Genomic DNA, 212,138 nt, shown 5'->3' with positions numbered 1-212,138 from the left:
CAAAAAAGCTACATGATTAAATCTCTTTGGTTGCCCAATTCCTGCCGGCGAAATTCTTCAAAGGTCCATCAAAACCCAGCATCTGCATGACGTGCAAGACTTAAAATGTGCCCCAGCCAGTCAAGACTCGCGCATTACCGGAGCAGCACTCTAGGGAGGCGACGCGACGTGAATGGCTCATGAGGTGGGGCCGGGGAGAGCACTGACATACCGGCCCGCCAATGGATGCAGGAGCTCCAGCAGAGAGCTCCCCCGTCTTTCCTGGTCGAAAAGGAATGTCCCGGCAGCAAAAAAATTTCGAGGACGCCGACTCCCATCAGACGATACCTCATCAACCTCCTTCCCCCCTACCTCACCCTCACAAAAGCCGTTGTCGACAAGGAGCAATTCCATCGTCCATCTCCTCTCTGTTCCTTCTTCTCTCTTTCTACTGTACTATTTAATACCCACAGCCTGCGAAAATGTCCGCCTCCCTGAGATCCGTTGCGCCGTTCTTCCGGACGGCGCGCGCCTCGCTGCGCCAGGGCAACGTTAGCCCCCTTCAGGCCGCTCTGAAGAGACAGAACGTCTCCCCCATCCTCAACGTCTACCGCACATACGCCGTCTATGAGCGGACGAAGCCTCACGTCAACATTGGTATGGGCACCTCGACGATCAATGCGTTGGAGATGCAGTAGCTAATCTGGGGGAACGTCTACAGGTACTATTGGCCACGTCGATCACGGAAAGGTACATATCAAGACCCGAGGGGAATTGTGCCAATGCGCGATAAATACTGACCGAATTCCCAATAGACCACTCTGTCCGCCGCCATCACCAAGAGACAGGCCGAGAAGGGCCTTGCCAACTTCCTCGAGTATGGCGCCATTGACAAGGCTCCCGAGGAGCGCAAGCGTGGTATCACCATCTCTACTGCCCACATCGAGTACTCTACCGACAACCGCCACTACTCCCACGTCGACTGCCCTGGTCACGCCGATTACATCAAGAACATGATTACTGGTGCCGCCAACATGGACGGTGCCATCATCGTCGTTGCCGCCTCCGACGGCCAGATGCCCCAGACCCGTGAGCACTTGCTGCTTGCCCGCCAGGTCGGTGTCCAGAAGATTGTCGTCTTCGTCAACAAGGTCGACGCCATCGACGACCCGGAGATGTTGGAGCTCGTCGAGATGGAGATGCGTGAGCTTCTCAGCACCTACGGCTTCGAGGGTGACGAGACCCCCGTCATCATGGGTTCCGCCCTGATGGCCATGCAGAACCAGAGACCCGAGATTGGCCAGGAGAAGATTGACGAGCTGCTCAAGGCCGTCGACGAGTGGATCCCCACCCCTGCCCGTGACCTCGAGAAGCCCTTCCTCATGTCTGTTGAGGATGTCTTCTCCATCTCTGGCCGTGGTACCGTTGTTTCCGGCCGTGTCGAGCGTGGTCTCTTGAAGAAGGATACCGAAGTCGAGATCGTCGGCAAGGGTGACCAGATCATCAAGTCCAAGGTCACCGATATCGAGACCTTCAAGAAGTCTTGCGAAGAGTCCCGCGCTGGTGACAACTCCGGTCTTCTCCTCCGTGGTATCAAGCGCGAGGATATCAGCCGTGGTATGGTCGTCTGCAAGCCTGGCACCGTCAAGGCCCACTCCAGCTTCCTCGTCTCCCTCTACGTCCTGTCCAAGGATGAGGGTGGCCGCCACACCGGTTTCCACGAGAACTACAAGCCCCAGATGTACCTCCGTACTGCCGACGAGTCCGTCACCCTCACCTTCCCAGAGGGCACTGAGGACGCCAAGAACAAGATGGTCATGCCTGGTGACAACGTCGAGATGGTTGCCCAGCTGCACCACCCCTCTGCTGTCGAGGTCGGCCAGCGCTTCAACGTTCGTGAGGGTGGCCGCACCGTCGCCACTGGTCTCATCACCCGTATCCTGAAATAAGGGACACGCACCGAAAGAATTCTCAAAACTTGGTGAAACGGCACCTAGAAACACAACTTCCCCGACATGAAATGGGAACCCGGATGGTGAAAAAATTGGGATTGTACAAAAAAAAAAGGAGTTGGATTGCTTCACGATTTCATGTACAACCGACCCAAAGTTTTCTGCTTTGAGCCCTCGAGCTCGTGTATATTGTCGGGTCTTGGGCTCAAAGATCTCCGCTCTACTTCACCCCCTTGTCTTTGAATCATGTACTTTTAGAAGACGACGGACAATAGAACAATCTGTGCTTTGTGCCACATGACAACAACATGAGTACCCCATTTCAACGCGTGTATGCTCACTTGATATATCATCGTGTTACTTGATAAACCTCGAGTCATCAATTACATCCCCAGAACTTGGAGGGCCAGACTAGCTAGCTGCTTGGTACCCAGGCGTCGCGCGGTTTCACGAACTACAGATGAGTCGTGCCGTCTTCACGCGCAGCTCAGCTTAGTCTTTCTTTGGTTAATATTGAGGGCCCCAAAATTTTGGATGGTGGTAAAAGGTTCAATGTCGTGGTATTCGTCTATCCTCAGTTGGACGTCCGACGGGTTTTTGCACTTTCCGTTAAGCCAGCCATAAGAACTCCAATTGCCCTTGGAAGCCTTCCCTCTTGTCTGAATGCATTTTTCCACGGGCCACTCATGCCCAACCACCTTCACCAAGTTCCCATCCTTTGCCGTCTCGGAGTTTTGGACAATTTAACGGTACTGTAGAATTGCGAACTCGGGTTAGCGGTTTGCGCCTTCTAAGAGTGGTGACGAGAGCGAGGGGAGGGGCTCAGGCCAAAATCGATCGTAGGTTCCGGGGGGGTTGTCTTTATTTCGCATACCTTGTTGAAGCCGATGTCCTTGGCCTTCTCACGGAAGCACTGACGGCACAGGTTGAGGTCGTACTTGCGGATGAGACCGGCGGTGTGCTTGCAGACACGGCTGTAAAAATGAAAATGTCAGCATTTCTGCTTGCTTTCTATGCGCCTCTGCGCGCGCGCGCTCCAATATTCCCGTTTCCTTTTTCTTCCATCCAAACCTTCGCTGAGAGAGAGGGGTTTTGTTCGTACCAAGAGCGGGAGCCCTTGCCGTAGTTGCGGGGGCGGGAGTTCCAGACAGACTCGTGAGACATGATGGCGGTTGTCGAGCGGGTGGGCGGTGTCGTCGAGAGGGTGGTCGGCGAAAACTCGAGATGGTTTGGCTGTGGTTGGATTGAGGACGTCTGGCGGAAATTTTTGTGCGCCTGTATTTTGCTGGGGCTTGGGTCAGGGTGGGTTGGAGCCCCCTTCGCTTCTGGGGGAAGTCCGTGCTTTACTGATGCACGTGATGTAGATAAGATATGTGATAAGCTTTGCTGATAAGATTTCGCCCCCCTGCCTTCTACCTAGTGGGGCTCTCCTGGGAACGCCGCTTGTTGGAGAAGGAACAAGGGACTGAGCTCTTCTGTGACGTTGGGGGGACGACCTGCAAAGTGGCTTCTTTACCAATTCCTTCAACAGCTGATTTCAAAGCATCGGTCTGCATCACCATTATTCCTAACTGCTGATATCTTCTTCAGCAGCTTGATATTCTTTTTCTTCGTCGAGATACCACATAGCCTTTTTCATTCCTCCTCGTCCGATTCAATCAAGCAACAATGGTCGTCCTCAAGAGCTTCGTGCTCGGCGCTCTGGCAGCTACCGTTGCCGCCAAGTCTGCCGTGCTTGACCTCATTCCCTCCAACTTTGACGACGTCGTCCTCAAGTCTGGCAAGCCCACTCTCGTCGAGTTCTTTGCTCCCTGGTGTGGCCACTGCAAGAATCTTGCCCCCATCTACGAGGAGCTTGCCACCGCCTTCGAGTCCTCCAAGGATGTCCAGATTGCCAAGGTGGACGCCGACGCCGAGAGAGACCTGGGCAAGAGATTCGGGATTCAGGGATTCCCTACCCTCAAGTGGTTCGATGGCAAGAGCGACCAGCCTACCGACTATAAGGGAGGTCGTGATCTTGAGGCCCTGAGCACCTTCATTACGGAGAAGACTAGTGTCAAGCCCAAGAAGAAGTACACCCCGCCCAGCGCCGTTAACATGCTCACCGACGAGTCCTTCAAGACCACCATTGGCGGCGACAAGGACGTTCTCATTGCCTTCACTGCTCCTTGGTGCGGACGTAAGTCTCAAGTTATAATTCCCTTTGTTCTTAACCGACAATGCTGACCTGAACTTCTTCGACAGACTGCAAGACCCTCGCCCCCATCTGGGAGACCGTTGCCCAGGACTTCGTCCTCGATGAGGGTGTTGTGATTGCCAAGGTTGACGCTGAGGCTGAGAACAGCAAGGGCACTGCCGCCGCCCAGGGCGTCTCTTCCTACCCCACCATCAAGTTCTTCCCCAAGGGTTCCAAGGAAGGCGAGCTTTACACCGGCGGCCGCAGCGAGGAGGACTTTGTCAACTTCATCAACGAGAAGGCTGGTACTAACCGCAGCCCCGGTGGCGCTCTCAACGCCATTGCCGGTACCATTGCTTCCCTCGACGAGATTGTCGCCAAGTACACTGGCGGCACCAGCCTGTCCGACGCTGCCGCCGAGGCCAAGAAGCAGGCCGAGACCCTCAAGGAGAAGGCCCAGTACAAATACGCCGAGTACTACGTCCGCGTCTTTGACAAGCTCAGCAAGAGCGACGGCTACGCCCAGAAGGAGCTTAAGCGCCTCGACGGCATCCTCTCCAAGGGTGGCCTCGCTCCTGCCAAGCGTGACGAGATCACCAGCAAGACCAACATTCTCCGCAAGTTCCTCGAGAAGGTCACCGGTGAGAAGGAGGAGTTGTAGTGAACTCCATCAGCAAGTTTTCAGGCGCATCTTGAACTCTGGTTTGGGGAGGTCTTGGGAGGTTGAAAAGCAAGCAACATGCAACTGAGCGTGTTTAGCTCAAGTTGGGATTGGTAGTCTAGGATACCGACGATGATGAATAACAATAACAAGTATAACTCAAGTCTGCCCCATGGAATTCGACCATCATATGTAGCTCCTGTGAGGTTGTCCCATGAACCCTAACGCCATCGGCATGCGAAACACCTGCTTCGTGAAGTATGCCATCAAGGCTTCAACTCAAGACGACTTGGACGGGCCGGCATCCTTCTCCTTGTTAGCTAGAAGAGCCGCTTCCAAGTTGTCCAGGCGGCGAGACATTTCGTCCACTGTACGGCTTTAGTACGTAGTCTAGGGATACAAACTCAACTTATTCCCCTCGGGGGCTTTCTAGACTTACTCTTTGCAAAGATCTCACTTGAGACGCCCGCGAACTTGTTAGAGATTGTGTTGAGAAGTTCTTCGACGGCTGCATTGACGTCGGTCTTGGGATCCTCTGAGATCTGTGAGTTTCTTCGAGTTAGTTTCCGGAAGACCATGCGCGTGATTTCGTCTGCTGTCCCGGATGAACCGAAGGCAAGACGACGTGCCAGAGGTAATGTGAAAGGTGAAGTGACTGACCGCAGACTGGTTTGCGCTCGAGTCGGGGTTGTTGGGGGCCATTGCTTATCCGCGAGACAGCCTTTCAGTTTGAAAAGATAGGGATCGAGTGCAAAATTCCCAACGCTGTTGTCTATTTCGTATTTGTTGTATTTGAGATACCGTCGGCGGGAGTGTGAGCCTCGATGTTGCCTGACTGGGAGTTATGAGAGATGAAGCGATCCAGGTTTGGCGGGGTTCAATGTGTTTGCGCTGTTGGTTCCAGTAAACATGCAATGTGGAGGGGCCAAAATGCGCAAGCGGAGGCCAGCTCTGGAAGGTGTCTGCTACGGCGTGCAGCGCTAGCACCAGGGGACGGATACCTATCCGTCCTCCAGTGGGGTCTGCCTAGGGCGATAAGACAATTGAAGCACCCCCAGGCTCTGGTATCCGTCGCGCTGTCAAACGGTCCGCTTTCAGCAACTTGGCTGATGCCGTCATCCGTCTTCAAAGTTACTTTTTTGGTCTACAGTGTTCAGTTCATCCGTACATCGTCATTCTTCCCCGATTGCTACGCTACAGACATTCTTTCATTGCGTCTTTCTTTCGACCAACGAAGCTTTCTGCAACAAACGACACCCGCCGGCCAGAGCAGCAGAGCGATGGCCCCGAGTTAAGCGGCACAAGGCACGCCGCACACCATGCCCAGTCCATACCGAGACCCGCGCCTCGTTTTCCTCGCCCTCGCCTTCATCGGCGTCTTCTGGATCCTCCTCTCCCCCGGCAATGGCGGCGCGTCTCTGTTCTCCGCCTCGGACCTGGCGATCCAGCGCCTGCGGCGACACCAGCACGCTCTCGACCTCCTAAACACCTCGACGTACGGCGACTTTTCACCGCGCGAAAACGGCACGTCCGAGGACCTGCTCCCTAGGTCGCTCAACCTGACGGGCTTCCGCCCCGAAGACGGTTTCGCCTGGGACGATCTCGAGCACTTTCGGGAACGCTGCTTGGAATGGAGTCACAACGCGATACCGCCCGTCGGTGGTGTGAACCTGTGGGATATTGGAGAGGGAGAGCCGGTATGGCAGAACGCCACCGGTGCGGTCAAGGGGACCTGGATCCGGAGGGAAGCGACATCGAGCAGAGAGTGGACAAACTACAACCTGAGCGCCATCACGCCGAGCCTACACTGGAGCGGCGCGCAGTCGGAGTGGGCCAGAAACATCACGGGAGACGAGGGCAAGATCGTGATGGACCTCGTCGACACCGGTAAGCACGGGAGGGAGCTGGACTACCGCAGCGACGTTGAGGATCATGAGGGCCCCTCGTCCGGCGGCAAGGTGCGCAGCGCAAAGGCCTCCATCACCATTGAGGATGTCAAGGGTAGCGGCGTCAATTGGGAAATGAGGCTGCACGGTGTCCAGTGGCCTCGTCAGGGGACCATTCTCTTAACGACGACCAGTGAGAAGTTTGACGGCATTTTCGGTTTGCCGCATCTGGCGCCTAGCTTAGACTTCTTCCAGTCGAGCCAGCGGCTACTAAACCTAACCCTCGCCGAAGTGCTTCGTAGGAAGGAGAAGGAGGTATTCAACGATGGCGTGATGCCTTGGACTTCGGATCTGTCGAACCCACCGGATACGCTCAACCCAACGCCGCATTGCGAGTATATCATGTATGCCCAAGTACACCCACCGGACAGAAACTTTCTAGACATGAAGGGCTTTCATCCGACCAGGGAGGGCATGGCAAGGATCATCAGCGACATTGAGCAAGAATTGCGATTCCCAGAAGGCGCACCCATTCGCGGCGTCCCCGAGCTCCAGCTCTCTCGGCCGTTATTTGGTCCCCAGACTGCGCCTTCTTTCTCGAGACCAAAGGGCCGCCGGATTTCGCGCCCGTTGATGGACAACATCTCCAAGGCATGAAGACAGAGATCATTTACCACAAGATCCGGGTATGGATTCTCCTCTTCGCGATGGTGATCCTCACGCAGGCCCTCCTCCTCAAGCAGCAGATGAAGGAGTCGGCTACACCTTCGACGATGGGTCGCATTAGCTACTCGACCATTAGTATGATGGTTATGGTGGACGGTGGCATCTTCGCCGCGGCGTCCATGTGGGCTTTGGATGCCAGTATCACATACCTAGAGTCGCTTTCGCTTCTCTTTTCAGCGTTCCTGTCCATGTCCCTCGGCGGCTTCTTTTTGGCGGAAATTCATAAGGTCCAGGAGCCCGAGAACAGGAGGCGTGCCGAGAGGGAGCAGCAAAACGCAAACAATGACTCGCCGCGCACACCGGCGACGCCTGCGCAAGGTCTCGAGGCGGACTCTCTCCCGCGGCCCGTCACTGCAGGGCCTCGCAGAAGAGCACCCTCGCCTCCGATCATCATCCCCTCAGATCAGGATATCGACGCAGAGATCGCAGACGCCGCGAGCGGTGCGGCAGCCGTACCGACAGCGGGCACCGGCGCGGGCGGTGGCCATCGCATCGGGCCCGAGGTTACCTTCCAGTCCGTCATATTCCGCTTCGCCATGACTGTGTCCCTCATCCTCCTCGTCTCCATCGCGTCCACATCCTGGTACCCGCGCGTGCGCAACTTCTTCGTCAACAGCGTGGCCCTCGTCTACTTCTCCTTCTGGGTACCGCAGATCCACCGCAACATCCTCCGCAACTGCCGCCGCGCGCTGACCTGGCAGTTTGTCATTGGCCAGTCCGTCCTGCGGCTGCTCCCCTTTGCCTACTTCTACGTCTACGAGAACAACTTCCTCTTTGTAGAGACGGACCGGCGCGCATTCCTCGTCTTTTGCGCGTGGCTGTGGATCCAGCTCTGGGTCCTCGCCTTCCAGTACGTGCTCGGCCCGCGGTTCGGTATACCAAAGAGCTGGACGCCCGATGCGTGGGATTACCACCCGATTCTGCGCGAGGACGGCGTCGAGGCCGGCGGGCTGCCGATCGGTCTGCTCTCGGAGCCGGGGTCGCCGTCGCTGGAGAGGGTGAGGTCGGGCAGCGGCGGCGAGGATGTAAGGGATAAGAAGAGTAGCGGCGGGAGTAACCTGCGAGCCATCGACTGTGCCATTTGCCGTGAGGTGCTCGAGGTGCCCGTCATGCGGGCGGGCGAGGAGGACCCAACGGCCGGAGGTGTCGTTGGCGTGTTTACGAGGAGGAATTACATGGTGACGCCGTGCCGGCACATCTTCCACAGCGCGTGTCTGGAGGGCTGGATGCGGTTCAGGTTACAGTGTCCCATATGCCGAGAGGAGTTACCTCCCTTGTAGGAACAGCGAAAAGGGCGGTTGCATGCCTTTTTGTGTGTCTTGGAGCGCGTCTGTCATAGCGGGAAGATTCCATCATGTGTTTAATTAGAATATGACACCAGAAGGAGAATGGGTTTAGGATACATCCACTTGAGTATCAAATTCCATTCTGTTTCCACTTGCGGTCAATGGAGTTGTTTTGAGATTTGCCGAGTGAATGGTACCATGGCAGCGGACTTCTGCCGCATGTGAAGATGGAAATCGACCATTGATGCGGACGGTTTTCAACCACAGTCTCGTTGCTAACAACATTACCCCCCAGGAAGGGGGTGGAAGTGACCATTGCGAAAAGATGGGCGTTTGCAATCCCTAATCCTCTCCAAACATGGACCAGCTCTTATTTCCAAGGAATGAACGCTTCCGAGAGTAGGGGGGATCGAGATCTCCAGAAGGGATAGATAACCAAGAGAATATCACAACATCGCCGCGGTGCATTTTTCCAGTATTGGGATCGTTTTCATAGAAGATAAAAGAGAAGGGAGTTTAACACCCTCTGGCCGAAAGGTAAAGGTGTAAGTGGAGTGCAGTGGGTGTTCCCCTTCCCCTTTTTCAACCTGACGGGAAATCTATGATATTCAAGAGACTGGAGATGGCCGGGCGTCTCAACGAGGAGGGTACAGCAAAACGGGTTTGCAATTTCAAACTTTCTTCTCTTTTCCTCCTCCTCCCCCTTTCTGCCTGGAGAAGTCTGTTATCAAGTGTAGTTTGCAATTTACTGGGAAGCGTAGTTCCGTAGGCTCGTACTACACTTACGGAATACAACAGAAGGAACGCGACAACGTGGACTGTGTATTGGAGGACCGTCAAGATGACATCGTACGGCTACGGCGGTCACAGCCCATGATGGGCGGGCTGTGAACCTTGATAAGGAGGAGGAGTGGAGGGGTTCATCGTGCCTTCTCGAGCCTGTATTCATTCAGAGCAGAAAGTGCGGACTAGTGAGTAGTAAATATGAGTTTTGTGATAACACGGATAAGCGTTCAATACGGAATCTCTGGTCTTCAGGGGTGATGGGAGGTTTCTGTAGAGAATCTCAGCTACTACATCTTGGTGTAAGTCGATAGGCAAGAACGTCGGGTTCAGCTAACCATTGACACGTAATTCCCCGTGTTTCATTTGTTCCTTCTACCCATTGGCTACATCATCGCGTCTTCGTCATCGTATATACCATGAGGAAGTGGCTGGCCACACAATTACAAAAAATCAAACGAGGACATGACATCAGTTTCAACATGACGCAGGGGACGGGAAGAATCGTCCGGGGGACGAGGCTGCGGTATGCATTTTGCTATCGCACTTAGCCTAGCACAGAAGAACTTGCCGGAGGTATACACCACGCGGAAAGAAGTATTACCCATGGAAACACACTCGCAAGTCGCCAAAGGAGTTTTTCTCGTACCACAATTCGCAGTCTTCTACCCCTGGACAAAGCATGGAAGCTACGAAGACCACAAGATCTCCCCGGAGCCCGTAGAGAGGGTGGAAACACCCGTCGCGCATCCGCTCCTCGCCGCCGCCTTTGCATGATGTTTGTCCCATTGATCAAGGCACCTTACCTACATTGGGCCACTTAAACAGCCAAATAAACCTCTTTCGCCCAATTGTGAAAGAGACAGACCAGTTGGTGTGGCGGGGGCCAATGATCGTAGGTAGATGGCCCAGCTCACAGTCGCCCCTTTCCACCTCCCTGGAGCGCAAACTACATTGTTTCAAAAAGGAGCGACTGACCCAAGGCGCAGAATGGCTGCAGCCAAGCTCGCTGGCGTGCCATTCAGGGGTGTCCCTTCCATTCAGGCCAGCAGAACAATTCGAGTGCATCCATATCATTGCCGTGGCGTTGGAGATTGAGATGTATTGACGGCTGGATCTGGCTCGGGCTTGCCTCGATTCGATTATCCCCAAAAGTCATCTTTGGGCGATGTACTCAGCATCATCATATTGATAGTCACGGCTCGATTACTCTTCTCATACTCGAAAAAGTAACAACTGCTAGCGATGATCGAAAGAAGAAACGGGTGTGTGTCTCCCAAGGATTTGAAAGAAGGCAGAGAGATGGTCACCCCTGCCCCGGCTCGGCGGTCATGCTGCACAACAACGTCCCTAACCCATGTGTCCTACCTTATACTCCTACCTACCAAGATGTCAGCATAATTTACGTTACGAAAGAAAAAAGAGTGGTTTCGATCGTGTCGGTGAACCTGATCGTCGGTAGCCCACCAAATCGGACCAGGGGCTTGTTCTGGATGTCACAGGTGACGCAAACCTCTTGTACTTGCAAACAGCAAAGGAAAGCTCGATTAGCGATCAATGGGTGAGCGACACAGGTGTGAGAGCGTTTAGATCCATCGTTTCTGGGACAGTGGAAAAGATTTGTCCCTCATGTTGTGTCGTGTGAGGGAAGCGGTGCAAAGGCGGCCGGATGCCAGCGGCCGAGAGCGCCGGTGTGATGAATGTAGTCGTCACGGGCCCTTGAAAGAAGACACCAGTGACACCGTGATCAGTGTGGAGATCAGGACGTTTAGTTCCCGTATCCGGAAGCCTGGGACGTATCTCGGGTGAGGCCGAGAAGCAAATGACACAGCGGAAACGGCGTGCCGAGGCCTGGAGTTTCTCGGGCCAGGGTGGGTTCCATAACCGACCGATCCTCAACTAGTCTTCCCAGGGGTCTTTGATTTATTCTCAGGGCAGCCCCGTATGGCAGAGGGAGGCAAGGGAGTAGGCGGTGCTGATGTTCAGACAAGTTGAGGTCTCTGACTGTCTGCTTGTGATGTACAGATACGGGTACCCAAATCTGGTCAGCTTCGGCCAGTGTGTATAGGCGATCAACCGCGTGGGGTACTCCACGATGGACACGCCTATCGGTCAAACTGTTTCGCAGTACCCAGATACTTGGATATCGTGGCGTCGTGTGAAATCACAGCCAACGTACCGAAGCTCAAGAAAAGGCCCGAGGGAGGTTTGGATGGCCAGCTTAGTGGTCAGTGAGACCAAGCTTGCAAGCACCAGCGTGGCAGACCCTGGTGGCTGTAAGCACAGCCTACCATCGAGTGGAACTTTTGGGGCCATGATGGAATCCGTACCAGCGATATTCTCGCTTCCATTCTGACATGCAGCTTAGCTGCATTGGCCTGTTCGATGGGATTGGCCCAACGATCGCCCGAATTTCGCAGTGAAGGTAGGTTGGACAAGGCATCTCGCGAGGCATTGTGCCATGGCGCTCGAACCCCCCTCTGGCATCGGAGCTCACGATGGTAGATTGGTACCTGGCAGACCGAATATGCCATCAAAGTAGCCGCGGGTCGTTGTGCATAAACACACGATGCACGTGTAAGGGAATGGGGGGTCCCATACCGAGACGTCCCTACCCCGCGATAATGGGAATCGCCAGCGGACATGTCCGAGAGACATTGATGCTTGGTGACGTGCAGAAATGGAGCCTCCAAAGGCTGCGGTGGAAAATCCTTCCTCATCGATCTGGCTGAAATTATCGTAGGGAGGTTCTGCAATGTCCCTACGTCGAGCTGACCATCGTGAATTCCACTTGCAAGATACCGTCATATCAGCCGCTCTCTTGGGTCCTTGGCATACAACGCCTTTCATTCGTAGTCGATTTGGAATAGCACAAAGAAATCTAAATCACTACCGAGGCCCACTGGCTGGCTGCCCCTCGCAGCCATGGGAGAGTCTCACTTTCGAACACCACCGGTTCGCATGGGTCTCAGTTCCAATATCGAGGGCTTTGGGTCGAACCATATCTCCGGAACCGGTTGCACGTCCGTGAGATTCGGGTCCGTGGTCGCAGGTGACACATCGGCGTCTCGCCCCATGCCACAGCAAAGGGCAAAATCTTCCGGAGAGGCGCCGCCAGGCGTACGAGGAAGCCGGAACACCAATCGGTTGTTCCTCCAGGAGAGAGAGATATGATCAGACGGAACCTCACGTCTCAGACTCTAGAAACCTGAGTGTGTTGAGTGGCTGATGTTCGTCGAAGTCGGTGACTACCCTGCAGAAGTGAGAGTCTAGGAACCGGCCTGGAGTAGGCCACGGCCTCTGATTAGTCCATGATGGTAACGATACGGTAAGCGATCATGGTTGGTAGGGCTGAAGAAGACGCAAAGAAGGTGCGTAGATGCAGCGAACGTCATTGTGGGAAGATATTGGTGCCGTCAATCGTGGGTCGGTGTGGCTTCTTTCTGCAGTCTCTCAAGAAGCAGAGGGTGACTTTTTGATGGACGATGGCTGAGCAGCGGCGCTAAGGCAGGCGATATGTAGGCAGTCTTGAGGCAGATTCCCAAGATGCAGTGGGATACATGGGGGCTCCTGGCTCGAGAGGAGGCCGCCCTGCTCAATCAAGCCTTTGGCTCAGTGACTCCAGGGAAAGCCAGTGGAGGCTTTCCAGGCCACCCAGGGCCATGCTTCGAGGTCTCTGGCGCATAGGGCTGAGATGGAGGGTCAAGGAGTGGGTGGGAGTTTGTCTCGTCTTTCGAAATGGGATGGTTCCCGTGGTCTCCGTGTTCCCTTGTTCCCCCCTCCTCTGCTGCTAACAACGACCGTAGACGAATGCATCCAAGCCCCTCAGACAGCGGAAGCGGGCCGGTAGGATGAACATTGCATGTGGCGCAGCTGACATGGCCGAAGCGGTGAATCAAGCCGAGACATAGGCTTTTGTTTGTCAGACAAGACGCAAGCCGTGTCTGTCGAGAAACTCGGCGAGAGATGAATGGATTGGGCCAAGTGTGAAGCGTGGGAAGTTGTCAGGTTTCTAGTGGAATTGTGTGTGTTTCCATCCATAGGCACAGCGCCGGGAAAGGTAACAAAACGTTTCGATACTTTGGTCTGAACATCTGGTCAGTGCTTAGGTACAACCATGGATACTTCTGTATGTACTCAAGTACTGTACCTCACTCAAGGTGTTAGATCCGTACAGACACCACAGATCACCACAGATCACCACAGATCACCACAGATCACCAAAGGGCAACAGCCTACATGCTTGCCTACCTACCTTACAGGCTACAGCCCTTCCCGCGAGACAAGACTCTCTGCTCCTGCCATGCTCGCCTGGCAGTGACACAACGCCGTCGAGACGGTCCGCGTGCGTCCGGTCATCATGCCGGCGCATGCTCTCCTGTCTTGTTCCTGCAACTCCAACTGACAAAGGTTCGGGCTCCTGCTCAACTGGTGCTGCTGCCCGTTGGCGATACGAGGAATGGCGACGGAAGCATGCAGGTAGCAACGCGCTCTTGCATGCCAAGATAAACCACCTCCTGTTCCCGTGATTGTCTTGTGTGTCTCTCTCTCTCATCCTCAGACTTCATCTCGAGAGCAGGAGCTGGTGATTTACATTCCGGCCCGTACTAGTCCGGTGTGTTACAAATGGGGGCAACGGACTTGTAGCACATCAGGTCCTGCTCACAGGAGGAATGGTGCAGAGTGTTGAATTGCCAACGATGTCAATGCTTTCCCCCCCAACGAGTTAAGCAAAAGACTTGCACCTGAGCATCGCAATTGCATCGTTCAATGGCGAGCCCAGCTACAACATGCCTCATCGGGAAACATGCCCGCTTCGTATGCCCTGCACATGCCTTGCTCACGCATCTACGAGGTACGGGCGACGTCGCATCGTCGTCTTGACCTTCGGTTTTGAGAAGGCTCCAAGTCAGATAAATCCACAGCGCTCGTCTTGGCTCTCGTGCGTATACGATGATGGAATCTATAGAAACAATGAATCAATGCCATGATGGCGATAAAGCTGAAGTATAAAGGGTAGAGGAAACATGGGAGAAATGGTAGGTAGCTATAGATGTTATTGCCAGTAAAGCTAGCGCAAAAATGCCTTTCATCAGCGCAACCGCAGTCTTCCTCACGCTCGGCTTCCGTGCCCTAGCCGCTCCCGCCCCGGCCTCCGTCATCCCGGATGGCATCATCCCGGGCGAGTACATCGTGTCCCTAAAACCGGGCCTCGCCCGCTCCCAAATCGAATCCCACCTCTCCCGCGCCGCCTCCGTGCACAACCGCCGCAGGCGCGACGCTCACACAAGCGGCATCAGCAAGACCTTTTCCATCGGCGCCTTCAACGCCTACGCGGGTTCCTTTGACGAGGCCACGCTCGCCGAGATCCTCAGCGGCGACGTCGAGGGCGCCGTGGCTTCGGTCGAGCCGAACCGCCTCGTCGAGATTGACGCCCTCGTCACGCAGGATGCCGCGCCGTGGGGCCTAGCTAGCCTCTCGTCGCTGAATCAATTGTCAGGCTCGTCTGATGGTCAGCCCTATACCTACGATGACTCTGCGGGCGAGGGCTCCTTTGCGTATATCCTCGACACGGGCGTGCAGGTGTACCACCCCGATTTCGCGGGTCACGCTGTGAAGGGGTACACTTCGCAGCCCGACGAGGAGTTTGATGACTTTGGCGGGCACGGCACGCACGTTGCTGGTACGATTGGGTCGCAGACGTACGGAGTCGCGAAGAAGGCGACGGTTGTGGATGTTAAAGTCCTTGCTGGGTTTGTAAGTGGTCTCTGTCTCTCGCTCTCCGGTTGCTTACAGGAATGATGTTGTTCTCTCAAACTGTGGCTGTGATCAATACTACCTATCAAGTCTAATAAGTCTAACCTTACGGGCACAGGGCACCGGCAGCGTCGCAACGGTCCTCGACGGCTACAACTGGGCCGTCAACAACATCACAGACACACCCGGTCGCCTCGCCAAGTCCGTCATCAGCATGAGTCTCGGTAAGAACCCCCCAAATTCAGTTGCGAGCCAATATGGCGCCCGCCGGCAATAGATGGGTTACCCCCTGGAGTCTGGACTAACACGCAACCTTCCTCCGGTTTGCCGCTGCAGGGTTCCCAGTAAGCACAACAGCCTCCGCCCTCGACGAGGCGGTCAACGCAGCCTACGACCTGGGTGTCCCGACCGTCGTATCAGCCGGCAACCTGAACCAGGACGCCAGCCGGCGCTCGCCCGCGCGGGCGGCGCGCGCCTTCACGGTGGCGGCCGCGGATTGGAACCGGACCCGGGCGTCCTTTTCCAATTTTGGCAGCCTAGTCGAGGTGTTTGCGCCGGGCGTCGAGGTGCGCTCGCTCGGGCTCGACAACGGCACGACGGTGTACTCGGGTACCTCGCAGGCTGTCCCGCACGTCACGGGCCTAATTGCGTACCTGAGGGGCAAAGAAGAGGGTTTGGCTACCCCGGACGAGGCGTTTGCGAGGGTGAGGGAGCTTGCTGTCGAGGGCGTGGTTCGGGATCCTCAGGGTACTGCAAATCTGCTTGCATTCAACGGTGCTGTTTCCTGATAAGGGCCCGGGGCGTGTAAGTGCGTGTGTATGTTGTTGGCTCGCAGGGCCAAAGAGGAAAGAGGCGCAGGCGTGGAGGTATTTTGCCAATGTTGGGTCGTCGGGCCTGATACAGACACATGCATTACTTACATGTGAGGCACATGGAAGCAGCAGCAATCATCCATCCTGGGTAAAGAGTCTCTAGGACTGTGTCACTTGGCTCTGATAGTCTGGTCCACCAGTCTTGTGTCTGTTTCGGACCAATTCTCAACTTGGAACTTGTGTTTGTTTGCTTGGATTGGCGGTACATGAGGGGTTCGTACTCCCTCAACTCTAGAGCACTTTGTAGCAAGTCTGAGGCATCTCTTTCCCGTGGTCCTGGACGAACGGGACTGGCTGAGACGCAATTTTGTCGGCACCACTCTGTGCGAATACACTCATCAACGATTGAAGTGCTTCCGTAATACATGGTATTTTAAGAGCCCGCTTGGTAAGCTCGCCTGTTTGGCGTCGGTGTAGTCGCAGATGCCGAAACGGCAACCCTCAGGGCCCCAATACCCTTTACCAAGCGAAGCCACCGTTTCTATTGGCAGCGGCGAGCGCCGACAACACACCAACCGCCTTCGATGCTGGGCCTGGGAAGGGAAACGGCATGGTGACTGCATCGAGACGTGGGTGGGCCGGCTAGTGTCATCTGTAGTCTGTAGTCTGTAGAGCAATGGAACGAGAACCGCGGTCCTTCAAGCTACACCAAGGTAAGGTGACCGTCCAATGGTCCAGGGAGAGAGGGGTGCCTTGTCCAACAAATCTACAGGTGAGCACGTGTCGCCGCGGGGAACCCACCATCATCCATGTCCTCTCCTTGCTCCACTTACCATTCTCTCTTTCAATCTTGTGTTCATGGATCCTAGAGGGTGACTGGCCCAGTGGATGGGAGCAAATCTGCGAATTGGCGATGATGACCTGCCTGTTCGCCTGCAGGGCTTAGCCGCCCACCACCAGGGCCAACAGAAGCGAAACAAACAGCACAGCCACAAAGAAACAACAACTTTGTACTTGTAATGCAGGTGGACTAATAAGTCGTTGGTGTCATCATTCAAGGGGTATGGAAGCATGGTGGAAGGCTTCGTCGAGACTAAACCTGCGCGGGGAGAGAGGGAGGGAGGAATATGATAATGATGATCAACCCCGTCGGCGTTTGGAGAGGGTGAGAGGTTGGGATGAGATGGGATAATGGGAATGAGCAACGAAATGAAGGACGTGGAGGTTACGTCCAACATCCGAGAGAGGTCGGAAGAGGGAAGGAGTGGAGATGAGAAGATGGAGATCTGGAGAGAAAGAAGTTACGGAGTACAGATACTGCGTACCTGCTGGAGAGTGTGCGATGAGCGGACGTCGACAGGCGTATCCGGGACTGTTGAGGATACCACCAATATTGTCCACTTTAACTCTTTCCTAACTTCTCTCTACTCTTTGAATGAGTATGAATTGCTAATGAATATTTGCCGCCTACTCTCGCTCCTTTCTATCAGTTTATCAGATAGTCATCGTTGCTTCTTCATCCCCTCTGTCCCACGTTTTGTTGCGCTTCGTTGAAATGGCTCAAAAGTCGAGACTCTTGAGCTCATTGCAAGGTACCTCGAACGTTTCTTCAGACCGTCGCCCACACAAAGGCAGGGTACAAGGACGAGAGCGGAAAGACCCAGTTACCAATTGGGGCAAGTTCCTCGACGAGCCGGGGACTAACATGGACGGGCCAGGTACTCGACCCCTGTCTCGCATGTACTTCGCCGATGCCAACAGGTACCGCGGTACGTATTCATATACACAGCAGTCGTTCTTCTTCTTCTTCTCATCTCTTTGATCTGAAGGAGACCGAAGGAGACCGCACAACGGGCCATCAAGTGTGGACGAAGGAAGGCAAAGTCTCTCGTGTTGCACCGAGAACGTAGGTATTCCTGATTTCATACCGTGTACGGAGTACGACAGGCAAGAAGAGCCATGCTTGTGAGACGTCAAGTTCTTTACCCTCGTGCGCATCTCTTGTCCAGTAAAACAGAATTTCCTTGCGCTGTCAGTGCCCAAGTACCTAGGGTAGATGGACAACGTCTGGCACCCCAAGCAGTCAATGTCGTGCCCTCTATTCTGCTCACCTACTTCATTTTCATCTTGAGAACGAAGTACGGAGAGCAGGTATTCACAAAAGTCTGATTCATCACGGCGAGCCTAACTGACTCTGGTTCGGGATAACGCGTGGTACAAGTCTACGATAGCGTACATGGGCAACAGGTACGGCGACCCAGACGCCTTGTCTTGCCTGCCCTGGAGGGGTTCAGTGTTTCTTGTACAATGAATGTTTGCTTCGTGCTGGTATTCGTACTCCCCCTCGTCTCTTTCTCTCCAGGTCTCTCTGGCTCGCCTACCTACCTACTTACCTGACAGAGTACTTTGTCCAATGCTTCGTATTGGATACACACAATTGAAGTGGAAAGCAGTAATGATTCCAAGGCCGCGGAGAGTCCAAGCCTCTCTTCCTCTCCGTCTGCTTCTTCTTCTCCTCCGTCTTCTCCTCCTTCTTCTCCTTCTTCTTCTTCTTCTTCTCCTTCTTCTTCTTCTTTTTCTTCTTCTTCCTCCACCCTCTCAACCCTCACCTCTCTCCTCCACCCCACCGTCTGCGGATACCTTTTCTTTTCTCTTTCTCAGCTTGAGCTAGGGGACTAGCCAACTCCGATCCCCCACTCCCAGCCCCGTTAGCCCAACCTCATTCGCTCATCTCTCTCCTACTTCCCCCAGTCGAGAGCCTAGAGCCCAGAGTTCTCCTCATCCTCCCTTCTTCTTCTTCTGCTCTTGGCCAAGTCTGGCTTTGGGTCGCTTTCATTGCTTTGGTCTCGACTGATTGTTCTTCGGCACCTGTGTTGTCTGATCTCTCTGCTGCATCTGCTGCACAATTGCTTTCTTCTCATCCCAGCCCACCCGCCCTGGCCTGGACCTGGACCTGGACCTGATCCTCGCTCTCCTCCAACCGAGTGTTCACTGGACATTTCTCTGACCATCTTGCCGACTTTCGATATTCACCCCTGCTTCTGTTGGTTTTGCCCGTCATCAGACTCGAAGCTTGACATCTACATCGGCATCACTAGCCTACCTACACCACCATCTTCCTTTCCAATACCACAAGTATCGCTAGATTCTTACCTACTCCTGTTGGCTCGCTCTCAACCACCCGGATTCTGATAACCGTCTCCCCACGTCAGCCCTCCCTCCCTCCCTCCGGTACATGCCAAATCGACGTCGGAGGTCCTGCATGCAGTGCAGCATAGCGCAGCAGCGTATCCCTCCACCAGTGGCTACCCAAAAACTGTCAGCGTCTCCTCTCCGCCCATCACCACGGCACGACACCACACCACCATCGAACAAGATCCCGGTCCGGGTCTGCGTCTGCTGTTCGTTGCAAGCCACCTCTAGCTTCACAGGCCTCCACATCGCGACTTGTCTCATTGCTTGGCTTTTCCTCTTCCTCTCACTCTCTACGAAGTAGTCTCTATATCCCTCCAGGCCCTCTCCAGGTCCCTCCTCCCACCGTGGATCTCGGTCTCCCCTACTCGGATCCCCCTCCCCCCTGGTCCCTGTGGTCCAAGCTACTGATCTGTTGCTCCATTCACATCCAGTGGCTTGTAGCGTCACAACACTAGCTACGGATGCCCAGGTCCGCGCCCACACGCCATCCGCCAGCCCTATATTACTCTATCCTCCGTCGCCCGTGACTCGCGGCCCCCAAACTCCTTCCCGCTGTAAAGGCTGAGAGTTGCCCAAACACCCTGTCATTGCGCATCTGATCAGCAAGCCGAGAAAGCAAACTATTATATCACCCCAGTCAAGACACAACTACTCGTCATTGCCCTTCTTTGCTTTTGATCGACATTCAAAGAGAGGTCTAAGCAACAACCGTTGTGCCTCTCCACCTGAATCTTCTCACCTTATCTTTGCTTCTCCCACCTCACCCTCCTCTACGAATACCTACCTACTCTTACAAAGTACTGCAGCCTGCCCCCCTTTCGACCTGGACTCTTTTCTTCTTGGCGCCTTTTCACAACTCCTTTAGTCATGTAAGTGCGAGAGCCTAGAGCTCGAACCGAGGGATAGACCCCGTCCCTCAGCAGATCGCCCCTCCGCCGGACCCGTTCCCCGTCCTGGTCGATTCTACACTAGGCTTACCCTGTCTAACCGCCGAGTTCACAGACCACCCGTCATCGCGCCGACCCTTAGCTTGCCTTAGTTACTATCTCCGCGCCCCGGTCCCCCTTCTACCCTAAAGAGCTCCCGAATCCCCTGCATTCCGGCCAGACACTTTTTTTTTTTTGTGGTGGTTCAGCTTCTCAACTTCGTCGTCGTCAGCAACACTTTTGTTGGGATCAAGGGGCAGACAGACATCTTCGTGCGCGACAAAGAGTCCAAGGCGATGAAAGCATATGCGACAAAGCCTCGGCCATAGATTCCACCTGAACTCTACACAGCGACGATGTCGTCCTACAACAGCGCCGACGCGAACTCGGTCACTTCGACCAGTCCCGCCTCCTCAGACTCCCAAGCAAAGCCCAAGAGGGCCAGAACCAGTAGACCGAAAGTCAAGACAGGATGCAACAACTGCAAGTACGTGATGCACCCTGCTGGACTCGTGTTCGTGGGCCAGAGCCTAACATGCTCACCGTAGACAACGGCGCATCAAGTGCGACGAAAGACGACCCTCCTGCTCGCAGTGTGTACGCTCCAAGAAGATTTGCACCGGATATCCACCTCCCAGCCGCAGCGCGAGACCTCACGAGGTTCTCGCCATTGCACCAAAGCCTCTCCTGGCCGCCGCTCCTACCAACGCTGCTCCCGCGCGATCCATCGAATTACCTCCCAGAAGAGTTCAGAAGATTCAGCGTCGATTAACCCCCCCTCAAACTCCGAATGACGCTCCTTCGGCCATTACCATGTACCGCCCAGCGGGCAACTTGCAGCTCTCACCTCAAGAAGGCCTCTATTTCCAGTTATTCCGCACTCACACCGCAAACGAATTATCTGGTTATTTCGATTCCGTCTTCTGGACACAGACAGTCCTGCAGGAATGTCACGCTGAGCCCGCCATTCGCCACGCGGTGGTCGCTCTTGGGGCTCTGTACAAAACTCTTGAACAGTCCTGCGAGTCTCCGCCAGGCTCGCCATCCGACGTAATGAACCCAATGGATGGCGCATATCGACACTGGGAAGTGGCAATCAAACAGTACTCGGAGGCCATCAACGCACTCGTCCAACTCCACCGTGACCAGAAGTCGCATCGAACTCTGTTGATGGCAAGTGTGCTGTTGGCTTGTTTCGACTCGTTCGTCGGGGACCATCGCCAAGCAATTCGACAAATCCAGACTGGCCTCAGCTTACTGGAGAAGCTGCGGGCGGAGCGACGGAAGTCGTTCGTACCCCTCTCCGAGGAGCCTGTTGAGGAAGAACTGGTCAAAATGTTTACGAGGCTGGCCATCCAAGCCAAGTCGTACGACATGGCCTTCCACTTCCCCGAGCCGTACGTGATTCGGCTTACGCCCCAAACCCCCGAGCTCCCCCAGTCTCCTCCATCGGACGCCGGCAGCTCACCGTCATCCATCAGCTCATCCTCGATGCCGGAACAGTTCTTCAACCTGATGGAGGCTCGCATCGCTTGGGACAAGCTTCTCGAGAAGATGCTTCGCTTTACCGAAACCTTGTTCACGTATCAAAAATCAACAGGTGCGAACGGACCGATGGGCATTCTGCCAAAGTCGTTGAAACAGTATGGCATGAGCTTCAAGGCACAACTGGACGGCTGGTCCGAAGCATTTGAGTACCTCCTCGAATCCCGCACAGCACCCGGCGTCAGTCATCAAGAGAAGGCCGGCATCGCGGTCCTTAAAATGTTCCAGATCATGAGCCAGATTCTATTTCTCATGACATACAGTGACAGCGAGTCACAGTTTGACGTCTTCCAGCCCCATTTCAAGGCCATTGTCGACCTTGCTTCCGAAGTGGTGGGCGATGAAGAGAGACGTGCGGCAGCTAAGAGGTGTCCCGACCCTTCGCAGTGTACTCACCGTCACAATCATACCCCGGATATCTTTGGCGGTCACGAGTACAATACTTTCCACATCAAGCCGAGCTTCAGTGCCGACCTGGGCATCGTCCCACCCTTGTTTGTGGTTGCCACCAAGTGCAGGCATTCCGTCATCCGGCGACAGGCCATCCAGCTTTTGAGAAGCAGCGCGCGGCGAGAAGGCATGTGGGACAGCGAGCTCACAGCGCGAATTGGACAGTGGGTTGCCACGATTGAGGAGGAAGAGCCTTTGTCTTCACCGTCTCCCGACGCGCGTGCCTCTCAAGCCGGCGCCAACGGAAGACACGGATCAGTGGACTTTGGCGAAGACATTCCGCTGGGACCTGGCGGCAACGCCCGTTGGGATGCTCGAAGGAATAGTGCGATTCCTGGACTGATCAAATCGAAGCGATCTGTCCCCGAAGAGAAGCGCGTCATGGTTCGGGCGGTGGACTTTGACCTGAGGGCTAGATTTGCCAACCTCCAGGTCGGTACTCGCGGCATCATCACCGGCATGCCAGACATGCGGTCTCGTGTTACCCATATCACGTGGTAGGCCACTGCCCGAGAAGAGAAGAGAAATTAAGGATGGTGAAGCTAGAACGAGCGAGTCTTGGGGGAGACATTGAACTGGTCATATTTGCGTTTGATTTTTGTATTGGATATACCCCCGGCAATGTGCAAGACACAAGTGGTCATTGGGCCGTTTCTGGATCTCTTCTCAGCCACCGTACCACACAACTACGACAAAAAGTCATATGATCTGATGATTTATGGGAGTATCAAAGCGTTGTCATTGTCATGAGGAAGGAAGAGCACCGGGGCTGTCAAGGCCGTGGGTTTCAAGTAAGCAAGGAAGCGAAAGCGCTGCATTTAAGAGGAGCCATGGTCACAAGAGAGCAAGAGAGAGAGAGAGGGAGAGAGGGAGAGAGGGAGAGAACAAAAAACAAAAGAGACGAACGAAAACTTGGACTGCGCAAGCAATAATAGTCAACCTGTTGGTTAATCAAGACGATGACGCGGCACTATGGCATGCATAAGAGAGACAAATTTGGCTGGTTTCCACATTGATTCAGACTATAATTGTGAATGAATGCATGTAAAGCTTTTATACAGAGATATGATGTGTATCAGCGCATGGCAGATAGAATCTGAAGGCATGTAGACTTATACCGGGCACCCGTCGTCATTCACGGACCACGCATACGTAAGTACAACAAGCACGGACTCCCGTGGCTGAGAAGTTGACAGGCGGTAAGGCAAGTATACTATCTGAGTCCTGCCCGCCCGGCCCGGTTTCGTGTGGACCCTTCTCGGGCCCGATGGCCGGAGACTGGTATCCACTTTCTTCTGTGAACGTACCGGGCTGGGCGGAGAAGGCGCTCCGCGTTTTGTTGTGGACTGGCATGACAGCTGCGTTTTCAAAAGTTTTTTGCAGTGAATTTTTTTTTTTTTTTTGGCACTCGACTTTTCTTTGGAAGAGTGTACCCGGCCCCGAGATGAGGGAAAATGGAACCCCGGAAATAAGAGTCCTCACATGTAAATCTAGTTCAAAGTACTACTGGGTATGGCGGAGGCAGGCCATCTCGGATTTCTCTTTTGGGGGAGGGGGAGCCCCTTGAGCATGTCATGTCACTGAACGTTTTGTCTCCTAGCAACGGTTGGGAGCTGTTGGGATGATGCCAGCGAGAGTAAGGGGTGAACAAAATTTTGCTTTCGGTTTTACGGTGACATTCCGTCAGTTAGATGGATTTTTTTTCTTTTTGCTGCGTAAACTAGGCCGTGCAGTTTACTCCATGTCGTGTGCGTGGTGATGCTAGCCTTGCCGAAGGACACGAAAGAAGAGCTTCCTTCACACTACTTTCGTCCCATTGCGACTCATCATCTAGACTGGCAAATGAGCAACAGATTCTCTCTCTCACTCGCTCTCCAGCAACTGGCCTGAATAGAGGAACTCGCAGAGCAGGGGCAAGATGCGATGGCAGCGAGGGGCAACGAGAGAGAGAGAGAGAGAGAGAGAGAGAGAGAGAGAGAGAGAGAGAGAGAGATCGGACCCCCTCAGTGGGTCGCTGTTTGTCATAACTCCATAAGAGAACATAGAAGAAGAAGCAACAGAAGCTGGAAGAGCGCGCAATGAAGAGAAGCGCGGCTAACGACAAAAGTAGACAATAAGAACGCATGAATTAACCATTTTGCTGGAACAGCGACTTCCCAGTTACAGTAGCGGGGACACGGGCAATTGCCGCCTCTTAGCCTGGGTAGGGCGGTGACACGAAAGCAGAATGTGGATAGTCGTGAAGAAAAATTGATGATCTAGAAGCAACCAAGCTCGAAATTGCCATGTGAGTGGGGGGAGGGGTTATTGTTGTTGTTCTGGTCTTCTGTCTCTTTTTTTCTTCAGATTCAGAATTTTCGCTGATGAGGTCCAGTAGGTGAACTTTCATGGAAGATCGTTGTTTGGAGAGGTCCCATTGCGGGTGAGACCCCGCTAGGGGTCCAGGCACGGTGCTCTTCGACTGGGTAAGAAGAGGGAGGAGGACCCTTTTCCATTGGGTCTAGCTTTTCAGTCTTCAGCGTTGAGCGGGAGCTTAACACGATGATCTGAGAATGCCGAGGGGGAGACACTACAGTACCATGTGGCTCTGTTAGCGGTAAGCACGTTCAAGGCACGCTTGAGTTGTGTTCTTGGCGATAGCTTACTCTAGAGACATTCCCAATTGAGTTTGGATCGCAAAGAGTCAAGAAGGACTGACAGCAAACGAAGAAAAAAAAAATCACCATGCACAACGCAAGTGTCCAATGGGCCCGCCAAAAATGCTCCGTCTGGCGCCAATTGGATACGTCTGGGATTTCCAAAAAGTTCGAGATCAACAGGGACGTGGGGACACGATCCAATGACATCAGTCACCGCCGCCCAAATGCGCAATAGCCAGTCAAGATTGCAGCTTTTGTCCTCCATCCTTGAGAGCTGGCGTCACAGGAACCCAAAGAGCACAAGCACACACACGAGGTGACAAGGTGACGAGAGAGAGAGAGATGCAGGCGAACCTGTTTGAAAAATTTCTTCATTCACTTTTCCCTTGTCTGTTTGTTCCTGGCGTTACGGTTGCCTCTCTGCTGTGGCCCATTCACCCCTCCCCTCGCTCCTCTTTCCCCCACGTATTCAGAACCACACGGTCCCTCTTTTTAACAGAATAATTTTTTTATGCCCATTCAAGGAGAGAATAACAAACAAACAATGCTAGAGTATTCATTCGTATATGTACCATAGATTTGGTAAGCAGCCTAGGTTCATGTCTTGGATACCTTACTTTGGTACTTAATACTTAAGACATCGTTGGCCCTTGTGCCGCCCACCCACCCCTCCACCGCCTGAGCTTTGCTTCTGAACAAATCCTTTGCGACTCAGGCTAATTACAACCCCGCCAACTTTTTTTTTTCTCCTGTAATCACTACCCCGCCACGAAAGAAAGTTGAAAAATCTCATAGCACCCTTCTTGAGATTTCTCTTCCCTCCTTCTTTGACTCTCCTCACTTACTCACTTGCTTCTCACACCTCATCACTTATCCTCTTACTCCTTCACTCACACGCAAACAACACCGCCAAAATGACTGAAATGGTTGAGACTGGTGTCACCTACGAGCAGCTCGCTGACCTCGAGCGCGAGTTCGAGCTCGTTGAGAACGAGATTGGTATGTTTTGATTCTATTTGGGCAAGCCCTCACATCCTCCCGGAGGAAAAGACACAGGAATCGTCTTCTTTCTGTCTCTTTTCCTGCCATTCGTTTCATTTCTCACCCAACTAACACCCCTCCCCAGTCCGCAAGCAGTACGAGCTTTCCAAGCCTCTGTACGAGAAGCGCGCAGCCGTCGTCTCCAAGATCCCCAACTTCTGGGCCCTCGTCTTTGAGCAGTCGCCCCCCGAGGTCGACGAGCACATCCAGCCATCCGACGCCGCCCTACTCCTCTCCTCCCTCAAGACCATCTCCGTCTCCCGCCCCGAGATTGAGAATGGCTCCGGCGGCGACCCCCGCTCCCTCACCATCCGCTTCGAGTTCAACGAGAACGACTACTTTGAGGACGCCGTCGTCGAAAAGACCTTTTGGTACCGCCACTCCGCCACCTACACCGGCCTCGTCTCCGAGCCCGTCGACATCAAGTGGAAGGCCGGCAAGGACCTGACCGAGGGCCTCCTCTCCGCCGCCAAGAAGGTCTGGGACCAAGGCCCCATCACCCCCGGCAAGCTCACCCCGGAGGCCGAGGCCCTCCGCAAGAAGGTCGAGGAGACCGCCATGGGCGGCGTCTCCTTCTTCTCCTTCTTCGGCTACGTCGGCAAGCGCATCTCCGCCGAGGAGAGCGCCGCCGCCCTCGCCAAGGAGGTCAAGGAGTTCGAGGACCGCAAGGCCGGCAAGAAGACTGCCGAGGAGGAGGAGGAGGGCGACGAGGATGAGACCGAGTTCGAGCTCGAGATCTTCCCCGACGGCGACGACGTCGCCGTCGCCATCGCCACTGACTTGTGGCCCGAGGCGCTCCACTACTTTAGTAAGTTCCTCCGCGACGGTGCCGTCGCTGCCGAAGAAGGACGAGACGGAGACTTACTCTCAATGATAGCCCAAGCTCAGGAGGCCGGCGAGCTGTCCGATGCCGACTTTGAGTCCGACGACGAGGAGGACGAGGACGAGGACGAGGAGATGGGCGACGCCGAGACCACCCCCAACAAGAAGCGCAAGGCTTAGATTGATGACTACCACCACCACCGACGACGACAACAACACAACACACCCCCCAACACACACATACACGCATGATGATGAACTCTCTTAATATTAGACAAAACCTGGTGATACCATGATCGAGTTCCCCTCCTAGAGGAAGAGGGAGGGACTCTGAATTCAAAAAGTTTTCCGTTTGTTATACCATTACTCGTCCCTGTTCTTACATTGTGTGACCTTCTATTGCTCATGTCCGCGTTCGAGAGATACGAAGCCTAATTGCCGATCTCAACTCTTCGTCTGCCGGTGTTCTCTCTGTCCTACCTGGGAAAAGGTCTTGCCGTTGGCTGTTCGAGTTCATGCACACCATGCGCGGAGCTAAGCTCCGCAGCGCCGTGTTCTGCAGGTAACTCGACGGGGTTGAAGTGGTCAGTATGTACCTCGTGGAGCGCATTGGCCCCAGCCGGCCCCTTGGCTTCAAAGTGCCCGCTGCCGGCCTCCTGCTGTGGTGCCGCCTGGTATCGTTTCTGCCTTCTCAGGAGGAACACTGCTAGGCAGGCTACGAGGACGAGGCCTGCAACACCGCCAACAGCGGCGCCTACGATGGTACCAGTGGGCGGTTTGGACGACTGAGAAGCTTGCGCAGTCGATGTTGCGCTGGATTCTCCTGTAGGTGAGGGATCCGAGGTCGAGTTGTCGGGCGCCGCTACTATTTGGTCAATTCTTTTCACTTAACATTTCAACACAATGTCAAGCTCACTTACGCGTAGAAAATAAGGCCCTCACCTCTTCACTCGTCCACACGACTGAGTCTAGTTCACCTTGGGCGTACCACTGCTTTACCACATTCGGCGACTCGTACGGTTGCGCCTGGGAATCGTACCGGTCGGACCAACGCAACTCCGTCATGTCAAAGATGGCCAGCCCAAGCTTCCAGGGGTCTGGGTTGGTCAGTGACTTGGGGAAGCCTAGGGACCCGTCTGTCCCGCCAATGGAAAGCATCTGGCGGCCTCCGCCGGCTACGACGACGCACGTGTGGTCTGCCCGAGGGACAGACGAGCCTGCTGTCTTGAAGAAGACGAACCCAGGCAAGCTAAGAACGTAGACCTCGCCAGAGATGCTGTCCCTGTTGATGCTACGGCCGCCGTAGAAGAAGCTGAGTAACGTGCGTGCATTAGTTTCTGCCACTTATGACGATTAAACGAGATGATGAGAGATGTTTCTCTTACATCTCGTACGTGTTATTGGTACTGGAAGCACCCACGGCACAGAATTTCCCTCGTGTTGACGGTCTGGAGCCTGTGGTTTGTTGAGTATACCATTTGTCGGCTGAGTAAGTGTCAGTACTTTGTTGAAGGACGTGCCGCCAAGAGAGCCCACTGACTGCTGGGATCATACAAGGTGACCTTGTCAAATTCCATCTCCTTCCAATCCGACAAGGAGATTAGTGATTGTCCTCCGCCTAAGAAGAGCACCAGTCCGCTAGATCCAAACGGTACAAACTGTGCTGAACCCTCTATCAGGGTCCCATATTGGCCGAACATTGTCGAGGACGTGTTTCTTATTTCTCCAGAAGTCATGTTGAATGATATTAGCCCGGGAATGGCTAGTCCCTTGCCCTCATCAGTGATGAAGGTATCAGTTCGGGAGCCCGCGAACCCGCCAAAGTAGTATCCCACTTCCTTGCTCTGGGTAAAAGAGGCCTCTGTGGAGCGCACAAGCTGTTTGAAAACGGTGGCGTTCAGGGGAGGGACCTTCGACCAGGTCCCGCCCCCGTTGCCGTCCACTTCAAAGTGCCATATCTCTTTTACCGGGGGTTTCTCGAAGTAGGCCATCGTGCCGCCCCAGACGTAAAATCCGTTCGAGGATGGATCGCGCCATATGGCTTGCTTACTGAGCTTTGGCCCATTTTTGGGAGTGGATGTCATCGTGACGCTGGAGTTGGTCCATGGACGCTTGAGACTGATGGAGAGTGTAGAGTTGACTGGATAGCAGTTGATGTCAATGGTTTGTCTTCATCCAATTTCAGAGTAGACTTCAATCTTACCTGCCCACGACGGGTGATCGGCGGGCGCCCCAACTTTGCCATCATAGAGTTGGGATACCTCGCCGCCGTCTATATACACATAGTCACCTATAACAATCGCTATTCAAGTCAGGAAAAAGGCCAACATTCGGAGAGCTTACAGAGAAGTACGAAATACCTGAAGGGAAGGCTCTTCTCAGAAAATCGGATGAGAACGGAGCATCATCGCGTACTACCAGCCTTGAGCTTCCATAGGGACTCCAGCACCGCACGTAAACCACCAACCAAGGGAAGAAGAAGAATGTTGAACGACGCATGTAGAGACAGATGTTGGATACACCCGGTCTGGTCTCTATGACGAAGAAAGAAAGAAAAAAGCGTCGCGATGTCCTAGGAAGTCTGAACTAGAAAGATGGGAAACAGAGTGTCCGAGGGAAGCAACGACATGTCCTAGTGGCTTCGATGGGGGGCCCATCGGCTCAGAGCGACTTGGCCTCAGCCGCCGTCTGCAGGACTCCTATTCTTGGGTCTGACACGCCACCAATATCTTCGTGCAACCAGACTGGAGAGCCTGCTGTCTTAGCGTACGGTGGATATTCTTCGCCTGATGATTGACCACTGGCTACTACCACTGGCCGTGAAGCCTGCATGTAGATGTGAGCCTTGGCAGAATCCTTCACCATCGAGGCTGCGGCAGGGAGGATGAAGCAAGACATATGTCATACGAGAATGCTATCGTCGCCTGGTCCTTGGGGACGATGCTCGCTAGACGAATGCTACGCCTTGCTAAGAACGATCGCCATGGTACGTATGCTTTCGCGAGACTTTTGATGATGGCTCTGACATTATTGTCAAAATGCACCGCCGTGCAAGTGAATAGCTCGGGTTAAAGTTAAGACAGCTAGATCTGCTGGATGTTAGTCATTTTAAGCTTAGGTTTGGCGGTAGGGATTGTCCCATCGGCCCCTTGCTCCCTCTCGGACTTTTGGGATGGAATCCGCAGCTCTTTCCGATGGGAGGTCAAGGGAGTGGGCGGGAGTCGTTAAGGATTGTGGAGATTCGCCACGTCTCACCGAAACCACCTACTCCTTCCGCCGAGTTTGCTTGGCATACTTCGCCTTAGGTAAGGTATCTCAGCCTCACCTTGCTGAAGTACCTAGCCTGCCCATCTCCAGGCGGAAGCACGTCTAAGACCAAGCAGCAAGGCTACCTGACCTGATCTCGACAGAGTCAGTCTCGAGGTTCTCGTTTGTGGGGGCAAGATATTCAAATACCGCCGAAATATGAAAGCAGAAGGGACCTGTCGTCTACATATATAGGCAGCTTGTCCCGGCTCTTGCCGAGGTGTTCATTTCATGTCAACTTCGGTTGTTTTTATCTCGTATTGTCTGCCTATGATATCCTGGCTCACCGATGGTGATTGGAGTACCCGCACAGCAATCACCTTGGGCGGCTACTTGCCGTAGTGCTTAATACGTTGCTTAAATCTTCGCGTGTGGCCGAGGTATTTCTACTTCTTTTACAATCTGATCGCCCTTCGCGTTCAAGCTTCGAGACCGAAGGCGCATCCACCCCTCCGTCACATACTAATGCGAGGGTCCACTACCTATTCCAAACGTATTACTAAAGCGACCCCAGCCGGAGCGCAATGTGCCGCTTGACTTCCCACCCTGCAACTGGGACGGATCTGGATTTCATTACTTAGCCATTTGTAGCTCAGTGCAGATGGGGCTCGGGTCTCGGTCAACGGTCTGGGAAGGCCGGCAGGTCACGGAGACCGAAGACCGTGGAATAGTGGGGATTTCGCCGGACGGTTTCGGAGGTATATGTCTACAACTCTCCGGTCCGTCCTTGTCTGTCGGGAATTGTTGGTCATCTGTCTGATGTATTCCCGACTATACGACCACGGCTTACTAACACAATAGCACACTACTAGGTGTTCAGTTCTCGATCGTCAGACGAATGTGGTAGGTGGCATCAGCTTCTAAACCCAATCCTCCTCCCAAAGTTGTGATGACGTCAAAAGTCTGGGGAAATGGCTGTGTAGAGTTTAGTTGATGCGCACCACAGACCCCCTCCCGTGGTCGCCGCCCGGGAACCACTCCGACTTACCCGCATCTAGCCATCCTATGGGAACATCTCCGATTCTTTACCACTCGCGCTCGCCCTTTCGCGCGTACCTCATTTGTAAGCGAGCGTATGGTCCCGGGGTCTTGCAGACGTTCGAGACCCCCTGTCTTTGATGCATATTAAGGTTCAGTCACGGTCTTTACCATTCCCACGATGTCATGGCGAGGGCCATCTCCAAGTAAAATGAGATTGCCATCCACGATTCCCAAGAGAATCTCAAAACACATCACATTCAGCGGAAACCATATTTTCCCACACAGCCAGATCAGAGCTATCAACATGGCGACGGCATACAAGATCAATGTCCCGGTGACGAACACGGGACTGTGGAAGTTTGATCAGAAAGATGCTGCCGCGAGCAAGGTGTCTGAGCTACTACAAGAGGATCTCGAGGTAGAAACAAATCATGTCTTACATCTCAGTGACTCGTGTGCTAATCTTGCGCGCAGAAACACCATGTCTTCTTCAATCAAGAAGGATTCCACAACCATGTAAGCTCTCCTTTACCTAACTTACAGCATGATTGGTCACTAATATCATTTCAGATCGCCCATCAGGTCCTAGCCCTCTTCGGAACCGGCGCAGGCCCCGACGCCATCCAGACAGCGTACAAGGAAAACGCAAACTACCAGCGCCCAGCCCAGACCCCACGCGACTCAGTCGCAGACGAGCTACACGACTGGGAGCGCGCGAAATCGTATCTTGGCAAGGAGAAGCACTACCCAGACTTCCTCCTCTTTTTCCAGCGCGAGATCGAAAGGCTCGGGGGCTGGGAGGCGGCGCTGAACGAGCACATCTTCAAGGGCGACGAGCGCGCCGACGACATGTTCCAGCGCATGTTTGCGGGCTTCCTGCACCCCATCATCCAGCTCATGTACGGTGTCGAATGGGAGCAGCCCGCCATCGTCGCCGAGGGGCTCGCGCAGGCTGCGGTGCATAAGAACCAGCTCAAGGACTTTTTCGACGAGACGGAGAAGCGGGCGGCGGCAGCGAGTGAGCGGATGCCGCCGATTTCGGATCTTAATGAGGAGATACGCCAGGACCGAAAGCTTGCTCAAGCTGCTCAGATGAAGGATGCAAACAAGATCTTTGATGGGATTCTGAAGCGCGCACCGGAGGAGATGCTTCGGATCGCAAGCAAGGTTAAGGTTCGTCCCCAGGAGCTGGATGAGAGGACGGCTGAGATGTTTCATAATGCCTTTTGTGTTGCTGGCGGCGCGGCTCTACGGCCGGGTAAGGAACCAAAGTGGGATTTCTTCTTGATGTGAGTGTGATCTTTTTTTCCGTCTCGGGAGAGGCTGGTGACGAGAATGTCTGACGCTGATGTTGTGAACAGTCATCACACGAACGCTGCGCCCATCTTCCTCAGCTTCAATTCCATGCCGTGGATCTCAACGGAGAACAAGGTGCGGATGCTGGAGTACAAGATCCGGATGGACCTGGTGCAGTATGCGGCGCGCGGGTGCCCGCCGCTCCGCCTGGACGATGTCAAGTCATACAGGCCAAAGGACAAAGATGAGGGCAAGGACTTGGTCTCCAAGCCGACTGGTAAGATTCTCGTCTTTCGACGCACTTAAGATGGTGACTGATGAACTCCACAGACCTCCTTCCAAGATTTCATAACTTTGTAGATGACGGCCACACGATCAAGGTTGTCAGAGCACTAGGTATTTGCCAGGATCTTTCAGCAAAGTATGGCGACAAACCCTGGATCAAAATCAAGGATGAGGAGTGGCGCAACCTCACCTATATGTTATTGGACAGCACTGAACATGATGAGACGAGATGGGTTCGCTCAGCGGGCTTCGAAGAGGCGTGGAAGGTAAGCAAACAATACGCACCGTTGGTAAGCATCCATGGTACTGATGTTGATTCTAGGATGTTCCTGCTCGCGATTGACTAGCCGACGGTAGCATGAGGGCATCAAGGTTGTAAAAGGGTAGCATTGCGACGACACGAGTGTAACAGTAGAAAAACCATGGCAGCTTGACAAAACGGGGGGTATACATTTGTAATAACATCTATGATTTTATTCTAGTCCAATCCACTCATCTCCGTCGGAATCACTTTGGCCCTCATCCGCGTCGCCGATCGCCAGACTCTTGGCGGGGGCGTCGAACGCGGCCAAGTCTAACATTTTTACACCGGTCGTCTCCTTCTCGTTGCTGGCCTGACCCAACAGGTAATCCACCATGTACACGTTATCGTCCGCGAGCCTCCTGATCTCGTCGCGCATCCTCGAGACGGCCCTCGCCACGATTCGCAACTCGACGTCCACCTTGCCCCTGTGCTGCGTGAGCCAGGCGCCATGCTTGTCCACCAGCGCCTTAACCCAGAGCAGGCAGAACTCAATGTGCGGCGTCTCCTCCGTCTGGGCCGCGACGAAACGCAGTAGCCTGGGGACGTAGACGATGGGCATGTCCTGGACGACCAGGGCGATGTCCGTGTGCGGTATCGAGAGGAAGACGCGCTTGATGAGGCCGGCCTCGTTGAGGCGGAAAGCCATGACCAGGGCTTTGAGGTAGTCCTTTTCGTTCTCCAGGACGGCGAGCGTGGACGCCGGGGTGATTTCCATGTTGAGATCAAAGGGGTCGAACTGCATGAGGTTGTCGAGGCTGTAGATGAGCAGGCCTTCCGTAGTGGCGGCGCAGAAGGCTGTGCCGGTGGGTGTGAATGCTACGCCCGAGACACGGACCTCTGGCATTCTCTTCCTCGCGGAAGGGTCGCCGCGCTTAGAGCCTGGCAGGGAATCGTCTCTCCTGTCCTCAGGGTCCGAGGCCTCACCCTGATCGTCGATCAGACCGCCGGGACCGGCCTCGGTAAGGAGCTTGCTGTTGAGGAACTCTTGCGTTCCGGATAGAGACAGGTTGACACTGACTGTGTACTTCTTCAGGAGAACCATGGTATGGACAGAGTACAGGCAGATGTACTTGCTGTTGCCACCGGCAAGCAAGCAGCTTCCGTCTGTACTGTACTGAATGGTGTTGAAGCTCTTTGTGCCGGCCACGTTGGCGGCCGTCCTCCGATCGGTGAGCTTGCGTCCACCGGAAACGTCACGACGGCCATCCAGTCCAGACACCTGCTCGGCATCCATGATGGACCAGAAGGACAGCTGACCATCCAAAGTTGAGATCGCCAGTTGCAAAGAGTCAGGGCGCACAGCGATATCGAGGATATCGGCCTGCAGCTGCAGAGGCTCGCTCGTTTGTGTTCTGTTGAAAATAGACCAAATTCTTGCGGTGCGGTCCCAGCTACCACTGACAAGGGAGTTGCCATTTGGTGTGAAGGCCAGAGCCGACACGGGACCCTCGTGACCTGTGAGCTGATCCAAGAGCTGTCCCGTTTGAACGGACCAGATATGGATGTCAAAAGAGTCCAGAGATCCAGCTGCGACGACCTCGCCGCTAGGGTCAACGGCCATACATGACCATGACAGCCTTGTCGGCGCTGTGAATGTGCGGAAGTTTCTGTATCTGATGAGATCCCAAGCTCTTACGGAACCGTCCAGACTGGATGTGAACAGAACGTTGCCCTTCTTCGAGAACTCGCAAGCCGTAACACCACTTGTGTGCTCTGTGAAGGTAACGATGCAGAACCCAGATTCGGTATCCCAAACCTTGATCTTGCCGTCATCGGCAATAGTGACGATGCGCTGTCCATCGGGAGAGTAGACCAGGTTGTTCATAGAATCAAAGTGGCCCTGCTGCTTCAGGATGTACGACTCGGATTGCCATTCCCATACCAGGAGTTGCCCCAACTTCGATGCGCCAAAGGCTAACCACTCTCCGCTCTTGTTGATCGTCACAAAGTCGATCTCGTTTTGGGAAATGTTGAGGGTGTGGATCATGTTGAAGTCGGGCAGTTCGTACAGACCAAATGTTCCGTTGGAGAAACCGGCGACGAGAAGATTGGACTCGGGATGGAAGGTCGCGCATCGGACATGCGCACTGTTCTGCATGAAGTAGTGTCGGTCGACGATTCTCCAGCGCATGTCGTCCTCGTCCTCGTCAACCATCTCGTCTTCGTCCTGGACTGGCTTTCCGACGTACTTCCAATCGAAGACAGCACCGTCCTTGCTGACGGTGTAAATGGTTTCCTGGTCTTCCGAGAACCAGGCCCCCACCACCGCCTGCTTGTGCCCCGAAAGTACCGTCGGCACGAACCCCTCCTCACGATCCAGACTCCATATTCTCGCGGTCAAGTCCTTGGAGGTGCTGAGGAAGAAACGCGAGTCGCTGGACCACTCGATGCTGCGCACCTCGTCAAAGTGTTGTGTGTGGGTGTGGTGTTTCACAAACGGCGCGAACTCGAGCTCTCCTTCAGCATTCGCATCTGGTGTGGACGGCACATGCCAGACCTCGATCTTGCGGCCCAGACCGACGACGAAATGACGTCCTGAGGGCGAAAAGGACAGGGCGGTAACAGTAGAGCGGAACGAAAATCGGTAAATGGGAATTCGGCGGAGGACGTTGGTCAAAATGGCCTGGCCATCTTCGTCAATGGACAGTAGCAGGTTTCCTCGAGGAGTGAGGCCGATTCGCGAGATGTTTTTCCGGTGTGCAAAGGGAAGTGTATGTGATTTGTTGCTAGCAAGGAATTAGCAGGGAATCGTTTGGGTTGCGCCGACTTTCGAGGCTGGACGTACTTCACCAGGTCGAAGACAGTAACCCTGTTCCCCACGGGCGAGAATAAATGGGTGCCATCCGGGCTGAAGAGCAGGTTGCCCTGGCAGTATACCGTGCCGAGCAAATTGGAAAACTAGAATTTGAAACAATGATCAGAATCGCGTGCGAATTGAGGAAAATCCTGCAAAACCTACCTTGAAATCGGTCTTCATTGTCAATTAGCACCCATTTCCTCACCTTGAAGCTACAGAAATTCTCTCCAACCCAAGATTTTCTTATCGATTGAAGGCGCGCTCTGCAACTTTTTGGCGGGGTCGGGGAATCATTCATCCTAATTTCCGCGGTCTAATCCCCTCCGGGCTAGACAAACTGTTGGTGAAAGTGCCAGGGGGAAAGAGGGGAATGATTGGCAGGAAAAGGGGGTCCTAATTAGTCCCCTGCGAAGGGCCCAATGAGTGTGCACCACCCAACCCCAGAAGGCCGAAAGGGAAATTTGGAGGTGGCACCTTTTGATTCCCCTGAAGCACAAGCTCAAACCTCCCCAACTCAACCGTCAACACGCCCACACCGCAACCACATCACGAAAACAGTCGCGCGTTCAATTGCGTTTCTTGCGGCCAACGACCCTCTCACAGGCATCAGAAACGAGTTTAGAGTTGTTTAATCGTCAAATACCGCCCAAAATGGCCCCCGCCGCCGCCGAGAGCGCTTCACCGATTGGTATCGCCAACCTCCCTAACCAGCGACACAAGATTGTTGCCAAGCGAGGTGCTGCCTTCACTATTATGGTATGTCCATTCTCGTGTGACGGAACACATGATGATATGCCATGCCGGGGAATACTGACAAAGTCACTAGGTTGCTGGCGAGTCTGGCCTCGGAAAGACCACCTTCATCAACACCCTGTTCTCCACGACCATCAAGAACTATGCCGACCACAAGCGCCGTCACCAGAAGCAGGTCGACAAGACCGTCGAGATCGAGATCACCAAGGCTGAGTTGGAGGAGAAGTTCTTCAAGGGTATGGCTCTTGCTTGCCAATTCCTGTGATGTGGATCATACGATTAACACGGCTTACAGTCCGCCTGACCGTTATCGATACCCCCGGCTTCGGCGACTATGTCAACAACCGCGATTCCTGGATGCCCATCATCGAGTTCCTCGACGACCAGCACGAGTCCTACATGCTTCAGGAGCAGCAGCCCCGCCGTCAGGACAAGATCGACCTCCGTGTCCACACCTGCCTGTATTTCATCCGCCCTACCGGCCACACCCTGAAGCCCCTCGACATTGAGGTTATGAAGAGACTCTGCTCGAGAGTGAACCTGATCCCGGTCATCGCCAAGGCTGATACCCTTAGCCCTGCGGACTTGGCCAAGTTCAAGGCTCGCGTAAGTTTGAATTGACTTGTTTGTTGAAAACAAACAGACTAATCGTTGGGTGCTTTAGATTCGCGCCGTCATCGAGGCCCAGAGCATCAAGATCTATCAGCCCCCCGTCGAGGAGGACGACGAGCCCGCTGCTCAACACGCCCGCAGCTTGATGGCTGCGATGCCCTTCGCTGTCATCGGTTCCGAGAAGGATGTCAAGACCGGCGACGGACGCATCGTCAAGGGCCGCCAGTACTCTTGGGGTGTTGCCGAGGTCGAGAACGAGGACCACTGCGACTTCAAGAAGCTGCGATCGATTCTCATCCGCACCCACATGCTCGACCTCATCCACACCACCGAAGAGCTTCACTACGAGGCCTACCGCGCCCAGCAAATGGAGACCCGCAAGTTTGGCGAGGCCCGCCCCAGGAAGCTCGACAACCCCAAGTTCAAGGAGGAGGAGGAGGCGCTCCGCAAGCGCTTCACCGAGCAGGTCAAGATCGAGGAGCAGCGTTTCCGCCAGTGGGAGCAGAAGCTCATTGCCGAGCGCGACCGCCTCAACAAGGATCTCGAGCAGACCCACGCCCAGATCAAGCAGTTGGAGACCGAACTGGAGCAGATGCAGGGAAGCGCCGTCCGCAGCCACGGTCGCCGCTAAGGGCATTCGAACGTGAGGGTCCCCCCTCGATTTTTGAGCGGTTTATTCCTGGGCAATTGGTGCTTGCTGGATTCTCGACAATTTTACCTTTTTTATTTCTTCTATTCGGGGATCGAGAGCACCAATCCGCTGCAATATCATCTTTTTGACGCGTCATCATGGATATGCCAGCTTCTAGCTTGTCGAAATGGGCTTGACTCATTTGGCTGAATTCGCCTGTATAAGCCCCGAGTCTTCACGACCAATCGAGAAATGGGAAGAAAAACACAAAACGTGCCCACTAGATATGGTATGAGATGGACGTTACATTGGGAGCTCTCTTCTTTCCAAGAACCTGTTACACCCCTTTTTTTCCCGCTTAGTTATCCCCCACCTGTTTCTTAGTCACGATGTAATCCAGCTCACCTTTTCATGATACCAAAATTAATGAGAAAGGCGTCTACCTTATAATCCCAATTGTTTCATGTGTGTGTTTGTAGCAAATGCTACCTGTGTGGATGATGTGTGTGTATGTGTGCTCCTGTTCCCAGAAAAAAAGAAGTCCTATTGTGTGTCGCCAGTTGGTATCGTTACATATGCGCCGCCTTTGCACCCCATGTCTTGAGAGATCGTTTCTAACACTTATACTGCATCCATCGTGGCCCTGGTCGTCAACTGCTCGTTCTTGTTGCCCAGCTTGGAAATCTGAAGAAAGGCGTCCACGCCGTACCCCTCGAGACTGTGTAGTTCGAGGCTGCCGGCCCAGTACTCGGCATAGACCCGGCTCAGGGGCAGGCCCATGCCCAGCCGCAGATCGGGCGGCCGGCTCGTCATGGAGGCGAGGGAGTTGCCGTGGGCGTGGCTGTTGGGAGTCTTCATGTCGGCGCGGCCCAGCTCGTCCGAGACGTGGAGCTCCTGCATGGTGGCGGCTAATTTAGGCACGCGGCCTAGGTTCTCGAGGCGGCGCTGGCTCTGGGGCCCCTTTGAGAAAGACCAGAGGTAGGGGAGCTCCTCGCGCGGGATGCCGCCTCCTTGGTCCGAGATGCGGATGATGACGTGCTGCTGCGCCTCGCAGATGGTGACTTCGATGGGCGGCGGTGGTTTATCGTCTGCGTTTTTGGTTTTGTTGTTGTTGTCTTTGCTGTTCCGTTGCCTTCTCTCTATGACAGCCTGAACGGAGTTGCGGAGGAGCTCGCCGATGATGTACTCGAGGTGGCTGAGGATGTAGGGGAAGCTGGACTCGAGGTGGCCCTCGACCTTGATCTCGGGGACCTGGACATCGTGGCCATAGGTGGAGCGGGCAAGGCTCTGGACGGCGCGAGTGCAGCGCTCGATGACGTCCTTTGCGATGCACTTTATGAAGACCTCGCCGATGAATTCGGACTCGGAGAGCTTTGCGCCGGGGGAGAACCAAGGGGAGTGGTAGGTTTCTGTGAGGGCGAGATGCTGCTCTGCGATGACTCTCCTTGATATTCTCTGCTCCGCCCCAATGACGTTCATGGTTAGAATTGCTATACGACTAACCCCCCGACGGTGGGACTATGGAGTAGGACACGAGCACTTACAGACCGCAAGACGGTGTTCATGAATTTGTCGAGGTCCTTGGCATCCATGCTGCCTCTGCTTTCCAAGATGCCCATGGAGAGCTTTGGTATGACGGTGAGGTGCGCCTTGAGCATCCCACTGATGATTTGGCAGAATTTTTCATTGTCCTCGAGGGTCTTGATCTCCTTGATCTTGCGAAAGGTGTCGAACGCATTATTGTATAATTCGTAGACTTCTTTGATATGGGGGTTCGTGACGACGACGTAGGGCAGCTGTTGCATGTCTCGAATGCGATGTGCTATTCTGTTGCGAGTGTCAGTCTGTGACTGCTTTGAAAGTATGAACGCAGGGGCACATGGGGGCAACCTTACCGAGTCGGTAGCTCAGTTCGAACATAGTTGGCAGAGCTCAAGAGGCGCGATTCGGTAAGGGAGCGGCCAAAGACCATGAGCTGGCGCAAGCTGATCGGGCGGGCTTCTCTCACAACCCATCTGGCAGAGGTTCGTTAGCATGTGACGACAGGAAGTGCAGGGGGGCGGGGATGGACGCACTCGTCTAGGACAGAGACCGGTCTCCAAGTGGAACTGCTCATTGAACGCCATGGCGACGAAGAGACGCCGTTCTCACGTAGCCTCCCGGGCGCGAACAGCGTTGCCCTCTTGGGGGCTGATGTCAATCCGCATCGTCTACCGGCATGCCGCAATGCGATGGACACCATGCCGTAAATTCCATACGAGTGGGAGGTAAAAACGAAAGAGGAAAAAAAAACTTTCGTGTACTTGGGAAAGTCGCAGGAACGGAGGTCTCGAGCGGAGCGAGAAAGAGAAGAAGCTGCTCAGGTGGAAAGATTCTTAAAGGGGGTCGGGTATATGAGCGATTTTGAGGTCAACAGGTATGTTGCGAGGCGGGTTGGGCAGCTGTTGAAGCTGTCTCGAGAGAAGCGTGACCGGTCGACAGATTGGATGACTCTCGCATCGAGAATGGCCGGCGGTTGCTACCTTGCAGGGTCTGGAACTATAACCCCACACTGCGGAATCGGCGCACCATGCTGCGGACTGCCGCAATGGGCAACCCTGGCCTCCACGTCTCCAGCGCCAGAAACGACGTGACGTGATTGGATCCGCCGACGGGCCGGTGACCCACACCCCTCTCCCCCTTCTGGGCCATCTGGGGCCCTGGCGTGCGCGAGCTCCAGCTTGATCTACGCAGTAGAGGTGTGCCCTTCCCGTCTGGCCCTCCCGTCTCTGCCAGGTTGGGAACCCAGTTCTGTCAGATGACAATGTTCGGTCAGCATTTTCAGCCATGGGGAAAGCTGAGGTGTGTGAAGATACCGAAGAGCTCCGTTGAAGAGCATGTGCTGCGGATATGCATCCCATACGGAGAGTCGGACAAAGAACTCAAGGTACCTTAGCTGCCAGAGTCTGTGGATTCATTCAAACGGCCCTACCTTATGAACCCTGCCAAAGTTTCAACTGGTGGAAACACAGAGAGTTCAAACACATGTTCTAAGACTCCTATGCCTGATTTATGGTCAGACGTTTTTGTTCCTTGAAACGAGACTTGACCTGGCGGTGTGAAAGACTACAACGGCGGAGACGGAAGGATATGGTGCCAATACCTAAGGTGGTATTCGATATTATTTTCCCGGTGAGAGCTGTCTATGGGGCACAGTAAGGAAACCTAATAGGATAGATGTATTCAGCAGCAGTTGGACGCTGTTGGCAGTTGCGAACGCACGGGTGACGGGTCCAAGGGGCTCGGGGATATTATCTGCCTCGGGAGTCGTGCTGCACTCGGATGGAGGGGTGCGGTGGCATAAGTGGGGATCTGACTAAGGAACATATCGATTTATTCCCTTCTTCTATATGATCTTACACAAGAGGGGTTCTAGGAAGGACGACAATATCTCAAAGATCTATGTTCTAGCATTTCTGTTCCTCGCCTTGACATGTGGAACTTGGCAACCCCGGCATGACAGAGGAACCGCATCAGAGGGCATTAATGCAGGGCACGGGTTTTTGAGCTGAGGGGTGAAATTACCACATCTTCCAATATCTTTGAACCAAGTAAATAGACCATTGAATAGAGAACAATGTCTCCGGCAATCATAGATGGCTCAGGAAAAGTCGAGTCTTACATGTGCAATGTACATAAATTGTAGTGCTCATATATCCATGACATGGAAACTTTACTGCAGCCAGCCAGTATGAGTACCAGGCTCTTGGGATGCCTACATATCGGATGAGCTGAGCGACCAATTAGTGACTAAGGCAAGCGGCGCAAAAGCTTTCAATGCTCACTTCGGCCGAATCCACTTCTTCAGACTGCCCGCGTAAGTGAAGGCGAATCCCATTGGATCTGTGACAGGCTGGCTGGTTGCTTGTCAGAGTTCTCCGTGGAGGAATAACCCGCTCCGATGTCTTAGGACCAGAGGTGCCATGCTCAGAGGAAGAACACTAGTTAATCATTTGTCGAAAACAGATTTTCTGTCTAGCGTCCACTCTGTGAGTAGATAGGTAGCAGAAATTGGTCATATTCCCATGTGAGACTAGACCTCTAGATCAAAGTTTCAGGCGATGAGATAGGGTTGCAAAACTCAGCTACCTTGACACTGCTTGCTTACTGAGAGTGTTTTTTGGAGGATCTGATGAGTCTTAGGCGTTTGGCCATCCGTTAGTCCAGCTTTGCTTGGCCAAGTGGGATGTTTGAAGAAGCGGTGGCTGATATACAAGGCTGAGATGGCCTGAGCCGATCAGATGTTAAAAAGATAGACCCTCCAGCGTCACTTCAGCAGTCTCAGGTCTCAGAAACCCAGCTGGAGGTGAAAGGAAACTGGAATGCGCAAGCTCTGTTGCCAGTCACAGAAACGTCATTGGATGTGTGGGGGGCCTTCTACCCCAATCAGAGGGGCAAATGCCATCTGGGTACGTGCAGCTTGTGCCAGACAGCGGCTTCACTGACTGGCTGCACTAGAGCAGCAGGTGAAGTGCCTTACACGCAAGCTCACCTTTGCCCCCAGCTGGCCGGCAGAAAAGGTCCTAGGCGGGCCTCGAGTACTTGCCACGGCATGATTTGACCCCGGACCTGTTAAGATGACAGCAGCGTCTCAGCATTGAGTCCTAACATGAACTGAGTACCCTTCACTCCTCTGCCTGCTCCTGCTCCTCACAGCCGAGCACTTCATGAATAAGGCATGCCTGGCATCAAATACTCTTGGTCTCACGAGGGCCTGTCTGGGACTCTGATGCTGCACTGCGCCTCACCTTTCTCTCACTATTCCATTCTCTCCACCATGACAACCTAGAAAATTGAGTTACCTGTCTTGATCATAAGAGACACTGGTGCAAGGCCATCTTATTGCTCCTATCCCATTCACTCAGAAAAAAATAACATGTAATAAAGGCGGGCTTACTGTAACCCTTTCCACCTTCTACCTGAGGTGTCTATACGTTGACGGAGGTGCCTCCCACTGCCTCTTTGCCCAGTGCTCACCTGCCCACTCTATTAGCGACAGCACCTGCCTGTACGTACCTGCCTTACAGTGCACCTCCTCCATTTGCCTTACCTCACCTCACCTCACCTTGCCGACCGACCTTGCACCTGTTTCTAGGTTCCGCACCTGCTTGGACCAGCCCGCCGCCTCCACCTTCCTGGTCTTGCCTTTTGTTCATGCAAGATCTCTTCCTCACCAACATTTTGTCACGACTTGCTTCATCCTCCAAAGGCAACAATTGCTCGTTGCACCCGCCATTTCCTGGGTCAATAACGCAGCCTGCCGTCAAACCTTGTATCCCTTGTCGCCCTGTCGCCTACCTGCCTCTGCGGCACCCACTCCGTCATCGAAGCAGCCCTGGCGCAAATCGCCAGTCTGCTGCTTTTCCCTGACTGGCAACGGCATCGGCTCCTCTCGCACTTCCCTTCATCCCGCGGCACATAGACCATGGTGAGTCTACGAGACAAAGCGACTACTCCCTTGCACAATCCCACTTCCTTTCTTGCACCTCTTCTTTACTGAGCTTCGTCGTCACCACAACTTCCCATCTCCTTCATCACCCCAGGCTTCAGCTTGGACTGCTTGGACTTCGAGCGACGTTCGATACCCCGCCATCAGGCCAGCCAAGCTCTCTGCTGCTACCGTATCTATTTCTACCCCTACCACGCCGCATCGCTTCCTAGCTACTCTCCTGCTATTGTATTGAATACCGTTCCGCTTCTTTGGCTGATTCAAGTCTACTATTCCAGAGCTACAACAACGATATCCACTCGCCGAACGAGATGGTGGTGGACACTGACGAGTACGTCGGCGGCACCGACTCAGAGAAGGAGCCTATCGCCATCATCGATCCTGACAACCTCGACAATGGTGCCGAACAGCTGCAGGACCTGCCTTTGGCAAATGACTGTAGGCATACCTAACCTCTTATGGACTGCGCGCCGGCTAACTCGGGTAGTCGATGCTATGAAGGATGTCATCTTCCCACACCTCCACGAAGAGCCCGAAGTGCTCGAAGACGTAGTCAACACATGGACTGTCGAAGCATGGCGTTCAATGTCAAAGAAGGAGCATGGCCCTGTATTCCAGGCTGGCGGCTTTCCATGGTGCGCTACCTCCATCCCCCGTGGTGCTTTGTCTCGGTAGCTTCGCTTACACTCACATCAGGCGCATTCTTCTCTTCCCTCACGGCAACAACGTTGACCAGTGTTCCATTTACCTTGAGCATGGATTTGAGCCGACAAACATCCCCGAGAATTGGAGCTGCTGCGTGCAGTTCGCGCTTGTGCTATGGAACCCGAACGACCCGACTCTTTACACCCACCATACGGCGCACCACAGATTCACAAAGGAGGAGTCAGACTGGGGCTTCACTCGCTTCCTCGAGCTGCGAAAGATGTTCAACGTGCCCTGGGAGGGTGGCAGTCGACCACTTTGCGAGAACGAGACTGCCAACATCACGGCCTACCTCCGCCTTGTCAAAGACGAAACTGGTGTCCTTTGGCACAACTTCAACAACTACGATTCCAAGAAGGAAACAGGCTACGTTGGCCTCCGCAACCAAGGCGCCACTTGTTATCTAAACTCTCTTCTTCAGTCTTTGTACTTCACCAACGCTTTCCGAAAGGTCAAGTCACAGAACCCTTTATACGTTTACTGCGCCATTGCTGACTATCTGTAGGCCATCTACGAAATTCCCACAGACCACGAAGAGAGCATGGGCAACAGCGCATACACTCTGCAGCGTCTCTTTTACCAACTGCAGACCTCCGAGCAGGCTGTCGGAACGAACGAACTGACCAAGTCCTTTGGCTGGGAAACAAGACACATTTTTGAGCAGCAGGATGTTCAGGAGTTGTCGCGAAAGCTAATGGAGCGTATGGAAGAGAAGATGAAGGGTACCCCGGCCGAGCACGTGCTCCCGCAGATGTTCAGTGGTAAGATCAAGACGTACATCTCCTGCGTCAACGTCGACTACGAGTCCAGCCGGGTCGAGGACTTCTGGGACATCCAGCTCAATGTCAGCGGCAACAAGAACCTTTTGGACAGTTTCAAGGATTACGTTCAGGTCGAGAAGATGGACGGCGAGAACCAGTACTACGCCGGCGACGAGTTTAAGCTGCAGGATGCCAACAAGGGTGTCATCTTCCAGAGCTTCCCCAACGTCTTGCACTTGCAGCTGAAGCGATTCGAATACGATATTCAACGAGACACCATGATGAAGATCAACGATCGATACGAATTCCCCGAAACCTTCGACGCAGCGCCGTACCTCTCTGAGGATGCCGACAAGTCAGAGTCATGGACGTACCAGCTTCATGGCGTCCTCGTTCACAGCGGTGATCTGAACGCCGGCCACTACTATGCATTCCTCAAGCCTGAAAAGGACGGATGGTTCTACAAGTACGACGATGATAAGGTCACGAGAGCCACGATGCGTGAGGTGCTTGAGGAGAACTTTGGCGGAGAATACAAAACACATCCTGCCAACCACTTGCGAGCACCCCTCCAGAAAAAGGCTCCGGTCGTACGCCAGAACAGCGCATACATGTTGGTTTACATTCGCCAGTCGCGCCTGGACAACATTCTTTGCCCGGTTTCCAAGGAGGACATCCCTCTTCACCTGCGCTCAAAGTTTGACGAAGAGACTGCTCTCAGAGAGGCGAAGCGCAAGGAGAAGGAGGAGCAGCACCTCTATATCGGCGTCAAGGTCATCACGGAGCAGACCTTTAAGAATCACGGAGGCACCGACTTGACCTCATTCGATGCAGACCAGGCCGATGGCGATGCGGCGCCACGTTCGTATCGCGTACTGAGAGCTTCGACAATGGAGGATCTGGTTGGTACTATCGCGGCAGACCTCGAACAAGACCCTCGCAAGGTTCGCCTCTGGGTTATGGTCAATCGTCAGAACAAGACAATCCGTCCTGACCAGCCCATTATGGATCTGCGACCTACGGTTGAGGAGGCCTTCCAAAGGGCGGCTGCACACCGAGATCAGTTCTTGAGAGTCTGGGCCGAAGTGGCAGAAGAGACGACACCAGAGGGCGAGGCAGTGTGGCCCACGTACCAAGGCCAGCTTAATGGGGTTGTTGTGAAGAATGATCTCATCTTGATCTTCCTCAAGCACTTTGACGTGGAGGCTCAATCTCTGTATGGCATCGGCCACGTCTACATCAGCAAGGAGAAGAAGGTTGAGGAACTGGTCCCAATCATCATGAAGAAGATGGGATGGGGCGAGAAGCTGCCAGGTGACGAGAAGATTTCCCTTTGGGAGGTAAGCTCTTGAATCTTGGCTGCTTGCCGAGACTTTATTGACCGTTTCCAGGAAATCAAGCCGACCATGATCGAAGTCTTGAAGGCCAAGCAATCTCTTAAGGCTGCGGAATTGCAGGATGGCGACATCATTTGCTTCCAAAAGACCACAGAACGCAAGGGCGACAGGAACATCCTTGAAAAGCGTCTAGGTCTGGGCGATAAGCAGGCAGCGGAAGAGCCTGCCAAGAAGGCCGACCGCTTCGATGACGCACGGGAGTACTACGACTTCCTCCACAACAAGAAGACTGTGAAATTCCATGCGCACCCGACACGCTGCAATGCCGAGAGATTCCCTCCCTTTGAGTTGGTCCTGAACTCCAAGATCAGTTATGACATTCTTGCAGACCGCGTCGGCGAGAGGCTCGAAGTCGATCCTACACACATCCGCTTCTGGACCGTCAACTCGGCTACAGGTAACCCCAAGACGACTGTCAAGCGTGGCGTCAACCAGAGTCTGCAGCTCATCTTGAACCCCTCTGGATACAATCAACTCAGTTCAAGTCAACGAACCGATGCATTCTACTTTGAGGTATTAGACATGAGCTTGGCTGAGCTAGACACTAAGAAGAGTATTAAGATCACTTGGCTTAGTGAGGGCATCACGAAGGAGGTGAGTTACAGCGAAGGATGCCGCAGCGGAATGCAATGCTAACAATGCATAGGAGCAGTTCGATCTCCTCGTGGCCAAGAACGGCCACATTGAGGACCTGATTCAAGTCTTGGTCCAGAAGGCCAGCATCCCCGACGAGACCGAAGGAGGCCGCATTCGCGTGTACGAGACCAGCAGTCACAAGTTTTACCGCGAACTCTCCCGCGATTACCCCGTCATTAGTATGAACGATTACACCAACGTCTTCGCCGAACGCGTACCCGAGGAAGAGATCAACGACGAAGAGGCGACCAACTTCATTCAAGTGTTCCATTTCCAGAATGAGCCCAGCAGGGTCCACGGTGTACCTTTCAAGTTCATGCTTGTCGAGGTATGTGCCGCTTTCCAAACGAAGCTTTGCAGAATGCTAATGATATGCCAGGGTGAACAATTCGTGGATACAAAGAAGCGCCTGGAGAAGCGGACTGGTATCAAGGGCAAGAGTTTCGAGAAGATCAAGTTCGCGGTGGTGAAGAGATCCCATTTCTCGAAGCCCCAATACCTTAACGATGGTAAGAATCTATTGGAACCATTCTCTTTTGCAAAGCTGACAGATGAGCAGATGACGAGTTGTGGAAGATTGCGACGAATGACGATGATTACCTCGGCCTCGACCATGTTGACCGAACACGAACGCTTAGAAACGGCGTTGGCGACCTCTTTTTGCGGTAATGCATGGTGGCTAGTCTTCTGCAGTCTTGGATGCCGAAGGAACGTGGTATCGAGAAGATTTAGAGTTTTTGTTCGATGCATCCAGTATCGATATCGGTACGCCGTGGTGATACCAGGGATGAGCGTGAGGTTCCGTGATTCAGGGTCCATAGCAGCAAGAAGGCTCGGTCTTGGTCCATGCCAGTCTGCGTCCAAAGACGGTTGGATGGCATGCCAAGCAGATATCACAGCGGACCTATGATTGACGGGCATGCTCTTCTGATAGAGAACAGGATCCTTGTAGCTCACTTTTCAAGAAAGGTGGAAAACATTGATAAGGCAAAATTTGGCAACGAAGATTGCACACGATGGTGACATTGACCCAGCGCCTTGGCGGTAATTGACGTGTTAGTATCGCAGCCACAGTAAAGCACAGATGCAAATCCGGAGAAGACCCGGCATTTGGCCCCACCCGAAGTCGGCAAGACCCGCTCGGAGGTCGGTCGGTCGAACAAGAACGGTGGGGTCTGCACGTGCTCCACCGATAAGATAAGATGTACCTGGCATGGATGGAAGCCCAGCGTGAAATAAATTTGCCATTGGCGCATTCAGGGACGAATGTCTGTCTACCTAGGGGCGGTCTTTGCTGGCAGAAATATTCAAGATCCATCAGCTCCGGTGCATTCATTTCAACTCTACCCACGCGTCGCGATCGCTTTTATCGGCATAATCCAACCGAGTCGCTCCCTACACACAACCACAATCACACAACTAATTCCTTTGCCACACAATGGCTTTCCCCGGCGGCGGTGCGATGTCTCCTCAAGAGTCGCAAGGCGGATCCCCAGGCGCGGCGGCGTCTCTGGGCCCTCCGGATCCTGAGATGAAGGCTGTATGTCGAGGAAGTTATTTCTTTTGGAATGACTCTTATGCTGACGACGGACTCGCGCTAGATGACCAACTTTATGGAGAACTGCTTTACGAAGAGTATCATGTCTGGTGTCATGGGTTTCGGTATGGGAGGATTGTTTGGCATGTTTATGGCATCTGTACGTCTTCTCTCCCCCCTTCCTTTTTTTTCTCTCTTTCTCGCACTCTTTTCTCTTCTCTCGGATCTCCAGGAAGCGCATGTAGGCTGACCTTGTTTACTTCTTTCCAAACATAGATGTCCTACGACACCCCCTTCCACACAGCGACGACGGCCGGCCAAACGACGGTGACGCCCATTGCGGACCTACCTCTGCGTCAGCAGCTCCGCGTGGGCTTCAAGGACATGGGTACGCGGTCATACAGCATGGCCAAGAACTTTGGTAAAGTCGGCGCGCTGTTCGCGGGCATCGAGTGCGGTATCGAGGGGTTGCGGGCCAAGAACGATTTGGGTAACGGTGTGGCGGCGGGATGTCTGACGGGCGGGATTCTGGCGAAGAATGCTGGCCCGCAGGCTGCGCTGGGCGGGTGTGTTGCGTTTGCGGCGTTTAGTGCTGCTATTGATGCGTACATGAGGCAGCCGAGCGATGAGTAAGGGGGTTGTCGTTTTTGAGGGTGATTGAAGGGGAGGGGGAGGTGTTGCCTCTCCCATCCCTTTTGGGGCGGGCGGAGAGGCCATAGGCCTTTTTTTTTCTCCCCTGCTCTCCGTCTTGGGGAGGTGATGGGGTCACTATCTGTACATGTACCAACAAAAAAGGCGGATGGAAGATGTATTTTTGCATTGCACGGCGTTACGGGAACGGTTCTGTCGAAATCCTACTGGCCCTTTTTTTTGTTTTGGAAGGAGCCGGCGGCTTGGAAGAGGGGAAAGGGGGAAACGATATAGATGTCAGAAACTCTCTCCACTTTGGATTTTTTCAAGGGTTGGTGGTGTTGTTGTACACCCGCCTACGCCTGCAGGACGACTCTGCTCAGATCTCTGTCGGATAGACTACATGTTGAAAGCAAGAATAGAATTGTAATATATCTGGCCTTTGTTCACGAATTTTGGATGCGTTTGGCATATTCAATTTGATGGATTGCACTCTTGGTGCTTTCTTGCTTCATTCAATCTAAGCCTATCCTCCCTCTCTTATCTGGTATTCTAATAATCCCGAGGTATCCTACCCCAGGAGGGAATCAAGCTCAACACCAAGTACTAGGGAAAGCTCGCTGGCTCTCACTGAAAAAGTCAAATAGTCGTAGAATCGGATCCCATAACGATCCTCGGCCACCTGGGGTTCCTGCCTTGGTGGCGACCTTGGTTCGTCTCATCTCGTGTAAGTCTTTTTTTCTTCCCTCATGCCCTATATCCCTGATCTTCATTCCCATTTTATTTGCATTCTTCCTCTTCCTCTTCTTCTTCATCATCACCTCACCAGCACCATGCCGCACTCACGACGCGGTGTAAAAGTTAAAGGCCCCAAACTCCCAGTACGCCGTCTTGAAGGCGTCCGGGTTGTTGGCCTGGAAATCCGAGCAGCTGCTCCCGCCGCACCCCGAGTCAGCATACTTTGCCTCGACGAGCGAGCCGCAGACGTCAATGTTGATAATGAGCGACTGGTTCGAAAAGTGGGAGCTCATGTCGCACGCCGTGTTGGGGAAGTCGGCAAGCGCTTCGCCCCAGGTGCTGGGGTCGGGCGACGACGCGGCCGTGATGTCCGAGGGCACAGAGTCCCTCGCAAACTGCCACACGCGGATTCCCTCGTCGCGCCACTCCATGGCCATGTACCCGCCGCCGCCGGCGTTGAAGTCGGATCCGTACGTCGCGGCCTTGCCCTCGACGCCGCAACCCGCGTTGCCGTTTGTCGTGTTCTTGCAGTCCGACTGCAGCGTCGAGCCCGTCTGCTTGCGCTTGACGCTCATCTCGCAACCGGACGTCGTGTGCAGCGTCATCTGGTTGCCGTCGGTGCCCTGGTTGATGGCCTCCATGACGTCGATCTCGCCGGCGTCGGGCCAATTGTTGGGGTCCGAGAACCAGAGCGCCGGCCAGCTCGCGCAGCCGTAGGGTGTGTGCTTCACGTCGAAGATGAAGAGGCCCTTGTCGTACTGCGTCTTGGACTCGACGCGGACGGAGAAACGGCCCGTTGAGGCGTCGGGCGATGAGGTGTTGCCGGTGGTGTGGTCTACCCTCAGTACGGCGGTGGACGATGTGGCGTATGTGAGGTTCTTTATTTCACGAAAAAAGGTTGCATACTCAGCCGGTGGTTCCATATAAGTAGTAGGTGAAGATGGTTAAATACCCTGCTCGCGGCCTCGTCGGCACCGACGTAGTGAACCATACCCCCAGTAGGATCGTAGGTATTGAAGTAGTTGAAGCCATCGAAGAAGTTCTCTCCAGAGTCTGTCATAATCAGATCGAGTGTTCATGGTCATTTGTTCAGCCGGGGGCTCGTGCGACGGGCGACGACCCTGAGCACGGTTCCGTACATGTGTCACTCAGCTTGTACGTCAGCTGGGAATAGTCGGGATATCGGTTCTTGTTGTTTTGTGTGACGGTGACGGCAACGACAATGACAATGATGATGACGAGGGCACCGCCGACGCCGGCCCAGATCCGTTTCGTCCATCCCTTGGGATTCCACCACGCAGTCTGTTGTTGCCCGAGGCGCTCGTTTGAAAATCCGTAGTCGCCCATGATGCCGCCGTAGTAGTCAGAGTCGTTCATGGAATCGGGGTACGGAGAGAAGCCTCGGGGCCAGTCTGGGGTCTTTATCTCGTCCCGGAAAAGTGGGTGGACCAGGACCTTTGGTGGCACGACGAGTATCTCCGCAAAAGGTGTCTTGCTACGATTGATATTGGGCGATACGATATATGTGCCTGGCTGCGCCACGAAGACACCTGCAGGCGGATGTTGACCAGGCCATCTCGCGGCTGCTCTAGGCTTCGGGGCCGGGGTGGGGGTGGGAAGCAACGGCTCTAGGTCGAGGGCGACGGCTCTAGATTTGCGCTTTGGTCTGGGAAGGACGGGTTTCGGACCCTTCCAGTACTCAAACGGAGTGTAGCCGAGTGATGTGTTTGGCCCCAGATTTGGAACCATCTTTTCTTCAAGCTGATACGCTTCACGTAGTTCCACCCCCGATTTTTCAGAGAGTGACGACTACGCCTATCATACGTAGTATGTACGCGTACGCTGGTGGACCACAAAACCCGGTCCAATGGCGACTAGCGGATGAGAAGGAAAAAGGGATAGAGACTTGAGAGGCAGCCCGACTTGGTTTGGTCTGCAGGGTACTTCGGTGACCGTCTCTCTCGCGCGCATCAGGGATCTGAGAAGAAATGCGAGCGTCGGGCGTGAAATGTTCGTATTATTGCTGCTGTGCCAGGTTTCGGGCTTACTATGGCGTGGTAGGTAGGCCCAAAGCAGGTAGATGACTCAAGCGGTGATAAGAGAGGCCTTGCTCTTTTCTTCCCCTTGTTCTGTGGTAATAATAATGATGGTGTAGGTAAAGCGGCGCAGTCCTCTCAGAGGTTTGAAGTGAAATTATAATAAATTATTAAAAAGGAAGGTATTGCTAACCGCCAAGAGGCGTTGAATCTGCGATAGAGAAGAGATGAGAGAAGAGAGGTCTTACATGAAGCAGTTAGAGGTGGGAAACCTGGAGAAATAAGCATCGATCGTGGTTCCTCACGGACAGACAACCTTTTTTTCCGTCAAAGAGGCCACGACGACGCGGGGGGCGAGACATGATACACGGTGCCCAACAAGCAAGCCATTGCCAACTTTGCAATTGAGCTTCAGCTGTGCGTCCGAGGTATGGATGATCCCCTGGAGATCACCTAAGTCAAGGGGGTGGGTGTCAAGCATAAGGAAACGTGAGAACGACTGGCACCTCCGCGCGCCGGCGCCAAGCACGGGCTCGGATGTAAACTGGATGACGGTACCGAAGATGCTGCCAAGGCGAAGTAGAGGGGGGGACCATCAGGAGGGCGCCTCATGAGGCTTCTGCGAGGAAGCAGGGACATCTGACTGCCGGCCTTGACAGGCCGGGTCTTTGCGGGCGAAGATGGGGGCCCGGGGTGAGTGAGGCTGGGGAGGAGTTGTGGGCCGGCCCTGGAGCCAGACCCAAGGTGCATTGCGAGAAAAGTCAAGTCCTGTCAAAAGTCATGCTGTTTCTGCAAGCTCACCGGTGCGTCTGGGGTGTCGTGTCTGGGAAGAAGCTTCTTATTCATGCTTTAGAAGCAGAGACAACCCTCGGGGCATGAAAGAAGGGGTATGTGAGTGGAGGAGGACCATCGACGGTACCAAGTGGGCGCCTCCAGCGTTACCGTTGCAAGGGTTCAAGAGAAAGAAGACAAGAAACACAGATGGGATGGAGAAGCTCTGCTGGCTCATGGCCCTGGGCTCTGAACGCGAGGCAGTGCCAGGGTTCCTCGGCCTGCGTCGTTGTGATAGGGACGGACGACTCGCGAGTGAGATACTTAGATTGAGGCACTACCCAGCGTCAGTGTTCGAGGCAGAGCTTGCCCCTTAGCCCAAAAGGAGGACCGGATGTCAGGTTTTGTTGCAGTCTCGAGATGAAGAGCGAACGAATGCGAGTGCGTCCCCAAGTGTGAGTTCCAACGTCAGCGACCTGCCTCGGCTCCCGGACAGCATCTCATTCTCGTCTTTGCTGCGCGGGCGATGATGACAGGCATCGGTGTCAAGAAGGCATGATGAATCCGAAGTCTTGGCTACTGTCGTCGCCGCCACACGAGATGGTGGGAATGAGAGAGACGGGGTTGAAGTCGATGTCGGATGAAGCAGCCGGCAGGATCGACGCTTCATAGCGCCTCATAGCGGATGCACGTCGACGCTGTCCGATGTGACATGCATTGGACTGGCAGTGACTAGATGTAGGAAGGACAAGGAAGACCATCCGGAGGAAGCGTGGAAGTTGGAAGAGACAAACTTGGCTTCTGGCGCCAGGGGTGGGCAGGGCACGGCTTAGAGGCCGAACCCCAAGCACTAAAGGGCTTGGCAACAGGAGCCAAATTGGGCCGTCCGTGAAGCCCTGAACTCTGAAGTCAATGAAATGGGACCCGCGTAGCTAGTCGTATGCATTGCCTTTTCTCGGCCAAAACGCCCGAGGAACTCAAGTGTGCGGTGTGCGGTGTGCGGTGTGCGGTGTGCGGTCTGTCCTCTCTCTCTGCTTGCTCCCCGACCATTCGATCCGATGTCGTTTGTCTTTCTCTGAATCATGGAATTACTTTCGCAAGACCCTGGTGTACGGGTGATGGGAAGAAAGCTTGGTTATCAGCCCTCGTCTCATACCGACACTTTGATCCAAGAGAAACTTCTTACAGAACCGAGTGAGGGCAGCTATCAAGGAATATCTTGAATTGGGACTGGGAATGAGAAGCACCGAGTGAAATGAGCAAGAATAGACGGAACAGCTGCCAGGTGTTCAATGTCTCACAGCCAGTCCGCGTACCTGACATGACTGGGAGCCGCATTGAAAGATCGACTGCTGATGTGCGGCGAACCATTTCGTGATTGATCTGCGCCTGGGGACCCGCCAGCTCGAATTCGGATCAGGTTCGGCTTGCCGCTCCTGCAACGGCCCCCAGCCCAACTCGTGGAACAAGATCGGGAGAACTGATCAACATATTTGACATCCGCGTACCTGTCCATCGGAGAGCAGTTGGAGGGATTTGAGTGAACATTGGAACTGGGTTGCATACAGCTCGGAAAGCCCAACATGCGTGATGCGAACAGGAAGCCTAAATACCTATAGCATGTGAGGTCAAACTCTGGAAGCCTTTCCGCTGGTGCTTGGCATAGATTTAAGCTTACAACAGCTCTTTCGTCTTTCTCGCGTTCCCTCCTCCGGTATTGCTCTCTTCTCTGTACCTCGTCTCACGATGCCTCAAACAAAACACCAACTCTCCTCACTTCATACTTCACGGTAACCCACCTTTTGCTACTCTCCGCTACTGCTCAGCAACCCTTCTAAACAGTAAACTCTTATCTTGTCAAAAACGCATGAACAGTCACATTCCTAAGAAGCCGGTTGGTTCACGGCCAAGGTATTGGCAAAAGTCTCCGACTCGTAGCTTAAACCACGAGAGCAAGAAAACGCAACTGTTTCAACGACAAAACCTGTCAACCATAGCTTCTGGTCTGCCACCTTACATACCAAGCTACCAAGAACAATACACACTTTAATTATAGGCCCGGAACGTCCAATGCTCCAGCCACCACCCACGTTTCTCACAACACTGCCTGATCTTCGTCTCAACTATTGGTTTCCCCCCTGGCTCGCCTGATGTCTTGAATCTTGGTTCAACACCCGGGCCACCATTGCAAACCACCAATGATACCCCACGACGTGCCCCTCGCCGGCCACGACTGTCACTCCCGCCGACACTCAACTCTGACAAGTTTTACCGACTCAGGGCCTGCCTGTCAACCCAGCAAGCAGCCAGCCCAGTCGTTCGCTCCAAAATGCCAAAACAAATGGTGCCGTCCGTCTTTCGTCCGGTTCTCGGCCTTGTCTTGAAAGAGAGAGCATGAGTTTGCCGCAACCAGTCCGAAGATAAAAGTCCGCATGAATTCGCCGTCTTTGAAACAACCAGCGTCGCTACGCCAACTCATCCAGTCGGCTTCGAGCCAAAAACACTCAACAGAATTTCCGCCCTAAAACACACAATAGAGGGCCCACGAAGTCTACGCAATTGTCCAATGTTTCTTTACCACGTCTCTTGGACCCAGATCGATTTTGTGCATGTACCGCAATTTCTGCATCATGCCTTGCAATTTTGCATTTTGCGAAGCTGTTTCCGATGTCCTGAATAAGGGCGCCCATCTCGATGCCAGTCCAAAACCGTTCCCCCCTCCCTTTGTCGTACAACGAAGCCAAAAAGCTTTTTGGTCGGCTGTATGGAAACAATAAGAGAACCGGACCTAGTTTAATCATCATCCTCGTCTACTCGCGCCCGCTTCGGCTGCCGGGAATCATCGTCCTGAAGACCGTAGCCCCTCTTTGACGAAGAGTTCTGCTCCACCTCGGACAGGAACTTGTCCACGTTGAAGGGGTCCCCGGCGTCCTTTTCAAACTGCACTGGTCCCTCTCTTGCCTGTGTGAGATGTTTGTTAGCACTGCCCTTTGCTCTCGTTCGAAAAGGTGTACTAACCTCGACATCTTCTGTGCCCTTGAACGTTCCCCTACCCAAAGCCTCGCCAAAGCGACTGGTCTTTTGAATCTTGGCCATTTCCTTATCACCCGCTGCTTCGTCGTCCTCGTCGTCCATGTTGGCTCGTGGGTTGTAAATGCTGCCAATAGCTTCTTGCGCGGCAAACAGCGGTTTGTCGTAGTGGTTGTCCTCGTTGAAGCCGCTGTCGAAGCCGCTGGACTGGTTGAAAAGTCTCGAGTCATACATGGTTTCCTTGGACTGGGTAGGTTTGGCGAGACCCAGGGCAATCTTTTCCGAAATGTCGCGGTTTTGCTCTCTTGCCATGACCTGGACTCTCCTCTCGGCACCCATACGTGACTGCCGAAGTTTCCTCTCCTCCTCGCGCATACGCTCCTTTCGTGCCTTTTCTCTCTCCCGGATCTCGGAATCCTCCGAACCGTCTGAGTCTTCCGAGTCTGAGCCGCTATAGCTGCGTGACCGTGACCGTGATCGTGAGTCCCGTCTGCCGCCGCCAGCCCGTTCTTCGCGAGCCTTCTGGGCCAGCATTCTGAGGTTCTCCTCCTTTTGCGCCTTCTCCTTTTCTGCCAGACGCTGTTGCATGGCTGCACGCTGTCTGACTTCCTCACGGGCGTGTCTGTCTGCGACGTAGAGCGCTTCGGAAAATTGAGCAAACTTGTCGTTGATCGCTACGTCCTGGAGTCCGCGTCCGTCGGCCGCTAATCTCTTGTCCAAGGGGACGGTGAAACCCTTGGGGTTCTTCCAGTTGGAGACCGGCGGGGGAATGCGCCAATCCTCTTGATCCTTTGCCGTCAGCTTCCGTGGCGGCGATCTCAGTACGGGAGGTGGCGGGCTCGGTGGTCCACGGGGGATCTTCTTGTGCTTGAACTTGGGAGGCTCCATCGGGTCCCGTTGCCGCTCTACAATCTTCATGATGCGGTCCTGCTTGGTCGAGTTGTCGCCCATCTGGTTTGCCGGCGTGTATCGCACAAACGTCGGGTCGTTTCGCTTTCCGACACTGAGCGTCTTTGGCTTCTGGGCGGCCACGGCACCGCTGACCAGCGCTGCCAGCGCATTTTTCGTCTTTTCCGCCGTTGCTTCTACCTCCTCTTGACTTGGTCGGCTCAGGTCGATTTCGCCCGCGTCAGCGCGCTGACGAAGGGGAATCAGATCCTTGAACGAGGTATGAACGATTCGGTTTTCGGCGTGGCCCTGACGCGCAATGGCCCCGTAGTCGAGCTTGCCCTCGCCGTCGACTTGGATGGCGAGCGCGTTGCTGGTCGTCGCGCCCTTCTTACCCATGTCGAGGGGGTATTGAGCGATCGGTATCTCGGGGAACGCGCCACCATCGCCAAAATCTTCGGTTCCTCGCGGTCGCCATCCTGCTCGCTGTTGGTATGGTGGAGGGCCTGATCGCTTCAGCACGATTTGCGTCTCGTCCAGTTGGCCGGCTCCGACGATACGCGGGCCGCGTTGTAGAGCGCGTGAAGGAGCTTCCTCATCTTCGCCAGTGTACTTGGGTTTCGGGAGGGCCGAGGCCAGTGATGCCGCGATCGAGGCCATGATGATCGGCTGCCTTCGTGAAGCTGTGTTTGGATGGAAATTCGAGAGATGTCACCTTGAAATTCGCAAGGCAGGTTATGCGCCTGATCCGTTTTGGACTAGCGTAGATATTAAGCGGGTCTGGTGGTCAGTACCTACCATCACGTCGCTTGCTCCCGTCAGCCTCCCGTGAGCTTTCACTACAACCACTCTTCGCTGCTGGCCGTTGAGGAGTTGTGAGTGACGTGACTCTAGGCAGTCCTAGTTCCGACCAAAGGCGGGATTACAGTACACTGTATATGTAATGAAACGAAAGCGGACTTAAGAACACAACGGTGCATAGCCGCTAAAATCCATCAGACTTTGTCAATTGGTCTCCTTAATACTAGAGACAGTGGCCTTAGCTCCTACAGTGTTAGCTAACTTCGTTTCGCCCTCAGAATATGATATGCATAGGAAAAATTAGGACTACCAAGAACAGAGCGATATAGAACATTCAAATGCCGGCCATGGAGCTAAATCTGATCATGTCGATTTCAAAGCCAACGTAGCATTGCGACCCTCCACTCTCGAGATCTTGCTAGACAGAGAAGCATGATAGGTGATGATGCCGTCTTGGTCCTTGTGCGTCTCTAATTCGACACTAAATGTAGCGACGAAAGCTGAAACCTTGCGAACGCCACGGTGCAGAATCGTTATCTTCTTGGTGACGAACTGTACCTCCGTAGCCTGAAATTGGGGGTTTGTGCAAATGCTCGCCAGTGCCTTTTCAAATGTCTCCTCGTGCGAGCTACCCCAGTCGAGATCGTCTTTGACAAGGTCTGGAAAGTTTTCCGGAAGAACATTCCTGATCGCCAGCCTGGCAGTGTCCACCAACCCTTCGGAGCCGTAAAGTACGGCGAAGGGCTGTTGATGTGAACTGGCCCACCCCATCGTAAGAGTCAGAGCAAAGGCTTCGTTGAAGTTCCTGTCGGTATCTCGGATTATAAAATCCAGCCTGGCAGTATAAGATTGGTCAGGATTGCCGGAGATGAAAGTTGAATGGAACTCGTCCCACTGATGTCCCGGATGCGACTCAAGCTTTTCGAGCTTCAGGGATGTCTGAAGGTCTATGTTGACATGGAATGGCCTATGCCTCTGTCTCCGGAATGTGGCCTCTTCTTGGAGGCTTACATCCTTCTGGACGTGGATTGTAAAAGTGATATGAATCCTGGATAGGTTCCATGAGTGCTCGTACGTCAACGACCAAGGTTCGCTTCGAATGAAGCCTTCTGATGTGCGTGTGAGAATAATGCAGACGGGTGTCTCTTGCATGCTAAAACCCAGATACATGACGTACGTGCCCTGTGAATGCTTGTACAACTTCGTCTCAAACCGAACACCTTTGTTGGTAAGAGTAAACTCGCTTTGTGAGTCATGTCTCGTGCCAGACCTTTGCAATGTTGAACAGGCGCTGAATTCGCTTGGAGACCTCGCAAAGATGCCTCTGAACATCTGGCATCTCGCTTCCTCCCGGGAAGGGCTCTTCCACGCGAACAGGGAAAGGTCGTTCGTCTCCCGGGATATTTCCTCCTGAAGGCGACGAAAAGCTTTGGGTCCTTCGCCATATATCATTGACATATTGATATTGAAAATACCGAGAAGAGAGTAGGCACGATCCTCGACACGCTTCGTCTCCCGTGATGCTGCCCAGGACATTTTGACCGCTATTGGAGTCTGCCCTAGGTTTGAGGAGGACTCCAAGACTGAGCGACGTATGCCGGTGATTTCTTCCAGCTCATTGAGACAATCGGCTTTGAGAGAGAATCGCTGCCAGTTGGAATTAAAGAACTCCACTTGGCTAGGAGCGATAAGTTCTTGTAGAGTCCACCCTCGAGTGAACCATCGACAGGCAGCGAATGTCTTTTGGGCATAGGGAAAGACGGACGTCGTTTCTACCTTTTCGACTAGCCTTTCAGACGCTGGTAAGTCCGACAGGAAGACAAAGCAGACGGCGGACTCCTTGTACCACAAGAACATGGAATTGAAAGCCTCACTGAGTTCTGCGCTGCTCGACTTGTCGATACAGCAAGTGTCCACCCACGCATATTGGAGGCCTCGCTAGCGCGCAAGCTCACAGGTCTTCTCAATCTTGAAGAACCCGGACGTATGTCTCAACTCTCTTTGCTCAATGTTGTGAAAGTCTTGAAAGGTCGCCTCATCGTTTGCCCAGGTATGCGATAGGATGGCATACCTGATGGACGAAGGCTCCGAGACCTCTTCCAACACCAAGCTGTCAAGTGTTCACAGGCCACATAGTTTCAGGCGTAGCCCTTGTGCTGCCCTTTGGAATTCGAACTGCAGAAAGCAGCTTGCTGTACGCCGTCTCGAAATTGGGTAGTGAGAGTGGAGGGAGCAGCGTCAGTAAGGCAACATTGGTGCATGTGAAGGTGACTTGCTCTACATAAGCTTGTGGGTAGAGCAAATCAGGCTGAGAAGTGAGGCCTTCAAGTATCCATACTCAGCCTAGTAGCCATGCTTACATGATGGATGACCAGCATCGCTTGGCAGGCGCTTGATTCGCCTTGCTGCGCCTTAGGTAGTTTGCATTACAGTCGCCTCATTCCTTGTCATGCCCCCTTCTGATTTCCCGACCCTCGCTCATTCTCTCGATAGCAGAACATTCTCTTAATACACTCTGCAACATCAGAAAGTACACTGTTAAAAAAAGACTTTTTTTATTATGCTACCTAGTAGTCCAGATTACGATCACCACAATGGAAAAGCTTTTCTCTTATATCAGTACGAACCACTCGTTCGTTAATAGTCCTACCTTTAGAATGCTCAAGACTTCCTTCTACAATGAGAATCCTGCTTTATCTACTTTATTATTTGAATAATCTGTCGGATTGGCTCTACTCTGCAGTGGAAACTCCGGGAAATGATACCGTCAAAGTCAACCAAGCCGTCACTTGCCTCTCCCACAACGTTTCTATGATTCTTTTGCTAGTTTGAACACTATATCCCATATTTGATCTGCATGCTCACACCAAAATCTTCATTATTAATGTTCCGTAGTGCGGAGAAGAGGCTGAAGATCTAATAACAGGCTACCTTCTTGCTTTTACACTGCTTTTTGTTGCCGTATATTGCGCTGACATTCGGTTCAGTCATGCATCGAACAGCATCTATCGCTCAACTCACATTACCGAGAGCTTCAGCAATTTAATTCTTGTTGGAATATGAGGTCATAAAAGGGGCAATTAGATGGCGGTAAGGGCTATTTGCAACGACCCTTCCGCCGCCTACTTGCACTTCGGAGGAATCCACAGGCTTCGCCCATTTTTCCTCCTCCCGTATACATATGCAATCCAATAACAAATGATTCAGCTTCGTTCCGGCTGAGAGACCTTGCCCAGCTGGCATATGTACCAACAATCCCAAATATTCTTGTCCCACTATGGGTAACGCAACAGAACACGCAACAGCCGTTCTCGTGGACATAAGGAACAGGATGGACCTCACCATACGAATCACAACAGGCTCTAGGATTCAGACTGCCTTTCTTGTGACCCCCTCTCTCGTCACTTTTGGCTGGAGTGTTGATAAGCTTACGGACTTACAATATGGAGGCTTTCGGGGTTATTTCTATACTATTTCTACATTATTTGTCATTCTATCCTTGACGAAGAGCCGCAGGCTTAATTATCAGTGGGAGCTATGTGACTTGTGCACGTATTACGCTGTTGTCAATTTGGCTGTTGATGTAGTTTCTAAAATACCTCGACTAATTAATACACTGAGGCTAAGAGTCCGATGATCTCTCAGAACCGGCAAAGCCATTGGCAATCAATGAGAAGACGTTTTTCGCCCAGACAAGAACTGACCATGGTGATCCGCTTTGCGTTTGCCTTGCGACGAGAATCACGACGGATTACATCACAGCCACTCTCCTCGAAATAAAACATGCGCATGGGACTAGGTCAAAAGCCAGGTTCGAAGAGTTAAGTCAGAACGTAAAGTACGCCATTCTAATGCGTCGTGAGAGCATCTCTCAATCTACTTATAAGGTCTAGGCAGCTAATCACGCCAGCCACTCTTATATACAGCGGCAATATATACATCGAAGTTCGAACACCGCCTAGGACATCTGCGGCGGCTCAATTACACAGGCAACAAAACAAATATCAACTACTGCTTGCGGCACAGCTTGCTGTTCTGCGAAGGCAAGTTGCCCATAATCATCTCCGACATCTCCCAGCTCTCGGACCCGACGCCGTTCTGCGCGTAAAAAACGTCGTTGGGGTCATACTTCTTCTTGAGCTCGAGGGCCTTTTCGTACTTTGTACCCCAAAAGGCCTGTGTGAAGTCGGGCTCGATGTAGTCCGACTCGGACATGTACGCGCCCGCGCCGGGGGAGACGTCGCGCCAGCGCTGCATCCAGTCAAACGTGAGCTTGTCGCTGGCCGTCTTGATGACAGTCTCGTTGACGGTCGGGTCCCAGAGGGCGGCGGTGATGCAGTGCATGACGGCCTCGCGCCACGCCGGGTTGACGGCGTTGTCGGGGTATCCAGTCTTGGGCGCCGCCATCATGTTAAAGGCCACGATGTAGCCGCCCTCCTCGGAGACGGACTTGATAGCTTCAAATGTGGCGTTGAGCTTGGTCTCGTCTTCCCAGTTGGCTCTGGGGAAGAGACGGCTGGCTTGGCGGATGGCGTTGGATCCCCAGGGCTCCAGCGGGAATGAGTTTTGCCAGGCCGAGTAGAAGTTGTCGTACTCGGTATAGACGGGCTCAACTACAAGGCCCATTGCAGCCCACTTGGCAAAGAGGGGAGCCGCGAGCTCAGCGAGTTCGGCCTTGGTCATGTTGGGTGCCCACCACGGGCCCATGTCGAAAGCAAAGGAGGTGCCGAGGTTCTGGATGCGGAAGTATCCGTAGTTGGCATTGTCGACAGCGTACTCGACGAAGCCGTCAAAGTAGAAGCGCAGCGCGGTCCAGAACTGGTCGGTGGTGAGGTTGTCACCGCTGGAGAAGGCAAAGGTCATAGTGGTGATGTTCATCTTGGGCTGTGCCTTGACGACGGCAGATGTGACGACGCCGTACGTGGAGCCACCACCACCGCGGATGGCCCAGAATAGGTCGGAGTTCTGGGACTCGCTGGCTGTCACGAAGCGGCCGTCGGCAGTGACGACTTCGAAGGATAGGACATTATCAGCCGCCATGCCGTATAGACCGGACATGGGGCTGTGTCCGCCGCCCTGGACGTAACCGCCCATGACACCCACGGTCTGGCCCTCTCCGCCGACGGCGGTGACACCGTACTTGTTGGCAGCCTCGTAGACCTCGTACGCCTGGACTCCGGCGCCGAGCTTGAAAGCGGGACCGCTGTACGAGTCCTGCTGGTAACTCTCGTAAAAGTCAATGTTCTTGAACTTGTGCGTCCAGATGGACAAGGCACCGTAGCCGGTAGACTTTGCGCCAAAGTCATGGCCAGTGTTCTTAACGACGAGGCGGAGGTTAAGATTGCGGGCAAAATTGACGGCCAGCTGGACATGGGCGACAGTCGTAGCCTCGACGACGTAGGATGGCAGGCCGCCGACCTTGCAGTTGGTCTCGCCAACGTTGATGGTAGGGGGCATGCAGTTGAGGCCCTCAAAGAGGACGGCATTGATGGCCGTGGGGTCTTCGGTGTGGTAGTACGATCCATTGACCCAGTTGGCAGTCAAGAAGTCGCACTTTGCCTGATCATAGTTGCCAAAGTCGTCGTAGCAGACAGAGGCCTCTGGGATGGTCTTTGTGAGAGCGCCGCCCAGGAGGAGGTTGAAGATGTCCCAGACGAGACCGATCGGGTACAGGAGGTCTCCGGGGTACGTCTTGCATCGGCCAAAGAGCGATCTCTTCTCGACCGAAGATCCGTCCTCGAAGCCAAACAGGGAGATGTTGGACAGCTGAAGCGCGGTGAGGTTGGCAAGGACGGCATCGGTGAGCTGAAGCTTTTCCCCCTCAGAGAGTCCAGCGGAAGTGCTGGCGATGGAGACGTCAGCAACCTCAGCGGCCGGGGCAACGGTCGAAGCGTCGGCGGCTAGGGGATATAAGTCAGTAAATTCACTCCTCGAAGGTTTAAACGGGCGGTAGAATACTCACCAACTTCTTGGCCGTCGACGACGATCGTCTGGGCCGTAGCCAAGTGACCAACAGACAGTAGAGCCACCGTCAAGAGGGAACGCATCGAAGACATGGTTGCCACGTGGGGTCAGATGCGAGTGCTACTGATGGACGGATGGGGAGGAGGACGGGACAATTAGCAGAGATGGGACGAAGTGCTTCAAATATAAGACCTCGCAGATCTAATTTGAGATTCTCCCAACGGTGACAGCGGGGTGAACGCGTGGAGACCGAGATGAGCAAATGGAACGTTGGACCGTTGGACAATGGGAACAGACGGCAGAGAGGCCGAAGCGGTGGGATACCCGTTTGCAAAGGACGAGAACCAACATGGAAATGGCCTTGCTATGCCACCTAGAATGGAATCGAACGGTGGTCGACGAGGTACAATAGCGGGCAGGAGTGGACTCAATGGCAATAGTGTTGCTGTACGTCTAGGAAGCATTACCTTATTGCGTATTGACGTAGGTCAAAGCATCCACGGTCCACGGCCGAGAGGCAATGTTTGCAAGGGCTCCTCTACACTATCCGTAGAACCCATGTCTTTCTCAGGAAGCCAGGAGAGAGGGGCCGTGAAGGGGGCAAAAGGACGAGGACGAGGAAGGGCCCAATAGTGACGGTCGAGACTCCCCTCCAAAGCAACTGATAGCGACGGATGCGTCGCAAGCATCCTTCGCCCAGGGTTCCAGAATTGGTCAAATGTGCTCGTTGACAGCAGGCATTGAAGTGAATCCTACCAGAGACGAGACCCCGTCCGAGGGAGATGAACAATGCTGACCTCCTCGTGGGAGATGATGGGTTAGGGGCAATCCTGGAGGCGAGGTTGCCATCCTCGGAGCCGTTGCCAAAGAGTCTCATGGACTTTGGAGTTAGGACAATACGGAAAGTCACTCACGTACCCATAGAGAACTCCGTAGTCATAGTAGAGAGAGAAGAGGACCTGACCGGTCCAACAGACCTGCAGCTTCATCTCCACTTGGAGTCGGCACCGGCATGGGTCCGGTGCGGACTGCGCGTCCGTTGAGTGGCTGGACGTTGCACATCGGAGCCTGGATCTTGGCAACCTTGGCCGAGGTGGTGACCCCCCGCAACTCTTTCACCCCCAGGGATCATGACCCCGGCCCTTGCAAGTAGAGTTGCCAAAGTTGCCAAAGTTGCCAACTCGGCCCTTGGTCTTGCAAGTTGCTGCGAGCCGGCGCAAGGTGGCCGGCCGGTCGGTAAGTTCGCCGACCTACGGCATGTCAGTGCGCATCAACGGTGAGCGGAGCGAGAGTCTAGCTTGGGAAATCCGCTCGGAATGAGTACTCGTCACATGGGATTATTCAGGCGGGCACCATGTCAGTTCATGTCTTGTTGTGTTGACTTTTCAAGACTCTGGAATTGGATGAACCATCTGAGCTGAGGGTAGACTGTTAGGTAAGGCAACGGCTATTGAGCGAGTCAAGTTGTTACATTCCAACGAAACTCCTGCAACACTCCCGAGCTTCTCGTCTTTCTCATTGCTTCTTCTCCTTCTTCGTACTCCACGAAAGGTTCCACTTGGTCCGTTTTGCTATTCATCTCTAGGTCCACACGGCCGCACAACAACACGACCAACAACCAACAGTCCAACACTAGCTCGGGCGTGCATCTATTTCGTATGGGAGATTTGCATACGCAAGATACTTCATCGCCAGGATGATAGGCCCCTCCCTCAGCTATCCGCGGTATCCCAGCCAGTTGCCAGATTCGGCTGGTAAAAAGACAGCAAGGTTGAAGCCGGTCTTACACAAAGTCCCCGAAATTCTTTTCTCGCACAATTCTCCTTGTTTGGTTGGCTCTGGGAGAAGAACACAGAGGTCACCTTGTGATCAAGGCACAGTCACTCCTGGCGCAAAGATGAGCGCAAGGACTGTGGACGGTATTTCACTAGCGATTCAGTCATGTACCAAGGGGTTGAGCCTTCAGGATGGCGGAGACACGCTCAGTGAAAGAGAGGGATTCTCCATGTTGTGACCACGATCCGGCTGTTTCGTTTTGCTCCCGACGTGTTTAGGTTCGTGAAGAACCCATCATCCCTTTTTTTCTTATTCTCTTGAGACGAAAGCTTAAGCCTGTCACGACGACATTGCTGAGTTGTGTGTGTCGGTGTGATATGTTGTTGGCTGCCCACATTACGGAAATGAAGACTCGTATCGATGAGAGGGAGGGCTTACTGAGTGACCATTCATCCGAAATTGTTAAGAGAAGAGGAAGGGCTTGGGAGAACAATTCTGCGGCATGGTGCAGTAGCATCAACTCGAGGCCGAAACTCCTTCTTTCTTTTTGTTCTCACTCACTCGCACGTCTGTCTGCCTGCCGGTTGGTCGGCATGCATGACATGGAGGGAGACTGGCCCGGGTGTTGGCAACCCCTGTCCCGCGCAGAGTAGATTGAGGGCGAATTAATATATGCTCGGCGGGGGCAGCGGGCTTGCAAATCCTGTCGGACCATCGGGTGCCGCGCCCTGTCTTCCCGCGAGGTGATCATTTAAAGCAAAGACCACCTTTGGATCTCTGCAACAATACGGGTTTTCCGATATCTTATCGAGTTTCGGCGCCTTGTTCTGGGGTATTAGTTGGGGAGGGCAGTGCCATCCATGACGTTTGGCGATGATGGACGTCTATGACAAGTCGATGTCAGATTTGAAAAACAACGAGAATCTTCAACACGCAGCACGCCGCCGACTTCGCGGCAAAGCAAGCAGAAAGTAGGTGTGACAGCACGGCAGTCGTAAAGTTCCCGACAGACCTGCGTCTTTTTTCTTTCTTCTTCACGTCAACGTGGGAAAGCCGAGAGACATGGGACTTCCCGTGGGTAATCTGCTGTGCCGCCGGTGGCAATGCATGGGTTTTTTCAGGAGACCCGTCAGTTCTTCAGAGAACTTGCTTCAGTCTTCGTCAGCTGTCAACTCAATCCCGTCGGCCTCGCGAGAATTAGAGACCGCATGCATAGAACTTGAGAGAGAGAGTCTAGCCGTATTCGCCAATCTCGGCTTCCGAGTTCCTGCTTTTTCACAAGTTTACACATCACTCTCTCGCGTCTTGTTGCCTCCCTCCCCTGACCAAGTATTGAAGAGCGAGGCGAGGCCCCTATTCCTACTGCCTAACCGTACATCCATCCCTACGGAGCACATGCACTTCGTATGCAGACAGAACGCGGCTCGGCGCCCAACTCAGCAATTCGCTCGACGGCGGCCGCAGCCGCGCTAGCGAAAAGTCCTTGGTTCGCAAGCTCAGCGTACCTGTAGTGTAGCGTGTAATTCCAGGTTGGTTTCACCTGGTCCGAACATGCTGCGGAACCCCGGTGTACCTGCATCCCGGGATTCGGCCTGGAAACGTGGGTTCGTTGGCCACAGTCCTGAGCCACTAACAACAAGTCCCAGCTCGACTTATACGAAGTCACAAACACTCATCAAGTACTCCGTACACAACTGTGACAACCACTCGACCCCCAGTCTGGGCCCACGAGTGACTGTACGTCAATCTTCAGCCATCGTTCGATAACCCAGAGTCTCCAAGGAAATGCTACCCCGATGAAGCTCCAGTGCTCCACGTCTGCCAGATGGCCGCCCGCGATCGCTGCAGGCAATCCACCCTCGCAGTCCTCACTCACACCCCCCAGTGCCACGGTCTGCTCCTACAGGCCGGCCTGTGTACAGCGAGACTCACCTTTAATTTACACAGCAGCCTATCCGTACAGTCTATTTCTTCTCGCCATGGAGCGATAGGAGGGGGCAAATGCGAGCAGCTTCGGGTTCCTTTCCTCGTTAGGCACATGACGGGGTGGACACCTCCGCCCCTCTCTTCCTACTCCAGGCTAGAGTCGCTGGACAGACTCTAGTCTATCCGTACAGCCCGATCCCCCTCTTCCCATCTTTGCCAAGTAAGCTTGTTGACGGGAACTCACAGACATGAGACCATTTTGCAACGTCCAGAAGCTGTCAAAGAAGACTATGGAAGGAGTGTAATGAACGGGAAGGTTGCTTTCTTGGTACGCCACTGACGCTCGGTAGTCTCAACGGTTGCTAGTCATGGCGCCGTCTCTCATTCAGGAGAAGCAAATATACTGTTTTGGGCTCCCAAGCAGCGACATTTTCTCACATAGATCGACTGCGGGATGCTGTGGAACTGTGAAGAAAGTCCCAAATATCTGGGTTCTTCCTCGACCACCTCAACAGCTGCTTGGGGGCTGGACCGACATCGTTCAAAATTTGACTGCCCAACACAAGGATATCGATCGAACTCTTAGCCGACGAAAAAGACATCCTTGCCAGATGTAAAGCAGCAGGAGCAGGTGCCAAGGGGGTGTGCGAGGAAAAAAGAATCCTGGTGTAGGGATTTGCCAGCACCTCTGTCCTTCTCCTCGAAGAGCAGCTCCAGTTCCTCTTCCCATGGCCACACCCACATGACTGGTAACAGGATCTGTTTTGGAAAGCCAGGGCCGCCACATTTCGTGTAAAGCTGTTCAGACTACAGAGGGCATAGGCCACCGAGAGGCCCTCCTCGACTGGCCCTGCCTGCCTGCCGCTATTCCGTTTCTTCTCCTGTATCCCGGCCCTGTCTTGCTGCAAGTCTGGGAAGAGAGAGGCTTGCCTTTCTCATTACATCTTTTTGGCCAAGTTCTGTTGTCTCTTTCTTGACCTGTGTGGCAACCCCTACCTGAGTTGTACGTCTTCCACTCCAAGACGTGGAAGAAGAGTGTGAAGAAAAAGTCGTTTCCTTTCCAAGCAAGCTGCATTCTAACCCCAGGAGGGCAATGGCATATAGAATCTACCTCTATCCCCGTCCTGTCTTTTTGAACCGTTTTCCACGCCCTCGCATCAAATATCTGACCCCAGTTTGTTGCCCAAGGCTCTCTTGAGCTTGGAATAAAGACTGGTATACACTCTTGGCAGGACTCTCAATCTGACGAAGATCGAGAGAATCCAACATGTCGCAGGCCGTAGCGGCGCTGGTCCACGCGGCTCAGTTGAGAGACACGAGTAGCACCACTGCAGCGCTGCCCCCCATCACCGACGACTACCCGTACCCTTACTCCTCTCTGCAACATACCGGTTTCTTTGTGCTGTTCTTCTTTCCGACCATTGCTTTTCTCGTGGTAGGCCTACGGGTGTATAGTCGAGTCACAACCAAACAGTTTGGCTGGGGTCAGTTAAATCCAAGACCTCGATCTGAGTCGATAAACTTCTCTCAATAAATCATGGCTAACCTTTGCCTGTCCAGACGATGGGTTGATATGCTTTGCCATGGTAAGGCTGAAGACTCGAGAATCTTGTCTTTTCAGGTAGTTACTCACATTAAACCTTCTAGGCAGATTCCATGGCCGAGACGGCAGCATCGTATATGGGCATGCGATTGGGATTCATCGGCATCCACGTCAGCGACATACCTCTCGAAGCCGACAGCCGCCTCGGGAGCCTCTGGAACTACATCATCCAGCTGCTGTACAATCCGATCCTGGCCATCGTCAAGACGTCGGTGCTCATGTTCCTGTTGCGGCTCAGCGGCCAGAAGCGGTCGGTCCGATACGCCATCCACGCGCTCAACGTCTTCAACATTGCTCTCGGCATCGCCATCTTCACGACAATCATCTTCCAGTGCCAGCCCATCAGCTACTTTTGGGAAAAGGCGGGCCGGAACCCGCCGATGGAGGGCAAGTGTATCGACATGGCCGCCTTCTACGTCAGCACCGCCTCCCTCACAATCTTCACGGACGTGCTGGCCCTGGCCTTACCCTTTTGGATCTTTCTCGGGCTCAAGATGCCTCTCCGCGTCAAGATGGCGCTCCTTGCAGTCTTTGGCCTCGGAGCTGTGTAAGTCACAAAAATCATGACATATCAACTTTTGGGTATAACCCCCTTTTCTAACATCCCCTACCTATCTCGTAGTGTCACCGCCGTCAGCGTCCTCCGCCTCGCATGGCTCATCGAGATATCCTACCACATCAACCAGCAAGACCCGACCTACGACATCCGCTTCACCTACTCGGCCGTTGAGACGAACCTAGCCATCATCACAGCCTCTGCTCCCGCGCTGCGCGGCCTCTTCCTCCGCTGGTTCCCCAAGTTCTTCGCCTCCCTCAAGAGCTCCTCCAACGGCCGCTACGGGGGCGGCTACGGCCGCAGCGGCGACCCGACCAAGAAGTCCCGTAACACGGTGGCGACGGCGACGGCCACGACGGGAAACAGAGGCCGCTCGAATACCGCGCGCAACGCCGCCGACGCGTTTCAGCTCAAGAGCATGAAGGGTCGGTCCGAGATCCGGGGTCACTCGCCCACGACGAGCGAGGAAGAGATTATGACGTACGACGGGATCATGCGCACGACTGAAGTGAATATCGTGTACGACGAACGGCGGGATTCGACGCCACGCGGGGGTGGCGGGAGGAGAGATGCTGCGCCCAGGGATAGAGATGCGGGTGCGGGTAAACGCGATTACGACGCAAAGCTATATTCGACGACCAGCTCGGGAAGTTTCTGAAGAAATGAGGGCGGGAACCTCGTCTGCCTTTCTGATGCAAGTTTTCTTTTTTACTATTGATGACCATGTACACAAGAATACCAAACCGCATAGCGAAATCGTCCTACTGCTATCTCACTTTGAGGTGGAACGTGGACGTGAACGAACAACTAGATAGACCAAAGAAAAGCCCTCCACTGGGATTGCACGTATTAAGATGCCGTGTTATAGCATGAAGCTGACCCAAGAAACGGAAATAGACAGTTCGCACGCCACCCCCACCTGGAAACTTTTGTCACTCAACTTGACACTTGTTCAATGAAACCTCATCGCTTTGACACTGCATGAATGGACCATATTAGAGCTGTTCTATTGCCCCCCCGCGTGATCTGAGCTGACGAGTCTTCGCGGCTCTGCAACCTGTAAGAGAGTCCGCAACCTTGAGCGCCCCCGGTTTTCGACTACACATCAACCTACAAGAATCGCAGAGTGTAGTATTCTGAGCAAAATGCCTTGGAATGCAGTAACAGTGACAGAAAGGCTTTGCGGCTGTAACAATTCACCCACCGGAAGGCAAGAGAGAGCATGGCATTAACCGCCACCTACATCCGACTACAACAGTGCTTCCCTATTACACCGCTGTCAGGGGGAAGTTCAGCTGGTTTTTTTTTTCCTTCCCTGTTCTCCTTTGAAGGAACAGTCATAATGTCCATGTCACCTACCCCACGAGTTGAACGATGATCCCATTCGGGGCGGAGAAATCTGGGCCGGGCATGAAAGACCAGTTTCCAACTTTCAAGTCTCGAGGAATGTTTCTAGCGATATTGCGCATGCCGGACCGAGTCGTGCCATTGCGCCATTTTTCCCTCTCACTTTCTCTGTGTCTTCTCTTTCTCGGAAGGACCCAGGCTGTAATCCTGCTAGCTTTTCATCGTCCCCTCATCAAGTGTAGAATTGTTAGTTGGCCATTTAAGTTCTGCCCGTCCGAGGCACTATTGCCTCTCATGCTGTACTCTGCATACGTCGGCGCTGTATCTGTCCCTAGCTCTGAATTACTCGTATCAAGTTCCGAAAGACGAGGCTAGGACAGGGTCATTGATTGGGGCTTCTAACGTTTCTTCGTATAAGAAGTTGCGCAAATCTTCTTTCCATGAGGTAGGGCAGAAGGTAGGTCCCCGCTACGCAAACGATACTTAAAGAGAGCATGGGGTCGGATGACCGCGTGCGGTCTTGGCGAGGGTCTCCCTGTGCATGCTTTCGAGCTAGAAGGGCGCATGTCCAGCAGGTATTGGCACGGATAATGTGCAGTGCAAAGCTTCAGGTTGACCGCTGAAGGGGAACATGATCGGCCCAGACCCGTGTCTCGATCAGCGCTAGCCGCTCGTATCTCTCCGAAATGATTTCCCCAGAGGATTCATGGTATATTACACAGGCGTGACAGCCATTCAAGTACAGAATACTTTAGAGCTAGACCACGTCTTGAGGTACTTGTGATGAAAGATAACGTTGAATTTGTCGCGATATCTCGCGAGCTATGAGAAACGGGCCTAGGACTGTTACGGTGTGGGCTGCTATGACTCGACCTTGAGGGTTGACGGCATTGTTCAGCCGTGGTCCGTCCCACCACCTCAGGGACGAGAGGGGAGCCCTAGGAGCCCAGGAAGACGAGGCGATAGTACGGCCTAAAGGTGCGAGGCGTTCGTTCCCTCTTGCCTGCCGCCGAGGCTCTCGGCACGAGGCGTCGCGCAGCCGCATACCTGTCAGTCGATCATTCAAATTGGGAACGATTCCAGGAGTAGAGGCGAGCCTTCTTTTGGAACGTCAAGGTTCACGGGCTGGACCCCCCATTGGTCCCATCTTTGCAAGCTCTTCGGAATCATCCGTTCTGCCTGGACTGAGGCTTTGGCGGACTTGTTCATCTGAAGTTGAAAAGAAAGTTGGATGAAAGCCGTGATGAAGTCAGGAGCAAGCCTTAGGTGGAATACCTTACCTTAGGTATGCATTAGATGAGGATGATGTAATTATGCGAGTTGGCCCAATTGAGTCTCCCGCAACGGTCGGGTCGCGAACCCACCGCGGGGTAGTCGACGATACCAGAGCTTTCCATGTAATTGAATGATATTTTGTTCGACACGTTTACTATACGCCTACACTGAGCGGAAACCGGCCAGAAACCGAGGAAGCTCTCTATTTGATTTTAGACATCAATCTACTACACTAAGACTCACTTGCAGTTCAACGATATGGCGGGTAAAGATGTGGTCGTGACCGGAGCCACTGGCCTCCTCGGAAGACAGGTCGCGCGGGCGTTTGACATGAAGAGTTGGGACGTCAAGGGTACGGGATACTCTCGCGCCGATGGCGTATCCGTCTTCAAAGTCGACCTCGGCAAGACCTCTGACGTCGAAAAGTTTCTCGATGAATCCAAGTAAGGCTACCTTCATGCTCATAGCCTAGACCATACCTTACTGACTATCATGGTAGGCCTCAGGTAGTCGTGCACTGTATGTACACCAACGCCCTCTTCATAAGACAAACAAAATTTCAGCACAAACTCACACAGCACTTATAAACAGGCGCCGCTCAGAGGTTTCCAGACAAGGTAGACAGCGACCCGGACGCCGCCCGCGCCCTCAACGTCGAGGCCACGCGGTCCCTCGCCAAGCTCTGCGCCGCCCGCTCGACCCTGCTCATCTACATCTCGACCGACTACGTCTTCTCGGGAAAGCAAGGAGACGCCCCCTACGAGGCTGACGCGGAGACGGGACCGACGAACCTCTACGGCCAGACCAAGCTGGACGGCGAGCGCGCCATGCTGGACGAGTACGAGGCTGCCGGCCGCGCGGGGCTGGGCCTCGTCCTCCGCGTGCCCGTGCTGTACGGCAAGGCGGATACGCCGGCGGAGAGCGCGACCAACGTGCTCATGGACACGTTGTGGAAGACGCAGGACGGTGGCGCCAAGGTGAAGATGGATCACTGGGCGATTCGGTACCCGACCAACACAGAGGATATCGGGCGCGTGTGTCACGGTAAGTGCAAGCTTCGTTGAGGGTTAAAAGGTCGTATGACGGCTAACAGGACTACAGATATCGCCGACAAGTACCTGGGGGCCGAAGATCGTAGCTCGTTCCCCAGGATCCTGCAGTTCTCTAGCGAGGACAAGATGACAAAGTACGAGATTTGCCAAAAGTTTGCAGACATTATGGACCTCTCCATGGACGGTATCATTGCCAACACGGAGGGCAACGATCCCAACGCGAGTGTGCAGAGGCCGTACGATTGTCATCTCAGCACGCGGGCTCTCAAGGACCTAGGTATTGATGTGTCGACAAGTGACTTTGTCGGATGGTGGAGGCGCGAGGTACATGCTTTCCGGCACTGAATCTGGCTTCATCGTGTCTCACCGGGATATATGTGTATATTTGTACAATCTCGATGCACAGATTCTGATCTGACTAGATTTATAGCGAGGGAAAGGCGGGGACGTGGCTTGTAAGGCGGGGGGTTCACGGGACGAGGGCCTCTCTGGTTGCCGATATGATGTGCCCGTCTCTCCTCGTTTTTCTACGGGATTCTTACATGGTGCTGAATCACAATGATTCAATGCATAAGCAAAGACATGAACAAGTGACACATCTGGGTCTAAGTTATTTGACTTGTCTCGTGCGGACATATCCAGCAGTAGTCACAAAATGCGAAAGAGAAAAGTAACAAGGAAAAAGACTATAAAATATGATTGCCTATAGAACCAGGATTTGGAAGCTCCAGTCCAATCAGAACCGCATTTGAAATTGGGGGTGTATTCGTTCCTACCAGTCGGAGATTCCACGTATCTTAGTACCTTTTGCCCATTGAGATTGGAGGAGGTGAATTCCACTTACAGCTCGCCTTCATGCGTATGTTGAGTGGTTCCGGACACGAAGAGGATTAAAAGAGGTAGAGACACGATGGAGTGTATGAACTTGAATCGGACGGGCAAGATGCCTCAAAGGGCGACGGAATCCTGTCAGTTCATCACGGCCGCTTCCAGGGCATCATGCGCAATATGACAAACAACGTGAAGCAATCTCATAAACCACGAAATTTGCATCTCGCTGAAATTACAATCCTGCTGACACGGGCTCACCGCTCACAGAGGATTCTGCCCAGGCCGAGGTCGCGTCAATCATATAAGAGAAAGTGTAAACACTGACACGTCAAGAGGGATTCGGGGTCTGGTCAGGAATGCAGTGTTTGCTCGTTCCTGAACCATAACCCATATTCTATGGGGTGCAAATTGGATTAAGCACGACTGGCATGCGGCAAAGGACGTGCGATGTCGCGCTCTCAGTGTGCTTTGCATGCCTCTGGAGATACATGGACCCCCTTCATCAGCTGACGCGTGATCTGCTGAATTGTGAACAGGTGAGGTGAGATATCTAAGGTGAATAGAGAAAGGATGAGGCGATTGCCAGGAGAGATGTAAAAAGTCTCCCTTGCCTTCCATCCTGTAGGACCCCGACTTATGGGAAGGAGAGGTCTTGCCACATTTTCTTTTTTCCCCCTTCCTTCTTTCCTCCTTCGCTCTTTGCTCCTAGTTCTGCCTGCCTACTGCCTGCTGCCTGCATCAATGTCCATCGTTTTCCTTGTACGACACGACGGCTAACTTTCCTTCATCATCGTCAACTTTCTTTGCTTATTGCTTCAACTCACAAAGTGCTACTATTGTAGCCATCTAATCTAATCAATATTAACTCACATCTTATTTTTACTTTTACCTTTTTCGCGAACCCCGTCAAAGATTTCCCTATCCGGGAACCGAGGAGACCGAAAAAAACAAACAAAAAAACAAGTTTTGTCGGGACGGGCCACCAGCCCTATCAATCTCACCCTTCGTTATCTATCACCTGCAGAGAGATCTGCAGGGTCCTGGGGCAGCACCGCAGCAGCAGTCAGAGGAAAGGGGAAATAAGGGCAAAGGCTGCAAGATAACGTTCAAGTGTTCCCTGCTGGGCTGGGGCGATCAGCTCGGGGGGTTCCAAGGTTCCAGCGGACTGGGCCGCAGCCGCACGACGCCGTTGCCGCTACCATCGACGCCATCGGACGAGAAAATCCGGGGTTCTGATTTCAAGACCCTGTCTACCATCGCATCGCATCGTATCGCATCGGGCGAACGGTTTAAGGGACAGGATAGCGACGACGACGAAGGCGACACTGCCGAGGAAGAGAAGGGGAAACGAACTCTGGAAACGAAATAACACAATCACTTGACACACAAATCGCGCATCCACACCCACCCACACCCACAATGGAAGGGTTTCCGCGTATTAATCGCACCATGTCGGCAGGCCCAGGGCCACCGAAATCACCTGCGCCGCATCCACCCCGACGAGGCCAGAGCGTCACCGCCGGGAGGCTCACGCGGTACAGGAGCGTGCGGGAGCACAAGAGTGTGCTGGACTTTGGACGCAACTGGCGGGACTGGGAGGTGGATATTTTCCAGGACGACGAGACGACATCCAATGCAACAACAGAGACGGGAACCGCGACGAGCATTGCACTGGGTCTAGGCATTGGAATTGCTGTGGATGAAGAGGAGGGAGCTGTTGGTGGTGTTGATGATGGTCAGGCATCGGTCTCGTCGCCGTATCGTCATGATCAGTATCAGCAGCAGCAGCAGCAGCAGCAAACCCCAGCTTCATCGTTAAGGAGAAGGCGCACGGCGCCGTTGCTGTCGACGCCGGTGCCGCAGACACCGTCGGGAGCACCACAGTTGACGATGCAATGGCAATGGCCCGATCTCATGGCCGGTACCGGCATCAGCGACGCCTCGTCTCCGTTTGATTTCGAGAATTCTCCGATCAGTGGTGGTCGTTGTGCAACAACGGGAGAAGGAGAAGGCCAAGGAGGAGGGCGTAGTGCGAGTTATTATTGTCGTGGGGGTGGTGGAATTGGCACTGATATTGGCAGTACTGGTGTTGGAGATGGTGCGGTTGGCGGTGGAAAAAGAATGGTGGTCCCAGCCCCTCCCGAATCCCCCGTGCGGTTCAGCTACCCCAATCGACGGCGACCAACCAAGACGGCCCCCAAGGCGGATCTCGACGACAGCTGGAGCCCCTTGCATGGAAGCTCGTCTCCTCCTTTTTTTTCTTCTTCGCCGCCTTCTCTGTCTCCAAAGTCCCCTACTACGACGACTACGGATACCAGGTCCTCTCCTCCTGCAGGCGGCGGTCGTGCCAGTGGTGTTATTACTGGTGCAACAACAGACGCATGCGGCCCTTATGGCCCCAGACCCCCAAGCGAACCGGGTTCCCTATTCTCCCTAGCGCCATCCTATTCCGGGTCCACGTCCCCAGCCCCAGGGGTTCCAGGGGTTTCCTCCACTCAGGCCGCCCCTTTGTACGCCCTGGGCCCCTGTCCTCCGGCCCCGTCTGCAGGATCAGCGTTATTACCACCAGCATCAGCGTCAGCTGCTGATGCGTCTGCGTCTGCGTCTGCGTCTGCGTCTGCGTCTGCGTCTCCTGCTTCTTGGTCTGCGGCACCGAAACCGAACCTCCTCGGGCTTGTACCACAACCACCAACATCGCTGACGACAGTACCTCCTACACCACCACGACTACCCAGTGCCACAGTCCCAGCAGTCCCAGTCGTCCGCGCATTTGCACTTGCGCCTGCATCTGCGCCAGCGCCAGGAGAAGGATCCCAAGGAACGGCACCACTTGAACCAATTACACCACCGCCGCCAGTACCGCATCACCCTCCTCCTCCTCCTCCACCTCCACCACAACACTCACTTTCACATCCAACACAACCATCTCCTCCTGGATTAGGACTGGGACTACTTCCGTTGCCCTACCCGGCACAAGGCCAAGCCAAAGCCCAAGCCCAAGCACATCATACCCGAGCACGCGACCTCGTCCCGCCTCCCGGTCCCCATCTGCGCCCTCGTTCGCACAATCCAATCTTGGTTTCTTCCCACTCGTCATGCGCCGACCTGAAGCTCGCTGCCAGGGCTGAACACGCTCGCTCTCAAATCATCACCAAGCTCGCTCTCCAACCCGAGTCCCATAACAATCACGACTACACCAATACCAACAAGGAGGACCTCATCCGCAGCAATAACCCCCACTGGGACCAGCAAGTTGCCCGTCAAGAGGAAGATCGACAGCGCCGGCGCCACCAACAACACCAGCAATTGCTCGCCCAGGAAGAAGAAGAGCACCGACGTCGCAAGGAACAGGAAGAGGAGGACACTGCTCGCTGGGCCGAAGAGGTTGCTCGTCTTGAAGCAGAGACCGATCGCATCTTGGCAGACCAAAAGGCAAAGGACCTCGCAAGACTCCAGGCTCAATTGGCCGCCGTACCTGACGCACCAGCCTCCCGTGTCCGGAGCCCCATTGTCGACAAGTTCACCTTCTTCTTGAGAAAGGGTCGCAAGACCGAACCTGCGAATACTCTCACAAAACCTCCCTCTCAATATTTTCAACCCCTCACCCTCGATCACAGGCCCGTCAGTGTCATGGATCCCTCCCGCTTTATACAAGCCGGTGGCGGCGGCATTGTCCCCCAGACAGATGCCCCAACCTCTGCTAGCAATGCTGGAGAACGAGTTAGTCCTTCCCGCACTCTGGCCATGCATGACCTTGATCTTCATCTTTTTGCTAATGCTCTTCTCATAGCGAGTGACGATACGCTGCATGCAGTCGTCAATCAGTCTTCCCGTCACCCCCGATACTACCCCGAGTGAAATTCTATACTCGGCCGCCAACCTCATGACCCACAACATCAACCCGCAAACCAGTGTCGTGCTCGAGTGCTACTTTGCTTTTGGCCTGGAGCGTCGCCTGAGACGCTATGAGCCTGTGGCTCTTGTGATGAACTCTTGGGACCGCGATACGCAGCACTGTCTACTCATCGTACCGGGTGAATCCACGGACAAGAATCCCGACCTAAACCTCGAAGGTGTGCCCCGCACTATCGATCCGCCCCCAGGTCTGATCAACTTCGCGCTATACCACTCTCAGCGGCCCGGTAAATGGAACAAACGCTACCTCACGCTCTTGGAGACTGGGCAAATGTTTTCGGCCAAAAAGAAGGATGCCAAACTTTCGGACAAAGATGCCGTCTCGCTCTGCCATCTATCCGATTTTGACCTGTATACAGTCACCGAAAAGGACATGTTGAAGCAGATCAGAGCTCCAAAGAAGAATTGCTTTGCGGTCAAGAGTCAACAGAAATCAACAGTCTTCCAAAATACGGAAAACTTCATCCACTTCTTCGCCACGGATGATGCCAGGCTCGCGGAAGATTTCCAAAAAGTCATCCAAGGGTGGCGTAGTTGGTACATTGCAAACAAGATTGTCGATCTGAACAAGAAGAAATCATCTTCACACGGCAGCAGTGCGAGAAGCGGAACGAAAACGGGCGGTGGTAGTCTTACACGAAGCGGCACCTTGCACCGGCCCCGGGCATCCGCCGACGAGACGCCATACACCATTGGAACTTTCTCACCGCTCTTGGACATGAACAGTTTCGAGAAACCGATTGACGATTTTGGGAAGGAATTGGATAATAAGCCGACGGCCCGACACGCAGACCATCATCCTACACCCAGACATACCCAGTCCCAAAAGGTTGTCTCTCGATCCAGGACAACGCCGAACCTGTCGCAGCCTCACACAAGGAGGCTCATCGATCCCTTTGCCAAGGACGAGTTCAAATCCGGCGGTCTGTTGGGCCAAGCTTACGAGGGGCGCAAGCAGCAAGCAGAGAAGGCTGCTCTCACTGCAGACCATCAACAATACGCAGTCGAGAGTCCATTTACCGGGGGGCACTCGCTACTAGGTCAGTTTCCAGAACACGAAAACAACGGGATGCCGCAGAGACGAGGCACGGTGCGTTCGTCTCGTCCCACGGCGACAGACCCCATGCCTCAGCCGCGGAGTCGATCACGGCCTCCTGCCGCACGTCCGACCACCTCATCGCGTCCCAAGACATCAGATGGCGGGTCATCTTCAGGAAAACGAGAGATGCCGCAACCTCTTGTCGACCTCACGCCCAAGGTGCCCGATTTACCCTCAGCCTGGCGAGACGGCCAAGGTCGTGGTGTGCGTGTTCCTACCGGAAAGCCCCTGATCGAGATGGCGACGGGCCTGGAACTACCAGACGGGCACCTGGGACCGCAGCTGCCAACCGTCACACGCATGGGCACGGCAAAGGCGTACCCTCCCCAGCGCATGGCGTCGCAGTCGGCTGCTTCGAGACCGAGGAGTCGGTCCACAGCAGGCGGCGGTGCCGTACGTCGCGTGGTTTCCAACGAGCAGCAGCCTCCAATGCCCTCCATGCCGAGACGATCGTCAAGAAGAGACGACGAGGACGTTCCGCTCATCAACTTTGTGGAACGCGAGAGGGGTCGTGATACGAGGCCTCGCATGTCGCAGGGCATGTCGCAAGGTCTCGGGCGGAGTGGTACCGTCAGGCACTGAGGAATGACGAAAGCGGATGGCGGCGGTCCGCTGAAGATTCAAAGGGGCCACCAACATTGTAAGACCAAGAGAAAGAAGAACAAGTGGGAAGCGGATCTTGCAGTGAACGCGATTTAGGCGCATAGGGAGATGTCATTTAACATGTAAGATACCCGGATGTTGACGCGACTAGCATGTCGGTTTGCAACAAAAAGCTTTTGGAGAGGGAACCCAAAAAAGACGTCATATTTCGTTTTGTCTAGTCATCTTATTTACCGGACTAGGCTGTCTTTTAGTCAGTATCATTTTTCCTTTGTTATCTCCTAATACGGAAACTTTTTTTCCTTCATACTTTCTAATAGTCCTATTGTTTGAGTTGGTGTCATCATCGTCAATCAATTGGACTCTGGTATCTATCCTCTTTCTCTAATTGGTTTTTTTTCTCGGCTCCATTTGTGCCACATGCAGAAATCCATGATGCCCGCCAAACACAAACACGCGCCCCATCTGGATTAGTAACTATACTTCCTGGTTTGGGAAGTGTTTATTTGGAGCGCTTGTAGATCTTAGCCAAGAAGATTTCAAAGATGCCCTTCTTGAGGCCCTCGCTCTCGTCAATGTTGTTAATCATGTCCTTGATCTCGCCGGCGCGCTTCTCCTCGAACTCCTCGAAGCGGCGCTTGAGTTCCATGTCGTCAAAGAGCTTCTTGATGACGGCCTCCTTGGCCTTGTCCTTTTGGCCGTAGTTGTCCTCGAGGATCTTGCGCTGCTCGGGGGTGGCGATGGCGAGGGCCTGGTTTACGAGCCAGCTGCACTTGTTGTCCATGATGTCGGTGCCGATCTTGCCAATGTGCTCGGGCAGACCGAAATTGTCGAGGTAGTCGTCCTGGATCTGGAAGTACTCGCCGAGGGGGATGAGGATGTCCTCGGCCTGCTTGAGGTTCTTTGGGGTGGCGATGTTGAGGCAGTGGAGGGCGAGGGCGACGGGGAGGTAGAAGGAGTAGTAGGCCGTCTTGTAGACGACGATGAAGCGATACTTTTCCATGGAGAAGTTGTCGAGGTTAACTTTCTCTTCGGGGGCGGTGAGGAGGTCGCAGAGCTGGCCGAGCTCGGTCTGGAAGGTGACTTCGTGGAAGAGCTCGAGGAGGTCGACGTAGGAGGCGTGCTCGCGGAAGAACTTCTTGAGGAGGGTGTAAATTGCGGCCTCGAGCATGAAGGCGTCGTTGATGGCGACCATGCCGACCCCTTCGTGGCGGTACCAGCAGGGCTTGCCGCGGCGGGTGATGGAGCTGTCCATGATGTCGTCCGAGACGAGGAAGAAGGCCTGGAGGAGCTCCGTCATCCAGCCGAGGGTGGCGGCTTGGAAGTACTCTTCCTCGGAGAGGGGCTTGTCGAGGAGGAGAGAGACGGAGTCGGGGACCGACATGCCACGGTTGCATTTTCCGCCGAGGGTGTTGATTTCGAGACTCTGTTTGGCGCAAAAAGAAAGCTGTTAATCTTTTGATGTTCTTTTTGAATTGGTAGTTGCCTCCGTTTTCGGGAGATCCACTGCCACATGCGCTCACACACAGCCTCAGATTGAGTCGAGGTGGTCGCGGTAACGGTAGTGACTCTGGGATTGTCGGGGACGGTGTAGCAAAATGCTTGCCTTCTTGTACCACGCCAGCTCCTCCTTGGGAAGCTTATATTTTTGCGCGTGCTCGAGGAGGACCTCCTCGAGCTTGGGGAAGACCGACTCGAACTCGGTGAGGGTAGTCTTCTTGGCCATCTTGTTCTGAAATTTGCGGTGTGGTTTGAGGCCGGCTCGGCGGGGTGGCTGGATTGGATTGGGGGTAAGGCGGTTGCAACGGTCTTTAGAGGCGTTCAAAGTTAGTGAGGAGAGCGAAAACGAAGTAGAGGTATCGTGGGGAAGAGGGGAGAGAGGGAAAGGAAGAAGCAAGGAGACAAAGGTGGACGAACAATGGCAGCGCGAGAGGGAGGAAGAGGGAGACAAGAGAGGATGGTTGGGAAATTTACTTACTAGGCAGGTTTGCGATAGCAATCCGAAATTAATGCGCCCGCGTCAAATTACCTTAGAGCCAACTCGTACAAGATGAGAAAGAAAGTGTACCCCTCATCCGATCTTCAGTTGCTATTTTGGCAGGCGGTGGAGGGGGCGATTTCCTAGACGGTCCCTGATGTCGCCGGGATAAGTGGGGTCTCGGGATGACAGGCCACCCACAACATCCAATTGACTTCCGCCCAAAGACCATGGCGGGGTCCTCAATTACCTACGCCTGCCAAAGTTTATTGGATTGGTTCCCCTCGCTGCGTTGCTCACCGTGGCGGTCAGGTATACCGTAGGTCACTTTAGCGTCGTCGCGCCCGTCGCGTGGTGGGAATCCTTGGGTGGACCGCTTCCTTTTCTGCCGTTAAGCTTTACTACGTCAGGACAAGGAAACACAACACTCGCATCGCCAACTCCAGCAACCCTGCATCTCTGTATCTCGTCTCGCAGCCCTCACTTTACGCCTTAAAGCTGTAGACAGTGAATTCTAGAAGCCATTGTTCTGTACCTTAGCTAAAGGCGCTCAATTGGACGTTGCTTCGATTCACTTCCATACGAATTGGAACCCGTGCGACGACAAGACGACCCAGCTATTGGCCCTCTGGCCGAGGATGCGCAGAGATGTCACTCAACGAGAATGAGCTGTCGCAGCTCCGCGAGTCTCTGCAGGATGCCGTCGTCAAGTGCTCCGAGCGGTGCCTGTACTCCTCTGCGAAATGGCAAGCTCCCTCAAGGACCCTGCCCGAGAGAGAGAGACCTCACGGCTGACCTCGATCCCAGGGCCGCAGAGCTTCTCAACGCCATACCCGAGCCTTCGAACCATGCCGACCCCGCCGATACTGATGCACAGTACATCCCGACGGTCTTCACCGTGAACGCCGACCCCGAGGAAGCCCTCCTCGAAGCCAAAGAGATCAACAAATACCTCCTCGCCAAGACCCTTTTCGACTCAAGGGAGTTTGACCGCTGCGCCGCCGTCTTCCTGCCCGATTCTGTGCTGTCCGGTGTTCTGAGCTCCAACGCGGATGGACCATCGGGGGCGTCCAAGGGGAAGTCAAAGTCAAAGACGAGAGGGGACGCCGAGACGACGAGGGCAGCCGGCGGCAGCAGCACCGAGCTGCCCCGGCTCAGTCAGAAGAGCTTGTTCCTCGCCCTGTACGCAAAGTTCATGTCTGGGGAGAAGCGCAAAGACGAGGATTCGGAGATGGTCATGGGACCCCAAGACCTGGGCAACATCGTCAATAAGCAATTGAATGCCGTAAGCCGGTTCCTCAGCGACTGGTTCGACGAGCGGACGACGGACGATGGGGATATCCTCGGCAGCCAGGGGTGGCTTGAGTACCTGTGAGTAGGCGGCATATCTTTCTTTCCTCTCATCTCTTCGCGTACAGCTGCTTACCGTGGATAAGATACGGCATGGTTCTCGCAAAGGAGAAGAACGAGGACAAGGCGATGGACTACTTTGTGCGAAGCGTCCACTTATACCCTATGAACTGGGGCTGCTGGCTGGGAAATGACCCAACTCATCTCCCGGATAGACGATGTAAGTCTTTGGCTCGGTTCATATGCCCCAGGGGCCAGACAACGCTGACGAGCGCACAGTTGAGTCGGATTGCCGAGCACCTCCCGCAAAACATCTTGTCCTTCATCTGGCATCTCTACACCTCGCTCGAGCTCTACCAGGCTACACCCGAGCTCGCCAACTCGTTGGATTCACTACTCGGAATTTTCCCAAACTCGTCCTTCCTTCTCACATGCAACGCCATGCTGTCATATCATTCGAAAGACCTCGTTGCTGCTGAACAACATTTTAGTCGATTGCTGTCGCTCCACCCCCACCGACTAGAGTCACTAGATCACTACTCCAACATTCTCTATGTCATGAATCTGAGGCCAAAACTTGCGTTCCTTGCGCACCTCTGCTCGAGCATCGACAAGTTCCGGCCAGAGTCTTGTGTAGTGGTGGGCAACTACTACTCACTGTTATCCATGCACGAAAAGGCAGTGCAATACTTCCGCCGAGCGCTGACCCTCGACCGAACATGCTTGTCAGCATGGACACTCATGGGCCATGAGTACGTGGAGCTGAAAAATACCCACGCCGCAATAGAATCGTATCGACGCGCCGTTGATGTCAATCGCCGGGACTACCGAGCTTGGTACGGCCTTGGCCAGACGTACGAAATGTTGGAAATGCACACCTACAGTCTATGGTATTACAAAAAGGCAGCCGGGCTGAGGCCCTGGGATGGAAAGATGTGGCTTGCCGTCGGATCGTGTCTGCAAAAGATGGGCCGCGATCAGGATGGTATCAAGGCGCTAAAGAGAGCTTTGCTAGCAGACGCATATTACGACGTTGGAAGCAGCTTCGGAAGCGGAGGGGACTTGCTCAACGGCCGAGGCGCGACGGGTCACCTGGATCCGGAGCTGCTTTTCCAGATTGCAAGCATGTACGACCAGCTCGGCGAAGAAGAGGAATCAAAAGCCTACATGGAACTTTGTCTCGCTCAAGAGGGCGGAGAAGCCGCGGACAATGTCTTAAACGAATCGATCGCCATCCACAATGACTCACCAGGCGCATCTGACGACGAAGGTAATGGTGATGGCCGCAAAGAGGGCGGGAATGAGGGAACTGGTGTCACGGCATCGACGAGCAAAGCGCGAATGTGGCTCGCGAAGCACGCCATGCGAACGGCGGACTACAAGACGGCCAATCGACTGGGGACTGAATTGACACAAGATGGCTTCGAGGTTGAGGAGGCCAAGGCTTTGGTGAGAGAGGCCAGGGTGCGCATTAGAAATGCGGAGCTGGGCATCAGTCCCTGAGTCCGGCAGTAAACGCCGCACGGCGAATCGGCTTGATTCGGAGGAAGTACGCATACGACTGGCGGGCAACACGCCATGAGGGTTCGGTCACACCACATATTGATGTCACCGCATATTTATGTCTACCGGGCGCTCACAGACAGATGAGGCGAAGAAAAGGGAGTGCTGATGGACTCGGCGTATGATGATTGTTCAAGTATCCGGGCGTAAAATAATGAGATACCACATGGCCTCGGGAACCTACGACGTTGCAACTCTTCAAGTGTCGTGAATCTCACCAGAAACCCTAAGAACTAAAGCTATCCTCATGTTTGTAAGTACAAGCGAGGTAGGTAGGTTTATACTACCTCACACAATCGCAAGACCAAATCCGGCGCCGGCCCCGCGACTCCCCCCGCCTCTACGTTTCCCCCTCTGTATCTGACTTCCCTTCGCCCATATAAAGACCGCAAGACCTCCAGATGGATAGCTTCAAGATTGGGCCCCAAATACCCTTACCCACGCTACCCACAACGGTTCGTCAAAGCCACGCATAGAACCTCGGGTCACCCACCGCATTAGACGTTGAACGAGGCAAGCGGAAAACAGAGATATCAAGACCAAGCAATCGGCAAAGAAGGCGGGCGGGGGGATCGGGTTGGGGGTTAAAAGGCGGAATACGAGAACACCCACCCCGCCAGCCCGTTGAACCCCTACCCAGCCACATTTACGATTACGCCAAACGCCCGCTCGTACCTAGACGATTGACGTACGAAGTAAGCTTCTTCCCCATGGGCTACGAACCTCGTGTTTGGCTCTTTTTGCCGCGGGGGGTGTGGTGCGGAATACGAAGAGCGTGCATGAGGGGGGGCTGTGGAGGGGCAGAGGGGACACAAAAAACCTCAACTACTTCTGATCTGACCTCTGGCCTCTGATTAATCATTACCCCATTCCGCAAGATACGGAGCGCTATCTTTTTATGCTTCTCTATGGCGCAGCAGAGATTCTGCCTTTCTGGACCACGAGGCGCGGGTTCCTTATTGCTGGAGAAGCTTCTTCGTTGTGTATGTGTGTGTGTGTGGTCCGCGGCTTGCTTTTGGTTGAGCCACAATCGCAGTTCAATAGGTATGTAGGTCATGGTGTGAGGGTGTTGTGTATGCAGTCAGCTGCGAGCTGTCTTCAATTATTGATTCTTGGCAGACATGAAGACTGCAGTGTTCACTGCGGCGGCTCTTATCATGTCTTTATCGACCTATCACCTATCGGAGGGGAAAAGTCGAGCTTCGAGGTATGCTTTCTTGTAAGGGTCGTTTCTTGGTTGCACAACTTATATGGTGAGTACTTTCATTTTCTAAACTATGATTATCATTATTCTCGTAAGGACTGTATGTAACCCAATATGGCAAAACACTCCCTAACTCCCGACAATTGACTGCCGTTGTGTCCTAAACCTCCAAAGTTGCCATAGGGTATCGTAAAAAAAAAAGCAAAGATGATTATCCGGTGTATTCACCTCTTCCCACTTTTGCCGGCCGTAAATGAAGGTGATGAAAGTTAAAGTGCAATTCGTCAGAAATACTCCATTCCAAAGGAAACCCCCTCTGCTCGCCTTGGATAGTTCCCAAATCCATTGACTGAGATCAAATCAGGAGAGCGAATAGGACAGCAACCAAAGCCGCGCCGGCACCGGCTTCAAGCATTCCAGCCGCGTTGGCGGGAACCGTGACGGGCCTGGTGGTCGTTGGTCCGACGGGCGTGTTGGTGGGGAGGTTGGTGACGGGAGTGATGGGGGTAACGTGGGTAGTACTGGCGATGATGGTCTCGGCGGGCGGCGTGATCACAATCACGACGGTCGAGGTGCTGTTGGGGTGGTGGTGATGGTGCTCGGTGGGTTTGGGCGGCTTGGGCGTCTCCTCCGAGTGAGTCGGGTGCTCCGTAGGCTTGGGAGGTTTGGGGGTGTGCTCGATCACGGTGGTGTTGTGGTAGGTGGGCTTGGGAGGCGGGGTGTGCTTGGTGGTCTTGATCGTCTTGATCGTCGTGCTGGTGATCTCTGACGGGCAAGACGTGGTGTTGACGACGGGCGGTGGGTAAATCGTCTTGGTCGTGGTGTACGGCGGGGGTTGTCTGGTGGTAATGGTGCAAGGACAGTCTGTTCTTCAAGTTAGTACTGTAGTCTATCAAAAGTCGATTGAGTCTCGTCAACCTACTCGTGATGGTAAGTGTCGTTGCCGTGGTCGCCGTGTAAGTCACGTTTTGGTGAACAAAGGTAGTGGGCGACTTGGATTCATGTTAGCTCCGCATTCTAGTCTCTTGTATCAAGTCTTCGCCGTTCAGAGAACTTACAGGACAGTATGTCTCATAGGCCGTGGTCACCACCGTCGTGTAAGCGGTGCTGATATCAGTCCCCCAAGCCTGCGCATAGGCTGCGAGCCCCGCTGCAGACAGCAGCTGGATGAACTTCATCGTAAACTGGAAGCGAGTGTCTCTGATTCAAGCGAAGGTATATTTGCCACAGGCACGCTGCAAGTTGAGCCAAGATAAGAGGCGGATGTGTAAGGTCTAAACGATGATATTCAGAACGGTAGAACACAGCCAAGCCAGGCGATCGCTTCCCTTATGTATCGCGGGGGCGGAATGTTATTTCTGCGTGAATAGATTCATCGTGCAGAAGAATGCTTTGGAACCGGTGCTTACACGGCATGGGATGTTTGCCTCGCCGTGAAAATGATGTTGCCGGGCATCGCCGCCCTTGCTCAGTCGGGCGTATCGTTGCCCGCCTTCCAACCCCGAATTCGGTCCTTTGCGTCTCGATTCTGATGGACAGCTGGTGCTGATGACTGTACGCACCTTGCAGGTGGCGCGCATCGCCGTGCCAGATGTGGCCATGAGGCAGGAATGTGACTCCGTCCCGGCGGGGTGGACGATGAAGATACGAGAAAGTCCTGCCTTGTCATGCTTAGTCGGGAATGGCGCCATCGCTTTGGTTGGCAGAACAGTAGAGATGGGTTGAATGTTTGGTTCTCGAACCTATCTTCCTATTGGACCTGTCACTTTATTGAAATCGTTCTGGGTAAGTGACCATGCAATGGTAGGGGTCTAGCGGTGACAGCTCGTGTCATCAACCACCATGCCTCCAGTTTTGGATGCGCATCGTGCAAACCCGGTTGGTAATGTCTCCGGATGACAGCTTCGACGCCGGGAGCTTCGCATCTATCAAAAAAGCTGCAAAGTAAGAGACTTTACAGAAGAAAGTTGCCTCGTGTTCGCCTCTGTGGCCTGGCCGCAAAAACCATGCTGCCCGCCGATTCGTCAATAACATATTCGTCTTTGGCAGGAGAGCTCGGTTGATTCAACAATTAGCCTCGTGATTTGACTGAGGCCAATCGAACAGATGGGAACGCCGCAGCAGATGAGGCTGTGTATGACGCTTTGGAATGTATGTGAATCTCTAAATAGACGAGCGGACTGACACTCTAAAAATGTGAAAAGGAAGAACGCCATTTGCGCTTGCGTAGATGGCTTTCTGAGCAGTCCAGCAGACGCCCAGCACTCGTAGCTGACTTCTACGAGGAATTCTCGGGATGCTCCTTCAGTGCGAGTCACGCCTCGGGGCATATCTCGAATATCCTGGATATTATAAACGAGGCTTGATTGAGGCTCTACAGAACGGCCGACCTGCAGTCAGATTCTTGCAATTTTGCGTCAAGGAAGAGAAACGAGACTGCTGACGAGAACAGTGAGAGAGACGAATCTGCAAGTGTTAGAGTCAGCACCAACACAGCTTCCATGTCCTCGTCAGGCCGCGCCCATTGCTGCTGTAGCTGTAGAAGCAAAACCACTTGGCTTGCAGATTGTCATATCGCATCATGCTTGCTGCCTGTGTGCCAAACAGTCCCGCGCGCCGGTCTCTGGATGATTAGAGTCAAGCATTAATATCAGCCCCAAACCAGCCCTGACAACGACAGCCGGGTAAATTCGTGCTTAATATTTGGTGAAATCGATGTCCGCAAAACGCGCTCCAAAGGATCCAAGTGATAGGGCAGCTGTCAGAGCAGCGGCAGACGCGACCGGTGCTCGCCATTTCCAGAGTGAGAGTGCCAACGTTCCTGCAGACTTGGTTCAGAGATGGCGACCTGAAGCAGGGAAGTGCCCCTCCACCAAACAGTTACAATCTTGCGGGGAATCCTGCTTTCAAAGTCGGCCTCTGTCACGTTCTCGCTTCAAGGTTCAAGGTTCATGGTGTTAACGGTCGTCGGCGCCAAGTTTCTTTTTTGCAAGTAAGGAACAGTTTCGGGTCTAACGGAATGGCCACGGACAGACCTCGGTCGCGAAGTTCTTCGCCGTTGCGACACCGGTGACGCGCGAGGTGGATAGGCGAGCGGGCAAGACATCCACAACCAAGAAGACCCGACGTGAAAGGTTTTCTTCCCCGGCAGTTCGTGTGGTTGGAGTGAAGTTTGCGACCACTTCTTGGTATCCGTAGATGGCAAACTGGGATCGGCTGTGGGAATAGCCTGCGGGGGAAGAGGAGCTCTAGGGCCAACATAAGGCAGAGGGCGGGGGATTTGATGGGCACAATGAGGTCACAGCTTATCCCCGGCCTCGTCTTCGTAATAATGAAGAGCTTTTCGGCAAGCTCATGCGACACCGAATCCGCTTCCAAGGCTGGCCGGATAGATGGTGATGCTGCTTGGGGGCTGCTGCTAGGATAATCTGACGCCAGAAATCCAGATTGCGGTGTTCCACCAACAGAACTTGAACGGGGATCCGGTGGAGAAGGATTCCGGCGATGATGGTGTGAGGGAATTCCGACATCAGATGTCCAAGGCCAGAAGCCAGTTAGCAACTGGCTGAGAAATCAGTTGGCAAGCCAGGGCGCAAACGGAAGGTAAAGCAAGGTGAAGAGTCTGAAGAGATTAGAGAACTAGGATGGGTCAGTAAGAAGCACCAAGTACCGTACTGTCGAAGAGGAATGTTCCAACTCCCGTCTCGGTGCCGTGGTCACCTTAGGCGTAACCGAGTTCCGTTCCATCGACGGTTCCTGCATTGGACAGAACTTTGCTGAAAATGGGCCCGCAGGAGCCCCGTTCTCGAACGGACCTGCCTTCCGTTTAGGGCTGGCTTGGCATCCGACGGTTGGTGTAGCGAGATACGTACCGATTACCAAGCATGCGGCCTGCGCTCCGGCTTCCACGAACGTAGCAGCCCAAGGCTCGATTACCCTACACAGTCAAGTTACCTTAGTAAGTAGTCGTGGCAGTCGAGACTGGAGTACTTTTCATTGTTAGCAGCCACGACTTCACGAGCCATCGCTGCAGCCTGCAGGCTCTTCATCACAAGTACGTACTGTACAGTATTCCTTCCGCGGTTCCTGCCTTGGGTGCGAGCTGTCCGGAAAGTGAGCGATGATCAGTGGAACCGGCTGCGGTCGAGAACGGCCCCGTCCCAATGATCATCTCAACGGGCCGCCAAGGATATGCGACATGCCAATGCAACCATTACAGACGAGCCCAGACAATGGAAACAATGGGCAGCGGCACCGAGCAGCAAAAGCTTGCTTCCTCGTTGCTTACCACTCGGCCATGGTATCCCAGGAGCAAGCACGTGTGTCCGTTACTGCCCGAGGCCAAGTCGGGGAAAGATGCTCCAGTGGATAGACAACACAGACGAGCAACCCGATCTGACGGTAAAGAGAGATTTGCAGTACATCTCTCACCTTAACCTACACCTTAGATATCACCTTAATCTGCCTCCTTGCTACCTACACTACCTTGTAGTCTCCAGCCTTATACTCTGTAAGCTATGGGCAATTATTCAGTCCGATTATTCAATATTGGCTATTATGAATTGGCAATTTCTTCTACTCTACTTCTCCATCTCATGTCTCCTTGTATCGAGTACCTCGGTACTATTAGTCAACAAGGTCCATGGCTGAATGGATAACTCGGCGATACTTGAGTCGTCAACTGCGGTCGCAAGTCGTAACATGTTGGTGGCGTTGGGCCTACGCAGTAGGCTGCGTTGCCCTGCAGGCCTGAGGCACTACGGTCCCTACGGATGACTTAGGCTGAGGTAGAAGCCAATTACCGGAAAGAAACTTTTGAAAAAAAAAATCAGAAAGTTCCAATTGATTGAACCTGATACTTCAGGCCATCAAAATATGCAGGCACTGACAGCATGTGCGCGGCATTGCGTGAATAAACTTGTTCATGGCAGGTGAAGAGCGCCGAGAGAGGGGGCAGACCGCAGACGTCGGGGCAGTGTCCGGGGGCCTCCGCCTAGTACCGGGAACTGCCCACATGTCGAGATATTGTTAGTAACAGAGGCGAAGTTGCCGTATTTCATCTATCACTCGGACGACCTTCTCTCAGTCCCCAGTACGGCCTCATTTACAGTGCACGGAACACCACACACTCGGGCTGTGATCGACAGGTACAACCCACTTTCCTTCTCCCTTTGGCCATGCTCCATCACACCCTCCTTGCGGCCTTGCCCTCACGTCTTGTTCCTGGTTCCGACTTCACAAGTTCACACCAGCGGCCCAGGTCGACAACCTTGGTCTGAACCTTGCTCCCCGATTCGCTCACAAAGCTCAGAGCCTCCAGTCTGGCCGTTTCTTCCTTGAAGTTTCTTCCCCCCTCTCCCCCTCCTGGACACTCTCGGATGTACCTCGCCAAGCCCTTCTGGCCAGCAACGATTCCTCGCCGATGGGGTCTGCCAGGGCACAGAGAGGCATTTTCCGGCGTCGTGGCATCGCCTCCGTCACAGGAGTCTGAAGGATTGCCAACCGAGATGGTTGTCGTCCAACGACTGATGCCTTCGTGTTTTCTTTTTCCTTGCTGAGTGAGCCTTGGCCTCTGTGCTGTCTGCTCCAGTGAGCGCTCTGGTCTCCCATCTCCGGATACGTCTGCGTTGCCAGCGAGGCCGTCATCTCATCTTCAAAGACGTTGGCTCAAGTCGTTGCTGTCGTCTGGTTTCTTGGTCCATCACCTGCATTTCATCACATTGATCGGCCGTTCCTGTCACTCTCTAGTACAGATGAACCGGTGCGGCGGGAGCTGAAGCCACGCGCTGCCGTCTCGGCGTTCACCCAAAAGGCATAGCCAGCACGGCTCTCCCGCGCACTCCCTCCCAACTTCCGTCCGGCTGCGTAACCCGGCGTCCCATGACAGGGGGGGCTCACTCGGTACTGGCCGGCACATCTTACCCAGTCTTCTCACCAGTCCGTGGCTCGACCAGAGGGCCAGAGCTTTAGGGCCAAGGGGGAGGGGGAAGAGGGGGCTGCTCCGAGTACCTACTCGAGAGTCGACACCTCAGGAAGTCCAAGGAAAGCCCCCGTCAAGGGCCGAAATGGCCTTGACCGGCTACGAATCATGAGCCGCGGCGCTAATATGTGTGCTGGACCGTCGGGCTGCCTCGAATCGCGCGTTTCTACCACTTGTTCTCTCCAACCTGTCAGGGTACGCCACGCGGAGAGGTCTCCTAGTGTCAGGTACCAGGCACAATCAGCAGCCAACCGGCCAATAGCACTCTTCAACAGACTTTTGGAAAGCTGATGCACATGCAGGATGGAAAAAACAAAAACCGCACCAAGGGCTGACGTCCGCGGTTTCTATTGCCAGCACGCACTCGCAGCCTGCAGACGTCGGTGTACCGAAATACATACGCCTTGTCCCTCGTCACCCTGGCACGCCTGGCCTCCGAAATCCCTCGACAGCCTACTCTGCTGCCCAGTCCGTGGGTGTTTCTTTGGCGCCAGGTACCCGCACACACTGCCGCGTCGATTCCGTGCTCCTGCCGCACAGCCAACTCCCGACGGAGGGCGCCCTGACGCTAGAAACGAAAAGGAACTCTAGACACAGCCTGGAACTCCAGAAATAGGCGCAAACACTGGAAATAAGTCTGACAGGACGAAGATCTATTAGAAATGTTCCTGAAAACAATCTTGGGCGGGCTTCCCCCTGTTCCAGCTCCAGACGATCCATGAACCACTTGTCTACGATGTCTAGTATACTGTGTAGATCCAGTACACCATTACTCCAGGACAACGTTGTGTCAAACCTTGTCTAGTGCTCTCGAGCCGAAAAGGATGGCAACCGCCCTGGTACCTACGCGACACCGTGCTGGTCCAGACCGGAAACTCTGAGCTTGGTGAGGCCATTAATTCCACAGACACATCCAATCATGGTTGACAAGTTACAACGACTTGTACAAGTTACAATCATGGCGCCCAAGTATCCTAGCCCACTCTCCGATGGAGGCTGCTCCATGTAACTCTGGGAAACACCCTCGGGCTGAAGTCTCCACCGCGGTATTCAAACGTTCCCACCCGTGGACGTCCTTGTTGACTCCTTGACGCCTCCGGCTCCGCTCCCCACTGCCATCTCATGAGCAAGTCCTTTCCAGGCTTTTCTCCCACATCCTTCTGACATGTCTATAAGTATGGTCCGGTTCCCACGAGGCCTTCCCTTTCCCCGGTTTTGATTCCCCATCCCGCATCACTATCTTTCCTGTGGCCGAGCCTCACACTTTGTCTTTACAGACAGTAGCATTCCTTTTACACACACGAAGCTTTTCACTCCTTTGAAAGCTCTCATCCACTCAACGGCCCCGGTCCGTTCAGAAACAAACTCACAAACAAAGCTCGAGTCCATCACCACAACACCCATCCAGGGCAACTCAGTTCTCAAGATCTAGCTAGACGCTTATCGTAGAACCACCTTCAAATCATCTTGAACCTGTACAACCGTTGTTGACAACGTTTACGGGACTCCTTCAAACAAATTCACATTCAACTCAACGAACCGCCCTCCGGCACTTACACACACTCTCACAAACAAAATCCCCTTTCCACAACTCAAAATGCAGTTCAACCTTCTCACCCTCCTCGGCTCGGCCGCTCTCGTTGCCGCCAACACCGTCACCTTCAAGTCTCTGGACGACGTCTCCCGCACCGTTCACTTCACCCCCAACTCCGGTCTCGCCTCTGTCGACTCCGTCGAGGTTCCCGCCGGCGGCGAGGTTAAGGTCGACATCCCCACCTCCTGGATCGGTAACTGGTACTCCGTCTCTGAGGGCTCTGAGAACGTCGCCGGCATGCTCGGCGAGGTCGCCTTCAACGGCTGGAACGGCCTGACCTACTTTGACGTCTCCGCCATTGTCAACCCCAACGACCACAACGGCGTCAAGAAGATGTGGCCCGCCAGCGGCGACGAGCCCATCTCCGGCTGCGACTGGTGGCCCTGCAACAACGCCTACTACCTCCCCGACGACGTTCAGACCAAGGTCACCTCCGAGACCGACCTCATCTGCACCCTTGGCAACAACGGCGTCACCTCCCGCCGCGATGTCGATGACCACCACGAGTCCCCCAACTACAAGCGTGACTTTGTCATCAGCAACTAAGCTTTCTCTTCGGGAACACAAAAACCGACCTTTGCCTTCCTTTCTTGGCTACGTTTAGAAGAAGAGGAGTTTTTGCCGCGGCGCCGATGAATATCCATTGGCTAACCGCTCGCGCTGTGCGCTTACGACTTTATGACCCCTAACAATGACAACGGACCCTTCTTTCAAAGAAGTCCAACATCATCTGTTATTTTCACTTGCAAAAAAAGAGATACCCCATCACAAGAAGCGCGGCTACGCGTGTGGGCTTAGCGGGGGATCAGGGGAGGTCAAAAAATTATTTTTTTTTGGGATATAGAGTCATTATTTGGAATCTTTTTTCAACCCGGGGGCGTACGGTCAAACAGAGAACGGAGCAATTGGAGCAATCTAGGCGTTTCCCCTCTATTCCCCCCGCGAGAGAGACCTATCTCGGCTTCAATGTTCTCATCGTTCCATGGAAGATGAAGTATCGTGGCCGGGTCTCGTTTTTGTCTGGCTTCACTTACACGACTTTTTGGGGTGAACCCATCCCTCACCAGTTGTGGAGGCCGACAAAACCATTCTAGTCGCTCCTTCAGACACACTTTTAGGAACCTTTCTTGTTTGTTGTAAAACCAACAATAACAGTTTCTTGTATTTACTAGGGCAGAGAGTTCCACCAGAAAGAAAAACAAATCAAAAACGTTTGAGCGTCAAGTAAAAACATAAAAAAACATTGTGACTGTTACCAACCATGCCAACTTTTGCCAACCTAATTTCCTAGTTGCTGTTTTTTATCAGTTGCCCGGTTGAAGACCCCCAGTCTACGCCCCCGGCCCCCGGGCCCTCCTCCGTGTTCATTATGAGCTGAAATGAAGGGGTGTTAGTTCTAGCCGGGGTCCGCGCTGGGATGGCATGTCTGTTCACGAGTAACAAGTCTGTGCCATGGAACAACTTGTTTTATTCCCTTTCCTAATGAAAAACAAGGCCCCATTTGGGAAACAAGGTGCGCTATGCATGGAAGCAATCTGAGCCATTTCATACTCCTCGAACGGAACCTAGAATAGTTTGCTACGGTGGAGAGGGGGTCAGAAGCACCACTCCGTACAGGAAAAAAGAGGGAAGAGGTCGGTTGGTGAGAAAAAAAAAAAAAGAAAAAGCAAAGTAACATGCAAGTTTTTCCAACGTCCAAGAACCGAGACATTACCCCCCCTTGAAGGAATACAACATCCGTCCACCCCCGCCCGACATGTGCATTTCGGTACGGTTTTTTTTGTTTCTTTGCTTTTTCTTTGGACTTCTGCCTCTTGTTTCCGTCCCGTGTCTTGGGATGAACCCAAACAGGTGTCCAGTAGTAACGGCGGGCTCACGGACCACCGGCACCCCAAGTTTCTCAACGGGCGCTGGCGCGCCAGCGCTCACCCAATCCAACCAACCCCTGGGGCTAAAGCTCTGCGTTTCAAGACACGCGCAACGTCGCACCACTCGGAACCTCTATTTCGTAACCCTCAAATCCTGGTTTCAAGGCTGGGGGGGTTGGAGAAGAAACATAGATACTGGCACTGGGCAGTGTTCAGTGATGGGGATGGCGGCAGGGTGGGACGACGTGGCCCAGCCCGCCCAAGGGGTTGTTGGTCTTGTTTGGAAACAAAGACAATCACGAATGGCTTACGGAGACTCAACTCACCCGATGGGGGGCTGAATGGCCCCCAAAAAAGGCAACGTCAGCACAGCTGCCAAAGCCACCTTTAATAGTCGTCATCCAACAAACCCACTCGTTGATCAACTTCCGATACAAGTCCCTCCCGAAACCTAGAACCAGAGACCAGAGGAGAGGAAAATTGAAAAAAAAGAAAAAAAAAAGGGGGACGTATTCTCCTTTCGGCTGGGTGAAGCCGTGACTCGTGAGGGAGAGACGCAGACATAACCAACCGGCTAATCGGTTCCTTTTTCTAAACCTGAGGGTCTGGCTTCTTGGGAAGAGGGGTTGATGTCTTTCTTCTGCCATATTCCTCAACCTTGACGGTGCGAGACCTGGATAGTTGGAAACCATCGTCTACCAAGGTCGATGAAAAGCCAGAGTTTACAGTTTCTGGCTTACTGCTATGGACAGGAAGAAAGGGTTACTTCACTCGAGTTCTAAGACTACAACACGGTTGCTCAAACCCCCCTTCCGAGGGCGGGGACTACTTACTTTTTACGACAAAGGCACAACTAACCGGCTAATCGGTTCCATTTTCCAAATTCCCAGTGGAAACCCTCTGTCACTCTCTCATGCTTGAATAGATCGCATGATAGTAACTATACTTACTCCCGTGACGACGCGCAAGCCCTTCTCCAGCTAGCTAGCTAGCTCGGATCGACAGGAAATGCATTTTTTCATCTAGCCCTGCAGCGCTCGTACTCCCCCGGGAAGAACTTCTTCTGACACATCTTGACATGTGTAGCCTGCAAGACGAGAAGAGGAGGGCGGGATTTGAGGGGGGGTTGGAAGGGGTGACACACATCATGAAAGTATACCACAACATGAACAAGATAACCCTCGCGAGGATGTACAAATTTCCATTTGACAACATTTCTTCTTTGAACCCCGCGGTACCTGTTACAACGGGCCTCTCTCTAGCCCCTCCCGACACTGTATTGCCCTTAACCCGCCACTGCCCTCAAGTAAACTACAAACATCACGGTGCCTGCTTAGTCTCCTCCTCTCCAGCCCCCGATGGCGGCGACTCCGTCTTACCCGAGTCGTCCGCGCTCTGTCGGCTTTCCGGCTCAGCAGTCGAGTTCTAGCCGAGACCGTCGTCTCGGATCCCCCGTCCGCCGCCGCCTGCTTCTCCGGCGGCGGTGACGCGACGGCGCTCTTGATTTCCTTGGCGTTGATAAAGCTCTTCAGGTACTCGCCCGCGTCTCCGAACCCATCGAGCTTGCCCAGCTTCGTGATGAAGAAATCCACGTCCCGGAGCATGCTATCAATGTCATCATTAGCAATCGTCTTTGTCTGGAGGCAGGAGAGCGCAAATCGTACCTATCGCGGCCGATGGCAGTCTTCGGATCTGCCACCTCAAAGACCCTACCAAATTGGTCCTTGTAGCTTGAGAATACAGGCCCCATGATGAGCTGTACCGAGGTCTCGGGTAGGTGCTTGGTCAACACGCGGTGCAGGGTCGTGGTTTCCTTGGCCAACGTCTCCATGTACGGATGGGTCGACTGACTTCCGTCGTGGTCCCAGTCAATTGCTCTCATGGATTTCGAATGCTGTGCTGCACGACCGCTCATGATCTCAACCAACTTGTCGTAGATACTGTTCTGATGCTCTTGGAACAGGCGCCTAACCTTGTCGAATTCTCCCATCAAACTAGAAACACTGGCTCCAGAGCCAGCGTGCCGCCGCACAAACTCCCGAATGTGGGGTATCAGTGTCGCAATGAACGACAAAGCCTGGGATGCCAATGCCAAATGTCTGGTCGTGATGTTTTTGAGACCGGCAGATCGAGTGGCACCTGCACCGAGAATGAGCTGCGTACAGCGGGAGTTGAAGAGCTGCAGATAGCCAATAAGGGAACTGGCAACGTCGGTTGCCATGGACGGAATACTGCCAATGAGATGCATGAAGTGCGAGATGCCCTCAAGACCAAGTATGGCAGAGTTGGGAAGCAAGAATGTTTCGCTCTCAATCTCCGCAACGCGCGCCTTTTCTTTACCACTGGTGCCGTTCGTCTCGGGAGGCGGTGCTGCGCTTCCATTCGACACAACGTCGTCCGGATTCTCTTCCCAGATCTTTGTCCCTTCCGACCACGCCGCAGCATCCTTGGTACTACTTTCGAGTACCTGGTCAAGTAGAGCCTTATTCTTCTCATCGAAATCTTTGGCGCTCCATTGGTCGGATTCCATGCCTTGAGCAAGCTTTTGCTTCTCTGCGTCGCCATGTTGCTGTACAAATTCCTTGATATGGCCATTGACCAACGTCTTGAGTGCCGTGCCGCTGCGTCCTGAGAGCGCTTCACATTCGTTGGCGAAAAATAGGTTGAGAGTGAAGTAGCGAAGGAACCAAGATAGGCTAAGATGCGTGCTCTGCTCCGATCGGACTTTCAAAACCCTGACAATCTTATCCTGCGCAACGTCGACGGCCTGTCCGACTAGGTTGGCAATATCCATTGCCTTGTGAATCTCCTCTTGGACCTCGAAACTCGGAGACTCATCGAATCGAGGAAACTCCCGGTCGAAAGGTGTGGGACTCGCGAGTGGGGAGCGAATCGGTGGCGACTTCAGGCCAGCTGCTGTGGCTTCCTCTGTCAGGCAGCTTGCAATATCGAGAAGAACCTTGACCTGGGTAGTCAACCTTCGGAGGGTTTCGGTAACGCCAATGTACATCGACTTGAGTAAGTCCTCTGCATCCTTGGGGTCAAGTGCCCTCAGGTTCCTAGACAAAATGGACGACTTTTCCTGATTCGAGAGGTGTTTTCCGCCGCTCATGGTCGAGGCGGACATCATTGACTCGTTGTCGTCATCGTTGGAGCTAGGTAGCGGTCTCCTGATGAGATTTTTTATCTCACGTAGAACAATCTCCCGATAAGCTGCGATGGCAGCGGATATGTGGTGAGCTCTGTGCAGACCATGAAGATTGGGCATGATTGCTTTGCGTAGTTCTTGTGTAGAGGCAAGATAGGCTGGTGGGCCGGCAGACTCTCTTGAGGCACCACCCCTTGCCCGCAGTGATGAGCTGCCCCAGCGAAGAAGGACTTCCCGACTTTGGACCGATTCAACGTGCCTCCGTAGATCAGCCAGTAACAAGCTCTGGAACTTGGTCTCGTAAGCTTTTCCAATTCGAGACCGGAGCTGTTGAAGGTCGTCATTGACGCTTTTCAGGGCCGTCGCTCCCCTCAGATCCCTCATCCGTGCCAGTGGTAGTATTGGAGGTTCAGCCTCGGGCGAATCATCGTGCTCACCAGCTATCAGAAGCTCGAGAGTGTCAATATTACTCAAAGCCTTGTCAACCTCGCCAGCATCTACCAGCGCCTCACACGATGCAACACCCTCAACGATGTGTTTCAGTTGGAGAACCGCATCATTGAGAGCCTGCACGTTTTCTCTCCGCCGGCGCTTCTGAACGATGTTCAGACCCTTGGTGGCAATCTCCTCGTCTAGAGCTTCAAGTTCCTTACGAAGCGCCTTGATCCGATCGACCGACTCTGCGGCTTCCGAATGGAGCTCCCGCAATGAGCCAAGAGCTGTAAAAAATGTCGTCGACGCTGTCGAAATAGAGTTGATCAAATGAACCTCGATTGTATCCATGTACCAGGAGAGTTTCTCCTGTAGAATAGCGTTGGTGGCCAAGGCCTTTCGCGGTGCTACAATGTTGCCATTACCATCACTTTTGCTGTCTACGCTCCCCGGTGCAGGCGGAACGACCTCTGACCTCTCACTGACTACGTCGAAAGTCCTTGGGTTCTCCAAATGGAAGTCATCGTCAAAATATACGTTGGGTATCGTCGACAACGGAGGCGGGCCATGTGCGCCCTTTCTGCTGTAGCCTGAACTGGATCGTCGCAAAAGACCAGGGCCTTCGAGAGAGGAGATGGACGTTATTGATGCAATGGAAGATTTCCGCCTCGTGGGCTGGCGACCTGCGGGCTTGAGATGACTCTCATCAATGGAGTCCCCAAACTCGTCGTGTTTGCTCGACCGACGACCTGAGGAACCAGGCCTATCATCGTCTTGTTCCTTGACTCGCCGAAGCTGTTCGTACAGGGCGCCAACTTGCGACAAGTACGGCTTGAACTCGGCCGGGTCGATGTGCGGAATGTTCGTTAAAGTGACGGGAGGAATATCTCGAGCGGTAGGAGGTTTGTGCGCGCTGGAAGCAGGAGCAGAAGTATGAGGCTGCAGGCCCGTCCGAACGATGGGCGGTTGCAGTAAGGTCGATATGGCTAGGGACTTGTCAGCACGCTCATGGGCATCTCCAGCTCATCAGTAATACCGTTTTGACCAGATTCGAGCACCGCATTCGCCCAGCTACTGGATGAAGTATCGAGGGATCCCCCTATCGAGTGTATGGAGCTCGCAGTCGAGCCTCGTCTCGCGGTATGGTAAGTGTGAGCCTGTCCTTGTCTTGCTGCTGTTAGCGCAACCGTGGCCACCGAGGGGCCGGGCAAAGTAACCAACTTGTGGAACGGGAACTCGGTGCGCGTGGCCGGAGGAGACATGGACGAAATCGTGTCCATAGACTTGCGGGCGCCTGGAGAGGAATACATGATGTGAGGCAATGGCTCTCAACACGAGCTGCTCAACGCTGAGTCTGGACCTCGATCGTTTGCTGAGAGTCGCAGGGAAAGCCGACAAATAGATAGGTCGACGGCCACGTAGCCTGGCTACCGGGGTATCATTTCTGGGAGGTTCTCATCGAATAGGGAAGTTTAAGAAATACGGCTAGCAATAATTATCACTGATCAAGGACAAGACTGAAGAAACGACAGATTACAGCTGGTCTTTGCGCATGCTTCACTATGCTGAGCCACGTTCCCGAGAGGTAGCGTACACTCAAGGGCCCCCCTAAGGTACCCGCATAATAGGTACTAGTGCTGTCTGGGGAATGCTGCTGATACATCACGTGGGGATAAGATAAGGCCGAAGGTTATCTGCAGCTGCCAGTACGTACCTCAGGTACCTCAAGGTTTAGCAGAGGTGGACTGTGAAAACGCGCTAATAAAGCACTTTACGCGTCCGGTAAAGGGGGGCGCGTTCAGTCGAATTTGGTTCCCCTGCGCAACCCAGAGCCCCTCCTTCCATCCACATTTGCAGTCTCAATCCTCAGCATCGCTTCGTGAACAACCACAACTCAGCACCAAGCGCTACCATGGACAGGCAATCAGTCTACTCATCACACGTCTTCCCGGCGACGTTCGACCAGAACGATGACAGCAGGGTCCAGACCCAGACCCAACTAGAGAATTTTATCCTCCACTTCAGACACGACAATGACTACATCTACAGGTTAGACCGACTGCTCCAGGGGTACCTTTCGGCTTCGGTGCATTACTTACACTTTGTATAGGAACCAACTCAAGGAGAACGCGCTTCTCAAGAAGCACTACTGCGATGTCGATATCAGCGATCTCATCAACTACAACGAGGAGCTCGCGCATAGACTCGTAACAGAGCCTGCCGAAATCATTCCTTTGGTAGGCCTCCATCCTATAAACCAATCTCTAGCACTATACTGACCTCGCCGTGAACAGTTCGAGGCTGCCCTCAAGAAATGTACCCACCGCATCGTATATCCCCAGCTGACGAAGGTCGACCTCCCGGAACACCAGCTCCTGCTCCACTCCAACGCGGAGGATGTATCGATCCGCAACCTAGACTCCATGACAATTTCGCGCCTCGTTCGAGTGCCGGGCATTGTCATTGGCGCCTCTGTTTTGTCTTCCAAAGCTACGTCACTGTCTATTCAATGCCGTAATTGCGCCCATACCGCGAATCTGCCTGTCATAGGAGGATTCACCGGCGTCACTCTACCAAGGCAGTGCGGTAGACAAAGAATACCCAATGACCCGACACCGAAATGCCCGCTCGATCCATACTTTGTGTCACACGAGAAGTCGAAGTTCGTCGACCAGCAAATCATCAAACTACAAGAGGCTCCGGATCAGGTTCCTGTCGGTGAACTCCCGAGACATGTCCTGATTTCAGCAGATCGTTACCTGACCAACCGCGTCGTTCCTGGTTCGAGATGTACGGTCATGGGCATCTTTTCCATCTACCAGAACAAGGCAACCAAAAACTCAAACACTGGTGGCGCGGTCGCTATCCGTACGCCGTACCTGCGGGCGGTAGGCATCCAGACAGACATGGACCAGACCGCACGGGGCCAGGCTCTCTTCTCTGACGAGGAAGAGCAAGAGTTCCTCGAGATGAGCAGGCGGCCTGACCTGTACAACATCATGGCAGACTGCATAGCGCCATCTATCTATGGCAACGTGGATATCAAGAAGGCCATTCTGTGTCTGCTTCTTGGTGGCTCAAAGAAGATTCTACCCGACGGCATGAAACTCCGTGGAGATATCAACGTTCTGCTGCTTGGTGATCCTGGTACCGCCAAGTCACAGCTTTTGAAGTTTGTGGAGAAGTGTGCGCCGATTGCCATCTACACATCCGGAAAGGGCTCTTCAGCGGCTGGTCTCACAGCCTCGGTGCAGCGTGATTCCTCAACTCGCGAGTTCTATCTCGAGGGAGGTGCCATGGTCCTGGCTGACGGTGGCGTTGTCTGTATCGATGAGTTCGACAAGATGCGGGACGAGGACCGTGTGGCTATCCACGAGGCCATGGAGCAGCAGACCATCTCGATCGCAAAGGCTGGTATCACAACAATCCTCAACGCAAGGACATCAGTGCTTGCTGCAGCCAACCCGATTTTCGGTCGGTACGATGACATGAAGACTCCTGGCGAGAACATTGATTTCCAGACCACCATCTTGTCACGATTTGACATGATCTTCATCGTCAAGGATGAACACACCAGAGAGAAGGACGAGAGGATAGCCAGGCACGTCATGGGTATCCACATGGGCGGCCGAGGCGTCGAGGAGCAGGTCGAGTCTGAGATTCCAGTCGAAAAGATGAAGAGGTACCTCAGTTACTGCAAATCGTAAGTATTGTCTATCGTCATGCCTGCTGGAAGAATGCTAATAACACACTCTAGACGCATGGCTCCTCGTCTCAGCCCCGAGGCCGCTGAAAAGCTCTCTTCCCATTTCGTTTCCATCCGTAGACAAGTCCACGCGGCTGAGATGGAGGCCAACACAAGGTCTTCTATCCCTATCACTGTTCGTCAACTTGAGGCTATTGTTCGTATCACCGAATCATTGGCCAAGTTGACGCTGTCTCCTATTGCAACAGAGGAGCATGTAGACGAGGCCATCAGACTCTTCCTGTGCTCCACGATGGATGCCGTCAACCAGGGCAGCAACCAGGGAAGCAAGGAGCTAAACGAGGAAGTCAGCAGATTAGAGACGGAACTCAAGCGTCGTCTTGCTGTTGGATGGGGCACAAGTCTCGCAAGTCTGAGACGCGAGATGGTCGAACAGAAGGGGTACAGCGAGCAGGCCCTCAACAGGACGCTGATGATCATGCAGAGGAGGGATACAATCATGTTCCGGAACCAGGGTGCGCAGGTGTACAGGAATGCAATTTGAGGTTTGCTATGATTCAAGCACTGCTTTTAGTACCCCGCGTCACTGCGGTAGATGGTTTTGAGGGTTACGGCGGCAGCATTCTGCATATGAAAGAAATGATAATACCAAGCCCTTTGTAATGGGATATGATTTGGGGAGTCTCGAAATGTCACTTTTGCCGAGGAACAAACGCAAGCGAGGGACCAAGGTGTGATGTACTCTTTAATTGCCCACGATCTCACAAGCCGATTCTATCTCCAAGCCGACCAACTTTGTGGCAGATAAGCAGACCACCTTCGATGGACCATTTAGTATCCGAGTGTGCTACCCTCCAACGCCTCGAAAGAGTGCTCATGTTGAAACACTGTGTGGACCTGGATGACTTGAAAAACTGTTAGCCGCATGAGCTGGAAGATTCCGCGCGCTTCCAAAACGTTGTGATAACAGAGCGATTCAGATATGCCAGTTTTCCGCAGGCCCAACCCGGTCGAGTGCATTGGCCAAAGCCGCCGCGCTCGCGGCTGAGCAGTCGGTTTACCAGATGCATGGGTGTCATCCGCATCTCCAAAGGGGGTTATATTCATTTGGACATGATACTATATACTGCGTACCTTTTGACGTTGCAGGAGCCATGTTCCTGATTACCTAGGGGCCAGGTGCAACTCCCATTTCGGAGCTCTACTAAAAGTGTGTTGTAGATGGCTAGGTAACCAACATCACGTCACATATCAGAAGGCGTATAGCAGAGAGATAGAGAGAGAAAGAGCGCCTCAATACGAGGGCATGTCCAAACTTGCATCAGGTGATCGTCGCATCATGGGAAGCCGCACGAGGGGCCCTCGCTGACGATTGTTTTTAACAAGGGCATTGAAAGAGTTCATCTTGACTCATCCTCAGGTCTCGTCCAGCAGCGTAGAATGTGATGTGAAATCGTTGCAGGCTGGCGATTATTTTGATTAAGGTGGTCTTAGGTTTAAGGAGAGAAGAGGAATGGCAAAAGGCTGCTCGCGGTCGCGAGGTTTAAAAATTGCAGAGCCTGCCCGCCCGGCCCGTTCTGCGGTGTGGGCTGATACATCACCACGTGACTTTGATGCGTTGTGGTGTTGTGGTTTGGGTGTGGTTACCTCAAGGCTTACGTACACACCGTGGGATCGTTACTTCTGGGCACCTTGGTCTGCTTATGTAAGATGCCTACTGTGTATGTCCAAGCCTGGTCAGGTACGCTGCCTGCCGGTTGCCTGATCCGGCCACGCCCCTCCCATCTCGAGGTGGCAGGGTGGGTGCGTGCCAGCGTGGTGAACCTCAACTCCAAAGAGTCCAGCCGTCAGGGCCCGGTGATCGGGTGTCGGGTGTCGGAGCACGGTGGCCATGGTTTCCTGGACGATTCACTGGTGGAGGGGGCCTTGCTTTTGGCTCCGGTCCCAGAAACAGCAGACTATCACTCTCACCCCCCCCTGTTGTGTCAGGCTCACTCCCTCCACTCTCCCAGTCTTCTCTCCCACTCCCGCGGCAAACTGCCATTTGCCCACCTCACTCCCTCTTCCGCCGCCGTCGGGACTCACGTAGGGTAGGTACTCACACCCTCCCCCCTCCCCCATCTTCCCTCCCTCCCGCCCTCTGAACCTAACCAGCCAGCCCAGGCTTACCTCACCTCACCCACCTTACCTTTCCGTAGCGGTAGCGGTACCTAATCCGCCAGTGTCTTTTGCCAGTGCCAGCCAGCGCAACCCACGGCCCAGCCAGTCCCAGCACCGTACCAGCCCAGGCGGCCACCCCCGTTAAGCGAGCAAATTGCCTCGCTCATGTGTCCGCCCCCTTCACTCTACGCTGCGCCATTCAGACTTCACTTCTACCAACTCCACCACGACCTGACGGCTTGACCACGGCACAAATCGACCACCGACCCTCGACAGCACTCTATCGCCGTCGGATTACTTTCGCTACGAGTGTATCTGCTGGATATCGTCATCAGGAAAAATTTTAACCCCCACGACAAGGCGCCGACGATCCACGAGGAAGCCGAGAGTGGTGCATGACGCTGTATCGGGGGATTGAGAGCCGTCGGCGGTTTGGCGCGACTCGCCACAACAACCCCCTCATCCTCTGATCTCGCCCAGAGCGAACATTCCTATCGAGCGCATCGTGGAATCCGGTTGAAAGGGATCTTGAGAGGCATTTTCGGGAAAAGAGTGATTTTTCTTTCTTCGCGCCTTCCGATTCGGAGACGTCGTGACAGCAGCCGCCAACCCTTCGTCCATTTCGACTTCCTCACCCTCACCGATCCGCGGCAATTACGACCACGACGCCCACGGCGACGAAGACACGATTCAAACTTCCTGCCATCGGCGAAGTCAACATGTCTTTCCATCCTCGAACCCCTCAAAGCCCTTCTCAGTTTTCTCCGGCAACTTCCGATCTCACATCGAGCATGAACAGCTCGGCCCCGTCCACAGCCACCACTCTGCCGACACCCGCCCACAGCGTCAACGGCAGCGCATCGCAGCCCACCGATATGTCGCAGGATATCGTCATGGGCGATGACTCGCCTCATAAACGCAAGCGCCCACTCGAGGATTTGGGTGATCGAGATCAGAAGAAAGCCCACATCGAGGATAGCAAAACTGGTATCGAGGCACTCCACCTGGATGTCGGAGAGAAATACCTACTTTGCCAAACTCGTAAGGCTCCCTTCAAAGTCCCCTGTTTCCGTGGCAGGCTGTCTCTGTCTTGCCATCTTCCCTCCCCTACGGCCTATCTAGTATTTTGGGCCGGTTCAATGTCGGACATATTTGGTTAACACTGAGCTAAATAGCGCACCACGAGAGACTGCCGCGTATCACGGAAGACCTCTTCGAGATGTTCAATCTTTCGGGCATCGCTGCAGAAGTCGCTCGCGAAAAGCCCAACGGTGAGAAGAACGCTCTGCGGAAGACATACAAGGGTCAAATCAAGAAACTCGGAATTCTCGGCCGCTTCGACTCCGTCGCCCAGGACTGGGATGCTCCGAGAGAAAAGGACAGCGAGAGCGGCGACAAGAAGAGAGACGTCTACCACGGCTTCCGGGAATTGCTGGAGATTCCCGATGCCGAGTATTGGGGCACGCGGAACGACCCTATCACCAGTGGTCTGTCTGCTACTGTCAAGTCGATGCTCAACCGAGCAACGACTATGGCCAAGGGTCCGCTTCCCGTCAAGGACTGGGACAGCTCAGTTCTGGGAGACCTGACCCCGGGCAGCATGGAAGCCTTGAGACAGGGTCTCGGTGGCAAGGTGACAGCCCCAGGTACGCCTTCTGCAACCACACCCAACCCCTTTGCGCGAAAGCAGCAACAGGGACCTCAGGGGGCTGTTCGTCCTCAACGGACGACCAAGAAGCGCGGCTACGGCGATAATAGCTTCGAGGGATATGGCGAAGGCTTCCCTGACGACGGCTACTCTACGGGAGATGGCGATGATAGGGGAGGCCAGAAGCGTCGTAAGAAGGTTAGTAACGTTGCATTCATACAAGACCTAACTGATCTAACTGGCTACGCTAGGATAACGGCAACGGCCAGACATTCCCGAACACGATGCGTCCGCAAGGCTACGGATCCAGCGCCGTGGGTGCTTAGAAGCCACCTCCGGCGACTAAGGTCGGCAACCGCCGAAACGCTCGCAAAAAGGGCTAAGCCCAAACAGTGCCTTGATCTCATTTCCACGACTGGCCATCGTGTTGGATATCGCGGGTCTGCAATCACGTTGCTGCTGGCACCGAACTTTTGGGTTGCGAATCAGATCTATGCTCGTTGAATGACGACGAGGCAGCCCTGCAGGAAGATTGAGGGCTAGCGGTTGACGACGACGCAACATGCGCGCGTCAAGCGAGGTATCGCTTCGAGGGTAACGGGGGCAAAGACGGCGGTTGGGCGGGGACATATCTGCCCCTTTTGATGAATTTTTCCACTTCCAGCAGGGCGTTCAGGGGTATCAACTTACTTCCTTGTTAACATTTTACTCTTTTTGCTTTTTTTTCGGTTTTTCAACGCATTCAGTCGAGGTTGGGCAAACGAGAAAAAAACATGACCGACTGAAAGAAGGGACGGGGAAAAAAAATACCACGCGGCTTCACAATGGGGAGGGGGCGAGGAGGGAGGGTCATTTCTAAAGACTGCTACGAAAGGGGACGGGATCATTTTACCACGAACCACGACCACCACAACCACAAAACCAATCATCACAAATCACCATCATCACCATCACCACCATCACCGGACACTTTCAAAGAAAAAAAAATCATTTCTTCCCTCTCCCAATCCCACACAGACACACAGAGAAAGGCAAAGGGGGACGGACTTCAAAGGCAGGGTCGTTGTAGCACTAACACAAACAAAACCACAACAAGTAATTCCAATAGAAGGCGTGGAGAAGCCTCTACACACACAAAACACACACTAGCTATTGTATGAAATCGTGATTCGCCTATGCTTTCTTATTTTGTCAGGGTTGTCAACAAGCCCCTTGTTCACTGCTGTGTGTTCACATTGTGAGGTAAGATGACTTGTACTAAAGTTAGAAACTCCTTGTCCGGTACCAACTTCACTGGACTAGACTACCGCCTTCTAGACATGGACAGTCCTGCTGCCTCATCTTGCCCATCTCCCAAGTCCACGTATGTACCCAGAGTACAACGTGAAGGTGCCCAAACCTCACCAGCATCAAGGTACCAAGCTACCAAGGCCATCAAGGCATCTCCATTATCGCCCTGACGCTCAAGTCATCATGGACCCAGCCCACGATACGCTCCCCGACGTCGCCGATGAGGGTGTCGTAGTGCGGGCCTGGAAGAAAGAGACCGCAGTGGGCGCCGACCTCGTCCATGCCCTCCATGTACACCGACACCCACGTCTCGTCGCGTTTGCCATTCTTCTTGCTGGGTAGAGTGCAGAATTTCCGCTCCTTTTTGGGTTTGTCCGGTTTCGCATTGGATGATTTGGCATTGGCTTTGGAGTGGGAGTGGGAGTTTGAGCTCGAGTGTGCGGCGACGGCCTTGGGGCGGCTTGGGATCATGTTGTTGGTGGTCGTGCTGGCGGCTCCCGTCTGCGTGGTGTCGACGGATACCGCGGAGGACGAAGATGGTGCGGCGACGGCGGGCGGCCGGTCTTTGACTGCGGCCGCGGCTCCGGCAATGACAGTCGCCGCCATCTCGGCTTCGACCTCTGCAGACTTCTTCTCCTCCTCCTCCTTCTCCTCCTCCTCCTCCTCCTTCTCCTTCTCCTCCTTCTCCTTCTCCTTCTCGTCGTCATCCTCGGCGTCACTATCGAGCGGCTCCCCGCGTAACCTCCTCCCCTCCCTCTCCATCCTCTTAGCCTCCTCCGCGAGCCTCCTCGCCTCCTTCTGATCGTGCGTCTCTTCGGCAGCCTCTTTCCGGGCCGCCTCCTCCTCCTGTTGCCGCCGTTTTTGTTCTTCCTTTTGCAACTTCAGGCCTTCCTTTTCGATCCTCTGCGCTTCCTTGGCCGCCTCCTTTTCCACCTTTTTGCGGCGCTTCTCGACGAGCTTCTGGCGCTCCTTGATGGCTTTATCGCGACTCTTGACGGCGGACTCGTACGCCTTTTGGGCGCGCTTGCCTTCCTTCTCGGCTTGTTTCCGGGCGTCCTTGTCGGTGTACCTATCTAGATCCGGAGGCGTCGGCTGTTCAGGGAGGTCGGGGATGGGTGGTAGTTCTGCTTCGGGTATGACGTCTCCCATGGGCAACGCTGCGCCGGCCTCGGGACTTTTCTCCGTCTCGTCGGCGGCCTCGGTTGAAGAAGTTGAAGCAGGCACGGTTTCTTCGACTTGGGTGTTGGCATGGGGTGTCTCGTGCGAGTCAACATCGCCTTCTTTCCCCTTACCCTTTGATTCGCGCGTTTCCATGTCGAGCGCATCAGCCGAGTGCGAACCTGCCTCTGTATCGTGGTCAAACCGTGCCTGCTGTTCCTCGTGGAGCGTCGAAAGCCGTTCGTCAATGTCCTCCATTGGGATCGGCTCGAGCAGTTCCATTTCCTGCCCATCATCAGACGACAGAGAGATCCTGGGCGTCGACGAAGACGGTGGAGATAGATGAGAGCCGACCTGCAACGTACTCGGGGCCGCGCGATGCTCGGGGGACGTTGGTGACTCGGGGGACTTTGGCGAGTCTGGCGTCTTTGGCTTCTTGGGTCTGCCGGAGCTGAGGGTATAGTAGTTGATGAAGCGGACCCTGACCGGCGTCGGCCGGTTAACGTTGTTGCCGTAGTTATTGCCGTCGCCCATGTGCTGCAGCGGGTCGACGCTCTCCATGGCGCGGAGCTTGTTGTATCGGGCGTTGAGGCCAGGATAATCCGCCAAGCAGCCGCCGTATTCGAGATGAGACATGACGTGGTTCTTGGTAGCGTCCCAGATGCCCTCGCGGCTGTGCTTCTTTGCAAAGTGACCCAGCCGCCTCATGAAGGTACGATCTTTGAGATTCACGTCGTTGAAGAAGGATGGGTTATAGGTGGGATCCGGCTGCTGCGGCGGTGCATTGCTCGAAGACATGGATGGTGTGTTGCTCGGGTGCGGTGAGAGGTCTGCACCCAGTGAGCTCGTCGTCTCCAGGGTGTACATGGACGGGCTGGGACTGGTCAGGGCCGAGTTGGTAGGGCTTAGCTGGTTGGAGACCTCGTGCTCTGGCTTCTCCTCTGTTGGAGAGGCCGGTCTGAATAAGCTGGAGATGCCGGCGACAATGATGCCGGGGTGAAGCCCAAGGAACGGTGAATCCAGTGAGATGGTGCCGAGGATGCGATGCTTGTACGGGTGGCGCCTATATGGGTGCCGGTTAGGCTGGAGACTATGTCAGTCAAGTTGTCCACCGCCCTGGAGAGTGTATGTGGAAGTCCTACCATCATGGCAACCTCGGCCGCGAGCAAGCCTCCCATCGAGTGTCCGACGAGGATGACATCAGTCGATTCGGACTCGTGCGGCTCCAGCCACTGGCTAAAGTTGTCACGAGCCACATCGATGGCCTTGTACGTCTTGTAGCGGGGGTAGATTTTGGAGTGTACGACGTGCGTCTCGGCGAGGGCTTCTTTGAGGTGATTGTGAACGTGAGCGGGGAACGAGCGAAAGGACGACTCGTTACCGTAGAAGCCGTGGATGTAGATGACGAGCAGGGTTCGGCGGGTGACGCCGTCGCGGTCCTTTGTGGATGGGGCAAGCGAGTGAGCCGATGAGGACCTAGGATCGGCGAGGCGCCACTTGGAGTCCACGATGCCGAGACCGTCGGCGGCAGAGGAGGAGGAAGGGTAGCCAGAGGGGAAGCCCGAGGACGGACCGGCGACGGCGGCGGCGGTGGGTGGGGGGCAGGGAACTGGGTCGTGGACGGGGAGCCAAAGTGACCGGAGCCGGAGGCGGATGCGGTCACGGAGTAGGGCGGCGGTGGTACGGACGAGGACGAGGACCCGTCGTACGCGTAGCCGGACATGACGTCAGATTATGGGCAAAGCCCAGAGGTGTGTATGATGTGGTGGTTTAAAAGGTGCTGTACTGTATCTGTACTACGGTGTATGTGGACAGGAGTGAAAGAGGAGGGAGGGAGGGTGCAGGGGCCGTAAAGCTTGGGGGAGGGTAAAAAGGAAGGAAGGGCGACCAAGACGAAGAATGCTTTAGGGATGAGGGCTTCCAAGTGTGACCGTGTGCGTAGGTGTTTTGCGATACGGAAATGGAAGAAGGAAGGATGGAGTCGGATGTCTAGATATAACACGGAGGGCCAAAGACCCGTCACGGCTAACGGGCATTGATGAGGAGTAGGAGTAGGAGGAGACCGTGGGCTATTTCATTTGACATTTGCCTTGGTTGAGGTGCTTGCTGCAAGATGCAAAAGTCTGGCCCAGGCGCGCGTTTTGGTCCTGATGAGTTCCAATGTACTGTAGCTTTGCCGTGCCGTGGTAGGTCGAGGTCAGGTACTTACTCCAAGGTCGGCAGAGAAGCAGAGGTAAGGTAGAGAGGTAGGGATGCAGCTGTGGGATGACTGTTGGAGAGTGGATATACGAAGTACCCGAGTGGTGCGGCGCCGTACAGAATACGCGGGAAAAGCGAAACTCGGGTACTTGGTCTCTCCTACCTTACCTCATCCGTATCTGGCTTGACCTTATTAATACGCATACCTTACCTTTTGGTGAGAAACCTCATTGCGCCGCTGCTGCGCCCGGTTTTCCAGGTGGACAGGTACCCGTACCCCAACTGCATCACCTTATTTCTTTTAACAAGCAGCCAAGTACGAAGTGCCCGACGGCAAGAAGGCATCTCAGTCACCTCCCGGCGGAGACCTAGAGCCTCTAGAGGAAAGAAAAAGAGTAGTCGAGCCACCACAGCCACCTGGCGCTAGCCTGTATCAGACAATCAGATAATCAGCCCCAGACGAGCACTGGCCTATGTACTAAGATGACTGGCTCCCGCCAGCCACTGGCGGTTAAAGATGCCGGAGCCACGTTTGGCAGCCACTCCCAACCCAACCAAAGTTGGCAAGCAGGAATGACGACATGCTGCAACCTCGAAACAAAGCAGTCGCAACCTCCTTGGCGAACCACCTCACTTCCCAGTTCCGCGCGTTGCGTCTCGTCCTTGAGATGTCGCATCTGATGCGGCCAGTTTTTTGTTTTTTTTCTCGCGCGGTTCGCGGTTCAGTCGTTGATGGGCACAAACACAGGCTTACATGCAGCATAGCCATTTACTTACACCCAACTGTTGTGCCTGAGTCAGCCGCGCTTGATAAAACTCGCAAGTCGCAAACCAGACGTGAATCGCGGCATTCAAGTTTGGCATCTGGGGGCGCAGGGCTCAAAAAAGCCAAGTCGGGATTTTTTTATGGCCGCGCCTACCTGCCTACCCAGTTCCTAATTTCAGAACTCTGTACGCCGATTCAAACTTCAGGGCAGTGTCGAAAGGAAGCTGCCAGGGCTATACGAGACAGACTTTTTGTCTCGGAGGTAATTTATCGCTTTCCTCTTCACCTCAAGAGCCTCATCCAGTCTTCTCGTCTCCAACAAGGTCCAAGGGGGAACAAGACTTTTGTCATTGACAGTTGCGCCAAGCCGGACGTCAATAGCCACTGCATTATTCGCCCAGAGGGTTGAGAAATTCTTCAAGAAAATTATACCGTTTCCACTGGTCCATGACACAAAACAGGACCACCCTTGCGGCTTTCCCTTTCCAAGTTTCCTTCGATACAACACTGCGCGAACTCTATCTGTGCTTTAATGAGCTTGCTGGTCAGTGGTTGAATTCGTAACAGTGTCATGTTCGGCAGGTGTCCAACAACCAAACAAATCAGTTATAATCAAAAATTGAGCACTTGCATTTGTGCAGGTTTTGTAGACCACCAACCCTTTTGCCAATCAGCGTCCTTCACGGCGCAGACCGTCAAGTTTGATTTCGATATCCTCTATCCCTGTCACCCACTCCTTGAAGATGGTCCCCTCTAAAAATCAAGTTGGTTGAGAAAGAAAATCCCCGTTCTCTCAGATGAACGTCCCATCGTCCTGTTGCGGCCACTTTCCTCGATTCGGGGGCCGAGGGTAGGGCAGGGGCCGCAGGGCATCGCCATGGGTGATGGATCATTTGGGAGATTACACAGATTAGATTGGAGACTCCATCATCGCTCTTCTCCGTTGCAACCGTCGCCCACTCCAATAAAAGTTTGTTAGAAAACCTCGAGTGGGTTTCCATCGAAAGGGTTGTTATTGTCTGCTTCTGCTTGGTCTGCCATGCTGTCAGGCATGGTCCGCCAAAGGAGAATAAAAATATCGAAACGGCGCCCGGTAGTTGATAGACATGGTTCCGCGACGCCAATTCCCTCATCTTCAGGTGGACGTTCGTCCGTCGGGACGACGGGGTCCAAGGTTTCCAGAAGGATGGGGCCTAGAACGAGACAACAAGAGAGAACAGACAGACGACAGACAGGTACCCGTACTCAGACATCCTGTCGTGCCTGTGTTCTGGCCCACGGCCATAGCCACTTCTACGCTAACCTGATCGTAGTTTCGTGGAATCCAGTGTGGCTCCTCTTAAAGTAGAAGGGAAGAATTCGATGCGAGCTATAGAAAGGTAGCTGGCCGTCGTCTCGGGAACGCGCCCAGGAGAAACCCCACCGGGATGGTAATGAACGTGCTCTTTTACGGATAGACTCTTGTTGTCTCGCACACTTTGTCGACTCTATTCCTGTGATACGGAGGACGGATACTGTGGTTAGTCTAACCCCGTTCGCGCTGCACAACATCTGCACTGCACAGCAGTCTTAGCCAAACCATCGACTGCACCCCCAGGCTCTCGACATTCGACAAGCCAAGAGGTGCAAGCCTTTCTCACATTGAACTCCACTTTACGCCCGTCGGGGAGGGGGTCGGTTCAAGGGAGGATTACGTACAGCCGTGGAGACCTAGTCATTCCAATGCCGTGCTTGGTCTTGGATGACGCCGTGGTTCGAATGACAATCTTTCTTTGGTGCAAATGTCAAAAACGTGCGAATACTGGAAGAACGCTCGCTGCCATGTCGCAACGGAAAGAAGGCACTTTCGACGGTCCCAGAATTCCGAGAGCCTCCTGAGACGCGCTAGGTCGTCTCATACAATCGTTCAACTTGCTAAATAATACCTATAGGATAACGCATAAGTTATGACCACGGAACGGGGAAGAAGCCGAACACCTAAATTCTGGGTAATTCGTACCCGGAGCGCCAGTTAAAATACTCCATTGTCAGTGAGGCAGTGAAGAGCAGGTTCCGTCACGCCGAGAGATATAACGGGGCAAGGGAAAGGGGCATCAGCAGAGACGGGGGTTCCAGGCTACTCCAGTGTTTGTTTCGATGGAAACGAAATTCGTCCCATGATCGCCGAGCCTCGCCAAGCTTCCAACACGGAGAGACAGAGGCGACAGAGCAGGCTTGCGGCTTGCCGTGCACTAGGAGAAAACCAGATCGAAGCCCCCTCTCATCTCAACGGCATGTGGGTGCTTGATGTTGTTAACCACCCGCTTCTAGAACCCATCGTCGTAGAATTATTCGTAGACATTTCTGTAGGCGTTGATAAAAGTCGAAGGAGTCTGGTAATTGTCTTCCCCCCGGTTGATTCGGCATACGGGAGTCAATTGCTCCCCGATAGCCCTCTCTTTCGAGTCCTTTGCAACCTCGCCAGGCTCACCTTGCTGGATTTGAGGGGAATCAGGCAAGGTCACATGCACAATAGTCAATATTCATTTCGTGTAGGTGCTGGTGCGGGTATGTGCTCTACCATTGTTTCTCTGCGTTGGCTGTTCGCTTGGTTTTGGCCCTGGAAGCATGCCCTCCCCTCGCCCATAACACCTTTCGATATTATGCGTTTGGAGGATGGAGAGGGGCTAATCCGTCCCGTCCGTCTCGTCCGCACGTTTCGTTTGGTTCTTCGCCCGGGGCGCCGGCCATGGCAGCGAAGGTGTGAACGGCCCCACGAACTCCATGAAGGGCCCCCAAGAAATGGAGCCCAGGCCAGGGGTCCAGATGCAGGTACCGCGCACTGTATGCTGTATCCGAGCGGCCACAAGAAGAAACAACAACATCATTTGCGGCTTATGGAAGACTCTATTCACAGGCGATCGTGAACGAGGGAAAGCGAGAATTTGCTTGGAGTCGTAGACTTTGGCTCCTTCGTGGTGAATACGAGGTGGAGGGTGTCTGCGGTACGAGGTGAGGAAAAGCCACGAAGCTGCCCCCAACAGAGCCGCCCAACGGATTGTGGTGGGTAGATACTGATTGCGAGTGAATTAACCACAAGTTAGAAGCAGCGAATAAGTTGACACTACCCTCGGGAGCAGTGAAGAGTGCTGGCCAGGTAGGTAGGCGGCTTGCAGGCGATATGGCGAGACTGGAGATTTCAATGGTGGTTACACAGGTTGATTTTGGCGCATGCCTCCTCGATACGTGTGCGTGAACAAACTTTTTGGTCGCATTCTCGGATCGGATTTTTGGCTTGTATTTTTCTTTTCCTAATTTCTTTTCTTCCATTCTCCAATATGGCTGGCTTATTTGTGCGCCGCCTATCAATGATGGGGTTCAAGCATCGAGGACTTTGTGCTGGAAACTGTGACAAGCGTTGGCTGTTGAAATGTTGGCATCAGGTAAGCGTTAGCCGTAGCTGAGCGACGAAGACGACATGCGAGAGGTTGGAATACCCAGTGGAGTCGCTAACACTGGCTTGTGTCGTCGTAAGTCGGCCCATTTATTTCTCAGATATTTTTGTTCCATTGGATTCTGAATCTCCAAAATGCAGATGCAGAGCCGTTGACCCTCCTCAAGCATCGGTTTGGGGAAGGTGGGCGATCCTTCATGAACCTCTGTCTCTAGCGTCAAGATGCTTCGTCATTGTTGGTATCCGTAGGTATCCGTAGGTAGGTTAGTGTCATAAGATAGCGTACCCGGGAGACCTGTCTGGTCTGGACCTTTCTGGATTCTGGATGGCAGTTGGTCAAGCGGGTTGCGCCGCGTGCGCCGCCATGATCTCGTGGGCGAAACCAACGGCGCCAATTGAACGCGCAGAAGACGAGGTCAATTGCTCATGGACACGGACCTTGTAGCCAAATAAAGACTTTTGTAAGGGAAAACGAGACACATTCGTCGGGCTCGCGCAGGCCATTCCTTTCCTGGACCTCGTGTGTTCGTGTCTCGTGTGTCTTGTCAGTATTTTCGACGCGGTGCCTTAGTCAGACTTTGTCGGTTTCCTCTCTGCGCCTCTTTCGTCCCATGCATCATCTCATTTCATCTCATCCCGACGGATGGTGGTGTGTGCTGGTGCTGTCACCTCTGATTTGATCGGCGGGATGTTTCTGGTTTCCTTTTCTTCTCTGTCTCCTTGATGCCACCGAAGGGCCTGTGCTTTCAACTGTTTGTCTGTCCATCCATCAGCCTTTGCCTTTCCCTCCAAAGCTAATTGACAATGTGCAGTATATCCATGGACCATAAGGTACGATTGGACTCATTGGCAATAAAGAAAAAGGTTGCGCTGGATGATACGCCGTGTGTTGACTGGCGTACTGTGCGGACCTCGATGTGACAGGCGCCAAATGGGAAGAGTCTGAGTGCGTGAGAGGGATAAAAAAGATAGCAGCAAGAAAGAGAAGGACAGGGTGCCATGGCGTTGGGGTGCATGTTCCCTGCCCATTCCCTGTCCCCTGTCCCCTGTCCCCTGTCCCCTGTCCATGGCCCATGGTGCCCGTTCCTGGTCGGCCCATGCCCCCAATGCTGGTGGAGGGGGCCACTGGGGAGCACTGAGAGGGGGCCGCTCCCCGTGATAGTGGACAGTGGAACTGCTCACTGCAACTTTGGCGACGTGTGGTTGGCCAATGGGACGCGATGTCCTCCAACTAGCAGCCACTCGCCAATATCAAGCGAGATTATCGAAATCTTCCCACCTGCGAGTGACTGCAATCTGCGTGTGTGTGTGTGCCAGTCCTACTGCGTACCTTTCCTAAGGTACCTTACCTTGCCTTCTTGCAGTCTATTTTTCCAATCGTCCAGTGCCAATGTCGTACCAAAACTGCAAAGTCCAAGGGCCCCCCCCAGACTCTAAGAGCAAGAACAGATTGACGTGAACAAGGCGACGCCCACCTCACGTCGAAGCGCTCAACTTTGACCGAAAAGGTGTGATTTTCCACTTGACTGGACCTGCGTCGTTTCCCTTTCCAAACGGATATTGCACGTTATTACACTACGGAGCACCTTACCTTGCCTTACCTTACCTTACAGCCCGGCCTACGATCGATCCATTGCCTATTATTATCGTCGTGCCTGCTCACTCCACTCCTCCCCCCCTCTCCCCATCTACGGCGCCTGTCTGTCTGTCTATTCTCTTCTTCTTCTTCTACTCCTTCCTCCTCTTTCTCCTCCTACTCCGGCTCCTTCTAGTCTTCTTCTCTTCGCCTCCTGCCAACAGCGCACGCTTACGCCGCCATGCCATCATCCTGATCCATCGGCCATGAGAACTGGCGGATGCAAGGGAGACAAAGGATCTCGAACACGAACAACGAGAAACGGCTGACACGAACTGTCCACGGTCACTTCCTATTGTTGGCTTTTTTAAATCCTTTTCGGGGGCAACCGCGCTTTCGCGCACACGGCATCCAGAGGACATTTTCAGAAAGAGTGTAGGGGAAAAGAACGACCATCTGTTGATTCGGAACGAAAAAAGGGGAATTGCATTCGCGCGGCCCGTTGCAGGACACCACCACCACTTCCACAACCACCAACCGCCAACCACCAACCACCAGACGATAGTACCATTTATCGACACATGGCCATGAGGATGCCAAGAATGGAATTCGAATAGATCGACAATTCCCATCCAAACACAAAGCACACACACACACTCGCTCACACTCGCTTACTTACCCGGTGATCCAACACCAGTCACTCGTTTGCCTTGTTCTATCTTTATTCCCGTCCCGCCCTGGGAACACGCCGGCTTGAAATTCGCCTCCCCCAGTTTACCAAAAAAGACAACCAACCACACACAAACGGCCGGGGCAAAAGCTCAGCCTCTGCCTACTTGGCCCAACGCCACCCCATCGAAGCCATGACTAAATCACTGCGCGGGTCTTCACTCCCTCAGGCCCGCTCATACCATCACAATCATTACCATTTACACAACCAACGTGCAGCCACCCCCGAGAATGCGAATCACCACCATCGCCAACTCGACGACCCCAGCCCGACGACTCCCAGCCCCGACGCCGCCACCTCGTCGAGCGCCGCCGCACCGAGAATCGTCGTCCAGACCGTCTCCCTCATTCAAATAGTCGATGCCACCGGCTCCCCTATCCAAGTCCAGACCATCTTCCCGACGGCCGCCACCGTGGATGCTTCATCAACCACCAGTGCCGCCCTTGACTTGTCAATTGCTGCGGTACCATCCTCAACTTCATCCACCGATTCTTCGACGACATCTTCTAGTACGACGAATGACTCAGCACTGTCAACACCGGCGCCCACGACATCCACTTCCACCGACTCTTCCACCAGTCAAGACATCTCCTTGACGTCCGATCCTTTATCCACTCCAGCACCTTCAGAAGCTGCGCCGTCACTCTACCCTACGTTGAGTGGCCAGTCAAACTCAACAATTTGTGCGCCGCCTTCCATATTGTCGCGTGTCCCAGACCGAAGCAGCTGACCCAATATCTAGCATTCCTTACTTCAACAAACTCTTCTTCAACCTCAGTCTCTACCACAACCAGTTTAACTAGCCAGCTTTCGTCTGGCACAACAAGCGTTACATCATCAATACTTTCATCCCTCTCATCGACGACATGGGGCACCAACTCGGGCTCGACTGCAACCTCGACATCGGCATCAACCTCGACTTCGGGTTCTAGCAGATTGAGCACGTCTACTTTTACCACGAGCGCCTCACAATCGCCCTCGAATGAAGCGACAGCTTCCGGAGATGGGACCGCCGGTGGAATCGGCGGCGGCGGCGCGGGGACGGCTGCACCCACTTCAACCTCCACCTCGGACGATTCTAGCGGTAGCGGCTCGCCAACGCCAACGGGAACAGTCGTCGGAAGCGTCGTAGGGAGCTTGGCTGGAGCGGCTTTCCTTGTGGTGCTGGTATTCCTCGCTCTCCGGTGGAGGAAGCGTTCCGGTGGACGCTTCCGCCTTAGTGAGGCCAGCGCCGGCAAACGAGGCATTCTGACCGGTTCTGGCGGCCCACCAGGTGGCAATGGCGGCGGAATGGTTCAACGGTCGTTATCGTTTGATCCCACAACAGCGGCCGCTGGTGCTGGGGCCGGAGCTGGTGCGATGGCCGTGGCTCACAAGCCTTCCTCAAGGAGGGCTAGCGAGCCTTCCGAAACCGGCGAGAGAGGCTTTGTCCGAGTGGCCGGCAGGAAACTGCCTTCTGTGCTACAAGCCGGAGGCGACGGTTACACAGATCCGCGCGAGGGGACCTCAGCCGCCGTAAACGACGACGAATCAGTCTACTTTCGGGACTCCCAAGCCTTTTTCGACCCCAACGGTCAAACAACACGCCTCGCGCTCGGCTCGCCCATGAGACCAGTCAGCGGTGTCGTGGTCTTCAAAGAGTCGCCGGCCCGAACACCAGTGACCGAATCGGCGCCGTTCCCGCCTCCGGCCGCGTCTCCGCAGACAAATCCGCCGTTCGTCCCATTACAACCCCCCGGTCGGGACCCAATTGGTCGGACCTTACCTTCGCAGGACGGGTCTCGGGGCTCTCGGGGTTCGGCTTCTAGGTTTCACGAAGACATGTGAATTCACTTTTCCTTTTTGCTCAACCTTTTTTCCACTTCTTCTTTTTCATTCCTAGCTCGGCCAATGCCGAGCTCAAGGGCAACGCCGGGACTCCAAAACGTACCTTGATGCGTATTGTACATTCTTACCAATCTTTCAAACGATAATTACTAGTACTTATTTGGGGGGTTTGGGTGGTTGGGGGGTTACACCTTTTTTGCTTTGTGCCATCTTTGCGGACTCTACGACGGCATATGGAATGGCGTTGAGAGAGTTTCTGGCACGTCTGATACGAGCCCTTTGCGTTCCGGTCGTGCGGAAGGGAGGTGAATCCATGGAGAAGGGGAAGGAATACGGATTCATTTTCTTATTTTTTTTTTTTTCAAAGCAAGCATGCATGCGTGCGCCGGCTTCAGACCGCAATTGCTGCATTGGCATCCGCTGTTGAGGCGAGCGTTCGGCTTGCTTGGATGTAGAAAGGTTTTCTTTTCAGTTTCGCCTCAAGAGACGAGAGAGAGGGAGATAGAGGTCAGAGGCGGACCAAAGGGGATAGAGGTGGAGGTCAACATTAAACATTTTACCTTTTCTGGCCACGGCCATGAAGGGGAGAAAAAGAGAAGATGAAGTCTATCCAACCTCTTTTCCCCAACGATTCTTCTGCCTCCTACACTATTTGCCTTGAGCGTACACGGTACAAAACCACATGCGTACGAAGTAAAAGGCGTGACCAGCTTTTTCCGCGTATGGAAGTTAGTGCACTCCCATGTGACGAGAACTTTATCTCACTCGAGCTTTCTAACCGCTGTTGGGGGCTCCACTTGCGATGATGAACATGCCGTGCCGTGCCCCCGTCCGATCTTTTCCTCCTTGGAGGATGAAGGGAAATCCAAATGTAGCAAGACCGGGGCCGAGGGACCGGAAGGGCGGCTGCGTTGCGTTGGTGATGGGATGGGATGGCTTCTTACTGAGTAGTGTAAGGAGGGAGGGAAAGAAAGAAAAACTCGGGCTGCCTCCTCGTGTCTCTGAAGCGGGAAAGCTCGTAAGATTCGGAAACGCGGACCCTGAATTCATGGGGAGGGAAGTTTTCCCCCGAGGCGGAGTTTGAACTTGGGGGGGGGGGGGAAAGGCGACTCAGACCCAAGACGTTGTTGCCTTGGTGGAGTCGCCTTTTTTGTGAACCATCTTGAGACATGTATGAAACGGTGGGAACCAGAAAGAATGGTCGTGTCGAGCTTCTTTTTCTTCAACAACCACCTAACCAACCCCGTCCCAGAGTTCTGGGGCGGCAACCTTGTGTCCCGCTTGGGCCGCGCCTTTACCATGACAAATTCGTCTTCAAGTTTTGGGCATAGAGCTGCTAGTCTTCTCTTTGCAGCGTCTTTCACGATCCCGATTGGGTACGAAAGTAGGCACTCACCTCACAGCGGCCTGCTTCTTGTAGGGCGGGTGTCTCATCCATCAGGTGTTTATGAGTGTTTACCATCTCATCCCATCCCAGTCCCCAGTACCATCATCTACAACACGGGATGAAACATCTTTTTTGGGTATTTGGTCTCAATGGAGGAACAGATGGGCATCATGTGCGAAATGCCCACACATCTGCACACCCGAGGCCGCTCATGACTGTTCAGTACGAGTTGCTGCGAAGAAACTGATGCTCGAGGTATGTTGTCATCAAGGGTCGAGCCTCATCTGCCCATTGTCATCTTGCGATACTTCTCGTATAACACGATCGTGGTGGCTTCGGGTGCTTCATACCTGAGGGGGCAAAGGCAGCATAAGCCTCCATCAGGCCGGAGCTCCCTGCTCCATAACAATAGGAGCCTCGCATAATACCCGAGCTTGGAGTAAGAAACCTCACTCCCGGTCTCAAAAGCTCCACTTCTTCGAACCCTGCGGCATCTTCAGCCGTCCGAAGGTGTCGAGACCAGTATAAACCACCCACGACATCGATGGCACCTGCTTTCCGTACACAGGCCCGGGATTGTTATTCGAGATGGGCTCTAGTAAGTCGCGGGCCTCGGCGCAATACATCGCAGCGGCGGCGTAACCTGAGGTAGTGAAGAGCGAGGCGCGAGGCGACAGCACGAGGTCTTGCTGGGTTGACGTTGGTATTGATGTGCGATATTGGTTGTGTGCCTTGGTTTGTCTCGTGACATGCTCGCTATAGAGGAATGTGCGGTCTCCAACGACAAAGGTCATGCGCCGTATTCGTAGAGCGTTTCCCCAATCCTTCCTCGCCCATGATGAAATATTGTGGACTTATTGAAAATATGGATATCGAGGAGTCGAGATATGTGCAGCGGCTTGCTCGGATCAAACAGCTGAGCCCCCCGCCTCCCGCGCGCGCAATCCACCCGGCCGACTGGATGTAAGCCTCGCCGAGCTGGTTGGGCATGCAAAGAGGCCTCACCTTCCGACTGTCAGAGTAGTTATGAACAAGCCGTCACCATAGCTTCAGACAGGCCTCCATAACGATAAAGCCATTATCGATTAGGGGGGTGGGGGCTCCGTCAATGCCCGCGAGCGGTACCGCGAACTGGAGATAACTCCGTGACGAGCCCAGGCCGGCACGCCATATGCGCATGCGAGTGATTCTCCGTGCTCAACGCCGGACGGCGGTTTCCCTCGTTGCGGTTGGCTAGCGTCTGTGATTGCGAGTGAGTAAGAGATAAGAGGAAGAGGGAGAGAAGGTTCTGCGCTTGTGCCTGTCACATCAAGCAAACCCTTGTTCCTGGACTGATTCCGAGCTCGTCTAGCCGTCAAGACTGAAAAGGTGTGTCCGAGCCACCAGAAGATTCATCTTCCCATCAGGATTGAGAGCTTTCTTGAGAGCATGGCCCCCCAGATATTGACGGATACCGAGTCGCTTTCCTGATTGAAGTACGGGGACGAGTAGAGTTCGTGATGTCGTTGATAAGCATCCGTCCCGTGTCCATTCTTATTCTTTTCTTCTGTGCTTATTTCCTTTTCAATGACACCTTCTCTCAGGTTGAGGTGAGGATCCAAGTTGTAGAACTAGACATCTTCGGACGCTCGGGACGTGGAGAAGCCCAGCTTGTAAGAGGTGCAGGCCAGGGGAGGGGGATTGATTAAGGTATCCGTACATGCACTGCAGATGGCGCCGCACGGGCGGTAGATGGGGCCTGTCAAGCCGATTCAGCCGATATGATTCGCCACGAGAGTGTTCCTCGCACATGGTGCCGCGCCAGGGGGTTGCAGAGTGACAGAGAGAACGACGGGGGGAGGTCTGCGAATGCTGGGTATTGCCGTGTAGGGGTGGTCGAGAGCTGAGACAAAAGAACAATTCCGATATCAAAAGGGTTAGAAGTTTGGGGGGGGTTAGGCCGGTAAAGTGGGATGGGTGTGGAGGAGAGCGACCTACATGACGGTGAAGTGATGAACGGTGGAAGCCAAGAAGCGGGAGACGAGGTCCGCCACGGAATCCAGGCGCTCTCCTCGTAGTCCATGGCGTCCACGGGTTGGAAGTTGGAACCGACCAGGCGGGCAACCTGGAAGTAGAATCGATGAGGGAGCAGAGGAGTATCTTGGCGTCGCGGCTCGGGGTAGACGTGTCTCCTGGCATCCATCGTACCCTGGAACGGATCTAGGGCATTGTACATAGATGCAGGTCTTGCGTTGCCTCTCTCCTGACAGCTGTACCTAGCTTTGTAGCGTCGATCAAAGTGCCGAGTCATGATCCGTGAAGTATCAGACAGCTGCTCCGGCGCGGCCAAGACGAGCGAATTGGCGTCGAACTTGGGATGAGAGGGCCGTTGACTGGCGAAGAAAAGCGACTCTACACCACCACCATTACCAGTACAATGTGGTGGTGGTGGTGGTGGCTTTCGAGATCCTCCAATGGCAGACGAGGCAGCCGAAGACAGCAAACCAAAATAGCAAAGCGACGTTTGGGTGTAGAAAAACGTGGCAGAGTAATAAAGCGGCGCGGATTATTACATGAGATGCAGTTGAATGCGATGCGATGTGCTCTCTTTAATTCATTGGTACTAAGGTACGTATAGCCGTATACGTTGATCTGGTAAGGAAGGAAGTCGACCTCTCGCTTCCTGCCATTGTCACCCTACACGTACTTCGTACCATCTCGTCCTCTGGGCCGGCGGGCAACAGCAGCAGCAGAAGTCGGGGTCGCCCCCTTCCCGAAGCACCTCCCCATTCTTCTCCAATAACACCCCTTGTGGGAGGTACAAATTTGCGTTTGTTTAAGCACATGAATTGTGATGCGAAGGCACGAAGGGGAGGTACCTTAGGTAAGGTACGCGGATACCGTGGATGGTACCTTGCAGCTGGGGGATCTGGGAGAGCACCGCGGGCAGCGAAACGAGACCAGTGGTGCCCCCTCCCCCTCCCCCCTCTCCTTCCCCCTGGTCAGCTACGCCCCGCTGACCAATGCCACTGCAAGCACACTGACGGACGAGTCTGCAAGTTTGCAACTCTGTAACGCCGTTTGCCCCCCTTCCCCAAGCTGTGGAAAAAAGTACTGCGTAAGGTGCACCAGGAGGTGATGAGTTATGTGATACCGCCCAGCTCAGCTCTTCTCTTTTGTCCAGCGTCCTTCCGTCCCATCATTCGGCCGTCAACTTTTCTTTCATCTTTCCCCCTTTTCCCCCCTTCCTAACTAGTTGTTCTAATCTGTTGGACCTACGGAACTTCAAGACGTCCAACGCGATAACCTCACGACTCCCCTTCCTACTTGTTAAAGGTACGTTCACCCCCAGCGTTGGAACATACCTCCACGTTCCCTCTCTACGGATAGTTCCCTTTCGGATCTCTCTCAACGTGATTCAAACTCATCAACTCGACTAGTCGACCAACAATCCCACGGTCCACCAACCCGACGAGACTTCTTACACCACCCCGATTACCTTAACTCAACCGCTTCACGCTCTGCTTCAGCTTGAGCTTCACCTTGACGAGATACTCCACCACTGCGGATTCCAGACCAGACCCAAAACGAAGAGCTTCGGGGTCTATCGCCTTGGGAGGTCCGCTACGGAAACAAGTCCACCTCTCGGCGTTAAGAATTCGACCAAGCCACCGCAGTACCGAGCGAATAGCAGCACCCACCCCTCTGCCGCTGCGCTAGCCATCTGACGCTACCTGCTTGCAAATACCGTGACAGGCCGATTTGTTTTAGGCCCTTTTCGTCTTTTACTTCATCCTCGAAACCCCCCCCAAATCCTCCTCCCACCTCTGCCGTCTATCCTCTAGACACCCTCTCAGTCCCATTGCGCACAGCGCCGCTCCATAACCACTCCCGATCAGCTCGCCGACGATAACCCGCGCACATCCCGCGCGTCTCGGCATCCTCTCACCTTTGCAGCAAACCACGCACCCGGACCTTGCGTCCCGACGACAACCCCGCGAGTGCCCGGCTTCGGTGAACACCGACTCAATCCGTCCAACATGGACCACATGGGCTTCCAGATGCCTCATATGGGGGGACCGCCCCAGATGATGAATCAGCCGCCCCAGATCTTTGGCGCTTACACGCCCGACGGCCTTCCCGTCACGCATATGCCCCCCGACCTTGCCGCTCACATGTTCGGGGACCCGTCTACTCTCCTCGACGATGCAAATGAGGCAAAGAGAAGAAGGATTGCGAGGGTAAGCATCTAAACTGGCGCAGGCATCGCCGGCCCTGCCGTGAAGAAGAGTAGAACGCTTACGCCAATCATCTGCGCCCACAGGCTTGTGATATGTGTAGGAAGAAGAAAATCAAGTGCGACGGCAAGATGCCTGCCTGCAGCCATTGCATAAACTACAAGACGGATTGCGTATTCACTCAGGTCGAAAAGAAGCGCAACCCGCCAAAAGGGTACGCTGAGACGTGCTTATATAGTCCTTTCCGCGATATCCGACTAACAAGCTGGCCAGAGCGAAGTACATTGAAGGGCTCGAGAACCGTCTGGGCCGCATGGAGAATCTGTTGAGGCTGTCAGGTTGGTGATGCATAAACTGATTTGCGACTGCACGTGGTTCTAACCAATTGCGTAGGTCTTCTCGGCGAAGACGACGACGGTGACACAGATCTGGGCACACTCGAAAAGCGATTGGCAGAGAAGCAACAGCAGTCGAGACAGGCATCCCAAGCTGCGTCTAACCCTACATCTCCGTCTCAGGCAACATCGGGGCAGAACGAGGCCATGTCAACGCCGCACAGCGCTATAACGTCCCCCGAGCCTACCAAAGAATCGCACAGAGACCCCAAGGATGCAGACAAGCGCCGGGCCTCCGTATCCGAGGAGAAGGGTAACGAGGAGGAGGTCGAGGCGCTTTCAGAGCTCATGTGCTCCCTGGTCACGAACCAAAGTGGCGAGACGCGATACATCGGTTCCTCGTCAGGCTTCTCCATCTTTTCGCCCAAGGGTATTCAATGGGTGAACGAAAAGACGGGCGACAACTCGTTCCAGCAAATGATTTCCGAAGTGTCAATCGACGACCACAAGTGGACCGCCTGGAAACCCGAGGTTTTCAGCGACTTGTTCCGCCGTCCAGTCTTCCGGCCACTGCCTCCCAAGACGGAGGCGTTGTCTCTGCTGAAAGACTTTTTTGAGAACTTCAACTGCATGTTCCCATTATTTCATCAACCCACGTTCATGCATCTGGTCGAGCGACAGTATTCCGACGATCCGTACGAGGGCACCGGCTGGTGGGCGAGTCTGAACTGTGCTCTGGCTTTTGCCCATCGCTTGCGTGTCATGAGTAATCTTGTACCGCAAGAGGAGGACGATAAGGCTTGGGGTTACATGAAGAACGCGTTGGGAACCTTTGCCGAATTGTCGATGCGCAACACAGATTTACTGAGTGTCCAGGCCTTGCTCGGAATGGCCCTCTTTATGCAAGGAACTCCCAACCCTCAACCGACATTCCTTCTCGTCGCCACATCCATCCGTCTTGCACATAGCATTGGCCTTCACAAGAGAGGAACTGGCTTCAACCTCAACCCCATTGAGATTGAGCAGCGTAAGCGAGTGTTCTGGATCGCCTACATGCTGGACAAGGATCTTTGCCTACGAGCGGGCCGCCCGCCAGCCCAGGACGATGACGATATGAACGTCGAGTTACCCGATGCTGATCCGGAAGATAACATTGGTAACATTCCTCTGGCTGATGGCAAGGGTAAGATGAACCTCTTCCGGGTCATGTGCGAGTTTGCGACAATCGAAAGCAAAGTCTACTCTCGGCTGTACTCGACCAAGGCCACAAAGCAATCGAGCGGAGAGCTCCTCAACACCATCGGAGAGCTCGACCAGGAACTCGAGGAATGGAAGGACAGGATCCCGATCGATTTCAGACCAGAGCACGAGATCAAGGCGTCACATACGCCTCTCATTTTGCACGTTGCCATGCTCCACTTGACTTACTACAACTGCTTGACGACGATTCACCGCATGTCAGTCCACCACGGGTACTGGACAAGTCGCCTGTCCAACTATGCCATTCAGGGTCTCAACGCCAAACCCCTCAATCCCCGCGTCTTCTCTTCTGCGGCGCTCTGTACCGCTGCCGCTCGAGCGTCGATCTCGCTTCTCAAGTACATGCCACAGGGAGATTCCCCAAGTGTTTGGTACGTCGAGTCGAACCGCTGATTATTGTGCTTATGATAACTAACCTGGCCTCACAGGCTTATTCTATACTTCCCAGTATCGGCCTTAATGACATTATTCGGAAATATTCTGCAGAACCCAATGGACCCAAGAGCCAAGTCGGACACCAAGTTAATGAATCTCGTGGTCAACTTCTTATCAATGCTTGGTCAAGAAGCAGAGACTGGAGGTGTGCACCGTATGCTCGGGGTTTGCTCAGAGTTTGAGAGGATAGCCAAGCTCGTCATCGAAAAGGGGGAGAAGGAGCAGTCTTCGCGGAGGAAACGAAAGAGCGACGCCGCTGTCAAGACGTCGTCAAGTCCCGCCGCATCAACACACACACCTAGGCCTGTCTCCGTCACCACTCCAACTCCCCAAACCGTGAACGGTGCAGCAACATCATCGACGACAAACGGCCAATTGTCACCAGACTTTAATGGAGAAGCGAACCGGAGGAGGCACGGCTTCAGCCCCATGACGACAACATCGATGCGAGAACCATCGCCGGCACTCCCGTCTGCCGGATGGCCGCAGGAGTTCAGCATACCAGAGCAACCAAACTTCAACAACTTTGGCGAGATGACAGGATTCGGAGGGCCCAATAGCGCTCGATCGCCGCCGGTTAACATGGGCGGACCATTCCAGCAACCTCTCCTGCCGCAAGATCTGTTCGCCCTCCCCATGACTCTAGATTGGGACTGGGCAGAGATGAGCGGTGGTGCGTACCCGACTGTGGAAAACGGCAATGTGGGTTAGTTAATCTCGAAACCCTCGGAGCAAGTCCGAAGCGCTGGAATATTTGATTCGACGGACAACCGCGTCAACAAGTGGTCGCTGGACAGAACATTTTAGGTTGCATAATGTGCATATATGAGACGACATCACGAACCATTTAACGCATGTACGAGTAATTGGTCTGCTGAACGGAGCTATGGCTGGGAGACTTGTAAGGAGAATCTAGCTTATTACGCTGTGCCCTGCCAAAGAGTGGCGGAATTGACATAAACAAGACTACCAAGGCGATGTTCTAGAATTGCTCCCTACGTTGAAAAGGCCATGTGATATCCGTATAACGTGCGCATTTGCATGAAAGTAGTACTTGTTCTCGACCAAGTTAGGTACGGTAGCAAAGCGTAAGGCTATACTGCATAGACATTATTGATGATGTACGTAAGTAGTCGGTAGCCTGAGAATCGAGCGGGCGGGACCACTCTAGACCCTGTCCGCCGACGCGTGGTATAAATGGAATTCAAGGTGTCATTCATTATTATCGGAGTTTGCGGGCGGAAAGGTCCTTCTTAGCCGAGAACGGGGGGCGCTGGAGGCGGCAGCGGTGGGCCCGGGGGTTTTGCTGAATGGCTGCGGACGGAGTATGAGAGTCACGTGTACCGCTAAAATCTCGGCCTCGATGGGGCCCGACATGAACTCATCACTATGGGAGCTTTTGCCATCGTACAGTCATCCCAGGAACACCTGGTCCAATTACCAACCACACCTTGTACGATTTTCTCTCACCACCAACGTTGCAAATCAGTGCGGCTGGTGCTCTACATAGCCATCAGAAAGCCATTGACTCCTGACCTCCCATTGTACCAACGACTACCGGGGCGCATCAATGAGATAGCACATTGCTGCACGCGGTTAATACTTCCTCCTACCCGACTCCGGTCGTCCCGCCTCGACACCCCGCGACATACAGACACAACACTACACCATGGCGAGGTTCCTCCGCCAGTCCGCGCAGCTCGCGCGAGCTGTAAGGATCGCTCAGCAGCCGGTAACACGTATGCGCTTCCAGCCCTCTAGAATAGCACGACTCGGCCCGCAAGCTCCGCTAGCTTGCTATCGATCGCGGTTTTATTCGACAAACGGCCCCGAGCCCCCGAAGAACGAAAAGGAGACAAATGAGAAGGAACCTGAAAAGAAGGAAGATGCACCTGAGAAGAAGCTGTCTAAAGAGGAGCAAATACGGAAAGAATGGCCTTTGCCCGAAGGATGGGTGTACCTCAACGAGGAGGAGATCGAGAACTTGCTCAAGATGGGACAGAACGACAGACTGCCTCGGTTCCAGAAAGACTTCTTCATCAAGAGTGTGGAGGAGATGAAGCTGTTGGGAGCTCCCAAGGAGCTGAGGGATCTCCTGTTGACACTGAGGGAGCGGAAGCTGAAAATGACGGTCACCGACATCGCCAAGATTCTCCGTGTCTCGACGCAGGTCGCAAAGAGGTTCTCTGAATACGAGCAGACTGTGCTTATGCGCGAGGAGCAAAACCCGACAAAGGAGAAGGAGGATGGCGCAAAGGACTCCCAGCAGGGCGAGCAGGGCAAGCAACAGAAGGAAGGGCGTAACTCCAACTCAGAGAACAACGAGGGCGCACCGGGCGGTGGACTAGGCGGCAAGAGATGGATCTTTGGCATGCTTAGCACCGGCGACCTGATTGTTGCTGCCATCGTCTGGATCGTCATTCTACCCTTCTTCGAGTCCATGATCTTCGGCCAGGAGAAGGAGATCACATGGCAGGAGCTGCGAAAGAACTTCTTGGACAAGGGCCTGGTTAACAAGCTTGTGGTCATCAAGAACCCCGGCCGCGTGCGCGTTGAGCTGAACAGGGATGGAGTACAGTCGGTGTATGGCGGAAACGAGGGTGTCAACCCCAACATGCAGTACTACTTTTCCATTGGTTCAGTAGAGATGTTCGAGAAGCAGCTCGAGGACGCCCAGAACGAACTCGGCATCCCTACCTCGGAGCGCATTCCCGTCAGCTACGCCAGCGAGGGTGGCATCATGCCCTTGGTCTATGCCTTCGGTCCCACACTCCTTCTGGTTGGTCTGCTCTACTACACCACAAAGTCGATGGGTGGACGTGGCGGCAACCAGATGTTTGGATTCGGCAAGAGCAAGGCCAAGAAGTTCAACCATGAAACAGCAATCAAGGTCAAGTTTAGCGATGTTGCCGGTATGGACGAGGCCAAGACGGAGATTATGGAGTTTGTCAGTTTCCTCAAGACCCCCGAGCGCTTCGAGAGGTTAGGCGCAAAGATCCCTCGTGGCGCCATCCTTGCCGGACCTCCGGGAACGGGTAAGACGTTGCTTGCCAAGGCCACCGCCGGCGAGTCTGGTGTTCCCTTCTTCAGCGTCAGCGGTTCCGAGTTTGTCGAGATGTTTGTCGGTGTCGGTCCTTCAAGAGTGCGAGACCTATTTGCAAATGCCCGTAAGAGTGCCCCCTGTATCATCTTCATCGATGAGATCGACGCCATTGGTCGATCAAGACAGGAGGGTAACCGTATGGGCGGCAACGACGAGCGCGAAGCCACTCTGAACCAGATCTTGACCGAGATGGACGGTTTCAACACCCAGGAGCAAGTTGTTGTCCTCGCTGGTACCAACAGAGCCGACATTCTCGACAAGGCGCTGATGCGTCCCGGTCGTTTCGACAGGCACATCTTTATTGATCGCCCGACCATGAAGGGTCGTCAGGAGATCTTCAAGGTGCACCTGGCCAAGATTGTTACCAAGGAAGATATGGACCACCTCATGGGCCGTTTGGCAACTCTGACTCCGGGCTTCTCCGGTGCTGACATTGCCAACGCCGTCAACGAGGCTGCCCTGGTTGGTGAGTTTGATACGACGTCTAGGTTTTTGATATCGCAAAATTGCTAACTTTACTATAGCTGCGCGTGCCAATGCCGAGTCAGTGGAGATGATACACTTTGAGCAGGCCATTGAGCGTGTCATTGGAGGTCTCGAGCGCAAGTCTCTCGTGCTCAACCCTGAGGAGAAGAAGACGGTGGCCTACCACGAGGCCGGCCACGCCATCTGCGGCTGGTACTTCAAGAACGCCGACCCGCTCCTCAAGGTTTCCATCATCCCCCGTGGCCAAGGTGCATTGGGTTACGCCCAGTACCTTCCCCAGGGCGATGCCTATCTCATGACTGTTCAGCAGCTGATGGACCGCATGGCCATGACGCTCGGCGGACGCATCTCGGAGGAGCTTCACTTCCCCACCGTCACGACGGGCGCCAGCGACGACTTCCGCAAGGTCACCCATATGGCGCGCAAGATGGTGACGCAGTGGGGCATGTCGGAGAAGGTCGGCCCGCTGCACTTTGACGACGACCCGAATACGCTACAGAAGCCGTTTGCCGAGGCGACGGCGCAGGCCATTGACGCCGAGGTGCATCGCATCGTGGATGAGGCCTACAAGCAGTGCCGCGACCTCTTGACGGAGAAGAAGAAGGAGGTCGGCATCGTCGCCGAGGAGCTCCTCAAGAAGGAGATGCTGACGCGCGACGACCTGGTGCGCCTGCTCGGCCCCCGGCCGTTTGGCGACAACCAGGAGTTTGAAAAGTACTTTGGCGGACAGGGCCAGAAGAGCGCGCCGCCGCCGTTCCCTACGGAAGAGGTCGACAGCCCGCCTGAGCAGCCGCCCGTCGGTCCGTCGCCGACTTTCAAGAGCCTTGAAGACGCGCCGAGGAGATGAGGGGTGTATGTTGTTGTCATAGAGGATGACGAGGAGGAGGAGGAGGAGGAGGAGGATGTATTGAATCATCGTAGGACGGTGGCATGAGGGCGGACACCAACATGCCGCAAATTGTATGTTTTTTTTTAACACCCCACGGTTTTTCCCCCTCAAAAAAGAACTAGGCTATCTCTCTATCTCTCTCTCAACTCTTGCCCTTTATGGCGGATGTGTTACTAGTAGAAGGCATATCATCATCATCATTGGGGGCTTTTTTCTGGAGTAAAGATGGGGACAACTTCTTCATACGCTGTACTTGTAGGAAATTATGTAGATACATCTCTACCTATTGTTATTGCTTAATCTCTGATGGAGGAAAAACATGATGAACTTGTGCGAACGAGGGTTTGTGTTGTGTAAAGGGAGATGCGAGTTGAGATAAGATGGGGTTGTAGGGTGTATGCTGCCTCTCCTCCGTGATGTCGCTTGTGAGACGGACAGTCAGTGTCGTTGTTGCCCCGTTTGATAGACAAGGGACTGTTGAATGACTCAGTTAGAAATCTAGACTATTTCTGTGTCTTCAATCGGGTAGCGCAGGTTGTTGGTTTCGGTCCTCGACGATCCACAAGGTTCAAGAAGATATCATCTCATGTATGAAGGGAGACTAGGTATCCTCAAGCTAACGTCGTGATGTTTTCGAGGTTTGAACGTGCTAGTACTCCAATCTATCCCACGAAAGCACAAGTCCTTATCCCATCGAAGATTTCCAGCCGTTTACACCGAATAGAATCCCAGTCATTCGCGTCCATGGGTGTACTTGCCAGAAGTAAACTCATCACGAACACAACATGCCTTTTTTTTTTTTTTTAATAACAGACTGGTACCGCTTGAAACATAGCGGGAAGGATCTTGGAGACTTGGATGTAACCTATGGTGGATGGAGCCAGGCTTCGGCTGCGTAATTTCGCGCTGTTTAACCCATGGTCGTGGGAAAAGGATTACGTTTGATGATGGGGGAGAGATTCAACTAGGTAGTGCGAGCCATGAGTGTGGACAGCATATAAGGTAAGACTTTAGTCACCTTTTCCAGGAATCCCAATCAAGCCAGTCCGTCGCATATCGCAAAGAAGGATACTCGGTCGGATGTGTGCCGTTGTTCTTTGAAGTACAGACTTAGGTCCTTTCGGACATGGTCCCGTCCAGGCTTACGGAGTTGCCACCGGTTACGAGGTTTGATCGTAAGTCTCTTGATTGACCCCATTCAAGCATGACCGACCACCGTGCTTGAACTCTAAGAAGTATCATACCTCTCAGAATGCCTTCTTCCATCTTTGCCTTACCCACGCGAATGAAATTTAACCTTGAGGGTGCTGCTTCCCCGGGACGACGAGATGGACCGATATATCCAGCGAGAATTGGCCTTGGTACTGAGACGAATGATTGGTCACCACAGATACACACAGCACACAGTACACAGTACACAGCACACAGCACACAGCACACAGCACACAGCACACACATACAGAGTTAGAAAAGAGAGAGCAGGGTGGCAGCAGGGCGCACTAGGTAGGTAGATGAGGGTGGTCCCGATCCTGTGGGCAAGGTAGATGTGTGCCGTTCTGGCCGTGTGACTGGGTTGTGCCAGAACGTGTCATCGGCGCCCACCCGCCGCCGAGGACAAGTGCCGCGCGAAAGGAGTGGAAAAAAAGAAGGTTGCCGATCGTTTTGTGTAATTTTGCCGACGGATCCCACGCAAGTCAAGCACCAAAGCTCTTGGGTACGGAGTAACAGTTAGTAGACCTCTTTTGGTGGAAAAAGTTCAGTTGGAGAGCTAGGTATGGGCCTAACTGAACTTTGGCCCGTCGTCCTTTGCTTACCGTGCCTTGCTTACTTACTTACCTCGGGGTGTAAAAAGATGGCTAACCTAAACGGCGCAAGAGTCTTATGCCGGACTAGAGGAGCACGATGGACACGAACTAATGTGTGACTGTTGACTGCAGAATACCTTAGATTTAGATCTAGTAGACGTCATTGGTAATTCTTCAGTAAGACGAACTACTTGCCCTTTCAGTAAGAAACCACAACAAGGCATGCCGCAGTGGGATGGATTCCTCGTACGAGGTAGGTATCCGTAGGTAGACGAAAGCAACCAAAAAGAGGGTAACGAATAAATCATTCATTCTGCCCAAGCAGAATTTCAATTTATTCCTAGCAGAGCCAATCAAGAGCGTTCATTTGTTCCATTTGCTTCGGGATTCCAAGACTGGGGGGTGCCGGGGGAGGGAGACAATAGGTCCAGAGTACGGAGTACTGCGTTGGAAAAATGACCTGGATATCGCAAACTTCCAGGTGCCAAGGTACCTAACGGAGGCGGCTATACTGCAGATATGCACGTGGCGAGACCATTTTCGGCGGTCGGCTTTGCATTTTTTTTTATTTTTTTTTGGGTGACGGTTCGCTGACTCGGCGAGGGCGGTGACGGCAAGGAGCGGGAGGCGACCGACGGCGGCGGGGTGGGGGGAGGGGAAAGAACTGATGAGGTGGGATACCTGTGACCTGCCCGAAGTATTGGTGGTGTAAAGGTACGGAGTAATACACCATGGACTTTCCGTCATGACTATGTTTTCCGTCACCTCTCCTCTGTGTGAAGTGAGTCTATTGCGGCAACTCTATCATGATGTTGACAAACTCTCTCCTTCTCTCGGGAAATCACTCACATAATCTCATTGCCGTCACAAAATATTGCCGTTGAAATCCATCCAAGATCGCTCCCTGTTCGAGATCTCCAGCGGGGTGGGGCCGTGTCGTCTTCGAAATTCGTCTCGCCGACCAATCTAGATTCAGCGTTATCCGTCAGGAAATCAATCATCCTTTTTGGTCTTTCCCCCCCTTGTCTCCTTGCGTAACTTTTCTTCCTTCTCTGCAACCAAAGTCAGGCCTTTGGTTCCATTTCCGCGCCTTTTTTTCGATATCCACTCAATTCCAACTTCAACCTGCGGACCCGTATTCACTGCCGTTTTTCTGGACCCTCTCCCTCTCTCTCTCTCGCAGGCTTTAGACGATCCCGCCGCGACCTCCACTCCCGTTATTGAGACACAATACCCCCGGCTTGGCTTGGCTTGGGTTCTTGAGACTTGAGGCGAGGAAACCTTGCCTCGGCCGCCGGTCGCTCTAGTCTGTCTACGGAGTACCTTGTACGGATACACATCTTAAATACAACCGCCAACCCGCCCTCTCGGGCGAGGGCGCCTACAAACATCACGGCTTTCAAGTTACTACCGCCCGACACTCAGTATACGAAGAGTCTTAGCCGGTTCGGCAAAGTTGTGAAACAACGCTTCAAGACGATTTGAAGGCTCTTCTGTTTCTGCCGACATGCTTGCGTATCGGCCTCAAATCGTGTTTTGTTGAACTCGTTATTGGCCTTGTTTCTACATCTTTGCTTTGCTTTGCTTTGCATTGTTTGATTGCAGCATTTTGTTTAGAAGAGACACTCAATTCCTCATCGCAAAGCATCATAATCAACAGTTCCGCTGTGTCAAGCCGCCAAGTCAGATATCTCTTACAAGTAAACGTATACTTGACTTACTCGACGTCGACGACGACGACGAGCAGCACCACCATGGCATCTAATATCGACGAAAAGGCGGTCCTGCCGGGTCGACGCCCCTCGGCCGGCCGGGACGCCACCCGGAACGACAGCACCGGCACCGACACCGGCTCCCGCAATCGCACCCCACGCAGGCCTGGCGGCTGGTGGAAAGTGCACCTTTTCCGCGGTATGGTCAACGACCTCCGTCGGCGGGCGCCGTTTTACGTCAGTGACTGGACCGATGCCTGGGACTATCGTGTGGTACCGGCCACGGTCTACATGTATTTTGCAAAGTATGTCCGTCTCGTTGTCATCATCTGTGGTTTTCATCCTTCTACCCTCTCGCCAAGCATGATGTTTGGCCAGCTGTATGCCGGGATGGAGACAAGGCTTAGGTGTCTAACCCATCTTTAAGACGTTTCTCTTCATGTCTATTGCTATTAGTTACCCTCGATAGTAGGGCTTGTTGACTCTCAGCTTACCTTTCTGCAGCATCTTGCCCGCTTTGGCATTCTCCCTCGACATGTTTACGAGCACGGGATCGACATACGGAGTCAACGAGGTCCTCCTAGCTTCCGTTCTCGGGGCTGTAGTCTTCTCTCTACTGGCTTGCCAGCCTCTGGTCATTGTCGGCGTCACAGGCCCCATCACCGTCTTCAACTACACCGTGTACGATATCATGGAGCCAACCGGCACCAACTACCTAGCATTCATGTGCTGGATCGGCCTGTAAGTCTCGCCAACCAATCTCTCCCAACTCACCTTATCACGTATTGACGAACATTCAACGGGGGCAGGTGGTCACTAGTCTTCCACTGGATCCTCGCCGTCACAAACTCGTGCAACTGGCTCCGCTACGTCACGCGCTTCCCCTGCGACATTTTCGGCTTCTATGTGGCCTTCATCTACCTCCAAAAGGGCATCCAGGTCCTTCAGAGGCTGGGCGACGCCGAGCCCTTTTACCTCTCCATCGTCGCCGCCCTGCTCGTATTCATGGTTGCCTACGTCTGCGCCGGCGTCGGCGGGAGCAGCCTATTCCACCACCACGTGCGCGTCTTCCTCAAGGACTACGGCACCCCGCTCACCCTCATCTTCTTTACGGGGTTCGTGCACATTGGCAGAATGGAGCCCGTCGATCTGGAGGTGCTGCCTACCGGTATTGCCTTCATGCCCACGGCGGATAGGAGTTGGCTTGTGGACTTTTGGAACATTCCTGTTGGGGACGTCTTCCTGGCTATCCCCTTTGCCATTCTCTTGACCATTTTGTTTTGGTTCGATCATAATGGTAAAGAAAATATACTCGACTTTCACTATCCAAGGCTTTGCAAAACTAACACGAGCTTGCAGTATCTTCTCTCATCGCACAGGGAACCGAGTTCCCGCTCAAGAAGCCGGCTGGATTCCACTGGGATCTCTTCTTGCTCGGCCTCACCACGGGAGTAGCGGGCATTCTCGGCCTGCCGTTCCCAAACGGCCTCATCCCGCAAGCCCCATTTCACACCGACTCCCTAACAGTCAGCAAATCCGTAGCCGAGACGGACGAAAAGGGCGAATTCAAGGGCAGCTACGTGACAAAGGCATCGCACGTGGTCGAACAGCGCGTCTCCAACCTGGCCCAGGGCCTCCTCACCCTCGGCACAATGACGGGCCCCTTGCTGGTCGTTCTTCACCTCATCCCGCACGGCGTCCTGGCCGGCCTCTTCTTCGTCATGGGCGTGCAGGCCCTCGAAGGGAACGGCATCACCCTCAAGATCCTCTTCCTCCTGCGCGACAAGAATCTGACGCCGCCGGGCCACCCGCTGAAGCAGATCCGCCGGCGCCGCGCCATCTGGGAATTTGTGGCCATCGAGCTCGTCGGGTTCGGCGCCACGTTCGCCATCACGCAGACCGTCGCCGCCGTGGGGTTCCCCGTTTTTATCATGCTGCTTATCCCCATCCGCGCCTGGCTTCTGCCGCGCTGGTTCTCGCCCGAGGAGCTGGGCGCGCTTGATGAGGCGACGGCATCGCCCTTTACCATGGAGGGTATCGGTGGGGTTCATGGAGACGGGGACTCGGGTGATGACTCGGACGGGACGCGGGTGTCTGATTATGATAATGATGTGGAGGAGGGACGTGGTAGTAGACAGGCATCGGGGCAGGACGATGGCATCTTTACGTCGGCGGAGGAACCGGGGAGAAGTCGGGAAGATGTGGCGGAGTTGGGGCAGTCTCGGAGTGTGCCCAGTGCGGGAATGACGACGAGGAGAGGAGGGCACGCTGCTACGGCTGATTAGAAGTCATCGATGATGTGATCAGGTATCGAAGAGAATTAGAGAAAGACCGTAATGCTTGATTAGTTAATACCCAAGAATATTTGCCTACTGTTGGAATATTGACGGCAGAGAAGGGGATTTGGAAGGTGTCCTGGGCCAGGCAAACGGCCCTTCCATCTACTTACAACCAACGGAGGCCACGCCCACCAACTTCCTCCTTCCACATACATACGCATTTCACTACAGATCATTGGACTTCGTGCCGCCGGAAAGGCTGCCCTGCTGGCGTGTATATCAACACCTAACAATATGTGTTCAGTTGACGCTGATCCTTGTATCGACGTACCTTGCTCCGTGTCTAATTTTCTCAGGAACAGTGAGTCTCCCGACAAGATGTCAACGAAGAAGGGGCACAGGGTCTTCTTACACGATTGCAACTGTAAAATCTGACCGAAGTAACAATTGGACAGCTTCACACGTCAGTAATGGAATTGACACATTGTTTCTGGGCCGTGGGAGCGGTCAGCGTCGCTCGGCACAGCACGCCCCGCAAGCCTGTTTAGGCAATCGGGGTCTTTGTGATTGGCTTCTTTGATGAGAAGACAACGCTGGCTTGTCTGTGGTCGTCCAAGAAGCGAGTGAGGATACCATGGAGGGGGAAAGCTTACCTGCGTCTGAACATGACTCTTTGGAGGTATTTGTCTTGTAGCTTCCAATTCCTAAACTGTATGTTGTTCGGTGGATGAGAAAAAGGGACTACTATGTTATTGATAGGAACGGAGACGGGACGTTGGAATTAAGGATGCGGCGGTGGTCAGTGCGCCCCAGACCAGACTTCTCTTCTACAACCCCATGATCCCTTACTCTTCGTCCGCTTTACTTTCTCTCCCACATCATCTTTCGCCTGGTTATGGGCTGACCGCTGGGCGGCAATCGGTTCAGCCGTCGCCTGGTGTTCAGCCACACTCTACATTTGATGGTAATCGGGCAACCCTGAGCCGCCCACTCGACTACAGCTTGCATCTGACTTCCTCGCGGCATGAAGCGTTGAAGCATGCATGGCTCACTCGTTGTTTACTGGGCCTAACGTTACGTTACTGTTTCGTTTCGGCTGAGGCCGACGCGATGTGAAGCTCACATCTCGGAGAGAAACCATCAACGTTCGAGAATCTCTTTCTAGCGGCACATGGGAACCCAGACTCGAGCCATGCCCGGTAGCTGACTGACCTCTCCCCGCCATGGAGAGCTTACAATATCGAGTACCTTCCGCCATTGGCTCGCCTTGGACCCGAAGCCTTCGACGGCATGAACTCGGGGGGTCACGCCGACCCTCCCGTCAAGTTCTCTCGGCAACGTCCTCCGCGATAGGCTGTCTCCTGCAGGGGAACCTGGTAAGGTATGAGGAACTTCCGTCGCCCAACCACGAGACCCAATCACCACATCTCCGCAAGGTCAACAAGAGGGCCCGGTACCGAATACGCAGTAAATGTAGTCTATGCCTCATTCCTAGCTTGAACCCCGCATCGTACCGAACAATGAGGCACCTCAGAGTAGCGAGAGCCATGGTGTGGTTGGGCACTCGCGGAGCCCTATGCCCTCCACCTATCATGCTGCGGCGGCCGGTCTCCTGTCGTCGGACGTCTGCCTCCGGATACACGCATCGAGCCAAGCGTGCTCTTGCGAACGAACGCAGGCCAGCTGTCGCCCGATCTGACGCCTCGGGAACTAATCGCCTTGGCCCAGCCTGGATGAAGACACGCCCCTCCTCCCCGACTCAACTACATTGAAGCTGCTGGCCTGGACAATCGCGGCCTCTTGCATGTCTTGCGCATCTCTACTTCCGTATTACTTCGGCAAAGGTTGGCTTTCACTGGGCCCCATGTAGCTGATTATACCCACGCGTAAGTAAACATCTACTGCAGTCCTTCCATCGATCTGACAACCCTCACGACGTACAGTCCGCCAGTCCTCCCCAAAAGTATGGAAAATCCGGGGGTCACAACGTCCCGTACCATCAAGGCCTCGTTCCCATGGGGTAGCACAAGGTTGATACTCTATCCCTCGGGTAGCTGGAGCTTAACTTTGATACCACGTTCCGGTAATTTATCCAGCTCTCGGGCGGTTGGGGTATTGGCCGGTCACCTGCCTGCCCCCCAAGCGGACCATTCCTGTGTCACTGTCACCGGGAGGAGTTCATATCCCACAGCGGGCGACTTTGTCGAAGGCTCGAAGCAATTGCCACATACAGGGTGCGGAACCAGGTGCAACATCGCGAATGAACAGCCGAGACAACAGATCCGGGAAAGGCCTTCCTTTTTTGTTTTATGCTTTCTTTTTCCCTTTTTCGCCCTCACAAATCCTGCTTGGATCCCGGATCATGTATCCCTGCTGTCAGATGAGCTACGGTAGCAAGTGGCTGCCACAGAATGTCTCTTTTCCTTGCCGCCTCTATCATACGGAGTAGAGTCCTAAAGGCCTGACGTCGAAGACATCCTCGAAGTGGCCTGCTGCCCAACGTCGAAACCACATGTCTCTCGTGTACTCCACAGAGGTTTCGCCTCAGCACGCAAGTGATGTAAGGCCGATAAGTCAAGGACAGCGCAGGCCAGAGGGGCTCACATCTTCATCGGCTAAAGACACGCGATTCAAGAATGTTGCCTGTGTATCGTGGCAGATCCCATGCTCACGGCACGATTCAGAGGGCCGCGGATCTTTGCCACACCGCAGCATGGCTTGGGGTAGTACCTGGAGAGAGACAACAGCTGCTGTTACCTTGTATGCTTGTGTAGGCTCACTGCTTGAATGTTTAGCGGTAACTTTACCCATCATAATGACACTCGGTCTACTGAGAAGAGACGGAGAAGAGGCGACAATGGGCTGATGGTTGTACGCTTGGCTCACACTGCACAGACAGCCACGGCAGGGATTAGCAAGTGGGAAATGTGCACATCAACAATGTGATCAGAAACCAACAAAAAGAGGAGAAACTGTGTAAGTAGTTGGTACTTCTCCTTTCTGCCTTGAGACAGGGAATATTCGAATAACACCAGCATCGTCCCCCGCCACTCATATCCCCTTCCTGCGAAGCCATCCCGGGCAGAAGGCATGGCTTCGCAGGAAGGGGAGGAAGGAGGGGGCGTGTAACCGTCCATAAAGGACCAGGCGCGTTGGCTTCAGTTCCTTGGAGCTTAAGCTTAATCCAGTCGACTCCGACGAAGCCGATCTCGACCGCTCGAGTAGTGAATGGAGGAGGGGTGCGTGGGGGATAATCAAGCGCACGAAGGACTCATCCAGGGTACGCAAAGGCAGGCGGACTTGGCAAGAAAGCTTACTGGCATTGGGTCTTCGGTATGGCTTCAATCATCATCTTCTGCCTATTCCTTTAGAAGGAGGATGAGCATACTGCGTAGCATTATCTACTACCTCCTCGGACTCACGAGGTTGTATCCTCGATCTGGAGAGTCTCATCGCTCTTTTCAAAGGGCCCCAAGTAGCCTTGGATGGCCTCCGTCTGGTCGGGTTAAGTTCGTAGGTAAGGTAAGCTGCAGTAGGCCCGGCTGCGGGACATCAGGGGTTAGGGGATCTTGCAACTCCCAGAAAGGTATGCCCACTGTCTACTTGGTGTTGGTAAGAGCAAAAACAAGAAGATCCCTCCATTCAAAACAAGAGGTCAAAAAAAGAGTAGGATTGTGGGGGAGGAACCGGCGAGCTCGTCCGTCTTGCCAGATCCCGTGATCCCCCCCCCCTCTCCCCCTTGCCCGGACCAACACCGCCGAGAATGAAGCCGGCGGAGGCAGCGGACGGGCAGGCGGGGACCAACCAGATTGCAGCATGTGGACGCTTTCGGCCGGATCGCAACTAGTTTCCGGTGATGAGGAACCGGGGGGCAGATTGGTGGAGGGATCCTACTCCTGACCAACAAGCGCAAGCTTTCGAAGAATCGTCAGCATGTTGGCCTACAGTCTAGCTTCTTCGATTCAAAGGGACGAATCGACCACTTGCTTGATCTGGCACAACCTTTTTTGAGTCGAAAGCTTCCTTTACACTCGCTGTTTTGGCTGTGATTTTTGGGAAGGGGCATTCGGCTGTAGGCAAGGTAGCGAAAACTCATATCTCGACCTCGGTTCAGTATTCAAGGGCGGGACGAAATGAGACGAGACGAGACGTCCAGAGTTACGCGAGGCAATGTCCATGGTAACTAACCCATCACAAACATGATTGTTGGAAAGGAAACATTGGTAAAGACGGGATGGTAGGGAGTGACTGACCTCTCTCTCCCTCTCTCTTGCTAACCGAAGCTACACCTGCAGCCCATCACTTCTTTCTTCCGTCTCGGGATATTTTCTTTTTTGTTTCCCCTCCTCTTCTTGAAACCCGCCCCCCCTTTCCCTCCCCCTCTCCCCCACCTGTTCAGGTTCTCAAGGTAGCCCAGACCTCGTGAGATCTCAAATCCTACTGCAAGACTGTGATGGCGGCCCAACTCACTCTGATGGGGTTTGACTTGGGCTAGGTAGTTTGTTTTTTTACGACCGGTTGAGCATACATGTTTGAGGCACATCGTGTCTTCAAAGAATGAAAGTGGTATTGGTATATACTAGCGACTTCCCTGTTCTGCAAAAAAACACTCAAAAAAAACGGAAACCAAAAAAATCACATCGAAACACGTTTTGACGTCTGGAGAGGGGGGTATTTTGATAGAGACAAATTTCAAGAACAGAAAAGCCCTGACCCAGTCTTGGGAAGCACTCAAGATAAGAGCAGAGGGAGAGAGAGAGGGAGTTGCAGTAAAAGACAGAAAGGTCCCTTTTTGTATGTCATTTGGGGATATATGGAGTTTGCCAAAAAAGTAATATGTGCATAGAGCAGAAGAGAAAGACCAAAACGACAGAAAATTGTGAGCTTTCGTCTCATCATACAAGAAACCCAAGAAGTAGAAAAAAAAAAGGACCAAAACAGGCCAAACAAAAAAACAACAAACGCAAGAGAGAGTCATGTCGTTGGAGCAGCGCGCTCGCACCCCCTTATTCTAAGAACAGGTAAAATATCAGATTTTCCGACCCAAAAAAGACCAAAGCAAATGTTTCCGATTTCCCCCTTCCCTTTGTCTCTTCCTCCCTTCCTTTGCCTTGGGGTATCTTTGGGGGTTGGCCAACTTTCCAAAAAGTCTAGTCAAATGAAGTTTGTGTGTTTTTTTTTGTGTTTCTTTTTTCTTTCTTTATGCTGTGCTCCCGTACGCCTGCGGTCCGGGTGCGGGTCCAGGTCCGGCCGGTGCTCCGCTTGAGAAGCTTCTCTTCCTCTTCAGCGCACCGAATTCGTGTCCGTACTCGTCTCCTCCACGCTGTTGTTCTTGGTGATGTTGATGCTGCTGCTGCTGCTGCTGTGCGTACTCGCCATTGTGGGCACCATGGTGCTGATGAGGCGGCATCGGGCCGCCGCCGCCAAAGGTGTCGCGCATGGGCGTCCTCGAGCTGGAGGTGTTCATGCTGGCGTGGAAGGCCTGCGAGAAATCGTTGGGCGCTGCGATGGGCGCGCTCATCTGCGGCATCGAATAGTCCTGGACACCGCCGGGTCGGGCGCCGGGCGTGCGGGGCAGGGAGAAGTCGACGGGCGCGGTGAGCGGGGCCGAGGGCAAGCTGGAGGTGTAGGCGAACTGGGCCGAGGTGGCGCGAGGGGCCGGGGAGTGGCCAGGGGGCGGGACGGAGCCAACGGAGCGGTACTGGTTGCGGAGGTCGAGGCCGAGGGTTCCTGATGAGGCGCGGGCGCGGAGGCGGTTTGGTGGGCCGCCGGGGAAGCTCGAGTAGTTCATGCCGGGAGGTGAGTTGTTGCCTACGTTCAGGGTTAGTGACACGAGTTTCTATGAGATGGCCGGTTGATAACGTACTGGAATAAGAGCTTGACTCGTAAGGGAGGCCGCTGCTTGAGGGGCCGCTCATCTGCTCTGGCTGGTAGACCGACTGCTGTCTTCCACTCAGCTGAGGGCTGCCGCCAGCTCCGTGGTGGTATGTGCTGTAGTCGATCGCGTCGCCCTTCCAGGACATGCTGGAGCGGAGAGGAGAGTTGAGGTCCGACCTTGACCGGTTCATGGTCTCGCGGAGCTGGAGAGGCTGGAGAGGTCGGCTGGGCTGGCCGCGGTGCATGGACATGGAGTTCTCGAGGGCACCCTGTCGCGCAAAGGGGTTTGAGGTTCGGGGACCGGGGCCCATGGGCGACAGGTGGCTGCCGTATCCGTAGCGGTGGTCGCCGGTCGAGTTGGGTGTCATGGGAGACAGGATATCTGGGCTGCTCATGGTTCCCGGGGGAGTGAATCCGATGCTTCCAAATCCAGGGCTGAGTCCCGTAGACGACATGTGCTCCTCGCCACCCTCTGCCCTGCGGACGTCGACCATCAAAGGACGAATCATGTGGTCGGCGTATGACTGTGTTCCAAAGTTCATGGGGGACGACATAGGAGTGTTGAGACCGTGGACCGCGCCGTAGGGGGAGTGAAGAGCCTGAACATTGTCAAAGTCGTCGGGGACCGCACGCATCTTGATCATGCGGTCACGGTCATCGGCTGTAAGACGCTTAATCTTCGCACGGCTGTTTGATGAACAGGATTAGTTCCACTGTCTCTTTATGGTTGTTGGGTTGTGAGCAAACTCACCGGTTCTGGAACCAGACTTGTACTTGACGGGGGCTCAGGCCGGGGATCTCTCTTGACAGACGTTCTCTGTGGGCGGCATCAGGGTGAGGCTGCTTAGCAAATTCACTCATGAGGAATCTCGTCTGTTGGTGTGTGAGACTATCGTCGTGGTTAGTATACCGCTGACAATGCCTCATGTCTGCTTCAACTAACCGGAAACGCTTCATCTTCCTCCGGGCTGCTGTCCGCTCTGCGGCCGTCTGTGGGGTTCCATCGCCGTCGTCGAGCATATCATCATCGTCAAGCACGTCGTCGTCCTCGTCCTTGCTCAAGCTACCCTCATCATTGTCCATCTGGGATGCAGACACATCGGCACCGAGCTCTGTTGATGAAGCCGGGTTTGAGATCATTGTCTGACCCTGCATATCTGTCGACGCCGGAGATTCCTGAGATACCGACTCTGCGGTCTTCTCCAAGGACTGCGATGCCTGTCGCTGTTCCTGCTGTTGCTGTTGCTGCTGTCTGTCCTCTGGCTCGTCTTCCGGAGTGGGCTGCTTCACTTGACGAAGTCCAAGGGGGTCTGCTGTTCCGCGGTTTTCCAGACCAGGTTCTTGCTTCGTCTGGATCTCTACTTGTGCAGGGGCGCCGGTTGCAGTGCGAGGTTGCGACGCATCCGAAGTCTCATTGCCAGCTCCGTACGCCTGGGAGAAGACGTTGTTTTCCGGCCCTGGGAGGTAAGAGTACTGCTGCCCTTGCCACTCGGGAGGCGTGGGCAACGGAGCTTCGAACTGGTTCGACATGCGTGGAGGAGTGGAAGGGGCCTTGTGGAGGGGAGTCTCAAATTTGCTGTAGGACCAGTGGCTCTGCTCGGTGGTGTCAAACTGCCTGGTAACAAGCATTGGGACAGGTGTGGTGGTTTCGGTTTATGAAGTGGTTGTCTTGTTTCGAGCTGGTACAAGGACGATCTGGGTCTCTCCGGAGAGAGAATGTCCTGAGATGAGGTTGAATCTAGGACAGATGGGAAAGGAGTGTTTGGAGGGATTGTGTTGGAAGCTATCGATGTTTGTCGAGATCTAGATGAGCTAGAAGGTGTACGACAAAAGCAACCGATAGTGGTAATATAACAGCACTCTATGTTGATGATTCAAGGTAAGGTTGATGTCGGAAGGTCAAGGTGTCTGGCCTTGCAGTTGGGTCCGTCCCGAGATGGTTCTTAACAAGTTAATCAAAAGAGAGAGTGTAAGAGTGAGAGTGATATATAGATAGAGAGAGGGGATGATGCGTTGATGCGTCAAGTCGTTTTGGGAAAAGGAAGAGAAGATGATGAAAAAGGGAAAGAGGACTTGGCTACCCCAGGTCCCACGAGGTAGGATCGATCATATATTGTATAAATTTGAGGGTGTGCCAACTGATAGTATGGCGGGGTCGATCGACTGAGAGGCGTTCCTGGGCCTGGAACTGACAGGCCCCGTTATGTATGGCAAGTTTGAAGGATACCCGTGGTTGTAATAAGGCGGTCTTGTAAGGAAGCCCTTGCTCCTTAGTTTGACAGAGGTGGAATTAATACCGAAGGGTACGGCCATCCACACGGAGAAATGTCGAGGCTGGATCCGGACAGGAGGACTTGGGACTCGAGCCAGGGCCAGCACGGGGAGCCAGCAGCAGCGGCCACGATGGGGGGGAGGAATGACGGCTGGTTCAACGACGAGGGTTCGAGGGTACTCGGTACCTGACTGGTGGCGTCGAGGAGGACGAGGATGACTGGGGTTGAAGAGGGTACTCAGGTACCGTAGCAGTGGGGAATGAGATGGTTGAAAAGGGACCCGATACATGGTTTAAGGCTCGCCGACTCGAGAGAGGAAAGCCGCAGCAGCAGTATCCGTAGCAGAGAAGCAGAAGTAGAAGCACAAGCAGCAGCTCATGCCATGCCATGCCATGCCAGGCGGGTACGGATAGGTATGCCATGGCATCGAGCTTTGCCCGCCCGCCGCCGTCGCCGCCGCCAGGCCCCAGGCCCCCGGCTTGGACGTGGGTGTATGTATTTGGGATGTGGATGTGGATGTAGATTTGTCCATGTGGATATGGACAGACGGGGAGGGAAGGGGACTGCAGGGTAGGGGATGGATCTGTAGGGTAGGGTAGGGGAGGGGTGGGCAAGGTGGTCTGGGAGAGCAGCACCAGCAGCACCCGCAGCAGTTCCTGGCATCAACAAGTCAGTCGGAGCACGCGCGAACGTGGGTGGGCAGCTAATACCAGCTGTTGCTCTTGTCGCGGGATGCTGTTGTTGATGCTGCTGCTCTGCTGAGCCACATGCATCTGTGCGTGTAAATGTGGTATGGGTGTGGATATTTCCGTCCACCACGTCTAGCCTTCTTCCCAAGCAGTACCAAGTTCCTACAGTGGTACCCTCCTCCTCCTTCTCCTCCTCTTCCAGTGTCCACCCTGTGTGTTCGAGAAGAAGACCTGGGCTGAGCCTGGGGGATCGCTCAAAGCGAAGTGACAGATGAACCGGACGATGGTAGCAACTATATCACCACAGCCCATGGCCTTAAGATTTTCGGCTGAATGGCTAATGCCGTGCTGCCATTGAATGCCCTGGAACCCATAAACTACCCAACACCATTCCGTCATTCCCAACCCAGCACGGCTTAGCGCGAGCGAGCGAAAGAGGGAGAGAGCACACAGTATGTGTGAGTGAGTGAGTGAGTGAGCGAGATACCTGACCCTTGGCCCGTGTTGGTAAAGGCAAAAATAAGAGAGATATCCCACATTGAGATGACAGATTTCTTGCAGCGGCGTGCCAGCTGAGCAGAGTTGAGCAGCCCATGATGAAACGGGGTCACCTTGTCTGTGAAGGCCTGAATAGGCAGGCTGATGTCGACACCTGAATCAGTACAGAACCAGGTGGGCGGTTTTGGAGCAATGGAGAGGAGGGAATGAGACAGGGTTGAACGGGGGCTCTCCCTTTTCCCTCGCCTATTCCCATTTTCCCAAAAAAACAAAATTGGCCCTTGGCTTGGAGCGGCCGCAGAGAGATCAAAAAAAGAACCTGAACCTGAACCCAGAGCTGGGTTCAAGAAAAAAGCTCAGGTACCAGACGGGCACAAGCGCAAGGCACAGGCACAGGCACCGAAAGGCGCGGCCGAAGGTTGTCTGCTTGGCCCCAAAAATAATGATACTATGGATCTCGCATCGAGGCGAAGGGGGATCACAAACCACCTCAAGGTTCCCTGTATACTTGCAAGTTACGGATACACACGATATTGCACAGGGACAGATGGTTGACCAAAGCCCCTCCTCCTCCTCCTCCTCCTCCTCCTCGGCCCCGACATCATACGTACATGCCTCTCTCTCTCGGAAGCCCTTGACACATATTACTGCGTACTTACGCAAGACGGCAGAGGGAGAAAGAATCGAAGAGACGGCTCGGGAAAAGTAAGAAAAAAAGAAATCAAGGAGCGAAAGAGGCATCTCGGCTGGGATATCTGCATGACGCTCATTGGGTCCTCTGTGACATTAGCTCTGTGTCGACTCCACGGATGAACGCATGACCGTTGTCGAGAAGCCCGGCCGAGGCCACGGCCAATGGAAAAGATCATCGATCAAGGGGGAGCCGGAGGAGGTGGATGAGCCGATGAGGAGGAGGGTGGTGGGTGTGCGGTCACTGCACTGCGGTGGGCTCTGGCTTTCTCTCACAGTTCACCTCTCCTCTCTCTCTTAGCTTGCTCGCTTTCTGTCCCCTCTCTTTTACTTCCCCCATTCCACTGCGGACACCAAAAAAGGGCCTGAGGAAAGGCTGCTGCGGGGGAGGGCGTCCCAAAGGGAAGCGGGACGGAATGGAGGGTAGGGCCCCAGGGGTGCGTCTATTGAGTTGGCCGGCCGCGAAGAAAAAGAAGGGTCGGGATATCTGGTGGGGGGGAGGTGAGTGAGAGAGAGCGAGCGAGAACAAGGATCGCGGTAGTGTGCTATTCTAATTGCAGGGGGCCAGACGAGAGAGAGACTCAGAGAGACAGCGAGCGCTTTCGCGAGATACGGCGCAGTAACGAGCAAGAAGCCGTAAAAACTCTTGGAAGATTGGCGTATGTCTGTGTGTTGACTGACGGCGGCAACTTACTTGATGACTGACCGGCCGAGTGGATTATCTTGTCTCTCACTCAGTCTATGTCTCTTCACGTACACCCTCGATCGTCAATATCCTCTTCGACGGGGAGAGCAATGGGTAATGGGCCGAGGACTGGATCAAGAGGCGGCCAGAGAGGAGAACCGACAGAGGCAAGGCAGGGGACGGTAACGGGTAACGGGTACGGACACAGAAGCGATGGGCATGGTGATGGGTTGATGGGCGACGGATGACTCCCGACCCCGGCAGACTGCCTTTGGCGAAGCAAGGGGATGGACGGACAATGAGCAGATCCTCCAAGAAAGTCGATCTTTTTCGTCTCGGTTCAAGACCTCTTCTTTTCGCCGCCGCCGCAGCAGCCAGCATGCCCAGTCTTCATCAAAGGCGAACTGTGGAAGATACACCGTGGTAAGGGTACACACAGACACTTTTAACGGATACACGCACACGTAGATACGCACACACAAACCTTAACTAGCCGCAACGCACAGCGTCCCTTGAGGCAGAATCAAGGAGGCACGGGGGAGGGAGAGAGAGAGCAAAGGGGGGAAAAGTGAGACGGGGAACCTGTCCGCTTCCGAGGCGGAATTGGGGAGAAAACGGCGGCGTGTCAGCCATGTGGGATTTTTCTTTTTTGATTTCGGAGGTGAACCAAAGTATTCCCAAATCTGGATCGAATCTGGGGCCGCGCTTGCTGTACAGCCATGTTTTAGAAGAGGGCAGAAACAGCGAACGCGCATGTCTTTTGGTCCTGCACGTTGCGTACAGAGAACACAACGCGCCGCAACGCACGCAAGTTACTCCTTACACTAACCTATCTTCGTGGCTCTTGGGTATGGGATGAGCGGAAAGCCAAACCTCCCCACAGCAGTTAGAAAAGCATGTTCACAGACTCCAAAGCCCTCATTTCTGCCAGGGCGTAGGGGGGTTGAGAGATGTGGTTTCTCGAAGCCCGCAATCCCTCAATTCCAGTTTCCATGATTCTCCACCCAAGAGCAGACAGGCGGGAGACTGGGAGCGAGCCCGTCTGTTAGAGGCTGTCACCGGGTACGGATACTTTGGCTGCGGTCCACTTTCAATCTTGTGTACATCGGTCCCTTGACTAAGTCGCCCTGTTGCCGTGTTGCAGGAAACTTAGTGGTCTCGAGCCAGAGCAAAAGTGGATTATAACGTAGCGGTAGCGGCCTTCTAGTGCTCGCGTAGAACAACGAAAACGAGCTTCCAAGTGTTCCAACGAAGCGCCGTCTGTGTGGTTTATGTGTCTGATCTGGCGTGATGAGGCGGCGTAATTTAAGCTCATAGTTTGGCGCGGCGCACTACCGCTATCGAAAGATTGAGATGGAAAAAGAGAGATAGAGCTAACTAAGCTAACGGGCAAACGGGCAAACGAAAACTGAGGTTATTACTCAACGCGCCTTGGTGACGTGCTGGAGCCAAAACCTCCCCCGGAATAATCGAACGACTTTGGCGGCGGAAAGGAAGGCGGTCAGATTAGTCTACGGCGTGTGTGTAATATGTCAAATGTACGTGACCGAACGGAAAAGTTGGTTAATTAGTTTTCCTGTAGCTTCTCTTCTGACAGCACGGCACTTGGGATATTGAAGTCTCCGGGGAGGGAGGGGGGGTGCCTGACCTGGCGCTGCGGGCCTTGTCCGGCACGTCCGCGAGATTCCAATCTCCACGTGCATTTTGATTCGATCGGACCAAGACAGACATTGAAGAAGAAAGCAACAAGAGAGAGAAGCCGTGTTTGAAAATCGGACACTAGGCTAGCTAGCTAGCTTAGCTTAGCTGTTGTTGAAAAAGTCCCGGTCATTTCCAATCTATGCCAGGCTGAAGAGGTGCCACGCTCGTCAATGCCGTGGTGGACGTGGGGAGAGGTTGTGAACGACGGGCGTCAGGGCCGCTGACATGGGCCACCCGGTCCCCAGGAACGACGGGAGCTCTCTTATCCAGCTTTGTGTTCGAGCAATTTGTCAGGTACTTCATCTTACTATGTTGAATGTGTGTTGCAGTGAGGTATATGCCGAGAGTTTTGGAAAGTACTCTTTGGTGTGATCTTGTGAATGTGTGTGTGCGCGCGTGTATGTGCGTGTTGTTCCATCAGGGAATTCCGAAAAGAGGCACCACATTCGACGAGAGCTACTGTATACTTCGTACCGGGGTACCAAGCAAGGGTAGCATGAGAAGCGAAAGCTAAGAAAAGAGCGGTAGCGTTGCAGCGAGCGATGCGATGCGTCGATGTGGTGGTGCCGCACTGGTGCTGGGTAAGGTCAGGTCAGGTTGGAAAGCTGCCCGAACGAGCCGTAGGCTGAAAGGGCACATTCTTCCTCCGAGCTATTTTCCTTTCGTCTTACCTCTTGGTGGTCTTGGAGAAGAGTCTTGGGGGAAGAGAAATGGTGCGCGCGATGCTTCCCGCCCATTTCTTGGTGGGGTCACGGTGTAACCTCTTCCTCACTCCATCCATCCAACCATCCATGGTTCAAAGCTGCTTGCTTGCTTTGCCATGGATGATGGCACTTGTGTCTGCGGTGTGGTGTCTCGGTACCTGAATTCGCTGGGCCCTCCCTCTGCCATCTGGTCTACACTACCGTCTGAGTGAGTGCTCTCTCACACACTCGCTTCGGGAACGATTTCCACATTCCCAACAAGCTACCGAACCTGCCGATCATTAGTTGAGCCGTGTCTGTCTGGTCCTGTCCTGTCTCTATCCGTACACACAGACAGTCAAGAGAGACACGTTCATGCAAGGACCAATCACTCGTGTGCCGAAAAGTTTTGTAATTACCCTCAGAACAGGAGGAAAGGGATACGGGGTACGGGTAAACAACAAGCAGTCAACCACTGCAACTCTTCTTTTGGCTCTCTGCTTTACTACGCTTCGGGTGACAATGACGGCATATGCGTGGTTCATCTATCCGTACCCCCTAAACCAAACGTCACTCTCTCTCTCTCTCTCTCTCTCTCTCTCCCGCCCTCTTTCTTCCCCCGCAAGATTCAGAATTGAGAAGCCGTCGAGTTATGCTCTTCTCTTCAAGTTTGCGTACCGTGCTCCTCCACTGCACCCTTGCATCGTGAGCGGGGAGAGAGAGAGAGAGAGAGAGAAGTAAGAACGGAGCGAACGGAGCTCGGAACACACACCCAAACACAAGGAGGCTGACCGACCGAGCCTAGAACGATAGGATATGGTAATGAGCAGTGAAGATCTCTGGGTTCTCCAGGAACCAACGAACCAGAAACGTTCCTTCATCGGAGGGAAATCCATCACACACACAGACACGCATACATACACACATACATACATACCTACCTACTTACTTTTGTCATACGCACATTACATAGGCGCCGTCGCCGTCGGGGTTTTTACTCACTTCTCGCCAGCAGCGGCAATCGTCCACTTGACCTTCAATAGGGGGGCGTGGAACTAACACACAACACCAACATCAACGACAATACTTCATGATCCTCCTTCCGCTGACCGCGCTGCAATGCACTCCTCATGCGCTGGAGCTGCGTTGAGTTGCGTGCAGCGCACACTGCAGGCAAGACAACAACTGTTACTGCTGCTACTGCTAAATGTCCGTGCTCAGATTTGGCCGTAGAAGGCTTCCATCTGGCATCCTCCGGCCAGGGGGAGGGTGGAGGGGAAGGGCATACGAACCGTGGTTTCATCCTATGCCGGGGTACGCTTGCGGACCGGGGTACGTCGTTGGTCGTTCACATCAGCGTTGGGCTGGGCTGGCAAAGCTGGGTGCGGGAAGAGACTCAAAGAGCAAGCAAATCGACGCACATCAGAAAAATAAGGGATCTTCCTCGTCATCCGGACAGGGGGCGGCGGCGGCGGCGACGACGACGGACGGGTGATCGTAGGCCCCTCATCAGGCCAGGCCTGCCAGAGTGCCAGAGCAGCTAGCCATCATCTTGTTCTTGCCCTTCCCCCGCGGAGCGATGCGAGTGAGCGAAGCAGGGGTTTGGAAGGGTGATGTACCTTACATGCTGGTGATGCGGATGGGGAATTAGGGGATTCCACTTTCGCATCATCGCATCCGCTCCGTTTCGCTCCTCCGCGGCCGCCATGCGTGATGACTATGATGCAGGAATCGGTGCCTGGCTGGTGATGGGGGAAAAGATACACACAGAGAGATATCACGAGACGAGACGAGACTGTACTTGGAGCGAAAAGCGAGGGGCCCTAACAGTCGAGCTACACACTAGTGTACCGTTTGATGCCTCTCACGTCACCAAAGTCTACAGTCGTTGTACGAAAAAATGCCTAGCCCATCTATCCCGTACCATACGTGTAGAACATCTGTAAGGATGGACCCCCAAAGTCAAAATGACAAGATCCGGACTCGGCGGCGCGGCGTTGTCGGTGATGTCGGGGGCCTGACAATGCCAAACTCTCTGCCACTCGGGGATGTCCTCGGTCGCAGGATCTTCAGACCGAGGGAGGCCTGCTGCCATCTGAAATCCAGACATTTGAAAATTCAAAATGGTGAGATGAACGAACAACAAGAATGGTCTTGCTTTACAAGAGTTACCGCCCGTCCGAAGTGACATCCAGCATGATCATTTGACCAGCTTCTCACACCAGAAACCGAGTGAGAGAGCGAAAAATGGGGCACAATGGCCACAGACGTAACACCAAAAGACATGTCGGTTGTCACTCTGTTGCTTTTTTGTCGGTGTGTTTTCTTCTTGGAAATCTCATGATAGCCCGGTCCTTTCACTTCCCTCCTCTCGAGTCTCTGACTCTCGGACGCGTCGCCTCGTCTCGCCTCACCTTGCCCTTGCCTTGGCTAAGGCTTGCCCCGGCCCCGGTGCCCTTTGCTCTCGTCATCGGGACAGCAAACCGACAGCAACCCAACCCATGGGGCCAAACGCAAGAGAGAGCAATGCTGCGTGTGGGCTGGGCCAACCCACGGGTGTGTGGATCGTATCGTGTGGTCGCCGGGTCCTGTCCAATTTCGTCGCGCAGAAGAGTGGGAATCCATCTCCGCGACGGCCGTCCGTGTGCGGCGTGCCCTGCCATACAGGAACGCCACCCGTGGACTTCTTTCCGGCACTGCTGCACGCATTGCAGGAGAAGAGACGACAAGGCCATTTGACAGGAGCAATTGTGGTGGACTTTGATGTGCATGCCGTTTCCCAAACTTTGCTCAAAATGTTGTTCCGACTGGGTTGGGGACTGGTGCCATGCCTGTGTTGATCCCAAAGAACAGCTCCAAAATGAGAGGAACGGGTGATGGGCGTCAGGTATCAGGCTCATCAAGGTCCATCAGGCCCATCCATGAGACGCGGGAACGTTCGCGGACGCCACATCCGTCAATGCATGCTATTGCTTGTTGCTTTCCCTGCTTTGCTCGCGAGCCTCGCCCTGCAGGCTGACTGTTTGTTGGTTGGGATGGCCGGCTGCCTGGCTAACGCTGAATCTGTATTCGTAATTCGAAGTCTGTACGAATATCCGTAGTAATACAGAGAATCCGTATGGAGTACTCTGTCGCGTAGGTAGCGTACTCCGTACAGCTTTCCGAGGAAGCCAAGGCATGAGAGACAGAGGCAAGACATACCACCATAACTCCACCACCGACCGGGACAGGGTAACTTGCTTCAAGATCGGGCTGCCGTTAATGTTGATCGCAGGCAAATCCAAAGAGAGACTCGCTCGGTACACAACTTGGCAGGTCTGTAAGCCACTCACCAGCCGTTGCAACAGCTGTTCGCGGGCTACCCGAAGTCGCGTTGTTCAAGTCCAAGGTACCTGAGTCGAACCGGAAGACAACTAGGCGTCTTCGGTGTGGCAGGGAGCGGGTGGGAAAGACAGAAGGGCGCCAAATCTACCGGCGCCCCGTCAGGCCATCAACTTGACACAAGGGCCTGTCAGGGAGTACCTGGTTCTGCTTCCCAGAGATCTCTGAATCGCCAGCCAGACGCGCTAGGGAGATCCAAGAGGTTCCGACAGCGCGGCAACCGTGGGGCCATGGTCCAGTGAGCACTTCGTCCAAACTTGCCATTCCACGCCCCCCTGCAGACGCGCGCGCGCGCGAATCTCTTCGTCACAACTTGCCCGTTCGACAGCAACCCCGGCATGCGTGTGGCTCCAAGTACGCTAATTGGCGTACCTGCGTGTTGCCCGTCACCTTCACCCTCCAAGAGTCTTGGCAAATCTCCAATCCACCTTTGATCCAGCGAGGCGGGACTTTTGGCGTGTCTCAGTTGCCATGCCTTGGGATTGCAGGTGCATGCTGATTGCAGTCCGCGTCAGTCAGGGACTGTCGATAATCTCGTTCGAGTCTCGAGTCTCGGCTCATCTATCGTTGTCGTTGGACCTGCTAACCTGTCTGACAAACAGTGGATGCAGCCGGTACTCGAAGCCGGCATCAAACTGCAGAAGAATCCTAGGATGCCCAATGCGCTAGCAAGGAGTGACGACGCCTTGGAACAAGGAGGGAGGGGGGGAAGAAAACAAAAAAGCTGGTGGCTTGAAGTTGGTGTGTGGAAATGCAAGATTGATTCTGACTGCCTCCTCGACAACAGGCAAATTGGAGAACGGCAGTTCAGTACAGTTGGTTGGTTCGTACATACGTCCGTACGAGATGACACTGGCTGAACCAACGCAATGCAACGCAACGCAACTCTTGTCTGACCCACGATCTGCAAAACAAGGAGTTTGTGCGTGTGTTTGTGTGATCCGTACGCAGACATGGATACTGCATTTGCAGGTCCGGGACAACTTGCTTATTTCCCCTTTGCTTTCCCGGCTTCGACATCCCGCCGCCTCGTCCAAATAAATAAGCAGTGCCGTGTTTAGGAAAGTTAGGGCGTGTAAAAGCCAAAGGGTACCAAGACGGTAGACCAGACAGCAGCCACACTCCGGGATGCGGCTGCTGCGGCTGCGGCTGTGGCCACTCGAGTCACAGCGCAGACGCCGGCCGCCGACTAACAGCGATTACCCGGTGATGACCTCGAAGCCTTCGTCGTGTCCGTTTGTATAACGCGAAATGTCTTTCAAGAGTCTTGGGAGGATCGAAACCTGAACCTGCATTGCCTGCTTGCAGTCACTCTATTCGATGCGTACAAGCAGAAAATAGCATCAGATCCACCGTCACCCGCCTTTCGTGGAGCAATCGTTGGTCTGTGTCAACTCGACGGAGAGCCGCAGCCACGAGCAGGTAGCCGCGTCGGCGGCGGAAATAGATGCAGTTTCGGGGAGCGGCCATGTGAACACGCCTGTGCCGCCAGAGACAGCGCCGGGGGGCCGGTGACCAGGGCCGGGCATGGGCGATTCTGAGGCTCTTCAAGCAAAGGCCGAATGTGGTGGGTGCGGATGGTTTGGTGTTGTATCGCGTCTAGAACTTGAGACAGGTGCGCACGAGTGCGAAGGCGCTTCTGTCGATGTTCAGTGACAGGTAGCATGGGCGAAAAACATGGGCTGAAGAGGACATGGCATGGATCGCGATCCGCGCCGTTGAAGCCAACGCAGGTTTCCCTCCCCGACTCTGGTCGTCGGTGACCGGTCCGCTGAGCCCATTCTCGTCACCCTCGGCACTGTGGACCTCGGACGGCTATGAATAGGACTCGAGGGTTGCAGTCGCATTGGACTCGCCTTTACCTGCCATTCGAAGTCAAGGCCCTCGGTTCCAGTGCCCCTTGCGGTGATGAAGGTTGCCCTGAGAAGTCTCAGAGTCTTCCACTCACCCCAGAGTCATGTGTCTCCACGGTGATTAGAAGCCAAGTCAAGTGGAGCTAAAGTTGCAACTTTTCATCGCCGAGGCTGCTGAGCTGCTAGCATCGCTGTTGCGCAAGGGTCTAGAAGTTGCAGGAATCGACCATGTGCGACTGCATTTGTGCCCGCGCCCGACCGCGCACAATACGCGTGGCTGTGGTCTTCGCCACGGCGATGGACTTGCATTGGGGGGATGGGAGAAGCTCGGTCTGAGTTGTGGGCGGTCTTGGTGCGCATCTGACCAACGAGGACTCGAGATATTCGGTCAAGATTGGAGGCAAGCAGGCTTGAAAGCCGTTGGACAGGGAGGTCCCAGGATGCATCGTCTTCTCGAGGTCGGCGAGCACTAGTGGCCGTGCGATGACAGAGTTTCCTGGCCTCGAGCAAAAGGCACCAACTTGCCACTTTGTGCGACAAGGCCATGTCAATTGCAGGTGACAGACGGGTGGCCGATTGCTCGGCATGGCTTGTCACACCAGCGACGGGACGAGCAAGTCAAGCGGGTTGGTTGGTGCGGCTGCAGTGCGAGCAGGGCTCCCCTCGACAAGCCTTTCGAGTGCCGGTCCTGAATCCCCAACTTTTCCAAGACGTGGGAAGTGAAAGGGGGCAGGGGGGCGAGATTTTTCGTTGAATCGCTGCTTGGCACCCTGAATGCCACCAACGGTATCTGGCGTCCGTGAACTCTGAAGTCTTCAATCACAAGTTTCCATGGCATATGCGGGCGATGGATACCGTCAAAGACAAAGGTACCACCTGGCACTGGCAAGCGTGAGCCCATGACTTGGAACGGAGCCGTTGATGTGCGTGCGCTTGTGGAGACGATGAAGCCGAAGACGAGATGAAAGCCCAGGGACCTGACGACAAGTTGGCAAACGGGCATCGCTGCTGGTCCATGGCTGCCAAGACGTGCCCGGGTTTTGCAGTTGCGGTGTGTGCGGATATCATTGCCTGCCAGTGCCAGCTTCCAGGATTCCAGGAAGGCTTCTGAGCAGTGGAAGATTTGGCACGGGGGGTCGTTGTGGGCAGCGACCAAACCAAATGAGGCAATTCCAAAAAAGGCCCCTGCTGCATCATGGTGCGGATATCTCGCAAGCAGACGACATTGACAAGCTTGCAATCTAAAGGCATGCCTGGTACGCTGATACTGAAGCAGAAAAAAGGGGTGGATGCCCTTTGGAGAAGATTCTGTCGTGCATGGCGGTATCGGCCACGATAACTCAAGGTCATGGATGATGATGGTCCCGTTGCGGACAGTCTCAAGCTAACGAGGTTGCGAATTTGTCCGTAGTCCGCGTTGGTCCGTATGATCCCTAGCCTCATGGAGGCTCTCGATGCATTTCCGTGATTCCGTCCACTAGAAGCCGAAGTGAAGACCGGGGCCATGCCGCCCTTCATGGGATGGATCATGGGAGAATAGGATCTGGCCATGGACTGCGGTGGGCACGGCACGGCGGACATGACGCGAGGCACCAAGTAGACGTCTGCCGATGCTTCAGATGCGCGGGATCCGGAGATGGTGCGATCTAGAAATCAAGTCAAAGGACTCGAGGGCCGAGGCCCGGGGGGACGGGTATCTTGTAAGAGCCTCCGCTCTGCAGGGCCATCGTCTTACCACTGACGTACCATTCTGTCCTCTTTCTCTCTGGGCATCTGTCTCTTTCGGTGCGTGTATACCTCTTTCGAGTCTTGGTGCTTGACCTCGTTGCAACTTTGTCCGCCCACCTCTCCGGAAGGAACCAGAGTGGTATTCGGTCGTCAGCGGGCCTGCTCCGTTTCGATGGTCGTCCGCGACGGGGACTCCCAACCGCTCTGAGGTCCTCACTCGGTCTCTCCCCCGGCACCGTTGCAACGCCGTGGGCACTTTTGGGTGCCAGTGCCGAGCTTTGGTGCGTTGTTCGCGTACCTACATTGGATTGGGTTTAGGCAGTTTTGGGTGTGAAGCGTGAGGTGTGGAGGGTCCATACTGCGTGCCCGACTGCGTATTCATGTATGCGTAAAGGGAGGGTGGAGAATCGGCTTTCCGATCTCTCAAGTGGGACATATTCCATTATCCATTGTAACCACTACATCCCGAAATGGGACAGGAAAGAGCGGGGTCCATGTCACTTCCCAAGCACCACCAGGGGAGCCCAGGCTGAAGGTGCCGATCGGACGATATTAGGTAAGGTGGCATCCGAACGGTGAGAAGGTATCCAGGCACGTATCCCACACCATCCCAGGCCACCGGTCCAGTCGGGACGTTCCCCCCTTCACAGACTTCACTGAACCCTTCCAGCTCCTCGGACACGGATATACGAGTCGTCCCGACCAACGAGCATCACCCCGGTCGAGCGGTCAACAAATTGCTCCTCCAACCTGGAAACTTCAATGTAGAAAGTATGGATACAGTTAAACAGACTACGGATACAGTACCTTGCCTGTAGAGGGACCCTCGGCGAACACTGCCACCATCGATCACGACGACGGTCAACCTTGACGGCCTCTGCGGCAGTCTCTGCCTTACTGTTATTGTTTTCATCAAATTGCCTACCCTTACCATACCACCGAGTACCCGCCCACTAAGGCAATCTGACTTTTGAAATGAATTGCATCGGCCGGTCTCATCTATTCACCCGCCACCAACTGTCTATCTACACTACGGAGCACCTAACCTAAGTATCCGACGAGCGGGAGGCCAAAAAAGTCCCTGCGCCTGAGCCTTGTGAGACGTCGCAACAAGCTTGCTTTACCTCACCGCGCTCCGTGTCACTGAACGTTATTTTACGAACCGTGGTTCTGGATCCAGTTTGTGGGCGTGGGAACAGACACTCATTCCGAGTTCGCATTCCTCGGTCTCAGCTCTGAGTTTGGAGCTCTGGGCTCGCCAGTGAACCAGTGAACCAGTGAACAACAATAAACAGCCTTGTCGCCAAGCCCAAGGTTCTACCTCGTTCTGCAACGTGGCTCGGGGTGGCTTTGGAGTCTGGTCGTCGTGACATTGACGGTGAGAGCGACGGCTTCGGAGTGGACGAAGCTCGATAGCTCGACTTTGCGCCCATCTCATTTCGTTTCGTCTCGTACCGTCCCACTCTCCGATATCCCCGCCGGTTGTCTTGATGACTTGTCGTCAAAATCCATATCCGCAGAGTCCTAGCATGAGGAACCCGAGCGGCAACGACTCAGTTGCTCACGTCGTCTTCTATGCGGGCGGCAGAGTGCATGGGGGATAATCACGAAATGCGACAACTACGAGCGGGAACCCAATGTCTGGGCATTCCAGCAACTCCGGACTAGACTCGTGCGAATGCGATGCGGGTCTCGTCAGGTGCACGAAGTACACTAGCAACAGTGCTTGTTGCGTTTGTCAAACTCCTATCATCGGCTGTGATCATTTACTGATGAGGCATGGTGCTAAACTTTCATCACGACGATTCTAATGCGCGGCGATTCAGGTGCTGGTCGTCTGACGAGACAAGGCGGAGAAGGCGCGAGTTTGCAACGACCCTTGACAGCGTGGGCAGATGAGCCTCTCTGCCCTGACTCTGGGACTCTGGAGACACCGACACGGACGCCAAGGTGCTGGCCCTGGGTGTATGGGTATGGGTTGATGAGAAGTTGAAAATGAAATAGACCTCGCTAGGCTCATCGTGCTCTCCACCATACTTCTCTCCACCGAGCAGTGAGTGGGTGGATATGGGTTTGACTCTTGAGTCGACGTCGACGACGGGAGGTCGCAGCGCGGTGGAGAGAAAGCTGGCCCCCCGTTGTTGTGCGGATGGAATGGGTACGGATACTTGCTTGCAGCAACTCACGGACGCGGTGCTAGTGCACGTCGGCCTGGACTGCGACAGTGTCATCAGAGATAGGCGGCATCCGTAATGACTGCAAGAGGATCCCGTTGCGGCGTCCACTGTTCCAGCGTCCCGATTCCCAGTATCGAGGGTGAGTGAGCACGGGGGGCCCTGAAATCTGGATTCCTGTGATTTCCCACCAGGGTGAGAGAGGGTATCGTGGGTACGATGACGGAAGCCGGACTGTGTTATGCGTAGGGAATATCACATAAGACGCCAGATACAAACTGTAGCAGCAACTCGCGGTTGGGGTGTGGTCTGGACATTTTCTTTCTTTTTTTTTGCGGGTACCTATCAATGGTGTTGGCCCTGGCTAGAATGAGGGTAGAAGTGCAAAGAAAGGCTTGTCATTGATTGTCGCGGCATGGCAAGGCCCAGGCCGCGGCACAAGACTTGAAGCTGCCGGCCGCCGGTATTTGCTTCGACTCCACCACTCGGGTTTTCCACCACTGCCGGATCCTTTTTGCTTCCTTTTTCTTCATGTCACTCCGAACGGATCCTCTGTTTTTTCTTTCCTTCTGCCCATTACCCCCTCGTTTCCCCTTTGTCTTGGCATTCTTCCTCCGCATGGCGTGGCTACCGTGTGTGTGTATGACCAGTGACCACTAGACGGGTAGCAATTCTACCTGCTGAATTGAGTTTCCCCTCGATTTTTTTTATTGCTTCTTGGGTATCGTCTGTGAGGCAACGCTCCTTGCAGTAGTAAAGCGAGATGGAATTCCCACCGCCTTCAAACCGTCTACCAGTGTGCTCACGGTCCTACCCCCCACTTCCCCCCATTCTTTTTTCCCCGAAGAAGAACCTAGACGGGGGTGGGAGAAGGAAACAGCACGGGGAATTACAGAGACGATGCTCCGAGAGAGGAGCCTCCGAAATGAGAAAAAGTGAATGGAACTCGCGAAGGAGAAAAAAAAGAAACAGACAACAACAAAGTCTACAACTCGGTGAACTCAACTCACCAACAAAAAAGAGGCCGGCCTTGACGGGCCTTACTCCGCCGAAGCTTGCCCATGCCCACTCGATTTCCACGCCCAATTTTAGTGTCAATCCCTGGTCCCCAGGTTCTGGCGACGGCCCTGCCCTGTCTTTGCCCTGGGTGTGCCGTATAGCTATGAGAGCCTCTGAGATGTTCACCCCCGGGACTGCCGTGCGATACTGTACACCCTAGCAGACTATGGTTGCAGTGAAGGCGGCTTTCTCACTGCAGTGTGGCCCTGTGCCTGGTGCCTTGCACGCAACGGGAAAGCTGCTGTCACTCGAGTAAGGTAAGAGTGGGGGGGGTTAGGTTGTTCGGGAAGCCTTGGAGAGCCGAGAGAGAGTATTCAATAGTTGAGCTGAGTTAAGAAGAGTCTCCAGCTGGGATAGACACCAGCTGGAAAGTCATTGGGGGAAATGGAACCAACCTCAACTCTCCATCAGCCCAGCTTTCGGCAAAGGCGCGTTAGGGTCGGTCTTAGCACATCTTAAAACCCCATTTATGAGTCGCAATCGCCAGGCATTATCTGGGCGGGCCACGGCGAATCCTGACATGGGGGGAAGTTACGCTACATACTTGGGTCATCTGCTTCCGTGTAGACTCTAGAATCGCCTTACTTCGTGAGTTCACTGTGAGAAGGGACGCAAGGCCAAGCCGTAAGGTAAGGTAGGTATAACACGGGTGATGCTATTGATGTCGACACACTACCTTATTCCACCATTCATACGTGTTCGTAGTAAGGTACCTTACCTATGTACGGAGTAAGTACGGATGCACCTTGGGCTTAACACACGATGCTAAGGTAAGCCGTCGCGGTACCTTGCATGATTACCTCATCGTCCGTCTGACTGCGCTTGATAGGAAGTAACAACTATTATCAATTGGTCCAATTGGTGACTTCCAAAGGTTGTGCTTGGCAGTTGGCTGCCTTCCCAACTGGGGTTGCTAAGGCTGACTTGAGACGACTAACGTCTGAAGACGACTGCCGTGCCTGTTTTACCACACCACACCGATGGCACGACGGCATTCCCGCTCATCCCAAGCCTCATACTCCATTCCACATCCGTCACTTCAATGCGAACCTCTTGCCATCATCAGTCCTATTTCGTGACTTTTCGTCCCATCATCCTGCCACATCCATCACGCACATCTTCTACCTTGAGCCCACCCACGTTGCAACCAAACCCCAACTTGATATTCCTCTTCCCCATCCATGACCCATGGCCCATGGCCCATCTGTTCGAAATAGCATCATCAATGGGCTAATTATACACACATTCTCTCTTTTGGCCCCATTTCAGCCCAGTGACAGCCCAGGCCAGTTCCAGCTTTCCCCTCCTCGCGAACCTGCTCATGCTCATCCCCGCCATGCCTGCCATGCTCGGTTCATCCATCGTATCGTGGGCATGGCATGGCATGGCCATCATCGAGATGACCACCAACACCACGTGCCTTGGACTGGCCTCTTTCCGTCAACTCTCAAGGCCCTGCCCTGCCCTGCCCTTGCCCCATCTTCCTCCCCGTCCCGCCATCACGGAACCCGCGGCGAAAGCTGTCTACTATAGCTCTCACCAAACTCGTCTGGTCTTCATCCTCGACGCAAAACCTTACAATAGATCTTCTAGAACATGGTCAGCAGGGGCAACCGCCGCTCTCATCTTCTCAATGCACGCTTATCTTGTGAAAGCTGCTGGAGCTTGTTGCATGTACTTTGCCAGTGTTAGACAGCTTTCGTGATAGAAAGGGTCTAGTTGGGCCTGGGTTTAGGTTCATTTTTCCCATGCGCGGCTCTTCGACGAGTCAACGACAAATCCCTTTCAATAGGATCAAGGATGGCAGTTCGTGTCAAGAGAAAAAGGACCCCGCATCCGCGACGGCTACTCGCAGACAAAGAATAGGAAAAGTAGTTAGTTGGGGTGTGCAGCTCTCACCAACCGCCTCTTGGCGATGTGACAGCAAACTACCTTGCTCACACCACCAACAACCTAGTCTAGCAACCAAACGACAAATCACAGGTTTCTCCGGGTTGAGGAGGGGCGCATTGAGAACTTTCAAAACCTAGAATCCCGAAGTATACAGAGGAAAACTTCGCAAACCTCGGTCTCGATTTCACATTGTTCACAAAGAAGAAGCTGTGCCGCGTGCGGAGTTTTGAAATCATTTACATGCTGCCAAACAGCCTTCGCGTCACACATGGTTCGAGTCCACCAACCGCTGGAGATTCCGTCGTTTCTCGCCATGTTTGACGACGGTGGGAAAATGGTCTCCCCCGGTCTTCCCTTCTATGCTATGGGCTGCCATCGTTTACGGCTCTCTGCCTCTCTCGCTCTCGAATCCCTCCCTACGTAGTGTTGCAGACGTTACGCGTCTTCCCGTCCATCTGGAGCAAGCCCAATTCTTTTGTTCTGCTCCCCCGCACCGCCGTGTTTCATATCATGACCATTCCCGAAAAAGGAAGTCTTTCCAAGGTCCAACGAAGGGGAGGGCCAGCTTGTTGCGTGTGTGCGTATGTGTCTCTGCATGTTTGTAGAGGCCGCCGCGGGAGACTCGGGGATGGGTGACAAACGGCTTGCTCGTCATCGGGAGGGAGGCTCGTTCCAGGCGGGGAGGAGCCCCGAGGAAGGGGGGGGATGGGATGTTGGCGATCGACGTTCGGCCGGTAAATCTCCCTTCAATGATGTGAGGATCTGATAGCATGGGTGCAAGGAGGGAAGGGGGATTTGTGATCTCTGCCGTCGGAGACGGTCGGACAGCGCAGGATCCGGTCGTTTATGGTAGGTAAATCGTAGCTTAGCTTCTCTTCGTCTGATCAGCCGCCACTCGAGGCTCGAAAGAAGGCATTATACCGAGGGAAAGGACTGCCACACTCGTCCAGCATCTTGAAGTTTTGCCGCGGCCCTTTTCCCTTGTGGTTGGTTGGTTGGTCGGTTTTTGACACCTCCTACTCGGCATTGAGCTCTAGAACGGACTCCCACCCAAGACGGGAGCAGATAATGCCTTCTTCCCGCACACCGGCGAAGTCTTGTTCGGTTCGGACTACACGTGTCCCCCGGTGGCGGCGGGCGTTGGCCAACTACGCGTGCGTGTTCGGGGATGGAGCCACAAGTCCTCGGAGGTCAGAATGACCCACGCCGCTTCGTTTCGCCCACCCGCAGTCCCGAGTGTCCGATATATTGGTCCCTCTTCTCTCGGGAAGCCTTTCTCAAACTGCACTGCCCTCTTCCTTCCCGTTGACGGTTGCGATATACGACCCCACACCGCGGCCTTGCTTCTTGGCCCGGCCTCAGATGGGGGGAGGGTGGAGGCTGAGAGGGCGGGATGGGAATACGTGGATTCGTGTCGAGACAGGCACGTTCGGGTTTCCCACGTAAACAAGTTCGACGTCGTCATGCGTAGGTAGTTACAGAAACCACGTGGAACAGGGCTGGGCCAACCTTGGCTTCGGATTTTCCCCTCTCTCACGCCATTGGCAGATGTGTCGTCAGATATGTCGATATTGTTTTGGCGTCCTCGGAGAAACTTGCATCACGTTTTCCCGTGGATGTTGTTTACCTCTTACCAAGATTTCTCTGTCTGTCAGGCACGCACGGCACGCTGTAGATCATGAAACTCTCAATCCGATATATATGGGGGCCAAGTGGCGAAGAAACGTTGCGGGCGTCTGTGAACTGCCGTCCCAAGTTACGTGTAGATCAGTTCTGGACCGGGCTTCGTTCGGACGACTTTTTTTGGTGTTTGTTCCTGGGGAAAGAGGAACGCATGACGGGACGAAATCATCATATGTCATCGTCTTTGTGAACCAGCAAGTGTGGAACGGATGATTTGATAGCTTTGGACAGCTTGGAAGCTATGGAGCTCCCCCATCCAAGTTGTGAGAGTTTGTCAAGAATGCCGCGCTCTTGGTATTGCTTCACATCCCATATGGCATGTTTTGGCTGCTCAACCTCGCGTGACTGCCATACATACATCGTCTAAGTAGGCTTTTTCTCTGAAGCTCGGCCGGTGGGAGCATTGTCATGCCGAGAATAATCGTCTTGTGATGGATGCCCAGTGAATGCGAACCCTAACTGTCTTTCTCACCTTCGTTTACTCGACCGGATGTTGCAAGTTGATGGATAGCTCGGGGCTGGGAAATAATCTTCAAAGAAACGCAAGTATTTCCATACATCTTTTAAGTGCACATGCATTGTTCGTTGAATTCACAATTCTGAGGATACATCTCGTGCGAGAAATATCCAGTTCCCTGCGCTACCCCTTTTCGAGAGTGGCGAATAGAGGCTATCAACCCGCGACTTGGTTTCTTTTCACATGCTGTAACTATGGCTAACCATCTACTCAAGATGTTTCCATGATTCCCACGTGTTTCATGTGTTTCTAAAACAAATGATGGCCGAGACCGGGCTGTGGAAGTGTCCTATGACCTGACATCCTGTTCCGTCATTCAGCCCAGCCTTGAGTACTCGGAGGGTGAGATGTCGGGAGACTAACCATAGCCCCTATTTGTCCCTTCTAAACTGACTGCCAATTGAACTTGGCATTTACTGTTGTAGTTGAAACTTGTCTTCCCTCGAATATTTTCACAACGGATTTCATCCGCGCTTTGGAGGGAACTGCTTACAGCGAGCTGAACGCCCAAGCGTGTACGTTTTTTTGTAGCACAGAGACATTTGGAAGAAATTCGTATATTCCACAAAGATGCTTAGGTCCCATAGCGCTGGTGTTATCTACAATTGAAAGAGCTATGGAATACTTCAGCGGATATATTTGGTGTATGATTTATTCAAGTTGGCCATAGGGGCTTTGGAGAAGCTCAACATTTCGCGTACAATAGCACATATGCATTTCCTCGATTTAATTCTACAACGGGATCCTTTAATCAAGCTTTGCTGCAAAGGCACCCCTTTGGACCGTTCAATCGTGTCACCAACTACATCCTGAACAGTGAAGTCGTCAAAGGTCGGAGCTAGCCAAGGTTGATGCGCCGCTGTGACATTCGAACCTTCTGACCGTCGTCACGCTGAACTTGCCCCAGGACTCTGGCGAGTATGCACCTTATAAGGAGCGTCTATGTAGTACCAAGTACTCACGATTATCTCACAGTACGCGGGGCTATGGGTTGGTCATTTGTTGTTATTCTGATAATTTCAAGTCATCAAGCTATATTTACACAATTTGCTTGGGTGCTGATAAAGGTAATCTGCCACCTGGGGCTTGCATGCCCGTTATTCATTACATCAACTTTTGGGCCACTTGGTTGATTTGAATAAGAGGCATTCCAACATGCATAATTGTATGGCACAGTGAGCTCAAATGAGCCTGCCTCAAGTAAGAACATACACTTCATTTCATCAATGTACTCTGTGATTTAACACATGTGCACATGAATGAAGTCAACGACTTAATTCATAATGACAAAGGTCTCGTGTGTTGCGATGTATCCAATTCTTGAGCTTATTACTGAGAACTATCTGCCATTTTTCGTATCAGATGGTCCGACTTATTAGTCCAATTTGCTCATCATCAACTCCAACATCACGTCTCTGCTTTAGTAGTCATAGAATCCCTTTCCGCTCTTCTTTCCCATCCAACCAGCATCAACCATCTTGCGCAGCAACACACTCGGCCGGTACTTTGAGTCACCAGTCTCCTCGTGAAGAACCTTTATAATAGCGAGACAGGTGTCCAGGCCGATAAAGTCGGCAAGCTGCAGCGGGCCCATGGGGACATTGGTGCCGTTCTTCATGATGGCGTCGATTGACTCCTTGTCGCCGACGCCGGTCTCTAGGCAGATGATGGCTTCGTTGATGTACGGCATGAGAATACGGTTCGCGAGGAACCCGGGTGAGTCGGCGGAGACAGAGGTGACCTTACCCATGGCCTTGCAGAATGAGACGGCCTTGTCCAGCGTCTCCTGGCTGGTCTGCAGACCACTGATGATCTCGACGCCCTTCTGGATCGGGACGGGGTTCATGAAGTGGGTTGAGACGACGCGGGAGCTCGCGGAGGTGTCTGTCGGGTCTTGGGTGGTGGAGGCGGCGATGCGGGTGATGGAGATGGATGAAGTATTTGTGGCCAAGATGGCATGCTTCGGGCAGACCTCAGCCAGCTTGGAGAAGATGTCAAACTTCAGCTTGGGGATTTCAGGAACGGCCTCAATCACAAAGTCCACATCCGACAGCTCATCAATCGACGTGGCTGGCGACAACAGCGAGCGGGCCTTGTCGGCCTGTTCCTGTGTGATTCTAGACTTGGAAACATCTTTTGCAAGAAGCTTTTCTGATGAGGTGTTAGCGAACGAAACTCGTTACCAATGTGTTGTTGAATACTCACCCGCGAATGCGAGACCCTTGTCCAAGGCCGCCTTGTTTGCATCGACAAGTGTTACGGGAACTTGAGCCCTCTGTGCAGCTACAAGAGCGATGCCGAGTCCCTAGATTTGAGCTGGTCAGTTTTTTGAATGCCGCATATTCACATGCTAATTCGCGAGCTCTCTCACCATCTGGCCAGCACCGATGACACCCAATCGCTTCACTCCTCCCGTTGCAGAAGCAACTCTGGGAGTAGAGCTGAAGGTCCGAAGCTGCCCGGGAAGCTTGGCCACCGCCCGTACGCGAGCCATTGAAGTCGCCATGGTTATCAAGGTGAGCGAAACGTCAGTGTGCAGGGATTACGATCTCGGTGATATTCGAGTAAGCTCCGTTGTGGCCGCGTGAGGGATTGAATGGAAGTTCGCGAGGAACAAGTGAGCTGGATACAATAAGTGATAAGAGGAATAAAGCTCTACGAGTCTGGATTGAAGTGCTGTTAAGATTGAAGTACAGAACGGAAGTCCGTGGACAGATGTCGTTCCTTGTCCAAGGCCATGATGCTGTCCATGACCCGAGGTTAACCGCGGCCCCCTAACAAGCCCCAAAGCCCAGAGCTAAGGCAGGTACCTTTCGGTCCGCGCGCCACACCTGGTCTTTATCTAATCTTCCACTATCGATAACATGAAATGTGAGACCAATTAACGCAACTTTCTGTTGAGACGCGCTGCATCGCGCGCCAGGCGCGTCGCTAGGTGAACCGGGGCAGATCAGTCCCTCCAAGGCTTTTCTATCATCGTCACAATTGGCGTGCGGATGGAGACACCACCAAGCCTCAATTACAATCTACCACTTTCTTGATTCTCGCCAGAACCGACAAGATGGAGTTGCCGGACGGGTCAACAGATGTTGTCCACCCTGAAGTTCGTGCGCACATCAACAGTCTTGTGTCCGCGGTACGTTTTGGCCAGCTGAGAACTCCCAAAAATCGTTGTACATTGACTCTAACATGGAATTAGCTCGGTGGCACCAGCGCCGACGACGATGGAAGATACAGACTTGGTGACGACGCCGTTCAAGTTCTCCGCGATCTCAAGAAATGGATTCGGCACTACGACGAAAAGACCAATCGCATGGATGTAGCCCGATGCATTGCAGATTCCAACATCGTGGAGGGCGACCTCCTTCAGATCCTCGCGAGCTGGCCCGAGAACGATACCAACAACACGTTCAAAGCACGCATAGCTCTGGCCTGCTTCGAGATCATGGTGCCCCTCACTTGGCCCATGGAAAGAGATGCCGAACGAATGACGGTCAATCACCATCGCCACATGCCTGTTCTCGAGCTGGCGCAAGTGGGATACAAGCGGGCCATCATCAACTTTGACGGCGCTCAAGTTCTCAATACAGCCATCCGAGCAGCTCTACCATCTATGGCAATTTCCATTGGCGAACGATCAGCTCGTGACCAGGGCATCATCAAGCTTGTGCTTTTCTTCCTCCGCAACATCGCCATGATTACCCCTCCTGCGGGTGTACAATACGATGGCGATGAGACGCAGATATCCCGCTCCACGACGATAGACGCATTTTCGTTTCAAGACATCTTCGCGGTGCTACTGATGATTGCTTCGAACATGGGCGAAGACTTCCGTACCGAGGACGTGATTCTCATGGAAGTCATTTACCACCTGGTGAAACAGGTCGAAGTCAAGAAGCTATTCATGAACGAACAGCAATTACACAAGACGAAGGCTAAAGAGCTCACCTCAATGATGAAGAAGGAGAGCGCGATGCGCAGTGCATTTAACCGCAAGGCGCCCACTCGTCACAACCGTTTCGGCACCATGGTATGGATGCAGCGCGAAGATGGCCGGGTATCAACAATCACTGGTCAGGATGCGCTCGCAGACAGCGCTACGCGGCAAAAGAAACTGGACGAGTCCAAAACGTTTAAGCCACCGCGACGGGCCAAGAAGGAAGAGCTGGAGTCCAAGGACCTCGGTGCCCCAGTCAAGCTCAATGCAAGGGCTAACGACCAGCTCCGAAGCTTTGTCGAAGATTTCCTGGATGCTGGTTTCAACCCTTTATTCGTGCATGTTCGCAAGTCCTTGGACCGGGAGGCGCCCCATGTTCTGTCTTACCATCGTCGACAGTACATGTACCTTGTCGCCTGGTTTCTGGAGGCGGAGCGAACTCGTAGAAAGTCAAAACGAGACTCGAAGAAGGCAGGCGCCCCCGAAGAGGTCAGCAGCTTCAATCTTGTGGCTGGTGTGCTCGATCAAGCAATGTTCATCACTCTCACAAAAACCATGCACGACTCTTGGGAACAAAAGGATTGGCCTACCCTGACAGCTGCGATGCGGTGTTTCACGCAGATTCTGCTCACGGTCCAAGAAATGACAGAGTCAGGAAACGAAGACGACGAGGAGATTGCGGAAAACACGCTGAGTCGTCTCTTCTACGAAGACTCCACACACGATTTGATTGCCAATGTCGTCAGACAATACAAGGAACAAGGCTTTGAGTATCTCGACACCGCCACAGAGCTGGTGCATCACTTCTTGCGAATCTTGGAGGCCTACTCAAAACAAAACGTCGACATGCAAGTCCGGTCTCGTAAACGGACTCGGCGAAAGAAGAAAGCCGAGAAAGAGGCAGGTTTCGATACAGTTGACGATGAGGAGAACGATGAGTCCGCCAACGACGAGGCAAACGCTGAAAAGACGTCCAAAGAGCGCAAGTTCGACTTCCATCGGTTCACATCGCGCTTTGCCCCCCAAGGTGTGGTCGATACTTTTGTCGCCTTTACCAAATTTTACAAGGATCTCGATGACTCTCAGCTGAAGCGCGCTCATCGGTACTTCTATCGCATAGCCTTCAAACAGGAGATGAGCGTGATGCTCTTCCGCGTTGATATTGTCCATCTGTTCTACAACATGATCAAGGGGCCGGAACCGCTCGACAAGAACTCCACTATGTACAAGGAGTGGGAAGAATTAACCAAGCAAATCCTCAGAAAGTGCACGCGCAAGATTGAGCAGCGGCCCGAACTCATAATTGAGATGCTATTCTCCAAGATTAGCAGCACCGCGTTTTACCTGGAATATGGCTATGAGAAACAAACCATTTCGACATCGACACCTCGGCCCGCTGCAGAACTCGAGTTCAAGAACACTGCGGATCTGGACCGGCAAATCGCCATCGTCGTCGGCGCTCTGCTGGACAAAAATCAACAAGATCATATTTCGTGGGTCAAAAAAGTTCTTGACACTGCGGAAAAGGAGCGTGCTGCTTGGGAGGCGGCGGATTCCCTCATACCATCGGTCGAGGGCACCGACGAGGGCGCACAAGTGGATAGACATCCTTTCAGTGAGTTCTCTCAAGGCAATCACACTGGTTGATATCTCTAACATATACCAGCTGTACGACCGGACAATGATGCCCGCAAGACTGCTATATTCAAGAATTCTCACCTGCGTCTACTCATGAAGCTTGTTGGTTTTGAGAGGCTAGCACCGACTATCGAGGAGACGCCCCAGTCCGTATGGATCCTGCCACCAGATCTGAGTGCCAGTCTCCTTCGTGTGTATATTAAGCATATCAATGATGCCGAGTTTGATCCGCCCGCCTTTGATGGTGCCAGCGCAGAGGACCAGCTTCGCCGCAAGAAAGCGGTCCGAAAGCGAGCCGAGTACGATGACGATGACGACGATCTCGATGACGGTTTCCTCTTTGAACCTCTGGGCCCTACCGTCCACAAAGCCATTGACGACCCTGCTTCCAAAAAGACGAAGCGGAGGAGGCGTAGAAAAGACAGCGAAGATGAGGAGGCGCCGAACGATTCCGAGTTGGAAGAAAAGGCCCAGAAGCGCAGGGAGCGGGAGAGAGAAAAGGCGAGAAAGATCAAGAGCGAAGCGTATGTTCACGCTAGCGATGACGACACGGACGAGGAGTACGACCGCGAGTTCTTCCAACGAGAAGAGGCACAACGCTCGCGTTTGGCTCGTATCGTGGAGAAGATTGCGATATCGGAGCCGACCAAGAGACCAGCAGCGGTGCTGCTCGACGATAGCGACGACAATGACGATGATGTGCTCGCTGTGACAAGGGGCACTCAGTCTAGCCGGCCTAGTGCCGATGTTGATATGGATGCCGATAGCGATGGCGAGCAGAACGGAGACAACGCTACGCCGTTGAGCTCCAGTCCGTCTTCCTCTCAGGGGAAGGGATCTCGGAAACGGAGACGCATCACTCCTGAGGCAGCTACTATTGAAGAGGAGGCGAAGGCTCCAGAGAAAGCAGATGCCGATTCTGATGACGAAGATGCGCCGGTACCTACAGCACGCTCACGGCAGCGTACGAGGGGAGGTTTCGTAATGGAGAGTAGTGACGAGGAATAATGAAGATAAGCTCTGGGCGTTTGGGTAAATAGGTTTTGGTGGTTCAAGGATGCATAGCGTAGGAAGGTATCTTGGCGATAATATCAAGTTGTTTTTCCGTCTTCACACCGTCTCTGGGGATTATTCAGCTCTCTTGATCCCCCTCTGTTCAACGTCGTGCGAGTGATTGTAGATGACCTAGCGATGGAAAACCTGGTTTGCTCTTTAGCGGTCGGGTGACTTGGGTTACTAACCCTATATACATGTGTTTGTCAACAAGCAGCGCTTGACTGAGGACTTGTGTCTATCAAGTCTGCATTGTGGAGCTCGGCGAGGCTAGCTGAGGTGCATGCCCCCTTCATTGTTTGACGGCAAGTCCATGTCCCGACTGTTGGGCTCAGGCCTCTACTACGAAGGCTCAGCTTTACAATCAGGCAGGTGAGCTTTGGACTGAGTTCGGGATTTATCACATTCCCTCTCCAAAGTATGTGAGAAATCTCCATATCGAACCTGGGCAAAGACTTGGTGTGTCCTAGAGATTCTCCAAAGGAAGGAACCTTGACAACAGCTTGCGCTATTACCAAGACGACTTGCGATTCATAAAAACGTGGCTTTCGAGCGCCTGATTTTGAACGAATGCAAATACTAAAGTAGCTATATTCTCAGAACATGCCTTGTGTCGTATACATCGGCATCACATTGGTATCATCATACAGAAGTAAACAATATACAAAATAAGAAACATTAGAAACCATCCGCTCCACTCCTCCTCAAGACTGAACCGCAACTACTTCATGTCCACGGGGGGAGTGACGACAATGGTATCCGGACTCGCTCCCGCAAAATCAACATCCGGCGGCGACAGCATCATTCCCGCATCGCCGTCGTCCAGCTGTAACGACTTCTTTGGCGTCTCGGACGCCTCGCGGATCTGGCTTAGTCGCCACTTAGTCGCCTCAACCTGCGGAGTAGAAGGCAGCACCGGTGCCGCCGATATTGCCACCCCTTGACCTGACCCCGTCGCCGCCGTGGAAGCCGACGAGTCGGATTGCACAACGACACCCTGCAGAGGCACCGTTTCCGGCCTCTGCTGCTGCCGGGCGACGATGTCTTGTAACCTGGCGTCGAAGGAAAGGAGATTCGCGGCCAGGCCCCTGACGCCGTCGCCGATGAGCTCCGGGTGGTCCCAGGCTACGAGGCCTGGACGTCCTCCCGGTATTGGTACGCGACGGATGTGGACGGCGTTGTACGAGACGTTGGCCCAGGCGGGGCAGACGTACGGATTCGGGGCAGGCTGCGGCGAGACGGTATCGACGACATCGTTTCGGGGTTGCGTCTGGGCTTCTAGGTCGTCGTCCGCGATTCGTCGCCCGCCGGATACTTCCACGGCCTCTCCGGCTCCCGAGAAAACTGTAATGGCCACGTTGGGTTTCTTGGTCGGCTTTGAAAGCGGCGGTGTCGTCTCGTGGTGCGTCAGACAGCGCGCCCAGAGGCGCATCGCCGCCTCTGGCCCGGGGAGCCAGGCCGTCTGGGTGAAGGTGATGATCTCGGCAGCCGAGAACTCCTTCTTGGCCCCGAGGACGCGGATGACTTTGAGGACGAGGGCAAGGAGGCCCACGGGGGAGTCACACAGCGCAAAGGACGTTGTGTTTGGCTCCACTAGAGTACTGCCTGCGCCGGCCTGGAGTGAAGTAGGAAGAGAGCGCCTCCCTCCGGCTAAGATGTGGCTGGCGTGGGTTTCCTCGTCGAGGGAGCGGAGGTCCTCGCTCTGGTAGCCTAGGATGGGCGCGTGGAAGAATTTAGCGAGGGACCACTTCATCCACTCGAGGGGTGCGTCCTTGAGCGTCGGCGCCGCGAGGGACGGGCTGATGAAGTGTGCGCCGAGGCAGCTGCTGGGGTGGTGGCGGGCTAGGTTGTCCGCGAGCTTCCAGTCGATTTGCGCGGGGCTGGAGGCCGCGGATGCGGTGTTGGAGACGAGGTAGTGCGGGTACGAGAGGCGTGTCATGAGCGTGTTGAGGAGGTCGGTTGTCGTCGGGATGACAGAGGCGTCGTTGGAGGGGAGGGCATCGCTGAAGCCGAGGCCGGGGAGGGAGGGGATGACGACGTGGAAGGGCTGTTGCTGCTGCTCCCCGTCTGTGGTTGATGATCCGGGTTCGGTGAGCGGCTGGATGAGGTGGCCGAGGGAGAGGTTCGTGAATGGGAATGGGGGTATCAGGAGGAGGGGGATGGCGTTGCTGTGCGAGGATCTGACGTGGATGAAGTGAAGACGAACGGGCGAGGATGAACCTGGCGGGGTGATGGCTGTGCGGAACTGGGGTAGTTGATTGTTGAAGGCAGTTTCTTGTTCTCGCCAGTCGTACTTTTCGAGCCTGCGATGGGTTAGAAGACTCTCTATATGAGTCAATGCCTCTTCCTCCGTCAAACTGATCACTTGGACGGGATCAAGTAAGACTTCGACTTACCAAAAGTCAATGAGCGGTTCGATTCGAGACTTTGGCTCCCACCAGTCCCGAGACTTGTTGGGTTCTGAGGGCTCATGAGGAAGTCTCGTGAGCTCCAGTTTCTGTTTAGTAAGATCGAGATATTTGCTGGACACCTTTCATTCGAACAACAACTTCATGTTAGCCGGGAAAGCTCGACACCCTTCATCCTCATACCCAAACCAGCCCTCTTTTCACCTCAGCCTCTGGGAGTCCTCACATGTATGCGGTAAGGACTGATCTCATCTCCCGCCAGGCCAGCGGCGCCCGAGTCGTGAGTGTTGGCCATGTTAAGAGTCAATTGGCATCATACGCGCGTAAGTGTGCCGGCGGGACTCATATGAAAATATTAAAACCGCCTTCGCCCAGTATTGAGCGGAAACACCGGAAAGTAAACAAGTTGCAACAGCAACAGCACACGGGGAGGGTCTTATTGAGTAATCGTAGCCAGAAACCAGGAATAGCGGGTGCAAGTAAGGCTAGACGGGGAAATCCATCAACAAGGTTAAGCGAGCCGAAACTATTTAATACAACCTTCTCTTAAGCCTGAGAAACAAAATCCCATCCTGCATTGTCTCATTACCTACCTACTAATGGTCCGGGACTTTGATAAAGTGCCATGTCCTGGTGGTCCACCGTCTTTGCAACCGAAGAGAGAGACCGCACTTCCATGTCGTTCGAGGTGTGGCGTTGTGGCTTGAACTCTCCTCCTTGCTTCCCAGGCGGCCTCTGAATGGGCGATCTGGGCAGCGGGAGGGGTCTAGAACCGTAGAACAGGTACGCGCTGGGCAAGCTTGTGGCGGTGCGTACGAATCCCTGGACAAGCTCGGAAATGATCACCGCTTTTTGCTAGATTGTGCCAGGTACAGAGTTGCATCAGTCGCCAGGTTTGGGCCGTCTGCCAACACACTCATGGGCGAAGGGCCCGTTATAACGGCTCATTGGTCATGCTAAAGTCCTCATTCCCTGCTCATTGGAATGGCGCTCTCGCCACGTCAAGCCACACCTTTCAACTTGACAACCGCGTGCCGCCATGCCGCCTCCCGTCGATGTTCTCAGAGCATTCAACGGAGTTGAGTCACGGATACTTCGGTTCCTTCTGGTCTTGTTGGCACTTTGAAATCACACACCGAGTGAAAGATGATTGGATAGATTGTAACTCCCACCGCCTGCCAATGCCTGTTCAATCCCGCTTCAACTACACACGCGTCGTTTGCCACGGCTCACTACCTTGACGCGATCTCGGTACCTGATTCCTGTCCTGACGCCGCCCTCTTGATCTATGGCGCGATTAGCACCCTCCTGAACTCGCGACCTCATCTTCTACCGATCTGTTCCTCCTTCACCGACCCTTTGCTACGCAAGGATCGACATTCGCTATTGTGGTATGACTGCTTCTGTGACGGGCCTTCAGCCTGCAGTAGTGTTCCTATCGTGCTTTGGCATCTTCCCCTGAGCCTCGTCTTCGGGTGTCAAATGATCTAACCAAGGCCCTCGCGGCCCCGCATCAGAGGACCAGACAAAGATGTTGGAAAACCTCCCCTCTGTAAGCCTCATCGCGTTATCATCCTGGACGCTGACTGGCTGCTGGCGGTGTACCTCCAGGGCCTCGCAGGTTCATAGCACCGATTCGGGACACGATATTGCTTCCCACAGCATCGACGGCTCCCCTGGGCGATGCCAGACTTGGTCCTTGAGGTGCAGTCTCTTGGACCCTGAACAGCTTGATCGCTGTACCATTCCAAATTCCAACTGTGCCCTTCGAGATTTGAATTTCGCTACTAAAAACGAAGCCCCACAACAGCGATTCGTACCATCCTAGTGAGAGCTGCGACCACTCGAAGGAGTGCACCCGTGGTGGTGTTGGGTCAACTCCCACCAACTTGATTTCTTGGATCTTTAAAAGTGTCTCTCGGTTTGCAGACTCTCCTGCAAGAGCTTGCCTGGGCAACAGAGCTGTCACCTGCTGAATCACGGTAAGAATGGTGTGAAGAGGCAGTTCTGGTAACCAGCTTTCAATCCAATTGGCTGTTGGCTCAAAGCCGCCGGATTGTGACTGTCCGCTTGCAGAATAGCCACCCAGACTTGTGGTGCTGTTTTGCCTGGAGAAGTTGCTCATGCCGGCAGGCATCTTGCCTCTGGCCTTTTCTGACATACCCCGGAGTTGTGTTGGAACGGCGTCTTCCACCACTGATGCTTGTGACGATGCCACAGATGGGTTCTCGCTGGTGGTTGACTGGGCTGGCGTTGGGCGATGGTCCTCGTCCTCGCTATCGTCCTCGTCATCACCAATCGCGAACGTACCGTCCTCTTCCGGAACATCACTTAACGTCGGAGGTCGAGGATGAGATGTCGTTGGGCTTCGGATACTTTCTGCCGAGCTCCTCACAGAACTTGGCTCGAGCCCATCACCATTGGCTGCTGATTCTTTGCGGCGACGGTTTCGTCTCTCGATCTCCTCCTGACCACTCTCCAGGGTGAACGTCCGTAATGCTTCTATCCGCTTCTTATTGCGCAGGATTGCGAAAACGAGCTCGGGGTTCTCTGTTTAGACGTTAGTATAATGTTTTCCACAAGATCCGGGTAGCCAGGAGATTGCCAGCATTGCATTTCCCAGCTGACATAGAGGCATACTTTGGTAGTTGTGTTCGACAATGGAATTTATCGACTCCAATAGTGACCTTAATAAATCGTGATTGCTGTCGTTTGCGAGGAGGAAGGAAGGTGAGGACATGGACGAAAATAGTTGCAGGAGCTTTGAGCCAGATGCCGAGCTCAGCCCCTCTAAATAGGGGGCAATGTTATTGATGACAGCCATGAGAGCCGGGTATATAGCTGTCAGTCTGCCTTGACTCGTGGTGATGAGATTGTAGATGGACTTGGTTTTATTAGCTGAGATCGACACAATTGCAGCAGAATCTCTCTTACGTGTATCAGGAAGTCCGCATGAGTGCCACTAAAGCCAGGTATCCTGATAGTCAAAGGCAGGCTGTCCTGGCCCTCGAATCTTCTGTTCAGATTGGTGCCAAAGTTTTTCTCAACACTCAGCGTCTGCAGCAGAAAAGCACACATCCTCACAACACCTTGCTTGGATGCGTCATTCTTGTACTCCAGAGCATAGAAAAGAGTGAGCACGACAAAATCATGGACCCGCTCAGTATCGATGATGAACGACCTGAATCTCTTGTTGCACTGAGTGATTTCCCAAAAGAGCATAATGATCTCTGGCGCAAATCTGGCATTGGTCTGCCCACTGGGAAGATACGAGCTCTTCTCATGGAGCGGCTGGTTGAGAATCCGTGTCATGCCATCGACGATGAACTGAAAGTCTTGTGGCCGATGGAGTCTGCCAAGGAAGTGGCGGTAATAGTTCTTGGGAGTCGTGCCGTTTTGCTCGGGAATTGGGTACAACAGGAACACTAGCAAAAGCTGGAGTGTGTATGTCACCAGTATCTGCTTCTCGTCCTTGAAGACCAGGGTATTGTATGGTACACGCCAGGTAGCTGGATTGTACTTGAGGGTCTACGTCTGTCAGCATGAAGCCAAGCGGTAGAGAATAAGATGCTTCGCATACAGTGTTGAGCAACGAGCACAAGACTGATAGCACGACCTGCTTATCGGGGCACGTGCAGATATGTGTCAAGGCTCGAATTCCTCTCTGCGGAAGCACGTTTGATGACATGTACATGCTCTGGCTGGTCATGGTAAGTAGCAGGCGGAGTATCTCGCTACGATTGCTCTCGAATTCTTTGGTGGTCGCCACTGATGTGTTGCAGCCTACACCACTCTGCCAGATGGCGTATGACACTTTCGGCCGCCCACTAGGCTGCCTCGGCAGAGTGAGGTCGGAGAAGAATAGTAAGTCGACCAAGGTGTCGATAAGCTCTTCGGCGAGGGGTTTGGCATCTTCGAAGTCTTCATTCTCGTTCTTGGGTGGTTTCTGGCCTTCCTGAGCCCCGTCAAACAGTACTTCGGCGGCAATCGCAGACTGCCTAGTTCTCTTTCTCCGCGCACCCCAGAAGAACCGCTCCTCCCATGCTGCAAGATTATCTGCCTCGTAGATGAAGGGAAGGATGCGCGTCAGGACGCGGACGCAATTGAGAGCATCGCGTTCGGGGGCGATTTCGGGATCGGGGAACGAAGGATGGTGGCGCAGGATGAACAGGCGTGATGTTAATGCAAGTATTAGAGTTTCTAAATTCTCTAGGGCCTTGTCTCGAGTGCGACGAATATCGGCGGGGGCGAAGAGGCTGAAGATATCCTCGGAGGATTCGGGAAGCTCCCAAAACTACACGTGCGGGCTGGGTCAGTATCACGGGCAAAGAGGACACCTCACGAGCTGACATACAGAAGTCCAGTAGGGATCATCGGCGGGAATGTGTCGCTCTTCAGAAAGCCTGAAGATGCCTTTCTTGAAGACAAGCTTCGAATCGCTGGCGCCCATGTTGTCACAGAGGGGGCATACTATCCGTCGAAATGTTTCTGACGGAAAGAAAGAAGCTTGGGAGGTCGACGGTTCAGTGTTCCAGACACCAGATTCCCAGAGGCGCACTGAGTGCTACGTAATGGCGGAAGAGCGGGTCGTGGATTGATGTTTGGCCAATGAAGGGGGAAGAGCGGGGTGGCAGTTCGCCGTACCTACTGTGTATCTCAAAAGTCCACGTCCCCGTTCCCGTTTCCCATTCTCCGTGCCAGACCTCCATGCCGAGGTACGTACCTCCCTTAACTTTAAGGACTTATGCACCTAAGGTAAGGTGCCTTCGAATTGGATAGCTCTTGAAGCTCATAAGCCTCGCCGAAACAACCAAGTCGCAGACTGCAATCATCTCTCTGATTCCTAGTACTTTTAGCTGGAGCTGCAGTTTCTCAATTCCTCCGACCCTCCGGATCGGCTATGCTTAGAATGCTGGCCTGTTGCCCGATCAGCTACCTTATCCTGAAGCTTGACACGTGAACAGACTGGAGCTACTGCAACCAAGTAAGGTACCTTAGGGACGCAATGATACAGGTCCTTTACTTCAGATTGAGACAGGACCCTTGAACTTCAGTTCCTCGATTGGTTTATATGACCCACACCGAAATTTATGTATAGTCTGGGGTCTTTTTGACTTTATTGTAGGGCATCTAGTCAGCCTTTGTCTCCACCCCATGAGAAACATTACACCCAAACGCCTTTCGCGAGGTATCCATCCCACTGACTGAAGTCATTCATCTTCCAAATCCCCTCTAGACCCTGAGAGCACATTGCGCTGTCGTCGCCTAGTGCATCCAGGTACCGCCTGACGATCTCCTCCCTCTCTCGTAAAGCCACTTGTTGTTCAGTCCCACGCTGGTGCGCTTTCCGGCAGAGGGGCTTGGCGTTCCCGGATCAGGGAAGAGGGAAGATGCAGTGCTCGCTCCCAGGTTCGTAGAAGAGCCGAAGGATGATCTCCGGTTGCTGTTCAAGCTGGCCGAGAACTTGGAAGGGCTGTTGTGAAGGGGCGAAGGAGAGTAGGATTGTCCGTTTCCATTAAAGGAGCTCCCAAGAGCCGGGCTGCCTCTGCCGGAAAGGGGGGAGCCAGAGAAGCTTCGGTTGCTTGCAGGTGAACCTGCCAGCGAAGGTGTTCGCGAGTAACGTGGCGGGGTGCTGTAAACAGCATCGGGCGTGGCTGCTGCAGAACTGGGCGGCAGTCCAAGAAGTTGGCGCTGAGCTGGCGTTAGGGGAATGTCGGAAAGATCGTCGGCCGATCGGAGCAGAGGCAACATAGCCATGCCAATGTTGACCAGCGGAATGAGCTGGATCAGATAGTATGCCCAGCCCAGGTATGACCGCAAGGAGCTACTAAACCTGCTCAGATAGTTAGCAGTGGTCGCACTCGTAAAGTCACTGAAGGGCGTACCATTGTGTAGGAATGTATGAGCGTGACAAGATCTGGGACAACCAGAGACTGAGAAGAAAGCCAATGTTCAGAGCTATTCTTCTAACGTTCTTTTCGGAAAATGTCGTTGCGTTCCGCCGTCTTGTGATCTCATTCAGGCGTGGATGTCTCCATGTGCCAGGACTGTCGACAATAGGGGTGGGCTTTTGCGGCGTCGATCTGACGGGCGTGCTGACAGCAGCTCGGCTTGCCGACGAAGACATTGTTGCAGAAAAGACTGACGAGACTGAGAGGTGAGGTCGAGGAGTAACGTCGTCGTGCGGTGACCACAGTCAGGGTCAAAGCCTGTTGCGCAAGAGTTAGTTCCAGTAATTTGCAGGTCTACACATCCGTCCGTCATGGGCAATGCGACTTACTCTTCCGGCCGATTTCGCAAACCTGTTTTTTTGTTAGTAAAGGGTCTCTTAGACGCTGCGCTGTCGCCGAGCGCTCGCGTGCTTCAATGCGCCGCTTCAAGTCGGGTTGTCGATGGTGATGGATGCGGCAAGATACATTGGCTGCAGCATCTGGCAAAGCAGTGGCAGAAAAACAACACTCCAGCCACACGGACCACAGCAACCGGCAGGGAGCGGTCTGTTGCGAGGTGGATACCTGTGCTCCTGCCTAGTGGGGGATGTGGCTTGCTCTTGCCGTTTCTTAGGAGCAGGTAAGGTACGTACCACTCGCAGCTCACCTCAGGGTGCAATGGTCCCCTAAGTATCTCAAAGTACCTCGTCAAAGTGTCTTACATACCTTATGCCGCCGCGGATCGCTTGAGTCTTCTCGAGACGCGAGGCAGCCTTAGAAAGAGTACCTGAAGATACAGAGAAGTGCAGCTTTGAGGTCGGAAACACTTGGTCAGACTTTCCGCAGCTTAGGGACTCCCATGCTGACTACGCAGAAAGGCAGGCCGGCCGGAAACACGCAGTGTGCAAGCTGTCCGGCTGTTGGGGAATCCTGCACGCGGCACGAGTAAGGTACCTCACCCAGCTCGCTTTCGAGAAGCAGTCGCAACAGCGGAAGCCGGGGGGGACGTCAGATCCCCGCCGTTGACTGCCAGCACAACCCACCTCAAGGCTCAGCAACAAGAAACCTCCGAGCTCGAGCTCCGCGGCACTGCCTCACCTCATGCTTTTCCCTTTTGTTAACCCTCCGAGCTTTCCATGCGGGCCACGTAAAGCCTTTTGCCGTTTTGCTTCCACCAGCACTCATACTCCTCAACTGACGACGAACCCAGGAGCTCGACCCGTCTCGCATTACTCCTACCATCGCGCCGCCCAAGATGGGCTTCTTTGACAACATCATGCACCAGATGGACGAGGGCGTTTCGGGCTTCTTCGGACAATGGAACGTTTACACTACTGCCCTCGTCACTTTTCTCGTCGCCATCGTTACCTACCGAATCGTCTCTAGCCAGGATCCCGACACCCATCCCATGCTGCTTGCCCGTCAAGCCCAAGGCTCTCCTGTCCGCCAACCAGCTGAATCTCCCGTCTACCGATCCCATTCTGCCCCTCATGGCATGCCCCTGAACAGCGGACTCAACGTTAAGGACCCCGGTGCTTCGAAGTGGGCGAGAGGACGTGACGGAGATCTTCGGGATATCTGGAGGAGAGCGGCGACTGGCGCCTCGGAGGAAGGCAAGCCTGTTGTAGGCAAGGGCCGCTTGTTGACGGTACTGGGCTCCGAGAACGTTATCGAGCACCAACTTGGTGAGTACCCTTCTTTTGCGCCGTGATCAACTTCTCTAATGTCGCGCAGATGACATCACTCGTCAAATCAACCTCATCGGACAACACATTCACGAGCAGGGCGGCATCCGAGTCGCCGTTTACCTGCCAAACTCTATCGAGCTTTTGGTGACGCTTTTCGCCTGCAGTTTCTACCCGAACCTCACAGCCATCCTGATCCCATTTGATGTGTCAGACGAGGAACTTGTAATGATGCTCCGCCGTTCTGCCGCCGATACCGTTATAACAGCCCCTGGCGCGTTCCCCTTCGACTCGGTCGTCAAGGCGTACCCCGCACTCCGCCAACTCATCTGGGTTGTAGATGAGGGAAGTTCCCACATGGACTGGAATGAAGTTCCCGAAGGCATGGGCGGCAGTGTCAACGTTGCGACATGGCAAGAGATCCTCCGTGATGCGCCAGTCGATGCCGCGAGAGAGGTGCCCCCCGTTGACAAGGAAATTGAACCGAAGGACGTGGTGACTTTCTGGCAATCCAAGCCTGGAACCATGGAAGAGATGGTGCGCTTCACTCAGTCCAACTTGGTTGCCGGTGTTGCCGCCCAACTCGCCGCGATCCCAACTACCCAACGCCTCAGTCCCTCCGATCTGTTCCTCCCTGCCGACTCTCTCACAAACATCCACACATTAATTCTCACATTGGCTGCCCTGTTCTCCAACTCCTCTGTGGCCCTCAACTCAGTGGCTGGAAAGGTCACGGACTTGGCTCTGGCTACCCAGGGAGTTGCTCCTACAGTATTGGTGTCCACTCCCGAGACTCTGTTGAAGACCCACCAGGAGGCTACTAACCGCCTGACCTCTGCTTTGGCCAAGGTTGCTCACTGGGCCCAGTCTCGCAGTCTCACAGAGAGTGGTGTGATGCCCGTTGCATCCGCCGCGGCTCGTTTCAACAGCGCATCTCGACCAGCCATCGGCAAGACTCCTGGAAAGCTGCGTCTTCTTTACGTCGCGGATAGGGTCGGTGCTGGCTCGCCGCCTTTGTCGTCACGAGAACTTTCCGATCTTCGCATTTTCACAGGCGCCAGGGTCATCTATGCTTTGGCCGCACCCAAGGTCGCCGGAGCCGTCGCGCAGACTGGTTACTACGATTATAGAGTACATGAGGATAAGCAGTCGCACTTCGGTCCTCCCCTGACGAGCACTGAGATCCTATTGAGAGACACGGCCGAGTATAAGAATGCCGATCAGGAATATCAGGGAGAGGTGAGCTTGATGGTCTTTCAAATCTTGGTCACACAACTAACGCTGCAATCCAGATCATTGTTCGAGGTCCTTGTGTTGCAGGCAATGAGGCCACCATCAAGGCTACAGGCAAGATCCGGGATGACAACACGTTGGCATATGTATAGAAATATTCGTGTACAAAGCCTCCTTGATATGTAGCTGAGCCCATGGATGTGGGACAGACACAATCTGATTCATATTTTCACATCTCATCCTTTATCAAAGGATTCCTCGCATCTTCCATTTAAACGGTCTTTTATGTGCGCATTTGGTTCTGCCAAGGAATGATCTACTGCCGGTGAATCGCTTTATCTTGCTGCCGATGTGGCCGACACCAGACCCTTCGATATCATGCATCATTCACGTGGCTCGTGGCACACTACTGTCCTCACTGCCAGCATGCTTGAGCTTTATTCAGTCTTAACGCTCGAAGGCGGGCATCTACAGATCCGGCCAAATCAGCGACGGTGACGCTCTAGATTACTTGCTAAGATGACGCTTTTGCCCTTCTTTGCAATGAGTTAACTTTAATGCTCATCCTCACCGTGCGCAGTGCAACAAGCTACCACCAAGCCAAGGATGTAGGGAAATGCGTAGAAAACCACATCAATACTTACACAGCTTCTAGTAGCTACTTGACTGCCCTAGCAGGCAAAATAAAAAATGGAGAAGTAGACGAAAATTGCAAAAGCTCAGCTCCCTATAGGGAGCCTACGAAAGATCCGAGGAGACTCTTACCAGCCTCAAGTGTAACGGGACAAGGATTTTTACTAGAACAAGACGGGACTCGAACCCGGGACCCATGGGTGCGGAGCTATTCGAACTCAGGTAGGACATTCTCCGCTACGTCACGGGCCTTGGTGATAGTAACAAGCAAATTTATTTCTTATAGAGGGTATCGAGGCGGCGACGGGCGGTGTGTGTGTATGTGTAAGTGAACCTGAGGCTGTTACTCAACAAGTCACGCGACCCCCGTCTCATCTCATCTTCTTTCCAAGGTCGAGTGGAGAACATGCTGCCTCATCAAGGAGATGAATACGAGGGCGAGGATGGACAGCCCGAGCATTGTGTACCAGACGCTGCCGAAGGCCTCCCGGAAAGAGTCAATCACTCCCGGCTTCCACCCGGGCGGGAGGTTCTTGAGCTCGTCGAGGTCGTCTCTGATGCGGCCGATGATCTCGGCGGCGTTGGGGTAGTCGCCGAAGCGTTCCCATAGCTTGACTCTCAGCACGTTCTGGTAGACGGCGGAACCGATGGTGATGCCGATGGTGCCCCCGAGACTGCGGGCCAGGTCTATAAATTTCATTAGTCTATGCGGATGGCTTTCCACATAACCCAGGATGACTTACATGTTGCTGACGTGATGACTGCTTGCTGCGAATGGTCGACAGCAGCAATGCAGCCGAGCAGCGTAATGGTCAACATGGCTCCGTAGCCTCCGCCCACCAAAAAGAAGACAACATAGTTGACCCATGCGGGCGTGTTCTCGTTGAACTGCGTGAGGATGATGATGCCGGTGTTGAAGAGAACCAGGGCGCTGATTCCTGGGATCACGTATTTCCCGGTCCGCTTCATGATGTAGCCGGCGCCGACAGACATGATGGAGACGCCTAGTGGTGACGTCAAGATCCGGAGGCCCGCTTGCGTAGCCGAAAGCCCGTTGACCTGGAGGTAAAGCGGCACGTAAAAGATGGCCATCATCATGACCATGGTACACAGCAGGTTGGTCAGGCAGGCAGCGAGGATGGTGCGGTTCGCGAGCAGGCGGACGGGGATGATGGGCTGCTTGACCCTGCTCTCCCAGACGATGAAGCCGATGAAGGCCACGACGGAGAGGGGGATCGTGGTGAGCGGGAGGGGGTGAACCCAGGGAACTAGGTTCCCGCCTGCGTTGAGGCCGAGGAGGAGGAGTACGAGGAAGGATATGGTCAGGAAGACGCCGAAGAAGTCGATGCGCGCCAGGTAGGACTTGTCCGAGGCCTTGGGCGGGACCTTTACGAGGACGGCGACGAGGACGGCAGAGACGAGGACGGGGGGCACCTGGACGAGGAAGGCGAGGCGCCAGCCCATTGCAGTGTGGTCGTTGATGAGGCCGCCGAAGACGCCGCCGAGCATAGCGCCTGAGCCGTAGGCGATGTTGCCGATGCCCTGGTAGACGCCCCTCTGCCTCAGGGGGATGAGATCGGAGCCGAGAAAGGTGGAGATGGACATGAGCCCTCCGCCGCCGACGCCGGCCACGACGCGGCCAAAGATCATGACGGACTCGGTGCGAGCGAGGCCGCAGATGAGGTTGCCGGCCGCGAAGAAGAGGTTGCTGAAGACGAGGCCGGGACCGCGGCCAAATATGTCGGTCAGTCTGCCCGAGATGGGCTGGCAGGCGGCATTGGAGATGAGGTAGGCCGTGGCGAGCCAGCTCATGAGACTCAGGGACTTGAACTCGCTCGAGATGGGGCCGGAGAGGGTGGCGATGATTGTACTGTCGATGGCGCCGAGGAAGACGCCAAAATAGGAGGTGCCCAGGATGAGGGCTAGGCGGGTGCCGGAGACGGTCTCGGCGACGATGGTGGTCTCGTCGTCGTTGGCGGCGGCCGCGGTAGCGGTGCCATTGCTGGCGGTGTTGATGGTTCCGTTGAGCAGCGGTGTCGTTTCGGAGCTCTGCTCAGTGGCGGCCGGATGGCGCGTTTGCTCCTCGTCTGCCGTCATGTTTGATGGTGATGTTCTCCCCCCTCTGCTTCGGCTTCCAACCTAGGTTTCCCTTTACTGCCTTGACCGGTGCGGAGTTGAGCCCTTGAGAGTCATTCGTCAACGTCGCTGTCGATGTCTCGAAGGTGTAAATGACGTTCGTCCTATCAGGTCAATGCTTTTTCGTATTATCTGGATAAGCTTTCCGGCTTGTGTCTTATGTAATCTGAACGCTCCCGGAAACAGAATGTCATTGCTGAAGAAGATTCACAGTGACGAAACAGACAGCAGTTCCCCGGACCCCGAATCTCGGCGTGCGCCCCCTGGCAGCTGTGCCCGGCCGTCTGTCCGCAAAAGGCAACTGTGCAGCACGTCGAAGGCGGGCCGCCGGGCACTCTGGGTCTTGAGAGTCAGCACGGAGATAGACACGGCAGAGATGGAGAGATGTCAGCCACAAATGTATACGATAAGATGGGCGCTGACGCTGGAAGAAGTCTGCAGAAGAAGAGCGTAGAGGACGCCACATAGTAATCAGCCCCGGCTAATCTTCATTGAGTCTTGCCCAACGGCCCAAAGACCCTTCCACCGAAGAGTTTATTGGGTAAGTAATTCCCGAAGCATTGCGTATGCCTTCCTTATCTTACCCACCAGCGACACAACCTTGCAATCACGTCACTGCCGATGTCGGTGTGCCCTGTCGCTCCCTGTGCGGTGCGCCCTTGGGTTCTTTCCTTAACTTGGCCTCACTTCCTCCATCTTCATCTTGGCGCTGGGATGAGGGACCTATGTGATTCGACTCGACATTGGGAGGAGAAGAGAAAACAGAAATCGGATTGGCTGCATTATACCCAACGCTCATGATGCTCCCTTCAATCAAGGGCCTCGAAAGCATCTCACGACGGGCGGGGTTTGGAAACGGAAAACGACTCTGACATGCCGGATAACTCACCTTCAAATCACGGCAAAACGAGATCGATAAGCGAGCGAGCACGCCTAGATCGAAATGGTCCAGCAGCCCAGGTACGAGGTGGATCTCATTCTTCTTTCTTCTCTGCGCCAGTGTGGTATGCGCCGCCTATTTGGCCTTGAAAATGCGTATCGGAAAGAAGAAAATGAAATGTATGGTAGAAACGGATCCTGTTCGTTTTGCCGCATGTTGTAATGGTTTCTACTGAGGCCGCCGGAAAATGGCCTCAAATTTCCTCTCATCTCCACTTGACCATGTCCGGTGGTGTCTGACCGCAGCCAAACTGCCCATCAAAGGATCAAAACCAAGACATGAGGACTCTCACGCCGAACAAGTATTCGGCGTGGGAAAATGGCCTCAAATCGTTCCAATTCTCCATTTCGATGAGGCTTCTTCGAAATGATGTTCTTATTTAAGCAGACTTGACCAGTGTCTCTCACCTCACTTCTCACTCACTCACTCGGCATCACCACTCCTTCTCACCTCAAACTTGCTCATCACTCTCATTCTCATATAATCCATACGTCAAAAATGGCGTCCTCCGATATCCTGTCTCAGACTCTTCACACCATCACAAGTGTGAAGCTCAACCAGTTGGATAAGCAGAAGGCTTCATATGAGTCGGGAAAGCTAGCCCTGCTAGACGATGCGGCCTATGAGATGGACAGTCGGAAAAGGGCGAAGCTCTTGGTTGATCGGGTCGAGAGGCTTCCTGCCATGGCACCCGTGGACGATGGCTCACTACTATCCATCGAAAATCTCAAGCGATTCGTTCAGCAAGCCGAATTTGACCCATGCGTTTCCGACGACTTCCTCCACGACTATGAGAACAGCGTACGCAACGAACTCGACGTTCAGTCGGCAAAATACCGATACGCCGAACTCTACGGCAAACTCGTCAACGAATGGATTTCTGCCGGGAAGGCTGCTGGCCAGGGAGCAGAGTCAGGGTTCGTCCCCGTGGGCAGGGAGGAGATGCACCAACAGCGAGCGACGTGGGAGCGCTACGTTTTCCATGCCAAGGAGACGAATAGCCAGGCCATCAAAAGCTATCTTGAGAGCCTCTTCATCTCACCCTCCAAGGACATTCACCGGGCATATCTGGAACTGAAAGAGAACGTCAAGAAGTTTCAGGACACGTGGGACGACAAGACGCATTTTGACGAGGACTCCCTGATGAACACCATCCGCGGCCTCCTCCGGACAGACACCCTCACGGACCAGAAGAGGACAACGCTCAATGACTTTCTCAACAACAAGGTCGTTCTGTGCGAGATCGCCGATGTGCTGAACATGCGGATGCAAACCCGGCAGAACTGGGCCTGGGATGGCGCGACTGAGGTCGACGTGCGACGGCAACTCAACGGACGCTACCGATTCTACCCCGACGACGACCTCCTGCAGGCCATCTTCATTCACCATATCGGCAAGCTGTGGGCCGTCAAGATACGCGGGTTCCTCGTCACATTTCTCGAAAGCGCAGGCGTGGAAAAGGATGCGACGAAGCCCATGAGCAAGGAAGATGTTCGCCGCCAACGATTTTTCCTGAAAAAGGGGCCACGCATTGAAAGCCCCGTTTCGGTGGAGAAGAAGCTCAAACAGCACTTCAAGTCGGAGATCCTGCTGGATCAGTTGCCGCAGACCTTGGCGGAGGAGCGAGGCGGCTACGGCTCGGACGGAAAGGAGAAGAAAGGCGACAGCCGCAAGTCGCACGTCGCCGTCGTGCAGAACCTCTTGCACCTTGTCCAGTCCGAAATCATCATGCAGACGCGGCTCGGGAGCGACGTGACCGTCATCCGGTCCGACCTGAAGTGGTTCGGCCCTAGCGTGCCGCACTCGTCCATCTTCGCCGTGCTCGAATTCTTCGGCGTCAACGACGAGTGGACCGGCCTCTTCAGGCGGATGCTCGAGTGCCCTTTACGCTTCAGCGACGACCCGTCGGACGCGTCGCCCCAAGTACGGAGGAGAGGCACGCCCCTGAGCACGCCCCTGGCGGATTTCATTGCCGAGACTATGCTCTTCTGCATGGACTTTGCCGTCAACCAACGAGCCGATGGTTGCCGCCTCTACCGGCTGCACGACGACATGTGGCTATGGGGCGGTCTCGAGACCTGCACCCGGGCGTGGGAGACGATGACCGAGTTTGTCAACCTCACAGGGCTGGAGATCAACTGGGACAAGACGGGAAGCGTCAGGGTCGCCGCCGCCGCCGCCGCGCCCCCGGTAGCCGGGTCGAACCAACACCATCAGCAACAGCAACAGTCCAGGCCTCCGGGTACGGGTGCTACAACGACGGCACGGGGTCGTCTGCCATCAGGCGATGTCGTGTGGGGATTTCTCAAGCTCGATCCGACGTCTGGGCGTTTCCTCCTGGACCAGGACAAGATTGACGTGCACATTGACGAGCTGCGGCTGCAGCTGGAGGCGTGCAGCAGCATCTTTGACTGGATCCAGGCGTGGAACATTTACGGCGCTCGCTTCTTCAAGACCAACTGCGCCCAGCTCGCCAACTGCTACTCCCGGCAGCACGTGGACAGCATGCTAGCGACGTTCCACCGCATCCAGGAGAGGCTGTTTGGCGCTGGCGGGGCCGGGGCGCACCTGAAGCGGCTCATTGGCGACCGGTTCGGCGTCGAGGACATCCCTGACGGTTACTTATACTTCCCCGTTTCCCTGGGCGGCCTGGGACTCCAGAACCCCTTTATACACCTCTACCTGATCCGCGACGACGTCATCGAGGACCCGGACGACATCATGGACGACTTTCTGGCAGAGGAGGAGGCAGAGTACAGGTTCAAGAAGGCGGCCTACGAGGAAGACACTGAGGGGGCCGGCGGCGGCGGCAGCGGGCCTGGTAGCAGCCTCGACATCTCCGGGGCCCGACACCACGCGCCGTGGCTTCTCGCGGACGACTACAGAGACCTACGGGACCAGCCGTTCATGAGCTACGAGGAGTTCTCGCGGCACCGGAGGCGCACGTCACCGGCGTTGAGCCGGGCTCTCGACAGGCTGCGGCACACGCCGGCCACCAAGGCGATTGAGCTCAGGGGCGAGGTCGAGGCCGCGCTTAAGACCACGCCGGCGGGCTGGTATGGGCTCAGCGGCTACGAGCAGTGGGTGTGCGGGCTCTACGGCAAGGACATGGTCGCGCGGTTCGGCAGCCTGGTTGTCGTGGACAAGGGGGTTTTGCCCACAGGGCTGTTGGACATGTTGAGGCAGAGCCGGTTCAAGTGGCGCGGCTGAAGGGATGGAAGAAGACGAGAAAGAAAAAGCCGAGGATAGCAGGATAGGGGAAAGCGGGGGGTGCGCTCTGTGCGATGGATGGGATGGAGAGGCGCGGAAATTGGATGTTGAAAAGAATAGCCGCGATGGGGCCTATCCTAGTCTCCGTTTCTAGAACAACGGGCAGAAAAGTATCTCGGGCAAGTCGCGTGATCATCGGGGACTCGGGCGCGGCAAAAACATGAAAAATCACACATCGGATACCCTGGGAGGGCAGTGAAAGTGTAAGAATAGCTTAAATTGGGTTTTCGGTCAAGTTGGACCGGATATTGGCCTCGTTCATTACTCGTGGAAATAGATGAAATGCGAGAAACTCACCCTGAATCGCTGAATCGCAAAACGGCTATGAATTGGTCCAGAATTGCCACTAAAAGGATTAAAGCTCCCACCCCCGGCCGGCACCCTTGTCCCTTGCCGGGAAAAAGTCTTGTTCAAAAGAAGGCACAAACCGAGGTAAGTATAATAGAGTAAGTGTATGGATAGGCATAGCACGATGATGGGCCGGGACATGGATATCACAAAACTTTGACATATGGAGCCTCACTTTCCCACTCTCTTACACACCCCTTTGCCAAGCAAAAGGGTCCTCGGTTCGTGTTGCCTTGGCATTTAGTAGTGTAAACGCTCCTCCGCTTCCCCCGATCTCGACTCTGCTATGTTCTCCTTGCTATCTCGTCTTACACACACACCCTTCTCTTTTTCCATCTGCCGCTCGCTCACCCCTGGTCTAGCTGCCCGACTTCTGTACTATACACAGTAACTTACAAAGTCACGATGGTGGATCCATGCATTGCTTTTTGCGTGCTTTCTTCTTGTTTGCTAACCGCGGTTGAAGAATGGTAGCCAAGGTGGCTTGCGGCACGATGCGGGCGCGAGGGTATATACATGGTGGATAAGGCACGGCAATGAACATGCGCCTCCAGGTAGTGAAAGTCTTCAAGTGTTCGATTTTGTCGGTGTTAGAAATGGCGTCATTGCGGCACTTGGTCAAGAGGGAATCGTGTGTAAACTAGCAGCCTCTCGTGTACCATGACAAATGAGTTCGCCGCAGTAGATTCCTGCCAGTCATCAACGGCGAAGGTGCAGACGAACCACCTGAGCTGATTCGACGACATCAGATGATCTCAAGATGACCATAGACCCGATGAGCCTCGAAAGAGTAGGTAGCTCATGACGGCTGTGTTGGGGGTTGGGTGAGGTCATTTCAAGTCAGGTCAGTTCAGGTCGAGGGGGAGGGTAAGTGAGGGTGAGAGTGAGAGTGAGAGTAAAAGACCCCCACGCGTCCCGTCATCTCACTTCTTCGCCAAGTCGCCGTCATGAACGATGGATGGGGGGGAACTCGACTATCCGCAAGACTAATTCACAAAGGTCAACATCAAAAGTCGACATTTAAATCGCTATCTACAATATCTCATTTCGATTCCCCAGAGACACCAGCAGATGGCTCGTGCTATCTCCAGTGTCCTTTTGTTCGTTGCAAGCGGCCGCCTAGTAGGTATCCGTACGTATACGCAGTAGCTCCCTCCTCTCGTCTACTTTTTTGGTTCCCGCAAAAGGTCTCTGCATATTCGCAGGTCACACACCCCCGGTACGTTCTACTAGACGAGTGCTCCTCCGTACGGAGTAGTGTACATAGGCGAGCAGACAGAACGGCCAGGCGCGGACATGGGTTGAAAGTATGGGACCCGAGGTAGTGTAGTGTACATAGGTGAGAGCGTGTCAGTACGGATAGAGCAGTGAGCATGTACCAAGTTTAAGCTTGTTAGTGCGTGCTTTAGGCCAGGTCAGGCAGAGTAGTCAATATGGATTAAGGTGTCTTTTGACTCTGCGACTCTGTCTCCATCTTCGCGCAAGGCAAGGTGCAGCTTGCGTCCGAACTTTCTGACTCTCTCACTTTCTCTCTGCCTTGCTGAAGCTCCTGTGCAGCGAGTACCGAGGAGGGAGCAGTGTAAATGGGGTCCTTCCCCGTTGCCACCGCCTCGAGTTCCCCTGCCACATCTTCCTGCGCAGTGTCTGGCTCGGCTGGGGTTGTCGTCCTTCTCTCTCTTTCACTCTCGAGTCTTGTCTGTGTGTCGGTCAGCTTCCCCTGGTCGAATCTCCACGGCTGAACCAGTAACCAGTGAGCCACTGAATGAGTGATAGTGAGTGAGCGAGTGGCCGGCCGGGCATTCTCTCTCTCTTTTCGGGGCTCTCTCCACTCTTTGCCATCTCACAAACTCCCTGGTTCGGGCCTTGTGGATGTTCCTCCTCTCTTCCAATCCATGAGTTCCAGGCCCCCTTTCCTTGTACGGATACCCTGTGCCTGTCCACGGAAGACACCCCCTGAGCCTTGCCAGAGAAGAAACCCATGCGTCGCCAGATCGGAGAGAGAGAGAGAGTGTGTGTGTGTGTGTGATGGTGTGCGGTGCCACAAACGCCCGTGCCAGTCCCGCGTTCCCTCTTGTCCAGTTCTGTCGTGAATTCCAGCCAGTCATGAGCCCGGCCGGAATTTCTTGGCCCGAACGTCCCTTATCACCCCCACACCTTGGGAACTTTTTTGGCTCGGGTGGATTCAAATCGTCAACGCTTCTTCCCCAGGCATTGAGCGGGATCCTTGATCCTTGCCTCTCCGTCTGTTCTCCATCCTGGTCCTAGTTCATCCTGCCAGCCAGTCTGCTTTTACCCCGATGCCCATGATCCGTCCGTTCCCCTCCTCTCTGTCTCAGTGTAGTGCTGTCTATTGGGGCTGTTATGTGGCTGTCAATAAAGTAGTAGAGTAAAGCAAAACTAATGCGTCTACGCTACATCTCCATCCTTCCTCCTCCTCCGTCATCGTCCTTCAACTACCCGCTCTCCGCAGCATGCGAGTGGAAGCAGTTTGCAGCTCTTGAAGCTATGGGAGCAGTGGGCATCCTTCGTCCCTGCAACGGTGACCTCCTCCCTCCTCCCCCTTGGACCCCTTCGACAAGGTCCAACGTTTTTGCTGGCTGGGCTTGGGGCAAGCAAGAATATCGAACCTCTCCAAGTTCTCAGTGCCTCTAGTGCCGCACATCAAATACAACAAACCGGACGGCACTCCAGCCCGTCGATTTTGCTTGGCTCGGTCTGGAGCAACCGAGCTGACAAGGATCGTGAATGCCATGTTCGTAGTGCATACGGAGTACAGGATAGTTACGGGGCCAGGAACGATTCAGACTGACTCTGCCCTTTGCTTTCTCATTTTCTTCGGTCTCTCCCTCTCGCGATATCTCTCTCTCTCTCTCCATATCGCCATCGGCCTCCTCCGGTCCCAACTAATGCTGCACGGTCATCATTCCATGCTTCCACAGATCCGAGTATTTTCGCACAGACGGAGGACAACACAATTAAGCAGCCCATCAACCACTTTGCCGTGATTAAACCATGGAGAAAAAAACGAGGCACGGATAAAGTATACCGCGTTCTCTAACCCCCCCCCCCTTGCTCTAGTCCTCAGGCACATGGGTGATGGGATCGCGCCGCCCACATGCGCCTCCCGCTCCAAACGGCGCTTGGAGCGATTGCGACTGGACAGAGACCAGGTCCCCTAGGACAAGGTGGTGGATCTGGGCTTTGGTCGAAGCCGTACAAGTCTTGGACCGGGGCAGAGCGGGAGGGCAAATACCTGGGTACCTTACTCTCCTCCACACCCCCTTAGTCTATTCCCATCTCACCCCTATCTCCGTAGTGTACACTACACTCCCCTCGTTCATTCGCACCCCCCTCCCCTCACCACTCAGCTTGCACCTGCGTTCTACACAGCTCAACGCAATGAGACGCTGGAAAATGATGGCAAGTGCTCCGTGGAATAGAAGTATACTGGGAAACTGGACCCTGAGTTGGAGTTGAAGTTGAAGGGTGAGTGAGGAGGATCCGCCGCGCCGCGGCCTGGCGGTTGTTTCGGTACCGCAACGCAGGTACCATCGTGATAGAGCACGCCATCACACAACCCCATCGGCCTCGTCCTTTGAGTGCTGTTGACTTTGGCGACTTGAGCTTCTTGTGAGAGAGTGCTGCTCAGTGAGAGGTAATTGTCAGTAGTAGAAGCCTCTTGAAGAATAGGATATTGGCAAGATTAAATTGTGCGTGGACTATGTTCGCCTTCTCATGGTGTTTGTATTCTGGAAGCTATCTCCATCAGACTTTCCCAAGTCATCCCCATTTCCATGTAATCAGCCAATCTTGAGGCTTACACGTCCAAGAGACGACCCTATTTGCCTCCTAGTTCCCTTGAAATAACGCCGCATCATAAGTATGTATGCCCACAAAGTCGTCGTAGTTTGCTATTGTACAGGTTTACAGATCAGATAGACCACATCACCACCGCCGCCACCCTCTCTCATCTCATCAGTCGTGACTTCCAAGCCCAGCTTGCAGGCTGGAGCAAGAGGGAAAAAGAAAACACATTCGCTCACTCCGACTTCTCTCTCTCTCTTTTGCGCGTGACTCGTGGTCGTGCTTCCCGAAGTTCCCCTTGCTCGCTCTTTTTTTGGTGTTCCCTTTTTCACTTCCCCTGCAAAAACTCCTTGGTGATCCATCCAGCTCCGCAAGGCGAAGCGAGCTGCAGCAAAGTTGCAGCAAAGTAAAAAAGACACACACACACTCTTAAAACATGATCCACTCCACCTCAACACCGGGACCCCCGATGCACCTGGTCCAGTTGAACGGACCCCGGCGCATCGCCTCGAGCTTGACGGCCGCCGGGCTCCGAGGCTCGTTGTCCTTCCACTCGCCCGCCCACAGCCTCTCCAGAACATCGAGCGCGGCCAGGTTGTTCATGTAGCCCGAGCGCGCCATGATGTCGCGGCACTTGCTGCGGACAATGTTCTGCTGGAGCTCGTTGACGCACTCGCTGCCCGCGACGAAGAGCGGCCACAGGAGGAACTTCTCCGCCTGGCTACCCGCCTCCAGGCTCGTGGCGTAGTAGACCACCTGCGAGACCAGGTTCTGGAAGTTGCTGTGCGTCGAGGGGACGTTGGGTGACGCCAGGCGCTCCGTGTACAGCAGCGCCGCGTAGCGAAACGCCTCGGACAGGGAGCCCAAGTCCCGGACCTGAGCTGGGGTCGCGGGGGAGGAGGGAGGCGTGGAGGCGGGCCGAGTCGAACTCCCAGCTTTGGAGAGCGACGCGGGCCTCTTTCCACTCTCTCCAGAAGTTGTTGCGGTTGTCGTCGTACGTTGCCGATGAGCAAAGTGTCGAGGAGACGAACTCATCGTCGTCCAAGGTAGAGCCGAACCCGTTGCCGTCGAAACGGTGACCTGGCAAGCTGTAGATGTCACCGAGTTGCTGGTGGTGCAAGCCGTTAAGGTTGCTCTTGAAAGAGTGGCCCAGGGGCGAGCTAAGGGGCGACTGCGAGCGCGAAGGGATGTTGCGCGCCATGGGGCTAGTGACGAGGTTCTGGACCGGACGGTGTTGAGAGAGCAGGTTAAGTCTGCCCAGCTTGCTGATGGTCTTGAAGAGCTCCCGGTCACAGCCGACGAGGTTCTCAGCGCCAGGGGGGAGGAGCTGAGCGTCGGGCATGACGCCGTAGAATGTAGAGTTAAGCTGAGCCTCTCGGTCATTGATGCTAGCCGAGATGGCGTCAAAGTAGGTAAAGATGGCTTCCATCCATGCAGAGTCGCGGGAAGGCGCCAGGTTCTGTGATCGCCGCATAGAGAGGATCTTCTTGACGCCGGCGAATTGAGTGTGAAACTTGGCGATGCCAGACTCCACCATGCGGTAGTGGCAGAGAAGCAGGATCGTGGCGAGGACAGAGTCGTGGCTGGACTTGGCCGGATCGTTGAGCTGCTGGTTGAGAAGGTGAACAGCCAGGTTCCGGTGCTGGTACTCCTCAGAGAGAGACTGGTCTTCGGGCTGGGCGTCCGCCAGGGACTCGGCAGTCGACTTCTCAGCCATGAGCTTCTCGGAGAGCTCACGTGTGTCCTGACCCAAGCTGAGTCTTCGCTTCATCCGCAGGTTGCAGGCTGACAAGGCGCAAATGGCATGTTGCAGGCTCTGACTACTTGAAGCCAGGTGGAGAATGTGTTCTCTATAGGGGTTGCTGGGTCCGTCCATGAAGACCATGCCCGGGCACATGATGTTCTTGTAGTAGTCCATGAAGAAGGGCATCTTTGCAATAAGGTCAGAGTTGACGTGGACGGCCTGCGGCTCGAACATGGTGGGCCACTGAGCCGAAGTGTGGTGATCCGAATGATGCGGTGACATCTCCTCCGGAGGGGGCGATGTCCAAACATGGCCGTTGGAATTGCAGCTCGTGCTGTATGCATCCATCTCGGGTACGCCTAAAAGTCTTCACGTCAGCGAGTCTGATCCTAAAGCAGAGCAGCCGGACAGGGCGTCTTACTCAAAGTGTCACACTCCCGCATCAGTTTCTGACTCAACTGGCTTTCGAAGTTGTCCATGTGTGATGTGAGACTGGAGCTATGTTCGGACGGGGCGTACACGAGGCTCGGGCACGATGTCGGGGCAGCTCTCTGGTCAATAAGAATGGCTGAGATGGGACTTTGAGGCACCGGCGAGCCGTGGGTGCTGTAGCCGTCGTACATGACGTTGGGGCTGTGGAGGAAGGGAATATCGTCTCTTGAGTAAGAATGGCTGATGGGGGACATGTAATCGCCATCGCTGACGGACTCGAGCGAGGAAGACAGCGCGCTCGAGATAGGAAGAGGTCCCAGGTGAGCACCCAACTTCCTGTAGTTGGGACCATCCGTTGGCATACTATTTGAGTACGGGAGACCGCCCCAGTGTCCAGCAGTCATTGATGGTGTGTGCTCGGGGTGTGACATGGAGAGCATGTCGTAGCTGTGAGGGTAGGGTGTTGTGGGTGTTGAGACAACGTGCTCCGGCGAGAAGGCGGCATCGTTGCGCGGACTCCTTCGAGACATGTCGTCTGCATCGGCCCAGCCTGCGCTGGTAGCCGTGGAATTTGCGCGGGGACGCGAGGGTGACTTCTTTGCAACTCCGGCCACGGGGGGTGCCTTTGCAATGGGAAGAGACAGACCGCGCAGCTTGCCTCTGCTGGCAACGCCAACGCCCCAAGTCAGTTGAGTCTTGTAGCCTGAGCACTCGTTGCCGATCTCGAGACATTGTGAGCAGTAGGGCCGTCTGCGGTCACACTTGACGTTCCTCTTGGAGCAGGTGAAGCAGTCGTCGGCAGCGCCACCGGCGGGAGCGCGTCTTCTCCTCTTCCGGACCGAGGCGGCAGCGGCAGCATCTTTAGCTTGCGCGGATTGTTGTTGGGTTATGGGAGCGGTCATCTTGTCCTGTGTTCAAGTTGAATGTGGGATAAAAGTGTGGAATGCGTTTTATAGCACGTTTGTGAGACCGGCTGTCAGTCAGGGAGGAGGCAGGATGATATCGGTGTCGAACAGTAAGGCAGTCCGGCAATGGTACGGAGGAAGTGATGGTATTCTGGGAAAAGATGGTATACCGCTAGAGGTACGAGAGCAAAAGATGAAGCGAGAGGATAAGTCAAGAGGCACAGTATTACATCCAAGTGTGGCAAGCCTCGGGGACGAGAGAGTGTATATATGTATCGAGAGGTGGTGAGCGTTCTGGTTGGCAACCATTGGCTACATGGATGAGAGATTGGCTAGAGATATACAAGCGGCGTGCGAGGATCCTGGGCCTCAGCAAGCAACTCGTCCGGGGGAGAGAAGCGGGTATTGCACAGGCAGTCTGAAAGTACATCATGTGCGTTGACGGGGGGTAGGAGGCAACTTGAGAGAGAGCACCGATGGGGGTGGGGGGCAGAGAGAATGAGTGCAAGAGAATGCTCGGAGGAGCACAGCACCCAGCATAGCATGGTAAGAGAGAGACAAAGTGAGTGGAAGAGACCAGGGGCGGGCGACTTGGACCGATGGAGAGAAACCTACGTGAAGGTGAGCCGGGTTGTCTGGGTGTGTGAGAAGAGAGCAGCGTTCGGGGAGTGTGCCTCGTCTCTGGGTTCCTGGCCGTTCTCTCGATCTTAGTGGATGCGGGAGGTAAGAGCTCGAAAGACACAACGAAGAGTAGGAGGCAAGGCTAGAGAGGAGCGGCGGGCAGAGCATAGCGAGTGAGAGTCGAGGATGGGAGGATGAAGATGAGCAGATCAGCGGGTCCGTTGCCAGATGTCTGAAGAGCAGGGGATCCCTAGGGTAGGCAAAGAGGGAGTCCCCATTTCATTGCAGGCACAGGAGCCCAGGGCTCTTGACTGTGGGCTGTGGCTACTGCTGTATCCGTAGGTACCTTGCCTCTCGCTGGCTTGCCCGCGATTTTAGGTTGTTCTGGTCAAGATGTGGCCGGACGATGCGACAGGGACCCCTTGTCATCCAGACTTTGGAGGGGTTGCATGCCTCGTCCATCACCCCCCCCCCCCAAATTTCAAAGTGTGCGGTGCGGTGTGGTGCGGGTGGCTTTGGTGGGCGTTCTATCTTGTTAGTAATAGTTGTCGATGTTGGGGAAGAGGAGAGAGTTGAATGCGGAGTAAGAGCCTGGAAGAAGACCATTGTCTCCAAGATCTGATTCCGAGAGCTTTCGCAATAGGCTTCTAGTTGGAGAGAACAGTATAGCCGGACGCGATCTCGGACACGGGACAGAACCAGAACGCAATCAATATGGTCGGTATCCGCTCTCCTCTCCGCTATTAAGATAGGATAAACGGAGAGAAGTAGAGCTATCCGTACGCAGTAGAAGAAGAAAAAGGTTCAATCCATGGCTGCTGGTGACATACGATGAACGGAGATCCAACCCGGTCACCGCAAAAGAACCTGTAGCACGGGAGGGCAGCAAGATAAGACGTGATAGAGGATTGCGGGGGGACTTGAAGGTGAGGAGACGAGACGGATAATGATCAATGCACCCACCACTCAAGGCAAGCAAACGAGGGACGAGAGACGACATGTTCCCTTTGAGCGGCGCTTGAGATCCCTGCTATGAGGTATTCGGCCCCAACAACTCGTATTCATCGGTCCCTGAACATTAACAGTTCCCATAACCAGCCCGCGAACCAGCCCCTACTTGCTTCCCGCCTTCGCCTGGCCTTGTACGGCGTATCTGATTCTGACAGACGAGTATCCGTAGATCGGGCAAGACGAGACACTCACGGTAGATCCATCGAAAATAGAATCATTGCGGGAGCGTCTCTGGCAGTTTCCATTTGCTAGGATTCTGACAACATTGGCAAGTCTCAGATCAGCCTGGGCCTTTGATCAGACCTGTCAGTCAAAAGTCCGGTCAAGAGAAGGGGAGAGTCGGAGACAGTAGGATGAGACAGTCTTCGTTCTGCAGCCTGTCAGTGACGACTGCGCAGTCAGTCCGTCCGTCAGTCTCCAAAATGAACGTCTGCACTCGAGAGCAAAAGACTGGCTTGCCGGCTCCCAGCTGCTCCTCTTCGCGCCTAGCCTCAACCTAGCTCAGGTCCTTTTGCAAACCCACCATAAACCCACCCTGCTGCTCCCTGAGCGAAGGCCCCTGCTAGCGACTCGATGCGATGCAATGCTGCTGCATCTGCCGCGCTACAGGGCAGGGCAGGACAGGGACCGTCCATGCAAGGACAACGACAACGGCGAGGGCGGAGACGGCGGCCGTGGCCAGGGTGAGTGGCAGCCCGGGGTTCTCAAGAGTCCAGCTACCTAGCCAGCCAGCCAGCCAGCTTGCGTGCTTCTTCTGCATCCAGAATCTCTACGGAGTAGGTACTACAGACTGAGAGGCGTCTGTGAAGAACAACAAGCCTGTGTGCAATTAACTTTCGGCCTGCTGCGGGCAAGGAACAAGGCGCCGTGAGCTAAAAACGACGCGGACAATTGTCGTCGGACGGGGGTGAGGCTGGAACGGTACTTGAAGCTTGGATGAGCGAAACGAGGGACGAGGTCGGTATCTGTGATTTGGAGTGAAACCAAGCAAGGCCCTTTTCGGTTTACACCATCTTAGTGGTCCGAGTAGCGTTGGCCTGGCGGTTCTTTGCAATCCAAAGAACAAGAAAAGATGAAGGTAGGTTCAAGGTTCAATGTTTGGACGAACTGGCGGCTGCTGCTCCTCCATCGATCAGCCCAACCAATGACACGGCCGAGCAGCATCTGCCAATGGAAGCCGCGTCTTGGTAGCTGGGCAATCCCGTACGGACTATCTTCGTAGCGTAGTAGCTTAGGTTAGGTTAGATGACTGGATGGGCCAGTCACCAGCCGATAGGCGCATGGGATCGAGACTCTTGTCTGAGATGATGACTCTCGAAAGATTGCGGCGACAAGAGAAGTCGAGCAAAGGTTCATTGAGGCCCACGAACAGCGAGACGTGGATGCCCAAAGTGAGCAGAAGAGCGGATTGCATGTGATAGAAACAGTCACGGAGATGAATGCTACAATGCTTGTCACTGCTGTTGTTGCCGGGCCGTGTCTGTTTTCGGTCACCAGTCTCCTCTCTATCTGTCTCTATACGGACAGAGGATACACCTGAAGTGAGGGCGAGGGATATGAGATGGGGTGAGCGGGTGAGGCGTGCGGCGCCTGAGTCTAAGGCGAAAGCTACAAGTGAGCCTCTGTCGGCCGCCGCTGTCGGTACATAGTCTTGACGGGGAGTCCCGCGGCAAGTGGCAGGTATCTAACGGCAAGGTGTTTTGTAACTCGATCTCACCCGTGTTCCGTGTTCCTCGGTACGCATTCCCTCGAACCGAGCTGACCAGGATGATGACGGGGTGGTTCATCGGTCGTCTTGGAACCCACCCGCTCAACACTGACCACTTGGTGACTTTGTGACTTGTTGACAGCGCGAGCGAGGACGAGGGCGAGGGCGAGGGCGTGGGACTCGTGCGTGGGAGTCGGGGACAGGGCAGCGAGAGTCAAGCGTGAGGGTGAAGCGACATGCCAGAGAGCTTCGGACATGGACGACAGGTGAACCCCCGCGCCCCACGACGGAGCAATTCTGGTCCATAATGATCCATGGCCAGCTTTTTGATGGAGATTTCCTGTTCCTGTTCATGTTCTTGTTCCCGTTCCAGCATCTGTTCCTGATTTCCAAGCAGACGCAAGACGCCCGTGCCCATAGAGTGCCAGTGCGACAGGTATGTGCCGCGGTAGAGACTTGTCAATGACCGGATTCGGTATGTTGGACAAGGTGATGGTTGTGGTGGTGGGTGGTTATGGTGATTGATGGGTCTTATTTGGTGGAGTGGGCGATGCAGTTCGCATGTGTCTAATATCCGTGGCATACGGGTCTGGTGTATCCGTACTTTGAATCCATATCCAATATCATCGGTGGTTGTTTCGAGCGAAAGAGATTTTGTTATCTTTAGCCCAGCAACCCTGTCTGCCGATGCGCTCATTCCGGCCTACTGTAAGGTAAGGTAGAGGCGCGTATGGAGCATCCCGTACTTGGTACCCGTAGCTCAGCATACATTAGAGAGCCGAATGGATCGTGGTCCCAGGTAATGAAAGGGTGCATTTTGTGACACCTGAAGAGAGCAGCGTATATGAATCCGTTCGTACCCATATTTCGAGTCTGTCGTGGTTGGCACGGGCTCTTGAACGCGGTAGCCGTTGGATAATTCAAAGTCTGGCTCGAGTGTCAAGTGATGAAAAGGCTTGTCGTCGTTGTGCGGTGAAGCCTATCGAGTACCCTACCTACAGATACACATAAAGTAATAGACTAGAGAAAGCAACCCCATGCCGGATTGGCTGGATGCGTGTTAGACGCAAGGCAAGGTGAGGGAAGTGAGTTGGGTTGGGTTGGATCGAGGTCTGCGAGATGTGGAGAGGGGAAGGGGAGGGGGAGAGGAAGGGAGGGCGGGATGCAGGAGTCCTTTTCCCGCCCGCACTGGAGAAATCTACGGCTACACACCGGTACTCGAAGAAACGGCACCCGAGCAAAGATCTTAACGTTTACCTTGCCTTCTCATTAGCTAATAGGAACTTTGATGGCACACTTGCGTTTGTTCTGGTAGCGAGTGGCATCAAACGTCAAACGTCTAACGCCTTGTGTCAATGTTCAACATCCAAACTCCAAGGAACCTTTTCCCTTCTCTCCTTGATACACATCGCAACACCTCCTCACAACGCAACTTGACACACTTTTCTCCAGCGTAACACTTCGGAAGAAGCATCTCATCACACCGGATCACCCTCACTTCTACCCCCAGTCCTTCCGGCCAGGGCCCTTTTCTCTAGAATGCTACAGAAGCACAGGCTACGATGAACTATGGATTCATGGAAGCCTTGGCCTGCTTGTTGGGCTTGCTGCCTTCTGGACTAGCTGCGCCGTGGCGCCTCTGCCCAGGAGCAACAGAGTGTGCCATTGCAGGATAGGTGCAGGGCATCGCATCCTCTACGCCGTGCAACAGAACGGGCGGCGCTTTTGCTAAACCTTCCATGCAGACTTCGACGCGCCTTCTGCCGTCCAGCCAGTCTGCTCAGAGGCCAACCACTTTCACGAGATGTGACTTGCAGGTCAGGCGCAAGCAAGTGCTTGTGAGAAGGGGGAAGGCTCAAGGGGAGAAAGTAAGAGGAGGAGGGGGGGTGAAGCATGCATACGAAAGGATGGCGTTCTCTCCAGGCACACACTCAATCTCACCCACACACACACTATCGCTCTCACTCTCACCCTAACAGGCTCACCCACACCTTGCCATCGTTATCGTCAGTACCTGCCTTCTGCCTCTCTTATCCTTCGGTGGCCGACGGCTTCCTTCGGTAACTCTAGGCAATGGAGAGGAAGAAGGGGCGGAAAGGATGAAGAGTGAGGAGGGGGGCAGCGGGCGTCGAGCGTTCTGGAAGCTTTGCAAAGAACCTCACAATCCGATTCTACAGTGCCATCTCGAACCTCACATCTCGTCACCGGGATCCGAGCCTCCTCTCTCTCGTTCACCTCACCTCGAACTCAACATCGTTTAGCGCCCTTGTTCAAGCAGTATATGCCACCCACACTTTTCATCACACTTAGTAATGGGTTACTGCACGTCTCTGAACCGCCATCCCGACTGCCGAGACTTGTCGTTGAGACCGTCGCAACGCAGAAAGTCCACCTAGCTGCTTTGGCCTCAACCATCGCCGCCGTCCCATGTCCCCCTCGTCAACCTCGCTTGCGCCGCTGATGACATTTTGCACCTTCAATTCACATGAGCTACAACCTACCAGTATCAGGCGACATCAGCACCGCAAACACACATTCGCGGTAGTGTGACTGAAATCAGCAGCAATAGTCCGTCCTAGTATTATTGCCCTTCCGCCAGGCCCTAGGCCTGCCTGCCCGACACGATGCGGATGTATCGATCTCTCCGATGCTTGTTGACACAATTCCCCTTCTTTCGGACCTGACGGCCTTGGCTTTTTGCCTGCCTGATTCCTTGATCACAGCATGCCAAAGGCGCCCGGGATCCAGTTATCCAAGTACAGATACCTCCTCGCCGGTTCTTCGTGTCTCAAATCTTGCAGGAGTAGCGCCGCTGTCACGGTCCATAGGACGTCCGTCCACTTTGACACCCCGGGCTTCACCTCAGGATACCCAGGACCCAACATCTAACAATGCTGGCTGACGTTGCGTTGGTCCAGATGACAAACGTCCGCACTGACACCGCACGCCCCCATAGCCTTAGCTCGCTTCGCCCGCGAGAGCCAGGTGCACCGGTTCGCGCTCTATCGGAATCCAACCTCGTCAACAACAACCCTTGAAGGATCAATTTGAAGGCAGCCCTGAGAGATTGAGAAACCAACATCAGGAGCCCGTCAGCCAGCCTTGAGTGCGGCAGAGCGACGGGATCGCCATCGTGGGGCTCGCCGGAGGTCGCCCCAGCTCTTTGCTCAACGTCGGCCGTCTCCATTCATCACATGCTTTCCCCTATTTGCGAGTCTCGGCCGTTCCCTTCTCCATCACTGCTATTTTGATAGTGTCCAATCCGCGCTCCGAGGTTGTCCTCAGAGCCCACTTCGGACCCGACCGACACCTCCTGCGTCCCTGCGACCCCTAACCACCGACATTGATCAGCACTCTAGGCCTTGAATACTATTTACCCTTGTCCCTGGGAGTCCCGAAGGGTAAAATAAAGGGTTTTGCCCAAGTTGATCTGATCTGGGCACATAGTGATTTACAGACGCCGGGGAATTGGCAGAATACGGCTTCAGCCACGCTTAAACCTGGCTAGAGGAAGCCCCCAACGCAACCTCAGTGACTCGAGAGAAGCCTTTGCAGAGCAGCAAATTATTGAAGCCAAGAAAGACATATTCACGACCCTCCGTGAAGCTGCAGCCCGCGATTCATGACGATGCCTGCTGCGGCTCGCCCCTGAGAGCTGAGACTTGGTCTACTCTATGGGTACGGATACTGAGCACTTCAAAGTGTCCATGCACACAATATTGGCTTCACAAACAAGTTCCAAGAACAGCAGGTTGGCAAAGAGTCTCCTTCTCAGAATGGGCAATGAGAAGACCACCCCCCATGGTTTCGCATTGCCGTTCTGACTCCCGCTTGCTCAACTACCGCAAGGCTGGGGCTGTGAGAGACGGGATGTCGGGAGAAGCGCGTCCAGGAGTCTGGTTGACGTGCATTCGACAATAATCGCGAGACATGTCATTGCTACATGGTCCCAACCCACGCCGATGACGATACGGTGCAGCAAAGGCGCGGACGATGCCTAGAAGGGCAGTTCAAACTTGGACCACTTCATCTTCCGTATCTCTGATATCGTATCCAGAGGGCAGAGGAACATCGCACATGGTTTGGCTTCTTCTTGATGTCACCCAAGATGGCGACGTCGTCGAGAGACGTTCGCCAGCTTCCTCTCCTGCTGCACTCAGAACTCAGAGAAGCATACTCTGGCAGTCGCAGGTACGGATAACACCAACCCTAATCAAGAACAGTCTGAACAGAGCAACGATACACTTTCCGCCTAGCGCGAGGGATGCAGTTCGGAGCGCTAGAAGGACCGAGGAAGCATGCAGAGAAGCTCCCCAAACGCCATTTCACAGTCAGGGGGGTGGTCTAAGCCTCACTCGATGCAAAAAGTCCTCAAGCCAGCCGTTAGCGCGGTGACCGGCTCTTCCCCCCGTCGGCGAGTTAAATTCGACTTTGCCGTCTCCAAGTATGCGCCTCCCGTCATCCGCCATCCGTCAACCGTTAAACCGTTCGTTCGTTCGTTCGTTCGTTCGTTCACCGCAACGCGCGAACTGCTCCGGCCAAAGGCAGCCAACCGTAAGCAACCAGTTGAGAGAAGGATCCTGTTCAAGCCCGCCTCGCTGCCGTCATCTGCTTCCTTTTCGCTCAATGTGTCCCCCCACCCCCAATCTTCGGTCTCGGGACGTGTGGCTTGTCCCCGTATCTGCTTGGTCAACGATTGGTTTGCGTCCCTCTACCTAACGATTAGGTAGTGCTGTGGGCGCCGCCGTTCGCTCGTGCAGAGAACCGTTCCTCCTACATGGTCAACTTCTACCCAACCATCACTCCTTCAGCACCCCTGATGCCAGCTTAACTCTATCAGGCTCGATCATTGTGATTGGATGTGGGTTGTTACGACCGCCAACACCATCTCCCGAGACACTCTCTCTCACACACACACACACACACACATCATGCCGGTTTTGTGGACGACGTCTAGGTTGGCGGCCATGGGCAGACTTCTCTTCCGTATGGCACCGGAGCAACATGGTGCAGTTTGTCAACACTGGCGGTTTAACAATTTGTGCTCAAATCAAAGTCGTTTACTGGGTGACAGGGTCAGGGTCAGGAAGCCCTCTCTAGACAATGCCCTCTGGACTCTACAGAGTACACCGCACGTTGTTGTCGCTGTCTCTCAAGTGAAAGTGAGCCCACCGCCACTTCATCAAACCCCTAGAACCTGCCCCTCGAATTCACGCTAGGCTGGCCGGTGAAGGTGAGTACTCCGTAGAGGGGTGACCCCCAACCATCTCCGCCTGGCACTGATCATTCTTTCCCCATTTCTACCAAGACTGACATTATCGCGCTTGTCAGTGCTCCATGAAAGGTCTGGTGCAGGATGAGCACGCATACACCACGTACCTACATCACTCTTCTCTAATGCTTGATCAGATCATTGTGCAGGTGGCCATGCATCACTTAACCCTTCCTGCTCGAGAGAGCACCTGGGACGTCATCGTATCCCTTTCACAACAGCAAGAGTCTGGCCTTTTGATGATGACATGCCCATACCGATTCATCATCCCGCGCCGCCGCTGTAGTGGGAAAATGGATGGTCTGCCAGCTGGCTCTGGCTCAAGAACCCTGCTTAATATCAATCCTTGTCTATCGAGCCGCCAATTGCTTTCTTCTCCTCCTGAGCATCGAAATCTTGCCAGACTTTTCCCACCGACTGGTTCTGGCATGAGCTAAAGCGCCTGCCGCGATCCCTGCTCGGAAATTTGCTTCAGCACTGACAACGGCGGCTGTTTGGCAAGGTCGCTTCGATGTCCGGTGCGTCCAGAGAGCCCCGGTCAATGTCGGGTTTACCCCTGGTCTTATCCTCGGGGCTCTTTGAAAGCATGGATATGTTCATGTAGTGTATAGCTGTGAAAAAGAAGGAAACATGGAAAAGATTCTGGCAAACTGGATCCCATAAGCTCAAGCCAGTCCCCGCGTCCCCCTTCTTCCTCGCTCTGCCTACGCTCTGTCAGTGTCTAGATGTCATGATCATCCCCCATCGGTGTCTGCTCATCACCTCTCGTCGAATCGGCTCGCCTCACGCCTCGGACCTTGAACGATTTGCCGCTATCTTATTGGCGCTGCAACGTTGCAATCATCATCTTAACACAGACAAGCGTGGTCCCTGGGACTAGCGAATGACAAGCGCCAACGACCGCCTCCAATAGCATCCATCAGAGACCGTGGGGTGGAGTAGACTTCATAAAGAGAATACCGTCGTTCGACCTCCAGTGTTTGCAACTCGATCGGTAAGGAAAGTTGTGGAGGGTTCGGAAGGTAATAGCCTGACTCTTCCTCAGGCCGATATGTCGGGTAACCGATTCGAGCCCACTGGTGGCAATCTTCAGGCCTTTATTTTAGTCTATACTAATCGGTCCTGATGCAGTGGCCCGCTCGTAACGACGAACAGCACAATTACGATTACGCAGCCGCAGCCGCAGCCTCGTCTGTCATTTGATGCCTGGTCTACCTGGACTATCGGTTCCTTTGCAAAGAGAACGACGTCTGCTGAGCCGCGGCAACCTTATGAGTGTGCATCAGGCTATTTCGAGCTTATTGATCAACCAGCCCAAAAAACATGCTTAAGACTATCGCTACACTTCTGGAAAACAGTAGGCTGCCTAGTAAATAAACTAGATACTGTAAAGCCCCTTCATCGTAGAGGTGACTATGCTCCGGCGGGGGCTGGGTTGAATGCACACTGCCCTTACGTACTTACACATAGGAAGGATCGTCTTACCGCCGTTCGCTCACATGTCTGGGGATCCGTATATGTCTCTCTCTCCCTCTTTTCAAGGGTTCACCAAGCGGGACTTTGAAGATCGGGGGTCTGGGCCAAACAAGTCAAGGCAAGTTAAGCTCGTCGCGTGCCCTTCAGTTCGTCTCGTGCAACTTTCTTTCCCCGCAAACTGGATCGGGGTGGCATTCCGTGACCATTGCTTTCCCTTGCCCCAGCATCAAGCTAGTCTTGCACGATTACCGACAGAGAGGTCGTTGACAGGACGCCATGACTAAAGTTGGACCTCGAATTTGCTAATGCCAATGTCACGCGTGCCAAACGACCCTTTCCTCCACAAAGATACACGGAGACAACCAGATTAGCGGAGGCGGCAAGGCGGCTTTTTGCCTTTCAAGCATCTTCGACCGTTGGGCGATTTGCATGTATTAATGTAAGGCCAAGGGAAGGGGGTGGTTCTGCCGCCTGCGGACGAGGCCCTTGATGCGGGTTCGTTGACCGTTGTTTTCCCCGCATTTAACTCGCCTTTCACAACACCGGCATGGACGAGTTAGCCTCACGGTCGTTTCCATGGACGATGTCGTCGTCAAAGGGCTAGCCGGCACGCTATCTCGAGTCCCTTTTCTTGGCGGTTTGCCGACCGCGGCTTTTGCTTCGTTCAAGATTAGAGGGGGGGAGGATCTCATCGGAATTGGACGGGGGGCCTTGGTTTCCTCGCTTCCTCTCCTGCTCTTCGCCTTTCGAGGCAATGTGCTGTTGCTCACACCACCGGTCACTCCTTGCCAGGCCCCATCATGTGGCGTTTCACACGTACTCGAAAATGAAGATCGTGGCTGGGCCCCCAGAGGTCGACTGTGGCAGTATCCCCGAGGTAGGTGTGTTGTACGTGGGAACAAAAGTATGTGCCTTGCGTTCCCTCTTTTCCAGGAACCGCATGCGAGGACTATGAGCGCCTCTCTGCCGGCGGCCGTTGGTCAACAGCTTGTGTGTGTGTGAGAGAGAGAGAGAGGGAGAGAGAGAGAGAGAGGGATACGTCAGTCGCAGGAAACCTGAAGTGTGAAGTTGCTACGCAGTACACTAGACCGGACAGCCTTTTCCCTGACTATACCAAACCCTCTCTGCCCCACCCACCCCAAGTCCTCGAGCTCTTTGCCTGATTTGGATCCGATGGAGAAGTATGAACCAGGACCATGCGGGGGTGGTTCTTCTTGCTGCGAGGAGTGTGTGTGGTGGTGCGGCCACGACCCCCCGCTTGGCTTCCACAAAAGTTCCCAGCCCGGCTGCCGCAGGCCCGCATCGGCACAGGGGTGCGGCGCGCGAGGGGGAATGGGACGCACATCATGTACGCTCGGGTGTAGTGGGCATTTGTTCTGCTTGTTGTTGAAAGCTATGGCTACGCATACGTCTACTTGTGATACGCAGTAAAGAAAGGTACCTACCTGCCATGAGCAAGCATCCCACAGGACCCTTTTTCCGGGTCTTCCTGTCAGGTTACCTGTCAGGAGGCTGTTTTTACGAAATTCGGACGGCGTCAACTTGTCACGCAGGCTAAAGGTGATGAGGTTCTTTTGTTTACCCCTCGGACGTTTCTCGCTTGGGTAGACTTTCCCAGTCTTTCTCTTTTTCTCCGACTTTGCTGCGAACAGAGCTGGATCATGTCTCGATGCTTGCCAAAGAGAAGTAGAGACTGAGAGAGAGAAGGTCCATGTATGCAACCCTACCCGGCGATGCTCTACCTGCTTCGACCCAATGAGATGAAGTTGGAAAAGAAGGGGTGGTGGTGGTGGTCTGGCCTTCTGAACCCTTTTTCCCTATCCCACCGCTGGGCTCTGGGCGGCGACTACAGCAAAGCGTGACTTTTCTCGAGATCTACCTAACCTTCGCTGAAGATGGTGAGAGATTCTCGGTCTCTGACGCGGACGACTCTTGCTTGCGCATCTGTGGGCATCCCATTCATATCAGAAGTCACCCTCTCCCTCCCTCCACCCCTCGAGATGTGCCTCCTCCCCAGGAGGAAAATCGATTCGCTGATCCGCGACATCGGACGACGTTTCTTGCCATCTGTGGGTAGTGGTAGTGGTAATCTCTTTACCATCGTCCCACCTTCTTTTCGAGATCCAAATTGGAATTAGAAATTCTGGACCTTTCTCTCGCTGTGCGTGTGTGTTGTGTCCATCAGATATCGATGTCTAGACCTCGAGACCGGCCCCAGTATCTTTTTTCGCCCCTCCTCTCTCCCCGTTGCCGTTGCCGGCCCGCAAACGGGGCCCGGGTGCGTCACAATGGCACGCAAGATCGCCGCCCCCCTAATAATAATGGCCTCGCTGCTGTTGTGGTTTTTGGGTTCATCTCCCGATGTTGGATGGATCCAGAGGAACCTCAAAGTGAAGCGGCAATTGCATGTTTGGTACTAAGGTACTGCAGCTCTGTAGGTTCCATGTCTTGGCTGCAACTGTCAACTTTCACAAGCATGAAGAATTACAAAAAAAAACAAGCAGTAGCAGTACCGGCCGGAGTGGACCAAGCTCTTGGTGAAAGTCCCGCCTGGTGTTACCGCAGATGTCGAAAAGAAAAAGAGGATATCCAATAATACGGATATGCATGGGAAAGCCAAGTCGGCGGCTCTGGAATTAGTGTTTTCGTGTTACTCTTGGTCATTGTTGATAGAATGAGTGAATAGAGAAAATTCTGTAACTTCCGCAATTCCCTCTCTGAATGGCGTTATACAGCACTAACCAAAATATCCTCTTCCTTCTTATTTTACTTTGCTTCCTTTCTCATTATTCTTCCCCTTCCCCTGCTCGTCAAAAGTTCGTTCGTCCCGCTTCGCGCCATTCTCTGGGCATTTCCACGTTTGTTGCCTCCCACCGTCTCCGAGCCTTGCCTTTGCATCTGTACGTCCGAGGCGAATCTGGCGTTACAGTGACACGGCAGGCAAAACGAAGAAGAAGAAGGAGTAGGAAAAGCAAAGACGACATGGCCAACCTAGTTTCTATTACTTGATCGTCTCCGGCACTTGGGGGGCGTGTGCTCTTCAAGCGAGAAAAGCATTGGGCACCCGTGGCATGCGATGAAGTCCCATAACTTCACCGGTACTATGGAGTAGAGGATGGGGTTTTTTTTTTTTTTTGACAGGCACATTGTGCATTTGTGCAATGCCGCGAAAAAGGCGCACGACCCAGGGGGCGTGAGCCAGATTACACGACTCTCTGTCTCTCTATTTCTCTGCACGTCCACGAGGACGAGGGGGGCAAATCTTGGCTTTCCCACTGTTTGTTTGCGGTGGGACGGAGATGAGGCAGTGGTGATGGAGCCTTGTGTGACGGTGAGTTGCGTGCCGTGGGGGTTATCTGATTTCATTTGCGTGGTGACATGTGGCAGAATATCTCTTTCTGTTTTCCGAGTTTTGAGAAAGGAGAGATAGTGAGATGGATTGGAAGGGTGAAGTTTCTGTTTCGTAGCGGCGGTCTCGCGTACCATCGAGGATTGTCTTGTCTCTGTAGATATCTGTAGCAAATTAGACGCTATGCATTAGAGGTTGCATTTTCACATGATTACTGATACTCTGATACGCTTTGTGAGTATCGTTGAGCCTCAACTTTATATCTGTACGATATTGTGAATTGCCCTGCCCGTGGCTGGTGATATGCCCGATGTTTCCGTGGCTTGATGTATCACGCTCTCTAAGACGTCGAGTACAAGTAAAGGCCCCGAATTTCCGATGTGTATCCTACTGTGGAATTACCAAAATAGACCTGTTCCTTATGATTGACTCTGTCTCGGGTCACCATCCCGGCTCCAATGTCAACGCTATGAATCATAATTCGGGAAGCGGATGAGTTGAAGCCCGGCTTAGCCCATGTATCTTGATCGTGACTTGATTCTAAGACCAGAGTGCCCTGTCTAGGTGTACTCTCTATCATATCCTGAATAGCTATTGAATACCGAGCTTGCCTCTCTTTGACCAGCGTGGGCTCTCAAACATTGCGGGGGTTCTATGAGTGACTTCAGATCGACAAAGGGTTGAAGCCTCCTCACTGTTGGTATCAACGGTCTGGAAAGGTTCCAACGTTCAGGACACTGAACATTACCCTGACGTCGAAAGGATATTTCTTTACGTCAAACTAATGGCAGTAGCATATACCGACCTTCGTGGATAATAACGAGGTTCAAGTTTCTCGACATCGTTGTCGCTTCCTCGCTTGGCCACTATTGAAGAAGCTTGGCTACGTACGGCCATAAATTTAGCTTCATCTTGATACAAATGAGCGTGGACCAGCAACATTCATACATGGATACTTAGGTCGCGGCAAAGCCGGGCACATTCCGCCTGGACAGCAACGTCTAGAATGTCGACCGTGGCTGATAGTTCGTAACTGGGAGACTTCAACCAAGAAACCGTGTTTGAAGACAGAAACTAACTTGTAAAGGAGACCGGGAGAGCATGCGCTGTTGGGTAACAACACCATACGAGATAGAGCGCCATACTTAATGTACAGTGAGCTGATGGCTTTACTCGCCATGAAGATTGATCCCAATTGAATTTGGATTCCAAGGGAGCTGTCACAGTTTAATGATATCTTACAAGCAACTCACTGTGAATCCGCACCAATTGACTCTCACTTAGTTACTTCAACAAATTCAAGCTTTACAAAATCAATTTAGGTGGCAGGCATGAACATCAAGTTGGAGCTTCGCATGATATCGCTGCCATTGTCGTAGGCCATTAGTATCAAAGTCCCGATAGAGGCGGCTTCCCATCCTCCTTTCCCAACTCAACACTGGTATCAATGCCTTCTCTACTAATGATGATTGTTCAAGAGGGAAATTAGGTAGTGAAACTTTTAAATGCCGGCCGGCGGTTCACTGTTGTGTAAGAAGCAGCGGGTTGCTTATACATGTACCCGTCCGTCCAAGAGAGTAGCCAAGGCCCTTGGGGACCTTGAGGGCCAACATTACTTCTTGTTAGCGGCTGATCGGAGAATTACAGCTAGTGATTGCTATGCTTTATCTGTCGTTATGATCTTTCCGTATAATACCAAAGCTTCCATCAACTTAGCCTATGACAGAAATGAAGCCTCTTGCGAACGAGGGTGTAGAATCAGTTACCGACTCCCTGGGAGCTATACAAGTTGGTAGAATTACGAATCGCCGTTAATCTGAAAGTCGTTCCATGAACCATAGAGGCAAGGAAGCTCTTTATTGTATCTGCCAACTAGGCAACATACGGCGTATATCTTCTTTAAAAATTCGACGACGACACCTAGAACCGGAGCTTCATGTCAGTCTCAATCTTGCAATGACGCAGTGTCCGCCGTAGCGCTTTACGTGTAATGAAGACTCGGTTAGATTGAAATAGCAAGTGTCAAGCCGAACTTTGTATTTATCATGATCGTTGAGCTTTGTAGCCTGCAGGAAGCCACCCCAGCACTGATGATGTCGAGGATGGAGATATCGAGCGACTAATCATCAAATTAATACCCTTTGCCACTTGTACCACCATGAAGAGATAGGTGTGACACATACACCATCAAGTATGGCAGAGACTGTATTTCTCAAGCTTCGTATAAAGGCCAAGAGAAGGTACTGCTTTCTATTCCTCATCAAGCCGCCAGCAGTAGCAAACTCCAACAAGCCATTCAAGAAAGCAGCCATGCAGCGCTGGAGATTCCTTCAACCGGCCTCGAGACCCGAGTGTCTTCTATCAAACTATCACGCAAGTTTGTTTCATCCTAAAGACAATTATGAGCTCTTGGGTTTTTCACTTCGAACAAGTTTGCGGCAACTATAGCAACCTTCATAGCTAATCTCTACCGGAATCAGCTTCGCAGGGTAACGAGCATAGACTGCAAGGAACGGCAAGTCTTGGGTAATTTTCAGTTATTGCCAGAATGGAACTTAAATAATCCGTTCACCCGGCTATTTGAAATTACGAGACTCAGTCATGGTACTGGAGAGGGCGTTTATGTTTCCATCGTATGCAAATCTACTGTCCTCCAAGCCTAAAGTCCAAAATTTCAGGTACGAGACAGAGCTTCTGAATCTCATACGAGCTAGCAGTTCTTCAGTGAAGAGGATCA

The 212,138-nt window shown here is 54.0% G+C and overlaps 43 protein-coding genes across 43 annotated transcripts; 25 read left to right on the top strand and 18 right to left on the bottom strand.

The window, feature by feature from the left end:
- Window positions 1–461: 461 nt before the first annotated feature.
- TUF1 (translation elongation factor Tu) lies at window positions 462–1,928 on the top strand (the record flags this gene model as incomplete). Its single annotated transcript, XM_053190591.1, has 3 exons — window positions 462–636; window positions 701–729; window positions 795–1,928. The coding sequence occupies 3 exons, from the start codon at window positions 462–464 to the stop codon at window positions 1,926–1,928; spliced, it is 1,338 nt and encodes a 445-aa protein (XP_053052000.1).
- Window positions 1,929–3,599: 1,671 nt separating this feature from the next.
- Window positions 3,600–4,768, top strand: ERP38 (Protein disulfide-isomerase erp38; the record flags this gene model as incomplete). Its single annotated transcript, XM_053190592.1, has 2 exons — window positions 3,600–4,110; window positions 4,176–4,768. 2 exons carry the CDS (start codon window positions 3,600–3,602, stop codon window positions 4,766–4,768), a joined length of 1,104 nt encoding a protein of 367 aa, XP_053052001.1.
- A 279-nt stretch (window positions 4,769–5,047) lies between these two features.
- N0V96_003753 (uncharacterized protein) lies at window positions 5,048–5,470 on the bottom strand (the record flags this gene model as incomplete). The annotated part of the gene is made up of 3 exons (XM_053190593.1): window positions 5,048–5,136; window positions 5,208–5,310; window positions 5,429–5,470. 3 exons carry the CDS (start codon window positions 5,468–5,470, stop codon window positions 5,048–5,050), a joined length of 234 nt encoding a protein of 77 aa, XP_053052002.1.
- Window positions 5,471–6,087: 617 nt separating this feature from the next.
- N0V96_003752 (uncharacterized protein) lies at window positions 6,088–7,311 on the top strand (the record flags this gene model as incomplete). Its single annotated transcript, XM_065756933.1, has 1 exon — window positions 6,088–7,311. One exon carries the CDS (start codon window positions 6,088–6,090, stop codon window positions 7,309–7,311), a length of 1,224 nt encoding a protein of 407 aa, XP_065614700.1.
- A 50-nt stretch (window positions 7,312–7,361) lies between these two features.
- N0V96_003751 (uncharacterized protein) lies at window positions 7,362–8,660 on the top strand (the record flags this gene model as incomplete). The annotated part of the gene is made up of 1 exon (XM_053190594.2): window positions 7,362–8,660. The coding sequence occupies one exon, from the start codon at window positions 7,362–7,364 to the stop codon at window positions 8,658–8,660; it is 1,299 nt and encodes a 432-aa protein (XP_053052003.2).
- A 5,871-nt stretch (window positions 8,661–14,531) lies between these two features.
- Window positions 14,532–15,994, top strand: SUB2_2 (Suppressor of the cold-sensitive snRNP biogenesis mutant brr1-1; the record flags this gene model as incomplete). The annotated part of the gene is made up of 3 exons (XM_065756932.1): window positions 14,532–15,206; window positions 15,325–15,430; window positions 15,543–15,994. The coding sequence occupies 3 exons, from the start codon at window positions 14,532–14,534 to the stop codon at window positions 15,992–15,994; spliced, it is 1,233 nt and encodes a 410-aa protein (XP_065614699.1).
- Window positions 15,995–20,495: 4,501 nt separating this feature from the next.
- N0V96_003749 (uncharacterized protein) lies at window positions 20,496–22,635 on the top strand (the record flags this gene model as incomplete). The annotated part of the gene is made up of 2 exons (XM_065756931.1): window positions 20,496–20,626; window positions 20,688–22,635. The coding sequence occupies 2 exons, from the start codon at window positions 20,496–20,498 to the stop codon at window positions 22,633–22,635; spliced, it is 2,079 nt and encodes a 692-aa protein (XP_065614698.1).
- A 3,052-nt stretch (window positions 22,636–25,687) lies between these two features.
- On the top strand, window positions 25,688–26,816 carry N0V96_003748 (uncharacterized protein; the record flags this gene model as incomplete). Its single annotated transcript, XM_053190597.1, has 2 exons — window positions 25,688–25,772; window positions 25,900–26,816. 2 exons carry the CDS (start codon window positions 25,688–25,690, stop codon window positions 26,814–26,816), a joined length of 1,002 nt encoding a protein of 333 aa, XP_053052006.1.
- Window positions 26,817–27,112: 296 nt separating this feature from the next.
- On the bottom strand, window positions 27,113–28,627 carry N0V96_003747 (uncharacterized protein; the record flags this gene model as incomplete). The annotated part of the gene is made up of 3 exons (XM_065756930.1): window positions 27,113–27,498; window positions 27,614–27,948; window positions 28,230–28,627. 3 exons carry the CDS (start codon window positions 28,625–28,627, stop codon window positions 27,113–27,115), a joined length of 1,119 nt encoding a protein of 372 aa, XP_065614697.1.
- Window positions 28,628–31,227: 2,600 nt separating this feature from the next.
- On the top strand, window positions 31,228–32,216 carry N0V96_003746 (uncharacterized protein; the record flags this gene model as incomplete). The annotated part of the gene is made up of 3 exons (XM_053190599.2): window positions 31,228–31,341; window positions 31,398–31,439; window positions 31,494–32,216. The coding sequence occupies 3 exons, from the start codon at window positions 31,228–31,230 to the stop codon at window positions 32,214–32,216; spliced, it is 879 nt and encodes a 292-aa protein (XP_053052008.2).
- Window positions 32,217–32,327: 111 nt separating this feature from the next.
- N0V96_003745 (uncharacterized protein) lies at window positions 32,328–32,847 on the top strand (the record flags this gene model as incomplete). Its single annotated transcript, XM_053190600.1, has 3 exons — window positions 32,328–32,496; window positions 32,580–32,770; window positions 32,827–32,847. 3 exons carry the CDS (start codon window positions 32,328–32,330, stop codon window positions 32,845–32,847), a joined length of 381 nt encoding a protein of 126 aa, XP_053052009.1.
- A 130-nt stretch (window positions 32,848–32,977) lies between these two features.
- PWP2 (U3 snoRNP protein) lies at window positions 32,978–35,785 on the bottom strand (the record flags this gene model as incomplete). The annotated part of the gene is made up of 3 exons (XM_053190601.2): window positions 32,978–35,534; window positions 35,594–35,706; window positions 35,768–35,785. 3 exons carry the CDS (start codon window positions 35,783–35,785, stop codon window positions 32,978–32,980), a joined length of 2,688 nt encoding a protein of 895 aa, XP_053052010.1.
- Window positions 35,786–36,256: 471 nt separating this feature from the next.
- Window positions 36,257–37,601, top strand: spn4 (Septin spn4; the record flags this gene model as incomplete). Its single annotated transcript, XM_053190602.1, has 4 exons — window positions 36,257–36,361; window positions 36,432–36,594; window positions 36,654–36,964; window positions 37,023–37,601. 4 exons carry the CDS (start codon window positions 36,257–36,259, stop codon window positions 37,599–37,601), a joined length of 1,158 nt encoding a protein of 385 aa, XP_053052011.1.
- Window positions 37,602–38,222: 621 nt separating this feature from the next.
- On the bottom strand, window positions 38,223–39,717 carry PKP2 (Protein Kinase of PDH; the record flags this gene model as incomplete). The annotated part of the gene is made up of 4 exons (XM_053190603.2): window positions 38,223–39,056; window positions 39,146–39,428; window positions 39,497–39,616; window positions 39,677–39,717. The coding sequence occupies 4 exons, from the start codon at window positions 39,715–39,717 to the stop codon at window positions 38,223–38,225; spliced, it is 1,278 nt and encodes a 425-aa protein (XP_053052012.2).
- A 3,683-nt stretch (window positions 39,718–43,400) lies between these two features.
- Window positions 43,401–47,257, top strand: UBP15 (ubiquitin-specific protease ubp15; the record flags this gene model as incomplete). The annotated part of the gene is made up of 8 exons (XM_053190604.2): window positions 43,401–43,527; window positions 43,577–43,724; window positions 43,786–44,245; window positions 44,300–45,895; window positions 45,947–46,546; window positions 46,599–46,916; window positions 46,968–47,097; window positions 47,148–47,257. 8 exons carry the CDS (start codon window positions 43,401–43,403, stop codon window positions 47,255–47,257), a joined length of 3,489 nt encoding a protein of 1,162 aa, XP_053052013.2.
- A 769-nt stretch (window positions 47,258–48,026) lies between these two features.
- TIM22 (Mitochondrial import inner membrane translocase subunit tim22) lies at window positions 48,027–48,758 on the top strand (the record flags this gene model as incomplete). Its single annotated transcript, XM_053190605.1, has 3 exons — window positions 48,027–48,128; window positions 48,190–48,285; window positions 48,402–48,758. The coding sequence occupies 3 exons, from the start codon at window positions 48,027–48,029 to the stop codon at window positions 48,756–48,758; spliced, it is 555 nt and encodes a 184-aa protein (XP_053052014.1).
- Window positions 48,759–49,597: 839 nt separating this feature from the next.
- Window positions 49,598–51,242, bottom strand: N0V96_003739 (uncharacterized protein; the record flags this gene model as incomplete). Its single annotated transcript, XM_053190606.1, has 3 exons — window positions 49,598–50,371; window positions 50,446–50,546; window positions 50,633–51,242. 3 exons carry the CDS (start codon window positions 51,240–51,242, stop codon window positions 49,598–49,600), a joined length of 1,485 nt encoding a protein of 494 aa, XP_053052015.1.
- A 3,851-nt stretch (window positions 51,243–55,093) lies between these two features.
- Window positions 55,094–56,878, bottom strand: PRP45 (mRNA splicing protein; the record flags this gene model as incomplete). Its single annotated transcript, XM_053190607.1, has 2 exons — window positions 55,094–55,261; window positions 55,319–56,878. 2 exons carry the CDS (start codon window positions 56,876–56,878, stop codon window positions 55,094–55,096), a joined length of 1,728 nt encoding a protein of 575 aa, XP_053052016.1.
- A 504-nt stretch (window positions 56,879–57,382) lies between these two features.
- On the bottom strand, window positions 57,383–58,555 carry N0V96_003737 (uncharacterized protein; the record flags this gene model as incomplete). The annotated part of the gene is made up of 1 exon (XM_053190608.2): window positions 57,383–58,555. One exon carries the CDS (start codon window positions 58,553–58,555, stop codon window positions 57,383–57,385), a length of 1,173 nt encoding a protein of 390 aa, XP_053052017.2.
- Window positions 58,556–61,027: 2,472 nt separating this feature from the next.
- N0V96_003736 (uncharacterized protein) lies at window positions 61,028–63,075 on the bottom strand (the record flags this gene model as incomplete). Its single annotated transcript, XM_053190609.2, has 2 exons — window positions 61,028–62,919; window positions 62,982–63,075. 2 exons carry the CDS (start codon window positions 63,073–63,075, stop codon window positions 61,028–61,030), a joined length of 1,986 nt encoding a protein of 661 aa, XP_053052018.2.
- Window positions 63,076–67,952: 4,877 nt separating this feature from the next.
- Window positions 67,953–69,502, top strand: N0V96_003735 (uncharacterized protein; the record flags this gene model as incomplete). The annotated part of the gene is made up of 4 exons (XM_053190610.2): window positions 67,953–68,169; window positions 68,246–68,271; window positions 68,333–68,835; window positions 68,911–69,502. The coding sequence occupies 4 exons, from the start codon at window positions 67,953–67,955 to the stop codon at window positions 69,500–69,502; spliced, it is 1,338 nt and encodes a 445-aa protein (XP_053052019.2).
- A 2,222-nt stretch (window positions 69,503–71,724) lies between these two features.
- On the top strand, window positions 71,725–72,863 carry N0V96_003734 (uncharacterized protein; the record flags this gene model as incomplete). Its single annotated transcript, XM_053190611.1, has 4 exons — window positions 71,725–71,909; window positions 71,966–71,985; window positions 72,058–72,510; window positions 72,568–72,863. 4 exons carry the CDS (start codon window positions 71,725–71,727, stop codon window positions 72,861–72,863), a joined length of 954 nt encoding a protein of 317 aa, XP_053052020.1.
- Window positions 72,864–74,798: 1,935 nt separating this feature from the next.
- Window positions 74,799–78,945, top strand: N0V96_003733 (uncharacterized protein; the record flags this gene model as incomplete). Its single annotated transcript, XM_065756929.1, has 3 exons — window positions 74,799–75,298; window positions 76,472–77,069; window positions 77,140–78,945. 3 exons carry the CDS (start codon window positions 74,799–74,801, stop codon window positions 78,943–78,945), a joined length of 2,904 nt encoding a protein of 967 aa, XP_065614696.1.
- A 523-nt stretch (window positions 78,946–79,468) lies between these two features.
- ERG20 (Farnesyl pyrophosphate synthetase) lies at window positions 79,469–80,692 on the bottom strand (the record flags this gene model as incomplete). The annotated part of the gene is made up of 2 exons (XM_053190614.1): window positions 79,469–80,392; window positions 80,573–80,692. The coding sequence occupies 2 exons, from the start codon at window positions 80,690–80,692 to the stop codon at window positions 79,469–79,471; spliced, it is 1,044 nt and encodes a 347-aa protein (XP_053052023.1).
- Window positions 80,693–81,592: 900 nt separating this feature from the next.
- cut23 (Anaphase-promoting complex subunit 8) lies at window positions 81,593–83,797 on the top strand (the record flags this gene model as incomplete). Its single annotated transcript, XM_065756928.1, has 3 exons — window positions 81,593–81,690; window positions 81,752–82,315; window positions 82,381–83,797. 3 exons carry the CDS (start codon window positions 81,593–81,595, stop codon window positions 83,795–83,797), a joined length of 2,079 nt encoding a protein of 692 aa, XP_065614695.1.
- A 1,619-nt stretch (window positions 83,798–85,416) lies between these two features.
- On the bottom strand, window positions 85,417–86,239 carry N0V96_003730 (uncharacterized protein; the record flags this gene model as incomplete). The annotated part of the gene is made up of 3 exons (XM_053190616.1): window positions 85,417–85,925; window positions 85,984–86,053; window positions 86,120–86,239. The coding sequence occupies 3 exons, from the start codon at window positions 86,237–86,239 to the stop codon at window positions 85,417–85,419; spliced, it is 699 nt and encodes a 232-aa protein (XP_053052025.1).
- Window positions 86,240–92,638: 6,399 nt separating this feature from the next.
- Window positions 92,639–93,181, top strand: N0V96_003729 (uncharacterized protein; the record flags this gene model as incomplete). Its single annotated transcript, XM_053190617.1, has 1 exon — window positions 92,639–93,181. One exon carries the CDS (start codon window positions 92,639–92,641, stop codon window positions 93,179–93,181), a length of 543 nt encoding a protein of 180 aa, XP_053052026.1.
- Window positions 93,182–95,521: 2,340 nt separating this feature from the next.
- N0V96_003728 (uncharacterized protein) lies at window positions 95,522–99,393 on the bottom strand (the record flags this gene model as incomplete). Its single annotated transcript, XM_053190618.2, has 4 exons — window positions 95,522–95,590; window positions 95,883–96,108; window positions 96,168–99,069; window positions 99,120–99,393. The coding sequence occupies 4 exons, from the start codon at window positions 99,391–99,393 to the stop codon at window positions 95,522–95,524; spliced, it is 3,471 nt and encodes a 1,156-aa protein (XP_053052027.2).
- Window positions 99,394–99,995: 602 nt separating this feature from the next.
- Window positions 99,996–102,333, top strand: MCM5 (minichromosome maintenance protein 5; the record flags this gene model as incomplete). The annotated part of the gene is made up of 4 exons (XM_053190619.1): window positions 99,996–100,132; window positions 100,194–100,320; window positions 100,378–101,786; window positions 101,841–102,333. 4 exons carry the CDS (start codon window positions 99,996–99,998, stop codon window positions 102,331–102,333), a joined length of 2,166 nt encoding a protein of 721 aa, XP_053052028.1.
- A 2,335-nt stretch (window positions 102,334–104,668) lies between these two features.
- Window positions 104,669–105,923, top strand: N0V96_003726 (uncharacterized protein; the record flags this gene model as incomplete). The annotated part of the gene is made up of 3 exons (XM_053190620.2): window positions 104,669–104,990; window positions 105,125–105,795; window positions 105,849–105,923. 3 exons carry the CDS (start codon window positions 104,669–104,671, stop codon window positions 105,921–105,923), a joined length of 1,068 nt encoding a protein of 355 aa, XP_053052029.2.
- A 1,108-nt stretch (window positions 105,924–107,031) lies between these two features.
- N0V96_003725 (uncharacterized protein) lies at window positions 107,032–109,768 on the bottom strand (the record flags this gene model as incomplete). The annotated part of the gene is made up of 3 exons (XM_065756927.1): window positions 107,032–109,128; window positions 109,188–109,484; window positions 109,619–109,768. 3 exons carry the CDS (start codon window positions 109,766–109,768, stop codon window positions 107,032–107,034), a joined length of 2,544 nt encoding a protein of 847 aa, XP_065614694.1.
- A 14,214-nt stretch (window positions 109,769–123,982) lies between these two features.
- Window positions 123,983–126,921, top strand: N0V96_003724 (uncharacterized protein; the record flags this gene model as incomplete). Its single annotated transcript, XM_065756926.1, has 5 exons — window positions 123,983–124,183; window positions 124,267–124,394; window positions 124,454–124,518; window positions 124,574–126,146; window positions 126,204–126,921. The coding sequence occupies 5 exons, from the start codon at window positions 123,983–123,985 to the stop codon at window positions 126,919–126,921; spliced, it is 2,685 nt and encodes an 894-aa protein (XP_065614693.1).
- Window positions 126,922–127,879: 958 nt separating this feature from the next.
- AFG3 (AAA ATPase afg3) lies at window positions 127,880–130,646 on the top strand (the record flags this gene model as incomplete). Its single annotated transcript, XM_065756925.1, has 2 exons — window positions 127,880–129,779; window positions 129,838–130,646. 2 exons carry the CDS (start codon window positions 127,880–127,882, stop codon window positions 130,644–130,646), a joined length of 2,709 nt encoding a protein of 902 aa, XP_065614692.1.
- Window positions 130,647–134,247: 3,601 nt separating this feature from the next.
- Window positions 134,248–136,490, top strand: N0V96_003722 (uncharacterized protein; the record flags this gene model as incomplete). The annotated part of the gene is made up of 4 exons (XM_053190625.2): window positions 134,248–134,510; window positions 134,710–134,946; window positions 135,015–135,502; window positions 135,565–136,490. 4 exons carry the CDS (start codon window positions 134,248–134,250, stop codon window positions 136,488–136,490), a joined length of 1,914 nt encoding a protein of 637 aa, XP_053052034.2.
- A 5,194-nt stretch (window positions 136,491–141,684) lies between these two features.
- N0V96_003721 (uncharacterized protein) lies at window positions 141,685–143,990 on the bottom strand (the record flags this gene model as incomplete). Its single annotated transcript, XM_053190626.1, has 4 exons — window positions 141,685–142,295; window positions 142,351–143,048; window positions 143,113–143,250; window positions 143,305–143,990. 4 exons carry the CDS (start codon window positions 143,988–143,990, stop codon window positions 141,685–141,687), a joined length of 2,133 nt encoding a protein of 710 aa, XP_053052035.1.
- Window positions 143,991–165,288: 21,298 nt separating this feature from the next.
- Window positions 165,289–166,374, bottom strand: N0V96_003720 (uncharacterized protein; the record flags this gene model as incomplete). The annotated part of the gene is made up of 3 exons (XM_053190627.2): window positions 165,289–166,019; window positions 166,074–166,173; window positions 166,240–166,374. The coding sequence occupies 3 exons, from the start codon at window positions 166,372–166,374 to the stop codon at window positions 165,289–165,291; spliced, it is 966 nt and encodes a 321-aa protein (XP_053052036.2).
- A 555-nt stretch (window positions 166,375–166,929) lies between these two features.
- TOF1 (Topoisomerase 1-associated factor 1) lies at window positions 166,930–170,451 on the top strand (the record flags this gene model as incomplete). Its single annotated transcript, XM_053190628.2, has 3 exons — window positions 166,930–167,004; window positions 167,068–169,420; window positions 169,472–170,451. The coding sequence occupies 3 exons, from the start codon at window positions 166,930–166,932 to the stop codon at window positions 170,449–170,451; spliced, it is 3,408 nt and encodes a 1,135-aa protein (XP_053052037.1).
- A 766-nt stretch (window positions 170,452–171,217) lies between these two features.
- Window positions 171,218–177,354, bottom strand: N0V96_003718 (uncharacterized protein; the record flags this gene model as incomplete). Its single annotated transcript, XM_065756924.1, has 5 exons — window positions 171,218–172,770; window positions 174,492–175,452; window positions 175,839–176,432; window positions 176,485–177,198; window positions 177,259–177,354. 5 exons carry the CDS (start codon window positions 177,352–177,354, stop codon window positions 171,218–171,220), a joined length of 3,918 nt encoding a protein of 1,305 aa, XP_065614691.1.
- Window positions 177,355–178,169: 815 nt separating this feature from the next.
- N0V96_003717 (uncharacterized protein) lies at window positions 178,170–179,031 on the bottom strand (the record flags this gene model as incomplete). Its single annotated transcript, XM_065756923.1, has 2 exons — window positions 178,170–178,737; window positions 178,790–179,031. The coding sequence occupies 2 exons, from the start codon at window positions 179,029–179,031 to the stop codon at window positions 178,170–178,172; spliced, it is 810 nt and encodes a 269-aa protein (XP_065614690.1).
- A 1,058-nt stretch (window positions 179,032–180,089) lies between these two features.
- On the top strand, window positions 180,090–181,904 carry N0V96_003716 (uncharacterized protein; the record flags this gene model as incomplete). The annotated part of the gene is made up of 3 exons (XM_053190632.1): window positions 180,090–180,519; window positions 180,569–181,758; window positions 181,812–181,904. The coding sequence occupies 3 exons, from the start codon at window positions 180,090–180,092 to the stop codon at window positions 181,902–181,904; spliced, it is 1,713 nt and encodes a 570-aa protein (XP_053052041.1).
- An 857-nt stretch (window positions 181,905–182,761) lies between these two features.
- Window positions 182,762–184,482, bottom strand: N0V96_003715 (uncharacterized protein; the record flags this gene model as incomplete). Its single annotated transcript, XM_053190633.1, has 2 exons — window positions 182,762–183,072; window positions 183,129–184,482. The coding sequence occupies 2 exons, from the start codon at window positions 184,480–184,482 to the stop codon at window positions 182,762–182,764; spliced, it is 1,665 nt and encodes a 554-aa protein (XP_053052042.1).
- Window positions 184,483–185,959: 1,477 nt separating this feature from the next.
- On the top strand, window positions 185,960–188,671 carry N0V96_003714 (uncharacterized protein; the record flags this gene model as incomplete). Its single annotated transcript, XM_065756922.1, has 1 exon — window positions 185,960–188,671. One exon carries the CDS (start codon window positions 185,960–185,962, stop codon window positions 188,669–188,671), a length of 2,712 nt encoding a protein of 903 aa, XP_065614689.1.
- Window positions 188,672–193,312: 4,641 nt separating this feature from the next.
- Window positions 193,313–195,961, bottom strand: N0V96_003713 (uncharacterized protein; the record flags this gene model as incomplete). Its single annotated transcript, XM_065756921.1, has 3 exons — window positions 193,313–193,847; window positions 193,915–194,986; window positions 195,049–195,961. 3 exons carry the CDS (start codon window positions 195,959–195,961, stop codon window positions 193,313–193,315), a joined length of 2,520 nt encoding a protein of 839 aa, XP_065614688.1.
- Between the last annotated feature and the right edge of the window lie 16,177 nt (window positions 195,962–212,138).

This window comes from Colletotrichum fioriniae (assembly GCF_027942845.1).
Source record: "Colletotrichum fioriniae strain IMI 355084 chromosome Unknown scaffold_3, whole genome shotgun sequence".
NCBI lineage: Eukaryota > Fungi > Ascomycota > Sordariomycetes > Glomerellales > Glomerellaceae > Colletotrichum > Colletotrichum fioriniae.
Note: the sequence above shows the minus strand (reverse complement) of the source record. Positions and strands in the feature narration are given on the sequence as shown.